The sequence below is a fragment of the Anas platyrhynchos genome, chromosome 29 (assembly GCF_047663525.1).
Source record: "Anas platyrhynchos isolate ZD024472 breed Pekin duck chromosome 29, IASCAAS_PekinDuck_T2T, whole genome shotgun sequence".
Lineage (NCBI taxonomy): Eukaryota > Metazoa > Chordata > Aves > Anseriformes > Anatidae > Anas > Anas platyrhynchos.
In genome coordinates this window covers 4,896,322-5,175,443 of record NC_092615.1, presented here as the reverse complement: position 1 = coordinate 5,175,443, position 279,122 = coordinate 4,896,322, and the positions used below count along the sequence as shown (strand labels likewise).

Below are 279,122 nucleotides of genomic sequence, written 5' to 3'. Positions count from 1 at the left end.
TTTTTTACCACTGTTTTGCCATGATTATCCTACCATAGCAGAATATGCAGGAGTAACTGTGTGTCTGTGTCCTAATTGCTCCAGCTGCATTTTGTTTGGCATCTCTGGCCAACGCTCAGTCCCTGGTTTTATCTAATAACCAGGCAGTGAACCCTAACAGCTGACATGTGGGCTTCCATTCATATACACCCACATCTGCTGTGGCACAGTAGCTTTCAACACAGAGGCAAGAGGGATTGCAAGTAGCCATTCTCCTCCATCAAAGTCCTGAGGCTCTAATTCATCCCAAGTCCTGTGCTGGTGTCCACAAACACGCTATCAAAGACCTGCTCATTCCACTGGCCCCCAACAACCATCTCTCCGTGACACATTTCAAAGGACCAGCATAGTTCCCAAAGCTGACAAGCAGCAGAGAGCCTGTGCCATTAAGCTTCCAGCAGCTCTCTCCTGAACTGCTTACTGAACTCCTCAGAGGAGAACGTGCAGCGAGTCCCAGAAGTTCTCTGTCTTACACAAACAGGTCATAGTAATTAGGCTGTATAAAATCAGCTGGGAAAATATCTTGTGCAATTTGAGTTACTAAATAACCAGACCTGTTAACGGAGAAAGTACAGAAGAAGCAACACAGCCAAACTCCAGATTAGGAACCTAAGTTTGAATAGTTTCAGGTTGAGGAAAACAAAATAGTTTTATTTTCCAGAACTTCATTTGCTTTTCTTTTTACCTCGTTTCAGCAAGTCTTTCAGTCTCTTTTAACAAGAGACATCCCAAACATTAATCAGAATCACCGGTTAGTGATTTTTGTCAATTTTTTATAGTTTTTACTTTCTGAAGAGTGTTAGACTGAAAGCAGAGTTTATGATAGCACAGGAGTAAGTAAAATCAAAGTCAAGGTTGGTAGCTGATCTAAACAGATGCTCAAGGAAGAAATGGACAGGACCAGTAACGGAATGTCTTACCTCTTCATTGTCTGCTCTCAGGTTTGCAGGAGTTTGTGATGAGATGACACAAAACCAGTGCTTAGGAAGATGTGCAGGATCCAAAACACTCTTAAGGCTTGGCCATCCTGAAATCCTGCAAGTTGATACTGTAGCTGTATCACTTCTTTTATTTAGAAAAGGAAAGATAAGCTGTTCTGCTGTTGATTAAGTGATTAAAACAAGACTAAATAACAAGACTGCAACCATTACTGTTTCTGTGTTTTTTTTCTGCCAGTGAGGGTGCTACTGGGGAGTGGGCTGCCCGGGCTGCACTGCAGCAGTGCCCGCTTGCATGTGCTAGAGCAGCAACAAAGCTCCAGTGAAGAGGAGTGGAAAAGATTGGTAATGGACATGTAGCAGAAAGCCCAGTATATTTCCTGCTTAGCTGCATCATGCTGTCATAGCTCTTCTTGGATGTGGAAAGAGGAGATGTTTATGACATTTAGCAGCATCATGGGAATTAATCTGCCTCTGATTTGCTGACTAGGCAAGTACAACAGAAAGAAAAACACAAGCTCTCTTTTAAAGCATGGACAGTCCTTACATAGCATTGCATACTTAGTATCTCCATAAAAGTAGTAAAAACTATTTCAATAAATCAAGTAACCCAGACTATAAAAGCAAGTTGTTCTGCTTGCCTATTCTCTCTCTTTCCGTTCCAGGAAGACGCTCATTGTTCTAACAGTTTTAAGAGTTATCTAGAGATGCAGCCAAGCACCAAAACAGAACAAAAGATGATACAGAGATGTCTGTCATGACGTGTTTTCACAGAAGTGATTGTGATGACTTCTCCACCCTGTAATTTAGCTGCTTCTTCTCCCAGGATAATTTAAATGTTCAGTTTGGTCAGTTCTGTATGGAGACAAAGCTCAGCACAAGTTTATGAGGTCTTTATCAAAACACTGAACAGTGTTATTTCTAAACTTGGTAAGACCTAAGTCTTCTAAAGTGGGGCTCCTAGGTCTGTCTGTCTCCTTCCTTTAAACTCCGGATTCATTGTCTTACAGGTAATAGTTAACTGTCAGTTACCTAATTTTAAATGCTCCCCCACTAAAAATGCTCTTTGGTGAGTTAGAATCTATTCTGATCTTTGTGGGTCATGTAATTAGAACACTTTTTGTAGCTGGAAAACTCTCCTCATTTTCACTGACTTCCCTGCAAGAACGGTGTGATTTGAAGGTCAGGTTTTCTTCAGACCCCCTTGTGCTAGAAGGAAATTCTGTGTGCCACTGCAAAGTAAGGCTGGAATTCTTCAGTGTTTAACAGCACAGGGAAGAATTTATTTTCCAAGATCCTTGTGAGATATTAAACAAGAAGAAAGCAGTTGCTAGTACATTGGGCCAACAAATGTCTGTGCTTCTTACCAAAGAAACTTTGGAACTCTGCTTTTTCACTTAAAAACAGCTGGTATGAAGAGGACTATATATTGAATGCAGATGAGGTAACAGATGCTTAAAATGCTTTAAAATTTCAGTGTTGTTTTTAGGGGTGTAAACCAACATAGTGCTGGTCACTAATAAGTGCTGAGTTGTCTTCTCTGAGTTTGCAGGAGCAGGCTTTTGAGCCGCTGCAGTTTGGTTTCCTTATAAAAATGATGCGGGGGTGAGAGGAGCAGCTTGAAGTGAGAACAGGAAACGTGGGCAGCGCCAGCCAGCAGCCGGAGACACGGGAGACCGTCAGGGGACGGCACCCTAACGTTGTCGGGGAAAGAAGCATGCGCCTGAGCAATTTGTTGTTATGGTTCTGTAATTTCAGAAAAAAAAATGCTTGATTTTTGTATCGATTTTTCTCCGGGTGCTGCTGCCAATTATGAGTAAACAGTCATGAGGAATTCAGAGGTAGTTGCAAAACAATGAAGTGCAAACCATTGCAACATCCTCCCTTCTACGATCCATTTTCTGTTTCACTTACTTCGGGCCAGATGTAGCTCCCAGGGGTTGCCCTCTCCGTTCCTGTGTTAAATGAGCGGTGACAAGGTTCAGATTCCTGCAAAGTATGCAGACCTACAGAGGGGAGTTTAATTTGGGGATCAGATCGAGCGCTTTCAATCCTGCTAGCAGGGGCAGAACAGGGGGCACAGCACCTTGCAGAGCTGGTCCTGAGAAAACAAGCCCCTGTCCGATCATACGCAGTCTGCATTTTGGTGTGCAGAGGCTGTGTGGAATTCTTCCACAAGTGTTTTCTTTCTTTGCTGCCCCCCTTGCTGAGCTGTTTGCTGGAGCCTTTGTGTACTGAATTTATTTACTTGTTTTTAAATTTCATTTATTTATTTGTGGTGTAGCTTCCCTTTTCTCTTTCAGAGCAGTTCTGGTGTTTCTTTTCAGGAGGGGCCATTTCTACACCCTCCGTGTCGCGAGGGTGGGCGGGTGAGCTGGACAGGGTTGCTTATTTTCCTTCAGTTCTTGTTGTGCTTGGATCAGTTAACCTTAGGGACGAGGAAGTGCACAGTACAGCTTGGCTTTTGTAATTCGTAATTTCGTTTGGAAATGTTATCAAAACAAACAGATGCCAGCAGGATGAATGTTAAGACCTGTGCAGAATCTGCTCTGTTAGAAATGCGTTCAGAGTCAGTTTTGCCTGCCTAAACATTTTGCCAACAGCTCATTAAAATGGATATATTCAAAGGAGACTTTCCCCCCCACCCCCCGATTAGATCGTTCCTGTGATAAGAGTATTAACGAGCATATTTTCCCATAAATAAAATGAACAAGCCCTGAGGGCAGGGAAGGTTATTTAGCCTGCAATGAGTTATGTGCCATGCTCGTCCTTTTGGGAGTTGCTGGTGAGGGAAATCACTTCACCCCTTTGCTGCAGCTGGGAACAAGCCTGAGAATAGCCTCGGACCAGCAGAATTGGCAACACAGGCTTTCTTCCAGCTGTATACGTGTGCTGTGTGCTGCTTTATTTCAGGTAAAATCCCAGGGGACTTTGTGCTAAGCACAAGGCTGGCCAGAGCTCTCTGGAGCAGTACTAGCAGCTGGAGCAGTGCTAACAGCCAGCACCGCCCCTGGGTGATACAGGAGGGGACAGCGAGGAGCGAGGGCCAGTCCTGGCCACCAGTGCTTCTGCCAGCATAGTTATTTGAGCTTCATGCAGCCTTGTGCTTTAGCCCACGAGCTCTCTGTGTTTGAACCAATATTTACTCACGGTGCATACAGAGATAGCCAGTGATCCTTCCGAGCCAGGGTGGAGCTGTAGCCGACTGCCAGCCAGCTTAGCAGGCTGCTAGCAGCTCAGGTTGTTTGTTTATGGTTTTTATTTAAAAAAAAAAAAAAAAAAAAAAAAAAAAACTCCTGAGTTTTCTTTAAAGGTTTTTATTTATGAAGCCGCCCTATGTACAAATTAACTTACGCTGCCGCTGCCTCCTGCTTGACATTAACTTCTGGAGGAAGCTGAGTTCTGCAGGGTTCAATGTGTCCCTGGCTGGAAGGCAGGATGCGGTGCGGGGAGTGTCGCGATGCCCGGCACCCAGCTTCCCAGATAAACTCACCTTCAGGAGCTCCATACTCGTGCAATCATACATGGATTTGCCACCTCAGCCCAGGGAGCTTCCTGCTACAGAGGCAGGGCAGCCAAACAGCTGAGAATGAGCCAGGCACATGCAGGAAAGCTCCAGGACACGGCTGTCCTTTCCTCTGCCAAAGCACTCTTCCACCCATTGCTGAGCATGTGCTTGTAACTCCCAATAAAACCAAGGTGCTTGAAGATAAATCAGTGGCATAAGGAAGGCAAGAAACCTGAAAATTACCATTCTGGTTGGACTAATGACCCAATTTAGGCTGATTTCCTGCTTACCATGACTTTTACCAAGTACTTCAGAAGACAATCTGAAAACCTCCTGCTTCAGAAGTGCATGCAAGGAAAGGCAGCAGCTGTGCTTACAGAAAACAAGCGGTGTGGAGTTGAGAACTGTTTCTGAAATTTGGTTTTGGGGTGTTTTAGCTCCTGAGGCTGTGGCTTTCGGTCCTATGGATGCCTAACCTCCATGGGAATGTTTCTCTCCGTCCTTCCTTGCGTCAGTGGGATAATTTTGGTCTGGCTCCTGTGTACGTCCTTTTAAATGGCATGCAGACTGTGGTGGTTCCCTGCCCTTCTGGTACAGCTCTGGATTTCAGTCATGCAGCAGGCAGCTTCCTTAGCACCCAGTTCCTTGCTCCCGTGGTTTCCATGCAATGTCTGTACTTTGTGCAGACGTCTCCTCAAGCTCAGGCTGTGGCCTGAACACCATCCTCTGGGGCAGTCTCAGCCCGTCCTCAGACTGATTGAGCTCATTAGGGAGGAAAATGTAATCAGCGCTGTTCTTCAAGGACTGGGAGGTGACAGAGAGCAGTGAGAGCCAGCAGGGCAGTTCCACGGCTGCCAGAGCAGCGCACACAGCGCAACAGCCCCGCAGTTCTGCTGCATCACATCGTGGCTCCACGGGTGCAGCGTGCACACAAAAACTGGCCTGGCACAGACCAGAGCGTGCCTCCAGCAGATCCTGCGCCACCCCTTGACCGCATGTACTGAGACAGCAAAAACAGAATTTGTGATGTACGTATTTAAGTTGTCAGCATTACCTCTAAGCAGCCCTCAGGCTCCCTTCGGAGGCTGTAACTTGCATTGTTGTGTCACTGTGGATGGGGAAGCTGAGGCACAGAGAAAGGAACAACCTCAGGCCATACAGAGGCAAAGCCCCTCCAACCTCAAATCGTTCAGAAAATGGACTGGGCTTTTGTTGTTCCGTTTCTTTTTTATTTAGGTCATTTTCAAAAGTCAGTTGACCTCAAAGTACCTTCAGAATAGGCAAAATGTTCTCTGGAACCTAAATTATCTGTCCTTATCTTGTCTGAAACCTCATCGATAATCCTCTTTGCTGCCTTTAAAAATATTTAAAGGAGATTATTCTTTGGCAGCAATAGTCATGTTTAGTTCTCTTTTATATTACTCTGGGCTTTTCTTTCAATGGCTTCCTGATGTCTTGCTGCTTGGTATTGTTAGGTTTATGTATTGCGGTTTTAAGATTTTAAATGGGTTTAGAAATATGCTTCCTTGTGGTAACTGGATGCTTTTTCCCATGAAATATTGTGGAGACAGACACAAAATATCAATTTATGCAAAACTATATTTTTTGATTTTAATGTTCTCATGGTTATGTAGATTGACATCGCCACTGCCTTGCACCTCTGAGCAGCTCTGCCTGCCGGTGGTGCAGCTTCTGCCTTTGTCCAGCAGCACCAGGGGGATGGCAACAAGACTCTGGTTACTTGCATCACCACCGCCTGTCTCCCTGTAACTTTTTAAACTCTTTGAATTTTAACTAGAAGGGAATTTACATCTGACCCACGTACTAAATCAAGTTTGATCAGTCAGTGAGGCAAAAAAAATAAATATTTGGGGCAGCAGCTACTTTCCTGAGCCTTGCATGCAAAGCAATGCGAATTTCATACTACAAAAGGCCTGATTAAGCCCTTCAGTATCCCAGTTCAGCCTGCTGGCACCCCAGCATGCCGACCTGCTGGAGGATACATTCTCACTCTTTGCCTCAACCGCTTCTCACAGCCGTTCTGCTGAGACCCTTTTTCCATGACCTCCAGGTATAACAGCTGTGACACATTTGTTTGGAGGAAGCTGCAAGATTAGGAAAAACAAGCTGGTCTTAATTTTCCTTCAAAATAAGCTATTGTTGTAGCTCTCCAAGATCCCTGCTCATTGTAGTACTTTAGCAGTCTCAAGGCACACACAATCCAAGGGAAGTCATTTTATGTAGTTGCTTTTATTTTTCATCTGGGAAGATTTCAGGAGCTCTTGGCATGGCTTTAAGGGGATGCTGAGCACTGGGATTTCCCCGAGGTGCAAGTTTCAGCCTCCCAGTTTCCCAGACTGAGGCGTGGAATGTCTTTCTAGGGCCAGGAGAGACAAACCTGGACCTGCTGTCCACATGTAGACCTGGGATCCCCTTCAAAAAAGTGCAGTGCTCCACCCTCTCAGCCTCCAGTGCATCCCCTGCAAGGCTATTCCACAAGCTGAGCACTCTAAGAGTTGGGAAACACCTTCTTAATCCCACTCGCATTTATTTGCAGCCAGTTTTTACCCAATTGGTTTCATGCCAACCTTGTCCTTATGCTTAAATAAGCATCTCAGCCCTCTCACAGGTGCTTTTATGTGTAGCAATCATACCCCTCAGGCCTTCGTGGGCTGTTTTGTTGTTGTTGTTGTTGTTTTTGGCAAAGCAAACCAAGATCATCTTCTGTAATAGCTTCCTTTTGCTTTGTTTTGCTTATTGTCAATGAAGCATCTCAGCTACCCCAAATCTTTGCTGCACAAGCTACGGATGTAAAGCATCAATCCACGGCCATACTAAGTGCCATCAGCTCCTAGACAAAACCCAGCTGTTCATAAATGTTTTTGCTGGCTGTTGCAATAGGAAGTGAAAAAGCACATAGAGCAAGGAGCAAAAAGCTTGGCATGCACACCTGGGGGGTCCTAAGGGAACCAAGGTGTTGGGGCTTTTGCCATTGTGTAGGGCTGCTGGAGCTGCAGCACCAGCTCCTGTGATTCTCTGAGCCTTGTCTTTGATGATCTGCTGAAAGCCCTCGTCAGTGGTCTGGCGAAGGGCTGTAAAACAGCTCTGGGCTGAGCCACCAGCTCAGTAGTACCTGGCTGGCTGGGAGGAGGCTGGCAAAATCTTACTCTGCGCCACAAAAATGTTGCTTAGAGATCTCCCACCAGTCTGGGCCTGAGTCTGCCTAGCTGCCATATGCCAATCTTTGATGAGGAACTAAGAAAATATTTTTTGGTGAAAACCAGTTGCTTTCCATCTTTCTTCTCACCCAGAGCTAAAGGTAACCTTGACGTGGTTTGTACGCAGTGGGTGCTGCTGCCCTTCAGCCCCACGTGCTCCCCGTGAGCAGCACGTTCCCAGGACATTGGGTGTAGTCAGCATCACTTCAGAAAAAAAGCAGGAACAAGGCACCAAATGGGGCTCAGAAACAATGCCGGGGCTTGATGTGTAAGAGCAGAGACCTGCCAGCCCAAGCCTTGCTCCCTCCTGTCCCTCAGCAACGGAGATGGAGATGGACATTTCAGAGCTCTTTTGGTTGCAGCCTGTGCAACGCTGAGGATGCCGAGGCCTCTCTCTGTCTTCCTGCAGCCACTCAGCACCAACACAACACCGGCACTGCCCTCATGTCCCTCCCCAGCACCACAAGAGCTCATCCCCCAGACCAAACCATCGTGTCGGTGTGCCTCAGCCGCCCCAGCTGACTCAGGCATCCCCAACGTGCCAAGGGAGCGAGGCTGGAGCGAGCCCACGTCACCACGTCTGTGTCCCCCCCGTGCCTCCTCCCCGGCACCCTGCACCTCGACACCGCAGGGTGGAGCAAGGCTGAACCGGTCTCTGCATGCACATCGCCTTTGTCTGGCATGGAGGAGCAGAAACTGCTGGAGGGAAGCGTTTTAACGATGAAAACCACGCGGGGCTCAATTGTTCCCTGCATCCATGGAAAATTACTCCTGCTCACTCTTCCCTTTGCTTGAGCAGCTCCAAAACACGCTTGTAGGAGGAGGGGAGTGTGTGTACGTGTGGGGTCAGAGCTGTTCCCTTTTTTTTTTCTTTCTTTCCTGCCTCTAAATGATTTATTCTGAAAGATTCTTGCCTTTGAGTCACTGGGAAAACACACAGCAGTCAGAAAATGTTTGGGGGCCAGCCATTGAAATGTCACGGTGAGAAGAACAGTACAAAAGGAGCCCCCACCACCCCAGCAATGCTACCCCAGCCCCCAGCGCTCTGTCCCCATCCCATCTGGCACAAGTGGGAACAGACGGGAGAGGTGGCGGCAGTGGGCACGGGTCCTGCTGCCCCCGGGGCATTGCCTACTGCTGCCAGCCCCCAGCTCCCCGCCACCAGGACAGGGCAGGGCAGGGGCACCAGGGGCACTGGGGACAGCAGGGACACCAGGGACACCAGGGACATGGAGCAGCTCCATGACCAGGGCACCTCTCTGCACCTGCACTCACAGGAGAGGGAAACCTGGGTGCAGGGGGACGTGCTCACCAGTAGCGTTCTCTCGGAGTGCTTTATGGCATCATAGCTAACTAAGGCGAATTCTCTAAAATTGGTGTTTGATACATACATTTGATTTCAGTTTGCAAATCCTTCTACTCCTGCCTGTAGTAGGGTTTCGAGGAGTGGCCACGCTGGGGTCCTTTACTCAGGTGCATCAGTATGAGCTGTGCGCTGGCTGGGGGAGCTCTCTGCCCCCCGCGACAATTTGCCACCTACACACACGAGCCCACCTCGCGAGCCCAGGGGCCGCTTGTTCCCGGCCTGCTCTCAGGGCTGCCGAAGGGTCCTCCTGCCTGCTCCCCTTGCAGCTGCTTTTCTGCAATGCTCCAGCTTCCCTTTTTCACCTCCCTATGCTTTTTCATACCTTTCTCCACCTCTTTCATACCTTTCTTCACCTCTCTATGCTTTTCATAGCCTGCCTTTTTCTCTGAGTTTCTCACTTGTCTGTCCACCCACATTCTTGCTTCTTTTCCTCCTCCCTTGCCTATTTACACCCTCCCTCTGGTCCCAGCTCTGCCCAGCTTTCTTCTCTACCTCTCACTCCCACTCTCATTTTCTTTATGTCTCAACTGCAAAGTCCTCACGTGTAAGAAAAAAAACAAATCCCAGTGCTGGGAGGCTTTGGCTACAGGCAAGGGCCAAGCAGGCTGCTTTCCCTTTTCTCTGCACAGCCCAGCCAGTGCCTCTCCTCGCTCCCTGCAGGCCCTCTCCTCTGCCTTCCCCGGGGGCCCCTGGTGCTGCGGGGTGCACCCTGGCCCTGCCAGCTGCACTCAGTTGTCTCTTTGCTTTTCTGTCTCCAAGCAGAAAGCATTTCTGCCCCGCACCATGTCGCCGATTGGCTGCTGTTGTCTTCAGAGGAAGCTGCAGGCGTGCACAGAGCAGCATCGCTGCGAGCATGCACAGAGCAGTGCTGCTGTAAGCGTGCATCACTGCAAGCGTGCACAGAGCAGCAATACTGCGAGCACTGACAGAGCTGCAACACTGCGAGCATGCACAGAAAGCATCATTGCAAGCATGCACAGAACAGTGTTACTGCAAGTACACACAGAGCTGTGCTGCTGCAAGCTCTGCTCTGCTCTACAAGGACAGAGGTGGGAGGTTTCTGAGCAGAAACCTGCTGGGATCAGCCTCTCTGCTGGGTTTGCCCCAGCACCAGGGGACGGGGACACAGTTTGTCTGAGCCATCTCTGCCACTGCTGGCCACAAGCACTCAGCACCCAGAGGAGGAAAGGAAGGAGGAGCAGCATTGGCAACCTGTTGTGAAAGGGACTGAGCTAAACACATGGAAATTGGGGGCCAGGTGTCAGGGGTGATTTCTGATGGAGGATGTGGCAAGCAGCGAGTCATGTCTGGAGAGGAGGAACAGAAAAAAAAATCTGTTGTTTGGACACAGAAAGCAGAACTGAAAAAAAGCTCTAGCAGATACCACGGAGGAGTTGGGGATGGTGAATTTAGTGAATAAGCTTTGCAACAGAAATGCCAAGCACTAAACTCCTTTAAGATCCTCTACAAGCTGAGTGAGTTTATCTTTCTGCAATGTTAGAAGCATGGCAAATATTATTCCCCCGTTCACAGGAAGGGAAACTGAAGCCCAGCGGGGCCATGGGGCTGTTCCTGGGCACGTGCTTGGTCCCAACAGTGAGCAGCTGCGCCTCCATGTGTGACTGTGCGCTTCAGCCCCATCCTGCTGCAGGACTGCTCCCATCCTGGCAGGTAGCTCCCCTCTCGCTGGCGGTGTGAGCTGGTGCTTACCTGCAAACATTCTCCTTCCAAAGGTGTTCCTGGCATCTGCAGCCGTTTTTGCACCCAAAAATCCTGGGTTGGGCTTTTTTTTTTTTTTTAATATGTTTTTGCCTTTCTATTTGCTTTCTTCTGCTCTGGAAGCTTACTTGTGCACCTGGGAACCTGGTGGGAGCCTTTGTGCCGCGGAGGCCGGCTGGTGTTCACCCCAGCTGTTTGGGGTGGGAGGGTCTGTGGGAAACCTCAGGGTGTGACATGAGCTACCAGAATGCTGTGGCAACTCCTTCTGGTCTCCAGGACCCAAATTCAGGCCCGTTACAAAATTCTGATCCATGGAGGAAAGGAGGGGAGCTGGAGGCATCTTCCTGTACAACCAGGGAGCATCTCCTGTTGTTCTCCCCTATTTTTTCACCACTTTTTCCGCAAGATGTTAGGCTGTTTCAGCTTCCTCTGCACTGCCCAGCCCCGGACGGGACAGCAGGGAGCGATATTTAAAGCGTTTGCGAAACTGCAGCTGAACCTGAGTAGCTCTGCAGTGCCCTCTTCTCCTTTCGTGGTTTTGAATTCCTTGCATCCCTCTTTTCCATGTAAAAGGAGAGCAGCTCTATTTAGGGACTGGCAATTGCGCTGCTGACGGTGCCTCCAGCAGCAGGTCTCGGTGGCTCTGAGCTCTCCATTCCCAGCCAGGCTCGTGGCTGCTCAAAAGACTTCGGGTGGCATTGGGAGCCAGGGCTGGAGCCAAGGTGTGACGCCCAGGCTGGTCCCTTTTTGCAAGCAATTGCTCAGCTAGTGCCTTCCCCACAAGCCTGCCAGCCTCTCCCTTCTTGGTATTGGAAATTATTTCCCTCAGAAATTAAGAATCATGAAACTGAGGTCATGGGACCGGTTAGTTACACGAAGGGAAGCAATCCCACAGCATTTTTTCCGTATGAATAATGCTGAGAATCCCTTTTTGGGCACACGCTGCATCTCATCATGGGCACAGCCACACCGAGTGGCAAGCACAGAGCCCTGGGGGCAAGCAGGAGCCGTCCCCTGACAGGGGGCTGTGGGGGGCGCGGGGCAGTGCAGGTAATGCTATCGCTTTCACTGGAGGTCGACTGGAATTTATGTCCGTGTCACTGGTACAGCAGCCTTGGCCGTTTGACATCTAGGGTTGGAACACGTGTAATTCAAGCCAATGAGGGATTTCACGGGTGTGTAAGATGGGTGACCTTCATGTCTGGAGGCAGAAAGCAGGGAGAAGCAAGAAGAGCAGCTGTAGCAGAGCATAGGTGGTCTTCCCGTCCTGCGCTGCCTGTTAGGAAGTTCACTGTTTTCTTGCCTTCGTCTCATTTCATTTGTCAGTCACCCTCCCTTTGCACAGCTGTGGAATCCCAAATTGGCAAAAGTTACGTGACATTACTGCTTATGCCATTTTCTGGCCTGTTTACATCCCATAAATTAAGTCAATGATGAGCTTGACATGGGATCTGGAAGTGTTTCACAGCAGGATCAGTTTCTCCCCTTTAATTAAACATTACAGGTTCCTCGTGAATCGTACCTCGTGCTGTTAGCCTTTTATGAAAAGCCGTAGCATGGTAATTTATGGGAAATCTGTTTTGATGTGCAGGTTTGGGCCCTGCTTCTCACCTCACGCACGACCCGCAGTGCCTGCTGAGTGCCCGGCAGTGCTGGACGAGCACCCAGGCTCGGCCACCAGCGGGACCTGCCCAAGTTCTTGTCTTGCAGTCCCCCCGGACCAGTCCTCCAGGAACCTCCTTTAACCCCTTTCCAAAGTGATTTTTTCCTGAGCCCCTACCAGGTCCCCTGATGATGAGATCCAAGCTTCTACCACGTATCCATGCGGAAGCTCTCCCTTTGCTGGTTTTTGACCTATTGCTCCTTGCATCCAGGCTCCAGCTTTTGTGCTTCGTGAATTGGAGAGTAGCCACTCCCTTTCACTCTTTTCTGCACCATTCATGCTTTCGCAGATCTCTCAAGTTGTTTTTCTCTGCTGTTTCACTCTGTTCAGCCTTTCCTTGTGTGGAAGTTCTGCCGTACGCCCGCTCTGCTCCTGCACCCAACCCGGCCCTTTTTGGCACATATCTGCATCTTTTCTGACACGAGGTGGCCAGCACTGCTGGCAGCATTCAAGGTGTGGGTTCACGGGGGATTTTTGCAAGCACATCATGGGTTTTTCTAGCAACATCTATGCACCATTTTCAGCAATTCCCTAGGATGCTTTTTGGCTGTTATAATCCCTGAGCTGACATTTGCAGTTACATCCACAGTGACTCTAAGACCTCTTTGTGGTGCTGGCTCATTTATAGCCTATTGCATATGGGTTCCTGGGGGGGGTACTGCTTTATTTAAAAAAAAAAAAAAAAGAAAAAAAAAGTGTAGGTGATTACCCTGTCACCCCACTCCTCTTTCTAATACCTGTAGAAAGCACTGACCAAGAGCTGCTGAAACTGGAAGGTGGCACAGATGTCACCAGGGTGCTCAGGTGCCAGAGGGAGGTGTGGTTGAGCAGGTACATGTCTGGGCAGTCAGCAGAGTCCCGTACCCAGGACCTGCACCAGCAGACACAATGGGATTTTGTCTTCCCACCAGCTCATGCACAGAAACTGGGACCGGGGGACCAGAGAGGGGCACACAGAAGTGGTGGAGATGGGGACAAGAAACTTCCCATCTGCTATTCCCACTTGTTAGTCCTATTTATAGGGTGCTCTTCCACAGAGTACCTAGGCTTTTAGTTTTTATTCCTGGAAAATTATTCACTTCTTGGACCTGCCGTGGAGCAGTTACTCACCAGCGCTCCACCCCAGCATGACATTAAAAGAAATTCCCACGGGGCAGCACAGGACTGCTCACTTCCCTGCGGCCAAACCAGGCTCTGCCCCGCACTGAGATCTGCCTCGTCTTGTCCTGTAATTCCCAGCCTGGCTGTGTTGCTCATTCACCTGCAAAAGTGGTTTGCTGCCTTTGATTTTTCTCCAATGAGCTCATTCACCTGAGTACAAAACACACCGAGCGGTGTTTTGGCATGGGCTGACTGCTTCTGAAGGCAAACTCTTTCATTCTTTTGCTTAGTACGTGCTGGGCTACCACGTCTGTTTCTTGTCCTGCTGGCTGTAAAACAGTCCAGCGGTGGCAATGGAACGGTTTGGGAGCAGTTTGTGCCCCAGCAGGGGACAGCTGCTGCATGTATTAAGGGTGGGAGCTGCAGCTCCCTGCTCAGCGTTCCTATAGCACCCAGCACCGTTTTATGTGGGTGCAGAGGCAGAAAGGATCAGCAGCCCGCTGGAGGCATGCGTTGTCACTTGGCTTTCAGGTGGCTTCTTGTGCTGCAAGAGAGCAGGGGTGGGCCTGGGGAGGTGCTCACCCCACTCTCTGGAGGAATAGAGGTGATCAAAGGGAAAGTGCTGCGTGCTCATCTCGCTTTTACTGTTAAAATCCCTGAATTTCTAGAGTGAGACATCAGTCTCATGGTGGTAGAGACCTGAAGCTGCCCTGGAGGCTGAGCTCCGCTGAGCTCATCCTGCCTGAGATGCAGAGGCTCGAGGCTGGCAAATGCAGTGCTCGGAGACGGAGACCACTGATGCCCAGTGCTCCCATGGCACTTCTTACGGAAAGAAAACCCTTCCCATTTCAACTGGCTAATTTGGGAACTAACTCGGGTTTTGAGGAAGAAATTCTTTCAGGCTGCTGTTTGTATTTCACAAGAACAATAAAAACGACAACAAAAAACAGCAAAAAGACTCAGCTACTTGTGCTTTCAAGCCTCCCAGCAGGCTGGGCATGCAGGAGCGAGGAGCAGGGACAGAAGTGATGGAGCAGGGGACAGCAGTTTTTGCATTTCTGTCCTGCAGCTATGTTGCAAGTGCGCATCCTGTAACGGGCCTCATTTGTGGCCCTGAGACACCACTCGAGGGCAGCCACGTTTCAAAAGAAAGCGACTGCCCTGGAAAGGAGGCAAATTCCACCTGCCCTGGTTGCACGGGGCCTCTGGCTCTTGTGCACTGCTCTCCATCTAGAGCTGGGCTGAACGGGACCAGGACCAGGAACTGTTTGGAAGTGCTGCTGGGGATCATCCAGCTGGGAAGGGCTTGATGCAGCCGTTCTCCTTGGCTTGGGACCTCAAGGTCCTGCCCCTGCCCAAACCCCCCTCCTGGCTGCTGTGCCTTGCGTTTTCTTCCTGGGATGGAGCCTGCAGCAGGATCCAGGTCCCCGCTCCTTTGGTTGGGAGGTGCAACAACGGGCATGGCTGGAGTCCCTGGCCAAGGGGATGCCGAGCACCTCGCTGCTACGATGGGGCTGTGCAGGAGCTCACCTCCTGCTGTTCTGCCCACTCACATGACTGTGTTGCCATTCTTTAATTGCTCCATCACCACTTTAAATAGCTGTTACTACCACAGCCCACGGGCTCCTGACTCACGTCCTCACTGGCTGTGTACCCAGGCAGATTCCGGTGTACTGCCGTGCCCTACGTGCCTCTGCTCCTGCCTGCCCCATCCTGGGGTGCTGCACGGCGCTCGGTGCCTTTCTGGGCAGAAGAAGCAGGCCAGCGGGGCAGGCGATCACAGGAACCAGCTCGGTCCAGGCTGAGCTCTGTTCTTGCCATCCAGAGTAAAGGCCCCAAAATAAAGCACAGGCTGCTGAAATGGGAGTGACAATGAGGTCATTTGGCTTCTCCAGGGGAGAAAGGAGAAGGGTCAGTCTGAGTAAACCTTTCTAATCACACCCTCGTACTGTGTGGGTGAGAATCAGCACAGAAGCCAGTGCAGTGCTTCTAACTGACCGATCACTTCACTCAACAGCACTTGGCTGGAGGTGTTTGTCCAGGTCCCTTCAGAGACAGCCAGCCATATGGGACAGAGGCTGCCTTCACTGAAGTTTCACTCTTGCATCTTCTGCTCCATCAATTCACAAAAATAATTCTTCTCAAGCTTGCATTAACCATGGCAAGTTTGCAATTGCAGCCTTGCTTTGCCAGGATTTTTGCCTTCTTCTGGTGATGGCAAGGAGCTGTGAACAAACATCAGTTGAAAGATGTGCCTTTTTGATCCTGAAATACAGCTCCATGATTTCCTTGTAAACTTAGCACGGCCCCACTGACTCAGAGAAGCTGCCTTGGACTTACACCAGCAGGACTCCTCCTGGCCTGCAAACCAAGGTCTCGACCCCAAAGCTGCTGCAGGCAGTGGGTGCCAGTGGTAAGCTATGAGCAGGACATCCCCATGTGGGTGACAAAGCAGAGCGATGCTGTGGGGAGGCTTCAGAGCTGGTGCTGTGGGGACAATACCATTCCTTGCCTGACTGGTAGGCTCAGACCTCATTTTAAATACAAATCTCTCTCTGGGCTGTTTAAACAGGACATGGTGTAGAAACAAAGGGTCAGCAGGGGTATTAGGAAAAAGACTAGAAAACATTTAGTTCTGAGATTTGATGGTTTTTAATTCAACCTAGGAGGGTGTGATCTGTACAGTGCTCCAAGCAGGGCATGATGCAGTTATTTGTTTGCCTTGCTGCAGTGGCATTGCCTGCACTGGACAAATTATTCTAATGGTGCTGGGCAAAAAGGAGAGAAAGCTGAATAATTAAGAATGCAGCTTTGGGAAAGGGAGTTTAATGCTATTTTAAGACCCAGCTGGTTTGGTTCTTGCTTGTTTCTATTACAGAACATATTTCATTGGCATTGCTTTGTCCAAGTGAGAGCAGTGAAAGACATGAGCAGAAGGGAACTGCTCTCAGAAAGCTTGTCCTGCTGTCCCAACCTTCTCTGCTTTGCTCGTAATTAACAGAGTAATACAGAATCAGGCTGAACTTTGGAGAAGGAAAGCCATCATCAAAGTTTCCCAACCTCAGCGAGGTAATAAATGCACCCATGAGGGTCCCAGAAAACTCCTTACAGAGCCAGAAAACACCCGAGTGGACAGCCCTGGTGATATCAAGGGGGAAATTCTTTTTTAAGAAAGCAGATACTGAACCTTTGAGCTTTCATTTACTATCACTGAGAAACAAATAAATAGTGAGACAGGAGAGCACAGGCAAGCCTGGTGTGTAGGTTTTACATGTGGTTCCTGCAGTGTGATGAATTTTAACTTGGGTATTTGTTGCCTGATAATAGAGAAATGGGGAGCTGTAGGGCAGGAGGTGCTGGGAAACATTCAGCCAATGTCTGCTGGTGGTTAGGAAGTTCCTGTGATTTCTGCTGCCACTGAAGCACACTCTGCTGCCCTTGGGGTGTAGTTGTCCCTGTACAACCCTCCTCACCCTGCAGGAAGGTGGGACCACTGGCAGGATGAGACCTCCTGTGGGACCTTTCCCTATCCCCCAGCAGTATGGTTCTAAGGACTGTTTGTTTGAGATACCGTGTTCACACTTGCTTGTGTTCTCCTCAGAGGTACTAATGGCTTTAAGTCTTAAAAGAGAATAATGATTAGCCCTAAGCAGCACTGGGCTGTGAGAAAACATATAATGGAACAATTACTGAAAGCAGATGAGACTAAAAGTAGCATTTAATGGGATCCAGCATCTTCTGTTCCAGCTGACCTGAATGCTGCTTGTTCTGCCAGGCAAAGAGAGTGAAAACCTCTGGGATTCGTAAATCAGGGTATTTAGGTCACACGTGGATTAGAGTGTGATCAGACTGGCTTTAATGCAGAGCTGCTCTGGGTATGTATAGATCACACAGTATGCTGAGGAATCAATGCTTTCCAGGGCTTTGGGCACGATCACAGGCCCGCTGTGAGCTGCTGCGGTGCGTCAGGGCCCCCATGCCACACAGTCGCTGTGGGCACTGCTTGTCCTTCGGCTTGGAGCAGAGACCAAGTGAACTTGGTTCGTCTGAGAGCACACCACCGGCAGCAGGGTGAGCGCTGGCCCCAGCGACTGTCCCCATTCCTCTGGGCCAGTCAACGGCCGGGCTCTTCCTTCCTATCCCAGTGGACAAAGCAGGGGAAGGCAACCCGTGACACCTTGCTGCCAGCAGGGTCTGTCCCCTGGCCCAGCCATCACCACCAGGACTGAGACCTGAAGGCTCCCAGGCTGCTGCTGCCGGGCACCGCACAGCACCACTTTGTCCCTGGGTGAGAGGCTGGCTGTAGCTTGGTGCTGGGAGGACAGACATGCCATGGAGAGGGTTTCTCTGGTTGATGTGGTCCTTGTGCTGTTCTTGGCTGGATCTGCATGCCCACAGGTGGCTCAGCTGGTGCTCAGCCTGCAGCATCATGCTGCAAGACCCCACGTGCTGTATCCTGGCCACCTCCACATGAAGCCCCCCCAGTTTCTGGCTTGCTGCCCACAGCCAGAAAATGTGGGTAGGAGGAGGCCTCAAAGACGCTGCAAGCTGTGACTTAGCAAAGCAGGCCCAGGGCAGCACCCATCCCACAGTGCTTCATCCTCTCCCCATCCTGTTCCCCGATATCAGCAAAGCCTCACCCCAAGAGAGCAGACAGGGCCCCGGCTGGCCAAATCGCTGCAATACCAAAACTAAGGGGCAGAGCCCAGCTCTGGGTCCTTGCAGGACTTTCTGTCAGCTGTCTGCCAAGAAGACCCAGACTGTGACCCAAGAGCAGCCAGGGAGGGCATCACCAGGATGGCGGAGCCCATTCAGGTACCAGCCATGGGTAAAGGATGCTCCATTTCTCTCTGGATGCCTCTGTGTCAGGAAGCGTTACCCAACCTCACGGTAATGCCTGATGGCACAGAGCCACAGGAACATCCAGCTTCCCAAACGCTCTAGGCTTTCAATTAACTGCACCACCACAAGGAGATTGCTCAGTGCAATGGATCTCAAATCTTCTGTGATGGGAGATCAGTGATTTGACAGAAGTACAGCTGGCAGAGAGAAAATGTCTCTTCGCTTCCTGTAACTTCCAGAGTGCTCCCTAATAACGACAGTGCTCGTAAAGGTCTGTGGTTCCCGCAATCACCCAGAGGAATACATGTAATTTCCATGGCTGACTCTGCTGGCTGCTACCTCAGGGCTGGGTGGCAGTGGCTGGGTTTCAGCTCACAGACGTTGCACAAGCCTTCAGGATGGCAAGAGCTGATGTGTGCTGCATCCAACCAAAAGAGGAATTTTAGGTCAACAGCATGTTGTTGTCAGCACTGGGATGTAGCCAGGTTGCCATGGGGACACCTGTGCCTGTAGGTTTTTGATGGTGTGAGGGATCAGGATGCTCTTTCACCTGATTTCCCCGAGAAACCGTGCTTCTGTGATCCTCCCCTCCATCTGCCAGCACCTCTGCGACCACTTCTGAGCCCAGCCACATCTAACAGAAGGGTGGAGAGCTCTGAGATGCCAAGTACCTGTGGCGAGCTCATGCAACGCCTGGCCTGAGCACTACGTGCATCTCCTGCAGTTTGTTTGGTGCCATTGGCTGCACAGCACTCCCTGGCATCGCTCTGCACCGTGGTTGCACACGGAGATGGTGCTGGGGCGATGCTGGCGTGGAGCTGGCTGGACTCATGGACCAGGCTGAGCACCAGCTTAGCAGACACAGTTGAAATTCCTGTCCTTAAAACCAGGTCAAGAGCCCAACCCTGCTTGTGTGAGGGGCTGGAGGCTGCGTGCTCCGAGGGCTGGAGGAACATTACAGATTGCCAGGCTGTGGGAATCCAGCCGTATGGGGCTGGTGCAGCCAGAGATGAAATCCAGCATGCAGCCAGTGGGGAAAGGACCTGCAGTGTGCCCAGGCTATGAAGTAGGACAGTGGAAAACCCAGCTTGTGCCCAGCTGGAGCATCTCCTCCCCTCTGTGGGTGCAGGAGACAGGGCCAGGCTGGGGATGCTGCAGCAGCCAGGGCTTGGGAGAGAAGCTGAGCTGTGTGGAGGGCAGGAAAATCCAGCAGCAGAATGAACCTGTGCTGAAAATAAGCGGTGACTAACTCCATGTCTTTACAACTGCCTTTTAGCTGCAAGTTATTAAAGATGGGGAAAAAGAAGATTATGTCCCAGTGGGAGGATAAGGGAGTGTTGCCATAGAAGCGCAGGGATGCTGCAGCACAGCTGGGTCCTGATGGACCATGAATCCTGGCGCTTGGGTGCCAGCCCTGAAGCCACAGGGGAGAGAGACTTTTTTCAGTCTCAGGACAAGAGAGAGGCCAGGATCTGGGAGAGGCCAAGGGATTAGGAAAGATTTTGCCTCGGGGATTCTCCTTCCTCCATCTGCCTGGGTTAGCTCCTGAAATGGAGATGGAGGCTTTGCAGCTCAGCAGAGAACTGCTCAGAGCCAAACACGCAGGGACAAAATTGCTCCTGGTCCCTTCCCACCTCAGGAAATGCTGAGAGGTCCCCAGAAGCATGGGGGAGTTTCCATCCCATGGCCCCACATGAGGACAAGTGGGAAGAAGCTTTGCTTGGGCTCTGTCTGTGCACTCAGCTCCTTGCCTTCCCAGGGGGCATGAGCTCTCCGGCAGGAGATGCAAGCAAGGTGCTGGACCTGAGAGCATGGAATGAAACAGGGTTAACTGGGAGCACAAGGGATTTTTATTTGGCTTGTTGAGGATGTTCTGCTTTCATTATGTCCCTATAAAGCGTGCCTTGCCAGCTAACTGCCCTGACCTTATTGGAGTGGGAATAAAACTGAGAAAAATACCCTTGGCACGCGAGCCTGCAGCCCTGGCGCAGCGAGGAGGGCTTTGTTTACAGCTCCAGCTCTTTCTCCATCTGGGCTCAGCTTCTGCAGCATGTTATTTATACCGCAGCAGGGTTCACTGCATGCTCAGTCCTGCCTCTGCCAAAGAGGGGAAATCCCTGCCCTGGAAAGCAGACGGCTGCTCTCAAGCTCCTTTGCTGCGTGGTCCTAAAGCGGGACAGCGGCCTGGTGTCTTGCTGGCCAAAGGTGCGAGGCGCTCGGGCAGCCTGCGGGATGCAGGTGGGCAGGAGGATGCCTGGGATCCTGCTCGGAGCTCAGGAGGTTCCTTGCTGGAGGATGAGGAAGGTGAGCTTTCGTGCTGGGCTGTGAGGCCCTGGCGCTATGCATGTTCCCTCCATGTCCCAGTGCCCTGGGATCTGTTTGTAAAACCCTGGGAGCCCTCCAAGCTTGGACACAGGCCAGCCAGTGCCATCCATCATCGAGGTGTCAGGAAAATAAGTCTGCGTCAAGCTGAAGTGATGTTAGGGGGAAAAAATGCTCTGTAACTTGTTTTTAATGCTGATAATAGGAAACAGACAGCACTGCTTGAAACTGGCTGCAGAGCCCAGGGGCAGTGAGTGGCCATTTTTGGTGATCAGCTGCCTTTAGCTCCCACTGCCCCCGGCTCTGTAGGAAAGCAAAGTCCCTTCTGGGATGCCAGTGCCTGCTTTATCCCTCCCTTGGATCCTGCAATGGATGAAATATCAAACCTGCGCTAAAGGCAAATGTCAACACTGCAAAAGCGACGTGTCACAGCTTCAGGTTGTCAGACCTAACGCTGTCAGACCGTAAGAGATGTCCCCGAAGCAGGACACGGCCGGGATGTGCCAGGCTGGGCCACCTGGCCAGGGACAGGACAGGCTCCTTCCCGAGGTTGCACCTGCCTGCAGAAACACAACCCCAGAGGCTGGTTTTCCTCTCCAACTCCCCAAAACCAGAAATACTTCATCCCTTCACCGTCCCACTGCCAGGATGCTCGCGGGGAGCAGAGCCACATCCCGACCGCCTTGCGGGGCTGTACCCCTGCAGCAGCCCCAATTTCGGGGGCAGCCTGGTGCCGCGCTGCCTTTTCTGGGGTGGGAGCTCGGGTGCTGCAGCTCCCGGTGATTGGGTGCTATTTTGCTCGGCGTGGCCGGCAGCTGTTGCTGTATATTACCCTGGCCAGTCCGCGCCAGCCCGCAGGCGAAGGCAAGGTGGCAGCGCTCAAGCCCGAGGTATGGTTTTGTGTCGATTTTCACCCTTTTAATCAAACTGGGGAGCAGTTCGTGGCACAGCACAGGGGAATGCGGTGCTGCAGCAGCAATTGGCACGCTGGGGGCCATGGGGCCTGTCCCGATGCGGCCGTGCGAGCGTGCACAGGGAAGGGAGGGCAGGCAAGGGGCTATTTCTGGCAGTTTCTTTGATGTGAGTCAGCAGTGGAGGCAGCCTCAGGCTCCCGCAACCTGGGCTGGTTCAGGAAAAGTCCCACAGACAGCAAAACAGAGCTGGTTTCCATTAGTGGCCAAGGCTACGTGCTTTTGTGACCATCCCTGCCGTGGGTGGCCAGCCCTTGCCTCGGTGCCCGTCCCTGCCATGCAGCCGTGCTGGGCAGTCGTGTGTGCTTGGTGCATCAGCTGTGGAGATGGCCCGACAGGGAAACACCCATGAAAGCTGCTCCCATGGGTGAGCAGCCCATCCCACCACCCCAGGGACTGCCTGGCTGTCACCTCACCATGGAGAAGCGAGGACAGCCAGGAGGGTGGGGAGGGACCCCCAAAAGCTGAGTCCTTGTGGTAGCTGCTCCACATCCCAGGGGAGATACGACCAGGTTGTCATTGCTGGGGTAGCTAAAATGAAAACCAAAGACTTGGTTTGGTTCCGTGTTGAATGCAAAGCTCCTTCAGGCCATTGTTCCCCAGCCAAAAGGTTTCCTTGTAGCTGTTTGTTTTGTTTCCAATGTCATGTTTTGGATTGTAGCCTGGGAATTGGTATTTTTTTCTCAGCATTCATTGTTCCACTGGGGAAAAATAAACTAAATCTGGTGCAGATGGGGCAGAAATTCCTCCTCCTGGTGAGGGCTTGTGCAGATGGGATGTGCAGATCCCAGATGAGCAGGTGCTAAGCTCACAGATGCTGGGAGAGCTGAGCCCACAGCCTTGGGATGGTGTTTTCAGGGTGTTCTTGTGCTCCTTGAGCTGTTTGTCCCCACGTGTGCTGTGGCAGGGAGGTCACTGTCCCCTCTCAGCTTCAGCTTGCCCAGGACATGCAGGAAGGTGACACCTGGGGCCTCAGCAGCCCCAAACCCCATCCACTGGGTACCGTTTTCACCCCACTCTTACACCACAGCCTCTCGAGCTGCTGCCATGATGCCAGTGGCTTCTGCCAACTTCTGAAACTGCAGGAGAGGCTGCGGCCATGCCGTGACCATGGGAAACACCGCATGGTTCTGGGGTGCCAAACCTGGGCTTGCTCCACTCCACAGCACCCCACACATCCCCCCCTCACCCCTAACAGGCTGCGCTCTGCTTGTCTCTGCCAGGTGCCGGTGAGCAGCAGCAGGGAGAGCAGGAGATTCCCATGTGAGTGTGCTGGTGAAGGTGGGTCTGCCACTGGGGCAGGGGATGCAGTGTCTGAGGTCCCTCTTGCATGAGCTGGTGACAGAGGCTGTGGGGATTTCAGTACTTAACCTCGCTGCAGGGCTGGGTTGGGCCCCAAGCATGCGTAGCTTCTACCTTGCAACCCAATGGGTTTGGACCCTTCCCTTCCAGGAAAGAGCTGGGATAGGGGCTCATGAGGGGTCCTGGGGATGGGTCCTGGGGGTGGAGAGGAAAGGAGGACAGCACAGACACAGCTTTGTTCTCCACTGCACTGGTGGAGGTGTGAAAGGAGCCCCTGACCCAGGGATGAGGAGCCTGGACCCTGTGCCCGGTTAGGGCTGGGGTGTGTGACCTGTGGCACTGTGTAAACCAACCCGCCTGACACAGGAGTGTGTCTCCCCACAGGGGCTCCAGTTTCGTGTTGGCAGAGCAGGGGACTGGTGGTGGCGGTGGGCAGGGGGCTGCATCCTGCCCTGGTGCCTGTGGTTTCAGCCATGCTCAGGTGCAGCCCTGGGTGAGGTTTTCAGGTCAGGGGGCAGAGGGCTGCCTCCCACCACAACATTCAGCCGGGAATAGGGTCTGGGGGGGGGCTCTGTGGGGTTCACCCCACGTCTGTCCCAGGGGGCCACAGCCTGGCTCGTTCAGCTGTTGCTGTCACTGAGCCGTGCCGGCGGGTAACTCTCACTCGTGGCATGAATCCAGCGCCGCTGACACAGGCCAGGAGGCAGCTGGGCCACCAAACCGTGCCCCAGAACCGAGCCCAGAGCCCCCTGCAATGTGCCCACAGCGGGGTCCCATCCTGGCAGCTCCCACGAGCGGGGACACCCAGGGCTGGGCTTGCTCAAAGGCAGCCCAACACAGGAGCCGCACCCGAGAGCCTGCCTGCAGCATGGGGCCAGCTAGTGGCTGCATCAATCTTAGCAGATTAAAAAAAAAAAAAAAAAAATCCCAACGTGCTTTCTGATACAAACACAGGCATCAGGGAGTAGCTCCTGGAAGAGCCGGTGACGAGCCTGGTCAGCGTCTGCAGCAGCAGCCGCCCAGCCCTGTTAAACACCAGGGCTCTGCCTGCCAGCTGCAAAACCACAGGGGACCAGGCTCCGTCTGCCCACCCTGGCATCCCCCCTGCATCCAGTGCCCCTTATCTGGGAGGGGGGGTGCAGCCGAGCCCCTGTCCCACCCGGCCATGCTGCGCCGCGATGCTCGCACACCCACGCTCCCTCCCCTCTGTGCAGGGCCTAGAGGAGGTGGGGACCCGGCCGGGTGTCCCTGAGCAGGATCCGGACACACCCGAGCCGAGCATGCCCGAGCCGGCAGCGCTCAGCGCGGACAAGAGAGCAGCGGAGAAGAAGCGTGTGGAGAAGGTGGGAGCAAAAGGCAGCACAGTGCCTGCAGGTAGGTGTGCATGGAAAAGCCTCATCTACCCCAAAACAGCCACCCTGTCCTGCACCCCTTGCACTGTCTGGCCACAGGGTGGTGATGGGACCAGATCTGCTTGCCAAAACCCCCAGGAACTGGTTGAGATGGGATGGGGTGGGGTGGGGTGGCACAGCATGGCATGGGGCTTCCCCTCCACCTGCCACATCCCACCCCTGCTCCCTGTCCTTCTGGGATCTGCGGCCAGGGGGGGATCAGCAGAACCAGGGCTCATCCCTGCTGGAGCCCTGGGGTGCTGCACACAGTCCAAACATCTCTGGCTGACACCTCAAGACCTTCTTCCCCCACATCCCTTCTACAGTATGACCTCCCCCAGTGCTGTCTGGGGCAGGGCAGGGCTGGGGTAGGAGGGGGTGCAGGGGGGGGCTATGGGCCCTTTTGTCCCAGCATGGAGCCCTTTGGTGCCTCCCTACCCCCCCAGTAACCCTGGTTCCCTTTGGGCTCCCCAGTCCCCAAGAGCCTCCCTGTGAAGACAAAGGTGGAGCCCCAAAGCCTGGACCCCGCGGAGGAGCCACTCATCTGGGAAGGGCTCACCCTCAACAAGTGCATCCTGGTGGCCTCCATCGTCGCCCTGCTCAGCGTCAGCTTCCAGGTGCTCCAAGGTGAGATGGGGACTGGTCCCAGGTACAGGGTCCCCCAGTGCCAGGGTGGCCAAAACCTACCTTCATCACCTCCATCCTTCTGCCCTCTCTTCCCTCCTCTCCTCCAGCACCGCCATGTTCCAGGGACGGTGTCAGCAGCAGCAGGCAGGAGCCTCCAGCACCTCCCATCCCTGGTGGGTTCAGAGCTGGGTGGGCACGGTGGGGTGGGTGCCGGGGGCCTCGCACACCAGCTCATCCCTCTCCATCCCCAGAGGTCACCATCACCAAGGAGGAGGCCCCAGAAGTGGAGGCTCCCCCGCCCATCCAGCCTGAAAGCAGCATGGAGGATGACAACAGCGATGATGACGGTGATGATGACAACAGCAACGAGGCTGACAGCAACCTGGTATGGGGCTGAGGCAGGGGCAACAGCATCCCAGGGTGGGATGCTCCTTCAGTGTGGAGGAGCACTTGTGGGAGGGCTGAGGAGGGGTCCCAGGCACAAGGGCTGGGCTGTGTGACACCTCCGTCCCCCAGGCTGAGCCCTGGATCTTCAAGAAGTGGTTTGGCCGCTCAGAGCCGAAGGATGAGGAGGAAGAGCCCGCAGAGGAACCTGAGGAGCCGCCAGCCAAGGTGGAGGTGAGGAAGGGACGGGAAAAGCCCCGAGCCCCGGAGAAGAAGGAGGAGAAGGCAAAGGACAGCCGCGCAGCCCCGGCAGAGAGGAGCGGCCGGCAGGATCCACGCCCCAAGGAGAGGACCCCTGAGGACAAGCCCATCAGAGCCCCCAGGGCGCCCAAGGAGCAGGAGCAGCAGCCACACAAGAAGCGGGGCCGGGAGGGGAAGGAGAGCCGGCGGGAGCGGGACGAGCCCCGGAGGGATGGAGGCAAGAGCCGCCCCGGCAGGGCCGAGCACCAGGAGAGCACCCGGCGAGACTGGCGGCAGCTGCGGGGCGAGCAGAGGAGCAAGAAGCCCTGGGAGCAGGCAGGGAAGGACGGCACAGCCAGGCCCCGGGAGGGCAGGCGGCGTGACTGAGGCTGGGACAAGAGGGGCTCGGCGGCGCTGCCTCGGGAGGGCCCAATCTTGCCACCACTCCCGGCAAGGGCTGTGGATGCATGGACTCTGTCTGCCGAGCCCCTGCGGCCACAGCCCTGCTGTGGCTGGAGAGGAGCCAGGGGCTGGTGCGGTCAGAGCACGGTTTGGGGACATCAGGGTCCTGCTGTGCCACCCGCCCATGCCACCTGGCCAAGCATGAGCCGTTGTGAGGACTTTGGGCCCCCTTGGGTGAGCTGCACAAAGGCAACCCGAAAGGGAGCAGGGAAACGAGCTCCTCTCCACCTGGGCTTCGTGCCTCGCTCCATCCCCAACAGACAGCGCTCCTGCAGCTCACCCATGCTCTGCGCTGCAACTGTGGGCACAGCGCAGCCCAGCGAACAGAGGGTGTCTCCAGACCACGTAGCTCTTGAATTCAGTTACTGGTTTTATTGAAAGCAAATCAAAGAGAGAAGTGTGTTCTGGGTTAAAGAAGCCAGGCTGCTGCCAGCCTTGAAGGGACAACAAGGAACAGAACCCGGCCCCACCGCCACCGCATGGAGACACGAAGCTTGCCCAGAGCAAAACCCCACTGGCAGCGCCATCGCTGGGGCTCCCCTTGAACCTGCCTTCCCAGAGCCGCTTTTAGGAACAAAGCACAAGTGCAATATCATGCAGCGCTGTAGCAACTACAGGAGACGTTCACAGCCCCAAAGCACAGTGGGTTTGAGTATTTGCTAAACCAACAGAGGTTAAAATAAACTATTTTCATTTTTAATAAGGTATTAAATTGAATGTTAAAAAAAAAAAAAAAGAGAGAGAGAAAAAAAAAATCACAGCCCTGGATATGCTTGTGTTTTTTCAAAAGGAAAGGGAGAAAAAACAGCACTGGGGCAGGGCCTCCCCGTCCCAGCTGTCAGGGGCTCACCCAGGTCCCCACTGGTGTCAGGAGGCACCCACCAGCCCCTGGTTGGTGCAGGGACACTGCAAACCAGAGCCATCCCCTGTGCTGGGGGCGAGCCCAAGCACTGCTTTTTGGGGGGCTCGGGCCCCACAGCAGCCCCCCAGTGCGTCCCACAGAGCACCGGGCTCAGCTGCAAGATGACCCAGCGGGGCCAGGCCCTGAGCGCTGCCACCAGCGGGGACATGCAGCAGGTGCTTGGGCAGCCGCCGGGAAGGGGACGTGCTGCCAATGGGCAGCTGTGGTTTGCACCCGCTAAGGGCAGGACATGTAATGGGATCGTCCCCACCCCAGAGCTTTCCCCTCCCTCTGCCATGCCCCAGGCAGCGGTGACAGCAGGGGCACAATGCCAGGGTCACCCAGCAGGGACTCCCACACCGTGGCTTTTGCCAAGTCTGGAGATGGGTCCCCGGGGAAAGGCAGAGCTGAAGCTGGTGGGAACAGGGCGGTTGCTGCTTATTTTACCCCTGAGAGCACAGGGAGGGATGCGGGTCAGTGGTGGGCATGGGCTGGCTCAGAACAGCCAGGGGAGGCTGCAGGGAGGCTGAGGGGCAGTAGCCACAGCAGCAGTGGATAAATAGATGTGGCCCCAACTAGAGCAGGCTTGCCCTGTCTGTGATGCCCTGCACGTCCCGTACCCAGCCCAAACCCCGCTGAGGGTCAGAACCAGACCGCAGCCTGAGCCTCTGGGCACCTCGGACATCCCCAGCCTCTGCAGATGGAGCAGGGAAGCACCAGGAGGCTGGCAGCCCTCCAGGGAGCAGCACGGCTGCAAACCCAGAACCAGAACAACGCTAGCAAGTGGGAAAAGACGTGCGGAGGAGTGCTCACGTCTCGGCGAGAAGCAAAGCTGCAGGGGCGCTCCAGGGCTATGGGCAGGAGCCTCTACCGACAGCCGCACTCCTCTGCCACCATGTTGGGGAACTTGCGCACCTCCAGCCCCTGGCTGGACACACTGATGATGAGCTGGTCCGAGTAGCGGACGGGCACGCAGCAGGGAGCGCGCTGCAGGGGCGAGCCCCGCTCCTGCATGCCCAGCAGCAGCACCGTGTGCGAGTAGTAGCTGGGGACACGTGTGGAGAGGGGCAGCTTGCAGGGACCCTCGCAGTTGTTGGCCGCGTACACGGTGGGCATGACGATGAACTTGCGGTCGTGCAGGTCGATGGTCAGCTCCTGCAGCCGGCAGTGGGCCTGGTGCCGGGCGCTGCGGTTTTGTCGCAGGACTTTCCTCCGCTCCTGCCAGTGCACCCGCACCGTCTGCAGCGCCTTCAGCAGCAGCAGCGCGTGCAGCTTCCCAGAGCCAGGCGGCCGCTCACCCGCGCTGCCCGTGCCTGGCCCTGGCGGGTAGTAGCAGAAGCTCAGGAGGTGCTGGAAAAGCCCCATGTTGGCTTGGAACGCCGGGATGTCCCTCAGCTCCTGGATCACTGCCTGCAGCTTGCCCAGCAGCAGCTGCAGCACGGTCCCCTCTGGCTGCCAGTCCCCGAAATGCTGCTCCAGCCCGGCGCTGCCCTCCTGGGGGAAAAGCAGCACCGAGGGCTCCTCCGACTGCACCAGCCGCTCCAGCGCTGCCGTCTCAGACAGGTTGAGCAGCTGGTGAGGGAGCGTCTCCATCATCTGGAAGTCCAGCCAGTGGTGGGAGCTGGGCTGGGTGGGCGGTTCACTGGAGGGGCTCAGCACCCGGCGGATGAAGCGGGTCAGCATGCCCAGGAACTGCCCGCTATCCCTGGGGGCCAGGGATGAGATGTTGGCCTGGCTGGGGGCAGTGGAGGGTAGCAGTTCCACGGTCTCATGCTGGGGTGGGCTGCAAAGAGAGCACAGAGAGGGTCACAGGGGCCCCTTGCACCCTTGGAGGTGATGGGCTGGGCCACAGCACCTCTGCCCCACCCAGGTGTGCCCCACATTTTCCCAGCCTTGATCCCCACGGGTGGGACAGAGGGGCTTTTCCCCTACCCCCCCCCCTCGCACCCCGTGTTTTTCTGTGGCTGTGATGAAAGGCACAGACCTGAGCTGTGGGTATGGAGCCACGTCCACCACTCCATCAGCGGAGAGGTAGGAGGAAGAGGCCAAAGCATCGTGCCCCCGCCAGGACTTCGCCAGCAGGAGCAGCACAGGTGTCATCCTGGTGAAGCATTTGTCGTCCGAGCCGAAGAGGAGCTGCTGGGTCTCCGTGGGGGGCAGCAGGGCACCTGTAGGTGGGGACAGTGCAGCAGCCAGGTCCCCAGTGCCCGGCCAGGGCACAGGGGCCATCAGCACCTCTGTCCCCTGCTGCCACAGTCCCCACCTCCATCACCGCGATGTCTGATGGCCAGGGTCACCTGGAAGCTGAGCTCCTCGCTGGTGTGGGTCACGGATGCTACCGAGGCTCCAAGGACCAGGTACTGGGTGTCCCTAGTGAGGCAGAGGCTCTGCAGGGAGGCAGAAGTCACAGGAGCCCCTGAGAACCTGGGGGAGGCATGACGGGGGGGCAGCACTAACACCAGACCCCGTTATGATCCCTGCTTTCTGGATGCCCAGGGCCAAGGTATGGACACTAAGGCAGCCCAGAGAGCAGCCAGGGGAGCAGCACTGGGTGGGCTCACCTCACACTGGAGGATTTGCTGGCCCTAAAACCAGCCAGGCTGGAGAGTGCTGGGAGGGGAGGGAGCCGTGCATGGGGGGCCGCTGTGCACCCCAAGGTGCCGTCCCTTTGTCCCCGCCAGCAGCTTGGGGACAGGGTAACAGCACCATCTTCAGGCACGGCTCGGCCCCGCCAGCCCCAGGGGAAGGGAAGGGAAGGGAAGGGAAGGGAAGGGAAGGGAAGGGAAGGGAAGGGAAGGGAAGGGAAGGGAAGGGAAGGGAAGGGAAGGGAAGGGAAGGGAAGGGAAGGGAAGGGAAGGGAAGGGAAGGGAAGGGAAGGGAAGGGAAGGGAAGGGAAGGGAAGGGAAGGGAAGGGAAGGGAAGGGAAGGGAAGGGAAGGGAAGGGAAGGGAAGGGAAGGGAAGGGAAGGGAAGGGAAGGGAAGGGAAGGGAAGGGAAGGGAAGGGAAGGGAAGGGAAGGGAAGGGAAGGGGTTGACAGATGGTGAGATGGGATGGAAAATGTGCTGGGAAGGAATGGGGAAAGCCCTGGGAGGGGATGGGGAAAGTGCAGGGAAGGGATGGGGAAGGCGCTGGGCCAGCAGAGCAAGACACCCCCTCTCCCACCTTCCCTGCTGGCACCAGGCCCCGCGGGGCTCGGCACGGCCACCCACCTGCTCCTGCGCCAGCCCTGTGCCCGTGGCCAGCAGCTCCTCGTGGCTCCCAGCGCCTCTCCCTGCTCGGCTGCCCAGGTAGAAGAGCAGCAGGGCAAACTGCAGCTCACCCAGTGACCGCCCCACCTCCGCCTGGAAAGCCAGCTTAAACCACAGCCTTGCCTGGGCTTCCCACTTCACTGCAAAGGAAAACAAAAAGGGGGTGAAACAACCTGTGGGCACGCAGTGCACTGGGCGGGGAGCGGGCGAGGAAGGGGCTTTGGGGCCGGGCACTGCTCCTGCAGGGCACTCAGAGCACCAGGAACAGGAGCTGGAGGGTGGAAGGATGCTGCAAATTGCTTGTGCTTTAGATGACTGAAAGCAGCAAGGCCCCCTTGCTGTGGACCCTCCGAGGACCACTCAGGTCTACTTGTCTGTCTCTTCTCTTTTCCCTGTCAGACAGAATTGGTACTGGGTCTGAATCCCAGTGATCAAGACAGAAAGAGAGGAACACTCCTATAACCAAAATGATCACGAGCAGTACAGAAGCCACCAATGCTGTGGCACTGGGGCATCAGTCACAAGCGAGGACTCATTGATGCATACAAGCTGTCATCTCCATGAAAGACACAGCTTCTTAAATAGAATATGGGAAGACATCCTATTTTACTGCTTAACTAATTTTAAGGCACATCCAGCCCTGCAAATTTAATTCTTCATTGGCATCTCTGACTTAGGCCCAGAAGTAGCATTTGCCTACCTGAGCACTGTCCCAGCCCGGGTTTGGCACTTACCTTCCTCCAGGCGCAGGACGAGGAACCGGTCCTGCCCCGGCTCCGCCAGGTGCTCCTGGATACGCTGCAGGGGCCGGAGCGCAGCACCCGTGTCCTCTGACGGGCACAGCCCAAAGGTTGTGAGGTCGCTCCGGTCCCAGCCAGTGCGCTGCCTCAGCCGCTTGATGAAGCCGCTTTCATAGTGGGTGAGAACACCCATGACTTCCAGGTGGCTCGGCGGGACCCCGTCCTGGTCCTGGTCCATCTTCATCCTGCACACCGGGCCCTCCAGCCCCCCCAGAGGCCAGGGGTGGAGGCTGGAGCCAGCCCAGCCGATGCCCCCATCCGCAGGCATCCCCTGCAGGCACCCTGCTGCTGGCTCTGTCTTGGAGAAGAGGCGAGTAGCAGCGGTCCTCTTCGATCTCACCAATGAGCTGGGTCCCGCTCTGGCCTGCACGCTTGCATTTTCTCTTTTTCTCTCTTCTGCTTCAAGTCCCAGCTCCTCCGAGAGGCTCAGCTCCGGTGTGCCAGCAGGGAAGACCCTTTCCCCTGGGCTCCCTTTTCTTGGCAGCGCTGCAGAGGGGAGCAACAGCGCCAGGCACGGCAAAAGTACCCCAAGAGCAGGCTTCATGTTCCTGCTTCAGCTATGCCAAACGCAGTCGTTTGAGCCGCTCAAACGCATCTCCCAAAACATTTGTGCGGAAGGGGAGGACGGCATCTCCCTTTTAAAAGCTGATGGCCTTGAGTTGACAATGCACAACACACCTCCCTTGAGAAACTCGGATACTGTCATGCTGGAAAGGAGGGAGGGATATTTCAAAGAAACTTTTCTGTTCTATTTTTGGGTTTGCATCCAGTATTGAAATTGTAAAAAAAAAAATAATAAATTAAAGCTGTTTCTCCTACTTGTAGGGATGCACGTCCTTGACTTCAGATGTTTTTTAAAGGAGGGTAGAAGTCTAGACTTGAATCTGCATGGGGACTGGCACATACTACTCCTGTTGGCAGTGAAACACCAGGAGGCAAGAATTGGCTAGACTTGGAGGAAGGGGATAAAGACAGATAATGGGAAGAAACTAAGTAAATGTATAGAAAGCTCCCTCTTTGCTGGAAAGCCTCCCCCTTGGCTGGTACCTCCTGTACCGTGGTGTAGGGGCCGCCTTGCAGAGGCTCTTAACACATCTGAGCACTGGGTTGCATCTCAAAGCTCCCAGGACGTGTGAGGGAGAATCTCACAGGGTGCAGCAGCAGCCCAGTGAATTTTAATACTGCAGGCTTTAATAGATCAGGTCTTGGAAAGTCTCATAATGCCTGTGTTATAAAGACTTCTGTTTGATACCAGTGCTCACTTGGAATTACTAATACCACCTAACACATTCCAAATAAACCTCCGCCCTCCCAGAGGTTATCTCCTCAGCCACAATGTACCTGCAAAACATTCCCAACACAGTCAGACCTTTCTCTGGGCTCTCAGGACTGCTGCAGTTTGAAGCTTGGGATATTGCTCCAGCACATCATTAGTGGGCTGACCCTGACTGACTGCACGCCCGAGCCAGACAGGGACAAAGGGCAACAGACCAAAGGCCTTGTGAGCACAGACCTCTCTTCTATGGGAGCAGAGACAAAGGACAGGAACCTGGCAGAGAGAAGGCTCACACAAGTCATCCCAGGCACTGGGCCAGCTCAGATTGAGAAAAAGTGCTCCCGGCGCTGCAATAAAGCAGGTGGAAGCTGGACACGCTCTGCCTGGCTCTCATGTCTGCCGGGCACACAGTAGGATCTGCATCCGGCCAGCAGAAGAGGCGAAGACCTGGCCTCCTTCCACCCATCAGGCACACAGCAGGTGCAGGACACGAGCTCAGCCTCCCCGGGCAGCCTGTGGAAAGAGACGGGCACCGACAGAGCCAACACAAGCCTGGTGCTCTCACCCTGCACCCGCCGAGGCCCTGCTATCACCCGCCTGCTGGAACGCCCGTCTGGGGAAGGGAATCCTGCAAAGGACAGAGAGGAGAAAGCTTAGAGCATTTTCTGTTTTTAATCTGAACCGAGTGATTGCTTGAAGGAAACATGTAGTATAAATAAAACCACAGAGGAAATAAAAGCTTGCCAAAATTAATCTGCTAGTGGGAGGACATGCACAATAAAAAAATATTTAATGACAGCAGGTGCTTCACAATGATACAAACAGCATTTAGTGAAATACAATAACAAACCTGGACTTAATGTAACTGCAGTTTTGGTAATTTCTTCCGACTAAACATTCCCAGAAATCCTTTACCATTGTCAAACACGAGAGCACCAATGCTTTGTTTGTGAACCCCCATTTGGCATAAACAGTCTAACAAGCAGGAGCTAGACAGCTGCACTTTGGGGAAGGATTGTCTTTTTTAAAATCACCAATGAAACCTTGTCTAGGGCTTCTCAAGGACCCCTGACAAGCAGTCCAAACCGATTTCCTTAGGAGACATATTCCTATGGTTCTAGCTGGCAACACCTGAGCTCCTGTACCGTGCTCCAGTGCCTGGAGGAGAAATGTTTCTGGATTCAGCATGAGCAACGCAATGTAATGCTTGTAACTGCAATTCGGCAGGAAGACGAAAAATTGCATGTAGAAAATTTTGCTGGCCCTCCATTCTGCCCACCAACGGGATTACTGGCAATGCAGTAATAAAACCCTTTAAGTGTGTCTATGACAAGTCTCCAATCACCAGATGAACTGCTTCATAAAGGACTTCAGTTGAATAGCAACTGATTAACTGGCAGTAATTTATGATACACATCAAGCAGTCTATGGTGGGGAAATGTGTTAAGCTAGCACAGCTGAGCTGAGGTCGATGCAACTACTTCAATCAGAAGTAGCTGACTGAAGGCGAGGTGCCTAGAGATTTCCAGCCCTTTGTCTCCTCTTGGATAACTTCCAAAATATAACCAGACTGGGAACATTTTATACATTTAAGGGCTAAAGAAACTGAACACACAGCAACATTTTTAACTAATACACAGGAAGACATAGAGAACGGAAAATTGAAAATCTTTTAATGAACCTACAGGATTTACTCAAAATCACAGGCATACAAAACAAAAGTTTATCTGACTCAATTGTAACCTGCATATAAAAAGGTATGAGGCAGAGGAGTCCAGTGGGACCAAGTCCCAGAGGGGCTTCAGTTGGATGGAGGTGGAGGAGGGATAGTGCCTGGCCCCTCCGTGGGGAGAGGAGGTCTCATCATGGGGGGCAGAGGAGCAGGGGGAGGTACACCAGGTGCTGGTGGCAACTGAGGTGGCACTGGAGGTGGTGGCACCGGTCCAGAGGGAGGCATAGGAGGCAGAGTCATGCCTCCCGGAGGAGGAGGTGGCATGGAGTCCGGCAGAGGTGGCCGTGGGGGCAAGCCGTTCATCAGCGGAGGCGGAGGAGGCCGCTTCACGGTCGGAGGGCCTGGAGGGAGGTTCGGAGGAGCTGGGGGCTTCTCCATTTTGAAGTGGAATTGAAGGAAGAACTGGGGAGGGGAAGGGAGAGGGAGAAAAACAAAGAGAAGGGAACAATTAACGCTCAAGACAACACTGTGCCATCACACAACAGCTGCTCTGTCCACACTCATGGCCTCCAGGAGCAAAGTGCAGTTCTCTCCTGAACTGTGTCACCGATCACGGCTGGCTTTCTACTTAATGTTCATGGACTTGCACCAAACCTGCCCGGTACCTGAACTCCTACAAAACTTGTTCCAAGTGCTCAGCTTTATGTGATGGGGTCAGGATCCCCCAGCGTGCACTCATCCCCTGTCCTCCCACACAACAGCTAGTGAGCATGTCCATACCATCACAGACAACTGCACGGGAAGCCTGCACTGAGCAGCCCACATGGAGGACGCAGCGTTGTGTATTTATGCACTGTTCTGCTGCTGCTGACAGCAAGTTTCACTCTGAAGATTCTGCCTCTCTGATTAAACTTTCACAAAGAACAGAGGAAGATCATTCTGTCAGGAGGAATCACTACATAGTTGCACTGAACGAGTGAAGACTTTAGCATCAAAGCCAAAATGGACATAACTGATGTGTGCTCTCCCTGCACTGCCTGTCCCCACAGGCTGCTCAGCCCTCCTTTCCCTCTTCAACCCTCAAGAAAGATGCTGCAATGCTCCAGCTACCTGTTTGGTTTCCCTGTTCCAGTGCGTCCAAAACTTTCCTTCTGCTTTGTCGATTTCTCTGCTTGGCACCTGCAACAAAAAAGAATAAGGAGCTATTATTAGCACCACCAGATTAGCTCAGTGGTCCTTTTTAGCTTTAGAGCCTGCAAGATAAGCACAGCTATTCCAGGCCTTGTGAGATGTGCTCATCTCGGATGTTATTAGATAGAGATGGGGGCAGGAAAGAATTAAGTTACTTCCCTATCGGTCAAGGATAAGTATGCTGGCAAAAAAACCTCCCTTAACATCTGCACAAAGGATGAGAAGCGAAGCCCAGAAGGCTCCTTCCTGTGCCAGACACCAAGAATTCAACGGCTCCCCAGAGCTCAACACAGAACCGAGTTTTCATGCCAGAGTCCTCCACTAATTCTCAGCAGAGTTTAACAACTTCCAGCCACGTCTTCTTGACCCTCCTTTCCACTCCATTAACCTCCCCAAAGGCCAGAACAGTACAAGTCTATAACGACAATCACAGGGAATTAATGTCTTGGAAAATATGGGAAGGGAACTCTATAATCAGTCAATCCCAAACCTTACCTTGAAAGCTATGGTTTCGTAGGGCTCGGCTGCCATCAGAAGGTACTGCCAGCGTCTATCAGGAGGCTCAATCCTTTGTTCATACGCGGACATGAACCGATGGCGAGGCATGATGCTTTCTGCAATCTCTGGATAATCAATCTGTTGGGATGTTACTGCAGCATTTAGGAGAATATTCCCTTTTCACCACCCCATCATTCAGAACAAAATCCTCAACTATAAAAGAAGTCTAGAGAGAAGCTCCAAAACAAACAAACAAAAAACATACAAACAAAAAACCACACACCCAACTTAGCGCTACCAAAAGAAACATCTGGACAACTACGATCATGGATTCTTCCATTTACTTGACACAATCATCAGCAGAAAACTAGCTAGGTAAATATTTTATTTTATTTTATTTTATTTTATTTTATTTTATTATTTATTTATTGTCCTGAGAAGAACTGCTCATTTACCAGTGTTTTACTTGGGTAACCCAGAGAAAAAAAAATTTAGCAGTGACCTTACCTGGAAGAGCAGGCTTTGCTGGCCTGTTTCTGGATCTCTCTGTTTGGTGACTGTAAAGAAAATAAGAAAGCTCAGCATGTAACAGAAAAGGGTCAGAACAATATTACTTCTGCCCTAGGAAAGACACAAGGCTCCAAACAACAAATATTATGAGATTTTGTTTCCCATTTATCAAATAAATCGCCACAATGTCTTTAACCAAAGTTACTGTGGGTCTCTACTGAAATTCAGTTGCTGTGGGGCAAAGACACTGACACACTGTGCACTGCAGACAAAGCTGGGAGATAAAGCAGCCGAGTTTCATACTGAAGGCCAAAACAAAACAATGGGGAGTTCAGAAAAAAGACCTGAGCTATACATCCAATAAGTGACTCGTGAGTATTAGTGAAAGATGGTACAGCACAACAAATGGAGAACAGAGTCTGAAGCAGTGCCTTCATTTCCTGCACAAGTATTATAATAGCTGAAGACTTAGACATACCAATCTATTATTAAAATGGTTCTCACTCGACTGTCAGCAATAAAGAGATGTTCCATGGGTAATTTAAACAATAAAGGACATCATGAGATAAGCCCATATCTTATTTATGGACAGATCTACTAAAAAGACTAGTTAATAATTCATATCCATAGCACTGCACTTCAAGTAAGCTCCAGCAGGCATTAGGTATCTGCTGTGACAGGCATTACTGATGTACCTTTATAACCCGGTCGTCCAATTTTCACAAATTTCTTCACTTCCACTTTGACTTTTTCTGGTGCAGGCTGGGCAGGAGCTTCCTTAGCTTCCTTGGCAGCTCGACGGGCCCTGAATTCATTTGAAATTCGCAAAATTAAAAGGTTAGTAGCACTTATTTCTGAAGGATAGGCTAGAAAGCAGTGTGAATCCCATGCCACGGAATATTTTAGTACTTTACAGAAAGCATATTGGTGAAACTGTTCCTCTTCCATGTGCATCACTGCAGGTCAGTTTTATCTACGCCTTCCCCTGACCAAAAGCTGTCATCTCAATTATCTTATCCACCCCTAGGATGACCTTTGTGCCAATCTCCAGATGGAGCTGAGACAACTTCTTGAAGTAAAAAACGGAAAGAACTCCACAAACTAGTCATCTAAACCAAAACTCTTCACTAGGAAACAAACAGTCAAAGAATATTCAAGCCCAACATGCTACCAAGTTCAAGATTTACAAGTGTTCACAATCATGATTTCAATGTGCCTAGGTAATGGAGAACAAAGCTACAACGGGGATTAACTTACAAATTGGTCTGATGCTTCTTCCCCTGGGTATGTGCTAAGTAGCTTCCCTAAAAAAAAGACAGAAGAAAGTTAAATAAAGACAGGATACTTGACATGGATGAGAAGCTACATTTCACGTTGACAAGGATATTTTAGTCCCTAGCATAGAGAAAACTTACTCAAAAATTGCAGATTGCTCACAACTGCTGAACTGTCAGAAACTGTCATGCTGAACACACACAAGCCACTACCCACCCATCAACTCTTCAGCAGTCATCAAGCACATCCCAGGTTCTAGCACTTGAAGCCAGTATTATTCTAAAATACCTGTTGCTGTGGAGATCAAGACAGGCAGCTGTTCAACTCACCTCATTGTTATGTAGAGTCAGACAAAGCTTGCATTCATAAGAACCCAAGTGATTTTTCATAAAATAGGGGTCCTAGGAAGAGAATTATTAAAAAGTTACAAGCAAGATACATGCCAGAACAACAGAATAATAAAATATGTAAAACAGAACTTCTCCTGCACTGGAAGAACTGAGTTCACAGGTTTAAATCATTAGCATACCACTGCTTTAGGACTATAAAAACATAGAGACAATAGCAGTTTTTTTATTGGTAACAGCACACCCAACTGCAGTCAAGGAACAACAAAACACAAACCAGTCCTGAGCGGACTGAAATAACATGACAACAGCTGCCTGAATACGTGAGTGCTGGCTTCCCTCTGGTTAGCCCTTCCACAAATGTTTCTTGTTTAAATCCCACATTAACAGAAACAGAAGTATTTGCTCCAATCCACAGCTCCCCACTGAACCTTTTGCCCTCCAGGCCACTTCACTGATGTGAAGCCCTGAACTGACCCACACACAGCTTGTGGGGCTGGCACCGCATGCCCTCCCCTTGCCGAGCACGCAGAGGCCGAGGCCCAGGCTCACCTTGTTGATGTCAATGGTTTCCAAAGCCAGCTGCCGAAGCCTCTCCCTGCGGTCTCTGTTGCTTTCTGAGGCAGAGGCGACGCCTCCGCTTCCAGTTTTACCTCCGGGACGGTGCTGGAAATCCATGACGGGGACTTCTTTGCTTCAGCTACTTCAGGAGAAAGAAAGGGCCTGGGAAAATGCAAGAAAGCCACAAGAAAGCCAAGTGAGCGACAACCCGAGCTTCCCCTCAGCCGGGCTCCATCCCCAGCCCCAGGCAAGGCCTCAGGACACGGGCAGGGTGCCACAGCCCCGGGCCGCGCAGGCCTCGAGCCGCCGAGCCCCTGAGCAGCCGCAAAACCCCCCAAAAACCCGGACAAGCCCCCAGGGACACCCCCCCCCCGCCCAGCCCCCCCCGGCTCTGGGAGGATCGATGAATTCCTCCCCAAAACGTCCCGCTGGGCCCACCGAGGCTCAGCGCCCCCCTCAGAGGCTCACCCCCCCCCCCCCCATCCCCTCAGCGAGGCTCAGACCCCCCCCTCCCCGCCCCCCCCCCGCGTACCGGCGCGCGCCCCCCGCTCCCGCGCCGCGCACGCGCGCTGCTCCCCCCCTCCCTCCGCCACACGACTTCCGGCTTCCGGCGCGGCGCTTCCGGGTCCGGGTGCGGGTCCGGGCGCGGCCGGGGGCCGGGGGCCGCGGGGCCCTCGCCATGCGCTACAACGAGCGGGAGCTGCTGAGCCTGGCCCGGCAGCCCGCGGAGAAGGCGGCCGAGGTCCTGATGCGGGTGCCCAAGAAGGGCAGCGGTGAGGGGCTGCGGCGCGGCTGGAGGGGGAGGAATGAGACGGGGCCGGGGGTGCTGGGGGGGCTGGGGGGGGACTGGGGGGGGCACTGGAGATGCTGGGATGGGGCTGAGGGGGGCACTGGGGTGGGGCTGGGGGAGGTTGGGGGTGCTGGGATGGGGCTGGGATGAGAGTGGGGAGTGGCGCTGGGGGTGTTGGGGTAGGGTGGGGGGGCTGGAGGGGGGGGTCTGGGGTAGGAGTCGGGGGGAACAGAGTGGGGGAGTTGGGACTGCGTGGGGAGGGCTGGGGAGGCTGAGGGAGGGTCCTGGGGTAGGGCTCGGGCAGGACTGGGTGGTACTGGGGATGAGAAGTGGGGCACTGGGAAATCTGGACCAGCAGAACTGGGGGTGCTGGTAGTACGGCAGGAGCAGGATTTGGGAGCTGGGGGGACTGGGGGGCAGCACTGGGAGCAGACTGGGAGGAGTGGGAAGCAGGAGGGGAGGTGCTGGGGCTGCGGTGAAGCTGGGGACAGGGACAAGAGGAGGAGACGGGAGAAGGACGCTGGCTGCAGGCAGGAGCAGAGGCAGGGTTTGGGGGCAGGTAGCTGTGAGGGCAGCAGGGGGATGAGTGCCCCCCTTCTTCTGACACCCCAAGCGTGCCTGGTAAAACACAGCAGGAGTCCAAACCCCAAGGCAGCTTCCCCTTCAGTGTGGGGAACCGGCACATTGCAGAGGTCACAGGTGCTTCCCTCTGCCTTGTGCTGCGGGCTCGCCGCCTCAACGCTCTTGTTTCCCTTTGCAGTGCTAAAGAAACGCCTCGTGAAGCTCGTTGTCAACTTTCTCTTCTACTTTCGGACAGATGAAGCGGAGGTACGGAGCCTCTTTTCTTCACACACACTTTCTTTTTCTGTGAACTGATGGCGTGTGCTTTGTGAAACGGTACGACAGCAGGCTGCCAGCACCGGGATGTGGCACCCTCGCTTCCTATCCCAGCGACACAGTGAAAGCTCGTAGGGGTGAGGAGCGCTGCCAGCTACACCACGCCCAGATGGCTCATATGGGAGCTTGGAATGAGGCTTTCAAATGTAACCATTGCCCCTTGACTGCCAAAGATGGACTCTGTAACGTTTATTTGTAGGCCTGTGCTTTATCATGTGAAACTGTGAGGAGAGCTTATATTGCTCTCCTGGGAAAAGAACTGGCATTATTTATTTGTGACACCAGGACTTTTTCTTGCAAGGGGTGCTCGCTTTTAATGGGAAATTGTCATGGCTATACTCTGTTGGTGTCATTACTTCTGACATGCAGAGGCCTTGGTTAGGTCAAAAAAAAAGAGAACGAGAGGGATGGGCTTAGGTTCTGTTTCTGGCTTTGCCACTACTAAGATCCAGTCACTTTTAGTGCATTCCTCAGTAAGTGTTGCTAAAGATTCTCTCATTGGAAAATCAATCTGAAAGTAATCATTAGAGTGGGTGTGATGAAAGGTGCCGTGTGCCTGCTGACACAAGGAAGTGGAAAGCTTTTAGTGGCATTTTTAGACTTAGGCCACAATGAATATTTCAGCCTGAAAAACTCCTCCTTTAAGAAACACTCTTTTCTACTGAATTGCAGTTGCTCTTCATTACTTCACTGGAGCTGCAATCGTAATTCTCCGGGTAGGGTCAAAAGCTGAGCAGTTGCTGTCCTGCAGAGATTCAGCTGCAACTCCCTGTTCACGTGGTGCGAGACCCCGGGGGTGCTGCCCTGCAGCACTCGGCTGCTTGCTGTCCTGAGGGTTGTTGCTTGCAAGCACTCGTGTTTTAATGCAAGGGAGATGTTACCGAACACATCAAAAATAGTTCCACAGGTCTGTGGTGAGTGCAAATATAAAGCTGTTGTGACAGAAATACATACTAAAACAGATTTTTGAGTATCTTGGTTGCTGCCTTATTTGCCTCTCATAATTTTGTTTAGTTTGGACAAGAGAATTCACTTGTGGATTGCTTTTGTTTATGGCTTGTATCACCTGTTGGTTCTTGTGTCCTTGCCCAGTGTGCACTAGCTAGCAAACCGTACTTCTCATTTGTCTGTTTACCCTGAGCTGTTCTAGTTCATCGACACACTGTTCTTAACCTCCTGCAAAGCTTCGAGCCTGCCCTTACAAAGTGAAATGTTAGCCTTTCTGTGTGTCATTGCAAATAGTTCATCTTTGCTTGATTTATTGTGCAAGGAAGTAAACTTAATCAGTGTCTTCGGATGCTAAATGAAAAACAGAAATGAATGCTTGAGCCCAGAGTGAAGCTTAGCAAGTCTGTAACCTCTATCTAGCGTGCACAGAGTGCTATGGGGAAGACTGGTACAGCAAAGCGTATCAGCAGACCAAAAGAACACTGAACGTTCATTCAGTTAGCCTGAATTACATTCAAAGTACCATCAGCTTATAAAGCTCATTTAAAAAACACTGGGAGAACTCTGGATTCAGAACACTGCTGATAGGGTTCCTATGGTGCTGATAGGCAGCATGTGTTGAACCCCCTTTCTGGGTCTTTTCCAGCCCATTGGAGCTCTGCTGCTGGAGCACTGCAGGATCACTAAAGAAGAGGAGAACGTCTTCTCGATCAGTGAGTTCTATGCTCGCGCTCCCTTCGTGTCCCCCTTATGGCAAGCTGTGCTTTGAAAAAGGAGATGCTTGGCTGCTTTGTTCCTGCTTTTGCCTCTTTCTCTGGTGACAGCAGGGTTAGTGTTCCTCAGCCCCCTCCTCCTCAGTTGCCAGTTGTTTCCGTGGAGCTGCCGTGCTCCAGGACCGTGGCATTTCAGTGCTGGCTGAAATGGTCTGTGATTTGCACAGCTGCTTGTGAGGAGGGAAGCAGTAAAAACAGACTGACCATGGCTTAGTGCTTGTAGAAATCCCTCTCTAGGAAGGCTTGGTATTGACAGATTGCTGCTTCTGTGCTATTGCATTTTATCAAAAAAGTGAGCCTTAGATAAACCATCTGTTGGGCTAATCTAGCACCAGTCCTCCCGCCACGCTGTTTGTCCTTGTGGCGATAGCTGCGGCTCCAGCTGGCTTGCGGTGTGTCATCCTTTATAAGCAGCCTTTCATCCAACAACTAATCATTGTGAAAGAGGTATGTGGCAAAAATAACAGGATGTTTCTCCAAGGCCATCCCCATATCTTTTGGCCTGGCTGTCAGGCACAGCTGCTTTTCTGTGCGGAGTCTCGCCTCCTCTTTCAGCTGGGAGAGATGGTGTTCTGGCACCGAAGCAGCCTGAGCATACCAGTGAGTGTCCCGCTCTGAATTTCTGGGGCTTTAAGTTTGTCAGGAACCCCGGTGACTGATGATTCCTGAGAAAGGTGTTGAAACTGATCGCCCTTGGTATCAGGTTGTTTCCCTGCACGGCAGCCCTGAGGGGTTTGGTGCAGCCTGACCCAGTTATTTCTCAGCAGCAGCCTAGATCTCTGTGAACTGTGTACTAAAGAGCAGAGCTCTGGGGACAATGTAATTAATTAGATGTCCTGATTCTGTCTTGGTGAAGAATTGGAATTGCACAGGGAACTGCTTTCCACTGTGCACAGCACCAAATTCCCAAAAGCCTCAAGCAAAGACAGGTCACTACCTTCTCTGAGTGTGATTTGATTCCTCAGATGGCTGCCCTCTACATATATCAAAATCACTTCCTCCAGGCCATTTTCTACTTCGATTACTGCATCTCCGGTGACTGCTTGCAAGGACTCAGGGTGTTTTAGTCCTGAGTCTGGTCATATTTGTCCAGTCTGAGCTGTCACTCTGAGAAGCTGCTTTTTCCTCTCTGAAGTTTTTGTCTGCTCTAAGCTTACATTTGCTGTAGGCAGCTGTTCGGGGCCACCTGGGAAGCGCAGCAGAGAAGCGCCTCCAGAACTGGTGTTACTTTTGGAAGCACCTCTTCCAGCCAAGAGCAGTGTGAAGGGCTTCTGAGCTGTATGAGGCACCTCTGGCCACCATTGCTCCCATGCTGCCTTACCATAATCATACGGGGAAAGGTGTTCAGGTATAAGGAGCCCAGCAGTGGAGGGACTGGGGCAGTTGAGGGGTGGGTTTAGCACCTTGTGTGCTTTTCCCAGTGCCTTTCTAACAGCAGACTGGATTTCAAGTGTGTAGAGGCAAGCTTGGCTGGGCCATTGTTCTTGCAAACAGGGAAAGAACGTGATCCCAAACCATCCAGGGTAAGATAAGAGGGAACAGATGCCTGTCTCACTAGCTTGTTCACAGATCATCTTTGTTGAACAAAGGTACTAACTGCAGCCTGGCAGAGTCTGGTGGTTGCTGGGGAGGGAGATATTGGAGTGCAGGCAGCTCTGCCAGGACCTTCCTTATGTCTTTTCCTTATCCGTGGCAGGTTTCATTGAGGAGCCAGAGAGGAAGTACTGCTTTGAATGTGACAGCGAAGAGCAGTGTCAGGAGTGGATTGAGGCACTCAAGCGAGCCAGGTAGGCTGAGCCAATAGAGCAAGGTCTGCACTGTGCTGTATGTATGCTGCAGCCCTGTGCTGTTTTCTGGGACTAGTTTGTGGTGAACCCAGGGCGGAAAGCAGTTCTCTCCTCCCAGGCAAGCTTCCTTTCAGCTCTAAATAGCACCCGAAACTTCCCCACATCCTTTTCTGTCCAACCCATTGCATGGTCTGTTCCTTTCTTACAGCTATGAGTTCATGAGGAGAAGCTTGATTTTCTACCGGAATGAGATCCAGAAAATGACAGGGAAGGTGAGTCCCTTGAGGTTGGCTTTTCAGGTGGTAACCCTCTCCAGTCCAAGGAGCAGGCTTTGGTGATCCCTGGCCTTGGTGCCATCTGTCCTACACAAGGCTGGTGGCTGCAGCGTGTATGACAGAGCCATATTAAGTCAGGTCTTGAAGCCATGGGCTCAGCAGGCAGTCAGGCCCAGCCACCCGAGAATCTTCCTCTGCCAAGCAGCCTGCATCCAGCTGGGGTGTGTGCGTGAGACTGTTCCTGAGCGCGGTGTGTTACAAGCAGCACAGAGCAGCCTGGGGTGTGCAGCCAGACAGGCTGGGCCTGGGCTAACCCTGACTCCTCCGGTTCTGGAGGAGCTGACCTGGCAAAATCAAGAGTGTCCATCAGTTGAGACACTGCTCACACCTCTGCCAGGATACCTGGACCATCCCTTCTGGAGGTAACGGGTGGCTGTGACTCACCCGCATGCTCCTGTTCCAGAGCAGACTGAATACAGTCCATGAACCTTGGTTATCCGCTGCATCCTCTCCATGGACTGTGACTGCTTACAGACAGCAGACTGGGGTAAATCCAGCACGTAACTGGAATTGGCACCTAGCCCTGTTGCCTGCCAGACTGCAGCCTGGCAAAAGGAGGGTCCTGCTCACCTCCCATCTTGTCTGTGTCTGACTGCTGCCTTCCTGTGCTCTTGCTGCAGGACCCCCTGGAGCAGTACGGGATCTCTGAGGAAGCCCGCTTCCAGCTGGCAACACGCAAGCAATAAACCCCACGCTTGGGCTGAACTGGCTCTGGCCACAGGCTCTCCCTGCAGAGTCAAACCCGAGCTCCCCCAGGAGGAACAGCAACCCTTCCATTCGGTGGTGACCAACTGACTTTTTAATTTATTAGCCAAATATTTTTTTATGATTTTTTTTTTAAAGATAATTCATTGCACAATCCCACCTCTCCTGCTCTGCCCCAGCCATGCAGGCAGGCAGAGTCTAACTTCTCAGTGCAGACTGTGACCTTGGGCTGGCTGCTGCTGCAGCGGTGGGAGTAAAACCACCATGGCTCCAAGCAGGAGCAGAGGGGGCAGGGACTGAACAGAGAGCTTGAGCACTTGCCTTCCTCCAGCAAGGGCTCATGTCTCTCTCACCAGGAGCTTCTGGAGCAGGCTCTGAGCCCTCTCTTGCTTCCTCCCTGTCCCTCTCCTGCAGGGAGCTACTCAGCTTTTCTGGCTCAGGATCTTCCCGCAGTCTCCAACGGAGCCATCAGGAGTTGTTCATCATTTTACCATAACAGGATGCTCCAGCTGATTGCATTTCTGTGCTTGCAGGGTTAACCCTGCTATCCTCCTTCTGCTCACTGCAAAGCCATTTCAGTTCAGCAGGGAGGGGGAAGCCTTCTAGTTATACAGGGAGCAGCCCAGGAACAGCAACAGCTAATGGGGAAGGGGCACCCACCCCCTGTGTCAAGGCAACAGTGTTTGCAGGCACTAGCACCTGCCTTTTGGGGTTGTGTTCTTTTTGTCCTTTCTCTAGCCAGGTGGTACTAATTTCTAGAGGATTGATGAAGCCCATGGCACAGACAATTACAGTGCTCTCACAAATGAGGTGGAGAACAAAGCTGTAAAGCACAAGGGAGCAAAAACAGGGCTGAGAAATATCTGTTATGATCCTGTCTCCCTCTGCAGTACTGGGGGCTGGGCTAAGCTGTGCCATTTCTCAGCTTCCCAAAGAGGAAAGGCAGCTGGAGAGACTTGTAAAGACAAGAACTGCTACGTGCACTTTGGCTGCATGTTTGAGCTTCAGGGTATGCAGAAGGTAAGCCCAGAGAGTGTAGGACAGCTGTACATTAGCACTCCATTCCCTGACACTCTGCTGCAGCTTTTCACCCCTTTGTGAGCTGCTACAGGGAAAGATCCAAACAACTGCACCTGCCAGGGTCACAGCAAGCTGCCAGGGAGCAAGGGCTGCTGCTGCAGGGACTCCTGTAATGAAGATCCCTTTAGCAGTAAGGAACATCTCTCCTCAAGGCTCTGCACTTGCAGCCAGCACCGTGACTGCAAAAATGAAAACTGCAGCCAGAGGTGGAGGCCAGAAGGTGCTTGCCACACGTGCCCAGAGCTTCAAGACCCCTCTTTCATCACACTCCACTCTACGAGGTGGCTCCTGCAGCAGCTCCACTGGACAGTCCCACAACGAAAGGCCCTATGGAAAGTCCCAGCAAGCATTTTCAGATGGCTGATGACAGAAGGAACTTTACTCACCCCTGGGGCAGGTAAATGCAGCAAGAGGTTTCCAGTAGCACAGCACAAGGGGTGTGCAGGTTTTGGTGTTTTTTTCCACCTGGCTAGCAGGAAAGTTCTTTGCAATTAAACAGTACATGGTAAATGAGGTAGGGAGCGAGCAGCCTGTGCTCTGAGTGAGGTTTGGTAGGAAGTTTTGGGTCTCTTTGGGAATTAATGCAGACACAAAAGCCAATACTAAAAGCTTTAGTAGCCTGGCCTTCCCTCTTTACCTCAAGCTGCTGGGTACCAGGAGAGCGGCAGATGTCACTGATGCTTTATTTTTAACCTCAAGCCCAAGGTTTTCCTTTCCCTTCCCAGATATCCCCTTTCCCTGCACTGGTTCCAGGTGCTAACTCCAGCAATTACCAAAAATAAGCAGTGGGCAGCTGTCTTGTTCAGTAAGCTGAGGGCATACAGGGTAGAAGCAGAAAATAGGGCAGGTTTGAAGACAGATGGCAACTCTCATGGAAGCAGCAGCAAGGGATTAAGAGCAGGAACAAGCTTGTGCTTTAGGGAATTAGTGTCCTCAGATGACTTTGAAGTGCATTTTCATCCTCATGAGCCTACTCTGCTTTACCTCAGCGCAGGGGCACACTGGTGGGGTACACAGCAGCCTTACTTACTGTGATAGCAAAGCCTCGTCCATCTGGTCGCTTGCTACAGGCCAATGTACACGCCGGAGCTGCACTGCAGCCTGGAGTCCCCTCTGCAGCTCTGGCTGAGCAGAGCAGAGGAGGTACCACAGCTCTCCAGATTCAGCCTCAGGTCACCAGGAGTGACCCAGGCTGCAGGCAAGAGAGGTTTCCGAGCTCATTTTCCCCCCAGGTTCGGCATTAGTGAATGCTTCGATATGCAAAGTCAGCAGTCGTATAAACAAAAGCTGGGAATTCTGCCAACATTCAGTCATTTATAGCAAACAATTCCAGTGCTATTGTGAGGTTCACTGTTCCTGCCTGCCACCCTCAGTAGCTAACACTTCTCTACCGTGTGCCTTCCCAGACTATCACTAGTTTCTTCTCCACACACCTTGCAGAAGGTAGATGTGACACCCACCATCTTCACTGTACATAAAAATGGGCATTTTATTTAGATGTTCTGGGGAACAGTTGGGTGCACAAGTGATAATCCCAACACTTATTTAAGAGGCAACAATGACATTTCCTAAGTGAATGTAAGACAAATGCTGTGAAGAGCTGCATGGGCCTGTGCAGGCCCTGTAACTTAATTAGCTAGATCAATGGTTAGAGTAGTGCTAGGACACTGGGATAGACGTCAGGAGTAAGGGAAGATGGTACTTCCAGACACTTTAGAGATCCGCATCCGCTGCTCTTGATTTATAGACAACTGTTCATTTTTCATAATCTGTTCACTATGCTTTTTGTATTCCAGGGGCCTGCTCCACTGTTCATTGGGTACAGGCTCCTTGACAGTGTACTGAAGCTGTTTATCTGTTGTACAATGAACATTTCCAATAAAAACTTGTTTTAATCATTATGGCAGTCAGAGCTGCAGCAAGGAACCCGAGCCCATGCTAGGGCAGGTGACTACAGCAAGCTCCTGGGCTTTCTGCACAGCCTGGCTGCAGGCGCAGTGCTCTCCCAGGAGCAGGGGCTCAAAACCCTGGCACCATCACTGCTGAGATGCAGGAGGCAGAAGCAATCCTGGATGAAAGATAGCAGGATGACTGCCTGCAGGCCCATCCCAAGGAACGGTGCAGTATTGCTGGTTGGCAGTGAGGGTGCCTGTTCCCAGGCCAGCTGCTGATGTCTCCAACAACAGGGTTTTTACATACCTTCTGCTAACAGAGCCAGCCCCTCTGCAGTAGCTTCAGAGACGAACATACAAAAAGGATGAGCTTTCTCAGACCATTGCTGCAACCTGTTTTCGACATCTAAAAACTCATCTAGACCATTACATTTAAGCAGCATCCATATTGCACAGACTGTGTTAGGGGAATCAAGGTTTTCATCTCATGTTAAAAATCCTACAGAAAATTAGCTCAGCCAGTTTTATGGCCATCACTTCCAAAGTGAAAAAAATCCATTGCCAACCTAATTTCAGTTCCATTACGTTGGTGAAATAACCAGATGAAAGGATGAAAAGGGAATTTCACTAGGATGGTTTTGCTACTAGGAACATTACTGGTATGTTAAATCCTGTGAGCTTAACTGTCCTCGACTTCAACAGAGCTGAGTGTGTTGCTCAGTTCGGGAGGAGCAGGGGTCTGACTGCCCTGACCCCTGCCCAGAGCCACAGCCCAGGGCACGGCGCTTCGCTTCCACTGACAAGCACCAACTGCCATCTCCTGCTGATGTCTGTCCTGCTGAAGCAGTGAAACTCCACAACAGTAACGGTGTATTAAAATACATACACTTTAATATAAAGACAAAACTTCAAAGCATTGTTTCAATTACAAATCAAGGTAAAGACACAAGAAATTAATTAAGTGAAGGGAGGGGAGAAAAAACTAACTCTTACATTGTGGAAAATTAGAAAGGCAGGATGGAAATATATATATTATACATACATATATACACACCAGAAGAATTCACACTAGTTCTATGGAAGAATGAAAGGAATGACAGGACAACTTACTGGTATAAAAAAAAAGATAAATTAGGGGAAGTTTGAATTTTAAATAATTCAGTTTAATAGGCTAAATTATATAAACTAGTTCCTATTCACTAGGAAACATCCCATATCACTGTTCTAAGAAAATGGGTTTTTTTAAAAAATCCATTGAAAAATGGATTTTTATTAGTAGTTAAAAGTTTACTAATCAATTCCTGAGCAACAGCAACCTCATAATCTACTGCTTTCCCCATCAAAGTCCCACTCAGCGAGGGCAGGCTCCCACTCCTAAAAAGTTTAAGTAGAACAGAGACCTAAGAAATCATTTTTTAATTTGAGATTGATCACTTAAAAGATTAATAGGTTAAAAAAGCCAAGCAGGATGGATCAACCCATTCCACCTTTTTCCCTCATTAACTCCAGAAACAAGACCTTTCTAAAGAACGATTTGACTGCACCAGAAAAAGCAACCAGATGTACCTTAAAAATAATAAATCACAAACTTGAGAACTTCAGGGTTAGTACTGTAAAACCTTGAATTTTAGGAAGTTATTTCATTTTTGAACTCTAAGAACTTAAGAAACATCTGCAGAAAGATGATCACAAACAGCAAATACAGTGGAGGAGTATTTCCAATTTTTTTTACTTTGGGTTTAAACCCTGAAGTTCACAATAATAGCATCTTTTACTGTGATAATCAGTCTAAATAGGTATTTATATATTTATAATGCATAAGGATAAATAAAATATGGCACAATAAAATTTTAAAAACTGGTAATTCATCTTTCAATGAAAACCTCATATGCACGCTATGGAAATGTTGGAGCAAATAGAGGAAAAACCTTAACAGCCATAAAACTTCAAATACTTTTGTACACTTACTAGACATCTGTGCTTCAAAAAAAATCCAATTCTTGTGATTTTTCCTCAGTGCTGCAAAGATAGTTCACAAAAACACTGTCTAGTTTCTTCTCCCCAAACATCATGATTTTGAAATACATTGTTGGTTTGCAGTCCACTGTACAATGTCCATTTCTTAACTGAAGAAATCATCATTGGGAGCTCCCAAAGCTTAGTCCTCCTAATGCTTTTGGCTCAGGCAAAACAATAAAAGCAGAACTTCTCAATAAAACCACCTGGTGAATTGGGACAACTCCTTCTGAGAAAAAATATTTGTCAAGAATCTTTAGGTTTCCATACCCTGTATTAAAAAGACCGGTTTCAACACAAAAAGCAAACGGGTCACACTCAATCAACCTTGCATCAGTACTGGGACAAACTACCAAGCCCTAACTATCAGCACCAGTGGCCCTGGCACATCCCCACTGGTGCTCGGAGGGGATCGGGACCAACGCGGGCTGTAGGGGAGCCCCAAGCAGACGGGCAGCTCAGGGCCAAGCTGCAGGGCTGGCAGCCTCCTCCTCCAGCAATGTGGCAAAACCTTGACTATGGGAACTCTGGGGTGCAAGGCCTCTGAGACATGAGGAGCCCATTCCACAGCTACGGTGCATTTGGGAAGGACTCGGGGCAGCAAGCCCCTGCTGCGGGAGCTTCTCGAGGGTCCCAGCACTGCCGGGCCAGGCCTGTGGATGTAGCCATGGGAGTCACAAAGAGGTGGGCCCCCTGCACCAACTCAACAAGATCAAAGCTCGTGCTGGCCCTCAAACTGACCACAGCAACTCCACATCCCACAAAACAAACAACACGTGGATGAAGCTACGCCTGTCCAGGGGTGGATGCCAGCCCCACATCCACTGACGCTCTCCCTGCCCTGTTGTCACACAAGGGCACTCTTCCAAGTAGGAATTTAACGTGTTGGGGAGCAGATGCTGCCTTCTAAATACACAATCCCAGAAGAATCAAACCACTCAGGCCCCCAGAGGCAGCCCCACGGCCCTGCCATGGCCTCGTTACTCTGGAGTACGAGACCTCCCCAAAGGGGGAAGCCCAGACCCCAGGTTCCTCTGCAGGAAGGGTGCCAGGAAAGGTTGGGACGAGACGGGCCCTGACCCCCACCAGGAGCAAAGCCACCGTTGAGCACAGCAGCATCTCACAAACGCTGGTGCAACCCCGCTGCTTCTGGTTTTTATCAGCACTGCAGTTAACAGCCGGTGAGGCAGATCTGGCTCCCACCCAGCTCGCTCCCCTCCCATTTGCTTTCTGCAGCAAAGCAACCACCCCACAGGCCTCTGGTCAGATGTCTGCAGTTACAGCAGCAAACACCCCCCTGAAGGAGAAGCTTGCCCCCCAGCAGGGCAAACGCAGGCTGAGCACAGGCCCAGCCATGCGGCCACCCCACGCAGCCCCAAAACAACGCTCCAGTTTGAAGCATTTGAGCCAGAGATGCAAGGGAAGAGCCTGAACGCCATCTGTGCAGCAGATTTCAAATGAAAGTCACTTGCTCAAGCTTGATTAGGGAATAATAACAAAGAAGAAAAGCTACTCAATACTTTGAGTTGGGTGACGTTCGGGCCAAGCAGTGACAAGTCCTGGGGGTCTGCAACCTCCCGATTCACAGCAGCGCCTCACCGAGACCCTCACAAGCAGGCACCGCAAGCTGCCCGCAGCACTTCAGGACCCGGAGCTGCGATCGCAGACCTCACACACTCACCTTCCTCCCCACCACGCCTGCCCCCCTCCAGCCACAGGCAGGACCCAGGCCAAGCCCATGCTCAGAGCTCATCCAAGCCCAGCCAACAGTGGCGAGCACAAACTGCGTGCGCTACAAGGCAAGACAGCTCTGGCCACTAGGAAGAAGGATACGAGATGGAAGCACAAGAGATTTCTGAGTTTGTCTGGCCAAGGAGCCCTGAGTTCCTGCTATCAAAGAAACCAGCTGGAGACACTGCTCTAACATCTGCCTCCGAGTGTAATGAGCATCGAGGACACGATGTGCTCCCTGGTGTTGGCAGCTTCCCCTAAAAGCACGTTTCCCTTCACCTCTCTCCCACTGCATTTGCAACCTGAACTAAGAGGAGCTAAATCCCATCAGTTTGACCAGACCGATCCACACCCTGCTAACGGGAATGGCCCTGTCTGCACCCAAACAAGAGGCGATGCAGGGACAGCTCAACTCCCCCGTGATCCTGCCCACAAGCTTGGTTCCAGCAACCCAAGGCTCCACATCCTCCAGCAATGTTTTCCCACCTTTTCCCTCAGCTACAGGAAAAGCTGAGAAATCTGACAGCAGGTGCCTCACACACCCCTGGCTAATGGAAGAATTGTTGCTCAGTGACTAAACGTGCAGCAAAGACTTGAGTTTAGGTTTAATGCTCTTGGAGCCCCCCCAGCCTCACAGCACGGTGGGTCTCAGTGGGCTGGAACCAGCAAGTAGGAGCCAGAGGTAACAAATCACTGTAGGAAGAACACGTGAGGGTTGTTCTCCAAGCCTGACATTTAGCAGTGGGGCACATATTTCGCTCAGCACAAAGCTCAGGATATTTTTTTATATATTTTATTTTTTTTTGGCAACATTATGTGCTGTGAGATGTATTTTGACTTCCTGATTGAGTCCCTCACTGGCAGCAGCGGTGTGGAGGAGAAGGAACATTTGTGACAGCCATAAAACGGCTGGACCTGGGCAGGAAGTGGTAACACAGAAGGAATTCCTTTCTGGAACTGGCTGCTTGGCTTTGATGACTCAGAAGTATATCCAATTATTGAAAACAGGTTTCAAGTCTCTGGCACAGCACTCACACATCAGGGTCACAAGGGTCTCATTCTCTTAGCCATATGGATCAGATCCCAACATCTCAAAGAGCTATTCCTCCAGCAGTCCTGCAAGCAGGTAAATGCTCTCCCCATTTTGTAGACAGAAGAGAAACAATTTGAACTTGCTCAAGGTTATGGCCAAGCAGCAAGAGATCAGGGAGTGGAGAAGACAACAAATCCCATAGCAACCTCTGTGACTTCTCCCAAATAAAGCAGCATCAAGGCATCAGCCCAAAACCTCCATTGTCTCGCACTTCTCCAAACACGCTGTAGCTTATCCAACACTCTCCTGGAAGCACACCCTAGCAAGGATTATGATGAAGACTTAGACCAGACTGGGACACGAGGGAAACTCACTACAGCCATGCAGCACATGATGAGGTGATGGTGCCAGCGGCACCAGGCACGGGTGGAAGATGCTGGCAAAGTCAGGGCAGCTCTGAGCTCCTGCAGCACGGGCTGCTGAGATGGAAGTGCCAGGTCACGGAGAAAGCCAGCACCAAGGCGACCCAGAGGCAGAAGGCCTGGCCTCCACAGGCCCCTGGAGGCTGCAGCGGATGCTCGGCCATCCAGCCTTTGTGCCTGGGTCTGTGCATGGTGGGCTGTGCCCCTCTGGTTTCATCCTTCCCAGGTGATGGGAGTGAGCAGGCTCACGCTGCTGATTTCCAATGAGTGCTTGCGAGCAAGCCCAGCCACAGAGCACAGCGGGCCATCTAGAGCCAGAGCACCCAGCACATCTAACACAGACCAAAGGGCAACCCACTATGGGGAGCAACACTGATGGAAAGGGGGATTTCGCTTTTCCCCAACATGCACAGGAAAGCGGATGACAAACTCTGCTCTTAGCCTTTGCTCTGTTTGCTCCCAGGCACTAATTTCTGAAACACTGAATGCAAAGCACATCATTCCTGCAGCAAGCACCTGGCCAACCCTCTTCAGCTGCAGGAGAGTGTCAGGAGCCAGCTGGGCGACGCGTGCACCAAGCAGCTGTCCAGGGTTAGGAAGCACACCAGGTGGGCAGACCACCATGAGCCAGCTCCTCCTCCAAGCAGGCATCTCTGCCAGCATCCTGCGAGCATCTCAGGTATGAACTGATGTGAAGCCTCCCTGTACAGAATGAGTTCTCTTGCTGGATGTCTTCGCTGGATTGAGATGAAAGGATAAGGGGAGGGATAAGAGGTCTAAGGAACACCGGGTTGGTCCATTTTTGGAAAAGGATCTGACAAAAAGCAGATGGGTTTAAAGCTTCTTCTTGTATTTCCTCATCTCTCACATCTGGGATAAAAATGGAGGGGGGGGTAATTGAGGCTCCTGCCCCTCCAGCAGTTGCTCATGCACAACCCACCTTCCAAGACCGGAGCACCTTGCTATTTGCTGGGAGGATGCTAAGGCAGCTCTGCAGCTTTCAATTAGCCAAGGATCTGGATGAAGCTAGAGCTGCCAAACTCCCAGCTGCAAAACATCTGGGTTACACTGTCTTCCTGGATTCCAGGACTTTAACTCTATACAGCTTCTACTAGAAGCTACTGGATGTTTCTCAGCCATCACCTTCTGAGCTTTCTTGCCCTTTTCCAGGTTCTCATCTTGCAGCTAATAACACAGCAGGGCGCACCACTGTCAAGTCCTCTTCCACATGCAAAGCAGAAAACAGTTCCAAAACGCCCCTCATTTCCAGGGCTACCGATCCCTTCCCTTTCCAATGAGTAAGGCAACAAAATCAGCTCAATAGTTTCTGTGCACAAAGGCTGCCTAGGGAAGACACACATAAGAAACAACAAAAGAACCACGCTTGAACTAAATCTCTACTAAGATTGCCAGGGATGAGGTACAGAGAAAAGGGTCTAACTGAAATTTGCAGAGGGCAGGAGCTGCTCTATCACCTCTTCCCACTGCTCCCTTGAGCATGGCCAGCACGGCATTCACAGATCAGACAGCAGGAGAGCATGCAAGGGCCGAGCTACCTCACCTCCTTCACATGCAGAGGCACAAGTTGGAAGGCAATGCACCCAGCCCAGCTTTTTGTGACCCCAGGACCCTCCATCAGCTGCCTGCTGAGGCAGGCTCAAGTCTAAGGCAAATGCCCAATTGCTGGAGGCTGGAGACTCATTAAGGAGCACCAGGGACCTAGAAGGGATTTAAGGGTAGCAAATGCCTTTCAGGCAGAGCGATCAATGCTGCCCCCAGAGCACCTGGGCAGGTGTTTCCCAATGCCTAAACAAGTTTTTCTTCTAGTCATTTTGCTGTTGCAATTCCCCTTCTGTTACTGTAGTTTCCTTTATTGGTGCTTGGTCCAGTCTGAACTACAGACCAGGGTGATGTCTATATAATGGATTGTATTTCTCCTCATTTTGTGCACTTGAATAAATAAGTTTTTACAAGTTCACTGTGCACTGTACAGTCTAAAAATAAATGAAATAAAGTATATGAAATTTATAAATTTTCATCACATCTCTATAAAATACAGCCGCTGCTCAGAGCGGCACTTTCTGTACACAGAACACCAAGTCACAATACAATTAAATGCACCAGTTTGATAGTGTGGCAGCACGGTAAGCTAGATTGTGGTGTTTTTGTGAACTACCATTTAGATCTACTTAAAGCAAAGATATACAAAAGCAAAATGCACTTAGTCAGTAAATGTACACATCTAAGCCATTTCTGAATCAAGTATCAAAACTCTACTAACAAAATACATTGTACTTGGAACAAAAACAAGCTGAGATAATCTGCTACCTGCACCAGTACAGAAGCACTATGTTCAGTCTTCCCAATGTTATTAAAAAGGGCCTGACCAATACCAGTGATTATGCACCCTGTTCATATGCCAATGACATCCCAAAACAAGTTACCAGACTAGCTACCAAAATTCACAGTGACTTGAGTGCCACCAGCAACTGCAAATGGCCCAGTGAAGTAGTTTGAATGGGGCAGGACTTGAATTTCTTCTGTTCAAACTGTGCCTGCCTTGGCTGAGCTCACCTGGGCTGCCCCAGGTGATCTAGCTGCCACTCCAGAGGGGAGTAGTGAGTTCTCGTTTGTAATGAACACAATTAAAAACCACCCAGTTAACAGAGCGCCTGGCTCAGTTCACATTAGAGCAAAACACCAGATCAAAGACTGCCGTTTCTCTGTAGCTCACACTGCTGTAAACCAAGTGGATTTTGGTATATGAACAGAATAAGTTGAATAAATAAAATGCAGACCTTTCTGAGAACTGGGTTTGGCATTGGTCAACCCTCCAAATTCAGCACCAAGGATTCAAACTAGAGGCACAGTTCTGACGGATGAAATAGCACCGAGAGGAGGCTCTTTACATCTCTGCTGGTGTGCCAGTCCTTAATTATTTAGAGAATTTAATCCTAAATTGTATTTATGACTCTAGGTGGAATAAAATAAATCAAAACTGTTTTTGCTTTAAAAAAAGATAAATACTTTACCTAAACTATCAACAATATAAACTGGAGCCTTAGGCATTTATTTTGCCCTTTTTTTTTTCTTCCTTTTTTTCTTTTTTACTCAGATTCACAGTAAATATTTTCTCTGTTGTTTAGGTCTTTTTAGGTTTTTGTTTTGTCCAGTAGTAAGAGAGTAGAAACCCCTGCACAGGCCAGGTGAGCACCTTTCAGTGGAAGCCGAGTGAAGTTGGTCCACGTTGTCCTTGCATAGGTCACATTGGGTTGAGGTAGAAATCCTAGTTACCTGCACAACAGGAGGAGAGGAAGAGACTCATCTAAATAAGTGACAAAATCTACAGTGTGTTAGATGCGTCAATCATTTCTACACTGCTCCAAGACCTTGTCAGCCAGTGAAGAAGGCACAGTTCTTGTCTTGACCCAACCACAACCAGACAGACAGGAGGCTTCCAACATTCAACCATGTTGAACTCTGTCCTTGTGCAACTGACCTCAACAAGTGAGGAAAAAAAGCGTTCGTTCTCCCACTCAGGACTTCACCTTTTTTAGCACACACTAATCCGCTTTGCATTTGTTACTACCTTGGGGGAGAAATGTTAGGAGAAACAAAGCAGATTATTTTAGTCCCGTTCCAGATTTCAGCCTCAGTTCTGGAAGGACTTCGAGCACACATGTTCAGATTAAGGTCAATGAAAATGCTCAAGTATTTCACACGGAACAGGACCCCAACTATGATACGTTTGTCTCACAAACCATCTCCTAGGAGCATTACTTCTGCCCCTCTGCTCCACAGTCCAGCTTTAGACATCCAGCTGCCTTGCACTGAACTTCACTTTTGTGCCTTGCCTATTTTGCTAGGAGACTTGCTGTGGCAGGACCCACCACGTACGATGGCAAGGAGTCCATCCCAGCATGACCACCACTCCAGGTAAGGCATTTGCTTCAGCAGACTTCCACACCGCTCTCCCAAGTCATTCAGGGGTACAAAGCCCCGCACCTAATCCTCCTTAGCCTTGGTCCCGAGCTTGTTTCTAACCAGGATCTTCCATGCCCACCCTGTGACCCCATCATCCTGTCACCCTGCAGGCACACAGGGACATCGCTGAACTCCTCCTCATCCTCACTCATCATATAGAAGGACGGAGGGGATACTTACCTGCCTCACAAAAGCCTAACAAGACTAAATTCATGTCTGTGAAGCAATTACATGATGAAGACACTATAAACAATGCACAGTCAAAAGAATCTCTCAGGTATATTGTAATTGAGGCATATGTTTTATAAGCAGCAAAGAGTATCCAACCATAGATTTTACGTAGCTTTGGTATCAGTGAACAGCAACAACATCAAAGACCTACAAGAAAAGCATGGAGCGAGCTCTGGGCCCTAACATACTGATTTAACTTTGCGGTCACAAGCTTGTTACATCACGATGCCACAGAGTATTTTCATAACAACAGTACCCAACTCTGTGGTGGTACACTTTATTCTGGAGTTGCTCTAAAGGCATTTAAATACTGCTTCGGTAAAAACGCACAGTCTCCAGAAACCCTCCTCTCTTCTGCAGCCCCAGCCCTTATGAAGCATAGACTGCAGTGAACCCTGCATATTCCCTATCGCCTCATTCACGTCTACCCAGAAAGTAAGTGACTGCCACATGAGCATAAATACAGCATCTGATGGAGACTGTTACTTTTAGCCCTAGCAGGCAAGTCCAGTAACGCTGCAGTGTGCGGATAACAAGGCCTTCTTGGTTAATTCTAATTCAGATTATAACGCTTTGCTACCTGTGATTGTGTTTTCCAGTGATGCAGGGGGCACACTGCAGTGCAAGACCAGTGCATTTGCACTCCAAGACAAAGCTGCAGCTTGTAACCTGGAGATTTTTTAACTTTATGACTGAGAGCAGCTGTTATTGACTGACAATGAAAACAAGACCACCACGTTGCCAGAGTCACAAAGCAGCAGCAGCACGCATCCTAACGCTATGTGAACACGGACTTGTAGAAGAAGCAACAGTCTGTGTTGGAAGGCAAGAAGAGGAAAAGGGGGAATCAAAGTCGGCAACAACCATTGCCAATAACTGTATAAAAACCTTACTTAAAAATAGAACTTCCTCCTGACAACTGATCTTTAGAAGTAAACATTTTCAAGAAGTGATCCCAACCTGAACATAATCCTAACGTCAGATGAGACAGACCAGAGTTACCACCGTGAGCACTCCTTGTCGAGAAATCCTGACTCCCAGAGCAGAGAGCATTGAGACTCTTCACCCTCTGACATCACATTAATTACTTCCTACATTTTAGAGGTTTGTTTCACAGAGCCCATCCCCACCCTGTCTCTGAAAAGGAAGAAACATCATTCAGCATCTCGCACAAAACTCCTGATTGTTTTTTTTTGTTTGTTTGTTTTTTTCCCTCTAGCCTTACCTTACAAAATAAGAACTGTTAGCTAAGCAAGCTCTTTATCGTGGCTTAACCCCAGAAAGGTGCGAAGCATAAGGAGACTGCATGCCAAGTGTAACCCACATAGCGGACGTGCCAGCTGCGTTGGACTGCGTGATCATGGGCGCGGACTGTGCCAGCGCCAAGCGGGGCAGAGGCGGGTGATGGACTGTAAAGGAGGGGCGGGAGGTTTTGTGCTGGAGAGAGGCTAGCTTAATAGACAAAGAAGCATTAGCAGATTGGACAGAAGCAGCAGAAGAGGAAGGCAAAAAAGCATCGCCAGGTGGGAGAGATGGCAGGTTCTGCAGAAGCGCAGGCTCAGGGTTAGAAGCAAGTAATGGAGGAGGTGGGGGCAAGGAAACGTTAGGAGGGGGTGGGGGGGAATGGAAAACAGATTGCACTGGCGCTCTGTTGAGGTGCTGAGCAGATCTATTCTCACTAGATGTTACTAAATTAGAGGAGGGGGGTGGGAAGGATGAGGATGACGTGCTGGCAACAGCCTGCAGAGGGTTTAAGCTTAGCACTGTGCTGCTAGAGACAGCACTGCTGCTGAAACTGGCTCCAAATTGATGAGGAGAGGAGGCAGAAGGCACCGCATGGTTAAAAATACCTGCAAACAGGAGAGAAAAACTCAGCTTCAACAGATGGGCTTTGTACAGTCGCAAGTGACAAGAGAAACAAAAACCAAAAAAAAGCAAAATTATAGTAGTTATGGCCCCATACAAAAATATGCAGCATGAGAAGGCAGCAAGCAATGAGAGATAATGGTGCAGGCCAGGAGGTACAAAAGGTTTCACTTACCTTTCCTACTGCCAACCTCTAAATGCCACGAGGACAAACAGTCAGACCCAAGAACTGTCAGTTCTATATCACACAGGCAGATTTTGATGAGATTACGTGGTCTCTAGAGTTGTTTATCTGAAGACTCAAACTGCTGCTCTTCCCTCCCCACCCTCCTGCTTTCCCACTTACAGGGCAGCAGAGGGGAGATTGCATTTCCAGCAAATCTACATGCTGAGAGATGTGAGAGTTAGGATTTCCCGACATGGTGCCTGAATGATTATGGACAGGTAAGAAAAACTGCCTTTGACATTTAGTAATGGCAGGTTCAGACTACCTTCTAGTCCTGCCAGCTTGTCTCCAGTTTGGACCACAGAAGCCAAGGCTGTGCAGAATCCCAGAAGTGCAAGCTGCATATGGCATTGCCCTTCCAGGCAAAGAAATGCTCTTCGTGTCCGTTCGAGAGCCAGAATGCTACGCAATTCCCAACACCGTTTCCTCTGAAGAGACAGTGATGTTTTACTCTTCCTGGACCATACTAAATCCATTCAAGGCCTAATCTCAACCTTTTCTCAAGTTGACAAGTTAGAGATCCTTAGCTTGGTAACACAACAAGTTAAATCTTTTACCTGCAGGTGGACCCTAAGTTGGTTCCAACACAGCAACATCTGAACAAGCATACATTATGAAATCACAAAGTCTGGGTGTATTCTTTCATTAAGGTGATACAACAAGATCATCTAGTAGACAAAGCTCATAGGATTTCACTGTGGGGAAATGAACTCATCCTAGCATTTCCGAGAGAGAAGAGAGATGGGTTATGTGGGAGAGATTTGCTCCACATCCTGCAGAAGTGAAAGGGTCTCACCCCTGGAGAGGCAGTGTCAGACCTTCCTTTAGGCCCTGTCTTATACCAGAGAAAGAGTTCTGCCTACCTCCAACTGTTCCACCTGTAACCCCAGGAGAGAAGTTCCCCATAGTGTGAGAATTAGTCAGTCTGGTTGCAGCTGATGACACGTGGACCAGACTGGCAGCAGCTGGCATCGAATTAAATAAGGACTGCAATACTGAGGAATTTGTCACCGAGTTGAGGTTTGCTTGCAAGGCCATGGGGCCAAGGGGAAACTGTGATCCAGTGGTCAAAGTGTTTAGGAAAGGATGGTGCGTCTGCACAGAAGATGCTGGGTTGCCTGCTGAAGAAACAGCAGTAGAAAGGCTTTTACCATTCAGAAGGCCACCAGACGAAACAGCAGCAGAAATGAAAAGGTTGTGGCCGTTTTTAAACTCCACATCTCGGTCCCTTCCTTTGCTGACCTTTCCGTTATGCTGCAAAGAGTTTTTTTCTGAAGAACCCCCAGTACGAATGCTTATTTCGCTTATCTCTTTGCTTTTGACCCCTGACCGATTTAAGTCTTCTCCTTTCGTGCCACTGAGGCCTTCAAGTTGCCTCTTGTTCAAAAACGGATTTGTTTCCGATATCCCCACATCCTTGCTTCGCTGCGACTGAAAACCCAGGGAGCAGTTGGAAGTCGTCACATCTGAAGCCTTGTGCGGAAGAGAAGCACCATCGATAAAGCTGTGTAAACCAATGTCAGTTGACAGTCCACCGTTGTATGTGAATCCATTGGTGGAGTTTGTACTAGGGCTGAGCCCGTCTGCCCCAGATGAGGGCATGGCAATGCTTTTCCTCGCGTGTGCTGTGATCTTGGCGTCAATGGCGAGGCTGTCCTCAGAGGACGGCCTGAAGGCAAACAACGAATTCTGGCTCAGGGATGAAACCGACTGCAAGGGACTGTCTGTAGTTTTGGTTAGGTTGATGTCAGATATTGGTGAAAAAGTAGATTTCCATTTACTGCTGTTCATGTTCTCGTTGGTTTGTGCTTGTTTCCTCCCAGGTAAGCTGCCACCTAGAAAGAAAGGTTTAAAATATCAAAAAGCAGCTTTCACTGAATCTGCTCAGTAAGAACAGTTTTGTTTTTCCTTCAACACCCATATTTTTATCAGTCTTTAATTCTCTTTCCGATCCAAAGGCAGAAATACTTGACAAATCACCTAAAAATCCTTCAAATTTAGCTTAATGCTCTGAAAAAGTTTGAGAATGCTGATTTACTCCTTCCTCCGCCTTTGCACTACAGATCCCTCCCCAAACCCTGATTTAGTGAAAAAAAAAAAAAAAAAAAAACTGGTCAAATCTTTCCTGACCTACGACGACCAAAAAAGACTGACCCAAGATCTGTAATTATCAGCCACCTGTCTTAATTACTACGATGCAAAGCCCTGGCAGAACTGCACTCTACTCAACAGCACAGAAAGGCCTGCTATTGATAACAATGTCAGTCAGCGGCAGACACCCATTCCCAAGCCCAACCATTAAAACAACTAATTAACATTCCCTACACTTACCATTTTCAACAGTCTTCTGTGGAGATTTGCTTTCCAATGATATTGTTGCAATTTTCCTCTCGATTCTAGTGGGGAAAATAAAAAGGTTATAGCACTCACTGCAATCTTTTTGTTGCACGTTTACCCTTAAATATCTCCTTCAGGTTCATTTCTTAACAGTGGACTAAAGTATATAAAGCCAAGTCACCTAGAAAACTGCATGTTACTAAAGGGACTTGAAAGCACTAGAATAATCCACCAAGAACTAACTAGAAGCTATTACAGAATTTGTGCTCTTTGCCAAGATTAGTGCATGTTCAGAGAACTTCATTATTGCTCCTTCACAACAAGACGTTGGCTGTTGCTCCCATTTGTATAGTGGTTGTTTTTCCAGCACCTCGAGCAAGAACAAAATTATTGCACCTCACAGGTCAGCAAAGAATGGCAAGTACTCCATTTTCAGAGTAACGCCTTATAAGTTTGGGGTAGGGAGCGAAAAATTTTGAATCAAGCTGAAACTGGGAGCGAGAGGGAGATGGATTCTTAGTTTAAAATTACACACTTGGCCTCAATACTCCTGCAAGCAACACAGTAAAAAGAAAGTTTCTACAATAACTCTTTCAGAGGCCAGACTCTGTCAGCCTTGCAAACACAGCAAGAAGAATAGATTCCCACATTCAAGTACTGCTGCCAAAAAACCTTCCCTATTCACAATTTCAGTCTGACAAGAGGCTTGGCATAATGGAATCAGTCTCCAAGCAAAGGGAACAAAGACAGCTTAACACACCTCTCCTGTTTATTGCACCTTTACTGGCTTCCCGAGAAATCTCATCCTGAAACCGGTGCCTGCATATTCACCTGGTGCTATTGTGCTCATCTTCAGATCCCTGCTCTTCATCTGATGTTAGGGGAGAGTAATGAACGCCGTTGGTCTGAATGAGGGGCTTTTCCTTTTTCAATACCGGGGGCTGGTCATTGTCCTGGTAAGGAACAGGAGAGTTCTTCAGGGAGTTTTCAGGAGAGGAAATGGCTGTTATTTCTAAAGGCTGGTTAATGTTATTGACCTGGGCAAGAAGGAAAGAAAGCAGTTATGGATGAGAGCATCCCTTTAGAAACAAGGCATCTTGTTAAGGATATCAAGAGCAGGCTTAACTTGCTCAGCTTTAGGATAGGCCAACAGCTGCTTGTTTAGCGCTGCCATTGTTATACTCCAGCATCTTGCACTAGAGCACCCTGGATGAAAGCTTTAATGTAACTTGGAAAAATACTCTCATTATTTGATTTTATGTTTTAACACAGAAATGAAGACATGGGACAATCACATTTCTTTTCAAACTACCACTGCAGGATCACATGAACACAACTTGTATAGCTGGCTTATCAATGTCAGAATGCCATATGCTTCTGGCACTCAAACTATTTAGTCAATCTTAGCTTAAACTATATTCAAAATATTTAATCTACAGACTAAAAAAATCAACTTAATTGAGAAAACAAACTTTGTCATAAGAGAATAAATTATTTCTATTTTTTAATGCTCTGACACAAAGAACTCTGAGATGTTCTACCTATTCTAAAACAGTTCACCAGCTTTCAGCAATTCTCTTGCCTCCCAGATGGGCCATTTCCACAAAGGGTCTACACTCCAGTTCTAGCTACTAGCACTGTGACAACCTGAGGGTATGCCAAATAATAAAGCAGTAGAAGCTTATTTCTAATTCAAAGAGATTTCCCAGGCCCTTCTCTTTTGCTTAAGCTCTTCGTTTTTGCCCTTACCATGGAGTTGATATTCAGCGGTGAACCTGATGGTTGAGTAAAGAGTCCAGACATAGTGGGTAAGGATTTACGTTTAGGGGAGACCCCGGAGTTCCCGCTGAGATTCCCAGTAGAGGATCTCTTCCGCCGGCCTCGCTTCTTCCCATCCTGCGCGTGTGCTTGGCCGCAGTCCAGCCGAGCGCTCGCGGGCAGAGGACTGTGCTTGTTGGAAGGGGATTGTTTTACATGTCCTGTATTAGGAGAGATTGTAAAGATGATTCTTCTCTTGGCCTCGTTCTCAGGATCTGAAAACGCTGCATCAGACTGAAGATCCCCCTTTGTTCCTTCGGCAAACATCTTCTGAGCATCTGCATATTGCAATACCCCTACCAGGCTCTGGGAGGTGCCATTTAACCTGGGGCTTGTTGAGTGCTGGTGAGCAGGGGAGTTTTGCCCAGAGTTCCTTGACTGCATCATTAGCAAAGGATGTTGTGGAGTGGAACTCCGAGACCCTACTGAGTTAAACAGACTCCCAGAGTCGTCCAGAGCTGCCTGATCAACACTATGGTTAAGATGGGCTGGGCTGTTTGTAAGATTTCCATTGACTGCCACGGAGCCAGAAGAGTAAGAAAAACCTGTTGAAAGGGAAAGTATACATCATTGCTTCTGCTGAGTGATAGTTCACAGTGCTAGATTTCTGGGATGGCTGGGAGTAGATTCAGCTCTACCCGTGTTCGATCAGCCAGCAGCCGTGTACTACATGGGAAACTGCGCAGCTGCTTTTTACATTGTGCAGTTGAGATGGCTCTGTGTGCTGATGGTTCCAGTTAGGTGTTAATTATTTTCACTACTCTTTTTCCCAATTCAGGAAAATTCATGTGTTATATGGTATTTAAACGGAACTCATGTCAAAGTCTCTTTTGAATTTCTACACCTTCTGAAATCAGGGCTCCTCTACTCTCAACTCCTTCCTGTCATCAAGGAAATAAGATCAGCAATTTCAGTCCATTTCTTCCTCAAAAAAAGAAGGGATTGTCATCTATACAGCCCATCTCCTACTCAAAATTAGACAAAAGGCTGTGGCTTAGGAAGCGACAGGGGATCTTCAAAGAAATTGTGGCAGAAGAATGCCACATGGGAAGAAGCTTGGAAAGGGGATTAAGGTATTTGTCATGGCATATCATAAATGGGTTCAGTGCTCTAGTAAGGCCTTGCCTCTGGGCTGCCTAAATGAAAGGGGTGGAAGGGAATACAGTACTATTTTACTTTTTTTAAAAAGTATTATTTTTTAACATTTCTTGTTTTATAGAAAATTGCAGCCAAGCCCTTCTTTGCAAAACAGATGCTAGAAACAACAGAAGACCCTCATGGTGAGAAACATTAAGAACAAATGCACTCTGATGAGGGATCAGCTGTAGAACAGCTTCTGTATACCAGAACCTACTTTTCCCAGTCCACAACATTCCCATATTCTGAACAGCTAAAAGCCACAATTTCAACAGATGAATGAGTTCAGAAGCAATGTCTGTACTTAAAGGTACCCCTATTCTCTCCCTTATTGACATTTCTTCCTACCCAGATACTCGTGCCTTTACAAATGCTCATGAGACACCATTGTGACTTGCTTAAAGAAATTAATTCTGCTATGAAAAAAAAAACCAACTCCACCATCCTTCAAAATAGAATTTTTAAAGCCAGATCAGTTCATAGTATGGTAAGCACTTTGCTGGTTTGCAACACTGTAGAGATAGGAATCTCTTAATCCACTTAGAAGAGTTTACAAAACCAACTACTTACTTAAACTGCAAGGTGCTGCAGTTCAGATAAAAACACGTCAAACTAATACTCTGTACCAAAATGTATCCAGGCTGTAGGCACAGTTTTGACAGTCTCAGAACATCACCACCTCTGATTCTTTGCTCTCATTACAAAACACACATTTACGTAGCACTCTACTGTTCTGAATGACCTGAGAAGCGCTCAGAAAAAACTCAGACACATGCATTTGTGGACGCTGTCAAGATGCGACAGCACACCTTCACATAGATGAGGCCGTTACCTGAGGTAGCCAAAGCCAGTGGCTTGTTTCCAGCAGCACTGCTTACACCATTATGAGAACTAGCACCAATCTGCTTTTCAAGTGTTGATGAGTCTCTGTTCTGATGAACTGGGCTAGGTGTGCTTCTCTGTGGGGACAGAAAGAGGCATATTAGTACAAGAAGTATACTCAAAAGTCACTAGTTAGAACAAAAAAAAAAATCACACACATTAGTAGATTAGAGATTAGAGGTTCTACTTCCTAAATGTCTTAGATTTGTCTCGTTTTCAAAAAAACATAGATCAGCATAGGGGACAAAACTGAGTAGTGATTACACTGTGATAGTTATCTAGCACACGCCTGATACCATCCAGTTAGAGAACAGACTCATTGTTCCAGAAGGTTTAGATGCACAACTGCACTGTGATCAGAGAGCAAATGCCTTTACTTTAGCCCACTGTTTACAGGCAGAAAGAAAACAAATGTTTGTATCGTGTCCCCAAGCCTATACACACAAAGCTCCAAACTACCCCAAACTGAACATGAAACACATTAGACTATGTTCTTTGGTACAATGTCTGAGGGTGATGTTTTCCTGAAAGCAGGCACAACGTTTGTGAAATGATAGGCTGAATAAACAATGACAAACGTTTGTGAGAAACCAGACCAGTCATTTTGAAACTTCTCTGCCACTGAAAGTAGAATGAGCTTATCAGGATTTCAGAGAGATGGCCCCAAAGGTTCTCTACTGAATACCTGAGAAGTCAGCTACAGAGCAGTCACTCAGTAGCAATTACAACATAAAGGTACTGTTCAGGTTCATTCCACACAGTTAGCACAAAAAGATCAACAATTTATCAATGACCAAGCTGAGGCAGACTTTGGTTCCCAGTGTAATGCAACAAGGCAAGGGCTAAGAACAAGTTGACATATGGGATCCTTGGCTCCCGGCGCCATAAACTCTCAGATGCTGCACCTTTTCCACCAAGCCAAACATTCAGCCTATGACCTCTAGAGGCATGCACTTTATTTTCCTTCCTGGCTGAAACACCACCACAGACACAGGAGCAAAAATCTAGAGCACGACTAAGACACAAGAGGATGCATCCCAACAGCAGCCTCCCCCGAAGCACTAGACATTCAAGGTTAGCAGCCCACTATGGATTCTGGTGCACAGCACCCCATTACTGCTCAATGTGATTTTAGTTAGGCATGGAAAGTGTTGATGATCCCTTACTCACCACCTTCTCAACACGGCTAGGTAGGACTACGCTGGCCAGAGGGATACTAACAGGGAGTTTATTGGGCTGCACTGTGCTGAGAGGAATACTGATAGGTAGGCTGGTGATAGTTTCTCCATTACTCACAGAGGTTCTCTCTCTTAAACCCTGTAAATGCAAAAGAGAAAGTAATGTTCTCAACTGCAAACTATTACTGAAAAGACATCCTAAACTAATGGTAACTTGCTCATTTAGATTTTGTCTTTTTTTTTTCCTCATGTTGAGAATTACATGATTCAGAGTGACAACTATATAGCAAAAACAGGGCATGCATGGAGCAGCTTTGTTACCAACATCAGTCTACTGGGACAGCAACATCCAACGGCACAGAAATACATAAATTAAAGCTACTACTGCCCCTAAGCATAAGAAAAAAGATATCTGAGGTGAGCTCATTTCCTAGTGTCTTTGTTACAGCTCTGTGAAAAACACTCATCTAACAGAGTTTGTATCTTGAGGTCCTCTGTACACAGAAGATGGAGTAGCCAGAAATTTTTCCATGGTAACCTCCTGTGGGAGGGCACCTGCTTGCTCTGAAATGAGCACCAATAGGATTCATGGCAGAACCAATGTGGACAATTTATTACTTTTTTTTTTTTTTTTAATACAAAAGACAGTTTAGTTTTCAAGTCAAAGTACACTCACACCAGGTCAAAAAGAAGTCCTGCTGCATTACTGGCACAGTTCACATGCAAACCAGTGACTCAAAGGTAAGCATGCCTTTCACGAGCACCGTATTCTCTCTTCCTCTAGCCAGTTCCTCTTTTTTATTGCACCACACCTACTGTAATTTATATTATTTTCCATGCCAAGTTGACCAAGCACACCTGCTTCTCCTAGTCTGGCCAACTTTTTGTTCTACAAGGTGTAAAGTCTCTGAATTCAAGCAAAAGCAAATCTTTTACCTTCTCGCCTGCAATTGGTAAGGCCGCTGGGGAAGAGGGCCGAGTTTCCTGAGGACTCAGCTTTATGCCATTTGAAATACCAGGGCTTGGATACGTAAGGCCATTCTCTTTGACGTGGTCAGCTCTGTGAACAGAGATGTAGGATCATTAGAATACAAATCTAACTACTTTTGTTTTGCCAGGAATTCCCATACCAAACTCCAGGTACCATACCACCTTATTTACCTGATCAGCTAGCACTGCAGGTTTTGCTGAGACAAAACATTTAAGTACTCAAAACATGACTTTTAAAAACGTTTTTCCACAATACAAATAAAACACTTATTAAAATAATCAAACCCCTCCATTCCCAACCTAGGAAATGATCGCACTCACCTCTGTATCTCATTAGTTGTTGCTTTTCCGTTGACTGCATGGTCTTGATTCAAGTGTCTCCTTAGTGCTATTTTAGCTGGGGAAAACCTGGTATAATCAGGTAAGGACAAGCTCGTCATCTTGTCTGCTTTCTGTCTGCTGCTGTGGTTTGGGGTACAAGGTACTATTTCTTGGTCCAGGTGAGAAGTCGTGTACTGAGGGGTGTTCTGCTTGGAGGACGGCCGGCTAAAAGTGTTATGGATTTCATAGGGAGTAGCATGGCCATTCATGGACAGTTCAGGGCTCATGCCATTGATCGGGGGCATAGGAAATTTAGAGCATTCAAGCTCCAGTTGGAACCTGTTGTGATCAGCCTCAGGATCACGGCTCAAATGGTTTTTATTGCGTAGCTGTACTGACAATGACTCATCAGATGGCGTGTACGATTTCAGCTGCATTAGCTCCTGCTGTCTTTGACTTTTCTCAAGTTCCACAATGCTGATCTTTAAATGAAGAGGAGGACAATGATTAAAGACCACACTTAACAAATTCTATTACATTATGGAGTTTTGCCTTGATATGCTTATCAGAACAACTGACCCCATTTCCGGGAATAAAAAACAAGTGACCCACAATTTGAGGGACAAATTTCAATGTGCTATTACAAGTTTAAGACCACAACATGAAGGCAAGGGGAATGGCTCACATGCTTAGAAAACACCTTTTTCATTTTGGAATCAAATGTAAAATATCCTCAATGTCTATACAGAATATGGAGTAACTCAATATTGTCAGTCATTAATGGAAAAGGTCAATTCCTGCCTAGGCATCCAGTAAAAAGGCTGGATTAGCTTTAGAACCAACTTCACAAGGAAGGAAAAGTTCTTCAGTCACAGAAGTTTCATTTCTTTTTCATTGTGGTATCATTCTGTGGGATCTGATTCCTGAACTGAGAATTCAGAGCACAAAGGTGACATTACCATGAAGCCACATATTATGCTAACGAGCGAGACTTTTTTTTTTTAAAGCCAGTCATGCTTTTTAAATAATGTGTAATGATAAATCATGATTCCTTCTTCCACAGCATTACCAGGGAATCAGGTCATAGAATATGCTTTCCTTAAAAGTCATCTACGTTCATATTCTTCAAGCTTACTAACAGACACTCCCCTCCCCCAACAAACGGATTGATCTTCAGAAAAAAACAAACACCTAGCTTATCCCTTAGTATCCTATTTAGTCACGTACTCTGAAATGGCCCCTTGTCCAGGAGCTACCCTGTGTTGGTGACTCTAGAGTTGTTTCTTGCTCTGTACCTGCAGTTCCAAACAGTGCTTTTGTTTCTCAGAAATCTGATTCTTCAGCGCCTGCTTCTCTTTCAGCAAGTTCTCCAGTGACAATGTTGACCAATCCAGCTTCAGTTCTTCACAGCGTGCTTTAAGCTGCAAAGACATGAGATAAACAGATCAAAAGACAACTTTCAACTTTTCACACCACTCAAGGTACACAGTGAAAGGCATGCACCTTTCATCTGGATATCTGCAAGCAACTTCTTATCCTCTCAGCTTAAGCAAAATACCACCACAAAAGGGTCCTGTAGTCCCTGTCTAATGGGGAAGGCAGTGGCCTGGTTCCTTCTTAATATACTGTTAGCACCCAGCCTCACTAGCAACTTCCATTCCCTTGCCTAACTTAACAGTTTGAGTTACTGAGATTAAAAACAGAAGTTATGGGTACTACAAAGCAAGTGCTGTACACACTTTTTTTTGCCAGAGATCCAGATAAAGTGACAAGCCCACATACAGCTGTGCAGCTGTTTAAGAGACACAGATGAGGCCAGCAAACTGCTACCTCAGCATCTGGTTATGATTAAAAAAAGGTTTCCAAGAAGTACCACCTGCATTCTTTTCCAGAAATTCTTCTCAGTTACAGAGAAGCTATAGCAGCTGGAGTGGTTTGGTTTTTTTTAATTATTATTATTCATTAAGATACCTAGAGAGGGAGGCAGCCCTCAGCTCATGATCTGTCCTCCTTACACGGATGGGAGCATCACTATGCTACTCAAATACAAGCACTGTACGCACCAGCTGTAAGCTCTGGTTCCTGAGTTCGCTGTTATCCTTCTCCAGCTGTTTCGTCTGTTCTTTCAGTTGCTGATTGTGAGCAGAGATTTCCTTCTGAGCCTGAATCAGGTCATTGTATGTCAGCGCCTTAACTCCCAACTACAAAATGGAGGGTAAAAGGGGAAGAGATCATTCAGTAAGGTCTTGACACACTAATTCCAGACAACTGTCACATTCAAAAGAAAGACTGCAGAACTTCTGCAGCTTCCAGAAAGCCCCCCAACATTCTCCAAAGCACTTCGTCATCACTAGGAGATACAGAAGTTGCTCTTGCCAGACAGAACAACTGTATTTTTGTAGAGCTACCATGTTTCCTTCTATGAGTCCAAACTTGTATTTGTAACACAGAGTTTGTTCAACTAGCTGTGGGTGTATCCTTTAATAAAATACCACAGTGCTGTGATCTGTCACCCCCTTCTCTTGGATACAGTATCACACAACAATTTCAACAATGAAAATGAAACCTAATCAAATATTGAAAGATTCCGTGTGATTTAACATGATCTACTGCAAAAAGGAGACTACTTTGAGACTACTCTAGACATGCTCATTTTTAATCAAAAGCATTTGCTTGCAGATGACAAACAAACACACACTTCCAGCAAACCAGGGTTGCTACCTCATCAAGTTTCTGTTGAAAAAGACGTTTAATTTCCTCTTTCTGTGCCTGGCAGTGGGTGAATAACTGCTGTGCTGTCCCCAGTAGCTGTGCATTCTTCTCCTGGAAGAGGGAAGAGACAATATATATTTAGCATCAACTGCAGCACAATCCCTCTTGTTAAGATGTTTACATCTAGTTTGTACAGCAAGTTGGGTGTGACTGAGCTCAGAGTAGAAACTTATGAAAAAATCCAGCTCTCAGACTTCTATGACACTGTTTTTATTAGTATTGAACACTTCGGTGAAGCTTAGTAGGTTGAAAAGAGATTTGGGGTAGTTTATTTTGCTATATGGTAAGATATAATCTGGACAGTCTTAAATTCATTTTTATCCTCCTAGTACACTGTAAAGCAGTAGTAATAATTACATCCTTGTAAAGAAGTAGTAATAATTACATCCTACAGAGCAGAAATGGAACTGGAAAAGATTATCTGTATGATACCTGTTACTAAAATGGGAACAGAACCTGAATCTCCAGAGCCCCGACTGAGGATTTTCTTACACAATACCCATGTCTCATGGAAGGCACTCAGTAAATGAAAATACACTGTGAGGGACGTGGGAGGAAAGTCATAAATAAGCCAAACCACTTGTACTTCTTCCAATGCCAAAATTACTTCGGCAGGCCACCCAGCCCTTCCAATGGCAGAACATTTCCTGCCCATTACATTCCTTAACTAGATACTTGCTTACTCGTTTCACGGTCACGCACCATGCAGGCAGCAAAGTGCAAGAACTGGGCTGTCATTTTTTTCAGTTCCAAACTGGAAGATGAGTGAAGGGAGAATAAAAAGTTCTGGAGATGACACTTTTCTCCAACTTTTGCTGCTGAAATCAAACAGGAACCATGAAAAAACTGAGCTGTCACCCCAGAAAAAGTTGATAACAAGAGCAAAAAAAAATGCCTTCATCTTCCAAGCAGTCCGTTAATGAAGTGAAGCTGCAGTGCTGGCAGGTCCAGTACATGTGAAAAACACACTGGCCCTGCCACACAGCTCATATTGCCATTCACGCCAATGACTTGGGAAAACAGTTGAGTCACTGCAAAGCTAAACTGCCTGTCACAGGTGATGCTGAAAAAGTGGTTTATGCTTTCAACATCAGCCATTTCATTCATCCTTTACAAGCAGTGGAAGAGCTGACAGCTCCATCTAAGGGTACTCCAAGTGAACTAGCAGCTCACAGCATCTTGTTTATTTTAAAACTGTATTATCTAAACGTTTTTATTGTACTTAAAAAACACCTCACATTAGATGGAGTTATTAAATAGCATATACAACAGCACCTCATCCAGAAGAGTTCTGCTTCTGCTTTTGTGCAGTTTAACTAGCCTTGCTCAGTATAACACTCCATTAAAAAAAAATCTTTTCACACTGAATTTCTCATTTCAATGTCAAGGTATGAAACAGCTGTCAGACACCACTATGAGGTGATTGCTTTTCCACACTCAAATTATGCTTCCAGCATACAGCACAATATTTGTGCACCATCATTCTTCATTCTATTTTCTGTGCAAGAAGCTAAGTCAAATTTATGCCGACTTTTCCGACAACAAACACAGTAGTAAAAAAAAATGTTATTTCAGGAAGAAAAAAAAAAAAAAAGGAAATTCAAAGTGCTGTTTGAATATGAAAAATGGGAACAACCATAAGAAAAAAAAGGCTGCATGAACAGCACACCAGCATCAGCCCATTCTTAGTAACGAATGAGGTAGCACATGTTAAGCTCTCTCATCTGGAAAAAGAGTTCCCGTTACGGGAAATCCCACAAAACAAATCAGCTTTATGCTGGCACTTTCAGAAAGCCCTCACAGGCAAGGAAATCCTCCATGGGAGCTACCAAAAGCAGGAATTGGTCAGATATTAAAGGTTATAGTTGAGCCCTATGGGGAAATGTTCTCCACATAAGTAGCAAGCATAGGCTCTTTCATTGGGACTAATTTATAAAGCAATTAAAACTGAGGTAAGGCAATACAAGAAGAAAAGGTGTTTAGGCAGTAAATCTCCTCCCTCTGCTGGAGAGATGGCTCCACAGCAAAGAAAAACACCACACACTTCCCAGCTGCAGTATTTCCTTTGCCTTTCCATGTACTTCAACTCACATTTTTGTACATTTACACTTTGTCCACCCATGTAATCTTAGCGTATTAAGACTATCAACACTGATAAATGGACTGAAGCATCCTTAAGTCATTTATACAACAGATTTTTTAATCCCATACTTTAATCTGTTGCAAGTCTAATGAACCATCTTGATGCTAGAGTATTCAGATTTTGTTTTAGGCTTTCCTACAGTGGGAAAAGACAAAGCTGTCAAAAACAAGAAAATTTAACTTCAGAGAATTAGTTTGTGGTTCTTCTCCCCCTCATCCGCACTCCCCCCCCCCCCCTTTTTTTTTAAAGCAGCCCTTACACAGAGCTGCTACAACCTTCAGCTAGATTAAGCACAATTTAATTATCTCGGGGCAGTTCTACTGGCAAATCACAGGATGCATCTACGCAGGGAAGCTCATCTAAGGGGAGGGCAGGAGTATTCAGGCAGTGCATACTGCTGGAAAAGTTGACCACCACCTCTTTCTCCTGTGACCCATGAGACATTTAGAGAAGAAAAGCAGCTGCCAATCCCAAGTAGGAGAAAAGGAGAGGGTTCAAGACACCAGCTTCCTGCATTTATGCACACAGCTTCACATCAAAATAGAAGAAACGGAAACACTGAAGTGAGCCTCTCAGGTTGGGGGGCACCATAGGGAAGAGAGATGATACATTTTCCCAGTCTGCAGATAGGAAATTCAAGCATGTAAAGACTGACCAAGTTAGCAATAAGATCTCCACATACAATCATTCAGTCTAATTATTACTTTGGTAGAGTCTCTATAATTGGCCTGGTGCAGTACTGGTGTTCAAGTGCACACAATTCCAATCTCCACCTTTTTTCCCCCACAACTAAGGTATCTGGTTGGCTGGCAATTTTGTTTAGAAACGACAAAAGACACCTACCTTTTCCTGCTCCAGTAACTGTTGCAGACTTGCTTTATACTGAGGAGTTTTCATGTATGCCATGAACTGCATGTACTGGATCTTAAAAGAGTCTGCAAAAGAAACAAGGAGATGATATATTTCAAGTGAGAGAAAGTGCAATGCTCCAAAAGACTGCTTGCTCCCTTGACCTCCCACCCTTGCTCTCACTTCCTTTTTGTTTGGATTCTCAGGCAAACCAAGCCATTAAGGATCAATTTAAAGCATGCTGGAAAAGTCTTCTGGTACAAGCTGAACTCTTGAATCCATTAGCTACCTTTAATAGGTAATCCAGTGAAAGTCATGACGCTGCATTCTAAAATGAGGAAGATGATGGGTGCTACTGCTGCGCTTGCACAATGAAAGAGGAGTTGAACAGTTTTTAATGCACTGTCAGTAAAAGGAATACAAGACTAGCTGTAACAGCCGAAAGGGGCACTGAGCTCACAGCACTCATTCTCCCAGAATCCTATGATGGGGCTTGCTGTATTCCTCCTGCCCCCACAGAGATGACAAGCTCCATGCCCACGTTCATTCTCTCTCCAGGGATTACTTGCTCCTCACCCTCACACTCCTTTTACTCCTATTATGCAACACCTTCTTTCTCCCCAGCCCTCCTGGGGTCCTTTCATCATGAAGCCAACCACATGACTAAGTCCAGTCTGCTGCAATCACAGGCAACCAGAACATGCAACAGACATTACACAGACTGTTGCAGCAAGGTTTCCTCCAGACAAGTGTAATTCCCCTCACCGCTCCCCAGGAAACACCCAACTCACTCCTTTTCTCTCTTTCTCTACAATAAGTCACTCACAACCATAACACAGTGCAGGAAGAGAGCAGAAGTTAAGGACATCACAGATGCCTTAGGTCTGTACAACAGAAGGAAACATTACAGTAGAAAGGATCAAGGGGGAACAACACCCAAGGTTTTCTTTAAATCAACTCTTGTATATAGAAAATATTTTCCAATCACACCACCTTTGTGACTCCCGCCCCCCCAAAAAAAACCACTCTGACAATCTCATTACTGTTTGACTTTGCTGTAAGTTTCACAGGGAAAATGGAGTGTTGTTGTCCAAGACTGTATCGCTTAAGAATAAAAGAATGGTTTCATTTAAAATGAAGTTATTTCTGGACTAGCCATTTCCATTTAAAGTTATTTTGGATTCCTGCTAAATCCATTTCTTCCCATTTGTGCCAAATGAGAGCTAAATAACGTCAAAAACACAGACCAAGACATCAACTTCAGCAGCAAGTTGGCCCCCAATATGCAGCTTTCCACAGTGGCTGTCTATTAACAGCCATTCAATTTAGCGTATGCTTAGAAACGTCGAAGGAAAAATCCCCATCACGAACACTGTGACAATGTTACAGCCATACCTAGCAGCTTTTGTAGTGCAGGGGGGGTAGGTGTCACCAGTAGCTGGTTAGATGAATGCCGTTGCACTTTAGGAGGTAGTTGGTAATACGGACTATGAGGTGACTTGTATGCATCTGAAGAGAGACAAAAAGATAACCTTTCATTGTTTCTGGCAAGGGCACAGAAGGCTTTATTATTCAAAGGCATGTTATTTAAAATGTTTGGACGGGCATCTACAGCTTATCTTTAGAAGAGGAGTCACAAAGACAAGCTGTCAACCACAGCACAGCTCCAGCTCCTGGTCAAATACCTACAGACAGTTTCAATCACCATCACCTCACAGAGACACACCATCCCCCCAGGAGCATTTTGCTTTGGTGGTAAGGAAAAAGTTATGGCACAAAACCAAACTAAACCCAGCACTAAAGCAAGAATGACCTCCCTGCATTCATTCAGAGGCTCAGATCCTTATCTGTGCTCACATGGCAGGGAAGGGCTTCTCCTAATGCCTGCTTTGAACTCACCCTGAGGAGAGGATGAAGATGTCTGTGAAACAGTTTGAGCATGCAGAAGTTCTAGTGCAGTTTGGTTCTTCTTAGTCTTGCGCTCTGTATTTGCAGTGTTCATTTTCTTGGGACGTCCTCGTTTCCTGCCTGCCATTTTCCTTCCTTTTTTACTTAGCTTTTTCTTCCGTGCTTTCGAGGGAGATGGCTTTTTAACAGAATTTGCCCCAGCTTTTTCTTCTTCAGCACCAGAATCCTAAGAGATTTTTTAAAAGCCAAAAGCACTTCAGTCTTTTCTACCTACATACGCAGCCTTTACTTTAAGCATGCACCTATAAAATTATTAAACAAAGTTATTAAAGTAAACCAATGCATTGCAGTTAAATAACTTGCCAATGAAATAGACTGGCTTGGGATTAGAGCTGTCCCCAGCACCCAAGTTGTGCTAATTCCCTTCTGCACCTACTCATTACAGAGAAAGAAGTCTAACTGTTGTCTAAGAAAAGCTGATTATACCTTCTCTATTGACTATATTCTTCAACTAAATTTAATTAAAAAGTCAAAGTACATTCAACGCTTTATGTTTTTGTGCATGAGCAGTTGCTGCATCTCTAACAGTGCCATGCAACTGAAGGAGAAAGGAAGCCTTTGCAAGAGACTCGGCACACTCTGAATTCCATTCAAGGGCTTATGACTCAGGGAAAGCTCTGCAAGCCAATGCGAGGGTGGTCAACCAACTCTTCTGTTCATCTTGCAATACTTTTTTTCCAGAATTATTGGTGCAATTCCCAAGTGTCACTCAATCATATTTTTGTCCACAGCAACAGCAATACCAGTTTATATACTCGGAACAAACAGTCTTCCCACAGAATCAGGCTTTTCCTGACAGATTATGAATTCATTTAAAGCTCAAGAGAAAACGTATTTACTCTACAAAAAATGCTGGACAGTTCACCTTATTTTCTTGAACCTTCGTTGGAGTAGTTGTGTTGCTCTTATTTTCTCGTTGTTGACGACGTCTAGCTGCCTCTTGTTCCTCCTGAACAAATATTTTACACAATTTAAAAATTTGTTCTTAGATTTTGCACTAATACGGATCCCTGCATTTCCTGACTTAGTCTTCTAAGAGAGCTAGGTGTAAGTATTCATATCATACAAAGCCAAATTTAAAAAAAAAAAAAAAAAAGTAAAACAACTTTGTTACCAGCTGGGGAAAAACACTCACCCTGCTCCAGGCTACAGTCAGTCAGAAAAGGAAGTTAAGTGCAAGTCATCCTTTTGCGTTGCATTACCTACTATAATGGGTTTCAAACATGTGGCCACAAAGGATAGGATATTAAGCCCCAACATCTTCCCTTATTCTGCCCCACCTCCCAAGTCTACCCCCAAGATCATACACTAGTATTTCATGTTTTCTTTAATAACACAAGTTTTAAATATTACAATATCTTTACCTATACCCCCAATATTTCATGTATCACTTTTCAAGTCATATAAGTTTTTTAATGGCAAAGCCATTAATCATTATCTAATTCAACTTTAACCAAGTCCATGGAATACAGCATAAAAGCAATTTTGAAGCTTAATTTTCTACTAGCCACTAAGGCCAGGACATTTCAAACATCTCACTAAAAGCGCGTCTTGTACCTTCCACGTGAGGTTAAACTTCCACAAAAATTCAGACAACTCCAACACCTCTTCAGTTTGAGAAATTTATCAACCAGATTGCATGAATGGCAGATTTAAACAGCTTCACCATTTAAAGCAGGGTAGTTCAAAAGTACACGGATGCCATTCTGTACCTAAGGTACCACTGGTCAGTTTTAAGACTAATCTTCTCCTAAAGTTTTGAATTGCATGTCCTTGCTTCTTTCCATTACTTAGAATACCAGCACCAGTTATTTCACATGGATAAAGCCCAGTCTTAAAAATCCTCTGGCATTTTAATTCCACACGTGATAGTACAGACTGCAGCAACTGACAACACATTTCACATCTCAAATAGCAAGTCCCAAAAGTTGAAGCTCAGAGTGCACTTCAGCTTCATTTTCATGCAGCTGAACACTGGGACAGATTCAAATTACCCTTTCCCTCTTAAACTTCATTTCTTCAATGAACAAATAGCTCTTTAAAGGTCTCCAAGGCAAGGGAAAAACACCATGAGGTTGGCCCGTTAATTACCTATTATAAAGCTCTTAAACATTATTGTATTAGTGCTTGATGGCATATGATGCTTTGCTTCAATTAGCTCCATGCACATGTTCCTTATGTATCAAGAAAACTCAATTTGCTATCAATTCCGTACATTTAACAAGTGACTAAGGTCCTCAGACTGGCTGCCCCATTATTTTGAATTTTGTACAAAAAATATCTGAAACTTACCCTGAGTTTTGGATTTTTGAGACTAGAAAAATAGTTTTCAAGCTGCAAATACAAAGATAGTCATTCTGTAAGTTGCGACAGAAAAATACATAAGAATAAAATAATTTAAGACAAATGCAGAAATTAACTGTTTTTCTTTCTGCTAAGCTACATCAAGAAGCCATTTATATTCTTTCTTTTTAGAGACAAACACATTGTGTGGCAGGACATAATCCAAGCCTCAACAAGGTTTTATCGTCTCCACCACAGCCTACCCTTGGTTTAAAGCTTTGTGTAATGTATCTCCACTCAGCAGAAGGCTATTTTCAATGAAGCTACTTCACTCCTGTACTCCACTAAAATATTTATCAGCACTCTAGTATATTCTTTAACAAAAGCACTGTTGAACTAAAGCAGACTGAGAAAAAATACTGTATCGTATTGCACACAAAAAACTCAGCATAGGAATAAAGTATTTTTCCACAAAAGTTTGTTTCTACAGGGTTGGTTTTGCTTTCTATAACTGAAAAGATAAAAACAAGCAGCGAATGCATCAGCATTGTTACTGAGCTTTGGTTGGTTCTACATCAACTGAAAGATCAATTAAAACTGAGCATTATTACTATGGCAGTCTGTACACCACAAAGGAAAATGATGAGTTAAAGACCCTCAGAGTCTTCACTTAATGTGTAAGCTATAGTGCAAGACCACCACTACGCACAGATGCTATCCTGGAACACGAGAAAGAATTATACTTGTAAATTTATACACCCTCAAGTAATTAACAGACTGCCATAGTACTGCCTGAAGTTTCCTTGCTGATTCCAGAGCAGGTAAAGCAGCCAGAGATCAACTGGTCAGTAGTTATACTCACTATGGTTCGGTCAATAGTATGCAGGTAGTAAGAAACTGGTTTCCCGGTCCATGACACAGACCCTTTCAGTGGTGATAGCTCCACAACTCTCATTATAGTGCCAATATCTAAAGGAAGAAAGTCAAGTTAGGGAGCCTGAGCTTGCTCTGTTTGCCACTTAGTTCTATCCAGCTGAAAGTAGCCCTGCAATGGTAAAAGCATGCTCACAACAAAACTCTAAGCTTCACATACAGAAAGCAATGGCCTAAAAGAAAGTGCTGCAGTGAGTTTAAAAAGCAGTTCCTTGTTCTCTTGTTGATCTAGTTTTTATTTGCTCAGGAATAACCATTCTAGAGTAAAATGATGTGCTAGTGTAACTTTTTAAACAATGCAACATTCCCGTGTCTATTTTCATCTGTTATAACAGGCAGGATTTAATTAGATAGGACCAGTTCAGAATCTTGTTAGATCCAACCCATGTAAACTGTAACTGCACTAAATTTGGATTGAAGACAAATATGTTTTAAATTTGCTTTCTTGCCTGTATTTGTTTTGTTCCCTAGAATTAATAGGTATGGGATGTGCCTAAGTATTTCCATAACCACTGAACACTAAAGTGGCATGACTACAAGAAATTATGGCACATTTCTAATTAAAGGGAAAATAATTACCCAGAGGAGTCAAAAAGCAAGGTTTAGGATTCAGCAACTTCAGTTGCTATTTTAACCACATTTTAATACTTGCTTTTGTTTGTCCAACTCTTCCCACATTTCTATTTCTTTTTCCAGGTGATACAACTAGGACAAAATTGGTATATTGATAAAAAAAAGGTTGACTCCTTTCTAAAGGGTTATCATTTCCACCATATATTTAAATTTATTTAATTATTCATATATCAGATGAAAACATGAGACACACTCAGGCACAAAAAAAAAAAAAGACAAGCTGAATTAAAGTATTACAGAAAGCCTTCTAAGGCAGCAGCATGAAGGTAGCACAGCAGAGTGAATCACCTTCTCTGCATGTGATGGACATGCACATTTTATGCCACAAGCTCTAAGTGGATGACATTTCCCTGGAAGCATCATTTACAACAATCCATTAAGACTGGAACAAGCCCCAGGCCTAGAGCAGCCCACGCAAATTCATTTGATATTGGTATTTCCCAAATAAAGTATAGTCACAGAATGGGATTAGGATCTAAAACTGATTTCCATTATTTTCCCCCATTGTTTGGGACAGACATCGGTAATTTCTTTTCAGATTTTTTTTTCTTGAATCCTTGTCAGAGCTTCCTATTAGCAGAAGCTATTACCTATTCTTTTGCTAAGCAATCTGACACACACAAACTTTAATTAGCTCTTTCTATATAATTTTGGTATCAATGTTCACATCAAGCATTAAGTAACAGTATATAAAACTTCAGCAATCATGAAGGTTGAAACAGAGTAAGGAGCTGGCCCAACTGACAGTCATAATCAGGCTGTTTATTGGGGGGGGCGGGGGGGGGTATATTGGCCACTTAGTCTCCTCACTACTCTTTTAATAACTGCAGTCTGCCAAACCTAGAAAAGAGGGAGATAAGATGGTCAGAAGCCAGAAAAGAAAAGGCTTGATAAGCCAAAGAAAAAAAAAATTATTTACATGGGCAGATCTCCTAAGGGAAACCACCAAAGTACCTTCTCCTATTTCATCTAGTTCTAGTGTGCTATAAAAGAGGAAGCAGACTTCGCTTAGGTGCTCTTTGCCTTATTAGCAAAATGGCAGGTGGATCTCAGCTCTCTGGAGGTTTGAGGACCTCCAGCAGCACACATCAGCTGTGTTTTATTTTCATGTACATATCTACAAAAGATTGGCAACCAAGGATCAAATGGTTAGTCAGGTTCCAAACAACCAGATGCCACAGAAAAGATTATCAAAGAGGAATAAAATGGCACTTTTGGGTGCCCGATGCTCAGGACATTCACAACAACTCGAGCTCAGTAAAAATAACTCACAATGGCACTATTTCAGTTAAATGTCTTAATGACAGTCTTCAAATTACTGTTCTTGAAAAGCATTTTACCATAAGCATCAGGCCAAAACCAGAAAAGAGAACTTGAGAGTTGTAACTCTGTACGTTACTGGCCGTGTTCATACAAGGAGGGGAATAAAGTGTTTTTGAAATCTAGAAAATGTGCTCTGGACACAGTAAATGCACGTAAAACCTGGCTTGGATCATTCTACTGCTTGCAAAGCTTTCAACAGTAAAAACTGAAAAAAGTCAGAAGCAAAACCAACAATACAGAGTGTTAGTAATCTCAGAACCTCAATAAATTGCAGTTCACATACTTGCAGAGGATAGCATTGGCAAATATCAAGTCTACTATGATCAGAAGGAAAGAAAAAACAAACTCTGTTGGCAGCAAAACAGACACAGCAACTGGGCTTTTATGGGATGGGTCTGTTTGACCAGTTCACAGAGCAGAAGATGAGGCATTCCAAAGTTGAGCAGTTCAGCATCTAAGACTTTTAAATCACAACTGGTGGGATTTACCTGTCCAAATTTAGACAGCTATGATACAAGGAACTTGCATGCAAGCTAGTCACTGTAGCTCTTTGTAGTTAATGAAGAAATGAATCACACCCTTGAAACACCTTATTTCTCTTCAGCTATAAAAGACAACTACGAAAGCCCAGGAAGAGGGGAAACACCAATGTGAGAGACACCTAAAGCTATGGATGAACCTCATAAAATAGATGCTCTTCTTAAAAAGACATTTCGCTTTGGCACATGTGTTATGATAATATACAGCATTTTTCTACTTAACTCTTTAAAAAGCAACAAAAACCCACGTGTGCAGGTAACAAATATGGCATAATTGTAGTGAATAATAAAAAGGGCATTCCTACCGCTCAAGTTTCGACTGTTAATTCTAAAATTTAGAGGTGCAAAAGGTTTTGAGGACACAATTCTCCCACCTAGAAAAAGAAAAAAAAAAAAGCAAAGTCAGTTTCTACTGTTTTTTAAAAATGACAGTTTTTAAATATAACTTAATATAGAGTCCTAAAGACCAGCTCTACTGAAACTATCACTACTGTATCATTACCAACAAAAATGTTACTTAAAGCTCATACTGACAGCATCCAGAGAAGTCAGTATGATAGTCCTGCTAGGTAGCCATGTCACTTAGAAGTGCTAGATTTTAAAAACACTTTAAAAAGGGAACACATTATTTCTCAGTGGCAATCTACAGAATATTCAGTTAGGAACAACGGTATCTTACTCCAGTTACAGTCTGTAAAACCTAAGACTGAACACTTTTATTGTTTGTTTGTTTTTTCATTCAAATGCACCAGACTGAGCATGTGCTGAAACAGAACCAGGAAGAAGATTCGGGTTTCTAAGTTTGGCAAAGAGATCTTGAACGTTCCCCACCTTGCCACTTCTCCCAAGCCACTACTGCTTAACAAAAATTTAAAAGTCACTAAAGTTAAATAAGACATTAGGTTTCAGGGTTTTATGGTTTGCATCAGAGCCCAAAAGTCACATTATTTACTTCCGCACAAAGCTGTCCTATGGGAAGCCACAGCTTCTTCGTTCATTCCACACTTTTTTTTTTAAGACATATTTATTTTTCTAACTTCTGCCATAACCAAATACATTTGTTACTCATCCAAGTGGTTAAGAGAAAAGAAAAAGACTCTAAACTACCTCAGGCATTAAGGGCTGCAGTGGCATTACTGGACATCCCCGGTCACTGGTGCCTGCAAGGCAACTTCTCAAGAAGCACACAAGACATCACCAGTGACAGTGTCCCCATTTTAATACTAATTAGTTAATACCCAGTACTAAGTGTGACAATTTTAAATAGGAGAATCCAGTAATTGAATTCAGTATGCAATTATGGAAACTGGATGCACAAAGCCAAGCCCGTGTGGCTTTGCAGTCTCCATGGCTGGGTGTCCTCTACCCACCACTGGTGCCAAGTGTCTGAACACAGGAGCCCCACAGCCAGGAACTTTGCTGGTCCCCACAACAGATGAGCAAGGACCAGTCGCTCCTCCTGCCACACAGAGCACTGGAAAAGGTCTTCATGTGCAGAGCCACCTTCAGGGAGTCACACAGATTGGTGATTCGTATGAAGATAGGACATAAAAAGCCCAAAAAATCACCATCACAGTGCAGATGTTCATCCATACGGCACAGAACAAAACCACCAACCTGGCTCCCGATGGCCATAACTAAGCTGTTACTGCCACCAGCTCCCACAGCAGCAGGAAACCAAGGGAAAAAGTTTTGAAGTTCGGTTTGTTACCTTCCTTCATGTTCGCAAATCGCTCCTTCAGTTGGTGATCCACCTCAGGACCAAAGGCAAAATTATTCACAAAAATAACACTGCAAGACAATGGTGTAGTTAATAAACAGGAACAGGCACATGGCATCCAAACATACATGCACAACTATCTCTCACCGCCTGCTATAAGCCACTGGCACTTACAGCATTTACAGGCACTTGTGAAACCAAAACACACTGCATGTCCCTGACTATACAGCTACTTCCATCTAACGAAGTGTTTTCTCCTGGCATCATTACACAAAACAGTACCTAAACCTCAACATCCACAAATACTGACCAAATAATTACATTAAAAAAAAAAATGTAAAGGCAGCCTGCTCTGACAGTTCCTCTCAGCATACAGCTGGCTTTTGCACCACAAGCTTATTAATTACATCAGCAAGTTTCAACACAGAAACAATGTGCAAAATATTTTCACTCCTCTCCCATGATGAGAGCAAACATCAACACAACAACTACCAACACATTCACCACACATAGAAAACAATCCTCCAGCACAACAAATAGACATTTCATCTTATTACTTACTCATATGCATTTAAAATATCACACTGAAACATCACAGCTTCTCTTCTAGCTCTAAATTCTCCCATAATGCAAAGGGGAGGTTTACATTTCCCAGCACAAATTTCCCTGCCCTAAACCCAGCACTTCACCCTAAGCCCCAACAGAAGAGTTGCACCTTTGTGTCTGGGTTAAGAAATCCAATGTGCGTGTGTGTGTGTGTGTGTTCCTGAAAACATCACTCACATGGAAACACAGACACCTGCACGTAGGTAGAATCATACAAACAGCATTTGGGAAAGAAGCAGAACACATCACAGATTCAAAAAGAAAAAAGAAAAATTTAAAAAAACACCTTATTTTTGAGAGCCACATAGTCTGGCTTTGATCTAAACGTCCCTGATACCTGCTCCCTACCAGCCTGCGGTAAGGGTCCTCAACATCCCCCAGAAGCCATGAGCACCCTGCATGCATACACTGTGAAGGCCGTGCTGCCATGTTGTTCCAGCATGAAGAATCGATTTATTTGCAAGAGATCTGTTTGAAACCCTCCCCTCTTAGTGCCTCCACACATGAAACATGCTCACCAAGGACAATGAGTTTAAGAGCAGCAGCCAAAGTTACTAAAAACTGCAGATAAAAAAAAAAAAGTATATACTCAAATATATGTATGTCCAATATATATATATAATATATATATATCTTGCTACTCCTTGCTCCTGGAAATTTGGGAAACCCTGCCTGGCAAGTCAAGGCTCACAGGGGTTTCTTCCTCCTCCTTCCCACCACATGCCAAAAAAGAGGCCTTGCAGAACAGCCAAGCATATTAATGTGACTAGAAAATATCCAGGAAAGGAAGGGAAAAAGTTTTCCAGATATATTTCTTAATGTTCATTCTGGCACGATGTTGTGTGCTCACATGACAGAACCACAGGAGGCCCCAGTCCACCTTGATTTCAGCCCTCTTTTCAGCACACACTGCTGAGTCCCAGTTATTTTCTGGAATACTGAACACTCACAGCAGTGAGGAGCTGGGCATCCTTTCCTCCAGAGCCCAGCCACTGGCTCACGGGAAGGGCAGCCCTCAGCTCACCAAGATGGGATGGCTCCAGTCTGAATGCATCAGACAGTCTGCAGCCTCGCTAGAGAGCAGATGCCGAACAGTTGGCACTCTCGGGACAAATGCAAACACCTAACGTTTGTGAGCAAAAAGCTACTTCTTGAATTTCTGTATCAGACAGCAACGTGGCTGAGGATCAATATGCATACATTTAGCTGCATACCAGACAAAATAAACATCTACCAGCAGTTCCCTACACTTCAGCTAAACATAAAGGAAAAAAGATTATTTTTTTTTCCAGGGAAAGTCACACAGAGACCAGAGGAGCATGCATTTGGAGTAGCGAACAACAAAGGAAAACCACACTGTGCTGCAAGGCTGGGACAAAGTCTGTCCACAAATTAAAAGGCAGCTCCAGAAGTTTAATGGAGGTACATAATAATGCAGAAGTCAGTCTGGCAGTCGCCTTCTTGATGGAGCACTCTTAAAGCAGTGTCTTGGAAGCAATCCCTAGATTGCCACAACCCTGAAGACTTTCAGAGAGCTGACAACTGCCTTCCATACCCCCATATAATAGGATGGCCTGGAAGGTCACGTTAAAACAAGACTTCTTTCTGTCCATAAGGTGGAAAAGAATATAAAGCCTTTAAAAAAATCCCTTTTCTTTACCAGCAAAAATGAGTGTAACCCTCCATACATACATGTATCTTCACAGAAATAAATATTCAAGACAATCAGCTTCAATGAATTCCCGGTTTAAGCTGGAACAGACACACATGGCTTTTGTTGTTTTTTTATGGAAAGTGAACCTAGCTGTGTGTACCAACAGCCAAAATAACTAGTATTTTGCCAGAACTCTAAAATCAAACTTGAAGGGTACGCAAAACAAGCAGGGGTCTATTCTTCTCTGTCCAACCGGAATTTATCTTGGATACACCCATGTATGTAGTATCATGGGACATACATTTAAATCCATTCTTCAAGTCAGAAAACAGTATCCAAAGAGGCCAGTATAGGAGTTGGCAGATAGGCTTTTGGTATTTGCTATGGAAATTCTATATAAAAAGCTGGCCAGCCTCCCAATTTCCATTATCCAGACTCCCAAATATTCAGTTCATAAAGCGGCATTCAATTGCTGTACTGTACCTTGTGTTTGCAATTCTCTCTCTCCATTCTTCTGAGAGGAAGTCACCTCTTTCCAGCTTAAAAAAAAAAGACAAACACAAAAACCACACACACGAGAGTTAACATTGTTCCTTTCTGCTACACGTCCCTTTTTGGCCAAGCACGCACACTGCGTTAGCCCAGCAGCACTGCTGCAAGCAAGGCCTCAGGAAGCCCAGCGGAGGCGCCGGGGGACACAGTTCCCATGGCCTGCTCTCCGCTCCCACCCTCCACTGGGGAAGGGTCCCCAGGCACCAGCGATGCCTCACGAGCGCCATGCTCCATGTGGAGCAGGCAGCTAAGCCCCGTGCTAGCAATGGCCAGCCAACACCATCTCCAATCCCCACGGATCAGGAGCAAGGTGGACCCGAAGCCGAGGCCGGGAGCACTGACAGCAGCGTCAGGCTCTTGCTGCAACTGGCATGTGAGCACCTGGCTCATCAGGGGTGCTCAGCACACACCTCAAATGCTTCCGACACATTCAAGTTGGAAGTCAGATGATGTAAAGGCAGTATTTGAAAAGAACTCTCGTTATCACTTCAGTGACGTACACAACACCTCGCTGATGGAACCACACCAAGTCCCAGGTTAATACCCACAGCTACGTGGGTTTTCTGCAGGTTAACATTTTTGCGGTTATACTTTTGAAACAAGAGAGGAATCTGATGGGACGAGCTGCTCTGCTGTGCCATGAGTAAGGCAGAATGGAGGTTGGGGGAGGAAGATAAGAGGGAGAGAGAAAGTAATATGCAGCTACATAATTAATGACCGGGACATACTTTGAAGGGGCAGGTAAGACGATGGCTTGTATTTCAACCTCACGAACATCAAAGCAACTACAGTGACTGCTTAGCATCATTTCTCTGCACATACTCCTTTGTATGGAAAGAAGTGAACATTTTGCTTATCGCTAAACTGGAATAAAATCTGGCATCTGACACAGAAGTGCCTGCACTGCAATGCAGGCTCACTCGAGCTGCTTCCAAGCCTTGCCAGCTAAGCCAGGGGACCCAGGTGAATGAAGCGCCAGAGCCTGCTGTCTTCTGCCGCTGCTTTCCCTCCCCAGCAAAGCAATCTGACTCAGAGCCACAGAAACAATGACAAATGGAGGCAAACCTGTCAGACCCACTGTGAAGGAGAAAGCCATCACTGCCAACAGAACTGGGTCTGCTTCTCAAGAGGGAAAGAGGAGGGGAAAAAAGCCCCATTCCCCTTCTGCTACACACTGTACCAGAGGGCCAACAGAAGTGCACGTCAAGGGTTCTGGGGAAGAGATCGAGAACTCTGCAAAGAGCCTGAGCTCCCTGCCACCTGGCTACCTACATCATCACATCTGCTTGAGGGGGAAACGCACTTTCTACTATCCCCACTACAGTGAAAGCAAAATACATGCTGGAGACTTAACTCAGAGATCCAACCTACTACAAGCAGTAAAAGTAAAGTGCTTCTAGACATTTTCAAAATCTCAGGCAAAAACTCACTGCAACCTCAGAGCAGTTCTAAAGAGTATTATTTTTCTCACCTAATATACCAAAACATTACTTCTGGGGCTCCGTATGCCCTACTTGTAAATTAACACCATCTCTAGATTGTTTTTAATGGATAATTGTCTTAGAATCTTATCTGTTCCTGTAGTAAATAACTTCCTTGTTGAGCAACCAAGACAGTAGCAAACCCACATGCAAGGTAACTATATTTTTTTAACAATTTTTTTTTTTTTTTTTACAAGCCAGCTTCTATATTGCTGTCTTCCATGAAACAGTCAGTTTCTAATGTCTACACAAGATTTTCACACACTAAGAGGAGAAAGAAAATCACTTCTGAAATAATGAGGTGCGATTATAAAGCCACAGGCTAGCAAGGGAACAAAGAACCAGAGTAACACGAAACTATTTTGAAATACTAAGCTTCATATAAAGGTCTTGAAATCTAACCTAGGTGGTTGCAATACTTTATTTGGATCCAATTACACTATACATTTCTCTTACCTACGTGGTTTGGAAGGGAACAGTTGTAACCAAAATCTCCACACTTCACCTTGATAGAACACATCTGGAAGCTGCTTTGCCCCTCCACTTTTGCAAAATACAGAGATGTTAAAATTCAAATGAACCACAGCCCTCTTTAAACCAATCTATTTTTGTATTGTAATGCTACCCTAGCTCACACTTAGCCAATAGTTGAGGGAAAAACCTCACCAGGAAAAAATACTGGAGTACAGAAATAACCAGATGGTCAATTGTGGTTGGGAGAAAATTGGTTATTTTTCCCCTCTGGAAGCAAGACAGTGATTCCTGGGTCAGTGGTCTACTACATTCAAAACAGAGTACAAGAGCTTTCTGACTCAGTACTCCTGACAACCAGTTTCTTTACCTACTGTCCTTGGGGGGCAATGATCAACAAATGATGGCCTAAAAGGAAGAAACCAAGCCCCTCAGTATAAACTGGTATAGGAAATCCAACAAAAATTCCCCCCAAAATCCCTTTCAACTCTGCGGCTTACAAAAATTTTAAGAGTGAAACAGGAACTGGTAAGGAAATTTCAGCTAACTCACTCCTGACCAAGCGCAGCACTCGCTACGCTGGTAGAAGAACGGCCAGGTCCATTACGGGCCTGTAGGGGCTGGCTGGCACGTCCATGTGGCACAGCACAGGCAGCAACGGGGATGCACTCAATCTCTTCCCACCAATGTCCCCACCCCCATCATGTTCCTCCTCTCTCTGAGAAACTTAATCTCCTTAGTGAATAATGAATGGAAGGGACCATCTGTAATGCAGATATTTTCATCTGATTAGACAATGCAGGAGACGTGCTTTATCTAAAAGGATAATTAGCTCACTGAAATCCGCTTCAGAGAGCTGCCAGCCTGCATTCTTTCTAAATTTAGAAGCCGAAACAGGTTTATATTCAGGTTTTTCAAATGGGTAAATTTGCTCTAGAGACTGCAGAAAGACGTTCAACGGTGTCTGATTCCCGTAACTCAAAGATGACCGGCAGGGCAGCGCGCCGGGAGGCACGCTCCAGCGGGCTCGTGTTCCCCGTGTAGCAGAGCAGCAGTTTATGGAGGTCAAGCCCTTCTTCCACGGAGGAGGGCTTCGTTCTCACCCAGCACCAGGCCAGGAGTCTCTCTGGTAACGCTCCGACTGGCTACACAAAGCCATAAATTCACACACAGAACGCCTCATTCCAGCAGCCTCCGTGCAAACACTTGGCTCACAAAAAGCAGTCAATTCTGCCTGGAAAAGTACACATGGTTATTTTTAGGTTCCTGTTCTTTTCAAAAATAACTGGAGGCATGAATCCAAACCTCCAAAATGTGGCATCATTTCAAAGCCACAGGGGACGTTTGGAGGGCTTTTCAAATACCAAAACATCAAGTTTCCCACTGAAATAGGGCATTCAGAAGCATCTGGGACAATCCGTTATCTTGCCTTCTCCTTAGCTGCAACCCATTACTAAGCAGCAGAATTTTTTAAGTCCAGGTGATGTGACTTATCCCCAGAAACCAGCAGCTGGTATCAGGCAACAAGAGACAATGCTACTCCTGCACAAATCACTCCGCTTTTGCTCAGAACAGAGACTTCCAAGCAGGACGGGGCACCCTGAACTCAACCAGAGAGAAGTTTGCAGGTCTGCTGATGCCAAGCTTCTACTCACTTTCACACAGCAAACGTTACCTCTTATCCACAGGGCTGAATCACAGAGAATCTTCAGCATTAGGAGCTTCTGGGGTTTTCTCTCAGATGGTCTCAGAGGTACTAGTCTAACCAAATCCCAGGCTTTAGCAATGCTGACCCAGGTTTTCCTATGCTTATTTTGAAGAGTAGTAGATGATCTTCTACTAACAGAAACTCTTGTGAAACAAGGGAAGGCAATCTGTTGTAACAACCCACGGTAAACAAAACCAAAACAAGTGCTTGTCTTCAGCAGAAGGATGAGTCCACTGTGTGACTGCAGCTACCACCAGCTTCGCTTGCCCTGAGCTGCTCTGATAACCAGCAAAGCAGTGCAGCGGGCACTAAGGGACACAGACTGAAGACTTACTTCAAGGGTACCCTGGGATGAACACTCTTGGCTATGCAGCAATCAGCATTGTGCCCCAGATACCTGGAGATGGCTCTGATTTTGGATCCACGTGAGGATATTTACAGTCAGAAACCATGAAAACCCATCTGTCTCTTGATTGCACTACCGCTTTTTAATTTGATGACTGCACATGTGCAAAAATTCCCCAAGACAGACTCTCTAATTATCTAGGCCTAATGACCTTCGAAAAACCTCCGGTTTCCTTCACACAACAGTTTTCTTGAAAAGAATGGGGTGAAGCCAATCTTGGAAACTTCTCAGTACCATGGGAAAAGAAACGAGAAGATAAGGGGAGTTGAAACACAGTGAGATGTGTTGAAGTGGGACACCAGCATAATGCACGAAAGTACAACTTCCCTCCAAATATGACAGAAGAGACTAGCAAAGAATATTATTTCTAACTGATCAGGAATCAGACATCAGGAAAGCAGAGGAGCAACTGAAACTAAACAATAGCACAAGGATGCAAATATTTATAGCAAGTTGAAACATTTACACTGAATGAAAAAAGAAAGAATCCTAGCAGAAAGTTACTCCAATTATTTTTTTCCCCAGTTAGTTAATGAGACTGAACAGCCTGTCATTTAAAATGAAATTCAGTCCATTTACTAACAGGATTATGAGCTATGATTACCTACACTAGCTGGAGATCAGGAGACTTCCCAAGTCAGTGTATGATGAGCAATCTTTCCCCCACGCCTCCTGCCCAGAATGGATATTCACACTCTAAAGCTGCAGTGATAACCTATTAATAGCAGCTGTAGCTCAGCAGGAGCCAACGCGCCTCAGGACACTTTGGCAGTAGCCAAGTTTAACATGCAATTATCATCTGAAAGTGATGATGCAAAACGGATTTATTTATTTATTTAACTCAACAGATCTGCATATATATGACTCTGCATATTGCACGTAGAAAGACTCAAAAGAGACTTTTTTCTACCATACGTTTACCATTATGGACAAAACACAATGGAGATATAGACTGACAATCAGGGTTTATTTTAAATATCATCACTGGATCTTGCACATCAGACTTCACGTGTCCAAGCTCAAATTCCAAACAAGCATATTCCAGGAGGGAAAACAAGGAAGCGAATGCAACGGTTGTAGATCTGATAAAGGGCAACAAACCATAACCTCACCAAAACAATGTTAGTTAGAAGACAACACTTGTTGTCTTCTTGTTGAAGACAATCAACAGATCACTTTTCAGAGAGAAATAAAAAATCTATTTGCATTAGAAACCTAAAATAATCTAGACTTTTGGCTGTTAAAAAAAAAAAAAGCTACAGGCCCAAGTCCAGGATTTATTGCTGCCTTATGTACCACAATTTTTACTTTTACAGCAAGACAGCTGTTACATGCATGAAGTCAAAATCACCATCCACATTATTCAGACAAAGCAGCAGGTGGGATCTGAGGCTTCTTCCCATTGAACTTCTGCCAAGCTTTCCTCCTCCAAGCTTTATCTCTCTCTCTTTTTTATATATATATATTATATATATATATATATATATGTTTATGACTACCTAAAACACTAGAGTAGAATCCACAAGTTAAATGAGTTAAATGTTGCTGATCACAGACTATTTCAATCTGTGTTTATTCTGTCTCCTACATTTGGAATTTTGGGACGCCAATAAACATTTAGCTGATGAAGTTGCTTTCTGGAAAAATCAAGATACCCGGCTTCTAATTCCACACCTCCTATTATCTTTTATCTGCATTATGACACAAGTTTGTTCTTTGTTTAATAATAGTCTCCTAAAGAAGATGCTGCCTAAGAACTGATTAAAAAACCATACTGTTTGGCAAGAAAATACAAACGTAAACCTGAGATGTTTGACAAAATCTGTCTTTAAGCATCACTATGACAAAGTGATAGGAAACCAAACTTCATTAAGTCAGAAAGTGCTGCAAGAATCCAACACTTTGAGTATGCAGTCTGCTTTTCTGGAAAGAGAAATTTTATTCTAAACATTTTTCAGAAAAGAGTTATAAGAGTCAAAGAACCTAGCAAAAAATAAATAGCTTTGTTTCCATATAGTACCAGATTCTGTCACTTGGAATGCACAATATGGAAATGCTTGCTGCCTAAGGCAATCAATATGCTTTCAATATTTTAGTCCAAGTTCTTCTCCTATTCTTTAAATTACACAGCTCATAAGCAGAGTGTCTTCAGTAACAGTTCCTTTCATGTAATGCCAGCTGGGTGACACAATGGAAAAATGCCATATGGCCACTTCATGAAAAGTAAAGCATTCACTGTGTTTCCACAGCAGGAAAGAGTTAGCAGCCTGATATCAATCCTGCTACAAACTAGTCCCACAGCAAGCCCAGCATCCTTCTGAAGAAGCTCATGCTACACAGTGAAGGCATTTCTGAAAGAAAGCTCACTGAGGCAGATGGCACTGTCACCTTCACCAGCCTCTTTCCCAAGGGGAGGGTTGCAGCATCCTTCATCACACGACAAGCCCTTTAAAAAGGGCTCACGATCCCAGCAGAGCCACAGAAGACTGTGAAATAAAGGCTCACTCATCAACAACCTGCCACTTGATCACACACTGCTGGAGCTCTGAAAGTCGTGTGGTTGAAACCATTCCATTACCGGAATACACAGCAATAATGGCTCTGCACAAAGGAAAATGGAGAAGTTGTTTCTCAAACGCAGGAATGCACCTCAGCTGCAGTACACATTGCTAGCAGCAACTACTGAGCAGGAAGGAGTGCCCCAATGTCTCTGAGCGATGAGGGAACAGCCCTGATCCATCCAACCTTTTTCTTGAACATAGGGAAGCAGCAGGAGAAGCATATACACAAGTATTTTCAGAACTCCTAGTGGGTCACTATTGCACTATGACTATGTACATGTCCTCACAGCCAAGTGATTGGCTAGAGAGCAATTTTCTAATGACAAGAGGAGAGAGAAAAGGAAAAAGGGAAGGAACAGCACAAAACAGTGTATGGTTCTACACACGCTTAGAAGTGTAATTCCAGAGTGAAAAACACATCCACAACGATTAAGTATTATTCAGAGGAAGTGGAAAGCTGTTCCAGCATTTGTCCCCAGCCCAAGATAGACAGATGTGATGACCAGTTTACTCCTGCTCTATTTCCACCCTCAAAGCACCTCCTTTCCAAGTCAGAGCTGACCGCTTGCCATCATTCCTAAGACCACAAACTCACCCCCTATCTCCAGCTACAAATCATCTGCCCTATTAGTTGGGCATGGAGTTTTCTGCTGATATCCAGAATTTTAACCTCCTGCCACCCCCTCCATCTTCTGTCCCGGCTGACCACACCTTCACCTTCCTGTGAACCAAAGCTTCAGCTTTTGTTCCTTGCAGAAGATTCCAGAAACCCAAGCAGGGGGGTGCCATTTCCAACAGTCTACCCAGAAGAAGACCCACACCATTAGGGAGAAAAAAAAAAAGGAGGAAAAAAAAGTAAAAGGTTTTAATACAGAGAAGACACATGGCAGCCTCACATCATGAACAACCAAGTTCTGAAAGAATAAATCTTCCAAGAACTTATGGAAAGCCCTGAAAGTACTCCCGGTAACACCATACCAAATGACAAGTGAGACAGAGAGAGGGTCCTGGGAGGATGTCTCAGAGAACACTGTCCTCAGGACCAAGACAGAAGCCAGGGAGCAGACATGACTCCTACTGCTGCTTGGCTGATGAAGGGCTGCAGAGGACTTTGTACATTCCGTACATCAGCATGAAGCACAAAGTTTTTCAGTTGAATTTCACTCACTGTGTATTCTGCATGTTTTTTCCCATACCATTTCATCCACTTTCTGAACTCTCTGTCCATCGTCTAGAAGAGGGAGGAAAAACAAAGCCAACAATTAGGACATCTCATTATGTTTCATTGCAGCAAACAGAGATGCAGCTCTGACAGTGCTCACTAACCCTTTCGCCTTTTCTTTTTCCCATTAATACTCAAAGGATAGACAGACAGATATTTATTGCAGTTTCTTTTCCATAAGAAAAACATTCGCAACAGTGTCAAGTCCAAGCTGCCATTTTCTTCTTTTCCTCACCCTTTTCAGCAGCATTACACATTTTAAGCAAGGCAATCTGAGTTGACACTGCTCACCACCAAAAATGGCACAACTTTAAGTAGCTACTGTGTTGTGGCACATAACCCCACAGAGAGGAGGCAGTGAATGCACATCCGTCTAAGCACAGATAGCAAGGGAGCAAACAGGATAAAGATAGGTCTGCTGGGGTGAATGAGGAAGCAGAAAGTGGCACGCAGGGCAACTGCACCAGCAAATAGAAGGAGAGCTGCACTTGCCAGAACAACAAGGAGTGCTTCCAGCTATATGTAAACAGATCAGAGTTGCAGCGGATGGAAGGCTACACTGCCCAGCCGGAGAGCTGGCGCTGGTTTTCCATTGGCACCATGAAGATGGCATGGTGCCTTACAAATAAACACCTCCATGTGTACAAAATCTTGTCCCCACCGTGTAAGCTGACAAAAAGCAGCACAGGTGACTTCTTTATAGTGGCAGTGAGGATCCAGCTAAACCTAGACAACACATTTAAAAATGACATTCCAGTGTCTTGCAAGACTCAGCAAATCTCATGTACTTTTAGGAATTTAACTCCACAAATGAAAGGCCCAAATTTGGAGGTAGCATTGAAAGGAGATAAGGAGTGAGCAGGAGTTCTCAGAGCTGTGGAGACCTCCATCAGCGGGTCAATGTCCAGTGTGTGTAACAGACACATTTTAAAATTCTTTGCTTCAAAAGCACCCCAAAGCTTAATAGGGCAACTCACAATAATTTTTTATACGCTGTATGAACTTATTATGAACTTTCTTTTCAATTAAAACTTCACTAAAGCAAACCCGTAAGACACTTCCTCTTTCGCTGAAGCTTTTCAAAGCCATCTGCAGTCATTATCATAGCAGCCAGAGATGTGTTGCCACAGCCAATCTTAACTAGAAACTTAATTCAATCTCTTTCACAAATGTTTGTCAGAGCTGGAAAGACTGGTCCACTAGACACAGCACAAGGCAGATTAGCTGCACGCAGGCAGCAGTTCTTTAGTTGCTAAATCTGACAGGTCATCACCTGTAACCAGAAGATTAATGCTGTACATTTTGTTCATCCAGCAAAATATGAAATACTGGTGCACTTCTGAAAGAGAAGGTAAGCCACTAGTTAATACTAATATTTAATTTGTGTTGTTTTTTTTTGTGTGCACTAGCCACTGTCACTAAGGCCTTATGTTTGCACAGCGATATGAAGGGGTATAAGTGCAAATGAGAATTTGACTTTCCCTCTGTAACACTCACCTTTAAACTAAGCTTACTATTAAACACAGATAGGACTTCAGGCCTTGCAAGTTACTTTCTGTAAGTAACCAGAGGCTTGTGCAGAAGAACTGTAAGGAGTACTCCAGTTGGAAACTTCCACTGGGTCATAGCAGGGGAAGCAAAACTGATTTTTAGATCATTATTTGATCCTCTTCACCGCTGTTTATTCGTTTTTGTGCTCACCAGTGAAAACATAGATCAAGGATTTTTTTTTTTCCCTTCATAAGGTATAATTTTCTAGCTTGTACAGACTCAGCCAGCTTATTTTTAACAACATGGAGGGCTTAAGTTGCTGTTGAGTCTACTGAAGAAAATAAACTTCTTATGGTAAGGCATGACTAAACTTTATTGTTTGCTTGTAGCTCATTTGGCTTCCAGGTCTGCCTTGGAATTGATTACCTTTGTGCATCCCCATTGGCACAGAATTAAAGAAGCGTAAAGAAAACTGCCTGCCTGACTAAATATTACCATCTTCTTGTAAGACTTCATCTGGGTGCCTACAAAGCGGTTGTTATCCAGACACCCAACACAAGCCTCATCAGTTAGCCTACAACAGTTCAATAACCAAGATGAACTTCAGCTGTGTGATACCAGAAAGGGACAGCACTGACATAAGCAGAAAGATAGCTTTTAAAAACTTTAAGGATCATTTGTTCACTCAATTCATTCCCAGATTTGTTTAGTGATATCGTTTCTGAAAGCATTGTGTTAAAGCCATTTCTGACAGAGGGCTGCAGGTGCTTCGGTGAAGCCTACACCACATTTCCTTGTGAATTGGTCCTGTGCCATTACTATTAAACGGCTTCATCTCCTGGTCCTGAAATCACTTCAAGAACATGCTAATACTCCTCCTGTGCACTCAGCAAGCACTGCTAGGAAATGACTATGCCCACTCCTCTTTCCCCAAGCACACTGTGCTCCAGGTCTTCATGACCTGAGAAGCAAGAGCATCTAGGACTGACGCTCTGCTTTTTCTTCCTGTGAACTCCCAGCAGTTAGCAGTAATTCTGAACTAGTGAGGTAGCCTTCACAAAGACACAAACATGCAACTCACTTCAAGCAACTCACCTCAGCATATTTGGCTGGAATATCAGCTTTCTCCACACCATAGTGATGTTTGCAGTTTGTGGCTGCAGCTACTTGAAGCACCACCTGACCCACACCTGCAGAAGAGAAATAACAAACCTGAGAATATGTTTCAGTAGAAAACCACTGCAAAGGGAGACAATAAGAGCTTTTAGAGCAAAGGACAAGTCGAAAAATGCAGGTATTGTACGGGACAAGGCTTCAGAGTACAGCCTCAGCTCCCAGCATCTATTCCTCAAATTTAAAGCAGACTCAAACCAATGTGCATTACTGAAATTAAGTCCCATTTTCCTACAAGACATGTTATGTACTGAGAACCCACTTTTCAGTAAAAGGAATTTACATCTTGGCTAGGAAGTGTGTGCTGCAATTTAACTTTTAGAACTTATAGAAAAAAAAAAAGAAAAACTGGCATTACAGTTTTGACATTTACATTCTTCAGTACCTTTAGCACTTTTATAATAGTGTAAGACAACATTTACAGTCTTGCTTATACTGATAAACATTGATGGCTTCTTCTATTAAATATAGAGGCTCACTTCTAGAATTTCACACAGGCTTATGAATAGCTGGATTTACAATTTTTGTCCACAAACTTTATAATTGAATCTACAGATTTTTTAATTGTATTTCACTATTTAATTAATTGAACGGTTAGACAAACCCTACCTCATCCCAAAACAAATACTTGTTGGTCACATACCTAAGCTATTAATTTGAAGACTAACTAAAATGTTTGTTTAGCAATACTGTTATTAGCTTTCACTGTGAAACGCAACACAAATTCTGAGAACACATAGAGCTTATTAGTATATGGGCTAGTTTAGAATACTACTTCATAAAACATGATAGGGTTCAACACTCAAAATTTCAGAAGCGACCACACTACACTGGCACAACTCCATAATACTTAAAAATGCATGAACTTCCTTCCCAAAATCTACTTGCATCAGGCACGCTACCAGCAGTAATTAGCTGCCATTTCTACACCTTAGTTGAATGCATTCCCCCTCCTCTACCCCAGCTTAGGTTAAAAAGGAAAAAGGGAAAAAAATCAGTTAGATTTCTGCCTGTACAAGTGAGATCCACGTTTTGCAAACACTAGAGCAACACCGTTCCATTTGTTAAAGTGCTCACTTAAAATATTCTGAAAACATCCAACATTCATCAATAGTAGATTGATGCATCACATTTTGTCTATGACTAACACAAAATGCGTTCTTGTCTCACCAGTGCACTTAATCATTCCATGGATGACCACATGGGAAACAAGAGTGAATCTAAGAGGATAGCCCATTTACACAGAAAACATATTGCTGTTTTCCATTTCATTGGCTGCCGGCAGGAAGCGGCACTGGTAATTGAAGGGGTGGAACTCCTGCCTTTAAACCATTACCACTATAATGCTGTCTGGCACAATGAGAACTCTAGTGCTGACAGGGTTTTTTGTTGTTTCACTTTTTTTTTCCCTTCCTAATTCCCATTTTGCATACACATGCAGATTTTATACACATGCAAATACAGATGTACAAATTTCTGCAGGGTATGGGCAGAACATGATCGGAAGAATAAACATTTCCCTGTTTCTTATTTCCAAAGAGCAAGGAGGACAAAGACTAAAGGGAAGATCAAGAACACACTGTACTGACAGAAATCACAATACAGCATAACAAGTTACTAATCTTTTTTGTTTTGTTTTTGTTTAACTTTTTTTTTTTTTTTTAAACCAGAATTTAACTGTATTGTGACCTCCATTTGCCTAATAATGATGCATACCTGCATAAATTCCTCCCACTTCCACAAGTTTCTGGCATCACAAAGACAACAAAAATGGCCACAGCATCCTGGGGTCTAGCCCTGCTGTTTAGCCACTGCTGTATGCACATAACTACTGGAAGGACATTAACATTATTAGTAGTAATAATATGCTATGACAATGTTCATATTTACACTACACTCAATACTTCATTGTTTAGAATTTACGAAAGTTTACTCCCTTCAGTATAACCTCAGGAACGATGCTGTTTTCAATTGTTCAGTGCTCCAAACACTGGAAGTCAAAGACTTCTGAATTTAAACCATATCTTTAATACGTGACTCCCTATACCTTGAATTTTTACACTGTTGATCAGCCTCCAAGATTAAAGTGGGAAGAAGGTTAGCAATAAATACCTGACTTCAATTCTGATGGTACTAGGTACAAATATCCAGCATTTGACCTTGATCACACACTTCATCTTGTTACATGATCAGCAGAACTGCAAGGTTTCAGATATCATCTTCTTTAACCTTCCTGAACAAACAATTGCAAGTATCTAAGGCAACATTTTTTTTCTTCCAGATGGAAAATAGTTTATCAGATCTGATACCTTTCTAAATGTCTCGTTTGAACATAAGCCATCGAACCAGGAAATCTAATACATAAATTCCAAAGAGGGAGGAAGGGGTTGGGGCGACCCTTCCCTGATAGCCTTGACTGGAGACATACTAAGTTGTGGGGAGGAGGATGGTAGTCGTGCTTGTGTTTAAATCTAAATTAGATTTGGTTTTTAACAAATTAAATATATTTTTTAAATATTTTCCCCAGAAGCCCTGCATCATACCAAAAACAAAACCAAAACATAACTTCATTTAAAACTTCACAACCAATCCAGTGAAAGGGGAAATTCTTATTACTACTTTCCTGCTCTAAACCAGATTTTAGCAACAATCAGAACATCATCTCCTTGCTCATAATATCTGTTCCACATGCATGAGTTGTATCTGGTTTCTTTACCAGATAAAAACATCTCCCTTTAAAACTCTAACCTAAACAACAAAATGCAGTTGCAGGTTACTTGACAGATTTTGTGGGGGTCTCACAATGCAGCAGTTAAAGCTAGCCATAAAGCCTTTATTGATACACTGAAAAGTAAACCAGAGGGGAAAAATATGGTTAATTTTCATATTACATGCCAAGTGTTTCATGCTGTCATGGGAGAAGTCAGGAAATCATGTTTTCATATATGAATGGCATAAACTGAATTCACAGAAAATGGATGAATCCTTAAAAATGAAACTGCTGTTATTATCTTTTAAAGCATCATTTTTAATATTGTTTCTTCTTTGTAAGTGTATTCACCAACAGCAACAGACACCAAGAGTTTTCTGTAATAAGGGTTTATTGCATTTGTAGGCTGACATTTCACCACAGGGAAGAACGTCTGGGATGTCTGCTTGGTCTACTTAATCCTGTCATGAAAAGCAGAAGCATCACTGGGGATTAACTAGCAAAGGTGCTTATTCTATAATGCAATCCTTAGTCCTGGTTTACTTTCCAAATGTGAGGTTTTGCCTTTTTTTTCCTCTGCTCGTAAGAAAGGAAACAACAGTGAGCAAAAAGAAGGAAAAAAAACTTAAGTTACTGGTCACTCACCACTGCCCAGGTCAACAAACAAATCATCCTCAGTCATTTTAATTTCATCTATCATTTGGGCCACTAAGTCGAAGGAAGTTTCTCCATAAACCTCTGGGGAAAAGGGCTCATAGTTGTTGAGTTTCTCAGGATCAGTCACCGAGTGGTTATACACTTGCTGCAGGATGTGACGGAGGAGTCCGTTGGAGGGACGTGTGTTCAGCTTCATCGGTTGGGTGGTTCCCTTCCACTACACATAGAAAGCAAGAAGACATGAACCCAACGTGAGCACAACAGAACATCACCAGAACAAGGCTGCGTTTGTGTAACACAAAAATGAGAGAAATTCCCTCCCATCCCCTCTCTCACTTGGGTCCAAGATGCTCTGTAAATACAAAAAACAATGAATGACACTAAAAAAATACACAATCGTGACAGGTTATTTGTCTCACCTCAACTAACAGGTAATTTAAAATATGCCTGATAGAAATATGTGGTAAAAAGAAAATTAAAGAGATGTAAAAATCAACAGACAATGGAAAGCTTAATTCTGAACATATATGGAGTAGGAGTGCAAGTTTGTTCACCCCTTTTTTATTTACTGATCACCACTGAATAGTACAGTTGCTGATGTTAACCGTACTGTCAACGTAAGAGCAGTTTTGTTTTTTATCAGGAATTGTAGGATGGGAGGGATCATGTGTACACAAACAGGGAGTGGCAGGAAAGAGATGGCAATCAAGCTTTCTTTTTTCTTCAAAAAGAAAACACTCCCTCCTAAACAGTTTTTAGTTTAAAAAATGTTTACCTTTCATTTTGATAAGGGAAAATAAACAAAAAGGACAACTCCAGAATCCTGCCTATATATTCCTGTATTTGAAATTCAGATGGAAAGAAGAAAATTAATTTTTAGCAATTAAACAACATAAGCAAGAAGCCTAAATCCAAACGAGCAGATTTTAGGGAGCTGAATGCCCATAAAGTGAAGGAACACCTGGCAGAAAAAGTCTTACTGCCTTGTGTTTTTCAAGTAATTCATACAAACACATTTGAGAGGGAAAAAAACAGCCTTATTTTCAAAATTAAATAAAATACTAACATTAACTCATTACTCATGTTTTACTTCCTCCAATTCAGCCTTTTAAAGGAATAAGGAAAAAAAACACCTTGTTAAATTTGTCTGAACACAGAATACATTCTAGCTTTCCCCATCGGAGTGATCCTGAAGAACAGAGCAGCTGAACTGAATGGCAAGCAAGGAAATTCCTAAGCCATGGATCACTGCCACAATACACAGGAGGGTTCATATGGATTACTTAAGTACCCATAAGCCACAGATTTCCACAAGCACAAGTAAATCTATATGATAAATCCTTGTGAAACAATTACAAGCTAAATACACCAGAAACCTTCCCCCCACACACCCCACCACCAAAGGTAACTCAGCTATTTCAAAGTGCCAAAACAATGGAGCTAAATGTGTGCACAAAACATGATAGTTTACAAATCTACAGTTTGGGGGAAAATGTTACTATGTTTTTTCTTCCAATAAGAAATGCCCTCCAATACTAGCTCTTTGACTGCCCTACTGTGATCAAGAAAGCAAGGTTTAATGTAAGATTTATTAACTCCCCCCAAAAATGGAAGTAATGAAGTACAAGTGATGCAAATAGACTGAGACATGATCCAGCCCTAAATCGGTCACACCTTTCAGATATTTACTGTATGTGAATTCAAACCAGTGAGATAAACATCATGGCATAACAAAGGTAAATACATACCAACTGATGAATGCTGTCAATGGCTCGGTTGTACTTGTCACAAAGCCTCTGCATGCTTTCAAAGCTACAGGGGAGAAAGAATGTGGGGTCAGTTAGATAGGAAACTTTAAAAGGCAGGTTTGAAGGTACAACCTTTAGCCTTTCTGTCCTTATAGAAACTAAGTAGGTGGCTATTTACAGTTTGTTTCTTGCAGTGCATACAATTACTTACACAGCTTTAGGTCATTGCATAGTTTCCTTCAAAAAAAAAATCCCAGTTGACTAGCGGTACATGATATACATGTATAAGCAACAAGTTCTGCAATACAATACAACCTATTTGTGTAGTGGAAGAAAAAAGGCACTTAAATTTTGGAAGCTGAACATTAATATAATATTAGTTCCCTTAGTGAACAGGAAAATAATTTAACTTAAACTATGATTTATTAGAAAGTTTTCTAATCTCATAGTCCATTACTTTCTTTTCTTGTCCTCAGATGCACAGAAATGTAAGACATTTGTAAATTGTTCTCCTTTGCTCCACCAGCTCTCCTTGATAATTAGTCCTAGGGCAAGCAGAAACTAACTTTGTGCCTGAAAACAGACAGAACCAGCACACCCATCAGAAAAGCACAGTGATTGCTTTGTGCGTTGGTCAGGATTACAGTCGGTTCAGCCAGATGCATTAATAACAGAAGCTGAGAGGATTAAAAAAATCATTTCAGGGAAAAAAAGATATTGCTAGGAACATCAGCCATTACACAAGCAGATCCCACAAAGCAACAGGGGAAAAAATAAAAGGAGTTACAGTGCAAGATATTTAAATCACGGCCATCCCCAAATCAAGAAGAGGGAAAACCAGGGGACAGGAAAAGAAGGTGGCCCTTCAGCCTCTCATGAGCCCCATATTATTGCTGTGCTGACTGAGACACCCCACTGAGGAGCACTGCTGACTTCCACTTCAAGCTTTCAGCTGCACACCTTTAATTCAGTCTTAAGGCAAGGCAGGAGTATGAAATGAGTTTCTGTCCACACGGTACCTGCATTCCTACCATCCACCACTTTCTGTTCACATCCATCTGTCAGTCCATCTGCTAAAAGTAATTTTTCCTGACACTTTTTTCAAGAAAACAAAATAAATTAAAATCATTACTGAAATTACAAGTTTATGACTTCCTTGAAAAGTTGCAGAAAGATAAGCGAGGTGCGACTTGTGGGAATAGATGGGTTGTTTCTTTTATTCGGTATCACTGCTGGCAACACGGACACCACCCAGTTAGACATGCCCAGCCAGGCCACCAGAATCACAGAAGTTAGCAAGGTGTGGATTGGGCTCTTCTCCCAAGCATAAAATGATAAGACAAGGAGAAATGGCCTCAAGTTGTGCGAAGGAAGGCTTAGGTTGGATATTAGGGGAAATGTCTTTACTGAAAGGGTTGTTCAGCACTGGAACAGGCTGCCCAGGAAAGTGGTTGAGCCACCATCCCCTGAGGTCTTCAAGAAACGTGGAGATGTAGAACTTAGCAGCGTGGTTTACTGGTGGACTTGGCAGTAGTAGGCTAAGGGTTGGACTGGACGATCTTAAGAGGTGTTCTCCAACCTCAATGACTCCGTGATTCTACGATTTTAAGTTACATCACTGCAGTCTCTGTGCATAAATAATGGATTTAATGACAAGGGATGCTGGATCCTGATTTCTCCTTCTGAATTCACCAGGAAGAAGAGAGGGACTAAAACATCTTGCAGTGAAAGAGTTAAAATGAAATGCCGAGAGGAGGAAACAATACCTTAAGCAGATCACGATAAAAGTACCTGCATGGGGCTCAGGACAATAGCCAGTGATAACTTAGAAAAGGATGGATTTTCATCTGTAATTCTCATTCTAAGTTTAGCCATGCTGTGGACTTGAACAAATTCAGTCTTTCCCATGACAGCAATTAAGGTTGTTTTTGCAAGCTACAGCTTGAGGGTCATCTTTTTGTCCAGTCTCAGAACAAAAAAGTCACTGCACAGAACCTCAGACTTCTCCAGAGACAACGCAGGGCCAGGGTCTGCCTCCCCCAGCCTCAAGGTGAATGCCACGTACTATACATTCATTTTCAGCTGTGTGTGGAATAGGCCTTCACATGTAGCCACAACCATCCTAAAATTACTTCTAGCTGCCTAAAAGAGCAGTATGAATTCTTTGCCTTTTAATTTATCCCTCCACCCAAACAGGGTCCTACTTGCACTGCATGCTAAGCAAAGGAGGAACGGGAAGGTTAACCTCCCACAGGCATGGCAGGCGAAGGACACAGTGCTGACAGACAGTTCTGGCATGCAACTTTCTAAACAGGAATTCTTAGTTACTACAAAAGTAAAAACCTCAGTGCCATTCAGATTCCTAACGCTGGATGCAGTCCAACCACACAGATACCGATCATTGTTTCAGAGTGAGTAATTCCAACGTACACACCAGAGCTCAACTTTCTGCTGTGTGGAGTTTCCAATTATGTCCTTAATCCAACAGCCTTTGCCAATATTTCTGTTACACATTTCCTACCAAAAATAACTCTGCAGAATCTGAAGCCAGTTCTAAAAGAAAACTTTGGTTCGTAGTGTCTAAGAATAACTAGTTACAAACTGATTCACTATGAACCGTGCTGGCCTGTCCTCCTGGTGGGAAAAAGTATTCCTCTCACCTTTTTGTGTCATAGTCAATTAAAACATAGTTTTCCATAGCAAGCTTGAGATCTGGGATTTCTTCACAGACCCACCTGGAAGAAGAAAAGAAATAGAATAAAAACAACATATACAATTACGTATAGCAAGGCAGTCTCTGTCTCAATTCTAAACAGGCATTGCTATGTATTACAAGAGAATGCTGCAGCAGACATGAAAGCTCACAGTATTACCAGGAGTAAGGCAGAAATCATAAAATGCTAATTGGAAAGCTGCAGTAGTTCATCTTTGTGTTTAATAAACAGTAAGGTGCCCATAGACATTGGCAGTAGTATGAAGCTCTTGAAATGGCTTCAAAATCAGGTGATAAACATATTCAATTTATCTAAAAATATTCAAAGCCATACATGATGCTAATCTAACATAAAATGTAATGCAGAAGTGCAGGATTTTGAAAGGATTTTTAACAAAACCGATACTATAACAAGCTTGACAAAGCTGAATGTGGATAAGACATTTCCTACAGCACCCCAGAACAACACTGCCAGTCATTCATTGCAAGGATATTCTCCTCTGTGTAGAGCTCTAATCTGCTTTTACACTTCAGATGACCCAACCTGAAACCGATTTTCAAGAGCAATTTTAATAAAAGACCCCTTTTTCATGCTGAATTAAAGCCCCATATGTTGTTGTCATTGGTAATGGAAAGCTTGCACCCTCTTACAGCGCATCTGACAATGGTATCTCACAGGAGATCTTCACTCTCGAAAAATAGTAAGATTAATTCTTTTCAAAGACAACTTCAAAGCCACATAGGCTTTGGGCACACTTTCTTCCAAAAACACCAAAACAGGAAAGCACTATCATCCCCATTAAGAAACCTCCGAGAAAGGCACAGGATGAATTCCAACAGGAGTGGCAGTTTCTTCTTTATGTACCTTGATGCATGCTTCAATTTTGAAATGGTGAAAAATGACAAGAGATCGAAGTGGTCTGGTTCCTTCTGGCTGATTCACTCTTATTATATAAACAGATATATGCAATTAAAAATAAAAGTTTCACAACCGTGGCTGACTCTCTTCTGGTGAATACCTATTATCCCCCTGAACATTTTATAACTTTGATCTTTGTGGTTTTTTTCCACTTGAATTAGGCAAATGGGCAGCCAACAGCTGCTCACCTCTATATCTTGAAGACAAAAATACTTCTTGACTTCTTCTACATCAGACTTACATAACCACATTGTGGTTACTTTGCACAAGGCAGACAAAGGCAGTATGAAAGCCTGCTTTCACTGCAATCAGGTTTGAAACAAAGTTGTGAAACATTTCTTTGACCAAACTGCTTTCTAATGCAACCTTCCTCTTGCTTTCAGGTAGCATAGCACTGTAAACACCAGCACAGATGATTGGTAACCATTTTCAGCAGCAGCTTCTCAGCACCAGCACAAGTGAACTGGGAGTAGCAGTGGCAGGGCATCTCATGCCAAGCTTTTACAGTCAGAAAAAGAAGATTTCTTTTAAAATAACAAAGTCTCAGCTCTAGCCTCCAGCACAGCCACTACACATTTCCTCCTACCACAGCCCATGGTAAAATATTTTGATTTCATCTATGTAAGTGGTATTATCAACACTGCTACTTAGCTCTCCCACTCACGCTGGGAGCAGCTTCCTGGGCCATCTGGGACTGAGCAGATTCCAAGCTCAGGTGGCTCTGAGACGCTGCTCTTTGCATTGTCTCTCTACCTGCACTATCCAGCCATGAGAACCTACTGCAGGAAACAGCCCTCCAACCCAGATAGTCTGTACAGTGAAGCTCTAAAACAGTTAACACAAGCAGTTTTTAAACAATCTAAAGTGGATAATACTGACCTCAGATGTTTGGGGTGTTTGTGTCAGTATCATAAAGGTAGCTCTACAGCAAGTCACTTCCTAATCCTGCTGAAACAACAGCAAGCCATATCATAGCCACAGGTTGTATTGACCCTAATACTGTTTGGAAACACTCGGACTTCTTACAATGTGTGTTTGACTTTCACCTTTAGCCGCCCATTTTTCCCCAACATTGGTCCAACTCTACCAGCGGTCAAGAGGAATGCTAACAGGGACATCAATCCCAAAGGGATGCTGCACCATTCCAACAACAAGGAGAAAAGGGAGAGGGTGAGGAAAAGGATGTGCTGTTGATTTTTCAACAGGACCACAACTTTCAACACATGCCAAAGATGTTTTTTTGTTTGTTTAACTTTTCTCGTCTAAAGGTTGAACACAAACTGCCTTCACTGGTTACTGAAGCAGAGTTTCCTCAAAGCATTGCAACCTTTGCTATAAGCAGCACCAAACGTTAAGCATCGCTATTTATTTTTAATCCTGTTCAAAAGAACATGGAATGTAGCAAGTTAAAACAAAGTTAAAGTTTGACAGGAAAAAGCTAGAGATTTTTGTTGCAGAAACATCAATTCAGCTCAAAAAGTAATTTAAAGCTAAGATGTAGTTCTGACTGTTGCCCTCCTTCATATCCCAAGATGTCCATCCACCAAGACACAGAAATGCACAAGAAAGGGTTCCAGCAATGTCTGCATTGAACACTTACCGAATTGTCTCAATAATTTCATGAGCAGCATCATGGTGTTTGTCCTGAAATAAGAGGAAAAACAGATGTTTTTAAAAAGACATTAAATGTGCTGTTCTTCAGAAGATTACAGGAATCAGTCTTTTTCAGTACACAGAAGACACGTGTACTAAGGAAGGAGTCTTTGATTGACACCCACACCATTAAACTAATCAAAATTAGACCTCTAAGAAAAAAATAAGGCTTAAGGAAATATTTTTTTCAAGCCTCTATGAACTAGCATACACTTTATATGAAGGATCTATCATTCTACTTCCTTCTTTGTCATTGCCTGAAATCAGGAACTGCGTATCTGATACCATTGACAATTTTATTGGTATGCAGAAGGTACATGACTGCAAGCTGCACAGCGAACAGGTGATTTCATCGACCTAGTAGCCGGTACACCCTCACATCTCCAGATGGACAGTCAGATGAATGCAAAGAGAATGGCTTTCTAAAATAAAGCATCAAATGAGCAGTAGGAGCGGTATCAGTGTAAAAATCTCACAGCACAAAGAAGAGAGACCTGAACACACAGACCTCTTTATCAACTGAAAAACAAAAACCACCCACACAACACATTAAAACTTGCGCACTACAAGTATACACTAGACTGTGAGGCACAGATGTTTGTTGACATTAATTTGAGAGTTTACTCAGGAGCACAAGCGTGTTTAACAAGCCATTCCAAGCACACACCCATAAAGCCCTTGTAGCTGCATCTATATGCACCATGCTACAAAAAAAAAAAAGTCTATTTGGGGGAAGTTACAGGTGTTCCTATATATATTGTTGTATCCATCGTGTGAAGACGTGGTTAGCAGAGTCCATCTGCACAGTTTGGGTTATATTTAGACATTTGTTTCTTAAAGTGGCTTTGATCTTTTAATTAGGAGCCCAGTATCTAAGGACATTTCAGAGTTAAAAGCATATAGGCTAGCGCTCTCAAATAAATCCCTTGTCCCTCATCTTCTGCTGCAGAAGTGTAATTTCTATAGAGTTACCATGGGAAATGCTATAGCAAAGTGCAGGGCCAGGTAACAGAAAGCAAAGGACTGAGGCAGGGGAGGGAGGCAGTGGAAGAAGAGAAACACTAATGGACAGATGACCTGAAGGCTGGGGATTATTTCTACTTCTTCAAGTCACATGCTGTAAGTCACATAGAAGCTTTTCCCATCAGCATTGCAGCTCTCACATATGCATGAGGGAACAGAATTCCCCCTTATGTAAGCAGTTCATATGCTCAGGACCAATCAGACCTGTAAGAGTTCTCTTTCCAGAAACTCACACACATCCCTATAAATATCCAGATAAAAAGAATCTCATGACCGAGAGGGGCAAGCATTTCTGAAGTGTGTTATGGTGAAGGTACAAAGTAATATTTTACAAGGAAAAGCTTTGATTTTCAGAACAGCAAAAATTAACTCCATTCATCAAGGAGTCACATGAGAAAAATGAAAATGCTCCTGTTGCGCTATCAGAAAGGAGAGGCTGCCAACACAAGAGCAGTCAGGACATTTAGCCCAAACCAGCGGCACCAATAAACAAGGCACCAGCTTGGAGCATCAGGAAATAATTCTACTGGTAAGTCTTGGCTTAGGAAACAGGGAGGTGGTTGAACAAGAATCCGCTCCCGACTCTCATTGCACATGAAGAAAGAAAAGGCATGAAGAAGAAAAGGCATACACAGGAGGAGGGCTCGCCTGTCTTTTTATTTGTTATCTGCGAAGTACGAAAATAACCCAAGACAGCCAGCTCATCCATAAACATCCCCTGTAAATTTTCACCTTTCACTACACGCAGAATTATCATGCTGTAAACCCCCTGGGCTGATCTAGCTCTTCCAGTAAGCTGTGTTCCTGGATAGTAAGAATACGGTTTATCAACATAAGCACATTATACCGGAAAAGTGAATTCACACTTAGAGGGGCATAACCTTTTTCTCTGAAGAAGTTACATTCTTCACACTTTCAGTGCTAGCAGAGCACAATTAGAAACCCTTTGTCCTATAGGTCTTCATGACAATGCCCCTACAAATATCCAAAACTGCTTATTTAACATATTCCTTTGTCTTGGGTTAAAAGTGAAAAATATATAAATACCACAATGCGTGTCGACAGCTACAGACCACTCAATTCAAGCAAGTGGTTTTGCTCATGCAACCCCATGCCTCCATTTGGAAACTCCTGCCAGAAGGGGCCTTTCAGAGCTCAGTTTGTCTCTTTATCTATCAGCAACCGAGTTCAAAAAAGCTCCACGTTTACTGCAGCTAAACTTCTTGTGTTGCAACACTCACCACGTTTACTATTCTCTCCAATGTGCTTTGTACAGGTAGACAAGCTCCTAAGGTCTCTTGCAAGCCTTGCAGATGAAATCAAAGATGATCTAGCATTTCTTCAAAGCATAAAAGCCCATGGAAAAGAGAGGAGCAAAGGAGGGAAAAAAATAGATCTAAAGGAAATACCAATCAGCTTCCCTTTCTTTAGGGACCACTTGTAGCTCTGTTTCAATGCTACAGTTGTTAAATTTAACAAGAACAGACGTTAGCCAGCCCCACTCATCCCAACTGCGTTCGTGACACTGACAGAGCCTTCAGCAGCTCGTGGAGCTTCTGAATGGAAAACTCACCAAAGCAAAGCTGCAGCCTCCCTGGGCTCAGCTCTGGCAGCTGCCTAGCCCCTTACAAGCAGACGGGCTGCTTTTGGCTGGACACACAACTGTGCTTGGTGCAGCAGTTTTAAGCTGCTCTTTCCACAACCCCATCGAGAGGACCATGAAGCCGGCACCAGGAGGGACAGGCAGCGGCCAGCGGCCAACACCACACATTTGGAGGTGGACAGAAGCCTGCGCAACTCGGACACCAATTTTTTCAATCCCCTTCCCTTTTCAGGCAGCAGTAACCCAGAACTGTACGACATTGCCACGCTCGTACAACACTGCCTGTGAGAGCACAGCCTCACACCCTATCTGCTCTCCCAACGCTTTGTCAGCGAAACTTGCTGGTAAAGAGCCTCCTACAGACAGACCGGCCATCAATCACAGAAAACACTGTGCAGAAGCCTCAAGAAACAAGCCTACCTGCTCTGTGGGCGGTCACAGGAGGACGCCTCGGTGCTGAGGCCAAGAGGAGGCCCGGTCATCCTGCGCCTCGGCCCCAAGCCCTCCGCCGGCCTCCTCGTGCAGATCGAGAGGCCCCCAGAACCTCCTGGGCCACGCGAGCAGAAGCTGTTTCACAACAGGAGACTTCCACACTTTAATGTGGCCTGGGCACATTAAAAAAGTTGCAGACTACAGGAACTGAGAATACTCAAAGCTACTCATAACAAGTGAAAAACAAAAACACACATTGGTAGTTATTTACAGCCAACTCTCTCTAACTGAAATTTATAATACAGGGTTCTTGTCTTCAAGTTAAACGTTTGATCTAAAACTGAAATATGATCTCCCAGATAAAATTCAAGTTTTTGCCAAGACATTTCACAGGAAAAATGATGGAAAGAAAACAGACACTTTTTCAAAAATCACTTGCAAGAACACAGTTTTGTATGGAAAACGGCAGAGGAAAGTTTCAGGGAGCACAACTGGGCCAGATTTCCCCATCCACGTTCCTACAACTCTAACGTCAGGAGGCTGAGGGCCAAGGCCAGAACCACATCCACTACTGTGACTTGGAGCACATCAGTGTCCAGATGCCCTGCCAGCACACGTTCCTGCTCCTGCACGAGCCAGTCTGCCCTTTGGCACACAGAGATAAGGCCATGGAGCAATTTTTTAATTATATATATTTATTATTAGTGTTATTATTGAAGAGCTTGATCTTTCTGTTTACCTCTTCCCTAAGAGTTACTCATCCTGATTTTTCCTAGTGAGGACTCTTTCCTGTAGCTTCAGCTCAGCTCTCTTGTTCACAGGAAAAAAAATAACATAGGAAAGCTGCTGCAGGCTTCAATGCAGAAGTCAGCCAGCCCTCTTGCTACTAAAGACATTTTGTATCTTGCAGATGAGAAGCACTGCAGGTGTTTTTAAAAGGACAAATAGGAGTGCCCAAAAGCTCTTGCCAAGTACGTATTTTCATGTAACCACTATTTTCTATAATCGCACACTTTTAACCCTAGTTAAAAAACCTCATCAGTATGACTACAGCTTTTAAGTTTTCAGTAATTATCACAACTATTAATGTAACATCTACAAAGAGAACAATCACACTATGCATCATACGAGCAGTGCCAGACACATTTCAGTTATAGATAACTTTGTTCTGCGAAGCACCAACTCTTTCATAAAAAAAAGTAGTTTTTGCTAAACACCACGAGAGCAAACGGGAGTGAACATAACCATTTATTTTTTGCCAGAACGCAAGCTCACTGCTGTGAAGGAAGGTCACAAGGAACATAAAGCACTACCCACTCTTGCACAAGGTGTGGCTGTTTTGGTCACATTATTTTGTCAAGTGAACTTCATCCCTTAGGAGATCTCAGACATTATTTTGATGTAATTCTGTAACCTAGTCTCTCAGGTGCATTTGTAGAGGACTGGTTATCTCACAGTGCAACAACTCCAGCTCTAACCTGAATCCCTAACCTAAAGCAACAGATTTAAAGACTACACATTTATTTCTCAAACACACAGAACGTGTTCAATTACATCAGACAGCTGACATTGCCTGAAGCAAGGAACAATATCCTAGTGCCCTTCCAGATTCACATTTTTCTATATTTAGGTCCTGCATATGAAACTATGCTTATCCTGCTGGGGCCTGGTGGGTAAGCACTGTTATTCTGCACTTCATTTTCCCCACATGTGAAACATGAGCCTAGCGAGATCTGATCAGCCAACACAGCACTGCACACTAAATGCAGCAAACAGCCCAAACCTGGAAGAACAAATGGTTTGAAATCCTGGGCGTGGTGTTGGGGAAATTTAAAAAAAAAAAAAGCCTGTGCCTTTCTATCAGTAGATCTCCAAGCACCATACAAAGGGTTTGAAGATTCCTTATCTGCGTTTCACAGATAGGAACATTCTGTGCATAGTGACTGCCCAAGACTGAACTGTCCTGCAGCAAAAGCAATTCTCACCTTTGCAGAACTGGTTCAGTGTCTGACTCACTAGACCACACTTCCTCCTCCTAAAACAGGCTGGGTGGCCAAAGTAGCTCTTCAGAAGCGTGCAAGCAAGTTGTGGTCAAGCACTCACAAAGCAGGGGAAAGAGATCTCCTATGAGCTTTTCACCGCCCACCAGATGAATCCAAACAACTCAAACACCAAAACCTGACACAAGGAGTTAAAAATGCATTAAGAGCAAGATTCGTGTACTTTTTAATGATTAGATCCTGTCCTACTTCCCACACTTCAACCACATCACACTGACTGCCAGTTACCAAATGCTGAATCCGCTCATGTTTTCAGCAGAAGTCACTTGGATCACCGAATTCTAACCTACCACCGAAGACGGTCTTATTTAACCTGCATGACGTGGGAGGTCAGTCTCGCTAGCCTCAGGGTTTAAAACACAGCTTGGGTGCCTGTAGCAGCAGTGGTCCATAAATCTGAAGGAGAGGATGTTACAGCTGGAGACAAGATGGTTAGCAGAGATCAAAAAGACAGATTAGGAAAAGCCAATCAATCTTGCAGAATACTAGCAGGACAAGCGCCTCTAATGGCCCTGGGTTCCCTCCATCTGCAGAGGATGGGTTTAGGTGCCAACAACGGCTGAGGAAGGCCAAGCAAGCTGCTGTAGTGCTGCTCTGCGTGGCACCTGGACACCCTCTCAAAAGGGCCGTGCCTTCAGCAGAAGGTGCTTCTCCTCCAGGGCTTACCTTTATTTATGCCCTCTGCAGAGGCTCACCAGCACAGCTTCAATGTCCACAGCACACCCACAGCCAACAGCAACTACAAGGGTCTGTGAAAAGCCAAAACCAAAGCGCTTCCAGCTGCTATGAACAGCAAGCTCTGAAATCCAGTCAGTGCCTTGAACCACTTTGCATTTTTAGGTCTTGCTTCATGCTAAAACACCAGTTAAACTTGGAGTAACGAAAAGGGAAAGTATGGTCAATGCAATATTCCACATTGTATACGTAGACTATTTTTTTATATTATCAGATTTTATCCCAAAGCAAGATACTGTCATCCAGTTTCCACAGCAAAATCTGAAGTACAAATCTTCTTGCCAAGGGATATGAGGATCAGAAGTCTTTTCTGAAGCATCCAATTATTGTTGTTCCCTTATATCAAGGAAATTTAAGGACATTCACAAAAATACACACACATCACTACGTACAGAAAGACACCTCCTGCTGCTAACAGGTTGTATCTGTTCTCCTCCCAGCCTCAGAGAAGCAGCAAGGGAAGCAAGAGCAACCACAACTGCATTTTGAAACCCATCTCCCACACAGCAAGAGAGCAGCCAAGTTTGCTGCAGCTTCAGCAGTTAGTAAGTTTATTGTCTGACAAAACTAAACAGAAAACACCACGGAAACCATGGAGTGCATTATGGCCTCCTTAAGGGCCAAGCTCCAGTATATATCAAAACGACCAAGTTAATGAAGGAAAAAGGGATTAGATAAGAAAATCCAAACTCATCTGGGTGATCATTACAGACCATGAGTACCAGCGATCCAGTATTTACAGCTGTGGGTCTGGATGCTACCAGGCACTCACACTTGACTTTCACTGCAGCTACCTAAACCACAATAAAACCGTTTTGCCTTTCAACATAGCAATTACAACTGTTGCTACGGACACTGCACAAATGCAAGAGGGAATCCTTCCCGTGAAAGTGTGTAGGAGGGGCTGTATAAATACATTAACATGCAATCGCTCTGCAGAAGCGTCTGTGGCAACATCCACGTGGGACTGTTACACCAGGATGACCCGCTGGCTTCAGGCGTCACAAGCCAGACATTGCGAATAGCAGCTCTATTATGAAAGAATATAAATTAGTTAAAAATTCCAAGACGTTTATATCGGAGCACACAAGGGAATGCAACTATTTTGGTAAAGCAGCACCTTGCACTGGCACATACTGCTGCCCTTTTGGTAACTGCAGTCATAGCCTGTTCCCACAATACGACAGCTGGAGGGAGCATGCTGAAGCCTCAGTTCTTCCAGCAGCAGAACAGCACCACGTGTACGTGCAGAGGACTCTGTTTGCTTATTCTGGGCGAGAGCAGGCTGCTGGGCTTCCACTCAAGTCAACAACAAAGAAGGCCCCGCCAACATTTCACGAACACCTTAAGCCCACGCACCTCACCATTACCTCTCCAAAAGCCAGCTCCTGCTCTTGGGCAGCACTGCCAGCACACGCACGCCTCAAAGTCAGGGAAGGGCAAAGCTGAAAATGAACCTTTTTAGTGTTTTGGCTGAGCTCCCTTCCAACCAGGCCAGTTCACCGCACCAGCGTGCAAACACACCGCTGTAAGGGCGAGGGCAGCCTGGTCACAACAGCAAGCGGACAGAGCTGGCAACAGCTGCTGCAACTCGCAGAAGCACCAGTGCTGAGCTTCCCTGTGGCCAGAGCCCTCGTTAATGAAGAAATAACAATCCTATCCAGCAGTAACCGGAGAGGTGGGGGGAGCGGAAAGGAAAACAGCCATACACATCCACACTGCCAGGAACTTAAACCTGCACGTAAAATCTAAGCAGAGTTATTGCTGGTAGAAATTAATACCCAGCCCCAGAGCTGCATTAAGTGCCTGAACTTTTCCAGCTCCAAGCAGACTCTCTTCCCCTGTTTTGAATACTATCTTTAAAAACTACAGTTTCCCTACCCATTTTTTCCTATTAATCACCTTTAATTAAGATAGCACAGAAGCCCCAAGAGAGGGACCAAGGCTTTGGGACCTTCCTGCTTCTCCCCATCAGCAACCATCCCTTCTGACGTACCCCCCTGGAAGGACTGGCAGCCGAGGCACCGAAGGAGACCCCCAAGCCGTGACAAAGGCAATCCCCCTCCTTGGATGAGCAAGGAGGAAGAGCAGAAAAGCTGCTATCATCTTCCTCGATCCCGCTGACTTCCAACCTCTGCAGTGGAGGCAGGCAAGGCTGGGAGGAAGGTCAGGGCACAGCCTCGCTGGGCCAGCAACGGGATGTTTTGCTGATCCCCGTCTCCTGCAAGGAAAAGTGGCAGGCCAAAAAGAAGCATCTTTCAGGCCACTGGCAGGACAAGGATGCCTTGAACAACCACGTCATATCCCATAAAGATATTCCAATCTGGGACAGCTCAGGAATTCTACCCCTACTTACCAGGCTTGAATACTACAATGTAAGTTAGCGATAAAGCCTTGCGCTCCTTCTGAAGCCCACTGAGTTCCTAAAGATGTACTGGGAGGTACAAAGGAAGAATACAAATAGTTATGGTTTCTCCCCAGTAAGCTTCAACTTGTGGAGCAATGACACAAGCTACACCCAGTACAGATTTGGAACAGCACATGAATTTCCAAGTGCCAATGATTCTTTAAAGCTTCAATTTTAAAGACTTGTAAATAGTTTAAACCCCGCAATTTTGCAGTATTTTCATCTTATGTTGCAGATTTCTGTTTCTTCACATAAGCAGAAAGGACAAGCGGTGGCTCCAGCCCCAACTCCAGGGGCTGCCCACGGACCCGCAGGCCAGAAGGGATCACCTGCACCACCACAGCAAGCCAGCTGCGGCAAAAGAGAAATGAAAAAACTGGTTTTAACGCCCAAATCTTTCAGGATTCTAGAAGTAGCTACTACCATTGTTGAGGTTTAAAAAGTAAATGACACAGTAATGCCAAAAACTCAGGGAGCTGCCCTTCACACCAAAAGTATCCGAAAGGTTTTCAATTGAAGTAACAGTATTAGCCCCCTCTCCTTTTATCTTTATACACAAACTTATTCAGAATTTTCTGAAGGTTTTCTTGATTTTTTTTTCCTGATAAACTTTCCAACGCTTCATTTAGCTCCTCGGTATAAAAATCCTTAGATTTTTCACAGGGCACCAAGCAAATCTTTCAGTGAAGACTTTTCGGAAACTCTCATTCACTCGTTAGATAAACAAACCAAAATACTCAGCACAGAAACTTTTTCGTCATTCATAGATCCGTTCATATCTGTGAAGCCATCATTTCCTGCTGTAAAACATACTCACCTTCTTCCTATGCTCTAAAAATAGTACCTACTGAATGCGGTATCTATAGAAGCATGTGGCAAGCATCACACATTCAATTTTATTACTTGATCCCCTCTTCAGAGGAAGTTTTGTCTTATCTTTAATAATCACTACAAGAGAAAATATATCACGGTCCTAATGCGTTCAGACACCTAATATGAACTTCTCTTGCTTCTGTGGATCCTTCTGTTAGAAGCAGAAAATAAATTAAGCAACAGTGTTTTAAAGACATTGAGATACTTCTGGATTATCAATCCGTGATAATACACTGGGTGCAGGGGGGGGTCCTTGCCTCAATCGTTACAGTGAAAAGCTTTAATCAGCCAGTCAAAGGTTAACTCAAAGCAGCCACAAAAATAAAAGAGAGAGAGGCAGTAAGAAAGAGCTAAAATAGAAAGAAAGAAGAGTACAAAAGTAGACATATGGATGTCTGGGGAGAAGGGTGATTAAATTTCCCATAAATCTTGCATACCAAGAGGTAAGATATTTTGCCTAAGCTCCCAAGAGAAACACAATTCACTCACATAGCTGAGGCTTGAAAGGATAATCATCTCCATATATATTTAGGCTGCCATGAAGGACAAGAGTTGGAGTTGCATGTGGTGGCATGGATTTCCCTTGGCACACTGAAAGCTTTCAGTACCGCATCTGACCATAACTGATGGGTGCGTTTTAGGCAGATAAATTTGAATCACCAGAGCTGGAGCCCTGGCCGGGACAGGGACATGAATCCTCACTCATCTGCTGCAAAGAAAAGCACCACCCTGAACAGCTACTCCATCTTTCAACAGTTACCTTTCAGATAACTGAGTTATACGAGACATAAGGAGTACCACGGTTTCAAGATGAGATGCAAGGGAATGATTTTTACTTTATATACAGCAACATTAGGATAAAAGCATTTGTCAACCCAACTCATGATTTTGTATTGCACCCAACGGGTCAGAGCCTTGAACAAAAGCCAGAGGGAAAACCAAACGAGCACCGGGCGTCACTCCTGGCAACTTGCACTTGGCGGGGCAGAGCCCAGAAGGCGGCTGCTGTTCAGCAACACCCGCGTGCCTGAGGTCCTCCCATCAGCAAGGCCACCTCGCGGCATGCTGCTGGGCTCTCAAGAGCAAAGTACCGAAAAATGAAATAGCTGTGCCAGCTCTGTCATTTGCTTCTGCTTATTCACTGGGTAGCTGAGAAACCCAAGCGCTTTTGAAATGACTGAGTCAATTATTTGCCAGCTTTCTACCGCTCACTCCCGCCACTCCAAATTCTTTGAGGACCGGGGAGGGCGCGAGGGTTTGAGAAATAGGAAGTCTGCTAAAGTTTTCGAACCTTTTCTTCACTAGAGAAGTTTCTTTAATTAATGAGTCATCCCCACAAACACTTCCCAACAAGCTGCATCAACAGCATCTGTGAAATCAGAGAAAATCCCCTAACCCCTGCTGCCGCCGCCACCGAATTTCTGGGTGATTACTCAGGGCGCGGGGAGGCTCCGTGGGCAGAGGCAGCCCGACGGCCGCCCCCAGCCCAGCCGAGAGGCAGCGTGACTCACAGCACGGAGCAAGGGTGGAGGGGGCTGCCAGGAAAACGCTGGAACTTTTTTTTTTATATATATATTTTTTTTCCAGCCCAGCTATTTTCAGCCCTCCAGCTCACAGCACCGCCCCGCACCGGAGACCTGGCACCGTGCCGAGACACGGCCCCGTTGTGCCCCCCCTGCCTCCAGCACCAAGTGATGCAAAGGGAAACTGCTCACCATCAGCTCGTCCCAATGGAGTACAGGAGGACTGGGCAGGGAAGCAGCAAGAGGATAGGGCTGCGGACAGGGATGGCGACAGGGGGACAGTGCTGGGGACAGTGGACCCCCAGGACCCTTCCGTGGTCCCCCCAGCCCAAGCACCATTCCCACTCCCGGCTTCAGCCTCTCCCACGCCTGCTTCAGCTCCTGAGAAGTCAAAGCCAGCTGTCAGAAAAACGACTGCCACTCAAGCTGAGCGACACAATGAGGGAAAAAAAAAGAAGGAAGGCATTAAATTCAAGTATTTGTAAGCAAGGTTTGTTGTTCGTCTCTACGGTTGATCTTTAATTTTAAAGGTGCGCTCCCAGCCGGGCAGTGATTTCCATTGTCACAGGCTGCCCTTGGGCTTTTAACGCACAGCACTTCGGTGACAGGATGACAGCAGCTGTCTCCCCGGCCAGGTGGGGGGGCTGCGGGGAGGGTGGTAAAGCAAGGATAAAATCCACACAGGAAAAGCACCATGTGCCCTGCCACCTGTGCAAACACCACCCATCACCACCACGCTGCTATCCCGTTACTCCGCAGCATCGGGCACACGCACGCCTCTCCCACGGCCAGAGGCTGACAACACCAAAGCAGCCAGCAGTAATTTTTTGTGCCTTTACAGCCAAAAGTCAGCAGCAAAGAGGAGGAAGGCAGACTAACCAATGAATTGTTCAAGCCAGGCTTGTCCTCACAGTTGCGGATGTGAAGGCACAAGCTTCAGGGGCTGACAGTGGAGGCACCAAACCCTCATAAGCCTTTGATGGTGGCACAGGTTGGACCGTCCCCTCCTAGGACAGAGCCGAGGCCCCAAGATTTCCAGGCTGGGAGGCAGGAACCAAAGCAGTCAGAGACACCCTGGGTGCAACACCAGCATACAGAGGGGGCCTGGGCCACCAGGGGGGCTCCCAGGCACCACAGCATGGCCCCCCGCGAGCACACGGGGAGGTGAGCAGTTAGCTTTTGGGGAACGCTATTCAGTGGAACAATGGGAAGGCCTGGAGATGAAAAGATCCAGGCAAGACAGGCAGATGTGACTCCCAAGATAGACAAGGATTTGTAGGCTGGTTTTTTGTTTGTTTTTGTTTGTTCTTTTTTTTTAGCAGGACAGGGCACAAGACATCTGCAGCCATCAGGACGAAGGCTGGGTGCCACCAGGGAACCAACTCCCCCCATGTCACCCAGCTGCGCCCCACCAGGGCTTCCTGCACCACGTCACAAACCAGCCCAGTGCCAGCATGGAGGAGAGGAGATCAATAAGACACTGCCCTCTTACCGGTGCAAGCGCTTGATCATACCCACAAACCTGTATGCCGTGTTAGGGTGCAGTTTAACGACAATTTGGGTGACAAAAAACAGCTTCAGCAGCTCCCAAGCCTCCTGTTGCTCAGCTCCACGTGCAAGTAACCCCTCGCTGGTGCCATGGATAGTATGAGCAGGACTGTGCCAGATCAGATGGTGGCACTGAGACAGATTTTTTCTAAAAACATGCTTTTTTTTCTCCCCTATGCACAACAGGCTGAGCTCTAGGGCAGGGCCGCTTGTGCAGGGGAGATGACAACTGCAGACTCCTCACAGATCAGGCAGAGCCACCACAGTATGGGAAATCTCCCCATTCAAACCTAAGGAATGCTTGGATGTAACTAGAGTAAAAATCAGAGACAAATACAGGAGAATGAATGAGTTTAAGGACAGTTCTCTGGAATAAACCTAACCATCTGCAAGTCTTTGAATGACAAGGGGATTTCACCCCTTGTATCCATCAGATCTACCCCTAGGCAGCAAGTACCACGTTGTGCATATCCATGCTCGAAGCTGCCTACAAATGCCACCCTCAGCCAGCATTAGCCTATTTAAGACCACCTATATCCATTAATTCCACTCAATCACCCAGCTGGGCAAATAAGGAACTTCCTTTACCCAGGCCTGTACCTCTTATGCTACCAAAACTATTGGTTTTTGTTGTTGTTGTTTTGTTTGTTTGTTTTTAAACACAGCATCACTGGTCTTTGACAAGCTAAAGCAAGCAACAAATGGGGCAGGTATGTGGGAGTCAAGGAGTTAAACCGCATACAAAAGAATAAACTCACTTCAGCTCTGATTAAGCAGGGCACTCATAAAAACAGAGGTCAACATCAGAAAATATTTTGTGAGTCATGAGGAGAGATTACTCACCATGCACTATTCAACTTACTCATCACAGTGTGCTATGGACAGAACTGCTCACCATGTATTCATTAGGAAACCGTGGCCTTTCCTTTGAGAAAAGCAGAAGGCGGGGGAAAGAGTCATACTTTCAGTTTTGTATGTAAGCCAGTGGGAGGCTGTATCTGCAACGCCAGTGCTCTCTCCTCCCACGGCCCTAATTAGACTTGTAGGGAAATACGTGTTTCACATCACCCTCCTCGGCTCTTTTAGCATCCCAACAAGCCTCAGTTTGTCAGCTGAGCTATTGTGCAAGCTCAGCAGTCTGAAGAGATCCCACTTTTCCTAATGGGCACAAAATAAGCAGCAGTCCTTAAATAAACAGGCATTTATCAATCCAGGCACCCATTGATACAAGGGACTGGACCCTTAGCCCTGCACACAGAGCAATACTAACGCCGCTCCTTTCAGACGTGGTAAGCACACAAAAATAGCCAAGTGACTTAATGGGGGGGGTTACATCACACCGCGGTGCTCGTCGGGCTGCAGGTCTCAGCCACCTCCCAAAACCCGATCTCGGGGAGGACGATCCCTGCCACCCCTGTGCCTTCGCCCCAAGTAATCAGCGGGGGCCACGAGCTTCCCCTTCCCCTTTTTCCCCAACTCTCTTTGGGAAACACATCTGACATCAGGAAGCAGCAAGAAAGCTGCTAACCAGAACAACTGGAGGCATTTCTGTTCCTCCCCAGGTATCCCACCTTGCTTCCTAGGAAGCCTGCAGCAGAAAGAGCGGTGAAACTAAGAAATGTTCTGCTTACGTCAAACGGAGCCGAGCTCTAAAACCACAACGGTACATATACCCTGCTGCCAACTGAAGGCTGAGCCAGCGAGGGAAAGAAAGTCTGCAGTTCAGCAGAGTACAATGTTAGCAGGCCAAACGCTGCCATGCACAAAGACCGGGATTTATTTCCAAAGCTCCAGAGTTCATCTGCTGCCGCAAAGGCCAGAGCCGTGAGCGGCGTGCGTGTGTGTATGCATGCGTACCCACGCACACAAGCGTACACTCCCATAATATGCAGCACGATCTTTTCAACAAAACTGCAGGACAGAACATTGATTGGCTCCAGATGAACCGTCCACTTCTGAATTACCGTGGAAAAATCTGCAGTGCCAAGAGGCCGGTTTAACGGCAGGATGTTCGGGTTTTGCGGCATTTCTTAACATACGCAGATAGCACATGGGGATAAGCACCCTGCCCACCACATTTCTGATTAACTGGGAAACAAAAATCTATGCACGCTGCCATCTTCAGAACCTGCTGCTCAAGTTTTCCTAAATTAACTAAACCCTTGTTTCCCATGCAGAAAACAGCACTGAAATTCACACGGTGGGGGGAGCAGGTTTGGAGGATTTTTGTTTTTAAGAAAAACCTAGCAAGTTCTGCAAATACACACAAAACCGCTCCTTCCTTCCAGATTAATCCCTAACCTATGTAATCTTTAACCTACACTTCAATCAGACAGCCTAGAACCGCAAGTTAATATTTGGCAGCACGAACACCGAACCGGTCAGCATTATGCTTTCAGTTTCTGACAATTTAAGCAGAGCGCGCGCCCGCGCACACACACGAATGACAGAGCTGCCCAAACAGGAAAGGCTGCATTAACCAGCGTGTGCTGGAGGCTCCAGCTCCGGGAGCAGCCGATGAAAATAGCACGCCAGCATACATGGAGGATGTTTTGGAAACCACAGATACAGCAACAGCACCGAAAGGCAGCGGCAGATAGGAAGGCACAGCCATCTCCCCTGCCACAAGCAATACATTTCTAATCATTCACACACAAGCACGTTGCGATTGCCAGGCGAGCGGTATCGGCGGCATCAACTGCCCCAGCCTCTGCGTCCCAGCATGTTCTCCCTGCGAAGCAGCACACATACAAGAGCAAGCCCTGAAACACAAGGAATAATCAACAGCACGCAGGCCAAGCAGAAGAGCTATCTACACGCACAGGGGTTTCTCCTTTTACAAAACTGTCCTCACTGCCGAGACAAACGCTTGGGGTGAAATACTGTTCAAGGATCGACACAAGCGCCAGGGGCAGAAGAAAAACACCGTCCCCAGCCTTTCGCCTCTCGTGAGGTGCTCAGACCGGGCACGGACATTGCTATCAAGGTCACGCATCTCGGAAGGGACTCGGAAGGGGCAGGAAAGAGCCGGGCAAGTTGTGCAGACCGCGGCTCACGTAGCCACGCGGGGCCGAGTGACATTTTATTTGAAAGCTGCGGGTCGCAGCTGCCAGCAACCGACAAACCGCACCGGGAGCCCGGGCGGGAGCCGGGCTGCGAGGACAGGTGCTGGCGTGAGGGCAGCCGGGCACGAAGCCCCCCGCCGGGCTCCTCCCGGGCCCCCCGGCCCCACCGAAACCGCCGAACCGCGGCCGTTTGGCCCCGCTCGGAGCGGCTCCCGCTGTTACCCGCTTCCACGAGCCGAGCTGGGGCAAAAGCCGAAAAGTTTTCATTAAGCAGCCCTCCTCCTCCCCGCCCTGCAGTCCGGGCAGCCAATTATAGGCACAAACGGGGAATTTGACTGCCCGGGGAGCCGCGGCAGCCCCCGGGCCGCCCCTCGCCCGCCGCCCGGGGCGCTGCGCCCGAGCCGGGGGCCGGGGCCGGGCCGGGGCCGCCGCGGGCCGGGAGGGGACCCGGGGGGGGAAACGGGGGAAAGGGGCGAGGGGCGGCGGGCGCTGACAGGGCGCGGGCAGGTGCGCGGCCGGGCCGTACTCACGTAGACGGGCAGCGGCCAGGGGTAGACGGCGGGCTCGGCTCCCACCGGCGACTTGAGCCGCAGCTCCAGCCTCTCGCCCATGTCGGCAGCCGGAGGAGCGGGCGGCGGCCCCGCACCATGCTAGGGGGGCCGGCCGGGGTGTGGCGGCCGGGCCCGGCCGGGGGCGGGAGCGAGGGGCGGCGGCGGCGGCGGCGGCGGCCGGGGAAAGGGGGGGGGGGGGGGGGGGGGCGCAGGAGGGCGGGGGGGGCGCCGCTCCCCTCGCCTCCCTCTATTGTCGGCGGCGGCTCGCGGGGCTCTCCGGCGCCGCCGCCATCTTGGGCCGGCGTGAAGCGGAGCACAATGAGGCGCCGGGGCCGGGCCGGGCCGGGCCCCACCGACGCGCCAGGCTCGGGGGCGGGGGCGGCCGCGCTCCCTCCCCCTGTCCTCAGCTGCCCTCCCCGCCGCGCGCCCCCGCCCGCTCCGCCCCGCCGTGCGCGCCCCCGCGCCGCTCGCCCCCCTCCCCTCCCTTCCCCTCCCGGCTTCGCGAGTGCGCGCGGCGTGCACGAGCCGGGGGGGGACAGGGCCAAGGGGGGCACCGGGGGACACGCACGGGGGGCACGGTGGCGGGGCGGCACGGCGCGGGCTGCGGTGGCACCTGGGGACACTGCCGGGCTGGCACGGGGCGGCACAGCCACTGGGGGAGGGAAGGGAAGGGGGGGTCCGGTGCCAGGCTGGCACGGGGTGACACCGAGGAGCTGCAGTGGCACGCAGGGTGACAGTGCAGAGCTGTCACGCGGTGGCACACTGCGAGGGGACACTGCGAGGCTGGCACGGCGTGACACTGCCAGGCCGTGGTGGCAATGCAGGGGGGGCAGCACAAGGCTCAGCTGTGTGGGTGCAAGGCCCGCTCGTCACACAGAGGTGACACTGCAAGGCCAGCGTGTCACACTGACGGGAAGGTGTGTGGCGGGGTGGCCGTGCAGGGCTGGCACACCGGGCGTGATGGCACAGCCCGAGTGCCGAGTAAAGGCTGCAGGTAGGTGACAGCGTGAGCTCTGCGTGGCACCAGGAGGGCACCGCGCAAGGCTTCACACATGGGTGACATTGTACGGGGCTTCGCGATGCACATGGGTGAGGGCGCCAGGGCTGCCAATGTCCGCTGGGGCAGGGGACAGGCGGTGTCTGCTCTGACGGAGCTGCTGGGCTGCCAAAATGCTGCAGAGGGCACCTCGCTGGGGCCACCCGAGGCTTCCAGAGGGTGGGAAACACCCGGTGGCAGGAGACTTTTGCTGTCCGTCTCCTGGCTGCGTCCCCCCGCCGGTTCGTCTCCAGTGCATCCTGACGGGCGAACAGGGAGTCTCGGGATGCTGGATGTGGAGCCGCTTTGTGCACCCCTGCTTGGTGCAGCGCACTGGGCAGGGCCACTCGTGCTGGGCAGGCAAGCCTCATTCACAAAATGGGTGAAAAAATGGAGAAAAACGCACAAGGTCCAGAGGAAACCAGAAGAAGCTGCTCCTGAAGCTGATCCTTTCCTGGCAGAGCTGTTCCCATACCCCGACCTGAGCTCTCCTCTGGCTGGGACACCTGCAAAGGCACCCGGGGTCCCACTCCCCCATCGGGACACAGAGCCGTCAGCGATTTAGGCGAACAACTGGCATCACCACGGCCCCAGTGTGTCCAGCGTGGGGCAGGCAGGGGCTGCCACCATGCGTGCCTCAGCTGGGCATTGCCCACCAGGCTCTGTGGTGCGGCGTTTGACACCCGTGTATCTCGGCAGGTCGCTGCCTTTTTGCTGAAGCCCATGGGCATTTCTGGAGTCTGGTGTGCAGTGGGGACAGGACTCGCTCCGCTCCCCATGTGGCAGCGGCTGCCTCAGCCAGAAACCACCATGGATGGCTCCAAGCTTCGCTCTTTGCACCCGCTTCTTCCCCTTAAATGTCTGTACGTGCGCAAAGCTACATAACTAGGAACGTTTTTCTAAAGAAAACATTAAAATCATCAAGTCAGCAGTGCTTAAACTGCTCTGACTGCTTCTTAAATAATCAATTCATATTTAATTAGCTTACCACAAAAATTCCATTAAATTTAAATAAATAGACATGGCAGGAGTTCTCCAAGGCACAGCAGGCTTCATTTAAAGAATTCTCTTTGAGTTCGTTAGGTCGGTCTTTAATCAGTTTGCAGCCAAAGTCCTTGTGTGGCCCAAGCAGGCTCCAAGGTAAGGGGTGCCGCGGGGGGGCTGGCATGGGCCCATCCCTCTGGCAGGTGGAGAGGAGCAGGGAACTTCTGCAAGGCTGGCGCTAGCTACAGACCTTCAGGGGTATCAGGTGCCGACCTGCAGCATTGCCTGCTCCAGCCCTGCAGGCTCAGCCCTGAAATGGGAAGCTGCTGGATTTTGCTGCTGCAAAAGGAGATGTGCCAGAGAAGAGGAGCTGGTCTCCCTCCTCCCTGACTTTGCTGGCTCTGCTGCATCTCCCACTGCAGATCATCTCTTTGCTCCATGCTAGAGCAATCCAGACCTGCCTGTTTTTTTTTTTTATTATTATTTGTTTGTTTGTTTTGTTTTGTTTTGTTTTGTTTTCTGTGAATAGGTAGAACAGGTTGGACTTGGGGAGGAACCAGGAAGCACACTGCAGCTCCTTGCATGCATGTGCCCGCGCTTCTGGGGCGTGGGGAAGGGAGGTTTCCATGCAGCCACTGGGCGCACAGGGAGGGCATCAATGCTCCAAGGACGTGTTGCACAAGCAATGCACAGAGCATGCCCTGCATGAGCCACATGCAAAGCCTCTTTCCCTGACTTAATTCCCACGCTCTCACTGTTCCTTGGCTCAGGACTGTGGGATCAGGTCCTGGAGTCCCAGATCCATGCGTGTGTGCACAGCAGGTGGGAGCTGGTGGGCGCAGGGGTTCAGGGAGGCTGGAGATGTTCACCACTATCGCTGCACATCAGCTCATCCAGAAACTTGGCTTTTCAGCAGCATCTCATCTAGAGTATTGACCCAATTTAGTCGACAATAACAAGTTAGATCACACAACAGGCTAATGCAGGCTACTCTGTTCCCATTGGATTAAATATTCCTGTGTGGTTTACCCACAGGCTGGATGCTGGTGGGTGCAGCCCTGGGGCTGGCCTTGATTCTTTGCTGTGATGCCAACCCTGCGAGAGCATCCCCGTGCTGCAGATACCCACATCTGTAACTCCAGCTCCCCCTGATGCAGTCCCTGGTGCTGCTTGCAGTGCTTCTGGTTTTCCTTCTTTCCCCTGAAATCTGGAGCGTGGCCGAGCTCTGTTCACCGTTTCATAGTAGGACCAATAAAACCCTGGCTCTGCAAATGGCTCCCGTTGCACGGCGTGCATCACAAAGCAGTCAAGCTCTTTAACTCTAGCTGCAATCGCACATCCCAGTCCCCTGTTGGCCTTTCAACAGCCTTGTGAAACAGGCAGGACGCTAGACAACGTGAACACAAACCCTGCTGCGCCAAGCTTCCCTTCCCTTCCTTGCAAAATGGGCCATGTGCAATTTTCCAAGCCCTGTTTTAATCACCAAGGGTCAACCCTGCATTGCTCTGAGGACTTCCCTTCCACATGAAGGAGCAGCATCTGTCCTTTCCATCTGTCCCAGCAGCTCCCTGGGCAAAGCCGCACTGGGGATGCTCCGGCTGCAGTTGCCACAACAACAAAACGAGGCAACAGTTTCCCCGGTGGATGCACAAGCAGCATCAATGCCTTGTGGGCACAATGGGGACCAGGGCAGGCAAAAGGTGCCACAGCCGCGCTGGTGCTGGCGGCACATCCAGGTGGGATGATGCCTTTTACAGTCATGAGCATCCCCAGGACTTTCACTTCCACCACCCTGTTCCCTGGGCCAGCTGAAATGCGGGTACTCTCATCCCCTTCCCCTCAAAATCCAGTCTGTCTCTGCCCTTCTTGGCCCAAGGAGGTGCTCGGTGTGTGCAGGGCTTACATGGGTGTCCAGGGGGAGCCAGCACAGGGGGGTGACACTGTGGCTAATGGGACACGATCCCTTTCCAGCTCTCCACACAGCAAACACCAAGTCCCATGAGGGCACTGGGGCAGCTTCGCCAAGCCCATCCCTCCCAGCTGCCCTTCCCTGCAGCGACCCCATCTCCAAATGTGTTCCCCCCCAAAGGCTCCCCCTTCCCTGTTCCCTCAAGCAGCAGCAACCACGTCAAGCTTTTCCCTTTCTGCTGCTCCCGGGAGGAAGGCCTTGGCGGCTGCCCAGCAGCTCCGCAATCCTGCTCTGTCACGGGCTCGCTGCCAGCTTGGGCTGGGGGCCGGGAGGAGGGGGAGAACGGAAACCTCACCCCGGCACCCACAAACCCCCGTGGGCGCTGCGCCTCCACGCTGGGAGAAGGCCGAGGGGCAAAGGGCGACGGCCGCCCACGTGCCAGTGAGTCACCGCACGGCAGCACCCAGCAGCAAGGCGGATAGTGGCCGGCTGGGGAAAGCCCAAAGGTGGCTGGGCTCGGTTTGAAGCCCCAGAGGGATTTCCATGCCCCGGAGGGCAGCGGGCAGCCACAAGCTGGGGGCTGCCACTGGTTTGGGGCGCTACGGCACGCACAGCCCCGACGCCCCCGGCAGTGGGGACACCGAGCGGCACAGCCCCAGATCCCCAGCCCCACTCAGGGGTTTTCCATCAGAGCTCTGCCAGGGCAAAACAGCTCCAATTTCCTCATTTTTTTAGGCGCTACTGGAGTTTGAATCCGGCGCCGCGGCGTCCACACCACCCCTGGGACTCGTGCAAGAGGACAGGGAGGACGAAGCACGGCCGCACCGACCCGCTGCACGCGGGGCTCCTGGCGAGCCCTGAGGCGACCGCACGATTCTCGCTGCCCAGCCTGGGACCTGCAGCGGCTGGGAACGGCGCTGGCCCCGGCCGGGCCCGGCCGCCCGCCTCGCCCGGCCCGGGGCTCCCAGCTCCGGCCGCCCCCCTCAGCCCCGCCGCTCTCCCGCGCCGCCGGCGCCATCTTGCGGGCGGCTGCGCGGGCGGGAGCGGGGCCAAAATGGAGGCGGCGCCGGGCGAGCCTCGGGGCTGAGGGGAGCGGGGCCGGCGGCGGCCCCAAGGCGGGGAGAGCGGCACCGCTGGCCCCGGGCCGCTGCTTGGGGGCTTCGGGACCGCCCTCAGGGCCCTGTCCCCCTCAGCGGTGCGACACCGGCCTCGGCTCTTTCCCCTTGGTGCGGCGTCTGCCCGCGGCCGGGAGGTTCCCTCACCGGCAAAGCCGCTGCGAAATTACAGCCAAAGCCAGGAGGTGGCGGTGTGTGTTCGAGGAGGGAGCTCAGAGCTGCAGATGCCAGCGGTGGCGACGAGCTGGGAATGTTAAAGGCTTTAAATATTACCGATAGCCACGCTTAGGGTTAGAGACACGCGTTACCGCTGCTTGTAATTGCAAGCCCTTCGTGGTTTGGAGCGTGGAAAATTTATTACTGCCCCAAATTTTTAAGTGTGAACTGACTTAAGCTGGTTGGCAGCATCTGGAGCAGGCAGAAAACCCCTTAGGGCGCCAGCGTGGGGAGATGGTTCTCTGTGCCCAGGTCTCTCTGTGCTGGGCTTTCCCCCCAAGCTTGTCCCCAGCATCCTGCTTAAGCAGGAGAAAGCAGAGGAGGTTGTGTCCTTTTGGCTTATTTCTGAAAAGCATGTTAAAAGCAGGCCCCAAGGTCCCCTCTCAGCACTGGGGACACGCGGTACACAGCCCCTTCCCCATCCCCACGTTCTGCCAGCTCCCTGTGTCCCAGCCATGCCCCGAGGTCTTCGTTCCTTAAGCTGGGAGACCCAAAGGTAGGGGCTCACGCCTGTAGCTATTTCTGAAAAAAACAAGACCAAACCCATGGGCTCCATTCTGCTGGGGCCAACAAAAGACAGCTGTAAGTCAGAACCGGGAGGCAGACAACAAAGGAGAAAAGCAAACAGAAACCGCTGTCCTTCCCCAGGCATAATGCGGCTCGGAGGGCTGAGCAGGTCTCCTTCCCATTCGCTCTCCTTCCACAAATGCTGGAACCCCTTCTGGAGGTGCTGGTGAGCTGGAAGTGCTCCACATTTTATTTTCTCTCTCCATCCCCACAGCATGACCCAGCCTTGGCAAGAAATGTCACCGTCTGGGAAGCCACGCATACAGCGACCAGGCAGGTGCCTGGCACGTGGGCACAAGGCAAGCCCCCGGCACACACGGGCGGGTGCCCCACCGGGCACCACATCCCCCTGGCTGAGCACTCCCGCCACCCGGGCACGGTGCCTCTGCCCGCACTGGCACGAATCACCCGTGGAGCAGAGGCTGCAGAAGGAGCCACGAGCGTTAGTGACAGCACGCGGCCACCCAGGGCAGGGCGGTGGTGGTGGCACCAGGCCGTGGAGCTCCTTCCTCGCGGGGGACGGGGCCGAAATGGGCCATTATGGGCTGTGCGCCCGCCGGGCCGGGCCGGGAGGCGCCGCAGCCCCGCGCGTCCTCGAGCCCCGACCGCGGCGCTGCTGCCGCTCCCCCCGCCCCCCCCCCCCCCCCCCCCGCCACGTGGGACCTGGGGGCGTGGCCACGCGGGGAAGGGGCGGGGTCAGCGGCAGCAGCGCCGCGGCTGCGGCTCGAGGACGCGCGGGCAGGCGCGGGGGGCGTGGCCGGGGCGTGTGGGGGGGCGTGGCCTGTCCGAGATGGGCGGGGCCTAGCGGGGGCGGGGCCGAGCCCTCAGCTGACCGGCCGCCATTTTGTCAGGCGCTCGGAGGCCGAGCGCAGCCCGGAGCTGGGGGCTCGCGGCTGCTGGGGCCGCCCCCGCCGCCCGCCCGCCCCGCACGGGGCCAGCGCCACTCGCTCTCCGCTCCCCCCCCTCCGGCCTCCCTGCCTGGCATGTGAGCGGCTCGGGCCCGCTGCTCTCACCCGGCTTGTGCAGGAGCCGCGGCGGCGCCCCCGGCTGGGCCCGGCCCCTCAGCCCCGAGCGCAGGCCCCGCCGCCGCCGCCACCATGGCGCTGAAGATGGTGAAGGGCAGCATCGACCGCATGTTCGACAAGAACCTGCAGGACCTGGTGCGGGGCATCCGCAACCACAAGGAGGACGAGGTGAGCGAGGGGCCGCCGGCTGCCCCGCGGGGTGGCACCGCCTCGTCCCCCACGCCGCCCCCGCCTGTGCCGCGCCTCCCGGCGGGGTCCGCTCCGCTGCGGGGTGAGGGGGGGAGAAGGCGGCCCCCGGCCCGCAGCCCCCAGCTCGCTGCCTCCAGCCCGCTGCCCGCAGCCCGGGCTCCGTGAGGCCCAGAGGCCTGCGGCGCCCCGGGAAGGAGCCGCTGCTGTGGGGAAGGAGCGAGCAGGAATCAAAACTAGGAAGGGTGGCGCTGGGTGGGGGCAGAGCGGGGAGGCGGGGGGAGAGGGAAGCGAAAGGGAGGCGATGTGCAGGAGGGCGAGGCGGAGGCCTGCGGGGCGCTGCTCTTCCACGTCCCGAGTGATTGCGGTGGGGAGGTGAGCGCTGTGCGTGGCCGAGCGGCTCCTGCACACGGGGCAGCGGTGTCTGTGTGTGTGTGTGTCTGTGTGTGTGTGTCTGTGTGTGTGTGTCTGTGTGTGTGTGTGTGCGTGTGTGTGTGTGGCGTCTGTCACCACGGGCAGGGAGGCCGAGCACGGCCACAGCTCAGCTGTCAGGTTCCCGATGCTGCACGCCTTACAGCTGAAATGCCAGTTCCTCGCTTCAAAGCTGTCGTAGGCAGAAAGCAGCTGGATGTGTTGGCCTGTTATTCCCTCTTGTATTAGAGGCACGTGATCAGGAAATTAGTATAGGTGGCGTAATTAGTCATCAAGAACGCATTATAGGAGGCTTCCCACATTGAATTTGAAGTGTTGCATGTTAATTGGGATGTAACGGACACTAAGGGTGGCATTTATGTTAATCTTTAACTAAGTAGTCACGGCTTTAGCTTTCTTACAGCCTAACAATTATATTTTGGAATATAAGTGACTTGCTGCGGAGTTAGTGACACATTAAAGTATTTGTATGTTACCATATCTCTTCCTTAAAGTAGGATATCCGAATGGTATCAGCTATGAAAGGTATCTGAAAAAGAATTGCACTGGTATTACTAGATCAAATGTTTAAGCTAATTTAATTGGGATTCCTAGTAATTTCTTAATTGCAGGCATTGTTGGACTGAAATGTGAAATACCACTTCCTGAACCATTTGCTGATGGCTTTTAAGCAGGTCATTGCGTGCAGGACGAGGCCTTGTTCACTAGTGATGTGTGGGAAGCTTACATTTTTACTTTACTCTAGATTTGATTTTTGGGCTCTAAGAAGCGTGTGGTGCCCTGCAAATGTGGCAAGCTGTGGAGGAAGGGGAACAGAAATGTTTATGTGGACACTTAAAGTGTTATGCTTAAAGCTGGAACAGGTGAACTGAATGCATAGAGCACCTCAGCATTGCTTAAGCCCAGTTTGTACGATGTCTTGCTTTTAGGAAGCATACTTTATTCTTTTGTGCATAGGCCAGAAGATTTCTTCAACTGCCAGAGCTCTGAGGTTTCCCCTGATGCAGGTCCAGGTCTTTGTGGCTCTAGCTCTTTTTGAGGAAGATTAAATGTACTGTTTAATTTCTAAGATAATTTCATGACAAATAGCTCCTTTTCCAGGATTCTGTATGTATTCAGAGGGTAAAGAGCACAACCACTGTTCTGTGGTCAGAGCTAACAAGTTACTGTGCATCACAAGCCAGACTGAGTTCCTGCTTAGCCTATGACAAAAAATAGTGTATTGGCTTTGATTTCCTCTGTTCTTTGAAGTTAGGAAAAAATACTTGGACAATTTCATAGGGCTCTGTGTATTTGTTGTTACAGTCTTGGGTGCTCTCTCTAGGATTCACCGAGGTCAAAGCAAATGCACTGCCTCCTTCCCTAAGAGGCTGGTGCCAGTTGCAGGGGTTGGATCGTAGCATGGTAGTATTTTAAACAATGGCAGCTCTTCAGTTGGAAATATTTATTGACATTGTGAAATAGGTATCTGTAGGGATAGTTCCTCTTTTATTCCTCATGTGCACAGCAGAAATGAAAAACGGATCTTCAGGATGTGTTCAGCTGAACAGTAGCCATTTCCCTGATGAAGTGTGAGTCTTCTGTAACACGATCTGCTTTGGAATCCTTCAGAGATCTTGCTTAATTACATAAGGTGGCTGCAAACTGCACAGGGTTGTTCATTTTTTTTATTATTTTTTTTAGCTCTTGAAGAGGACTGTGAACTGTAACTAAAATGCTGGGCACTGATTCGGTGCTTCTCAGGGAATGGTCTTCTGATTTTCAGGTGACGTTGCAAGATCAGTATAATATTTTAGAGGAAGTAGTTGCAAAAAGATCTTCCTTTCCCACAATGCTTCTATTGTTGATTTTATCTACTGAGTATTGCTCAAATATTGAATGTAGTTGTTTGAATGACTTGTGTGTGTCTCCAGATAACTGTCTAAGCTCAAGAGACACAAATTCCTGAATAGGACCAAGTGTTTCAAACAGACAGCCCAGTAGCTGATGGATCTCAGCTCAGCAGGATTAATCTATGAAAGAGATCTCCAAAAAGGGTGCACAGAGGTTGTTAAATAAAGTGACACTAAAGAACTGGAGGTACGATTATTGCTTTGACTTCTGTTTTAATTAAGCTTTTTGCAGAAGCAAAAGTGTTTTGTTCTTAAATATGACAGATTCCAATTCCTCTGCAGGTGCCGTCCCAAGCTGTTGGATCTAGCGTTTTGCTGCCGCCTCAGGGATGTGTTTGTAGCGCAGGGCGTGCCGAGCAGTTGTCACCCAGGGCTGGCTGTGGGAGCTGTGGGTTTTGCAAACGCAGCTTTTCACCCAGCGTGCTGCATTCTTGCCTGATGGTTGTATGGCCTTCTGTCTTGCTGGGCCTTAGGGCTGTACCCCAAGCCTAGTTGTGAAGTTGATGGAGTGCCACAAACTCCTCGACAATAATTTTTAAGTGTTCCCTTCAGCACAGCAGAGGAATTGAGAGAGCAGTGGAGGCTGACTGGCACTTCAGCTCACATCTTTGCTGCAAAGTGCTTAATTACCTGTGAGAGGCCATTTTAATTTTAGTTTCCAATCTTTATCTAAAGCTGACCCATTTATTTTGAGTTTAAAACACTGGAACTGAAGTGGTGGTGTTCTGTGAGGATGGGAGGTAAGGGGGAGGATGCCCTTCAGTTCATGCAGACACTTCTTAGTGCAGATGTTCTGTTCATTTTCCAGTCTTGGGGAAATTTGGAGTTGCATCATCCTACTGGGTAGTACACGCAGTGTGAAGAGGCAGTGTAACTGCTCTAGATCTCCTCCTAGTTCAGCGTGTCGTTTTTACTTTTCAACACTGGACACAGATGCTTTAATCCACGTGCTCTTCCCTAGTGCTAAGTCTGCAAGGAAGACGTGATGTCCTGTGCCATTCTCCCCTGGCCTTTGCTTCTAATACCTTTCTCTTTCGTTTGGAAAATGAATCCTAATAGTGAAAGCAGTGAATCTTTGATCTGTTCTGACAGGGTTTTGTCCCCTGTGGAATAACTTCTTCCACTTTGTGCCTACTTTTTATGTATGTGCTACACAGCAGGCTAACGGGGAGTGGCTTGTGCCACAGGATGTTAAAAGTGTAATAGATTTTTTTCTAGATGTTCCAAACTGGGAAATGATTTCTGTTTAGGGATGTTGTCCTGAACCTGAAATACAAGGCAGAGATAATCCTTAGATGCTCTTTGGATCATGCACAGTGTTTTGTATTAGGGGTGAAGAACGTCTTTGTTCCCAAACCAGGAAAGTACCGTCAGATGCTATTGCGAGAGGCTCCTTTATAAAACTGAGATGATAAAATAGCTGAAATGGGGCTGTTAAATGAGTGGCGCCTTGTCCTGTTCAGACCATAGCCCTTTGTGTTTCGAGTGCGTTTGATTTACTGGAGGACACTTAAGGAGGGGAAAGGGCTTAAAGTCTTGCACAAAATTTCTGTGCACTTCTCTCCTAACTAAAGAAAGTCACTGTCATTTCTGTCAGTGAAGCTGCTGCTTGTGTGAAGGATTAGCACTTTAAATTTTTGGTAGTTGATAGTTAAGGAAAAAGCACATTAAAAAACCTTGTGCTCTTCCCTGGGTAATGCTTGGTGCTAAGTGTCACATCGCTGGTTTGCATGTAAGTACTTTCATACATGATGTTGCAGAAGCAGCCTGGGGAGAGACAGGGTGACCAGTATTTCTGGCTGGAAAAACTAAAACCTAATTCTGGTTGATCTGTAATGATGAATGAGGGACACATCGAGTGTTCTGTGTGATGTACTGTGAAATATGTGTCTAACGGATCAAATACTAGCCTTACAGAGCTGCTGCTGTGTTCTCACTTCCTAGGGACTGTTACCTAAGGAAAACAGGCTTGAGTTGCTTAAAAAAAACTTTTCTGTTAAAATCAAGTGCTGCTGTGGTTGACTGCACAATTCCAGTTACTTCTCTGACATGCTTTCACATGAAATCATGGTGTAAGGGGTTTTGAGGAATCCTGTAAAATCCCAAGACTTCTGGGCATACCGTGTCACCAGCAAGGCTGAAGATCATCTAATGCAGTGGTCTTCTGGCAGCTTGGCATCTGGTCCCTTTATTGATACCTAATAGTAAAGGAGGGGGGGGGGGGTGGATCATGGCAGGAATTTTGAGGAATGCTGAAAATTTTGTTGGTGCCCAAGACTGAAAATACAGGGAAGCTTTATAGTGGGAAGTAGGCACAAATGTAGGTATGATGAAACTTTCTTCGGGTGGGCTGGGTTTTCATAGCAAATAATAGGCAGCGTGCAGCTCATTGATGACAGGCGGCTCTTTCAGTCGCTGATGCTTGATCGCTTACTGCTCATCATATGTGTGTTTGTATCTTCGAAGGGAGCTCATTATTCCACCCACTTTTGAGTGGATCTAGTGTTGCCATTGTTAATTCTCGGCGGCGTGTGTGAATTGCTGGGAAACGACAATCAGAAATAGGAGCAATACATGGAAGACTGGATAAGGGCCTTACACCAAGCAGTAAGGAAGCAGGCTGGTGGTGGCCTCCAGAGGTGGCAAGGAGCAGGGTAAGCGTCCTGCTGGACCTTCTGCATCGTGGACAGTGAGGGGTCCGGCGTGGAGCCTCGGAGCAATAGCCAAGATGTGGGCTTTGTCCTGGGTGATTACAAGCAGAGAGCAGCTTAGGCTTTGCATTAATGCTGCCTTTCATTAGCTTCATGCTTTCTCTGGTGTTAAATATGATTTAATTGTCTGTGGCATGAGTGGGGCTAAGAGCGTTGTTGCCTGTCTGGATTCTTTTGTAGCTGGCTCTCTTCTGAGGGTTTGAAGTGCTCTGGACAAATTGCTTTCTCACATGTGTAAATAAAAGTTCTGCCTAGGCAGGTGCAGGAGAAAAAAAAAAAAAAAGGTTTCCTGGTACCTGGGGGCATACTGTACCCCTTGTAGGGCCAGGGGAAGAACATCTAGAAAAATAAAATTACAAGCTAACTATATTTCTGTGCTGTGGTTGTCTTCACAGGGCTGTTTGTTTGATGCTTTCTGATGCAGCCATCTTTGTCCAGGTGTTAAATGCAGAAAATGGGTCCTTCTACAGACATTGACCATGTTAGAGGAAATAACAGAAGTTAGTGAAAAACCTCTTCCTCTGCAGTGTGGTTAGTGAATAGTTTTGGTGCAAAGAGTAAGTTTAGATTTTTCTTCTAGAAGTGCTGTTTGATGACGTGTCCCATTTCTGGTGGGATATAAAGAGCAGCAAGGGAAGCTTTAAACAATGTGCATCAGAAAGACCAAGTCATGGGACTAGTTATAAAGAAGCATTTGTGTTCCTTAGCTTGCTTAAAATAAAACACAACTGATCCTGAAAAATGTTTCATAATTGAAAAGGGAGTCTGCTTAAATCCAGGTGGCAGGAAGTAAAAAGATTTTTGATTAAGCTAAAAGATTCTGCAAATAGCATGGTTAGTAGTAGTATAGGCAGTTGAGTGTTTTTTTAACAAGAAGCATACATTCAAAATAGCTGCCAATATTTACAAGCCCCCTTGAAGGTGTCACTGGTTATGGAAGGATGTTGGGGACACACTGACTTACGTCCTCATGCACTGATTGAACTGAATTTGTAGGCTGTGTAGTTGAGTGTTGCATTTTGTATTCGCTGTTCCTTTTTATAATTGATTGTATAGCCTAGATGGTCCAACCTGTGAGCTTTTACTGAGAGGTTCATCTATGAAAATGTTTGCAATGGGAATTAGGCACAGATATGGGTATGATGAACCTTTCTTCAGGTGGGCTGGGTTTTCATAGCAAATTTGGGCTTCCACCTATTGCAGTGTGTGACTGAGCTTCACTGCCTTGAGGAATGTAAGCTCATTTTGAGCAAGTGGTATGATTATACAACAAGAAGCATGTGAAAAAGTTTTCTTGAATTAAACAAATGTTTGTTATGAACTTAAGAAATGAGTAATGGCTACAGACCATCTTTTTCTTCATTGTCCTTCTTATTCTTCCATACCCGAGAACTTCTCATGCCACAAATCAATGTTACCTCTTTGAAATATTTTTGGTGTTGCATTTTTATATTATGTTAATGTATTATTAAGCGTCTTTCTCTTGATGTTCCCCTCTAGACTAATTCCAGTCAGCCGACTCTTGAAAACAATGGATACTTTAGTTCCTTAGCAAGTGACTTTTTCGTATGCGTACAACAATACATCCTTGTAATAGAGCTGAAATTCTGCACAGAAATATGCCTGGGACTGACTAAGAAGTTGGAAAATACACTGTAAAGGTACTTGCCTAGCTCTTTGCATTGTAATGTGGAAATAAAAGGTCAAGTACCTATTGTGTTCTCAGGAATAAGCATTTCTGGCTGTCACCTCTCTGTGGTCTTCAAAGCTGTCTGCTTAGATAAGTCCCCTGAGGGTTTTTTAATTGCTGTGCAGTTAAATTAACAAATACCGTGATCAGACTGGAGACCTTTATATTAAGGGACATCTCTGAAGTCTTACTGAAGGCGCATTACTTACTGATATATGTTGGACTGTTTAGGTCTCGCTATCTAATACTGACTTAATTGTTGGCACAGCCCAGGTGGGGACATGCTCCAGGATGGCTAATGTCTGTGCTGCAGCTCCCTGGGTAGGTGTTTCTTTGTATAAAACACTGCAATTGTCTATGGCCAAACTGCCAAAAAGGGGCTGGTCAAGAACAAACCCAACCGATCTGCAGTGCTCTGTGACCCAGGCAGCGTTGCTCTGGGGTGCCTGCATCTGCCTGGGGGTCGCATTGGGTGCTCGGCTGCAGCTCCCCAGCTGATTCTTCTGCCACGTATCATCCCTGGCCTCTGCTGACCTGTTTGGAAGATGGTGTGTGTTTGTACAGCGCCCTGTGGCGCTGCAGGGCTGCTCTTTGGAGAGCAAATACTGAGCAACTCCAACAGGTAGACATGCTGAGCAAGTGGTATACTTGCTGATTTTTTAAACTAGCTGAATTTTTGTAACAATATTTCAGTGGTTTTTACTGACTTGTAAATCAGATCAGGGTAGATGGATGCACCATGCCAAATTTCAGTTGGTGTGTATAATTTCAACCAACCATATACATGTATGGGTATGTAAATTGATTTTTGCATTCCTCCATAAGTGTCTTCTGGCCAAGGAGCCTTGCTGTCTTGCTAGCAGTTGTAACAGACAAGGGAATAGTGGATAATGCACCACGTTTCCAACAAATAACGTAGGAGAAAATGACTGCAAAATGAAATGTCAAAGGTTGGCCATCAAGTCAACTGTATTTATCATTGATGGGGACAATACCCTGGTCTAGGATCCTGAGACCACCTACAGGATGAGTGAATAAATCCCTGGAGAGCTGAGTAGTAAAGGCAAGCTAAGTAAGTCGTGTTCAAACACATGGCAACATCTTGTAACAGTTCAGTGAAAGATAAGCTTGGCTTTTCCAATGCCTTTCCGTGTTTTCTGAACTCCGTATTGCATCTGAACACCTTTTGCATCATTTTATTTTGGCTGCTGCAAACGTGCTTAAATGAATGCTGTGCAACTTCCCAGTTGTAGCTTGTATTCTTGCCTACTTTACCTGGGATTTGGCTTTAGGGAAGTTAGTTGTAAGATAATGTGTGGGAGCATGTGACTGGGAATTGTTCCTTGCCATCCATGAAGCAGTCTTTAGGAGGGATCCTATTACTTCTACTGTATTTAAATATTATAGTAATTCTATTTGTCTATGATAGAAGTTAACAACTATTATGCTTATCTCTAATGTTGTGTTCAAGTGAAGGCAAAACTAGCCAAGAGCTTAAAAAAAAAAACAGCTGTTACTTCAGTTGATTTATGTTGAGCTGTTGAGGTATGATGCTGGTGTTTCAGGTGCTGTAGTCAGTTACTGGGGTTTGTTGCCATGAAGGGCTTTTGGGGGTTTTGATGGCAAACAATGTTTCTTTCAGCCTTCTTCCAAAGTTAGGAGGTGGCAGGTGATCCGTGCTGTGCTCATAACAGGCTCTTCTGCTTGAAGCATAAACAAATTAGAAAGTTGCTTTGCCTCCATGAGGTGTCTGTGGTGTAACTGCCTTGTATGTGGAGCACCACGGTCATGTGCTTGCATCCTGCAGGTAGTACTTTATTAAGGTCTTCTACAAAACAGCCACCAAGAGGTGGGGGCAGGCAGCTGTTACTGGTTCCCTGGAAGTTGGTGCGGTGGCCATAGCACAGCTCATGTGAGATCATCACGTGCTTGTGCTCGGTGTAATTTCATGGGGCTTAATGTCAAGCATGTCTCAGTGTTACAAAGAACTGATAAGCGCTACTGTGCTCAACACAAGTGTCATGCTCTGTACTTCTTTAATATTGCCTTATTCCAAACGTTGTTTTACAGTGGTAGCAATGCGTTCATTTCATATCTCAGTGCCTCTGGTATAGACTGTTAATCATCCCTTTCTCAACCACTGTATTTAACCCTGAAGATGTGGTACAAACAGGGACTGCTGGTCTTCGATGCCTGCTGTTGGTCTGGGTGGAAAGCCTGGTGCTGTTGCAATAAGCGCCAGGCACGAGTCCCAAATCAGCTGCAGCAGATCTAGTGGGTTGAGACTGGTCCTGTTAAGGACTTGAAGGATTCACTGCCTTCTGTTTGCTGGGCTGTAACCCTAAGGGGTGAGAAGCAGTTTGCTTTCTTTTGATTTCAGAGGTTGATGCATTGGTTTAGGTAAGAGTCCATCTTCTTCAAGACTATTGGAAACGCATATAATTCACAATTGGTTTTAATGTGAAGTTATTACAGTGACGTTTATCTAACCACTACTGTCTTCTCATCTCCTGTAAAATACTAAGTTTGAATGCTGATGGAAGTGCAGCACAGAGCATCACGCTTCCTAGGAATGTGATCGCTCCATTGGAGGAGCGATTTCCCAGCCTTGTTTGTGTATTGCTAGAAAAAGAAAAATTAATCTTTTGCAAACATCTCTGAAATCATCAGCAAAGACCAAGTTTTGTCTTGAGCAGAGCTTGGAACAAAGTTTGAACGTTTTTCAAACTTAATTCAAAAAACATGGCTTGGGAAATAAAAAGAATCCTATAAACTGATGTTTTGGCTTCTTACCATGACCCACTTTTCCTTCCTTCCCTCCCTCTGTCTGAGGGATTGTTTTTGATTTTTGGTACCTTCATTCTTGCTGTAGCCACTCACGCTGGCTTAAATACATGTATTTTCTGATTGAGGTCAAGGATTCGTTAAAGAATTTGGGCTTATATTAAATGATGTTGTGTATTTTGTCAGTGGGTATGAAGTGCTTGCCCCATCAGTTTGGAGGAATACAGTAAGGCATTACGATTTCATGCTGTGCACACAGCTTTGTTGAGGGATTGCTCTTTATATCCGCAGGCTTTTCCTGGGTTTTAGCTGTACTGCTCCGAGTGATTCTGTAACCTTCCTCCTCCTGAAGGATACAAGAAAAAGCAAGCCCTGAGTGGCTGCTCTGGCATTTTCCCCGTGTTACCGTATGCTCTTCAGCTTTTGACTGCGGAGTCGCGGCCTTGGCAGGGCTGCCATCGCCCTGCTGATGTTCTTTCACTCACTGGCTCTGCTTGTTCCTACCTCCAGCCGGAGTGAGAGGCTTCCTTGTGATCGCCTTGTTTGCTCAATGCAGTCTGGCTGGGAATGGCTCAAGGTCTATAAATACTGGGACTTAAAAGCGCTCCTCAGCCAAGCAGCCAAAACATACGAGCGATTGAGTAGCATCCCAGGAAGGCTTCATGTATGACTGACAGGGTCAGTAGTTAAGATGTGTACTGATACTGGGTATTGAATCACTGCGTATTGATTCAGTACTGTGAGCAGAAATGAACTCTGAAGTGTTTCCTTTTGCTTTCCTTTCTTCATAGAATCTGAAAAGTGTTTAAGGAAAAACTGAACCAATTACATCCTTGGGAAATATTTGTTTTACCACACTAGAGAACTGCTATACTCGAGAGCTTTATGCAAAAAACTATCAGTGAGTCAGTGCTGGGAAAACTAACCCAGTTTTGGTCTATTTCAGTACTTAAATATTTGCAAGAAAAAAAATAATTTAGGCCTTGCTTAGTGTCCACGATGCCTACAGATGTCCAAACACTTTTTTCATTGCATCGCGTGGTCCTCCTCCCCTTTCACTGCCTGCTTTGGCTGAATTGCATGGCTCAAAGGCTGTGTGGGGCCAGGGGACCTCGTGCGGCGTGGTGCTGCTTTGGTGGAGCAACGCTGGGCTGGCACTTCACAAGGTCAGGGTGCTGCTGGCCACAGAGCAAGGAGGAGCTCTAAAGAGCTGCACACAACACACAGACACACACACACACACACGTGCTTGTTTGCTTTGTGTTTAGTTAGATGGGGCAGGGAATTTGGGATGGGAGCTGTTTGTTGGGTTTCAGATTTAAACGGGAGACTAAACGGAGTGGTTTTCTTCATATTGCTCATTACTGCAGTGCTACTCGAGAGAGATTAACAAAAAGTTAATACCCCTGAGCCTTTAAAGCGTTCTATATATAGGCTTTCATTCCTTGTAGCCTTTTAGGATTTGGTGTACGTTTATTTTGGAAGGACTTTTCTGCTCTTCAGAAGGCCTTGTTTTAGTTTCCAATATGATTGAGTTCTCCAATACGCTTTTCTGTCCTCCTTTAAGGAATTTGCTCATTCTGTTAGACTAGATTACTGGCAAGGGTGTGCCTGCAGGTTGCTGAAGCTGCTGGGTGTGCCTGGAGGCTCAGGAGTCTGCATTTGGCTGTGCTGGAGTTGGACAGTATTTAACTTCTGTGCTATTTTGTCCCCCTTCTGGTCATGCAGTGGTTTGGGTTCAACACCTGAGAGGATTTTAGGAAACCGAGGCTAATGTTTAAGCAGGTTTGGGTAGGAGCTGTGAGAAATGAGTGATGCTTTCTGGGTGTGGGCAGTGCAGTACTCTGCATGACAGCAGGGGCTGGATCCTGCCCAGGCCATGGCAACAAGATCCGTGCACAGGGCTCTGTGACACTGCTCTGGTGCACTGAGCCTTGAATATTTTATGCTCCCCTAGCAGCATAATGTGTTTGTAGATTTGTTGCATGTTGTGTGAGTCGTTCTTTCAGCATCTCAGGTCAAGTACATATTTCCTACCTACCATCAGAAGTTTTTCAGTTTAAACGTGAATTTAAACTCTTCCATGGGAGTTGTCTGGACTCAGATCACCGTCATGACTGTTTAGAATCCCAAATCTTCTATTTTCTAGGAGAAGTCTCCTGGACTCCATGTAGTCAAGCATTTGCAGGCAGTGCTATCCTTTCGTGGCAGGTGAGATCCACTCCTGTTCAGGAGGACAGAGGAATGTCTGTAGAGGAAAGGGCTGTTTGGCCTGCCTTCCCTTCAAATGAAGACTTCTGATACAAAGATATTATTTCTATCCCAAATACAGGCACTTCAATGAGTTTAAGTTATTCCTATGTAAATTCATTTGCTTGCTTACTTTCTTTAATCAGGCCTGTGGGGTTGCGTGGAGGGCAGGGCTGCTGTTTGAGGGACCTCCATAGGCTGCAGGAGTGGGACAAATGAGAACTTCAGGAAGGTCAACAAAGACTTCGAGTAGAAATCTCTCGGAATAGCACATTTCCATCAGAGCTTAGCATTGCTACAAAGGCATTGCCTTTTATCTTTGTGTAAGTGCAAGATTTGAGAGAGAGGCCAGACAAATTACTCTGTTTATGTTAAGGCTGTTAAGCCAATGGAACTCTTCCTGCACTGAACTGTGTGTGCTCTGTGCATCCTGATGGTGGATTCTAACTTTGGTATCACTACACTCTAAATTAGAGCAGTGTGGATTGCCATTAGATGGCTGCTGCGTGGAGCTTGAAGTCCTAGTGTTAAAATTCAGTTGCTACTTTTCCTCACCTGGATCCTTGCAGCATCTCATTGCCCTACAGACCTTGTATGGTTCTTTTGTTGCCACCCCCTGTTGATTAAAAATAACATTCTCTGCTTCTAAATTTCATGACATTAAGCATGAGTATTGCTCTAGGACATTGCAGAATGCCAAAGAACAGTTGGGATAATAAAACTTAGTGTAAAGAGAAGTGTTAGGTAAAGGCAGACCAATAGACTTCTGTGTGGAAAATATCCTTTTGGTGGAAGGTAATGGTATGGAGGCGGAGTTTTGCTTTGAAACTAGGTAATTGTTTTCTGACCTGGTTCTTCTGGAAATTGACTTATTTATATTGAATGATAAATGCACTGCTGCATGTGTGGCTTTTTAAGGAGGGATTACGTCCCTGCTTTTAAGTTTTCATGACTTCTGTAGCAGATGCCTTCAGTACTTAAATCATAATTAATTGTGAACTGAAAGAATCCCAGAGTTAAGCCTACTTATGAAGTAAAATCTGCACAGATATTTTTAGATCATGCATTTGCCATATCCCTCCCACCAGCACAGATGTGATTGTTTGGAAAGAAGCTAAGGGCCAAATATTTAAATGTAAACATTGTGACGTTTGGCTCTGAACTACTGAGAAAATCATACAAATAACTAGGTGTTGCTTTTCAAAATGTGTAAATAGCAAAATCAATTAGCTAATTCCTGTGCTGGGGAGGGTAGGCATCTTTGCCAATTCTGGAGTGAATGGCAAGTGCCAGCCAGAAGTACTTTTACCTAGTGAAAGACTTGTGCTCTGCTCCTTCAGGTGTGAGGACTGTTCTGAGTGCACATCCGCAGTGTTGTATGCATCCAGCACGCCCAAAAGAAGAGAGGACTCATCTTTTCATCAAACAACTTAAATTTGTGGGCTACTTAGTCTTTTATGTGGTTATTTCTAGGCATAATGACTCAGTAATCTAAGGCTTTCCATTGAGGTAAGGGTCTAATACATGTTCTAGGAGAGGTGAAACAAGTGTTTGTTCTTACCACTAGGCACACGATCTCCATTGACCAGCTTTTGGCTGCAAGTCTTTGATCCTAAAGCTCTAGGCTGAACAATGGGGTTGGAGGCAGAAGACAGGAAATAAAGTGAAGAAACAACTTAGTGTACTTTCAGTTTTATAATAAAGCATGACATTTCTTGTTAATGAGCAGTTCCTTCAGAGTAAAGTGCTCACCTAAACGTTTCATGCAAGATGCATTTGGTTCTTGCAAATGAGTTCTGCTGCCTTCTTCCCATTAATGTGTTGGAAATCTACAGAAGTGAATGTTCCATGGTAAATGAGCGTGCATGTTTTTTGTTTCCCTCAGGCAAAATACATCTCCCAGTGCATCGATGAGATCAAGCAGGAGCTAAAGCAGGATAACATTGCAGTGAAATCAAATGCAGTCTGCAAACTTACATATGTAAGTGCCTTGTGGGGATACAATACGATTGCATCTTTTAATTTTTTCATCCTTGTTGACTAGGATCTAGCCTGCTTATTCTTCTTAGACTGGTTTCACAGCTAGCTTTAACTGTTTGCAGTGCAGGCTGCGGGTAAAAATGCTCCCGCACGTATCTCTGACATCAGAGTCTGCATGTTCCCATTCCATTCGTTGTGCTGGCACTAGTATTTGTGCAATTTTATTGAGCTAGATCAGGAAGCTAATCTGGTTTAAAACTAATCCAATTAAAAAAAGTAGTTCTCATCTGGATTGTTTCTTAGGTAGTTGCATGAGCAGTTTTTCTTTGTTCTCTGCAAAGGACTGCACAGGAAAACACTGTTAAAGAGCGATTTATTTTTTTAAGAGGGAGAAACTGTCCACAGTGATGCATATAAAACTGCTATGTAGTACCTGGAATTAATGCAGAGTTTAAAACTTGATTCTAGTGGAACTTCTGGATGTCTTTAGCTTATTCCAGGTGGCATAGAACATAACAGTGGGTCATAATCTTGAGGTGTCTTGTATTATTTTTGGACTTCTGTTCCATCTTTAATTTTCTGACTTATTTTTTGAGTCTTGTATTTCAGAAGTTTGTAATCTAGCCTTCTCTGCTTACAGTTACAGATGCTGGGCTACGACATCAGTTGGGCTGCTTTCAATATTATTGAAGTCATGAGTGCATCGAAGTTTACATTTAAAGTGAGTTTTCTGTGTAATTACTGCTGTACTAACCAAGCTGTTTCATTATTGTATTTAATATATTGGCACATGATCGTTTGATTTCTTCAGTATGGAAAGGAAGTAGACTGTTTATTTTCTAGTATATAATACCTGACCTGCTACTATAGGCTTTTTCTATTGGGTATTTGACAACAGCTGCTAAATCTTCTGTGGAAAAAAGTGCACGGTTCTGTGTGGGTGGATGTATTTTTTTTTCCTCTGTAAGGTTTTGTTCGTGCTTATTCTTTTTCACCAAATAAATAGGATGGAACATTACTTTGTAAAGAATGGCTTTCAGATTGGGCTTTCATACCTGAAAGTCAGGAGTTAAGGAGTTTTGGTTTAGGTACAACAAGGACAAAATAAATATTCCCCGTTTCTCCTACTGACTGTCCTGTTTCCTACATCATCTTGGCCACTGAACCTATTCATTCTAACAAAGTGCGGGGAGATAAAGATAATTTTAATACCCTTAAGGTAGATGTATTACATCTAAAGATTACTTGTCTGAGATAATTAAAAAGGGTTTATGTCAGGAAAAAATAGAGAACCCTGTTATGCAAACCTCTTGTCTAATTGTTCTGCTTTTGCTGAAAGCAAAAGCTGGTAGCTTTTGTTCTACCAAAATTGCGGTAGAACCACCAGTTGTTGTTCATCTAAACATTGTCTAAACTTACTTTTTAAAAATGGCTTTTATTCTCCTTGCCTTTTCACAGAGAATTGGTTACCTAGCTGCCTCTCAGTGCTTTCATGAAGGGACTGATGTAATTATGTTGACTACTAATCAAATCCGAAAGGTAAACTCTTGATTTCAGTTCTTAATTTTTTTGTGCCCTGTCTCCCTATTTGTGTTTTGAAAACTGTACAACTTTTTTAAGGATCGACTTCTTTTAAAGAATATGAAGTTGTAGAATTCTATTTACTTGGTTTACAGTCTGCTTTAATTATACAATCGGAAGGATTAATGGAATGCTTAGTTGTCCATAGGCTTCCCTTGTGCTGTCTCATGCCAGCTGTCTGTATTTACTTGCTTAAAAAAGATCAGTGGGATGTTATCCAGTATCTTTCCTAAAGACTGCAGATACGTTAAAGCCAGAATGTGTTACAAAATTTTGTTGCTCCTTAAGAAGTAATTTAGCTATTCTCAAAGTAGAATCTAATTTTGTCCCACCTACAAGAGGTATCAAAATGAGATGCAGATGACACAGAATCCTGAAGGCCTGTGTTTAGCTCTCCTATTGTGGTCTTGTACGAATGAATCCGGACTGTTAATTCTCAGTTTGTTTGCAGATGCTCTGTGCAATTCACTTCAAATTTGTTTCCCAATAACTGCAATTAAGGATTCATCCTGTAATGCTCCGTATTCCATGAGGTCTGGTTTTGTAGTCTGCAAGTGAACATGCTCAGACAGTATTAATTTTTTTTAGGAGTCAGAATCATAAAAACATCTCAGAGACTATACTACATTGACTACAAATAAGTACAAAGAAACTTGACAAATGAAATTTGTTCTACACCATAGCCTGTGATCTGTCTTTATGCACTGAAAGTCATGGTGCTGCCAGCAGCTTGGAAGGAAAGCAGTCTCATTTCTCTAATATATTAAGCTAGGACACTGTTACGCACTCATCAAGAGTGCATGTTCCCAGTGAGGCTGATAACAACTTGACTTTGATTTAACAGTGTTAGTATTTAATTCTTTTTTTTTTTTTTTAGGGTTTTAAATATATTTGTGATCATGTCTGAGTTTTTTAATTTTTTGCCACTTCTGAAATACCACTAGGGTATGATGTTTCTAGTTGCTTTGATGTTGCAGTCACCCATCTATAATTTAAATTCCTCGTGCCAATTATTAATCCCCATGGTAGCTGTATTTTAGCAGGTGTTGGAGGACATTCCTCTTAATAGCCAGTATAAACGTTCCCATGGAACAGAAGCTTTGCTTCATATCTGTTGAGTGAATGAAATTGGTCTGAAAAAGTAGTTTCTCAACATCCTTTGTGATCTTAAATTTTTGAGCTTCTTTTTCCTTTTTTAGGATCTGAGTAGCCCTAACCAATATGATACTGGAGTTGCACTGACTGGCTTGTCCTGTTTTGTTACTCCAGATCTTGCCAGGGACTTGGCAAATGACATCATGACACTGGTGAGTTAATAAGACTCAGCAATGTTTTTTTCCTATAATTAAAGAATGTTAAATTGTTCAAATCTAGTAAATATCTGTTACATTTAGAACTGTTACATATGAAAATTGACACTTTTTCCTTTTGAGTCTTTTGGGGACCTCTTACAGCCTTTGTGGCTCAGTAGGATTGCGTTGGTTATTTCTGTTAGTTGGGGTGATAAATGATGGTATTTTGCTCACCCGTCAGAAGCTGAGTTTTTGGAACCTGAAGTAGTCAAGTCTCTTATGAAACACTTTTGAGAGAGACTGGTGTGGACACAGGGGCCTTGAGAAGAATTTTGGAAGTGTAAATTTGCTAAGAGCCTGATCCCAATTATTTCGTTAACAGATGTCCCATACGAAGCCTTATATCAGGAAGAAGGCAGTGTTAATCATGTACAAAGTTTTCTTGAAATACCCAGAGTCCCTCCGTCCTGCGTTTCCTCGCCTTAAAGAAAAACTTGAAGATCCAGATCCTGGTGAGTGGATTTTAGTAAATTGCTTCTGCTCCAAAACATCTAGGTATAAATGCTTTTCGAGCTTGTAGAGAGGAGTGAAAATGAAAAAATATCTGAGCACAAATAGTGTTTGAATAGGTAGATGGCCATATGAGAGTTCTGACAGATGTTACCGTATTAAAAATGCGTTCTATGTCGTTCTTCAAGGCTAAAGTTACTAAAACTGTATCAGTGGATTAAACTTTAATGGGACAAAGCTGCATAGTGATTTGTGGCTTGTTGCTTAACTTGACTGTTGAAAATATTTTGGTTGATTTCAAGCTTTTTGTTTCTTGTGCACTTCTGTAAAGCTGCAGCTATTGTCTGTTGGCAATAGATGCACTTAAAATAGTCACATTCAGTAGACTTTTTTCTTCTAATTGGTGTTACTGGAAGGTACTAGTCTTCCTTCACAATGCCAAAATGCTGTATATCTTTTTCAAGGACTGTGTGCATTGTAGTTTCACAAACTCCAGTTGATTTCTGTGTGTAGAAGGAAAACGTAGATATGTTTGCTTGACTGATTTGTTACGGGCATGTAAGATGCATCTTTCAGGGACAATATTTCTTAAAAACAAAGAAACAAGCCACTTGCAAAACCACCTGCAAAGGAAGAAACTATTTATTTATGATGCTTTATGGAAAAAACTACTATATGCTATAAAACCTAGACTAGAAGACTCCAAATTGAGATCAATTTGAGACTGAGCAATTAGAATTAACTTGTTCAGTCATCTTGTTTAAGATTTTCTTTTTCTGGTTTAATTAAAAATGTCTAAATACATTTTAAAGAAGCAGTGTTTGGAAACTTTATGGTAGATAAGGTTAATGATTTTAATTTTTGTCTGTCCCTCAAACAAGCTATCTACAGTAAGGAGGGGAGGAGAATGGCAGTGTCTTGTTGTCTGATAGTGGACACAAAGCACATACACAGTTTGATGTATTAGAAAGCGGCCAAAATTAAATAATATCCTTTCTGAGTTTGTCTTGCATTCCTATGTTTAGTTCACTACTTCCATCACTGGTAATGAGGCTGAACCATTCCTCTTGGAATGTACAAGTCGAATGTTTAACTGCCTTTGTTCTGGGTGTTCTGCACCAGAAACTTCAATTACAATTAAAGTATTTATGAGAATTCTGCTTTTCTCACTTCTATTTCCCAGGTGTGCAGTCTGCTGCAGTAAATGTTATTTGTGAGCTGGCTCGACGCAATCCCAAGAACTACCTTTCTCTTGCTCCACTCTTTTTCAAGTTGATGACATCATCAACCAATAATTGGGTTCTCATTAAAATTATAAAACTGGCAAGTATTCTCTACCTATACTTACAGGATTGGGACCCTCATTAAACTGTGTTAAGTATGAAAATAGGTTTCTTGCTTGTAGTTATAGTTACCTTTAATTCTAATTAAAAAAATAACCAGAAGTCTCCTAGTGTTTGTGAACTTAGAGTAAAAAATATTTTAATATAGCTTAGTTAAATGTAATGAAATGTAGTTTAAATAATGTTTTTATGTTGCTTAAAACCAGCTATTAATTCAGTTTCTTGTTTGTACTTCTGAAAATAGTTCGGTGCTCTTACTCCATTAGAACCTAGGCTGGGAAAGAAATTAATCGAGCCGCTGACCAACCTCATACACAGGTATGTATAACAAATACTACTTTGTTTATTCAGGATTAGTGAAGTGTGTGTTAGGTAGGTCAGTAGCCAAGTCTAGTGATGCATTTCTGAACTTCTTCCTGAGCTTGAATGTGTTGGTTTCAGTATCAAAGTAGTAAACTTGACTGAGATAAAATAGCCTAATGAGAACATTTGGGTGTCGGCTGTCTTGAATTTCTCAGAAGCTTGCATGCTTTGATTTCGCTCATTTTTAAGCCAGGGATTGCTTTGGTGCATATATTTAAACAAATACAAAAAAAAAAAACAACTATGCTTTAAAAAAAAAAAAGCTGTGTATTTGCCTCTTCTGTTCTTCTGCACATTTGACTCTTGACTTTTTTGGAAGTGCAGTTAGAAAAAGAAATATGAAGATATCCTTGTGCCTTGTTAAAGCTGGTTTGTGTTATTGTTTTGGATCTAATTCTGAACTAAACTCAGAAAGGAGGAAGGAATAAAATAAATACTCCCAGTTATGGAAAGAGTGTCATACTATGTTGGAGTTACCAAAGGTTAAGATCAGTTTTTCTTAATGTGGCAGAGCGTGAGGATGAATGAGAGTTTAAAACAGATGTGTAGCAGTGAGAGGGAGCTCCAGACAAACAATTTCTCTTCATCCTCAGAGTGCTGCTTGTAAGGCTGGCTCTGAGCAGACTGGCCAGAAGGCTTGCATCCAAACAGCTAAGGAGAGTTTTACAACAGTGATGCATACATACAAACTCAAGAGAAGCAGTACTTCACTAGAAAAAGCAGCAAGATGGACAGAATGTCTTCAGTCCTGTCTGTCCTCTCCAACTTCCCCAGCGTTTCATTATTTCCGAGGACATAACCCTGTTCTGATTGGCTTCCTTTGTCAGTCAGCTTGGGTCTCATATCACACATGCATAAGGCCAGCCTGCCACCTACCACAAAATGCATAGAGAGAAAAAGTGATTGTCCCAGTTCTGAGCATGTCAGAGTCATGGATACCATGTGCTAGGTGACCTTCACAGGAGCAGGTTGTGACTGCTGCCTCCAGAGCTGTTTGCTCATGACCTTTGCAGACCTGCTTTTCCAGAAGCAGTCCTTTGTTACTTGTGAGTTTTGCTGTGTGGCTGGGGGACACTTTGTTTCCATTGTGTAAATCAGTTTTTCTAAGTGAAATCCTCCGAATCGCACTGTATTTACCGAGTGCTCAACCGACAATTTTCTTGAAGTTATGTTTGGAGTGGAATAGGACATATGAAAATACATTGCTGGCTTGTAGGAATGCGCAAGAGTCTGCTGTTCATGTGTGACTCGTTCTCTTTGGAGAGAGAGACCTGGAGGTTGTCCATCTGCTTTTCTTATCATAAATTTTTGATCTTGGGCAGAGGACTTGATTCGATCCTTGGACAAGACTGGTTCAGTGCTCTGAAACTGGGACTGAGATTTTGAGTAACCGCTTCCTTCCTTATCCCTCCTGTTACAGTACTGTTATTTGCCTCTTCTTAGAGAAGAAGTGACTTAATCCACCTCTACTACATTCTGTTTTGGAAGTCAAGGAGAGGACTGCAGCATCAGCTTCCCCCCTTACTTTCAGAAGCTAGCTGTACCACCTCCCTCCCATTTATAAGTGAGAATCACTTCTTCTAGTTTGGAGGTATATGGAACAGAATACTGGCAGTTTCCTGTGTAATTAAAGGTGTTAACTAGCTCCAAGATACTGCTGACAACTCTTCAAAATGTGATGGTTTTATTCCCTATTTAAAATACTTGATTTCTGTTTCAGCACCTCAGCCATGTCTCTCTTATATGAATGTGTGAACACAGTAATAGCAGGTGAGAACTGAAATTTGTGACCTAGAAGGAACATGATGAACTTTGTCATCAATTAATTGTGACTGTTTTTTAACTTAATGTATTTCTATAACCAAATTAAATCACTCGGCAAACTTTCAGTGATTTCTTTCACTGTGTAACTGTAACCCAAATCTTTTGTTGTCAGTAGATGAGGCTAAGTTATTACAGCTGTTTTATTTGCTAAAGGCTAAAACAAAGTACTAACAATGAGTAATTATATTTTATATCATTTATGTTATTTATATTCAAGCTCCAAAGTGTTGTTAGAACTGAAATATGCCAGCAGCAATAAAATGAAGAACATGGTTAATGCCTCATAGAAACTTTGACGACATTTTCTTATGTGAGGAAAAATAGTAGGCTTTTTTCTTAAACTGTGGAATTGGAGAAATAAAGACTTGGTGCAATTCCTTGAACGAAGTCACTGAAATAATAGATCTGTAGTTTACATTCATTTTTGAGTGGGGAAGGGATGTGAACTCACTACTGGGGATGGAGAAAAACTGGCAAAATGGGGTAACATGGTATTGCAGCTGAGACCTGGCACATTCCTGCCCTCGTGGAAGCAGAGGGTTGTTGATATCCACCATTTGGCTGTAAGTCTGTCTCATGTAGTTTGGGATTCTCCAAGGGATAATGATGCAGGAATGTACTGTATTGGATCAGTTCAAAGAAATGGTGACCTGTCACTTGCTTCATGTTCACTGATTCAGGGAAATGGAAGATGAAGTTATAATGGTGAGGAAAAAATAGCACTGAGGTTAATTCCATTGTGGATAAGAGGGTGTCTTCCTGAGAGAAAATAGGGTAAATCAGAACCATTAAGGTTGGAAAAGACCTCCAAGATCATCTGGTCCAACTGTCTCTCTACCACCAATATCACCCACTAAACCATGGTGCATGGTCCATATGGTTTGAGTGAACCAGGTGGAATCAGGTCCAACCTTTCCTAAAATATCTCCAGGAATGGTGATTCCACCACCCATGTGGGCAAACCGTTCCAATGCCTGACTGCTTTTTCTGAATAGAAATGTCTCCTAATTTCCAACTTGAACCTCTCATAGTGCAACTTAAGACCATTCCCTTTTGTCCTGAATCTGGTTCAAAGAGAAATTCATTCAGTAAGATCACCTCAGGGGGCCTGCTAAGGGACCATAGTGTAAAACCTGGATTTGGAGAATGTGAAGCTGAGTATCTGCATCGGAGCAGCACCTTGCACCTGCCAGTTCCCTGCATGGCCTGAAAAGCTACTATCCACACTCCTTCCCATAAATGTAGTTCTGCAGGATTATGGAGAGTAAAATGCCACTGCACTTGTGCTGGCATGGATGTGCTAGGTGACAACAGTAGATAACAAGATACCACCGCCTTTCCTGCCATGAGTTACATGTCGGTGCTTTACAAATGTCTGATGTAATCAACAGCAGGAGCTGATTTAGCCTTGAGTCTTGTGCTGGCTTGATGAAAAACCCCAGTTTAAATATATTAAACTCTAGGATCCATTGCTGCATTTCATTACATTAGGGAAGTGTACATATAAATTCATCTGTGCCATAGCTGGTGACATATTTACAGCCATGACTGCTGTGTGATATCAGTAAAATACACTTTGCTTTCGTTAACGTTTAATATAAAGCAGCTTTGACCCGGCTGTTTCAACAGTTCATGCCTTTACATTTTTTTCCTGTCCTGATATTTATTCCTTTTCATAAAGTATAAGAACTACAACCTTCTTTCCTCCCTAGCTCACCGAAAAGATAAACAGTAAAAACTTATATTTCCTTGTGAGCTGAGCTAGCTGTTGATCTTTGTGTTCCGTTATATTTATTCCGAATCTAGTAACCAAAACCTCTGTTTGTTTGTTTCAGTTTTGATCTCCCTATCCTCTGGGATGCCTAATCACAGCGCTAGCATCCAGGTATAACGATGTTTGGGTTCTGGTGGGTGTTACTTGTTCTACTCTACTGTGTAATATCAGATGCTATGGAGAAATTGGATTACGTTCCTTTGTTAAAGCAATAAATAGCTCACTGAAGAGCTCTCACATGGGTGGAATCCTACAAACTGAAGCATTTCCGAAATAAATTCTGTTATTTTCTTTTGTTTAATATGCAAATTCCACTCCTTTAAAGGTTTTCTGTTTTATTCATCTTGTATCGATGCAATCATAAGAACTCTGTTCCTTTTGTTTTGAAATCTGTAAATCCAATAAGGCTATCTTACCAGAGGCTGCAAGTCTTCCTTAGAATGCTTCCTTGTGTGCTCTAGCCACCCTTGTGTATTGAGTAAACTTTACAAAAAGTTTAATGTAGACTTTCGAGGCTTGTAATAAGTGCGGTCTTTTTTTTTTTTCCCAGCTTTGTGTACAAAAGTTAAGAATATTGATAGAAGATTCTGACCAGAACTGTAAGTATGTTGCTTGTCTGCATGGAAGCTTTTAGCAACCAGTCACTAGGGAGAAAATCCAGCAGCCTTAGAGCAATGAGTTTTCTCCGAACAGCTTACTCATTATAGTGCCTGGTATGTTGTAAGCAACTGTTAGTTTTGTAATGTGGAAATAATTTTTGATGTTGAACATTTCTTATAAGGAGCTTTTTAAAAACAGATCATAGAATCATAGAATATCCCGAGTTGAAAGGGACCCATAAGGAAAAAACGAGTTATTACTGCTTGCGGCCTTGAAAATCTCAAACACTTCTCTTCCTATCCCTTTTTATAAACTTCCTGCTCACAGAGTAGTGAGGGCTATTCAGTAGTGAAAGCATAATGGTAAAATGTAGGAATGGTTGCTGTTTTAGCGACTACAAAAAACATAGTAAAAACCTTCTTTGTGCAAAAGCTTTTCTTGACCTTTTTTCCTGACCTTTTTTTCCTGACCTTTTTTTCGTTGAGAACAGGGTTCCTGCTTAACACACCAATCTTCTTTGTGCTTTTTAAGCTGTGTTCATCTCAGGATGCCAGTTCTCAAAACCCATAGATTCTATATGTTAAATATATATATTTTAATATTTTAAAAAATGATAAAGATTGAAGTGGAAGAGGGCTGTGATGACTATGTGAACTGGGGGGGGGGGGGGGGTTATAAAATGGAGCAAAATCTGCAATATGCTTTTTCTCAAAAATTGTCCTCCTCGTCAGAGATGGTTATTTGAACATATAAAAGTTGGTGTAAGTAGAAGCAGTCAATATTAAGTTCTCATGCATAACACAACAGTATTTCTATATTTGGAAAGAAGTTTTATTTTGTCTTTCACAGTGAAATACCTGGGATTGTTAGCTATGTCCAAAATCCTGAAAACACATCCAAAGTCAGTTCAGTCTCACAAGGATCTCATTCTCCAATGTTTGGATGACAAAGATGAGTCTATCCGTCTCAGAGCTTTAGATCTGTTGTATGGCATGGTATGTTTCTGCACCTATTTCCTTTCCCTTCTAGTCCATGTGACCCCTTGTTTATGAGGCTAATGTTTAAAAAACAAACCACATACCTTTCTCTTTACCTATCCTCAGTAGCATTGTAATAACAACTGCCATGCTTTTTCTGGCACTTCTTGCAAATAAAAGATCTGCTACAGTATACGAGGGCTTTAAATACATTCCAACTGTGGAAAGACTTTGAGTTCAGGCACTATGGAAGTCACCCAGAAGGCCTAAGAATTCGCTGTTCCTTCCTCTAGGTGAAAAGTGGCCGTGGACATACTGCAATAAGTCATTGCTCTTCTGCATTGCAGTCCATGTTGCAGCACACGACAGCTGGGGTTGACATAAGTTATACAAAGAATGGGAAAGAGTCAGGAGCACTTGGAAAAGGCAGCTTTAAGCTGCTTCTCTGTCAAATTTGCCCTTTCAATTTTGTTATGACTTAATGACACGTGGAATTTCATTCTGGTTGTTTTTGTGTGCAGCCAGCTTTGTGCACACATTCTGCAGCTGTGCAGAGCAGTTTATAAAGTGTGCATAGGCTACAGGGAAACTGTGGTGAGAACACTTGATCGGTGAAACGACTGTTTACAAGTTTTGTAGTCAAGTGCTTTTCATTTGGGGGGTCTTTGCCCTTGGTTCTGATTTCTTGTTAACACAGTAACGTAGGTCCGTCAAAGAGTTTAGCAGTTGCTTTACTGGAATTAGAAGAATTTGTCAGTACAGGAAATAGCTTATTTTTGGTTCAACTCTTTGATAACTCTTCAACAGGTTTCAAAGAAGAACTTGATGGAGATAGTGAAGAAATTGATGATTCATGTGGATAAAGCAGAAGGGACAACGTACCGGGATGAGCTGCTGACTAAAATCATAGATATTTGTAGTCAGTCCAATTACCAATATATCACAAACTTTGAATGGTCAGTGGTTTTCTGTCAAAAATTGAAATTGCTAGCAATGGTAATGTGTGATTGTCCATTAATAAAATTGTGTCCCTTTTCCTTTTTGTAGGTACATAAGCATCTTGGTGGAACTGACCCGACTGGAAGGCACACGCCATGGGCATCTCATAGCAGCTCAGATGTTAGATGTAGCTATTAGAGTTAAAGCGATTCGTAAATTTGCGGTTTCTCAAATGGCTATGCTTTTGGACAACGCACATCTCATAGCCAGCAACACCCAGAGAAACGGAATCTGTGAGGTGCTTTATGCTGCTGCGTGGATATGTGGAGAATTCTCTGAGTAAGTGCAATTGGGAAGTCTGACACTTCGAACAGCTTCTTTCGGACACAGATTCAGATCATTAAAAACTACTTTTTGAGAGAAGGATGGCTTAGAATGTGCACCCTTATTACTAATGAGGATTGCTTCTTTCCTTCTCCTTCACCCCATGAGATTCCTCTACTCAAAACAGATGCTTCATTTTGAGTATGTTTTTTTCTCTGTATTCCTGCCCACTCATACAGTAATGCATGATTGTGGATGTTAGCAGTCAAGACCTTAAGCCGCCAGTGACTGAACTCTTAAATAAAGTCTAACTCTATTTACATGATAGGGAAAATATCCAGTGAGCCTGTTTGACTGAAATGTGGTTTGTTTTTTTTAGTTTTTCTTCCTCTTTTGCCTTTGAGAGGTTTTTGCAGAGCTTGCTTTTCATGAGAATAAGTAGTATTATTTCTGTCCCAAACCGGTCCCTACCAGCAGTAGGACAATCTTTAGTGTTGTGTCAACGTTAACTTTTATCTTAAATAGATACATTCGTCTCTTGGTTGTGTGTGCACACGTGCTTTACCTAGCCTTCATTTTGATAAATTGGGCATACCATGGTATTGTGTCACAGAATGGCTTAGGTTGGAAAGCACATTAAACGTCTAGTTCCAGCTACCTGCAATGGGTAAGGATGCCACTTGTTTGATCAGCTTAACTGGGCCCTACCCAATCCGGCCTTGAGCACTTTGAGATGGGGCATCCATATTTTATTTTTGTTCAGTAACTGGTTGGAAATGCCACCTCACTGATGCAGTGGTGAAGTACAGAATGGCAGAAAGGTACCTGGGCTGCTAGTCCCAGGTTGTCAGTGCAGTTGCACATAATGTGCAATGCTTAGTTAATGGAGAAAATACTGAAGCTGTAGAGGTGAAAGCTGAGGTGTCCCTCCCCTTCCCCCTTCTTTAAAATGATGAAGTTGTAGATTCCTCTGTATCATGTTACTGCTGTCATTTGAAAAGGGAAAAGATGCAGAGGGCAAATGATTATGTATTTGTAGTCTCACTTGTCTTTCTGCAATGCTTTGTACTTCAACAGAGGTTTTTGAAAAACTCTCTATGAAGACTGACAAAATGTTGAAGTTGCTCAGTTGCCGTCTTTCATATGTTTACTCTGTCTTTTTAGACACCTTGAGGAAGCGAACCAAACTTTAGAAGCAATGCTGAGGCCTAAAGTTACAACTCTACCAGGCCACATCCAGGCAGTTTATGTCCAGAACATGGTGAAGCTCTATGCATCCATCCTACAGCAGAAAGAACAAGCTGGGGAAAAGGAAGCAGCTCAGGAAATTACACAGCTGATGATTGAGCGTTTGCCTCAGTTTGTACAGAGTGCAGATCTAGAAGTTCAGGAGAGGGTAAGAGAACAAACTTATCTTGGAATTTATCATACAAAGACTCATTTGTATTGGATCACATCTCATTTTGTGTGGACATGCATATTTTATACAAGCCACTGTTATCGGAGTGATGTTTGTATTCTGTACTTTTTGTAACTCAGTGAAAAGGCACCTTGGAACTAGAAGAGTGGTAAGAGTGGTGACATTCTGTGTCAGAGCCCAGATCTAATTCTAGATCAAAATCACCTCCAAAGGCTGCTTGCAAGGACTTAATTCAAAACAATTTAATTTTAAAATTGTGATCTAAGACTTGGAAAATGCACTTCACAACATGTTCAAGATCACAATTCACAATGCTGCAAGATGACTGCAATGATTTTTGTGATGTACCCATTGAACCAAAAAGAGCTGCCATACATATTAATTCCTAGTGGATACACAAGGTAGTTGTGTTCTAAAGCACCTTGCCCCTGCCTTTATCAGAAACTATCATAAGGTGGAAAGTGACAGATGAAGACCAATAACTGTAGTATTTAGAAAATGCTACAGAATATGAGGCTTTACAGTGATTTGCTTACGTGGAAAACTTTATTTTTGCATGTGATAAAGGTTAAGAGTGATCAAATGGTTACTTCATAGTAAGATGTGATAAATTCAGCAGTACAGTCACATTTTTTTCATTGATTTAAAAAATGCTGTGTGCTGGCATGATCTAAATGGAGAGCAAGAGAGGATCTGTGCAGGCAATATATACTTCTGTGCTATGTCACAAGTTTGTTCATTAAACCATAAATCATACAGGCTTAGCAGGGAAAAAGACTGCAGGCTCTTCAACCCAGCCCCGCTGCTTATTCCCTTTTAAGCCTAAACCTTTGTTTTTGATGTGCTCTTTTTCTGAGGGGAAAGGGGACCTAAAAAAAAAAAAAAAAAAAAAACACTTCTGAAAATCCAGTCTGTTACATACTTTGTTCTAGGAAAGTGTTTTGTAAAGCCACGTAAATAGCATTATATGCTATGATGGAGAGAAGCAGCTGTATTTTGGTTTGTCTATTGAAATTGCTAATAAATTAGACATAGCTAGAAGTAGTATGGTGCTTCTTTTAATTCCCTTATTGCAGTAGTCACTACGGTTATCTTCAGCTGACTTCAGTTGGAGTTTATTTTTGGTCAGTTTTTAAATATTAGTTCTGAAATTACTTTTGCATTTGTTCTTAGGCTTCTTGTATTTTGCAACTAATAAAATACATTCAGAAGCTACAAATAAAGGAAGTGCCTGTAGCTGAGGAAGTAATAGCCCTGTTTGCTGGTGAGCTGAACCCTGTCGCTCCTAAAGCACAGAAGAAAGTCCCAGTTCCAGAGGGGTAAGATTCTTTCTTGCTTGCAGTGCTTTATTTGAACTTCTAAAATCTTAAATACTAAAGATAAGCATATAACTAGAAAAACTGAAATGCTAAGGGTACTTACTTAGTCAAGCTATTTGTGTTTATTGCAATTCTTACCAGCTTGGACCTTGATGCCTGGATCAATGAGCCTCCATCAGACAGCGAGTCAGAAGATGAAAAGCCCAAAACAATTTTTCATGATGAGGAACAAAGGCATTCCAGGCACAGACAGCCAGAAATAGATGAAGAAGAACTGGCCAGAGTGAGTGAATGTTAATATGCTTTTTTTTTTTGGTACTTAGTTCAGTAGTAATACTGTCAGAGTTAATAAAACAGTTGTAATTGCTGTTATAGATTATCCTCGTACTCAGAAGCAGACTGCTTTCTACAGCTCTGGAAATCTGATGATTTGATGTGAACAAAACACGTGTTTGAATAGAAGTATCTGTAGTCACTGTAGAATACATCCAATATCAGGTGCTCCTAGAAGTGTGGCTTACTTATTTTGTCCAAATGGAAGGAAGATATAAAAATTCCTTGTTAGAAATTTTGAGCTCTTGTAAAAATCTGACCTGTGAACTGTACTGTGTAATGCAGTTCACTTTGAAGTAGAGTCTTGAAGATGATTACTTGTCCTGAGCTCTGCAACTACTTGTTCTTACGTATCTCCTTCGTTGGTGTACTTGTATTACTTGTTACTCGTGTTACTGTGTGCTCTATATTGGAAAAGAAGGCAGCACCTTTGCTCATGGACTTCAGCAGCTTCTGTGAACAACTGTAATGTGTCTGTTCTCTGTAGTGATACAACCTTTCCTACTTTGGACATTTTCTATTTCCTTAGAGAATACTTTTTTCTTGATAAGAATCTTCACTTCTTCCTCCAAGCTGTGAAAATGAGAACAGAAATATTTGCATTGCCACCCAGATCTGGTCTTAAGGAAGTTTTCTAGTCTAGAATCAAAAGGCAAAGAAAGTTTTCAGTTACAGTTTGAAAGGAGTATCAGTTACAGTAATAATAGTACTTAAAGTTGTATCCTAACTCATGGTTTATCATAATCGAGCTACTATGCTGTAGTATTTTTGCAAGTAGTTAAGCAATGTTCCAAATATTAAGGGAGATCACATTTTTGCATTCTGATGCTTCTTAGTTCTCTTTGCTTGTAAGCAAACATTCTAACTAAGCTCTTCCTTTTAGCGTCGAGAAGCCCGGAAACAAGAGCAGGCAAACAACCCATTTTACATTAAAAGCTCTCCTTCCCCACAGAAGGTGAGTGAGTTCAAATGAAAATCTTCTGCTGGTCTCTCATATAAGTGTGTGAAGTCTCTCTGAATGCTAAGAGCTGCAGTTTCCCATTGAGACACTTCTGATCATTTCTACTGCAGTTAGGGTCGCTTACTAGTGTAGCAACTGGAGTGACTGCATACATCTATTTTTATAGGCCTTATTTGTGTTGAAAAACTTGCAAATGACTAGATACCACAAGAGCAGCCAGCTTTCTGTGGATTTACAGTGGACCTCAAGTTAAAAATAAAATGGTGACTTTCACAGTTTCCACTGCAGAGAAGCTTGTAACAGTATTTAACTTGTCATGGAATGCCCGGTGTTTGGATTTCAGCAACAAGACTCTAAAAGATGCAAAGAAACTTTTCTTCTTTGCCCTTATGTCACAAATTCCTGTGCAGGTAGTTTGTCACAACTGTGGTTGATGGATTCAGGGTTCAGATTACCAGGCACTTCATTAAGAGCGCTGGAGAGAGTGAATAAACACTTTAAGGTTAGTAGTTAACATCCACACCAAAACATGTTCCCCTTAAAACACACTGCGTGTTCATGGATCAAAAGGTGGCTTTTTTGCCATCTTTTTCAGGGAAAGAGCCTGTTTTATTCCCTCTATCCTAAGGTCTGCCCCATTTTCCTCAACCTAGACCTCTAAACTTCTTTTAAAGTGGCAACTTATTGTCAGTAAAGCATAAACCAAAATTTCATCAGAGTTGCAACAAGCCTTTTCTGTGGCTGTAGCAGGGTTAAGGCTCTGTAGTTAGAAGCAGGATGTTTTATAATCAGTTATCAGTCAGCTCTAAAATGCATCCTCCTACCAGATAGGATTTAGTACCGAGCTATTCCATTCCTATCTTTAAAATGTTCACTTAAAGGATTAAACTGCTTGCTGTTTTGTAATGTAATGTCTATTTATATAGATCTGGCAATGCTCAGAACATAAATTTTCATTTTCCCAGCGATACCAAGACACTCCAGGTGTGGAACATATACCTGTGGTCCAGATTGACCTCTCTGTCCCCTTAAAAGTTCCAGGTAAGTGCAGTTAATATTTAAAATCAATTACATATTTTTTTTAAGCAAAAGTAACAACTTAACTTTTAAGTACAAGGAGCATGCTTTGATTAGACTCCTAAATGGTTCTCCTTAACTAACATTTGTTAGAAAAGAGTACTTTGTGGTCTGAGTCCACTTGCTCTCAAGACAGTATTAGAAGTAATTCTGTGATTTAAGTATGTTGTACAGCCAAGTCTGTAGTGTGGGAATGCTTTAAAGGACAGAAGGTGATCAGGAGACATTAAGTGGAGTCTAATGGTACAGATATAATTTTAGTGCTTTTTAAAATAACAAAAATAGCTTCAAACAACTAATTTGATATACTGTTGCTAAAGTGCAGTAAATTGAAAGCGTTAAGTTGTAAGGGCAAATATTTGAAGTTTACGTAGCAAAGCATTTTCTGAAAGTATGGGAAATTGTCAGTATTAGTATATCCATAACACCCATTCCAGTTCAAGTGTGCATATTTAGCCCCCTTTGTAATCCATTGAACATAGACAAACAAGAATCAGAGCAGAATGCTGTTCTACTATTTTTTGGAGAGAGATGGAGTGCAGCAGAAAAGTTGCTGCTAGAAGGGCTGCATGAGATATCGAAGCATAAGGCAGTGCTGATTGTCCTAATTCTAAGACACTAAGAAGCAAGGTTCATGGGCTGATCAGTGTTCATGTGGATTGAAAGCAGTTTGTCTTCCTCTGCAGGAATGCCTATGTCTGACCAGTATGTGAAACTGGAAGAAGAACGAAGGCATAAACAGAAACTGGAGAAAGACAAGAAGAAGAAAAAGCAGAAAAAGGAGAAGAGAGGAAAGCATCATCGCCATAACTCTTTGCACACAGAGAGTGAAGAGGATATCACTCCAGCTCACCATGTAGATATCATCACAGAGGAGATGCCAGAGGTCAGTTGATAAACTTTGTGCTCTTCTGAGGAGATTTTTCCCAAGAATTGCCAGCCAGTCTGTGTTGCTGCAGTTAGAGCTCTGACTTCTTGCAAAGCTGCTTAAGAAATGACTGAGATGGTTGTAAGCTGTTCTTTCCAGGGGGAGAAATGACTGTCTTTTTGTGTACAAAAGACAAAAATTGCCACTGAAGCAATTAAAAAAGCCAAGATGCATCTCTGCTATAAAAATAGCACTCTCCAAATAGTCACTTCATTTATTATTCTCTGCTGCTCCACTTTGACATTAACTTGCTGTCTAGTCAGCAGGTTTGCAGCTGATTGTAATTAATTGCACATGCTTAGTGATGTAATCTGTATTTGTTCCTAAAACTTATGTTAATCAAAATCAAACAGCAGCAATTCAGATCCTGTAGTTTGTGAAGAATGGCTTTCTGTTCTAAATTAATCTTATAACTACATGTTGCATTAAAGTACACCCACTGTTCTTATAACTTACTGTGCCTGACTGCAAGCTGGCCCATTCCATGGTTAGCAATCTGAAAAACTGCACCAAGGGGTGTAGTTTTGAAGTTGCCTGGGGTTCACTCACTTTTTCAGTGGCTGGTCTCTTTCTCTTTCCTGCAGAATGCATTGCCCAGTGATGAGGATGACAAAGATCCCAACGATCCATATAAGGCACTTGATATAGATCTGGATAAGTAAGTGACAGTTCTGTATGTGAATTTACTTAATTACTAACCAGAGTGCATGAGGACTAGTCCGACGCTAAACAGATACTATCTACAGTCCACAATGTGGAAAGACTTCAGTTTCTCTCCATGTCTTAAATGTAACCTCAGGTGACCATCCAGGTTTGGGTTTCCAATGAAGCGTAGATGATAAAACCTCAGATGCTCAAATAAAGAGGTTTCAAAAGGGTGAAAAAACATTTTGTGTGACCAAATAGAATGTGAAAGCACAGGAAGTGTCCCTAGAATCAGATAGAAGTGAATTAGAGCTTTTGGGTGTACCAAGCTCTTTGATTCAATGTGCATTTGCATTGAATGTGATCCACATTCATCTGTTCATCTCAGATCTGCTGTATGTATGTACTTATAAGCGTGTATACTGTGTAGTGATAATTTGAGCATTAACAACCAGTTTGTAGCAACTCTGTTGCCTTGTGGACCTTCAGTGTAGTGCCACTACTGGATTGCATGCCACTAGGACCAGAGTCTGGTTCCTATGCGGCTACTGGAGTTGCTTACAGTAATAGCAGTGCAGCAGGCCCTGATACCCTGCGGGCTGTGTGGTAGCCAGAAGATGTCTGTTAAATATTGCATATGGAGACTTTTTTAGTCGCTGTCTTACAGAATCACAGTGCTAAATATAATTGCTGTTTTATGGTCCATGGATGCCTCCTATGATGCTTTGAAGGCTTTGTGGGCACATGTGTGAATGTGTAGTCTGTCTGCCTCTTTGTCTTTATGATACTTAAACAACTTGAAGCTCTGTGCCATTCTCTGCAGTTCTGTAGGAACCTGTAGGAGTTTGGTACCTTGGCACTCTTGGGGAAGAAAAGGAAGGGGGGGGAATGTAGCATTTTTAAAAAGTGAAAGAGCAGTTAATGAGGAACTCTTTCACCACCTGGTCACGTTCTCCTTTGAGTCTGCAGAGGACAAATGTATAAAATTAACTTGCAATATTAGTTTGTGTTTGCTTGGGAAGCCTCAACAGCATAGGAAAAATCTAAGCGGAGCAGTTTCTGAATGCTAGGCTCTAGGAGGCATTCTGGGGCTTTTGTATTGTTTCCATCCATTCTCTCTCCATTTCATGTGAGTCACTGTGCTCTCCTGTCACGTTTTCTCATGTCTCTGTCCTCTCTCTTTCTTTCTGTGCTTGCACTGCTATGTCTGTGTCACGCTCACATGCAGTCTGGTTTCAGGGAAGCCTTCCAGGTAAGACTACTGCTAAGTGCTTGACTTTCTTTGTCAGGTTGGTTGATTCAGTGGACAGCATAAATGCTTGAGGGGTCATGAAGCTATTGAAATCCTTGACCCTCAAATTTGTGCAGGTCTGTGCCTTGTTGACTTTCAGCAGTGATCCCTGGTCCTGTACAGTTGTGTCAAATAGCTTAAAGATGAGATTTGCTTACAGTTCAAACAAATGGGGTCCTTCTTGCCATTACAGTCTGTTTCAGAGTTCTTTTTTGTTTTAAATTGATCAGGCCTGGCTCTTCATATAATCGAAAGATTAAGACAGATAAGACTGGATATGTTTTTGAACTGGTGTTTGCTGCTCAAATATTAGACAACATTAAGCAAAAGCTCTAGGAAAAAAAAAGTTGGCTGATTGGTTCTTTTTTCATTGATTTATGGACAATGTTTGGCAAAAATGGACAAATTCCTGTTGCTTTTTTCCAAGTAATGAGTTTTGGATGCAGTGTAAATCTGAGCTACTAGCTGTACTTCTTAAAAACAAATATCTGATGTTAAATGGAACTTTTTTTGAATGTAATGGTAGAGTACAAATTCATAGCATAAACATCCAAATTTAAATAATTTACTGCTTAAAAGTCACTTCTAGTCAGAGTGGTCTCTTCATAGATAACACCAAAAAAAAAAACAGCATATGCCCTTCAAGGGCTGCTTGAGCCATGCTTAATTTTCCACCTGCTTTCAAATCTTTGGTCTTCCTTTAAGACTGAATTCACAAAAATGCAGCATAATGCTATGTGTATGTATCCTTCTGTAGGTGTTACTCAGCCTGGGAGACTACAGTTACTGTTGGAGTGATCAGGTGTTAGCAAGGGCTTGGCTCTCAAGTCACCTTGAAAGTGTTTGTCAACTTCTGTTCTGTGAGAGCAGTATCTGCAGTTACATAAATAAACTTTACTTAAGGTATATGTGTATGTGCTGATTTAGATTTCAGGGCCCAACTGTTTTTTAAACAAAATAAAGCTTTTCTTGAAAGTTCAGCAGATAGGGTTCCTTAACTCAGGTTATCTTTGCAGAAGGTTAATAATATTCTCTGTATTTTTAAGGCCCTTAGCAGACAGTGAAAAGCTGCCAGTGCAGAGACATAGAAATGCTGAGACCCTGAAGTCACCAGACTCAGAAGCTCCACCTGTAGAGAAGAGTAAGAAACCCAAAAAGAAGGAAAAGAAACACAGAGAAAAGGAGAGAGACAAAGGAAAGAAGAAAGAGAAAGAGAAAAAGGTAGTAGAGGAAAAAGAGGAGAAAAAGGTAATTCTTTGAGACTTCTATTCTTTCAGAAACTGTTGTTAGGGGCCACGTCTACTGCTGTGTTTTGATTGTTGCCTGGGAACAGGCACATTTGACAGTTCAAACAACTGAACATTTTTACCTTTTATCTCCATAAAGTTCTACGACATTGCAAGAATGTATTTAAAGACTTCTGTTAATAAAAATAACTTACACAGCTAAGTAAGAATTAGGCAATCAGTAGCATATGCAGGAGATCTTGCAGATCTAATCTGGAAGCCGTTTCCAAAACCTGCTATTTTCCTTGTTCTTAAAATTGGGAAGTTTCTTTAGCAGAGTATCTGTAACTCACCTTCATTCTGTATCCTGTCCCCATATACTTAATCCTTCATTTATAAAACCTGACATAGGTTGCAAGTTCTTCTGAATGCAGAAGTATCCTCTGTGCTAACCACTCCGCGGAAATGCAGGTTTTCTGTAAGATGCAGCCAGTGTTCTCTGTAACTTGTGGTTACTATCAGCTATGGCCAGGTTTAGAAATGTATTTAAAAGGTGAAGTTAAGTTCCTTGAATTCTTTGCTCTAAATATATTGCAACATATTTCATGCATTATGGAGAGATGCATTTCAATGAAAATTTAAGGTATTAACATTTATTTATTTTAGAATGATACCAAAACCACCATAATGTTTTTTCTGAAATTCAGGGGGAAGACTTGGATTTCTGGCTCTCCACTGCTCCACCACCTGTTTCCACTACACAGCCACAGGTAGACATCATACCATGTCACAGGAAAACGTTTCTTACAGTTGCATCTTAGCTGTGATATTAGTATTTTGTCATGCTGCAGGAAGGAAGGGAAGGATACCTTTCATCTCCTCAGCATACTGCCATGAATCAATTAAACTTTTTCTCCTCACTTTGGACACTGTAATGGGAAGTTTAAAGCTCGCTCTGTGCAGATCAGTGGATAGAAATACAGATGCAGCTGCAGGCCAGGCTTTGTGGATTTTAACATATTAATATATTCTTTAATATATTTAATATATGTAGTTTTATTTATTGGTGTAAACTAGACACTAGCAATGTTATTAGAGATGAGACATTGTCTAAAAGAGAAACTAATGAATTTTGATGGAAGATTTTACAGGAAGAGACGTGAAATATAAAGGGACGGATTCCCTGGAGGAATTCTTTTGTATCTTGTCCTCAAATGTTTTCTAGGTTTCAGCGACATAGCAAAAGCCTTTATACCATGTTAGTCTAATGTAACTGTCAAAGTAACAGTTTTTTGGAGGGGAAGGGGATGGGTGTCACTGTTATGGTTCCTCTTGTTGTGGGATTCAGCTCTTTCAACTGTGTTCCATTAGTGTCATAATCCTTCTGATAATCTACTCAGAGCGGGCCTGAAGTGAGTGCTGCTGTTGTGGCTGAACCTGAAGAGGTAAAAAAGGAAGAAAGGGAGGAGCAGCAGGAGGAAGACGAAGGAAAGGTAAACAATCTTAAGTGGCTGACACCCTTAACTATATTTTCCTGGTGTCTTCCGTTTCTCATAAATAAGTACACAGGAATTAGAGCATTTTATTCAGTGTATTCATCTGCAAATAGTGTGCAGTGGGATGTTAATGCCCTTGAGGAGTTCTACACACTTCGTAGTAAGAGGTTTGGTTGTTCCCTGAGGAAGCATCAGATAGCAGTTCTAAAGCTGAGCTTTCAAACAGTCAAAAAATATTTGGCCTTCCACTAATTGCAGGCTGCTTTTGGCTAAGGCATTGGTATCTAAGCTGGGAGCGAGGGTTTACTGGGACTCAACACAGGATGGTTATTGAGGTGTAAGGAATGAGGGCTCCATTTCAGGTTTCTGCAGTGGTAGGAAACTATGCAGTTGTCTGGAAGGTTGCATAGATGGGAAGTTAAGAGTTGCAGGGTTGGTAGGGGGTCATGTTGTAATGTCTGGGCATACAGAGGTTTCTTTAAGGATTTATTATAGCTTCTTATTCTTGGTAGAAATCCTCTAAGCATAAGAAGAAAAAGCACAAGAAAGAGAAAGAAGAGAAATCAAAGGATAAAAAGAAATCCAAAAAGAAGCATCACAGTGAAGAGGAAGCAACAGAATCAGTGCAGAATGGAACACTAGATGATGAACCACTACCAGTGAGTAGCTATGCATTGGCAGCTCTTGCCTTGGGAAGAAGACAGAAGCTAAACTGTTTCTTGGGGGAAAAAATATCAGTTCTCTTCAATGAAATTAGTTTTGCTGTATATTGTAACTGTGACTTCTTTCTTTTCAGCCTATGTCCAGTTACCGCCTTCTTGCTGAAAATCCGTACATTAAAATGGTGAGTTTTTGGCATTAATATTCAGATAATTACTACTTTTGTGTTTTCTAAGGGAAGGGAATACTCTGAGGGTAATATAGTGAGCTTTTTTAGACCTGTAATTAAAGAACCATTTAAATCCTAGGATGTCCAAAGCTAACAAGGCTCCATCCACATTCTTTTGGTTGTCTCCAATGACAAGTTTTTCAGTTGTATCTTTTCCCACTACTTAGCAGTTCTGTGGAGCTGATCACCAATATGCTTTTCATTATCCTACAGTTGCACTGAATCACGTTCTCTTCAAAGTTTGCCATATTTTGATAGTGTGTTCTGTTCTGGTGCTCTGCTGTGTGAAGCTTCTGAATCTTCCCTGTGATGTTTTCTTCATTTGCAGACGTACGATATCCAAGGAAACCTTCAGCATGATAGTCAAGTTACTGTCTCTGTTATCTTTGAGAACAAAAGCACTAGCTTCCTTAAGAGCATGGAACTAAATGTCCTGGACTCTCTCAACACTAAAATGCTCCGACCAGAAGGATCATCAGTACATGATGGAATACCTGTGCCCTTCCAACTACCCCCTGGTATGTGCAGCTTTGTACAATGCTCTTGGATTATGTCTGGTCCTGTACTGCCCTCCTGTGGAAAGTACTGTTTGAACTTCTTGGTACTTGCTGTTTTTCAGAAAGGCTTATCTTTCTGCCTGGGTTTTCATTGGGCTTTCACACAATTCACTGAAGAGAATAAGCCATCTTACAGTAAGGCTATAAGTGCAGGTGCTTCTGTACAGCAAGAGCAAAACCTGTAACGTAGGACTGGGAGTCCAGCTGTCCAAGTTCCTCTTCTCAGGTGACTGCAGGCTGGTACAACTTTGAACATGCCAGCATGGCCATCTGCAGGAATCCCAACTTCATGAGGGATTTACTATGAGATTTCAAATGAAAGAACCCTATAGGCCTCTTTCTTTCCTGCTTGTTCTTGAACTAGTAGAATCCATGCTGGCTTTATACTGAAGCTGTTGATCCACTGTTTTAATGGTACAGGCCATATGCTTGTGAAGTTTATAAGTACCTACGTTTTTTGGATAGGGAGTTGAGCCCTAAAGAAATAGGAGTTGCTGAGATTAGGGATAATACCTTCATAAATAGTACTATGACTCACTTCTTTGAATTTCGCTTCCTTCCCCAAAGAGTTAATTTGAGTACTGGAACAGCTCACAGAAGTTCTCTGGGATTTAGTGACATTAGAATGTGTTTTGATTCCCCCTGCACCAGTGGAAAGCAGCAGGGAGTAAGGTGTTTTTTTTCTTATTGATTCTATGTCAGTTCTTGACAGATTTATATATTAAAAGAAAAACACAAAAACGTTATTTCTGAAAACTACTTGGCAAGCTGTAAGTCTTCCAGTTACAGATTGTTTAAATAGAATGCCACTGTGACACATCTTGCCCAGGAACTCTCTGTAACCTCAACCAAAAGCCAGTCATAAGTGTTGCTCCTCAGATACCCAAGAGTTAATTGCTGTAACACTGCTAATTCACAAAAGGAATTGTGCTTAGTCTTCTGACTACATGGAAACTTCAGACTTGGTTCAAAAATAGTGCATAAAGCTTATCTGCTACCAATCAGTTTATTCTAAAAATTACTTAGATATGGAAGCCATTTTCTGACCTGACTTCTCCCTCTCCTTTCTTCATGCTAGGAATCTCTAATGAAGCCCAGTTTGTGTTTACACTGCAGAGTATTGTTATGGCTCAGAAGTTAAAAGGAACACTGTCCTTTATAGTCAAAGTAAGTGCAGCTTTTTAAACTCTGTGCTTCTGCTTCCTTTGGAACTGCATAAGGGAGCTTGACTTGGGTGGAAAGCACTGCTTTAGAGCTTTTCTTAGGCATCATTTCATCTCTGCTGCACCAGCCCATTCTGTTCTATGAGAAGTATTTTTACATGACATCTTGTGCGAAGAATGTCCTGAATACTGCATAAGCATGTCCTAAACTGTCATTTCTGGCAGTGTGAGCAATGCAGCCTGAAACATTTGCCACATTGTCAGCTAGAAAATCACTGCAGTGATGCATCTGCCAGGGGAGAGGAGGATAACCAGCTAGTGAGAGATACAACTCAGGTCTGTTTCTTCTGGTATCAGGTACCCAAAAATCAGTTGGATAGTGCTATCTGGCACAAGGCAGGAAAAATACGAAGAATTAGATGAGATTAATAAGGATAGAAACCCAGAGCAAGAGTGATGTTACGTGAAGGCATTGTTTAATAAATATCTGCCTGGTCTGCAGGTTATCATCTGGGTTTCTAATTTTTTCTTCAATAAAATTGTTTATGAAGTAGCTGTGTGAACAGCTTGAAGGAAGTGAATGGAGACAGCTGTGGCCATTTCTGAGTATACTTCTATTTTATATATTTCTTAAAAAAAAAAAAGTGCTATACCAGTTCTATTTTTAGTACCTAAAAATCTGGAAAATGATAGTTTATTTTTGGCAAATTGTGAACAATGAAACCATATCTTGAAGTGTTAGCTTAAATTCAGTCTGCTCAGTTAATTTCATTCATCAGGGCACAACTGGAAATGGAGCCAGATCTGTCCAGTTGACTGTTACCTTTTGTAGGCGTATGTATTAACCCACCTGCCCAAATCACGTCTCTAAGTGGCCTGATATTGCAGTGTGATGGTCATCCTCAGACTGATCCTTCAGGCCCACCCTAGGGTATATCGAGGGGAATTGAGTCTTAAAAGTCTCATCTGTGCCTGTTTGGTAGGTGGGGGTGGTGCCTCCTCTTGCTGCCTTGAGGCTCCCATTCATCTCCTTTCCTTTGACCTGTTGCAGAATGATGAAGGTTCAACCCATGAAAAACTAGATTTCAAATTGCACTTCAGTTGCGCTTCATACTTGATCACGACGCCTTGCTATAGGTAAGTGCCATTTAGGGGGCACCTCACAACATCGGTGCTTTTGCTGCCCATGTGAAGCTGAGCTTTGGCTGCAGGCTATATCTGCGAGATACACAGCATGCTTCTGACTTTGGCTGCTTGTGATTGATTTGGTTACAGTTCAGTTATCTTTTGTAATGTTTGACTGTTAAAATAGGTCAAGTGGTTTGTTTCAAGTGATTCTGAAGAAGGAACTATATGTGATGTAGGCTGACAGATTGTGTGGAAGTAACTCTAGTATCTTATGGCCTCAACCATAGTGCAGTCTGGTTCCCATGTTTGCTCTAAACCCATTTTCCTAGAGCTTGGTGGTACTTAAACTACTTCATCCTGAGATGTCTTGAGGTCTGCATGGGGCTAAATAACAGATCTCACTTAACTTTGTAGCACAAGTATTTACTTTCCCTCCTGTTTTGCAGTGATGCTTTTGCCAAGCTTCTAGAATCTGGAGATCTACACATGAGTTCTATTAAAGTAGATGGAATTAGCATTTCTTTCCAACATCTACTGGCAAAGATCTGTTTTCATCATCACTTTTCAGGTGAGTCTTTTGGATGCAGAAATTCCTGTTGTGCTTGATGAGTGCAACACACCATGGCCTCAATGGCAGAAGCAGTTGATATCCAGATTAAATAGAAGTGGGAGAGGAGTTGCTGCCAGTTCTATAACGCATTAATATCCTCAAAGCATATTGTGCTTTTCAAAGTGAGCTCTCCTTGGGTCCCTGTGGCTTTCCTCCAGTTTGGCAATGCTCATGGCAGGTATCATGGGAGCAGCTTGCTTATAGTTAGGGCTGTAGCTGTTCTCTGGAGGTTGTATTTGATCTTAGTGCTTCATCATACCTCTTTCCCCTAATGCTTTGTTTCACTAAGGAGGGGAGAGAGCTATTCAAGCTTGGACTGATAAGAGTTTCTAAATTAATTAAAACACATACTGGGTGAAGCAAAACCAAATAGCTGTTTCATCATGTTCTCGCATGTGCATTAGGCACTACCTTGTTGAGAGCGTTCTGGGGAGGAGATCTGCATCCTGATCAATGTCTTTGCCACAAAACCTTTACAGCTTGTTTGGAAGACAAGTAATTAACCTCACTATTGCAAAACATCCCAGATAGGAGCCAAGAGGAGACAGGCACGTACATCATCTTAACCCTGACATCTTCCTTTCATAGAAGATGTATTCCTTGAAGCCAGACAGAGCAGTAACTCCTTTTTATGAGAAGCAAATCCTGTGTTAAAAAGCTGTCCCATTAAATGAGAACTCCTGCTTTCTTTATAGTTGTGGAACGTGTTGATTCTTGTGCATCAATGTACAGTCGTTCTATCCAAGGTCATCATGTCTGCCTACTGGTAAAAAAGGTGAGTACATCTAACACTTGAAACAAGACCTGAAGAGAGAATAAATTTTAGCCTTTTCTATCTTACTGGAAAGAGGGAAATACTCCTGCCTAAAATGTCCAGGGACATGATGGGTAATATAATTGATCTGGCCCATCCAGCAGTTTTCTCTGTGCTGCTACCCAACTTGTACCTCCAGGGGGCTTCCTGTTGCCCAGCATGTGCCTGGTGGGTAGCAGCAGCACTAACACGGCTTCCCTGATCTGACTGCTCATCTAAGCCTGCTTTGTTCTTGTGCGGGCTCCACTGGCTGTTGCTGGTGTGTAAGTTAGGCTGGGAAGAAAATTGTCTGGTCAGAAGAGGAGCTAATGGATTTTTTTTCTTTTTCTTTCCAAGGGAGAGAACTCTGTATCCATAGATGGGAAATGTAGTGATTCTACTCTGCTTAGCAACTTGTTGGATGAAATGAAAGAGACATTGTCCAAGTGCTGAATATTCCTTACAAAATACTCCAACTGCAAGAAACACACCTAATGTGTAAAGACAAGCAGACCCAAGTGTTAAATTTCTCCCTCGTACGCATGTACTATCCTGGGGCACGTGCTTTTCAGTTAACTCCACCATTGTTTGCAGTTTAGACATTTTAAGGCTGTATGTTACCTTTTTATTTCAAAACTTTTTACAAACTGTGGTGTTAACCCTTTCTAGCCCAAAGAGATCCTGGTGACATGACTGGAGGAGGGAGGGAGGGGCGCTATTTATTCAGCAGTTCACAATGATCCTGTAACCCTTGCCATCTGCATGGGATGGTGGACTAAGCAGAATTGTATCGACAGTAGCACAGAGTCTGTTGTTTGTGCTTATTGCCAGGGGAATTTGATTTGATCCTTAGCCATGGAGTGTCTTCAGGGCTGCTGTAGTTGATGTATATTTCTAGCAGAGGCTGGTGCTGGACCTGAAGGCCTTTTTTCATAAATGTGATTTATTTTTATTATTTCAAGATCCATTGTGATCAGCATATAAACATCCCCATCCTCCTAGAGCTAATCCAAATGAGCGCTGTTGGAACTGGGATGTTTGAGTTTCTGTTTATAGTAGTTGCCTTGAGCCTTAATCTTCTTTTAGTGACAGTTGAAAGAGTAGAGAGTGAGTACATAAAACAGGCTGGAAGTGTTACTGTTTGGTATCTGCTCCTGTTGACTGTCCCTGCAAATGGAGTCTCTCATGCCTCTCACCTCTGAGCAGTCTCTGCTGATGCATTTTGAGTCCACTTCAATTTCACATTCCTGAAAAGTTAAGGTGTAGCAAGAAACTGGAAATCCATAGGGGTCTGTTCCTGCTTTTGTACCATTTTGCTCACCAGGTGAGGTTGACCAATATCAGGTTAGAGAAACACCCATGTTTAATCCCTTGTACTCCAGTTTGCAGATACAGCCCTGTTCCCTTCCTCTGTGCTGTGAGATCAGCACCATTGTGCTCTCATTGGTCTCTAGCATCATCTGGCCCTGCCTTCACAGCAGTGGGAACAGATCTAGCAGCACAAGTGTAGCTGGGTTCCTGCAACAGAACTGTCCCTGCCTGGGTGGCAGGAGGGGAGGGCTTGGTGAGGAGTGGCACAGGTCTGTTAGAGGTTACTTGAGGGAAGAAAGGAAGGCTCTATGGAGTGAAGCCCATTCTGTACTAAATCTTATGGAATCACTGACTGGAAAGGGATGTTGTTCTGTCCTTTGCAGATACGCTTAATTGATGTCCTTCTCCAAAATCTTTGTTTTTTTTTTCAGTTCTTTTACTTGCTTGCTGTTCCATACCCAGCAAGGAGAACGTGCTTGAACGGTTTTGCTTTGAGGCACAAGCCAAAAAGTATTGGTTGCTATTACCCAAAGGCCCCCAGGGAGGAGCTGGGCTTGTCTGCCCTTCCCCAGCACCACCCCAACAGGTATCAGCAATGCCCAGTGGGAACTGAACTAAAACCCTATGTAGGGAGCAGGATAAAGTGTCGCTCTTATCCTTAGGGTTAATGTCTTGTACTTTAAGTGTGTATTGTGCTCTTTACACTCTTCCCATATTAGGGTATCCTTGAAAAGGCTCTACTGTGGTTTTATTGCTAGGACCAGCTTTGTATTCTGACAGCACTTGTTTGCTGCAGGAATTCATTTGCAGCAGGCTTCACTGCTGGTGAAGTGTTAGTCTTTGGTATTGGTCAACCTCCCTTGGTTAGCCAGTTTGTGTATTAGAAACTGAACATATTAAAATTGTCTTAAAGGATAATGTTCCTCAATTAGTGTTTTTTTTTTTTTAATTCATGGATGGAAGCTGTCACTTTAGCATGTAGAATCTTCTCTTATGGAATCCTGTGCAGTGATTCTAGAATTTTGAAACTGTATGATGTGTTACATTCACAAATTTATTTGCTATCAACATTCCCTTTAAAAAAAAAAAAAAACATACCACAAGCTGCTGTAATGATTTTGTGTCAAGATGATCCAATAAACTTTCAAAACTAAGTTAAATTTTTGGCTTTGTAAATAGTGATTTTATAAGACTCTTCCAGTTTGTATGGACCCAAAACCATTTTATCAAAAGGCTGTTGTGCCCATCACTATAATACAGGTTAACTCTGGAATTGATTTTTTTCATATTTATCCACTGTGAAGTTGTTGTACAATATGCAAGTGCTGTATGTTTATCAAGGGAAAGGGTTGTGCAAGCGTTATCTGACCTGGATGTACCCCAACTCTGAGTCTTTGTGGTTTGTGTCTTTGGGGTGGGTAAGGGGAATCTCTGAAAGCTGTGAAAGATGTGAGAATTGTATGGGATGGTGCGTTTTGTGTTTTTGCTTTTTTATCAGCTGGGGAGGGATTTGCAGCAGTGAAGAAGAGTCCTGCCAGCCATCTCCCTGATGTGCCTGTCAGGTGCTGGTCACATACCTGCTCCCCCAGCAGCAACAGCTCTAGTGCACGTCATGCCTTAGCAGAAAAGGGATCTCCAGTGTGCTAAACTGGAATGATGTTGTTCTTTATCTCTTGTATTTTAAACTGAGCTGACACTTTACATTTTGTTGGGAGCTTCCAGCTCTGCACTGAGAAAAATCCATTGCTTGCATTAACTTGTTGGCCCTATTACCTGGAGATAAGTTCCTGCTGCAGAAGGAAGCACCAAGTCATTTGCTTTCTGCATGCACTGTGAGCGCTGTATTTTATTCCCATGTTGGCCTGCAGGGAGGCTGCCTGCTTGCTATGCTGCATTGTGGGACTGCACAAATCTGACAGGATGAAAACAACAGTAAACATCAGTCTCTTTGCAAATGAGAGGGTCTGCATGGAGAAAAACAACAACAAAACAACAGGAACCACTTGGAACAAATGTCAAGTATTTAATGAGCTGCAGGACCTTAACTGGCCAGTGCTGGAGCTTCCAGTGAACCTGCTGCTGTGCACTTCTGGCTTCAAACAGCAAGGCAGGGTTGTATCCTGCTTTCTGCATTTACATCCTGTCAACATTCATTGAGCAACTGGATACAGAAAATCAGTCCCTATTTAAGTGTGGTTTTTCACACTATACTATGAATGAGTATGTAAAAGAAACGGTGCTCAGCACCATCCTTCCAGTGCAAGGAGAGTGGCATGCTCCAAGCCCCCAGGCTTGCAGCTGCCCTGGCTCCTCCCTTGAGGAGCAGCGATCTTGTACCTGTGGCTGTTGGACACAGCGTGGGATCAGTGGCTCTGTAGTGACCTCCAAGCTGCCCTGCACCGGCTGGGAGCTGCAGGAGGCCCTGCTCACAGCCTGGTGCTGTGTGCATCTCTGCAAGAACAATGATAGGAAATGAGCTTTAGGTCAAGGCTGCCAGTTTGGGGCAGAAATGGGGACATCTGGAACTGCACCTTATTTCAGAGAGCACTGAGATCCCCCTGTTTTTGCTTGCAAAATGGCAGAAGCGTAGAACAATGCTCTAAGTGCAGGGCATGAGCGAGCTCTCCCCACCATCCACCTGCAGGCTCTGGGCTGTGGCTAACTGCTGTGCTTTTAGCACAGCTTGGTTTTAGGCTTCACAGGGACTTACCGCCTGGCTCTGACTTCCTTCATTCTAATGTTTGTAAAAACTTCCCTTTGAACTGACAGCTGTGTTTTCTGCTACTTCTCCTTCTTACTTGAAACTTCAACTGTGCGCTGCCCCTGTGACCACATCACTGCTAGCAACCTGTCCCTGACCAAGCATGAGTTGAACCGAGCTAAGAGCAAAGCATGAGAGTGCAGAAACAGCTCTTCCACTTTTGGCCCTAAAAAAAGGGGAGTGAGGGAGATGGGAAAGTGGGACTGTTCTGGAAGAATGGAAGCCTCCAAGGGCGGCTGTGCCTTCTGCACATTTTCCATTCCAGTACAATCCTGCACCAGCCCTGTGGAGGGCTGGAGATCTTGTCCAGGTGCTGTCATTTGTGCCGACATCTTGCTGCTGTGGCTGAGGCCTCAAGTCTTGTCCTGTCCTTGCTTCTCTTTCACCACTGCTGCCCTCTAAAATCAAGGGAAAAAGGTTTCCTCTCTCCCTTTTGCTCATGGCCAGCCCCAACCCTTCCCCTGACCTTTTACCACAGCACCTGCTCTGTGAAAACCAGACAGACATGGGGATTTTCTGAGCTCAACCATTTGCTCTGCACTTCTCTGTTCCCCTTTTGCTGTGACAAGGGTGCAGAAAACCCAATCCAAGAGGAGGCTGTGCCACGGCAGGCCCAACTGCTGAGCTGAGAAACTGAACCGAGCTGAGAAACTGAACTGTTGTCTCTTCCCTGCAGGGCAGGGATTTGCTTGCAACATCCCATCCACCTACACCCTGACTGCACTGCCAGGGAGTTCATCCATGGCTGAGAAAGTAACAGTGAATCCTGTTTTCAATTCATCAGGTCAATCAGGTGGTGAATGTTATTTCAGGGATGACATTATCTTGTCCAGGCAGACAGCTGTAGGTCATGGACTGCTTTTCTTCTAGAAATTATGAACATTGGTTTAAATATTGGTACTATAAAATTTTGCTTCTGATTTCTGAGCCTTGCCAGTGTTTAAAGGGCACCTCAGGCTGCTTTTCTGTCACACCACACAGACGATAACTGTGTTAAGAAATGAGGAAAACCTTCCCTGGACTCCAGGAATCAGCATTTCTACTGCAGAACCAAACAGGGTGAGTGAGCTTTTGTCATGCGCTGTGCTCTGCAGCCAGACTCCTTGTTTTTTAATGAATAATTTAATAAGTAATTTCACCGAGGTGCTCAGCAGGATGCCTAGCATGGACTGCAGTCCCCTGGAGGGGACTGAAGGCTGGAAGAAATATGAGAAATGCTGTGAGGGTGACACCACATGCCTGCAGCCACCTGGGACTCGGAGCTTTCTCATGGTCCGGATCTGGCCCTGGGCTGAAACAGGGCTGGGGCTGAGCCAGGTGCCAGCGAGTGCTGCTTGCTTCGCCCTGCTTTCTGCACATGACTCAGCTCCACTTCAGAGGTGGTTTAGCAGCAGGATGTCATTAGCTTGCTGTGTCAACATCTCATTCCATCAATATCATCTCTAATTTAATCCATTAAGGTTTCTAAGAATAACCAGCTTTTGCTAATTACAAAGAAGTATGAATTACATCAGAGCTGTCCCCGATAAGCGCTGGCAAAGCTCAGCTGAGGTGATGCTCTGAGGCTCTGTGCTGGCCAAGGAGGGCTGCGAGGCCGGAGGGGATGAATGCCCAGGTGAAGAGAGAATCCCTCCTGCTGCCAGGGCACTGAGGCTCCTGTCACACCTACTCGAAGGGAAGGCAAGTGGAAGAAACGGCTCTGAACAGTGCAGGGAACCACAACAACCTGTTTTCCTCACAGGATGCTCGAGTTCCTTGAATTAACTTTCAAGATACACACAGGGGCGAGAGGAAATCCCTGGAGTGCAGATATTTCATGGGCTAGGAAGCTGTGGCAGCCTGTGACCAGGAGCAGGAGGAAGGGCAGGGGCTGCACCCACGGCTCGTTTAAGCATCATTAAAGAAGAATTGGCTTGGACGTGTTCGTAGCCAGAGCAGGACTTCCCACCACCTGCCATGGCTTAACCCTATTTTAGGGAGAGGGAAAAGTAAATAAAGAAAAAGATCTGAGTAGTGTTGCTTAAATTCTACAGTGTGTTGAGGGATTGGGCTGAGCCCCAGGCGCTTGGTGCTCCCTTGTGAACTTCAGTGGTGTTGCGGTCCCAAAGCCCTTCTCTCAGGTACTGGGGGGCTTTGCTTCAGCTTTGGCTGCCGTTTAATCTCCAGCTGGGGCTAAGGGTGGGCACCTCAAGCTCCCCAGGGAGCGACCCTTCCTCCCAGCACCCCACAGGCCTGTCCTGGTACCAAACAAACACCGCTGCTGAGGCGGGTCGGGGGCAGGTGCCCTCTGTGAGGCGAGCACCTCGCAGCCCTCAGGGGCCGCTCCTAAAACCTTGTAGGGCCAAACCCGGGCTGCAGGAGGGGGTTTAAGGGTTTGGGGAGCCCGGGCTGGCCCCAGTCAGACCCCGGCCCCTGCGGTGGGGGTTTGGGGGCGATGGGGGTTTGGGAATTTCCTCTGGGAACCGCAGCGGGGCTGCTGCCGCTTTCCAGCTTCCAGGTGTGACAGAGGTGGGAACGGATCCTCTGCTCACAAGTTTAAACAGGTAGATTAAAAAAGAAAAAAAAAATGGAAAAAAAAATGGAAAAAAGGATAATAGGATAAAAAGGGAAAAAAAAAGGATAATAAAAGCTGGAGGGATCATTAACAGCAGCAGTGGTTTGCCCCTGCTTCTCCCTCTGGGGGCCTGAGGGTTCCAGTCCCATAAAACGAGAAGAAAAAAGAAAGAAAAAAAGAAAAAGAAAGAAAACGAAACGGACGCGGCCTCCCGGCCCCTCCCCTCCCCGCCGCGCCGGGGGGCGGCCCCTTTAAGAGCTTGGAGTCCCGGCAGCCGCCGGGAGCGGGCCCGAGGAGCGCGGGGAGCGGCGGCCACGGGGGGCTGAGAGCGGCCGGACAGGTGCGGGGGGGCCGGGGGGGGGCACGGGGAGAGGGGGGGGGGCCTCCGCTGGCGGTCTGAGCTGGGTCCGAGTTTCTTTTATTTGTTTGTTTTCTCGCGTGGAAGGCGGCCTCGTGGCCTCCCGGCCGGCCCCGGGCCTCGGGGGGCTGCTGCTGAGGGGCCGCCCCCCCCCCGGCCCTCCCCGCTCCGGCCCCGCCGCCCCCTGCTGCGGGCGGGCCGCAGGAGCCGGGCCCCGCCTGGGCTCCTCTGCCCGCAGAGAGCCGCGGGATCCCGTCACGGGTCCCTACAGCGCCCTGAGCTGAAAAGGAGCTCGGGGCTCAGCCGGTTCCACCCCCCTGCTCTGGGCAGGGCCGCCCGGAGCCGCCTCCGGGCCTGGGACAGCCGCAGCCCCCCCCCCTCGGGCATCCCGCTCCAGTGCCGCCCTCTGAGGGAAAAACTTCCTCCGAATTTCCGACCTCAATCCCCCCCCCCCGTCTGCAGTTTAAAAGAAATCTGGTGCGTGCGCCAGGAGGGATGAGAAGGACAGGGCAGGAAGCCCTGGGGGCAGGGGGGCTGTGAAGTTGTCCGGTGCCTGTCGCAGGTGGTTGGGAAACCTCCCTTGGGGGCTCTTCTGACCCGAAGAGTGGCCACACATCCCTCATTTCCATCCCTTTGTTTAAAACCCTTTCCAGTCTGGAATTGCTCTGCTAAGTTGCAGGGCAGTTGTTTTTTGTTTTTTTTTGCTAGGAGATGCAAGGTTTCCCCAGCCACCTGTTTATCGCCGTCCTCAGTGCTTTGTCCTTGCACTCTGCTTCTTTTACAGAGCTTTGGCCTCACGTCCACCTCTGCATTTATCTCTTGTCGTTTCTTAGATCCTGTATTCCGTGTCTTAGATTCAGTTTCTGTCTTAGTTGCGTCCCTGCAAAGCTGACTTGGCCAGGAAGGCGAGCAGGCTCAGAACCTCTTTAAATTCCCGGAAAGAGAGGAGAGGAGCGCTGGGAGTTCCCGCCAGGTTGGTGATGGGGAAGCAGAAACTAATGCTCCTGGTTTGCACAGGGGATCTGGGCCCAGATGCTGAGCATGGAGCAGTTTCCCTGTGCCTGGCTCACTTTTAGGATCTGGGGTTCTCCTGGAACCTGTTGAGGTTGCACAGTTGACTGTGGCAGAGGCAAAAAGGACAATGGGCTCTCCTGTCCCTTCAGCTGGGGCTCAGCGAGCTTGAAGCATGCTCATCATCTCGAGCAAAGTCCTTCTTTGTGGCTTAGCTGTCCTCTGTCACGGAGCTGCTTGCCAGATGCTTTCGTGGCCACGTTTGGCTGTAACATGGCCCTTCCATTGATGAGATGTGAAGTGCCACCCAGACCGAAGTGGCGCGATTAGCTCTGTTTGTGGAGGTTGGACTGGGGGTTGACGTAACGGTGTTTTGTAACTAATGCTTCTCTGTACGTGGGCCAGAGATCTCTATGGCCGCAGTACACAAAGGAAGAATGTTTCCCTTGTCAGCAGTGAAAGCATGTGGGGTCAGAGAAGAGATTGCAAAACCTAACCCGTCCTGGCCACAAGAGTTCAGATCTGGGAGAAGATTCAACTTCTGAGTTTTAATTTCTCGTAAGGCAGGAAGGTATTTTGTGATACTTGAGCCATAAATGCAGCTCTAAGTGGATCCATAACCAGCTTTGCTGGAGGTTTAGGAGATTATCTTTAGAAATGCGTAATATCCAGCTAATGCTTCCAATGAAGAACGCACCTTAGGCTGCATGTTCGTCTGCCCTTCTCCAGATGCCCCTCGGAGGCAGCGTTATCTGCGACTCTTGGTCTGCTTCTTGCTCCCTCTGGAGCTGATGCTGCGCTGATAGTGCTGCTCAGCTCGTGAGGAAATGATGGAGGGCTCCTGGGTGAATTGCTGCTCTGAGAACACCAAGTGCACGGGGAGCAGAGGGGAGGGAGCCCAATAACCCCCCTGGGGGGAATGAGGATGATGAAGGCCATAAGAAAACCTTTGTAAGTGTGCACATCCGTCCAGCTGTGGTGGCTTTGACTTCTCGTAGAAGTCTAGATGGAGTCAGTAGACGCTTTGTCGTTACTTAGTCTCTCCAAGAAGAGGTGAAGATGGTGATGCTGATGGGTGTCCCTTTGTGCTGCTGGCCCCACACAGCTGGAGTTTGAGTGCTGCTGGTCTCAACTCTCCTGCAGTGACTGTGCTTGGTGTTTGCCCCCATCCTCTTGGGGACTGCATGGCTGCCTTCCCACCCCGTGGCAGCGCAGACCTCCTTGCAGGGCAGCGTAAGGCTGGTCAGGAGCCTGCCCTCAGCTCCCTGCCACCAGCACCCATGTAGTGGCTGCAGGAGACCCCCAGCTCCCAGCCCAGGTAGGGGCTGGATTTGGGTGAATGATGGCCCTGGCTGTGTGCCTCTGCTCTGGCTTCTGGGGAACAGAAAATGAGGTGGAGCCATTCAATACGTGCTCCAGTTGGTAGCAGAAGCTGAGTAAGACCCGGTACTAAGCTGAAAGCCACTGTAATTGTTCTTGATCTTAACTGCAGGCTTACGCTGGGGTTGCTGTCTGGGCCTTTTTTTTTCTTTTTTTTCCTCCTCACTGTATGCAGGAGGTCTTATGATGTGGTTTGTCTTGAGGTGATCTCTAACTCCACATCAGTGGGCTCGCTCCTTGCCTGTGCTGCCTGGAGACACGTTAGTGTGCTGGGCTGCTGCCATATCTCCTCGTGGAGGAGAGGAGCAGGCCTCGTGGGCACCCGCTTTCAGCAGGAAACAATACGGCTTTCTTTTAAAAGCATCATGCTAACGTGGGGAGAAGTGGCGCTCGTCCGTGGGACTGGCCTGGCCGCGGGGAAGGCTGGCTGTGTGGCCAGCTCATGCCCCGGCCCCTTCCCTGGGTGACACCTCCCGAAGGCAAGATTCATGCTCCAAATCAGCCACCCCTGCCGCTTGGGCAGATCCTAAAGTTAGAGGAAACCGCTGCTGGTTCAAAAATGCCCCTGCTCAGTGGGGATGATCATGTAGAACCCGTGAAAGCAGGAAGAAATGTGTAGTTCATGGCCTGGACTCAATAAATACCACGCTGCCCCGTATGAGTCCCCTGCTGAGGGGCAGAACTGGGCTGAAGGACAGCAAAAGGTGTTCCTGAACGAGCCTCCTTCAAAATACAGCCCTGCAGACCTTGAAAAAAGCTGTTCTGAGTGTGCCGTCAGCCACCCACGGAGTATGGTTTATCCTAGAAATATTTGTCTGTGCAGTTAACCTGTCTCCTGGAGTCGTGACCCAGCTTGTCGGCTCAAGGCAGCATCTGCGGAGCCAGCAGCAGATGAGCTCTGCCTCCACACGCAGCCGTGATCTGTCCGAGGCTGTGTGAGTGCAATCCGTGGAAGCCTTCCAACACAGCCATGCCTCTGACATTGCAAGAGATACAGATGGCACGTAAGAGGCAGGAAAATCGGCCCCAAATCGGTAATTATGCAGGCTCTAAGAGACGTTCCTGTTGTGCTGTGGTCATTCCTAGGCTTTTAAGTGAAGATTTTAAATTGCAGAATCTGCTCTCTGACCCTGTTGGGGAAGGGAAAGTAGAAGGGGTGACCTTAGAAGCTGACTTTCTCATGTGGCTCTTGAACCACCTGCGGCTGCTGGCCGGGTGGGGACAGGCGGTGCTGGAGCCTCTGACGTCTCCCAGGCAAAGTTCGGGGCGATGCAGCCTTCCCTCTGCCCTGCCAGAAGCCGTCCTCCAGGCCCTGCTCCTTCCGTGAGTGTTTCCCTGTGATGTGAGCCCGTCACACAAAGCCCACGCCGTCCCTCCTGTTGTCACCCTTGTGTCTTTGTGGGCTGGAGCATCCCAAACGCCGAGCTGAGCAGCTGATGCTGGCCTCCTGCTCCTGCATCCCGCGTGTGGCGGCCGAAGATACGTGCCTCCGGCTGCTCGGCACCACAAGTACTTGCTTCGCTTGGATCTTCCAACCCGTGTGGGGCTGAGCAGGGATTTCCCTTTTAATTTATCAACTGACTGGAGGTTAAAATTGACCAAATGCATAGCCTTTAAGGGGAAAAGGAAGTTACCAATGAAAGCCCACCAGAACATTTCTCGTGCTTTTTATACCGTTTCCTTTTCTTACCTACTTGCAAATGCTGCTCGGCTCCACATTTGCATGGCTTTAAGTTGTGCAAGGAGACCGTCCTGCCCCCGAGCAAGCCTGGTTCCGGGAAGTACCTGGGAGATGGCGTTTGTATGGTTTTTACTCAGAGTTCCTAAATTGTGCAGCAGCTTTAAGCTGCAGGGTATAGGGGTGGCTGATGACCAGCAGGACTTTCTTAAAACAGACTTTGTTGTGAAGCATAGAGGGCTCTTTGTTTCTCTAAGCCTTGGGAATCTAACATCTGAAATGTGCGTTTCTAGGTGGCCCTGTCCCATGTGTTGTAAAGGCCGCTATTAAACCAGTTTCCTTCTGGAAAATTTGGATATTTTCCTGTTGAGCAGCAGAGGGAACTTGTTGCTTGTGCACAACCCAGGCTGGGGTTATCGATGCAGCTGCACCAGCTCTGCCCTGTGCTCCCTCTCCTTCCAAGCAGCTCCTGGCCTCTGTTGCCAGCAGCGAGCAGAGAGAAAATGGGAAGAAAAAGGAAACTTGCAGGGCAGCTTCTTGGCTCCATTCATGCAGCAGCCTTTAGTTTCCTTGCAGAGGAGAAGCGCTGCTCTGGCCTGGCTCTGCTCAGCTCTCCGGAGCGTGGTTTCCATTTTGGCTTTTCCAAATAACAGCACGAGTCTCCTCGGCTGGGGAGCGCGCAGCTCCGCGCCGTCAGGGGCAGTGTTACGGAGCGTGTGGAGGGGGGTGATTAGCGTTGGGAAAAACATTGGCAGCTGCCTCGGCCAGCCACAAGGCCGCCGTGCCAGACAGGAAGCTGGCCTACGTGGAAGCGCCGTCTCGCAGGAGTTATGAATGGTCAGACGTGCCTGCCGTGAGCCTAAACCCTCGTGTTCTGCCCCAAATAATCCTCGGTGTGCTTCGCTCTCCTGCCCGTGACCAAGGTAAGCGCAGGGGCATACCTTTTGGTCCGTGTGTTGTAAAACTGTTCGAAAGAGTAGCTGAAAGCCTCATCCGGTGAAGATGAGCTGTCTTGCTTGTTGCCAGACTTGCTTTAGAGGCACAGAAACTTGCCATCATTAGTGCCCGTCCAGCCCTGCTGGCCGTAATTGGTCTGATCCTCGCTCTCTGTGTTAAAACCTCTCCTTTGATCATAGAAACCCAGGATCATCTTTTACTGAGAAACTGAGCAGAATGGCTGTGGGAAGGTATTTGTGAAAGCGTGGGGGGGAAGTTATGAAAACCATGTGCGTGTGCGTCTTTACTGTTTTGTTTAAGGTCCCTGAGGCCACCTTGCTAGCTTCGCTGCTCTGGCACGCCCCGTAACTTCAGTCTTGCCTGGAAGTGTTCGATGTGTCTGATGTGCCGTGGCTGTTTTGTCAAACTGGCACAGGAGTTGGTGTCCTGCCCTGTGTGAGCTGTGATGGTGGGGGGGGGGCCCTGCTCCCTGCTTACCTCATGCTTCTGGGGGGCTGCAGAGAGGGGGGCGATGGGCACAGGGTCACCACTGAAGGGCTGCAGTTATATAAGCTGCCCCCGAAGGGACTTTTGGCAGGATTTCGTGTAAGTGTTTAGCATCGGTACTGCTTGGTGTCATCTTGCGGTACAGCAGCGTGGCTTCTATAAAAGGAAATAAGAGGAATTCATTATTTTGAGAAATATGTTGCTCGCTGGGATTTACTCGAGGGCTCAGCAGCAAGATGTGAGCTGCCTGGAGCTGGGGTCACTGGGAGGGAAGTGGCCACGAGCCTCGCCCCTCCCCGCCAGCAGCGTGAAACAAAACTTTTCTCTCTTTCAAAAAGGAGGAAGCTCTGCCTCGGAGCCTGCCACAGGAGTCGCAGAGACGAGCAGAGCGATTTCAGGAGGGTAAAAACGAAGGTAGGAGCTTCCCAACGCGCCTCTGCAGGCTGTTAGTGACGGAGGGGAGCACGAGGCGCGCTCAGAGGCGATGGAGCCGCCGTGGGACCCTGCTTGTGGGTGGGGGGCCACAGCAGGGGCAGCACCACGGCTGGGAGGCCGCCTCCAGGGGCTGCGGCGCAGGCTGCTCTTTTCCTTGTTTTGTGCCTGCTCTGAGCTGTGTGAAAGCGAGGAGAGCCGGGGCTCCCTCTGCCCTGAGCCTTTACAATGAGGCAGCACCGCACGATCCGCTGCTAGCGGCAGGGAGGAGGGATGGCAGAGGGAAGGAAGGGCGCTGCCCTGGGTCACCATCAGCAGAAATGGGGGTTAGGGCTGGAGCTGTAGGAGCAGGGTAAGGGGATAAGAGCTGGTTGGGAAGGGAGGAGAGGGCCAGGCCTCCGGCCCCACGCTGTGCGGCTGCAGCAGCCAGGGCAGCCCAGCCCCGTCCCTGCAGTTCCTGCAAGCAGCGGCAGCGCCGCTCCTCTGGGGAAGCCGGGGTGGTTTTGCTCCTGCCAGCCTGCCACGGCGCAGGGCTTTGCAGCAGCTCTGATCTCGTGGGAGGGATGGCCAAGGTCCGCTTGCACCGGTGACGTCCGCCGTAATCTTGGCTGGCTGGAAGAGAGGAGGAAACAAAATGTACTGCAGGCTTGTTTGTGTGTTGGGATTTTTTTCCTCGTCTTTGAAGCTTGCAAATCCCACTCAGGTGCTTTGCATGTCCCATGTGCTAATTGTTTGTACTGTTTCCTTTCTCCTCTTCATAAAGACAGTGTTCTAGTGCTGCCAGAGCAATGACTCCTGCCTGTGGAAGGTGTTGTACATGTGATATCATCTTCAAGCAATGTCAGTGATGCTTTTGGTCTGTCTTTTCTTCCTTTTTTTCTAGTGCCAAATGCTTCATTTAGTTCATTTGCACTCAAAAACCATAATTAAATATGCTGAATCTGCTTGAAGTCTTAGCTACTAGTTTTGCTAATGCCTTCAGACAGATGCTGAATCGTCTGAAAGATGATTGCTGCTGTGTCGAGCTCCACAGCTCTCAAGAATGATGTCTCTTAGGAAGAGGAAGTTACATGTATTTGTAGGGCAGACGCTGCCTTGATACCATGTAAGCCGTATTAAAATTCTCTTCACCCTGTGCAAATGATCATTTCTTCTGGAAAATGGTCTAAAATGGTCTATGTTTGCTTCTTGACATGTGCAGGGTTTTTTGTTGTTGTTTTGTTTTAACTCTGCAGCTTTGCTGTTCAGTTTTAACCCACCCTCCCTTTCACCGGACAGGGATGGGTTTTCCAAGCCCGGGTCAGGCTGTGGCTGCAGGGCCCAGCACGGATGCCAGGGGAACCACTGGAATTCTTAAGACAGTTCCTAAACAAGTAGGAACAGAGTTGTTGTACTACACTGAGGATGCTGCCAGTCCTCCAGAGAGCTGTATGAAAGGCAGTGCTCCTCCATCTTTACTGCCTGCTTGTTTAAAGGATATTTCTTTCTCCACCTCCAGTGTAAGGATATCATCGCGTGCAAGTGCTTCTCTGGAACCGATTTCCTGCTGGAAGTAGCTGCACACTCAGCACCTGCTGTCCACATTGCTGGTGCGGGCTGATCGGCGCCTTTGGGGCATGATGGGGTGGGTGCAGCCCCGGCGCTTCCGCACCGAACTGCAGGATGTGGCCAGGCTGTGACACAGCTCTGGGTAACCGGAGCTCCTTGCTCAGACATCTCTCTTCATCCCCTTTGCTACTTCCTCTCACCGAGTCTGCGGTGCAATCAGAGGCTTCTCAAGGTCGCATTTTCTGGAGGTTTTCTTCTTCTTTTTTGTTTTTTTCTTTTTGATTCTGGTGTGATAGCTGGGTAGGGTCACAGCAGCAGCCATTCCGGCAGCACTTCTTGCAAGGAGCCTGTGGCGTCAGCGTGGGCGCCGTCACGCTCACTCGACGCAGGGTGAATCTTGCTGAACCACAAGAAAATATTTTCCGTTTGTCTCAGTGCGTGTCGTGGCTGTGGTCACGGCCTGTGTCACAGCCAGAGCTTGGTCTCTGTACAGAAAAGTTGGCTCAGCCCCTTCCTGCAGGAGAAGGGCTAGGGAAAGGCAAGCGTGTTCTTACGGGGCAAGCTGGGGTGGTTTGGGTTTTTTTCCTTACTGTCATTAAGAGAACAAGAGGCTTTGGTTTAAGTCCTTTAATCTCTCTCCAGAGAAGAAATGCTGATAAGCATGATGCAGCATCTGTTAAAGATGGGCTGGATTGCAGAAAGGTAGTCTTGACTCGAATTTGAAATTTTTCTTGCCAGAGTTTGGGGGTGTTATTTACCTATTCAAACAACGCTACAGCTAAGGAGGTTTTCTGCTTGGTGGAAGGGACTTGTTTGCTTGTTTTCTTAGAAAATTATGGAAACTGTTATTTGCCGCATTCTATAGTCCATGAGCTTGAGTTTCTGTTGCTTTATTTCTCTGTCCAACACATGCAAAACAATATTTTTGGTACAATTTTCTGCCTTGAGTTTCCATCAAAGAGCTGCTTGACACAAATTATGTGAAGGAATGGATGTGGGAACAAAGGAGGTATAATTAGCTACAGATAAACAGAGCTGTGTTTCTTGTCAGCATCCTTTCAAGATCTTAACTTGTGTCTCAGCCTCTCAGAGCCGATTCGTTTTCATAGACTGGAAGAGGAAGACAAGCTTTCCCAGTCCTGGAGCTTTCAACCAGGCTTCAACATGGAGTGAGCTCAGCTGAAAGGAGGAGCACAGTTGAGCTCTCTGCACCTGCAGAAGAGCCTGTGGCTGTCTTTGAAGCTGGTGCTATTTCAGGATACTGAGTGTATGGGTGCCTGAGCTGCATCAACTTCTCATTTCTCTCAGCCTGTTCTCATCTTGTCCTTAGTGCTGCGACAGCGCACGCAGCTCCTGGTCAGACTGGTATTTGGTTAGAATACGTCTGGCAGCAGAGCTGGGCTCAGTAGCAGGATGTCATAAAGTTACCTTTGGAGTAGGTTTGTGTGCAGAGGGGGGAAAAAAGCATAGGTGAAGGATCTGATTCAAGTGAAGCCTAACTCAACGTTAAACCTTCTTAAACCTTTGCTACTTTCCACCTGAATAGCTGGTGCTTGAGTTTCTCCTCCTTTTGGTAGGCTTTAAGTCTCACTGCGCTGATGTGATCTCCTGCGCTGGCCCTGTCCCTCTCTGCTGTCTTGTTCTCATCTCACCCTTTTCCTGGGGGCCTTCCTGGCTTCCCTATCCCCATGCTGAGCACACGGAGGGGCTCGCGGGGGCTCCTGATCCAGCCCAGCTCGCCCCCAATGGCCGGACTGTTCCTCTGCTCCGGACTCTCCTGGGAGGGGAGGAGAGAAAAGAAAAGAAAAGCTGGTGCTGGCTGCCCCTGCTCTGCTCAGATCGGGGGCGAGGGCCCAGATGGTATCCCAGATCTCTTCCTATGGGATTTAGACCAGGTTTCCTGTTGAGAGAGCTGCTCCTAATCGCTGCCCTTCTGTGCTGCATTGCAGATCAGGACCAGATGAGCAGAAGGAGGTTTCTGTGAAGATCAGAGTCCTCGCTGCCCTGCCCCAGGAAGTGGCCCAGCAGCTCTGTGTCTGCAGCTGTCATCGCTACGGGCCTGGAAAAAAAAAGAAGAGAAGAAAGATGTCCCATGCTTTAAAGCAAGTGTTCAATAAAGACAAAACCTTCCGGCCCAAGCGCAAGTTTGAGCCGGGGACTCAGCGGTTCGAGCTCCACAAGAAAGCCCAAGCCTCGCTCAACGCTGGCCTGGACTTGAAGGTGGCCGTCCAGCTGCCACCAGGAGAGGAGCAGAACGACTGGGTGGCCGTGCACGTGGTGGACTTCTTCAACCGCATCAACCTGATCTACGGCACCATCAGTGACTATTGCACAGAGCAGTCCTGCCCTGTCATGTCTGGGGGGCCCAAGTACGAGTACAGATGGCAGGACGAGCACAAGTACCGTAAGCCCACGGCCCTGTCTGCTCCCCAGTACATGAACCTCCTGATGGACTGGATTGAGGTACAGATCAACAACGAGGACATCTTTCCCACTAACGTCGGTGAGTTGGGTTCTGTTTGCAGCTGTGGGGAGGGAGGCCAGTGCAGAGCCTTCTCCTTTGAGCCCTCAGGTCCTGGTCCAGGAGATGCTGTTCGTGGTCACTGCTGCTCAGGTCACCATTGTGGTACAGCTATTGCTTTTTGGGCTGCTTGGAGGGCGGCAGTGTATAAGCTCTTCCAAGCACCTGAGGAACTTCAGGCCTCTTCTTGAGTGCTAAAATACCCAGAGCTGTAGAGATCTCATTTGAAGTCGTGGATACCTCGAGGAAAGCAAAGCCAAGCCAAACGAAGGGAACAAAAATAAGAGGCTGCTCTTAAAAAGCCAGTCTCTGGCATGACCGTCAGCAGTTCCTGCTGGACGTGGTCTCCTGTAGGACAGCTCTTTTCGAGCTGATTGCTGTGGGTTCAGTGCACGTGCTCTGCGTTGGCCTGGTGATGGTGGCCATGTTTCCCTAATTAGCCTCTTTGTTGTTGCAGGCTGGCATTAGCTGACTCTGCCCTTTCTAGCTCGGTGCTTACTGGCATGCAGTCAGTTGTTTGCTGCAGCTGGGTGGGATGCTGACACGTGCGTGGAGGGAGGGGCGGTGTTTTTATCTATTGCCAGGGTGATGGAAAGGAGAATTTGACCAAAGACAACTGAATCTGCAATCCCAAATACAGTTTTACTCACTTTGGGACAAAAAAGCTGCTTGTTTGTTTGTTTTTGTGGTGAGTTCGGTATCCAAAGCATTAGGTAAATATGATTGATGACACTGAGAGCTCCCACTTTCTGGAATGCCGAAGACCAGATGCAGCAGAGAGGTGTACGGTGGCAGGGGGGACGTCACTGCTCCAGTGTTAGCCCTGGGGTGTTTTGTGGCAGGGTCAGCTCCTTGCCTTCCCAGAGCAGCCCTGGGCTATTGCCAGGCTCTTCTGCATGGCCCTTGGGGACCTGGGGTGATGCTGGAGCCCTGGTGCAAGTGGGGTTCCAGGAGCTGCCTTCCAGCCCCTGCATGCAGCCCCTGTCGCAGCGCAGCCTTGTTCCCCCCGTGGGGCAGGTGGAGTGTCTGCAGAGGCAGGGCTGGAGGAGGCGTTTCTCGGCTCCCTCCTTCCTGCCACCACATTTATGCCATCGGGACTCTGGCAGGATGCGATTGGCCTCTGTTTGGGATGCATCTGCATCCACGGGACTCTTCTACTCCTGCCAAAGCACTGCTTAAACCGTGTGCAAGCAGGGCTGTGAAGAGCTGGTCCTTCAGGCAGCCGAAGCACTGAAATCCTCCCCATCCGTTCCTCCTGGCACCCAGGAGGGTGCATTGCCTTTATTTAGGACTGTTCTGTAAAACTCTCTGGGGACTATAAATAGGGTGTTTTTGTTCAGGGAGGCAAGACAAGTTTGCGGCAGCAGGACGGTTGTGGAGTTGTTGTCCTCAGCTTTGCTTTTACCTGATACCAGTTCCTGCAGGGTGTTGAAAGGGTTTCACTAATCCTTGTTCCTCCAGAAACATTAAAGTTCCTGTGTGAACTTTAATACTGTGAGTTGGCCACTTGGCCAGGCTGCTTTGCTGCAGGCCCTGGCTAAACAAATCCCAGTGAACTCAGACCAGGCTTATCCACTGGTGCCTTTACAGGGGACCCAAATATCTTTAATTTTTAACCGAAGAGCTAAAGACCTATCAAATTGTGAGATAACTGCAGGGGATATCTCTGACGCTTTCTTTGGGGAAATTGCTTCTGGAGAAGAGCTCAGTAGTTAGTAATATTTTGCACTGTTTATGTAAACGTGCCAAGTAGGAGTAGAAGAAAACTCTCGGACTGAAGCAGGTGGTGGGAATCTGATGGTGATCCCCTGCTTTTAGCTCTCAGCTGCTCACAGCAATTGATGGTGTGCAGGACTGTCACAAACTGATGCTTTGAAAAATCTGACCCAAAATGGAAAGGAAAAAGGAGAGGGGAACTGGAAATTACTTTGGACAGAACTCTCTCCCTTTTGTCTCAAAATGTACCTGTTATATCAAGAAGAACTTATTTTATTCCTGAGGAACCCATTCCTACTTCTGTGAAGCTTCTCATGGCTTTGTCTCCCCTCCCAGGTACTCCCTTCCCCAAGAACTTCCTCCCGGTGGTGAAGAAGATTCTCTCCAGGCTCTTCCGAGTCTTTGTCCATGTCTACATCCACCACTTTGACAGGATCACCCAGATGGGGTCGGAAGCCCACGTGAACACCTGCTACAAGCACTTTTACTACTTTGTGAAAGAGTTCAACCTAATAGACACCAAGGAGCTGGAACCACTGGTGAGTCTCGGAGTGAGTGCAGAAGGGGTGGGCTGGGGGTGGAGGTGTCACGGTTGCCCTCTCAAATCCACTGGAATCGAGGCCATGGGTCGGCCTCGCAGTTTGGCAGTCAGGAAGATGGGAGCTGGGATGTGCAGGTAGAGCTAAGCAGGGTTATTTGGGCATCAGCTGGGGGAAGATGAGTTGTTCTCCAGCAACCTCCTTGTGTTTCGGGCAGCCAGCTTGCCTTGTCTGCACGTGGTGTTTGAGCTCAGCCCCATTCACCATCCAGGATGGGGAGGGATGAGCAAAAGTCCCCTCTCTGTGCTTACTGCCCATCCTGAAGAACAAGGGCACCACCACCACAAGGAGCCTACAGGATGGAGGGTGTGACATGGTAAACCTAAGAGGTAGCTGTGACATTTGGCTCAGCTGCTTACAGCTGTAGAATTTGAAGAGCTGTGGGGCAGTGGAAGGTGTCCCTCCTGCCCCAGGATTGGGAGTGGTGGGGGAGCACAGCCCTGCCCCACCTGGAGTGCTCGGTGACAGTGTCACCGCGTGTCTGAGAAGGGTACTTCCAGCTGAACAAAGGTGAGATTTTTTTCATCCACACCTTCACCTGGCAGTTTGGATCTTAGTTCACGGTTCCTTGTCATGTCCCTTTGACAGAAGGAAATGACCTCCCGGATGTGCCACTGAGATCAGACCGTCCTGCTCTCACCTCGGCATCTCTTCTGAGGACGCAGAGTCCCACTCCTGCATTGGAGACATGAATCAAGGGGAGAACAGAGACGTTTTCTTAAAGAAATCTATATATTTTTAATGAGTTTCAATGTAAAACTGTGATATTGCAGGAATATTTTTTTAAAGATGCTCTAGATAAACTAGTTTTTTTTATAGTTATTTCTATAAAAAAAAAAAAAAAGTATTTTTGGCCACTTGGTGGGAATGTTCGTCCTCTGAGGAGGGAGAAGCCAGCCTGTGCTGCCTCTCCTCTGCCCCCTCACTGCAGTGGCACCAGGAGCCGAGCCAGGTGCGCCAGGTAGAGCCATGCCGTGGAGCTGGCGCTGGGATGGAAGCGGTACGTTCCTCTGGACCTCCACCTCCTAAATGTGAAGGGAGGTTACGTGTGGGCATTGGGGAAGAAGTGCTGGTGCACACAGATTCTCTGGGGTACCACAAGGAGCTGTCTGGTTCCGGCACCTCTTCCGCTGGCTGTGCGGTCAGTTTTTGGACAGAACTGCTTTTATGCTCACCCTGCACTTGGCATCCTGTCCCCAAGGCCTGCCCTGCCTTTCTTTCTCTGTGAAAGAAGTCAGACTTGGGTTTCTTTCATGGCCAGACCAGAGCTGCTGCTGCTGATCTAACCTGCAGTTGTGCTGTGCTGGAGCGCTCGTGTTGTGAATCTGCTCTTGCCTCTTGCACCAGCTCTGAGCTGAGCTGCTCCCACTGTACTGCCCTGTGGGGACAGGATTGGCACTGGCAGCACTGGGACAAGCGGGCCCGCGCCTGGTGGGAATGAGCAGAGGGAAGGCGCTGGGACCAGCATGGGGAAGTTGGCATCTCAAACACCTGCACTTCCCTTTCTCCTCGCGGTACGCAGACCCTACTGAGGAACCAGGCTGCTTGCTCTCCAGCCTTGCTTACAGGCTCTATGTGGACCACTTTCTGCTTTCCATTAGGGTACTAAACCTTCTCTCTTCCTCAGCAGCGCTTCCTTGCTCTGCCACATGTCTCCTCTTAACCAAAGTGTCTGATGGGCAGCCAGAGCCAGGGGCTTTGCCTCCTGCTTGCACAAGAGCTCTGCTGCCTGGCCAGAGCCTGGCAGTCCCCCGAGGTAGGTAGATTGGGCTACCTAGGATCAAGGGGAGAGCAGGGAGCAGGGTTTACAGGGAGAGAAAAGGTTTCTGTGAACAGTGACCAAACTACCACTAACCACTTCTGCATTAGAAAGTTCTTTTTTGTGTCCTGGAATCTCTGTATATACATGACTCTTGTTTCTTGTGCTATCGTTAGGACACGCGTACAAATACCACTATAGTTCTCTGACATGAAACCAATAAATTATGCTGTATTTACATAGCACGCTCTGATTGCTAAATGTCTCGTGATTGCATGTTCGTCAGAGGCTTTCTATCAGCAAAACAAACACAGGGTGTTGGGACTCCACAGGAAGTGCAGTGCAGAGCTGCTAAAAGATCCCAGGTGCCAGTTCCTGGTTCTGCTGCAAGTTTTGATTCCTCCTGTTGCATCCCAGCTGCTCCAAGCCCTGCTCATTTGTGGGGCCAAGTGTGTGGGTGCCACAGCTACCCCAGGAGGCTGCGGGGTCCTGCTGTGTCTGTGCAGTGTCACCGTACCCCAGGGCTGTGTGTTCAGGCTGGGGGCTCTCGCTTCCAGCAGTGTGGGTGCTGTGCTTGTCCCCTCCAGGCTGGGTGCCACTAGAGGGGGCAGCGGGGCCGTGGCCAGACCCAGCGTGGGGCTGAGCCCCCCAGTGCCTGCACCCAAGCGAGGCCTCGTCCCACAGCCAAGTGGCACAAACCCACTGGGAGCCCCCAGCGCTGGTGGCTGGGGCCATCGATGCCACTGCAGCCGTGCCCGTCCTCGTCGGCGTGCAGCGGTGCAGGATGTTGCCCAGACAAGTCAGCAGAGCTGCCGCAGCCTGCACAGCCCTTTCTCAGCTGCTGCCTCCGCCTTTTCCCCTGCTTTCATCTCGCCCTGCGGGGGCCTCGTGTTTACCCCTTCGTGCGCGGGAGCTGCCCCAGTGCAAACGGGTTGGGCCTGCAGGCGCGGGGGCTGCGTGTGCCCAGGGCTGAGCTCAGTAATTTGACCTTGGTGGCTCAGTAATTTTATCACTTGTCTCCCTGGTGCTGGTGAGGTGCAGGCAGAGGAGTTGGGAATGCTTTGAGGGCCCAGAGAAGAGCAGATTTGCAGCTCTCCCCCATGGCAGGGGTGGGCTTTGTGGGTTGAGTGGGGCTGACCCTTCCCATAAACACGGACAGCAGCAGCCCCTGAGCTGCCGCAGGCACGGCTGCCTGGCCCTGGGCTGCTTTGCCAAGCACAGTGCGGAGGGGCCTGCGGTAGCCGTGTGTTCAAAGGGAAATGGTTCACAACCCTGGCTCGGCATGGGATCACCTACTGGTCTGGAAGAAACGATCATGGCATGTCCTGGGAGCAGCAGGACAAGGCCGCTGCCCTGTGCCCTCTCCTTCCTGAGCCAGAGCTCCTCCAGTCCCCACAACAGCTCAGGAGTGCAGTAGGGCCTCCTTTCTAGCTCCTCTCCAGTTTTAACCAAATTGGCCCCTGGTTTCCAAAGCTGGTGATAAGAGACAGGGATTGCACAAGCCCTCAGAAACCAGCTCCTGGGGAGCAGGGTCTGGGGTTCTCTCAAATGCATCTGAACCTGTGCTCAGGGGACACCCATGAGGTCCAGACAAACCCCGGGTGGGTGCTGGAGGCCATGTCCCCACTGGATGAGGATAGGGAAACATTCCCGGCCACCGCTGCCTCCCTAAGCAGCAGCTCCACAAAGGGAAGGTGCTGCAGAGTGTGCTGCCAGGCTCCGAAACGCTTCAGCCCCTCTGGGAGCAGCTGCTGGCGACGCAGCGAAGCCCAGGGGGAGGCACGGCACCGGCCAGGCCCTGGCTGAAATGCGGGATATTTGCTGCTGCTCCGTGGTGCTTTAGCTGCGCTGGGAGCATTGCCAGGGCAGAGCTGCAAGGCAAGCACGTTGCTGACCCCCACCCCAAGCAGATCACGGAGGTTGCTGCATACTGAGGGTGGCGCTGGGGGCACCCCTGCAGAGAGCCCAAGGGACTCCTTTGAGAGGTAAGAAAACCCCGAGGCTGCCCAGAGCCCTGCAAGGCGCAATGCCCCTGCCCCCCCCAGCATCGTTCCCTCCGGTGCTTCCTGCACCGCACCGTATTGCCTGCGCCCAGCCTCTTCAGTCCCCGCAGGGGTTGGGGATCGACCACGGCCCAGCTGGGATCGTCCATCTTCCACAGGACGCTTGTGCCAGAGCCAGCCCAGCAGTCAGCACCTCTGTGTCCCATGAGTTTTGACCAGTTCAATGTGATGGAGCTGGGGACGCTGCCGGATGGGAACGCTCCCTACAGGCTGGCATCCCTGCTCGAAGACCTTTTTGGGGTGAAACCTCTCTGGTAGGTATTTGTGCCTTCCTTTGGGGTCTCTTCCAACCTAGAAATTCTGTGATTCTGTGGTGCTGCCTGGCTGTGGGTTACGGCTTCTCCTCAACCCCGTGGCACCTCTTCCAGCTGGAAAAACTGAGGCATGGCCTCCGTTCCTCGTCCCCCTCCCCAAGTCCAAGTGCCAGCCCGGAGCCAGGCCTGTGAGGGGTCTTCAGGAAGGAGAACTTCTGCCATAGCTGGGGAGCCCCTGGCTGTGGGGTCCCTACATGGGAGGCAGCCGCAAAGCGTGGGTGCAAAGCAGGAGTCGGGAAGCCCAATGTGGGGTTTGTCCCCAGGTAGCTGAAGCAGCCAGGAAATGTCTCAGCTTTGGCTGTATCTGTGCATGTGTGCTGGATACATGCGTGTGTCCCCATCCCCTCCCTGCCTGCCCCACAGCAGAACCAGCAACAGCAGAGTCAAACCTCCAGATTTCTGCCCGGCAGGAAATTCCTTTTTTTTTTTTTTTTTTTTTTTTGCAAGATTTTTCATTTTGAAACGCAGCCAAGGCTCGAAATCCTCCTGCTTTCAGGGGAGGAAATCTGGACTAACCTCCTTGCGCCAGGGAAAGAACGCAGGGAAAATGGATTTGTCTTCCAACCCGGAGCAATGGGACGCGGGGAGGAGGAAGCCCCGCAAGGAGCGGGGTTCCTGGTACTTCTGCCCACGCTGGGACCGGGCGGCAGCGTGCGGCCCCAGTGGAGCCGATGGGGCCCAGCAGGCTGGGGTGGCCGCGGCGTCCCTCCCCCGTGACTCAGGCTCCCTTCGCTCCTCGCTCCCAACAATAGCCGGTTTCCGGCACGGCCCCGCTCGCTTTCCTGTTTTCCCTTGGCCGATTGCAGAGCACGACTCTGCTGCCTGCATGCGCCCGGTCCCCAGCAGCACCAAGCCCTGTCCAAGGCCTCCAATGCATCAAAATGCATCAGCCTAGAGAAGAGGAGGCTCAGGGGTGACCTTATTGCTCTGTATAAGTACATTAAAGGAGGCTGTAGAGAGGTGGGGGTTGGCCTGTTCTCCCATGTGCCTGGTGACAGGACGAGGGGGAATGGGCTAAAGTTACGCCAGGGGAGTTTTAGGTTAGATGTTAGGAAGAATTTCTTTACTGAAAGGGTTGTGAGGCACTGGAATGGGCTGCCCAGGGAGGTGGTGGAGTCACCATCCCTGGAAGTCTTCAAAAGACGTTTAGATGTAGAGCTTAGGGATATGGTTTAGTGGGGACTGTTAGTGTTAGGTCAGAGGTTGGACTGGATGATCTTGAGGTCTCTTCCAACCTAGAAATTCTGTGATTCTGTGAAAATTTGGGTTTTCTCCACTGCAGCATTTACACGTGTGTGAGTGTGCATGTACATGTGTTGGTGTGCACGTGAGCCCTTGGGTGGCCATGCAGCTCACAGGGATGCACCTGGAGAGGCCACACGTGTGTGTGTGCACATATGTGCCAGCTGCACACGTGTGTGTGTGTGTGTGTGTGTGTGTGTGCAAGCACCCAGGCAGGGTGATGCTCTGCCCACCTCCTGCATTGCCCTTGCACACACATGCCTGTGCTTTTGCACACGCCAGCCTGCAGCACGCGTGCATCTCCCTTGGGTGACAGCACCAAAGCTGCAGCATGGAGCACACGAAGCACGGGCGCACGGCAGCACCCCTGGTCCTGCTCGCCCCCCTCTGGCCCCCCGTGCCCATGGGTGCTGCTTGCTCCCTGCCCCTGCAGCCCAGCCCCGATGCTCTCGTCATGCCTGGCTGCAAATCTCGCCCACAGCTGGAGGAAGCAGCCCCTTGCACTCTGCTGCTTCTTTCCACCCCAGCTCCAGTTTGAAAGGGCACCGGCGTTGCCCCCACCACTCCTGCTGGACCCCTGTGAGCACTGCAGCCGTGGGAGCAGGGGTGCAGGGATGTCCCCAAGCCAAAGCCCCAAATCGCTCTAGGCCTCAGAGTGGGTTGGGGCCTTTGGTGGGTCAGGTAGAATTCGGGAGACAGCACACAGAGAGCGTGCAGCAAGCATGCAGCGGGCATGCAGTGACTGTGCAGTGAGCCCAGGAACATGCAAGGAGTGAACAATGAGCGTGCAGTGCGTGTGGCAAGCATGGAGGGTGTGTGCAGTGAGCGTGCAGTGAGTGCATGGTAAGCACAGTGTGCACCAAGCATGCAGCAAGCAGAGGTCACACAACGTGACAAGCACACAGAGCATGCACCAAAACATGCACAGAGCACACTGAGCATGCAAAGAGCATGCAGTGAACATGCAGCAAGTGCACGCTAATCACACCGTGCACATGCAGCACACAGGGCGCACACAGGGCACAGCATGCACGCCGTGCACACGCAGCACACGCAGCACACACACACTGCTCCTGCCCCCCATGACAATGGGTTCCCATGGGCTGGGCGAGCTCCTGGGTGTCCCCAGGTGTCCTCACCGCACCAGGCACCCGCGGGTGGCCCTGCTAGGGCTGTGGGTGCCAGCGCTGCCACCCTGTCATTACCAGCCGGGTGACCTACATGGCAGCGTGAGCAATTTGGGAGGCATGTGGCTCCTCTGCCTGCACCGGAGCCGCCCGACGGGTGCCAGCAGCCAGCGCACCCGGTGGCTCCATCCCCTGTCCCTTCTGCAAGCCTCAGAGGGCAAAACCCCACAAATCCCCTATATCCCCCCGAGTCCTGCTTGTTCCCCGCACCAGCTTGGGTTAATTGGGGACCCCTTGTTAGCAGGGCAGCGGTCTGAGATCCAGGGTGTCTGCTTCACCCCATCTGCTTTGCTGGAGGGTGGGACATGGGAAGGGCAGCCCAGGCCTGCCAAAACCAGGGAATTTTGCTGATTTGCAGGGTCTGGGCCCACAGCAGGGTGGTGGGGGCCCCGTCACCCCACCATGGTGGCCCCGAGCCGGGCCAGCACCGGTGGCACTGGGGCTGCAGCAAAACATCCCCAATGGGACGAGGGGGAGGAGGAGGAAGGAAACGGGGTGGGGGGCGAGCATGACGGCGGGGGGCTGCGGGGCGGGGGGGGTAGCAGCACAGGGCCGGGGGGGGCCCCTTGGGTGCGCAATGGCGGCGGTGGCGGGCGTGCAGCCAATGCGCGGCGCGGGCGGTGAAGTCATGCACCGCGGTGCCGCAGCCATTGGGCCCTGCGCTGCTGCTCGGCGCAACGAGCGCGTCTGTTCTCAGCTCCGGCTGGCGTCACGCAGCGGGGGGGGGCCACACATGCAAGAAGGGGGGGGGGCACAGACACAGGGGGGGCACACTTACATGGGGACACACACACAGCCCCGGCCTCCCATAGTGCCACCAAGAGTGGAGTTGGGAGGTCCCCGCTAGCGAGCCCCCCCCTGTCCCACACCACTGAGGGGCCTTGGTGGCCTGTGGGGATTAGGGGGGGGCCGTGACCCTGTGCCTGTTCCCCCCCCCATGCAGGCCTGGTGCTGAGCACGGCCCCACTCGTGGCATGAGGGGGGGGCCCTGTGGGGGAGGAGGCACCCATATCCCTGGGGTCCCCCGTGGCAGTGCCCCCGACCTGGGCTGCAGAAGGGGGGGGTTCCTGCCCCTGTGGGGGTGTCCTTGCACCTGGGGGGGGTCCCTGCAGCTGGGGGGTGTTCCCTGTCCCTGGGGAGCAGCGCAGGGTGCCCGGGGGGGGGCTCAGTCCCTGTGCCCAGGAGGGGGGGGTGCCGGCGGGGTGCCCCTGGTGCAGCAGGGGGTGCCCGGGGGGGGCTGTTTTGCTCCGCGGGTGCAGCGCGGGGGGGTCCCGGCGGGGGGGGGCGGGCCGGGCTTGGGGGGCGGGGCCGGGGGGGCGGGCCGGGGCCGGGGCTATAAAAGAGCCGGGGGCGGCGGCGCCGCGTCCCCCCCCCGGCGGCGGAGCGGAGCGGAGCGGGCGGCGGTGCGGGCTGCGCTACCATCAGCAGCGGCGGCTCTGCGGGGCCGCGCCGGTGAGCAGGGGGGGGGGCTGCGGGGTCGGGGGGGGGGGACGCAGGGGGGGGGGTGAGACCCTTCTGACCCCTTTCTCCTCCCCCTCCGCCCCCCCCCCCCGGCCTTCTTTCTCCGCAGGTCTCAGCCACCCCCCAGGCTCCTCTCCAGCTCTGCCCGTCCTCCCCCTTCCCGCCCCCCCCCCCCCCAGTTTTTATTCGTCCCCTCGTTTTGTACCAGCAACGCCGCCCCCCGCCGCCCCCCCCCGCCGCAAGATGGTGCAGAAGAAGTCGGAAATCCAGGGGTTCCACCGCTCCTTCAAGGTAACGCGGGGGGGGGCCGGGGGGGCCGGGCCGTGATGCTGGGGCCGGGGTGGGCAGGGCCGGATCCTGCTCGCTGCAGTGCGCTGCGGGACACCCCGACACCTGCCGGGGGGGCGAGCCGCCCCCACACTGCCCCCAAAAGCACCTGGAGGAAGGAAGAAGCCCCGGTCCCACTGCCCCAAAGCCGCAGGGGGACGGATCCTGCCCTGCTGTGGTGCCGGGGTGCAGCTCAGCTCCTGGGGTGGGCGTGGAGCAGGCGTCCCCGCTCCCCTCCGTGTCCCATAGCCCGGTGGGGGTGTCAAGCTGCGGCACGGGGCTGTGACACCCCGGGCACACAGGTGGGAGTGTGGCAGCCACCAGGCCCTGCGGCAGGACCTGTCGTGCAAGAGTCTTGCACGAGGGCCGGATCCTGGCAGCACGGAGCGCACGTCCCTGCTTGCACGGCTGCGGCCGGGCACCGTCCTACCCCCGCACCCATCCCGGCGGTGACCCCGCGTCCGTCCCGGCCGCTGTCAAGGTCGGGGTGTGCAGGAGGGGATGGATCCTGCGCCCCCCCCGCCGCTCTCAATGCTGCCTCTTGTCTGGGCGCGGGGCTGGGGCTGCATGGGATCTTTGTTTAGTTTGGCTGTGAGCGCTTCGAGGGATGCCGGGAGATCATCTGCAACCTGCCCGGGTTATTTTAGCTGACACCTAATCCTGCTTTTAAGGCTTTTGGCTGGGTTTTCACTCACCACCCCCCCCCCCGGCCCCATGGCCGGGGCCGCGGGGGGGACACCTCGGCCGTGCGATGGAGCTGGTGCTCGGCGGTCGCTCCCCATCCCCCAGACCTTTGTGTGCCGAGGCTGCGGCAGCCGGCACGGGTGGCCTCATCCTGCCCACGGTGCCGCTTGGCAAGGCTGGGGGGGTGCACACTGAGGCCCTGATGCTGAGGCCGTGGTACACAGCATCGAGGGGGGGCTGGCTGCCCAGGGCGATGCTTCGTTTTGCAGATTTGGATTTTCAGTGTGGGGGTACACGTGCCCCCCCCATGGAGGACCCTGCAGGAGCCAGCAGGCTGCTGCTGGCCCTTTCTGGCAGTGTGGTCGTGTTCCCTGCGGGGCTGGCACCAGGGCGGGTTTGGGAGCCAGGCGCTGTCTGCCCCCCTCTGCCTGAGCAGGTTTTGTAACCCCGCCGAGGCCGCTGCCTTTTCGCCTCGCCAGCTGGGTGCCACCCCGCTGTCACTGCCCCAGTGGGGAACTGGGGTCCTGATATCTTGGCTGGGTGCTGTGATAGGTTCGGGGTCATGGAGGCAGCCTCTCCCCTGCCCTGCACCAGGGTTTGGGCTGGGGGGTCAGCTGTGGTCTGGTCCTGTGCCGTGGGTTACAGGTGCCTGTGGGTATGATGCTGGCTGCCCCGGATTTGGGGATGGTGTGGTGCACGTGGCCCTAGCACCATCTCCACTGGGAGCCATGGTCAGACCCTGCTGCCCTCCTTCTCCTCCCTTGGGCAGCAGCACCGTGTGCTGGGGTCCCGTGGGAATGGGTGAGCAGCGCGGGTGCTGAAGCCAGGAGTGTGGTGGAGGCCACATCTGTACCGGGACCTCGCTCATGTTCCTGTTGCCCGCAGGGACAAAACCCCTTCGACCTGGAGTTCGACCAGTCCAACCACCTGGAGCCTGTCTTCAACTTCGAGTGCCCGTCCCGTCCCGGTGAGCAGTGCGTGGCTGCGTCCCAGGACGTTGTCCCCTCGCCTCACCCTGAAGGCTTTGGGGAGGGCCGGGTGACAGGGCTGTCCCCGCGGGACTGACGCGGGTGGCTTTGCCCTGGTGCAGACATGCCTTCAAGTCAACCCATTGACATCCCTGATGCCAAGAAAAGGAACAAGAAGAAGAAGCGCTGCAGAGCCACCGACAGCTTCTCCGGCAGGTTCGAAGGTGAGCGGCGTGCTTGGGCAGGAGCGGGTCCCTCCTGCTGTTCCCAGGGCTGGCGACAGGCCCGGGAGAAGGGACAGCATCAATGTCCCACGGGGTCTGAGGACTCCATCCTCCCTGCTGGAGGCTGAGGCGACCTCTCCCCTGCCAGATGTTTACCAGCTGCAGGAGGAGGTGCTCGGGGAAGGGGCCCATGCCAGAGTCCAGTCCTGTGTCAACCTCATCACCAACAAGGAGTATGCAGTGAAGGTAACGCGTGGCTGCGTACCTGGCTCTGCCCGTGCCTCAGTTTCCCTTCCCACCCCGTGTCCCCTGCTGTTCCAGCTCCTGCCACCACCCAGCCCTGTGACCATGGTCCCATCCCTTCGCTGCACTCCTCTCCCTGCTAAATTAGGGCGGCCATGTCTCGCAGCGTGGGTGGGGGGGGTTAAATTAACGCTTCCAACGCGGCCTGCGACGTGCAGTGAGGAGGGGTCTGGTGCTGCACGGCTGCTGAGCTCCAGGCCCATGCGTGTCCTCCCCACGGGACTGTGGCCATGGGGGCTGAGGTGGAGGCCCTGTGGGGGGGGTCCGGAGGCTGTGACCTCGGGGGGAGCGTGTTTTGGGGGAGCAGCAGCTGCTGCAGTTCGCAGCCCCAAGCCAAGGGGTAGCCCCGTGGCCAAAAAGTGCTGTCAGGTTTTGAGGGTTAGAGTCGAAATGCAGCAGGAACTTGGCTGCCCCATGTAATTATGCACTGGGGAAACTGAGGCAGCGCAGAGGGTGTGTGGTGTCGGGATCTCTGCCTGGCCAGTGGCAGGGATGCGAGCCCTTGTCTGCCCGCACCAGGGCTGGCGGCGGTGCAGGGCCCTTGGCTGCGGCCCCGTGGGAGGGAACAACTTGGCAGCGCTGCGGGAACGGCCTGTTCTGCTGCCTTAACCCCTTCGGGCACCCCCAGCCTCCGTTAGCCCGGCCCCACACCCCCCAGTCCCCATCCTGGGGATCCCCCTGAGCCCTCTGCCCTGTCCGTGGGGTCCCTCGCTGAGCCCCCCCCCACCCCCTCTCCGCATTTCAGATCATCGAGAAGCGCCTGGGCCACATCCGCAGCAGGGTCTTCCGGGAGGTGGAGATGCTCTACCAGTGCCAGGGACACAGGTACTGCGGGGCCAGCCTCGGGCCTCTGCTCGCCTCCCCTCGGCCTCTGCTGGCCTCCCCTCCCTCCCTTCGGCCTCGCCCCGAGCATCTCAGGGCCACGAAAAATGTTTCACCATGGCAACGGGGGGCCAGGTTGGACCCGTGCCGAGGGGTGTGCGGCCGGGAGAGGTCTGCGAGCAATTAGGGCTGAATGCGGTGCCCAAAATCAGCCTCCCCCCAATCCCAAATCCCCAGAATGTGGCTGGGGGGTCCTCGGCTGTTTGGATTCAATCACTTGCAATGCAGTTCCCCGCTGGCGCCTGTCCTGCGTGGCCCCCTGGGGGGACTGATGCTGGCAGTGGGTTGGTGGGCTCGTGGCGGCAGGGGGGGACCCCAACTGTTTTGGGGGTGGCACTGTGGGCTGATCCTGCTGTCCCTGCAGGAACGTCCTGGAGCTGATTGAGTTCTTTGAGGAGGAGGAGAGGTTTTACTTGGTGTTTGAGAAAATGAGAGGAGGTGAGCACAGCGTTGGGGGCTCCCCGAGGGGCACAGGAAAGGTGGCATGGAGCCGACCCCCGAGCCCCCACTCTGCTCTCGCCCACCGCAGGCTCCATCCTGACCCACATCCATCGGAGGCGCCACTTCAATGAGCTGGAGGCCAGCGTGGTGGTGCAGGATATCGCCAGCGCCCTTCACTTTCTGCACAACAAAGGTCAGCTCAGGCCTGCAGCCCTCACCCTTGTGGGGTTGGGGGAACCTGGGCACCTCCCCATGTCCCCCTGCCCTGGAGACGCCCCGTCACAGCACGGGGTCAGGCCCAGCTCCATCACGAGGTGTTTGGTGGTGCCGAACCTGTTCCTCCAGTCAGGCTGACTCGAGGCCAGCAGCAATTTCTGCCCTTCCCCATGACACAGGCAGTGATTTGGGGTGGGGAGGGACGAGGGGGGGGCTCTCTGTGGTTGCACCTGAGCCCCTCCCCACAGTGGGATTGGGGTGATTTTGGCCCCTCGTTGACTCCATTTTGTCTCCTCTCCCCCTAGGAATAGCACACAGGGATTTAAAACCCGAAAATATTCTGTGTGAGAGCCCAGACCAGGTGAGCAGGGAGCAGCCAGCTGGGGGTAGTGGCCGGGGGGGGTGTCTCATCCCCATCCCCAGGGGTCACCAGCTGCCTGTCCCCCCCAGGTGTCCCCGGTGAAGATCTGCGACTTCGACCTGGGGAGCGGCATCAAGCTGAACGGTGACTGCTCCCCCATCTCCACCCCCGAGCTGCTCACCCCGGTAAGGCCATGAGCCTGCACCCCTGGGTGCCCTGAGCCCCCCCGCCATGCCCTCTACACACCCCCCCCTTGCCCCCACGTTATGGGGCCGGGGCTGCTCTCAGCAGCTGTTGTGCTCCCCACCCCTTTTGCTTTCTGTTGGGGTTGCGGGGAGCAGCGTTACCCCGACACCGCACCGAATGTGGGGAGCGCAATCTTGGGGGGTAACCGCGGCCTCAACCCCCCCCCCGCCCCCCCGCTTCTCGCTGGGCTGATGCTGGCAGGCGAGGCCGGGCTTGCGTAATGCGTTCACAAGGGGGGGGCCCTGCACGGCGCGGGGGGGCTGGCACGCAGCCCGGGCTGCCGCGAGCCTTAGCAACAGCCAGCCCCGGCGGAGGCGGCCGCGGAGGCTGGCGGGGAGGGGTGGAGGCTGGGGGGAGGCTGCTGTGATATCCTCCCCCCGCCTCGTCTAGGTCTTATACTGGGGGCTCCCTGCTGCAGGAGGCTGCTTGGGTGCAATGGGGGCACCCTAAAAAACTGGGGGGGGGCGGTGTGTTATGAGGACACCCCCCCCCCCCTCCAAAGCTGGTGCCCCCCCTGGGGTGAGGGAAGCCCTGCTGCCCTTATCACAGCAGCGAGGCCCCACGCAGGGCGTCACCGGTGTTTTTTTGGCACCGGTGTTTTATTGGCACGGGGCAGGGGACGGCAGAGCCCAGCTGATGCAATGCAGCAGCAGTGTGTGTGTGTGGGGTGGGGGGGGGGGCATAAAGCACCCAAATGCTCCCCTCACCTCTCCCAGCCCCTCTCCCTCCTGCCTTATCCCTCTTCCCAGGGCAGCACCAGAATTTCCTGGGTGTCACGAGTTGCCTGTTCTCAGCCCCGGGGGGGGGACGCTGCGGGTGTGGCTGCCCCGGGCCCGGCAGGGTTAAGGCTGCGCAGCAGCAGCGTGCCGGAGGGAGGGCGGCGCGTGTTTTTCTGCTGCGGCATCAGCTGCTGGCGCGGCCGGGGCGATTATCTGCTGCCTGCAGCTTTTCTCTGCCCTCGTCACAAGGCCCGGCGCGGTCACGTGCGCTGGAAAGCCCCAGAGTCCCGGGGAGGGGACGGCAAAAAGGGACGCGGGGCCTCGGAGGCGTCCCTGCTGGCATCAGCTGTTAACTCCTGCCGCGGCGGAGGAGGAGGAGCGGGATTGTTCTCAGAGACTGGGGTGCTGGGAGGGGGCTGTGTCCCTTGGGGCTTGTTCTTTGGGGTGACCCTTTGGTGACAACCTGCCCCATGAGGGAGGGGCAGTTCCGCAGCATTCCCCCACGCAGGGGATTTGGGGACCTGATTTGGGGACCCCGTGTTTATCCCCGCAGTGCGGCTCAGCCGAGTACATGGCCCCGGAGGTGGTGGAAGCCTTTAACGAGGAGGCGTCCATCTACGACAAGCGCTGCGACCTGTGGAGCCTGGGCGTCATCCTGTACATCATGCTCAGCGGGTACCCCCCCTTCGTGGGCCACTGTGGCTCTGACTGCGGCTGGGACCGCGGCGAGGCCTGCCACACCTGCCAGGTGCGCCCAAACTCCCCCAAACCCACTCCACAGCCCCCTCCCCCCTCCCCCCCCCCCCCGCCCCAGCTTGTCTGGATGTTTTTTTCCTTTATTTCTGCCCCCTTCCCCCAGAACATGCTGTTTGAGAGCATCCAGGAAGGCAAGTACGAGTTTCCCGACAAGGACTGGGCGCACATCTCCTTTGGAGCCAAAGACCTCATTTCCAAGCTGCTGGTGAGGGATGCGAAGAAGCGGCTCAGTGCGGCCCAGGTCCTGGAGCACCCTTGGGTGCAGGGGGTGAGTGCTGCCTGTTCCCCCCCCCCCCCCCCCACACACACACCTCAGTGCAGCACCCCCAAAAGCTGGGGGGGGGCTGCAGGATACCCAGCTCTGAGCGGCTCCATCTCGTTGCAGTGTGCCCCGGATAACACCCTGCCGACCCCCATCATCCTGCAGAGGTGAGCGGGGGTGTGCGTGTGCTGGGGGGGGCCTGGAATCACAGAACTATGATTTGGGTTGGGAGGGACCTCAAAGTCCACCCTGTCCCACACCTGCCACAGGCACGATCCCAGCAGCCCAGGCTGCCCCCAGCCCCATCCAGCCTGGCCTTGGGCACTGCCAGGGATGGGGCAGCCTCAGCCAGGGCCTCACCGCCCTCAGGGGGAAGAATTTCCTCCTAATATTGGATTTAAATCAACTTTTAATTTAAAACCAATGCCCATAGAATTGTAGGCTCCTGGCTCATGCTGCTTTTTGAGGGGTTCTGCCACAGCTCTTGTGTCCTGGGCAGTGGTTGCAATGTGTGATTTGGGTTTGAGTCACTGTCCGGCCCAGTGCCATGTGCACGTGGGGTGAAAGACCCCAAAACATGGGTTCAGCCCATTCTGCCTGCACCCCTAAACCCCCGCTCTCCCCCTTAGGAACAGCAGTGCCAAAGAGCTCACCTCCTTTGCTGCTGAGGCCATCGCTGTCAACCGCCAGCTGACACAGCGTGACGAGGACGAAGAGGAGGAGGAGGAGGCGCGACCCATCATCATCAAAGCTACCTCATGGGCCATGCAGCTCTCGCCCCCCTCCGAGTCCAAGCTGGCCAAGCGGCGGCAGAAGAGCAGCCTGGCCAAGGCAGTGGCCGCGGGGCAGCACCTGGTGGCCCCGCTGGTCCTGGTGGCCGACCAGGCTTGAGCCCTGCGCCATTCCCCCGCGTCCATGCCCTTCCCAGCCTCTCCTCCTCTTCTCTCCCCACCCCCCTTCCAGCCCCCCTCCCCAAAAACCAACACTGTTTCTAGCTGGTGACAAGATCAGGACTCGTCCTGTTGGCTGGTTTCCAAGGTTTTGCTGATCTTGTAGGGCTGGGGCTGGGAGGGTTTGTTTAAGATTTTTTTTTTTTTTTTTAAAGGTATTAAATCAAGCGTGAGGTTGCTTCACCCAGGGCACACTCAAGGACATCTGACAGACACACGGACTTTTGTTTCTCGACTCTTGGTTTCTCCCCTGACATTTCCCACCCCCTCCCCCCCCCCCGCCCCAACACCAAAGGACTCTTTTTATCCGCAGCTGCTTTGACTATTTCAGCTCATTTCATACTGTGAACAAAAGCCCCTCGGTCGCATTTCCAACAACAGTAGCAGCACTTTAACCTCAGCTCCCTCTGGAGCTGCAGGTTACCCCTGATGTTGGGGAGGGGGCACGCAGGGGGGCCCCATCCTGTCCCAGCTGCGCTTTCGGGGACACGCTGGCATGGTGCAGGGAACTGTGGTGGCCAGAGGGGACGGTGCTGGTGCGGGAGCAGCATCCCATCCCGTCCTGCTGCCTGAAACCCCAGCTTGCAAACCTACTCCCTCTCCCCCCGGCAGCCAGCTTCCAGAATAAGCTATTCACTCACTTTATCCTTTTAATTTTTAATTTTTAATTGTTATTGTTGGTTTTAAACTGCTAGCTGTGCTTCTCTACAGGGCACGGAGAAATGTCTTCCTTTCCACCCTCGCTCCAGCAAGCGGCTCCTGGGGGTAAGGTCAGAGCGTGGGGAGATGCTCAGAATGGCCCTGATGTGGTACTCCTGCACCGGGGGGGTTTGTGCACCCCTGGTTTCAGAGCAGCTGGAAAACCAAAGGAAAACAACCCTTTGGGAATAACAGGGTGCTCCATGGATACAAACAGGAACCCCCCTTATGTAGGGACCTGCTGCAGGGCAGCACAACCCAGCCTGGCTTCGGGCGGGCCCTGAGGCTGCGGTGGCAGAAGGGGGTGCCCTGGGGGTGGCGGCAGCACTAAAGGGTTGCCAGAGGGTTTGGGGTCAGGGTGACAATGGTGTGGGGTCTCCAGGGCAACTGGAGAGAACTGGCTGCGTGCAGTGGTGGTCATGGCGCACGTCTGGGCCTCCCTCGGACCCTGCTGTGGGAAGGCAGGGGTGCAGGCAGGGCGAGGTCTGGGAGATGCTGGATCAAAAAGCCCATGTGCGGGTTCAGAGCCAGCTCCTGCAGCCAGTGGCCATCCCTGTATCCCCCCCCCCCCATCCCTTCCCCTCTGAGCACAGGAAGGGAGGGTGCCCCGATTGTTTGCAGTCTCCCCCCTCTAACTCAATGCTTGGAGCTTTGTATTGTAAAAAAGCAACCTCGACCCATCGTGTGCACAGTGAAGGTTGTGGGAGCTCGCTTTGAGCCAGGGAAGAGATTTTCCCGGGTCTTCAGCTGAAGACAGTCGCTGTCTCTGGGGGTGAGGGGGAAGTTATCCTTTTTGTTTTAAGACTGCTGACAGCAATACTATGCAATACGTGTTTTTTGTTTCAGGGAGGTGTGTGTGAGTTATCTTGGGAGACGATCGAGGTGGCGGTGGCATTTGGGGCAGGGACTGGCTTTTCTCACCCACCCTGGCCCTTCTGCTGAGCAGCATCAGTGGGCCAGGGGCAGCAGCCCGCCCCCTTCTCCAAAACCACCGTGCCCCCTGATCCGCCCTCTCCCCCGGCTGCCCGGTCCCACCGCTCAGGTGGGAACCCCTCCGGAGAGGCCTCCTTTAAAGGAAAAAAAAAAAAATCCATCTTGATTGTACATTACTTTTTATAGCTTATTTTGTTTTATCAGTTGTAGATAATTCCTTGTTGTCTTATATTAAGAAATACTTGAATGATGTACAGTACGCGATGCCTTGAGCTGGTATTGTGAAAGCTATTGTTAATGCTGCACGCTGCAGTCTTTTTTAAAAAAAATCGTGGGATGGGGATGGTGGGGGATGGCTCTGAAATTTTTGTCCCCCCGTGCTTTTGTTAGCAAACAGCATTTCCCCTTCTTCCCACGTGCAAGACCTGTATTTTTACGTACATGCACTCTTCTGAAGGCTTGCCGGCGCGTTTTGGCTCGGGGTTCGGTTTGGTGGCGTGGTTGCAGCATGTGGCAGGGTCTCTGGGTCTGTAAGGATGTTTGATGCCTCTAGGCCTGGGGGGATGCCTCTGGAGCACCTCCAGCTCTGTGGGTGCTCGGTGGCAGCAGCAGGGCACCCATGGGTGCTGGGCATGATGCTTGTGCCAGGCAGATGCTTCCCTGTGCTGTGCTCCTTGCCCGGTTCCCCAAAGCCCTTTGGTCCCCCCCTGCTCGTGCAAAGCCTCCCCCATAGAGCATCTGTCACGGAAACCAACTTTTTTTTTTTTTTAAAGCTGGAAACTTTAAGCGTTTTGGCTCTCCCTCCTCCTCCCTTCGCCCCCTCCCCTTTCAGCCAACTAACTCGACTTAGGACTGGTTAGAAACTTTTACTGTGAAGCTAACTTTTTTTTTTTATCGGAATAGGAGAAACTTTCTCCACTTTACAATTGATGAAGACTGCCAAAGCTGGTTCGACAAGAGTCACGTTAACGCACTGTTGGTTTGTACACAGGCAGCCTCTGCTCGGGGGCTGGCTGGAAAATAAAAATGAAAACAAACAAAAAAAATTAAAAAGGATAAAAAACAAAAAACAAGCACTTTACTGTATGTACCAGGTGAACTGATACAGCTGAATTGAAGTTTTCCTTTATAACAATTGTTGATGCCAGAATTTTGTATTCTGTTTTGTAAGAATTTAATAAAAATGCATTGAGACCTACCGGAGAGCTGGGTCACTTCTCCCAGCTCTGTTTTGTGATCGCTGTGTTCCCAGACAGGCCTGCCTTCCTCTGTGGGGTGGTGGGAGGGGGAAACCGGCCAGAAGAAAGTGCCTGGTTGGTGTCACCCTCTGGTGGTGTCCTCCCTGGGGCTTGTGGGGACAACCTCAGTGATGCTGCTGTCTCTGGAGGAATCCATGCTTGCTGCTTGACAAATGGTTCACCTGCTTCCTGTGCTATGGGGGTCTGTCCAGCACGGCTGGGCTGTGTGTCCTCTCCTGGGGTGCTTGGGTGGCACCAGAGCTGAAGGCCCCAGAGGATGGGGATGAGCAGGGGGTGCCCCATTCATCCCGCTGAGCTGTTTTTCTGGAGCCATTGCACTGTGACCCTGGGTGTTTCTGCAGCATCCAGCCCTCTGCCCTCCTCTTCCCACCTTGTTCATGCTTCTCCCAGCCCCATCACTCTCCTTCCCCTCTTGTGTTGTCTCTCCTGGCATCGGACTGTCAGCTTTCTGCTCCAGAAACACTCCCTTTTTTCATGGTTTCTCCCCTAAGAGGCTGGGTGGATCCAGGTGGATGGGGGCAAAGGTTTCTGCTTTGGGCATTAACCTTGGCAAACCGTTCCCCCCCATGACGTCCCCGTTCCTCTCCACCGCCCCCAAAAAGCACCCTGCGGTTGGACGCTGGGGCAAAGCACACGCAGGGAAGGGCAGTGCTGAAAATAGCCATGCCCTGAGCTGAAATAACCTGCGCTGCTTGGGTGCTGCAGCATCGGCCCAAAATAGTTGCTCACGCTGAGAGGAGGGAGCTGTTAACGTGGCCGCGATGCTTCGCGGTGACAAACATCTCACGGGGGGAAAGGCGATAGCGTTGGCTGTCTTGGTGGCACCCAGGTGACACGGCAGGGCCTGTGGCCTTGTGGGGTGCAGTAGCTCGTGTCGCTGGAAGTGGTGTTGGTGTTTTGTCGGCTCACCACACTGCAAGTGGTGTCAGTGTTTTTTGGGGGACGAAGCATGGCTGTGCTGGTGTCGGTGGACAACCCACACCTTGTCCTGCTTGGACAAAGTCTTTTGTAAGGAACATGGGCTCCTTGGTGGTCACCAGCCCCAGAACCACCCTGAGTGTGCAGAGAGGGAGGAATGAAGGATTTGCACTGGACAAAAAAAAAATAATTTTCCTTTTTCTGCTTTTAAAATGGTTTACAGGGCAGGGCAGGGAAGGAAAGAACTCCTGTGTGTTTTGCAGTGGATTACGGCACCTGTCCAGGCAAACAAAACAAACCAATTAGAGATTTTTTTTTTTTTTTTTTTTTTTTTTTTTTTTTTTGTGGTAGAATGTACCATTTTAGTGGCTGGTTTGTAGCTGTGCCGTGGGCATGCAGGTTCTCCCCGACAGCACCCAGTGCACTGGATGGATCATGTAGCCCTCGGTGGGACAGTGCAGAGCAGCCTAAGCTCCCTGAATGTGGGAGAGCCACTGCTGCCATGGCCAGAGCACACCACCAGGCTGGTGACGCATCTGCTCACCTGGCCAGAGGCTTAAATAAGCGCTCATTGCTCAAGCATGGGGTTTAGCAAGTCTCATTTTAGCCCTGCTCTTGCTAACACCCACGCTGCGGTTTGTCTTGCCGCGTGGTCTCCTCTCCAGTGCTCCTGAAAGCCTGTCACAGTCTGACCGAGCTGTTTGGCCAGCCCTCTCTGGCTATGCCAGTCTTTTGCTTGGAATGCTTATTGCAAATATAAGTGTTTTTTTTGCCTCTACAATGTACAGACTCAATGGGTGTTCTCTGTCCCTGACCGCCAAGTGCTCCAGCCCCACCGATTCCACTACCATGGGCTTTCAGCTGCTTGTAGCTGGCCCTTGTGCGACAGACCCCTATTTCCAGGTCTCTATTTGGCCAGCCTTCCTCCAGCATCAGCTGAGTTTCACTGATTCCTCCACCAAGAATCACTACCGTGGTTAGCCTTTTTGTTGCATTACAATTACTTCCTAAAAACCCAGTCTAAAATAGTACCGCCTTTTGCTGAGTGCCTGATTTGTGAAGAAATCTGTTGGCTATCAGATCCAGAAATAACGGTGCTTTGCCATTTTTAGGAGCGTTCATTCTCAGCTTTATTTCTGGGAAGTTAAATTCTCCCAGATGGCACTATTTTTGACTGTATTTCTTTGTCTAATAATGCTGCTGATTGCTGCTGCTTTGGTGACTAGCGAACACCTCGCCCCATCCCGTGGTGCCTTCCTGCACCCCTGCCCAGGTGACAGCATCCTGAGCACACTTTTGTGCTGTCCACATGATCCCTTCTTATTTCTGTCATAGCTTTCTTTCCATTGGCCTGGATTTGAGCCTCAAGCTACCACCACAAAATGAATCATTTTTCATTCATTTAATCACGTGCCAAACACATAAGCTCTAATTAGCTGCGGCATGGCCAGCATGGTGGGCAGGGGACCAGCTGGTGCCACCTGCCCTGGATGAGGCTCCATGCAACCATGAAGTGTCCAACCTTCCAGCTGCGCACGGGGACATGCAGCAGTCTGCAGCTCCCTCTAATGTTTATGGCCTGTACAAGGCAGAGGAAACCCAAACAGGATGGAACGGGAACCAGCAGGCTTCGCGCAGGCACCATCCAGGCATCCAGACGTTGTATTTGTGAATAAAAAAAAAAAAAAAAAAAAGGCAACACTGAACTGCATGGAAGCAGCTCGGCCATCAAGGGGGTGTGAGTCTGTGACGTGCTGAGCAAATGGTGTGAAATCAAAACCGACGCGGTGTTTTTGAAAGAGTCTGTATGCAATGCTCAGTTATCAGTAATACTAGAAATATTTCACAAGAAAAAGCAACGTCCCTCTAAAGTTTCCTACGCATTCCTGCATGCACAGATTAGATGCCAGAAGGGACAATTATGACACCCAGCTCTGAACCCCAGCATAGCTGTGGTTAGGGGAGATTCCCCATTTAGTGTAACACAGCTTTAAAAAAAATGCAGCACAAGCCCGCTGGTAGGTTATGCAGCAGAAATAGGTATTCGATAATGTGATACAGAACCAGGTCGGAAGCTCTCAGTCCCAACTAGTGATGTAACAATACCGCAGTGATGTGCCGTGGCACTGGCCACAGAGATTAATCTGGGAGGTCCCTCAGCTATACAAGGGTCTCAAAGCTTTGAAGCAATGCAATGAGCATGTCTTTGTGCAGTAACAAAAATGGTATGGCAAAGGCACGCAAAACAGAAGGGGAAGACAGCACACTGCCTTCCCAAGCATGTTGAATCAAGGACCATGCATTTGCTCTGACATGCACACACACCTCGAGGCACTGAAGGGTTGCATAAAGGCTCCCAAAGGGAGCACAAGTCTACCCAAAGGCTTCCGTTGGGAGAACTTTTTGATGGGAGAAAGTGGTGCCATGCATGTTTTTTAGGGTCCTAATTAGGGTTGGGCTCAGCGTTCTGGTTAGGGTTGTGCGGAAAGAGAGAAGGTGCAGAGACGTGTTGTGTGTGGGGTTGCATAAAGGATCTCAAAGAGAGTTCAGGTGTACCCAAAAGCTTCTGTTGGGAGCACTTTTTGATGGGAGAAACTGGTAACGTATGTGTCATAATTGGTGTTAGACCACTAGATACCTGGATGTGTACTTTGCCTCGAGTGTTCAACAGCGGGCTTGTAGGACACCCTAGAGGCTTCTAGATCTTAGGCAGAGTCTTTATTTTGCCTCTTGGATTCAAGAAGTTGCTCCTAGGGCATCCTACAGTGGCCTGGGAGACCTCTAGGGCAACCTAGAGGAAACTGGAGGTCACTGAGAAGTTTTACTTGGGAGCTAGAGGGCACTGAGTGACCCAGGTAGAACTACACCGCATCTAGAGTGCAGGGGAGGACCACAGGAGGCCTCCGATGTGCCTGAGAGTGCCCTAGAGTCCTGCGAGGCTTCTGGGGGCCTCTAGATTCCCGTAAGAGTGCTTATTATGCCTCTAGGGTGCAAGAGGGGGCTCACAGGGCATCCAGCCTCACAGTGACCCCTTTTTCCTCTAGGATGCCTTCCAGGGCATTCTACAGTGTCCTATGAGCCTGCTGTTGCCCCTTAGTGGGTCAGCAGCAGGCCTAGAGCAGTTCAGGGTGCCATACGAGACATCTCTTGCACCCTAGAGGCAAAATAAGACTCTTTCTGGAATATAGTGGCTTCTGAAGGCCTCGCAGGGCTCTCTAGTGCACCCCGAAGCACACTGGAGGCCTCCTGTGGTCCTCCGCTGCCCTCTAGGTCCCCCACAGGTCTATCAGGGCCACCAAGTGCCCTCTAGCTCCCCCGGAAAGCCTCCCAGTGACCTCCAATTTCCTCTAGGATGCCCTAGAGGCCTTCCAGGGCACTCTAGGATGCAGTGAGCTGCCTCTTGAACCCCAGATGCAAAATAAGGACCCTTCCTGGCCAGGAAGGTGCCAGCCATCGTGCTTTTGGCCTCTGCCTGGCATGGAAAGGCAGCTCTGACCCTGCGGGATCAGGATTGCCGTGGTGTCACAGCAGTCGCACACCAAGACACGAGGGACCAGGCGGTGGGATCGGTCGCAGAGAAGCTGCTTGTCCAAGCAGGACAATGCCTGCAGTGCTGGGGGAGCAGCCATGGTGCCAGCAGTGGCCCTGTTCCTCCGGGCTGATTATCCTGGGTTTATCAGCGGTGTCCTCGGGATGTGGGGAGCCCTGGTAGAAAGAGCACGGAGATGGCCCCCCAGCCCTCTCTGTACCCCCTCTGTGCAGCCCCTCACTGCACCTGACTTCCCCTGCCGCGTATCCCAAACCCCCCCTCGCCCCCAGGGCCTCTTCCTTCAGCCCCACACCCTTCTTTTCCATGAACTGCCCCCTCGTGGGGCTGCCCCCATTCCTCATCCCCTGCTGGAGACCGCCCAGCCCTTCACACACCCAGAAATCCCCCCGGGGGGATCACACCCCTCAGAACCGCTCCCTCACTCCAGAACCACCCCCTGGCCCCTCAGAACTGCCCCCCGCTCTAGAAATGCCCCATGACCCCTCAGAGCTGCCCCCTACCCCTCAGAACTGCCCCCCCGCTCCAGATCTGCCTTCTGACCCCTCAGAACCCCCCCTCACCCCCTCAGCACTACCCCCTCCCCCCAGCACTGCCCCCGGCCCCCTCACACCTCCCCTCCCACCCCTCAGCGCCAGCCCCCTCCCGGGCCCCTCCCCTCCCTTCCCCTCCCCTCCCCTCCTCTCCCCGCCCCACGCCGCCGCCTCCGCTCCCCCCCCCGCACCCCCGGTGGCCCGGCCGGCGGCGGCGCCGTGCCCCATCCATGCGCCGCTGCTGCCCGGCTCTCTGCATCAGCAGCAGCAGCCGCGGCACCCCCGGCCCCACCGCCACCGCCGCCCCCTCCCGCCCCCCTCCCGCCACCGCCGCCGCCATCACCATCGCCGCCCCCCTCCCGCCCGCCGCCGTGTCCCGCCCGCCGCTGCTGGTGCTGGTGCTGCTGCAGCGCCGCCCCGCGCCGCCCGCTGCTGCGCCTCCGCCGCACAAAATGGCGGCCGGTGGGAGCGGCGGGGGCCCCGGGGGCCTCTCCTCCTCCTGCCCGCAGCCGCCGCCGCCGCCGCCGGGCAACGGCGCCGCCGCCGCCGCTTGCACCAACGGCGCCCCCCCGGCGTCGCCGCCCGGCCTCACCTACAACCAGTGCGGCGCCGCCAACCCGGCGGCGGGCGGCGGAGGCGGCGCGGGGGGCCCGGCGGTGGCGGCGGCGGCGGCTCCGGTGGCTGCGGCCGCGGCGGCGGCGGCTGCGGTGGGGGGAGCCGGGGGAGCCGGGGGGGCGGGCGGCCCCGGCGGGGCGCTGCAGCGGGAGCCGGTGTACAACTGGCAGGCGACCAAGCCGACGGTGCAGGAGCGCTTCGCCTTCCTCTTCAACAACGAGGTGCTGAGCGACGTCCACTTCCTGGTGGGGAAGGGCCGCGGCTCGCAGCGCATCCCCGCACACAGGTGGGGGGGCAGCGCCGGGGGGCCCGGCCGTGGGGGGGGGGGGGGGGAGGGAGGGATGTGTGCCCCGGGGAGGGGGGCGCGTAGCCACAGAGGGTGCCCCAGGTGTCCCAGCAGGGTTTTTGGGGAAGGGATAATAGGTTCTGGAGGGGACCCAGGTGACCCAGAGGGGTTTGGGGGACACAGGCAGGCCATTTGGGGGACCCAGGTGACCCAGTAGGGTTGGTTTTTTTTTTGGGGGGGGGGTAGTAAGCCCTGGAGGGGGACCCAGGTGTTCCCGAAGCATATTGGGGGGTATAATATAAAATGGGGGGGAGGAAGGTGACAGAGCAGGGTTAGGGGGTGGGTAATAGGCTCTGGAGGGGACCCAGGTGACCCAGCAGGGTTTGCTGGGGGGATGGGACACGAAACGACACAGGTAGGCCCTGGAGGGGGCCCGGGTGACCTAGAAGGGTTTTGGGGGAGGGTAATAGGCTCTGGAGGGGGACACCCAGGCCCCACGAGGCCCGGCCAGGCCGTGGGTTTTGGGGTGGGGGCTTCCTCTGAGCTGCAGCCTGTGCTGGGGGCCCTAGGGGGCTGCTCAGGGATCGTGGGCCCTGCTGGGGGGCGGGTTGGGGTTGCTGTGGAGCATCCGGGGCACCTTTTGGGGAGCGATGTGTCTTGAGGGGGGTTTACAGGGATCCTCTTTCTGGAAAGCAAATACGGGGTCGGGTAACCGCTCCCCATGTTTGTCTTGTTGGAGCTGCGAGCTCAGGGACGTGTTCTCCGGGGTGCTGCGGTGGCCAGGCCTGGCTCCGCGCCGCTGCAGCCCCCAGCACCAGCCCCCAGACGGAGCTGGCATCGCCAGGCCTGTGGTGTGCCAGATCCCACCCGTGGGCCCTGTGCGCTGGTCCTTCACGTGTTCCTGGCTGCATGGCCATGCGTGGAGGTGACTGCTCCTCAGCTGGGCTGGTCGGTGTTGCATCAAACCTCTGTGAACCTTCAGATTGATTTAGTGTTCCTTCCTACGCTTGCCACATCAGAGGACAGGGTCTGGTGTCCGGCTGTGTTTTCCCCTGAAGGGTAGGTGGGACAGAGGTGTGTTGGCAGAGAGAGGTGCAGCAGGGACAAACGGACCCCTGGGTTTCACTCGGAAGCAGTCCTTGTTTCTGTGGGTTATGGAGGAAAGGAGGAATGTTTTGTCAACAGAAAAAGGGATTTGTGAGAGCAGTGAGAATGGAAGGGAGAGAGCAATGATTTGAGAAGGGAAATGTGGCAGAAATTTGGTTTTAAAAATACACAGTATTGAGTTGTTGCTGAAGCCCTGTATTTTGGAAGGTAATCCACCACTACAAAGCAAACCTGGGATTCTGAAAGAGCTGTACTGAAAATGACATCTGGGCAGGAGGAAACCTGTCTGTCCATAAATGCTTAAGGCCAAGCTGCCATTTCAGAATTTGCAGCTCGGAGCTTGCTGAAGAGCTGGGAATTGTCCCCACCTGGGTAATGCAGAATGGACGTGGCTGATTGACATTCAGCGGCTTCTTGGGGCAGCTCCTTCGTAACAGAACTGCTGCATGTCACTCACAATCCCTGCTTCAGGGGGTACCTTCGGGTTTGCTCAGGTGTACAAACAGCAAACGCAGGAGTCTTTCACTTGAGGGCAGGACCTGTTTTAATTGGGGATGGGGGAGGGCTTGTCAGTGTGCTCAGAAGCGGTGCTTGGCAAAGGGAGCCTCCCTCCAAGCAATCTCAGGCTATCACTTTTCTCATATGTGCTTGTGCACCTGGAAGTTTTCCCTTCAGATTTCCCTTTTTTCTCTTTTTCTGTTTGAAGCACACTTGTTCTGGGCTAGTTTGAATGTTGAGGGTGTCAGTTCTGCGCTTGATAATTTGGAGCTTAATTAGTATTTAAGTATGCTTGCTCCTGTCCTGAGAACTAGGCTTGCTAGATAGGGAGGGGCAATGTTCAGCCAGAAATAAGTGGAAAATAAATGAAGCTAAAGAAAAAAAAATGGCCCCAAAGTGAATCGTTGCTTAATTGCTCTGAAATCCATCTGGAACTCTGGGTGGTGAAGATAGAATAGAGTGTGTCATGCCGTGACATCCCACTTACGGATTATATAGATTTTAGTGAAACTTGCCTCTATGATATTACAGTTGGGATATCCTGATGATTCATGAAGTACTGTGGTTATTTCAGAAACAGAGGGCTTAAAATAAAACCGCCCAGACCCCTTCTGCGCTCAGCTCTCCCACAGCAGCCTAACAGCAGAAGATATTTTGTGCTGGAATTGAGTTGCAAAGCAACAATGAATTTAAATCGAGAGGCACCGTATTGCTTCAGCAGGTGAGGGCAGGTGATGTACTTTGATGCTAGGTGCCTGAAATAGTGCACGATTAACAGGTAAGTATTTCTGCAATCTGGTTTCGGACCAGGGCAGGTATAAAGAGTGGCTAGAGTAGGAGCACGCCCTAAATAGAGTTCTTGAACAGTGGCTGGTGATGCCTTGAGGAATGGTCTGCAATATCTTATTTTGAACCCTGAAACTTGTGGTCTTTAATACGGCGTGTTACAAATTGTCGGCTTTGGCAGTAACCTGGTTAGTGCAAGTACCCTAAGAGCTGGACGTGATGGTAGCTCAGCTCTGCTCTTGTTGGGCTCCTCAGAAGGGTGGGGATGGCTGTAGGTGCGGGGAGCTGTGTGGCGTAATGCCGAGTGGTCGCGGGTGGCAATGTCCTCGAGTGGTGATGCTGTAATTGAAAGCTGTCTTTGCAGACAGAGAGCATGAGTGGCTGTGCTGGGCTTGCTGAAGGGTCTTCTATCCAAGCATCCGTCCTGGGAAGCATCCACAGCCCTGAGAAGAGCAGGCATCCTCTTTTCAAGAGGCTCCAGACCCTGTTGGAAATTGTTTGCATACCCAGGAGCAGGCTTGGTCTCCACGCTATTAGCCTGTTCCCTCTTGCTGCCGAATGGGCTGTGAAGGAGGCAGAACAGCAGGATGGTTTTTGATTCCAAGGCTAACAAACATTGGACTGAGCAGGCTGTTCTGATGCTACTTGATGGCAACGTGGCCAAGACTGATGCATTGATTATGCTCGACAGTAAGACGGAAGTTTATTTTTTTTGGCCTTTTCCAGACTGGCTGCATCATGCACAACATCAATGAGATTAGAAACATCTAAACCTCGTCGGCCAGGAGTTGTGTGGATGGGGTACTTTTCTTGTTAATTGGACAGAAAACATGGCCTGAAGTGGAATGGGGCAAGTGTACGGCGATGTACCCCTGTATGTGCTTCAGCCTGGGAGAATCGCAGCTCGGAGACAGGCTGAGTTTTTTGGAAGCTTTTTTCAGGCATTTCCCTTCTGAGCTTGTCCCGCCTTTTCTTGGATGTGCATAAACTTGTCGTGCCTGCGGTGGCACGTGGCAGGGTGTGCTAACCCCGGCTCCTGGAGGTGTGTTTTGAAGGGCTTCTCCTTGGGGTCTTTGGACCTCATTTTTACCTGGTGGCTCTGCTCCTTGCTCTGGAAGGATGCAGCGAGCGATCGTTGTTCATCAGCTTCTTGTCACCTGCGGCTTTGCAGAGCTCCCTCACATCATGTGTCGCTCTGTTTCCGTGTCAGCTCTTCTGATACAGATATTTTAAGATTTCTCTGCAGTGGAGCGGGTGGAGCAGGGAGGTGTTACGCAGTGGTGGGGTCGTCATGGTTCTCAAATGGTTCATTTTGAATTGTAATGGCCTGCAAAGGGGGCAGGACTGTTGGGTATAGGAGTTAAGGAGGTGGCGAGTGGAGATACCAAGGTGAGCAAGGAAGCAGTACAAAAACTGGTGGGTAGGAAGCTGTAAACAGAGTAATGAAGATGTTTTCTTGCAGGCTTCCAAAAGTCTTCAGAATCAGCTTTGGATCTTCGTGAAGACAGTCGAATTGTTCACCTTGTCCAAGCTCCCCTGACTCTGCTTTTACTGCTGAAAGCCAGTTTACTTGGATTCTTACACGTGCAGGGGAAATGATGAGGAATCAAACATTGCTTTCTGAGTTGTTTTGCTCAGCTTCTGCTCATTTCTCTGCATCTTTTCAGCAGCTCACTTTGTTTTGCTACCACACTTGTTTAAAAATAACACTCAGTGTTTGGATTCTTTCTCTGGTAAAGCTGGGACACTATGGGGAGCTTAGGGTACCTGCAGTTCCCTTTGGAGAGTTGCATAATTGCATTGGGCAGTGTTCCTTAGGGTCAGGGGAGAGCCCTGTGGTGCGCTGGTTGCTACAGTGCTTCAGACAATAGGAGAAAAACTATTACATCTCTATTACTCTGCCAGCTTGGCATAATTGTTTCTCCCCTCCAAAACAAAACCATCTCTCTCTTTTGCAGACCTGCACAGCTGGGGAAACAAATGTGTACATGCTGCACGTTCCTTCTTTTCCTGGAGTGTCTTCAGAATAGGTTTAAGTGTTCGTTTTAGCAAGAGTATGGAGATGCCATGAAGAGAGAGGGATTTTCTTGCCTTAGTTGTGTCCCTGTGATGTTTTAAGGAAACTCCGAAATCTGTAGTCCTGCAGTTTTTTAGAGTGCTGTGCATCTTCCTGGCACCTACTGGGATCCCTTTAGGGTTCAGCAGTGTGAAAAAAATCAAGTTGACTTGTCACTGAGCGAAATGGAAGCAAGGGTTGGACAGCTTCTTTCAAATGAGTGCCCTTTTCAGAGTGCTTCTGAAGGCTCTCCGCTAATTGAGGATGTCGACTGTGCTGGCTATGAAAATGAAAATTTTAGAGTGCAATTTATTTACGTTAATATTTTTTTTGGTAGCAAATAATGCCAGCAACTATCTTGCCACCGTCACTGCTTTTGTAAAAACAAGGATTCTTGTTTCATCTGGCAATCCTAGTATTGTGAACAAGTTTTCTTATTTGTTCTTGACATTTTTCTTGAGAATTGTTTGATAGAAATATGCATGTGCATTTTTTTTTTAACCACCATGGCTTGTCCCTAGCTCTCTTACCCAATTAGAAACAATACAACCCAGTTCGTCAGCCAAGCAGCCCATCACAGCAAACAAGCCTGGCACGTCTACAACGCTTCTCCCTATTGTGTCTATAGAAGGTCTCCTCTGAACGGGGCAGAGTGAAAAGTGAGAAAATGAAAAAAATTAAATAAAACGTGGGGAGGGGAAAAGAAAAAGAGCTTCTGTCACTTCCTACCATGGTAAAATCTAACCAAAGCTCCTCTGTAGTGATGGGCTTTTCCTTGGAGCCTGAGTGCCAGAGGTTTCTGTCTCGTGCCTTCTGTCACGTACGGTTTTCTGCCCCCAGTTCCAGATACTTCTCTCCATTGAAGCGTGCTTCAAACTCTGCTGCAGCGAGAGCTGCTGAATTTTCTTCCTTACAGGTGGAAGTGCTCAGAGTCATCGCTTCTACACCCTCATCTGCTCCATGTCCCCATGCTCATTGGTCAGGCGGGGGCTGCTGAGGTGGACCTTCGTGGCCCTTGCTTTATTTAAGTTCAGGGAGCTGCGTGGTTGCAGCTACCAGGAACAAGCTCGTTTTCCTGGGAAAAGCTCGTCTCTGAGTTTTCAAACAACGGGAGTTCTCAGAAGTGCTTTTCTAAGGCGTGGAGGCAGCAGCTTAGATATACGCAGGCCTCTCAGCAGCTCCGTGGCTCCTCCTGAAACACGGGTTGGTGTTCGTCAGTGAGGGAAATCATCTTGTTTACATGGGAGGGACAAAAGATTATTTTTGGTCTCAAATCTGTTTTGTGGGAATTCTCGCTTCCTATTTCTTTAGGGCTGATAAAAATGCCTTCCTCTGTTAATCGCCGTGTAAACTCACAGCAGCGTGTAAAGGGTTTGCAGGCACCTCCTGGCACTGCTGTGCTTCACCTCGGGGTCTGCCTGCCCTCTGGGCTGAGCAAGAAGCAGGTTTGGTGCCCGCGGCCCCGCGTGCGCTGCTGTCATCAAGGATTCTCTGAGGAGACGTGAGGAGGTGGGTAATGTGCAGTGACAAGTGTTCTGTAAATATTTTCTGTCCGTGACTGTGGGGAACCACACCAAGTCTTGGGCTCTGTTCTCTGGAAGAACTCGAATTCCTTAAGTTGCTGTTTCTTAATTTCTCAACTTCGTAAGTGGCTGTAGGCTCCTATAAGGGCTTTGTAAAGCAGCTGTGTATATTCTGTTCCACGATGCACAAAATCTTGTCTTTGGTGAACCATTGCAAATTTGTATACCGCGACTGGACTCAGAATGAAGTTCTTTGCAACTTTGGTGTTTTCTCAGTAAATGAAGGAAAGTCTGACGCTCCCTCCTCTTGCAAAACATTTTTGCTTTACCACTGTGAGCGATTTGCCCTCCCTGGGGAAGCCTTGGGGAACAGCAACTAGCCTGGGATCTTTTTTTTTTTTTTTTTTTGCAAGTGAATATGATTTAACATAAGCTTTTTGTTTGTTTGTTTGTTTAATTTTAGATTTGTGCTGGCTGTGGGCAGTGCAGTCTTCGATGCAATGTTTAATGGTGGAATGGCCACAACGTCTACAGAGATTGAGCTGCCTGATGTGGAGCCTGCTGCCTTCTTAGCTTTGCTGAAGTAAGCTGCTTCTTCTAACACACAGCGTAACCGGAATGAACAGATTTATTGTAGAGAAGGGTATTTTCAATGAAAGCAGTGAACCATTTTGTGAAGTGGAGATCGTTACGCTTCTAAGTAAAATGCCTCTTTGTTGATCTGTTTGAGGGTGTTTAAATGCTGGTGCTAAATCTCCCTTGTCCTGGGTAAAAGTCTAGATTAGCTGCTGCACAAAAATATCTGACTCACTTCGTCTTTAGGTTTACCAGCCATTAAATGATTGTGCCCTTCTGCTGCTGATCTGCAGTATGGGCAGAAATAAACTTAGTTTCGTAAATATGGAGTTAAATATAGTTCGGCCATGAAAATGCAGTGATTGGGAGGGGTTCTGCTGGGCAGTTGGCTAAAGTTCACATGCCGGCCCTTTCAGTAAAGTTGATACCTGCTTAGACAGGGTCTCAACTTTTTTTTTTTTTTTTTGTAAATGAATTGGTTTGATTTGATCCAAACGCTGTTTGAAAGAAGTGGGGAAAAATAATCGTTTTAGAACTCCCAAAGTTACAAATACTTGGAGCTCAGCTTATGGGCATATGAGCAAGTTATAACAGGTAAGCAAGGGTGTGAAATCGGTGTCAGATGTTCTGTGTGGTATCTCCCTCTGAGCATGCTTTATTCCTCTTTTGGAGAGCCGGTTTTGCATTTCCATTTCCAGCGTGTATTGTCAGTCTGCGTGCTGGGGGAAGGAGGAGGAAGGGGCTTTAACATCCTATTCACTGATTTCTTTAAGCTTGGCTGGTGCCATATAACATCCAGCAGCAATCCTGAATGTATGCTGGAAAGTCATTGTCCCATTTCTATAGGATTTTTGTAACCTACTTCCCCAGGTTTCCAAGACCGTGCTCTTGACATGTTCCCTGCTTGCTTCCTATTGGGAACTATAATTATATATAGCTTTGGCACACTTTTTGCTTTACCTTCAGAAAGTGCTTAGGTCATGACTGTGCTATCTTAGAAGGTTTTAGAATTGATCTTTGTAGGATGATAGGCCAGAAATAACAGGGAGCCCGTAGCCCCCTCCCCTTTGGCTCTTTTTAAACCAGACAGCAGCACATGGGGAATCCCTTCAACTGGCATATGACTCTTTAGCAGCTTGTCTCTGAGCATCTCTGTGGAGTACAGAGTTAGCATCTGTCTTTAGAACTTAGCAAGGCTAAAATACCGAGCGAATTAGAGGCAAAATCGGGTTGTTACCCTGCCAGTATTGAAATTTCAACAGTCACATAAAAAGAACAGTATGATCTTGGAAGAGAACAGTCATCTGAAAGGACTAAGATGAGCTGTTTCAGTGGATTTCGACAGAAATGTTTATATTTTGTAAAAGAGAAATATTGTGTGGATTGCCACAGTGACTAAAGCTTGCAGTAATGCTACAGCAGTTGTGCCTGTAGTCCAGTGATACCTTAGGTGCTTAAATCTAGAACTGAACTAAGCTTACTGTTCAAAAGTGTCAAAGGAGGCATGGGTGTTTTTCCTGTAGGAAGCTTACCAAGCTCTACCAGTCCCTCAAAATGCTGATCTGAAGTTGAAGCTGCTCCTTATGTATGTCTCTGGACTTGGTCCGGATCATGACCTAATGCTGCAGGATCAGGAGCTTATCAAGAGACAAACTGCCCATCCTGAATGCTCAGCATAAGGCCCCTTCTGAGCACTAGGCTGTGTTTGTGGGCTATGGGCATTTAACAGGTCTGCTGTAACTGCAAAAGAGATCCTTTTTTTTCTTCCACCCCCCCCCCCTTTTTTTTTTTTTTAATAGTAACCAGAAGAACCATTTTGATTTTCTGAGGTCACAGTCTGAATCTTCTTTTAAACGAATGCTGTGCTTTTTCACAGTTTGGGCATCTCTTCTCTTAGCGTACAGTTTAGATTACAGTAAAAATAGTTACTAATGTAGTCATTGCAGTAAATGGAACTAGTTGGTTTTTGCACAACTGTGTTCTTATAAGCCTGTAATAAACAGGGTTGTGTAGTGAAAATAGAACTGGTGAAGGGATGTGTACAAAACACATGTGTGAGCCAGTGGCTTGATGCTGTTATTAACGCATGTGTTAAAGCAACACAAAAACCTGCTTTTGGTGGCACTGAGAGCAGTCCCTGTCCTCCGAATCCCTCTGTTTCTGCATCCCTGAGCTGCATCCTGACCCTCGCTGTTGCTGGAGGACCAGGAGCTGTGTGGCTGTGCTGCAGCCAGTCCCTGCAGGAGAGCAGCCCTGTAGCTGCGCAAAGCCTCCAGGACCAGCTGCAACACGACGTGCTCTTGTGCCCCCCCCGGCCGCTGGAGAAATGCCGGAGAAGAAATGGCTGGAGTTTCCAAAATCTCCCGTGGAACAGGAATGCCAAGCCCTGCTAACAGGCTTAATACTACGTCTCTGTGCTTAAAGCCTGCTTGGTGCTTTTCAGACCCTGATTGGCAAATGCTTGACTGGTTAAAGGAAAAACAGTAAACAAAAACTCCGCATGGGATTAGGACTGACATCAAATGTGTAACTGTTTTTACTGAATTCAGCCTGCCAGTTCCTGTTGTCTCTAATCAGCATGCTTGGGTATGAGGAGGCTCGGGCAGGCTTCCTATGACGACCTTTGTTTTTCCATGCAGTATGAATGTGCGTCCTTGTTTTGGCCTAACAGTGAAGGCTGATGCTTTGCTAGCAGCGTGGCAGGCCTTGTTTTTCATTGTAATTAACTCTTGCTTTATGCTTGTTATATTTCTTGCTGTGTTTTAACACCTGTATAATGGAACAAAACCGTTTTAACAAAGATTTAGCATATAAAGTGGAGAGATGAGGGGAAGTGGTGCATGGGTAAAACATCTCTCATCTGCAGTAGATGTATATGTTTCATTGCTTCTGATAACTTTTGAATTGGAACTAAAAGAACAGAGCCTCTCTTCTGAAGTAGGCAGGCAGAATTTAATTTTTGTCCTTGCTTAGTCTAACTGAACAGCTGAAAACTTTAATTCACAGGCTGCACTTGGCCAGAAAATGTTCTAGTCCGGTGTAAGTGGCTGGCTCAGCAGCTCACTGGCTGTGGGATGTGAGGCAGTTTGAGTTGCTAGAACAGATACTCATCCTGTTTTATTCATTAAAAGTTATGCCGTAAGGAGTGGTTTTTCATAGAATCATGAAATCACTCAGGATGGAGAAGACCTCTAAGATCATCCAGTCCAACCCTTAACCTAGTACTGCCAAGTCCACCGCTGAACCACGCTGCAAAGTTCTGCATCTCCACGTTTCTTGAAGACCTCAGGGGATGGTGGCTCAACCACTTCCCTGGGCAGCCTGTTCCAGTGCTGCACAACCCTTTCAGTAAAGACATTTCCCCTAATATCCAACCTAAACCTCCCGAGAACAACTTGAGGCCATTTTTGTTTGCTTGTTTAAAAAAAGAAACAAACAACTAGAGTCAGTGAGAAGGATGTAAAAACCGTTCCATCTCTCAAAAAATGGGGCCAGGCTGATGTGCAGAAGCACAAATAAGTTTTTATGAACTGCAAGGGATTTTTTTTATACCTTGTTATCTTACTGGCTACATCAGAGCAATGTTTGTTTGTATGCTTTCAGATTTCTTTATTCAGACGAAGTTCAGATTGGACCAGAGACTGTTATGACAACGCTTTACACAGCTAAAAAATATGCAGTTCCAGCCCTGGAAGCTCATTGTGTGGAATTTCTTAAAAAAAACCTCCGAGCAGACAATGCGTTCATGCTGTTAACACAGGTGAGCTTGCAGTCATTTGGATTAAATTTCTTGAGTGATGTCCATCAGAATAAGAAAATAGAAGTTTTATGAGTGTTAGAGAGTTGATTGTCCAAACCAGAGCAGTTCTGTGTCTTGTGCTTTTTGATTTCTCTTACAGGTGATGATGAGCAGGTTTGTATAAGGAACAATGAAATACAGCAAGTGTTGCTGCCATTTCAGCTCTGCTTTTTGTTTTGGTGTGGCAGGAGATTCCATCCAGTGTGTGAGCTGGGGAAGAAATTAACAGGATGGAAAAACTTCATCTGCCAAGAAGAAAAGTGAAATGAGAGGATTTTCACTTGTTCAGGTTCAGGACTTTCTTCGTGCAAAGCTTACTTCATCTAACTGGGCAAATGTTCTTTGAAGGGCTGTTTTGTAATAGTTTCCCCCAGAATGGGGATAAAAGACAATGCAACTTCTTCAAGAGCTCTTTGGTTGGCTAATTTTCGTAGGAGAGGAAATGGCCACTACCTGTTAGAGATGACAAAATGATCTCTTTGTTAGTCTGCTCCAGCTAACCCTGCTGCTGTACAGGAGGCATGCAGACATGGAGTCACAGTACAGCCGTGTTTCTCAGCTCAGGTTGACTGCGTGTCTGTGTGTCCTTCCCTCTTACCTGAGGGTTGGACTGGTCTCTTTGTGTTTGACTCTTCAAAGTAGCAAACTGGAAGCTGGTGTTTACTGCTTCTGCTTATTTTGGAGAAGATCAGGTTTGCACTCAGGTTGATTAATCTAGCATCACTATCCTTCCTGTTCCTTGGCTTCATTTTTTTTTTCTTTCTGGTCCCTGTCACCCTCTGCTAACAGCTGGTAACATACCAGTGACTTCCATGGTGTAGCCGTGTCATCACCTGTGCATTGCAGCATCTGTCCCATTGCCAGGGACATCTTCTTGGTGCTGTAGGAACAAGAAACAAACACGCACTGTGGGCACTGAGTTTTCCTTTAGGGAATGGACATACTTTTGACTAGCTATGGAGAACTGGTTCTGATCAGCCTGCTCAGGAAAGCTACTGTGATTTTTGATGTTAAAGAAACCCTGCAGAAGAGTCTTGGCAGATGCCCTGAGTTGGGAACCAGTGCACTGAAGTGGTCTGGCTCTGAGAGGTTGTCCTCCCTTGCCCAGTATATGGCTGCTGGCTTTTTTCCTCCTTGTCAGGAGTGTAAGTGTCTTTCAGGCTGTGACTGTGATTACTGCATCAGTAGCAGTGTCCCCCTGCAGTTTTTTTGCAAAGCCTGAAACAGTGTTGGCTCAGAGCAGCTGAGCTCTTTGCTTGTTTGCTGTGATTAGGCTGGGATTTTATGAGTTTAAATATTTGGATCAGGTTCTCAAAGTAGTTCTGTTTTACACTGCCATTGTAGATACTCTTGGCTGCTGAGGATTCAGCTCTGGCTGCATTAAATGTCTAATGCTTGAGTATAAAATACTGTCTCTTCTAACAAATGTTTTCTTTTCTTTAAAAAAAACTTGGCTCTCTTCCACATGCCATAAATGGGTGAGGCAGCCTCTGATATATTGGGGGAGCCGCATTCCACTTTGTGGGAAAGGTTTAAGATTTAAAGGTTCTTGCTTGGGTCATGGTAGCCAAATTCGCACTCCCATCTGATTCACCGTGGGACAATTGTATCTCTTTGGCTGCAGCAGTCTTGATTTTTGGGCTCTGCAGCCTGAAATCTGAAAGATCAGAATATGTTATCCAAAAGCTGAGAAGCGATCTCTCCTACTGACTTAAGTTTTGAAGAGGCATCCTGTGCTTGCCATCACCTGATGAGAATTAGACATGTAAACTGTTTGGTGGTATTCCTTACGTAGGGATTTTGTGTCGTGGTGTCCCTCCACAACCTGACGTCTCAAGGGAGCATTTAGGTTTGCAGTAACTTCTTTACAATTCACAAGGTTCCTTTGGCAAAGGAAGAAGGGGTCCTAGTTTTTCATGTATCAAAACCAAGATACTGCCTGGCGCCATCAGCTGTGCTGGGGCAGCTGAAATGCTGGATGGGGACAGGCCTTCCTGGTTCCTTTTGCTCTGTGAAATTAGCTTAGGGCTTATCCATTATGATTAATTATCACTGATGATTCATATCCAGTGTATGTTTGCTGTCACAATATTCCGAGTCTCTTAAATGTCTGAGGCTGGAATTCTTTCAGAAACTTACCTCAGTGATAACAGACTCACTGAGTGAGGAGCCTGTCAAGAAGCTCTGAGATCTGGTCCTTCAGTGTGAAAATCAGCCTCTATTTCTTGCAATAAATCTGTCAATTACAGATTTGAGATGGATCTTGTACAAAACACTTCCCAACAGGCTTAAGATTGTGGACAGCTGATTGTAGAGCCTAAGACCCCAAAACTCTTTTGCATGTATCCTGTGGGTTGGCAACTACAAGAGCAATGGTGTTTCAAACAACTGCTAATCTCTGGCAGAAATACAAGTAACAAACAGCCTTCCGAATCGATGGTGCCTCACAGTGAACACAGTGTGGTTCATGCCAGATGTGCATGCAAATGTCATTCTGATCAACAAGACGTAGTAGCTTGCCTGAAGGAGCTCTGGGGGAGAACTGCGTGACTGTAATGTAAGTCCTTCACGTGTCAGAAGAGAGCCACTCCAGTAGTAAAGTCTGAGTCAGTCGCAGCTCTTGGATGCCAAGAGTGTGAGGCGCTGGCAGGCCTCCAGCGCCAGGAGCAGGGGATGACTGGTGGGACTTCCCTGGCCCATCACAACTTTTTCAGCTTTGTGCTTGAGGTCTCAGTGTCGAAGGTAGACTCTGCGGAACTCTACAGCCCTTGAACAAGGGTGAAGCAGAAGATGTCCAAGAGTCGGAACCTGTGTGAGTGACTGAATTTCCAGCCCAAAACACAATTTTAAACCTTACCTGTGGCAGTTCAGGTCCCTGGATATTGTGGCTCTGTAATGTTATGTGTCATGCAAAGATGGTCCCTTCCTAAATAGCAAAGACAAAGCTCTGGAGATAACAAGTCATCCTGGTGCCTTTTGTGTGTTCCCACCTTTTGCTTCTGCTAGGCACAGGGATGGTAACGTGGCTTTGCAGTCTCAGAGAGGGGGGATCTGAGGTGGGGAGTGAAATATTAGGACTTTGGGTACAGAGATCCTGAGCAGCTCCCCAAGCTGTGTACAGATTTGGATTGGACTAGTACCCTGTTTTTGGGGGAGTCCTTTAAGGTAACTAGATTGGAGTGGATGTTTCTGTGTAAGAATAAGCAAATTCACTAAGTAGGCTGCCTACCCTGCAGGGTTTTGTGCATCTCTGGGCTGGAGCTGTGTGCCTGTTAAGGCATTTTGCTAATACACGAAATGAGTGTGACTGTGTTCTTACAGAATAAGCCACCTCTTCATATCCTTAGAGTGAGCAGGCCTGGAGTCATTGGGCAAAGCTTTCTTCTAAATATAAAAATGATGTAGTAAAAATTACCCGTGTTAGCTGACATGGCCAGTACGGTGCTAGAAAGCACTACAGTCATGTTAACTGATGTGATATTGAAACAAAGACGTGCCTGAAGACATGCACGGCTACAATAGAACAGATGCCAAATGCAGATTTTTTTTTCTAGTGTTTGCCTTGTCATGCTTAAATGCTTGTGAAAGACTGCTGCAGCCCAGTGAAATCGTGATGTAATCAGGCAAAGTACTGCTAATGAAGATGGGCTCTGGGGGAGTGGGGAGTGTCCTTAACCAGTGTAAATTTTAAAATACCTTTTGTGTTAATGATTACTTCTTCATTACTAGGCAAGACTTTTTGATGAGCCTCAGCTGGCCAGCCTTTGCCTAGAGAACATAGACAAGAACACATCAGATGCCATCAATGCAGAGGGATTTACAGACATTGATCTAGGTAAGTGTTTTTTCCTCTGTCTTCTGCAGGCTTTCATAAAAAGCTAAGCTCTAAAGTTATTACAGGTTAATACTTGATGATTTTCTTTTGTAGCTTTGCTGTTCTGGATTAATCTGTTGAACGAACAGTCCCTGGCACTAAGTGGCTAGAGACTAAGCATTTGCAAAAGAGCATGCTCACTTGCAGAAATATCCTGGAATCTGCTTACTTTGGTGCAACTTGATTTTTCTGGGCATGATACAAAGCCTGTTTCCTCTGTTGATGTTGGCAGGTTTTGGGTGGGTGTAACTTGCCCTCTTTTGTGGAGTTGGCCGTGTTCCCTGAGTCTTCGTCAGGTTTTGGAGTTAAAAAGGTGTTGCGCTTTTGGAAGCAAGAACTGGTTATTTTAATTATCGTATGCAGTAGCCAAACTTGCTGGGCACAGTTAATAGACATTAAAATTCAGACTTTAACCTTCTTCTAATGAAATGGAATATGGAGGTAAGACACAGGTAACCTTCTGGCTTGTGTGCTGCTTGCTTCATCCAAATTTCACATCAAGTAAGTTGCAATTTATTCTACTGCACTTGCATTTACAAAATAAATGGGCACTATTTGCTGCTCTGGTGAGTTCCTTGCTTATGGAATATGCAGATATATCTTCCTTATAGGTTGCAGGCAGCACTTCGGGGAGATGCTGTTTTTTCAATTGCTTCTCTTTCACTTGTTTTGGCTGTACATGCGGTAGTTGTGGCTAGGTAAAATGGGGTCATTTGGGTTAGTGCCTGAAGTTGTCCCTGTCTGTCCTGCCTTGCAGACACCCTGGTCGCGGTGCTGGAGAGGGATACCTTGGGGATCCGGGAGGTTCGTTTGTTTAATGCAGTGGTTCGCTGGTCGGAGGCTGAGTGTCAACGGCAGCAACTTCAGGTGATTCCAGAGAACAAGCGGAAAGTACTGGGCAAAGCGCTTTCTCTTATCCGCTTCCCATTGATGACTATTGAGGAGTTTGCAGCAGGTAACTGAACAAAGGCGTTTCTGGCAGCCCTGGTCTTTGCTTTCTCTGAACTACAGAGGACTAAGTACATGAAAGTGGATTTTTTGCTGTGTGTTCTGTAGTAACTTACAAACTTGAGATTATTCCCCATTCACACTGACCTGCAGAATCTGCTGTGTAAATGCTGTTTCCATCCATGATCCTCTTGTTTTTAAAGGCTATGGTGCTCCCTCAGGTGTAAGTAGGATCATACCTCCTCGTGTTTTCATAGTATGTTCACATGGTTGCTTTCTCATTCAGCTGCAATATAAATGCGTTCACATGCATTCATTTCCAACCATATAACCTACACAAAGCAAATGGTGTTGCAAATAGTTGCTGTTGATTGTAGCCTGTTCCCCAAGAAAGAAGAGGATGTTTCCTCACCTGTTTGCTGTTGCCTCTAATCCAGTGGTGATGTTGACCATGTTTTACTGATACCATTCAGAGCAGAGCCTCATAACAAGAAAAACTTTTTAAATGTTCATTGAGCTGAAGGGGTGGTGGTATTTAGTTTTTCTCAAATTGTTTTTCAGGTTTACGGTAAGGTCTTGGTCTAAAAGATGTCTAAAGCATTTAATAATTTTGACTAAAGATTTTTTTGAGTTTTGTTTTCATTGCTTGTTCATACCCTGGTGGTTCTTTAGGGATTGAAAACTGGCAATTGGCTCGAGCATTTTTTCATGCTAAAAGACGCCATGGAACCATTTTCAAAGCTGAAACTTCTTTTATGCTAGTTACCTGTACAAAGAAGCAGAAGGAGTCAGTGAGGCCATTTTCTTTGTGAATTTCTTCCTTAGGCAAAGACGACGTCAGCTGATTGATAGTTAATGTTCGTCCATCTAGATGAATAGGGATATTAGTAAATTTGTGATTAAAACTTGGCCTCCGCTTATTTGCCTGTCACAGCAGTGGTGTGGATTTAGGGACACGAATCTCTTCAGAAACAGCTTGGCCAGGGAGATAGGGATCTGCTCATCCAAAGTTAGTAGCTTTTTCCTTTGTGTTGGCTCTCAGTGAAACATAGCAGGTTCTGTTCCTGAATTGCATGTTGTGCCAAACAGCAGCTTGCAGCAGGGTCAGAGCCTCGCAGTCTGGCTTGATGGAAGAGAGCATCCTCCTGGATGGTGTTAAAGCAGGGTAATTACGTGTACTGAGCTCTGAATTTTTGTGTTTCAATCCTCCCTTCAGATCTTGCGTAAATCCCTCTCAGTGGGAGGAATGTGTTAGTTCTGGCATATTTGGGTTGAAGCCTTGGAGTGGGGAATGCCCCCACCCTATACTGGCTGTCACAGCTGTTTGTTGGACTGGGATCTTTGATCTGTCTCTTGCTTTGAGAGAAACTTTCAAGTGTTCTCCATCCACTTTAATCTGAAAGATGAACAAACGAAACTCCAATACAGCAAACCTGAGTGCTTGCACAGGTCAGCTGTCCCTTCAATAAGTTCCTACCTTGGGATTGCTTCAGCTTCATCCTTAGTGTTTGAGGGACTTCCTTGGTGACCCCAGCAGAGGAAGGAGAGGGAAACAGCTCCTCTCTGCCGCCCGCTCCCAAGAGGGGAGGTGAAGGGAAAGGCATGGTGTGGGTGGTGGTTTCACCCGCTTATGGTATAATCTGCACTGAATGTGGAGTTCTGCATGAAGACATTCTAACTGGCAAATGTGTCGCTCCCCCTTTAAGCAAGTAATTTGAAACATTTGAGAATTGCATTGCAGCAGCACAGGATACGTTTAGACTTGATCAGTGATGGTTAATTTTTGCTGAGCAAGGTATCCACAAGCTCATTCATCTGTTAACAGCCTACTTCCTTAATTTTTTTCATCTGTACCTACTGCAGTCTTGGACCACATTATGTCTACCATCCAGGAGTATGCAGCTGGGCAGTTTTAACATCTGGCTGAATTTAATCAACTACAAATCACATTGGACCAAAAAGTAGCTAGACTTTGCTTTCCATGTTACAGAACTCTCAGTTCTTCACCATGCACCAGTGGTCTTTGTGTTGAAAGCCTCTCACAAATAGAGGTGCAGAGCAACTTTTTACTATTTGCTACAGGAATTGAGATATTGGCTGATTTTTACCCGTTTCCACTTCTGAAAGTATTTGAAGTTGTTTCCAAAGCTTGTCTAATATCTCTTTGGAATAAACATCTAGTTACTGAAGCAAAGATGAGACTGTCTCAATTCATGCTAAAAATCCCTAGTGTTTTTTCTTGGTTCTACAAAAGCAGACAAAGAATCTTTTTTAAAAAAAAAAAAAAAAAAAGTGGAGTTCAAATGCCCCAGGAAGGGAGGGGGTCAAAGCAGTGCAGGAACTGAACCACCTTTGTCTCAACTGAAAAATATTCCTCTTTCTAAGTTGATGGTGGCCAGCTGATGTTCCTTCCCATTACCCCTCATGGGATCCCATGGTGTCTTAACATTAATATTCTAAAATACCAGTGTAGATGTATGAAAATCCCTCTTATCTGTATTATCATATCCTGAGGGTATGGAGGAAGGATTAGCTGAATGATTGTTTTTAAACCATCCCTTTTAGCCAAATGCCTATTGGCTCCGTGGAGCCGTGCTCTTAATTGCTATGTCACGTATGTGCTCTGCAGAGAGGCTCCGCAGCCCACAACTACCCTGCCAATAAAAGGCAGGCAGTGCTTTCTGTCTGAGGCTTAATTTCTGGATATGCCATTGAAATCCTGTTTCCGATGCTCTCGTTTGCAAGTCACGTGTGCCTCCTGCCCCTGAACTCTCGCGAGTATCCCTTTCAGCTTGTGAGGGCTGACCACCTCATGGTTTTCTTGCTCTTCTGCAGGGCCTGCCCAGTCAGGAATCCTCACGGACCGGGAGGTGGTGAGCCTGTTCCTCCACTTCACAGTGAACCCAAAGCCACGGGTGGAGTTCATCGACCGACCACGCTGCTGCCTGCGGGGGAAGGAGTGCAGCATCAGCCGTTTCCAGCAGGTGGAGAGCCGCTGGGGGTACAGTGGGACTAGTGACAGGATAAGGTCAGCTTCTCTGCTAATTCTGCTGCTGATAGATTGATGTTTACTGAGCTTTCAGCGTACTCTAGACCTAAACCTGCAAGGTTACGTGCTAGACCCTAACTCTGCCACATGAACCCTCATGCCAAACCACAAAGGGAAAGCGTTTTGCTGGGCAGAAGCCTCACCAGATGCATTAACCTGCATGTGCAGCTGCAGGCTGCCACTTTGCTTCTGTATTGGCAAAGGTTTGCAGCAATTGTGGCCCTTGAGCACAGGCCTCTTGGTGGATTTATCTGTCTCCTTTTCAAATGGCTTCCTGCAGCTGTATGGGCACGTAGCAGTTGGTCACCAGGCAGCTCACAGCCTCCTCCTGTGCCTGGATGTGTTGACTAACCAGTGTTCCATCAGGTCAGTTCCTTGCTGTATCCTAAGTGTAAACGTGGTTTGTTGGAGCCCCTTAATCTTGCCTGTTTGAGGGAGGGATTAAAATGAAAATGCTTGCTGTGCCTGCCTTTCTGCTGACATCTAGTTTGTTTATACCTAAGCTGGGAGACAAATAGCGAAGTCCAGCCGTGGTGACAGAGACGTGGCATGGCATGGCAAGTGGTGGTGGTTTGCAAGCTTTGAGTGTCCAAGTGGTTAGAGCAAGACAGGAAGTATCCAGAAAGCCTTGGTTGTTTCCAGGTTGTTCCTTGTCTTGGGGGAAAAGGGAACTTGCATGAATACAGTTCTTTAAAAACCTCAAGGTTCTTCATTGGTGGTTCCCTTGCATATCAATAGTGCTGTCAGCCTTCTGGAAGGGTCCAGATGGGCCCAGAGATCCAGTTGGAAGAGCTGCTGCCTCCAAACAGTTACTGCTCTGAGATCTAGCATTCAGAGGTCTTGTATTTGACTTTGTGTCCAGCTGCTGACAGCATCAGGGTCCATCTTCAGCCAGGCCTGTGTGTGGGTCAGTACTGAATATTTGAGGGGGGGGGGGGCAATACAGTGGCTTCTGGCTTGCCACAGTGTTTGTCCTTGGAATGCACAGGGCTGAAAGAATTGGTGGGCAGGTGAAGAAATAATGCTGGCGGTTTGGCAGCCACTGAGGCTTTCTGCTAGCTGAGAAGATAGAGCTGAACAGGGGGGTGAATATCGTTGCCCTTAATGTCTTAGGCAGCAGGGATTCCTGCATTCAGGAGCTATTGACTCTTATTTTCTACTCTTGGGTAAATCTTGAGTGCAGCTAGCTGCTACCCTGCAGCTATACCCAGCCAATGCTCAAAAGCACATTAACAATTCTCCTCCAGTGCTTAGCAGTGAAATACCTAATGACACTTTAAGTGGTCTTTGCTGTTACCTTGCTTGAAAGACTGTTGCTGCTATGAGGTGGGCGCTATTCCACTCTCTACAGGCTACCCTGCCTTTGCCTGGCTGGCGTTTTTGGATGCTGACATCATACTGCAACCTCAAGGTGCTTCTGAGCTGGACTCTGAAGCCCGATGATGGGATGATGCAGCTTTGCATTTTACATGAGCAAACAAATTTACTTGCTGGCCCATTAGGACCAAGCTTAACTTGTAAGCTTACAAGTTAGGGTTTCTGTAAAGGATTTCAGTTATTAGTATGCGTTGCACTTGAAACTGCAGTATGTGCTTGATTAAATAGTAGATCTGAAATTAAAGTAAGTGAAGATACTTGCGCTTCATCATCGTACTGTTTCAGTACAGGAGTGGTAAGTTGATCTGACTTTCGTCATCTATTCCTGCAGGTTCTCAGTAAACAAAAGGATATTTGTAGTTGGGTTTGGATTATACGGATCCATACATGGGCCAACGGATTACCAAGTAAATATACAGGTAATTCTCTGCACTACATCAAAAATAGTTGCTACTGTAGGGACTACTTCACACGTTTTAGTGAGTATACAACAGAATCTTAACTTGGAAGGGACTGCATTTGTTTTATAGATAGGGTGGTTGGCAGATGTAGTGTGGGCCAGATGGGGCACTGGGGATAAGAGGGATTATTGCTCTCAATTTGATGCAGCCTCCCATTACACGCATCAATGCCGTATCTCCCCAAGTCTATTCACAGCCTTTGAAAATACATCCAGGAGAGTAGTGAAACAGTTTGAGAAAAGCCATGCATGTTTTCCTACATCAAGCAGGCAGGCTGATTCTGCAGCAGTGGTCAGGTATTGCATTACCATTGGTACTTTTGCTCCAGGCTGTACAAATGCAGTGGAGCAGTCACAGTTCAGCAAGGGAAGAGAAGAAAACGATTGCTGTGAGTGCGCAGGGCCTGTGCAGTGCCAGTGTGCACCTGTTTGAGATGGCGAGTAGGACTTAGGGAGCTTGTTTTTTGACACACCTGTCTGAAGTCCATTAACAGCTGTTTGAAAGACTTTGTCTTATAAAAGTCTTGTGCACATTGTTCTGGATGTACATAAGTAACCTGCCTGAGTCTGGACCCCTTGAGAGCGATTGCCCCCAGGAAAGTTACCCCAACACAGCTGATGTGATAAGCACAGTCTGTGCTTCCTGAACAGCCAGGGTCACTTTCTAGGGCCTCTGAGCTCTTGGAGGCTAAAAGGAAGCGAAGGTCTAAGCAAACAGCCACCTGTAGTGCTGCACCAGGCTTCAGGGTAAAGAGGGGAATGTCTTTGTCTTGGGTTTTCTGGGATGCAAGCGTGCTGTTGTTCAGTATGTGATGGCACAAGCAACACGATGTTGCAGTTGCAACAGGGCTCTGAAGCTGTGGTGGAACTGGGCAAACTACCGAGTCCCTCAGATCCAGTGCGGTTCAGAGGGGACATGCCTGCACTAGTGCCAATTCTGATGTGCAGGGCAGCTTCCAGCTAACTGTATGGATTAAAATTTAACACATCTCTTGCAGATCATCCACACAGACAGTAACACGGTCCTGGGGCAGAACGACACAGGGTTCAGCTGTGATGGATCTTCAAACACTTTCCGGGTCATGTTCAAGGAACCTGTTGAGATTTTACCCAACGTCAACTATACAGCATGTGCTACTCTAAAGGTACTGTAGTGGGACAGCATGGATAGAAGAGAGGCTTATAAGCAGAGGTGAAAGCAGGCTTTTTCAGTGCAATGTGGTTCTTACTCTCTGTGTTTCAGTGAGGCAAGTTTAGTTTTGAAGGCTTCCTTTGGAGACCTTCACCTGGTGGTAGGATGTACACGCTGACCATCAGCATTCAGAGTTGGTTTTTAACTTCTCTAGCAAGTGTACTGTAATTAAGTGTACTGTAATTAACAGGCTGTATGTGTGATGAGGTGAGGGGATTTTTTTCTTGGTGCACACAGATAAACTGTCAGCTCTGTATGCTTGTAATACAGAGCCCGTCTGGACTAGCTTAAAAAAGTTGTTATTGAACTGTTGAGATCTGGTTAAATGCAGTGTTGAGCTCTGATAGCAATGAGAACTTTGCTCAAAATACCTAAAGAAGCAGAAAGAAATGGGAGGTGCTGAGACTTCCAAAGTTCATTGCTTTGGGTGGAGCGTACCTGGGCTGCAGGGTCCAGCAGGGCTGCGATCTCTGTCTTGATCTGTTCTTCTTGTCTTCTGTAACCATTGCAGGGTCCAGATTCCCACTATGGAACCAAAGGACTGCGCAAAGTGATCCATGAATCACCAACAACAGGAGCCAAAACCTGCTTTACGTTCTGCTACGCGGCTGGGAATAACAACGGCACTTCTGTGGAGGATGGACAAATCCCAGAGATCATCTTCTACACATAGTGCAGCTGTGGAGCTGGCTCTGGACTTTTCTGTTCTCTTCCCCGTGACCTTCCAAACTAAATTTCTGGCTGAGTTTGACCACACCAATTGGAGCCACACTAGCCAAAGGTCTCAGTAAAACCATTTCAAAGCTCATGTTTTGCCTTGTGCTAGTGATTCTGCTGCTATCCCATACCAGACTAACTGGTTTACCAGTATCATTTGTAGGTTGTCTGTGGCTAGTCATTTTTCACTTTACTGATTAATCCTATCTAACAACATGCATTTTTTTGACTGTAATGAATGTAGATGCTTTTCCACCAGTCAGAAGCATGGAAACGAGTGGCTCTGGTTGTGGTTACACTTGCTGTGAGGAGCAAATCCTGCAAAAAGAAAAAAGACAAAGTCCGGGGCTGTATGGCCCCTCCTCCTCTGCTCTAGCACAGCAGTTGAGGCGAAGCGGTTTGCAGTGCTTGGCCGGCAACACCACTGCAAAGGCAGAGCTCGACCAGCCTGCGCTTGGCGCGTCCCCTCCTGCTGGCTGCAGCACGTGCAGCCGCCTTCAAAAAGTGACAGAAAGTGGCCTTTTCCCTGAGGCTTGCTGTTTCAGCACTACACGGTCTTGAGGGAGACCTCAAAACTAGAGCGCCTCTAGAGACTACAGCGTTTTCATGCTACTCTCACTAATTTGTGACAATCCTTTACCTTGGGCAGTTGGCGACAGTGAGGTGAGCTCCCCTGCGGGGCTGGGAAGGGGCAGCGGCTCTGGCAGGGCAGGCTCTGCCCTCTCCTGGGGGCAGCTGCTGTGCTGAGTCCCGTGGTGCTTCTCCCAAACTCCGTATGGTGTTCAAAATGATGGGTGATACTCGGATAACCCCGTGCAGCATTTAGCAGCAGGGAAATCTGTACTAGTTGTTACTGTGCTAATCAAATCCTTTGTTTGCAGATAGTGCTGGGATTTGTCAGTTGGAGCAAGCAAGGGAACTTGCCTCACCTGGCCCCTGTGTTCCTGTGTATTGCTGCTGTTCTCATGCACGTTTCAATGCATTTTCTATTTTTTTGTTTGTTTCTGTGCATTGCTAACCTACTCCTAGGCTGCTTCAGAGCACTGCTGCCCTGATGCAAAATAGGAAGAGGCTTGATGTGCAACCGCCTGTTACTTAATAATGCAGCAGATGGACGAGGATTTATGGAACAGTTTAGGAAAACATTAAAGATTTTCTGTTTGCCAGTGTATATTTGCAGTCTGCCTGTTTGGACAAGTGCAGGAGGAAGATACGATATTTCCAAACATCACCTGGCTTTGGGCTGGTTAGTTCAGTACTCATGAATAAGCTCCCTTCTTACCTGTTCAGGACTGGTTGTTTTCACCGTCAGCAGGTTCAGCCATAGTCAGTAGGTAAAGGTGCCCTGCGGGGAGGAGGTGGGAGGCGCTGCCCACTGGAGGCTGGGTTTTCCCTCCCCTTCCTCTGCAGAGGAAGCCGTAACTAAAGGACATCTTGGCAGGGTGTCCAGAGCCTTCCAAAGTCTGCGTGGGACTTGCTGGCACGTTGTGGTGCTGCCTCAAAACTGAGGTTCTCTTTTGCAAACCTCTCCCTCTGCCCTGGGCGCACGAGGCTGCCCAGACTGGCCCGGCGGCAGTTGCCACCTTGTTCAGCTGCTGAAAGTTGAAACCCGGTCACCCTTCGCTGATGCGGATGGCTGAGTGCCTGCTCACTCGCGGGGGAAGGTGCATCTCTTCCCCTTGCTCCCTCCGGTTGGGCTCTGTCTTCAGCCTGTGGCTGGCCGGGTGTCTCCTTGCCAGCCACGCAGCAGTAATACGGTCAGGAACACCCCACACCTCGTAACCAGTAGCTTTTAGAGATGTCGATAGTGTGTTACGTTCTCTAGGAAGACGTTGTAAGATGTGTATATTGTAAGCCTGCTTCAAGGTAGGATGTTTTTAATATGGCCAGTACTTTAAAAAAAATAATCTGATGGGTCCATGACTTAGTTATTGAACCTGACTCTGTGCAATGCAAGCGGTGTCGTGAGGCGGATCGGCAGGACGGGTGAGCTCTGCCCTCTGAGGGGCAGCCCTTTGGGGCACGCACCCCTGCTTGCGCTCTGCCTCCGCTGCTCCCCTCAGGCAGCAGCAGCTTCACTTCCCTGCCCGGAGCCACCTCGGGGCCTGCGGGAGCCCCGCACCGGGCCGGCTGTGGTGGGTGCGGCACCTCGGGCACTTCTGTATATAGGTGGCAATAGTGGAAATAATTGGAATTTGAAAGAAGCAAAGCTGCACACTTGGCTATCGAAAGAGCAGGACTTGAAGGCAGGCCTTGCTGTAACCTAGCTCAGCTGAGGAGGATGGGCCCTAGCTGGCTTGTCCCTGAAGCATCTGTTTTTACTGCTCTTTTGTTATGCAATTTCTTTTCCCAAATTCACCTTTCCTGCTTTCAAGCCACAAGGTAGGTCTGTTTGCTTGTCCTGTTGGGGAGGGAGAGGAGTCAGACTCTGAACTACACCCGAGCAACTTCTGTTCTTACGGCTTTTATGCAGTTTGATGCAATTCTGGCTTTTGTAGATAGATGAATGTAATTCATTGTTGGACTTGCCTGTTTCCAAAAGTATGAGATGTTCTGTTGTACCATGTCACCTTCCAAGCAGAGCTGGGACTGTCTTGACTCCAGTGCTATATTGATGAATGTATCCAATGCTCTCGTTCAGTGTTCACACTCTGCTTTTGGCCAGCTTTGTGATTTGTAAATAGGAAATCAATAAAGACATTCAGGTTGTCTTTACAGAGTTCCTTCCTGATTTGAAGAGAGCTATGGGCAGGCAGCGGCTGCGCCTTGCTCAGCGCCTCGGGGCTGTGCCAAAGCCTGCTGCTGGTGATGCCCTGCACTGGGGCTGCCCTGAGCCAGGCTGCAGCCCTGGGCGGAGCATGGTGCAGGCAAACCCATCTTTGTTGGGATGGATGAACCAGAATCACAAGACCTCTCGCTGCTGCTCTCCCACAGGAACCCTCAGCCTGGCCCCTGGCCTCTTCCCACCCTGCAACTGAAGCAGCACCGCCCTTGAGGAGGCACGAGGCCCCATCCTGGCTTTTCTTGCTCTTTCTTTTCTGCTTTTTTCTTTCCTGCTCTTTTTCTTTCTTGAGCTACAGCTCTGTCCTGGGATAGCTGTGTCTATTGACTTCCAGCCTCAGCCCTAAACCACCTCCGGGGAGCCTGTGGGAGAGCTGGGCTGCTCAGGGACCTGTCTGGAGCCATCACATCACTGCTGCTCCCCTGAGCACCCCCCTGTGCCTTTGCTCCTGCTGCTCACATGAAAAAGAACCAAGGGGCTGCGGCTGCAGCTCAGCAGTGTTTAGCAGCAGGAACGGCACCTGAATATTGGGGGCTGAGGCACCAGCCCACAAAGGGGCCGTGGCAGCTCCTGCATGGGGCAAATGCTGCTGGTTGAGCTGCAGAGGAAAAGGGGCTGCAGATCCCTGTCCCACCCTTGGGGCCACGCATTGACACACAGACAAAGGTGGAGGGTTTTAAAGATTTTTTTTATTATTATTTTTATTTTATATTTTTTATTAAAAAAAAACAAGAGCCCCTAAGTTCTATGGCTTCAAAGAAGCATCAGAGAAATTTAAATGCCATTTCTGTACACTTTGTTTTAAAGCAGTAACTAAACTTGCAATGGAACAAACGCCCTCACGTACAATCTCAGTATTTGGACTCCGTGCTGGAAGGACAGGGAGTCCTGGGGGCTGCAGCACTGCCCCCCCCCTCGCAGCTGCTGGCGGCAGCGGGTGAGCAGCTGGAGTCAGGCAAACACCCTCGGCCGTGTCCCTGCCCCTCCGCGGCTCCTCTTCAGCCTCTGCTTGGGTTTGTCTGAGCCGATGCTCTGAGAAGGGTCCACTTCCAGTGAAGATTTAAGGCGATTTTTTTGTTTTGTTTTGTTTCGATTCTTTGCCTTGGTGGGGAGGTGAGGGCAAACACCGCACATCGTTCCCCACCGCGGCCAGGGGATGCGGCAGCAGCTGGGGCTGCCCTGGCTGCTGCAGCCCAGAAGCCAAAGCTGGGTTCAATCCTGAATTCAGGCAGAAGCGGGGCTGTGGTGCTGCGCCCTCCCTTGGGGCCACAGGTGCCTGATGGGTGCTGGGGCAGGAAGGGTGAGCACCCCCGTGGGCTGGTGCAGCCCCTCGTGCTATTTGGGGCCTCCCCTCCCTCCCGAGATGCTCGGTTTGGACAAATGCTTCAAAGCAGCCACAGATGTTCCCATTTTCCCCCACCCCCACCCTCCCCAGAAGCCTCAGCACAGCCTCAGCCCCGCTCTCGGGGTAGAACAACAGGGTTTTGGTAAAGATAAGCGTGCCCCTCCCTCCCCCCCTCCAATGTGTGGTGATCAATACACACAACAGCGCGGGGTCAGTCACGTGGGAAAGCTGCAGTGGCCCTGGGGTGGTGAGGAACAGGGTGTCTGGGGGTCTGCGTGTGTGGGTGAGACGATGGCTAAAAAAAACCCGGTCCCCTCCCTCCCTCCCTCGTTACCCCCCACTCCCCTGGCAGAATCAGACCCGGCCCCCCTGTGGGAGGCAGCGGGGAGCGGGCAGAGGCTGCCGGGCCGGTGGCTGTGGCAGCGCTGGCCGTCCCGGTGCCCTTCGCCACCCAGTCACCGTCGCCAAGTGCCTCCCTGCCCACCTTGGCATGAGGCCCTGCGCCCTCACCCTGTGCCTGCCATCACCCCGAGGGGCTCGGACACACGGCACGGGGGCTGTAAAATCCAGGCCAATAAAACGCTGCCACAGGACCTGCCCTGTGCTGCCTGACAGACCTAAAGCTGCTGAGGAAACAAATCCAGCCCTAAGACATCACAGCGTCAGAGAGGAGATGCTTTTCCTTCCAAGCTCTGAAATGTGCTCTCACGGGTCCCTCTGGTGCTGCCTGACACCGGCTCGGTCCTGTCCCGGTGCCCCCTGCCCCCGGGAGTCACTGGCTGTTCATGGCAAGACCAAACATCACTTGTATTGCTAGCAAAAGTGCATCGTAAAAAGAAGTGTAAACGCATTTTTCCCCCCTCCCCGCCCCGCACGCACCCAGCACTTCTCGCCGTACCAGAGACCACAGCGCTCGTCACCACAGGCATTAACGAAAGGGGAGGGGAAACCTAATGGGGGACAGGGGCAAGGGGCCCTAACGAAAGAGCAGAATTCGGTAACACTGAAGATGACGGTCAAAGACTGACAACTCAGCACTCTGCACCGAGACTCACTTTAAATTAACTTAAGAGACAAAGAAGCAACAGAAAAAAAAAATTCCTCCTTAGCCCACTGCTCTCGAAATTGTCTTCTGCTTCTTCTAAGACAGCGACGTTTTAGAGTCTGTAGAGTTGATCCCCGTTTCAAACTAGGTATAGACTCAGAAGCAAGTGACGCTGTGGATTTGTTTCCGTTTCTTTTTTCTTTTTTTCTTTTAGACGGACGCAGGAACTTCAGCGAAGTCGGGCTTGGTTCGAGTAAACGGCCACGCACTGGGCGAGTGGCGGAGGAAAGGACAAGCAGTTTGGGGAGGCCCCGCTCCCCGCCTGCGCGTGGGGCACCGGGGGAGGCCAGCTGGCTCGGCCCCAGCCCCGTCCAAACCGAGGGGCCGCCGCCGCCGGCTCCACGGGTCAAGATCCAGCCACGGCCAGAGGGAGAGGAGCCCTCGCGCACGCCGCTCCACCCGGCCCCGGCAGCTCACTTGCGACGCTTGGTGGTTTTCCTCTTCCTTCTCTTGAAGAAACAGCAGCACCTGGGGACAGAGGGGACGTGTCAGTGTCCGGACCCAGATGGGATCAGGGGACACAAAGCCTTTGGCGGCCTGGAGGGCCCCGCCCGGGGCAGAGTTGCCCCAGCACATGGCCTGGGTTGGGTGCAGAGCGCAGCGATCGCCACAGCAAGTGATGCTCACCGTGGTGGCACTGGCCCTGGCACGCAATGACAGCCACGGCAAACACCCCGCTGGAGCCAGGGGCTCCCCGAGAGGGACCGGCCCCAGCTGTGTGCGTGGGCTCTGTGCCGGGTTTGGGAAGGGGCTGGGGGTGGTGGCCCTGCAGGGATGCCACTCATTGGGTCACTGTGAGGAGCTGCAGATGTTTGCTGGGCTGTTCCTCCCTCAGGGGGGCAAGGCAAGGCACCACAGCCCTGAGCAGCCCCAGGGGACAGGGCCGGGACGCATCCTTACTTTGTATCGTCTGTCACCTCCACCTCGGTGGGGGCTGTGATGGGGGCGTTCGAATGTCCTGCAGTCGGGTCATCTGTGTTCAGCTCTCCGTTGGTGGAGCTCATCACCTGCGGGGAAGCGACTGTCAGTGCGGGGGCATCCTGCGGGGCACCGGCTGGTCCTCAGCCTCGTCCCCGGCCCCATGGCACAGCCTCCCTGCCCCCCCCCCAGCCCTGCCCTGCAAGAGCCAGGAGCACCAGCGTCCCCACACGGGGCAAGAGGACGGTGCCCTCGCCCAGCCAGCACTGCTCTGCCTCGGTGCTGAGCACAGCCGATTGCAATGACCCCGGGTCCCCTGCACACCCCCACAGGACAGGGGTTGCTGGCGGCCCCGTGACGCTGCTCGCTGCCCCACATCATCCTTCTGCCAAGCCAAGCACCCAGACACAGCTCTCGTCGTTGGACCCCAAGCCCTGGCACTGCTGGGCCCTGCCAGCACCCAGGGCCCCTGCCCGCTCACAGGCAGCAGGGCCGAGAGGAAAACCCGGTCACCGAGGCAGGGATGGGGTTGGCACAGGCAACGGGGACTTGCCTGAAAACCCCTCTGCTGCTCCTGCAAAGCCAGGAGTACCCTGGGGGATGCGCAGGCATCGCCAAGCTGCTTGTCCCATGAGGACATTTGGCCCTTCGCCAGCTCACAGAGCTGCCGGCCGACAGCCACTGTGCCCAGCCAGCGGGGCTCCTTCAAGCAACAGCCCCCTGAAACCAGCCCGGGGACCCGTGAGCCACCAGCATCCCCTGCAGCGCCGGGCGCGGGCGGAGATGGGAGGGAGGCCGGCAGAGCAGGAGCAGGGAGCAGCCGCAGGGGCAGGGAGGGGACGCTGGAGGAGCGGGGCAGGCTGAGCTGTCCCCACGGCCTGCCCTGGCCCTCACGATGGGAGCTGAGCGAAAGCCCAGGACCCAGCGGCTGTGGAGATCCGTCACGGAGCAGCAGGAACGAGCAGCGGCGGCGGGGACAGCAGCAGAGACGGAGTAAGCAGCACAGGCCTGGCTGGGGGGGGCTGAGGGGCCCCTGGTGCAGGTGCCCCCCCCCAAACCACGCGGACTGGAGCCGGCCAGCCCGAGGCAGGGGCAGGAGGCGGCGAGCAGGGGGCTGGCGGCGCAGGGACGGGACCAAGGCGGGGAGCCGAGGCTGAGGGCTGCCCAGGGAAAGGGAGGAGAAGCCGGGCTCAAAGCCGCCGCTCCATTCGAGCGATGGAGGCGAAGGGAAGTCCCCACCGGGGGTACGGCCGTGTCCGGCACAGACACGGAGCAGAGCCGGCGCTGTGCCCGTCTCCAGCTGCCCTCCGAGTCCCAGCGGCAGCCCCGGGAAGCAGCGCCAGCCTCGGCTGCGAGCCGGGAGCAGGGCCCCGGGCATCACACGGGGACAGCCCTGTGCCGGCGTGTCGCAGCCTGGCCAAGAGCCCGGCGTGCGCAGCCCCGGGGCTGCTGCCTGGCACGGCCGGCAGGCACCCTGGGGCCTGGCGCAGGTTGGCTCTGCTTTCCCCCAAGCCCGCCCATGCCCTCGGCGCGTGGTTGCGTGTACCTGGACGGACCCCCCGAGCCTGCCGGCTGCCAGGTGAGCTCCCAAAGGCTCCTCGGCAGGCTGCCCACCGGCCTGAGGATCCCACAACTCCGTCCCCTCGGGCGGCTGCTCGCGCCAGGCAGGAGGAACAGAATGAAAAGAAACAAAAGAAAAGAAAAGAGGAAGAAGAATGGGGGAGAGAAGGGAAGAGGTGGAGGGAAAGGGCGGGGAGAAGAGTGGCAAAAGGAGTCGAGAAAATAAGACATGCAAAAGCAAAACCATGACCGGAGCAGCTCGAGTTTGTGGTTGTGGAGGGCGCTCGCCCTGCGCTGTCCCGGTGGCTCCTCCCTGAAACCGCTGCTAGGACACGGGGGGGCTCCGCACCCTCCCTGCCACGCTCACACCACAGCCCCCACAAAGAACTGGGCTCTCCCCTCCGCATGGGGCTGCTGGGGCCACCCCACCCCACGGAGCTCAGCCGCCCTGCATGGGGCTGGCAGCCACTCTGCCGAGGCGGGTGCAGCTCCTCGTGGTGACAGCACGAGGAACCGAGCTGCGCCGTGCCTCAAGGGCTCCCCCAGCGATGCAGCACCGCGCTGCCAAACCCTCAGCACGACTGCTGGGGGTCATCGGATCCCCAGGTCCCAAAATGCTTCAGTGCTGTGGGAGTTTCGTGCTCTGGTTTCCCCACAGCCCTCGAGGAGAGAAGTCAAGCACGGCACTTCTCAGGTGCTGGAGGCAGAGGGCAGAGCTCACTGGGGGCAAGTTCCCAGGAAGGAGCCAGATGCGCTCTGGAGACGTTGCGCCTCCCTAGGGACGCTGCCCAGTCACCGGCCACCTGGGGCTGACGCGTGGCTGCGGGAGGACGGGCGCTGAGTGCTCAGCTCCAGCCCACCTGCTCCCCTTGGATGCTCAAACCAAGAAGACCAGGGTCCATACAGGACAGCTGGGGGAAACGTGTGAGGTTTGCTCTTGCTGGCAGCAGTCCCCAGACCATGCTCCCTGCACAGCCGCGGCACCAGAGTATGGCTGGCAGCTCTGCCCATCGCTCTGCCCTGCGCTGCCCCCAGCTTGGCCCCACGTGCCCGGTGTGGGGCCACACGCTGCTGAGCCACCCCACACAGCCTCCCAGAACACCCCTCCCTCGTCCCGTGTCTCTGTCCCAGTGGTGAGAAGTGGCACAGCAAACAGAGCAGCGCGTTGCCCCGGGGGGGATGCAGCACCGGGGGCATCGCCCTTAGCACCCCGAAGGCTCGGCGTGTCCCGTGCTCACAGCCAGCAGTGCTACGCCCCGCTGGAGCTGGAGCTGGAGCTGGAGCTGGAGCTGGAGCCCAGCCCTGGCATTTCCCAGCTGTGCTCCAGCCTCCTGCAGCTGCTTCCCCCCGGCTCCTGCCAGCCGCCTGGACCCGGAGACACTGCCCAGGGTCCTCCACAAGCCTCAAGCCCAGACCCACAGGGAGGAAACCCTCCAACAGCCAGCACAGGGAAAAAGGACGCCGTTGTCCCTCCTCCATGAAGAGCCCCTGCTGGGTGCTGCATGGATCAGAAGCCCGAGTCACGCGTGACCTCGGTGCTGTGCCCCAGCCAGGGCCGCGCCGCTGCTCACCTGGTGTTTGGTGTGTGGCTGTGCTTTGTCTCTGTTCGGGGGCTGCACCTGCACCTCGCTGTGCATCGTGCCGATGGGGGTGGGCTGGGGACACAAGCACAACGTCAGCTGCGCCCCAGAGGCCCTCCCGCCACCCACCACCGCCTGCTCCAAACGTACAGAGCAGCTCGGAATCGGGGCCAGACCCCAGCCCCTTCACCACCCCGCCCAGTGTGCAGCTGCACTGAGCCCACGGAGGGTGCCCGTGACAGAAATCGAGTCGCCAGCTCGGCCGCTGGGTTCCCCTTAGCTCCAGGAGCCTCCAGCTCCCGTGTGACAACTCCGATTCCCCAGCTCAGAGCTGGATTTGGGGCCCTCCTTCATGCCAGCGTCCCGCACCACCCCCGGCTCCCTCCCCACTCACCAGCGGTTTCCCTGCCCAGTCGTATTCGTAGTCGAACACGTAACCGTTCCTCTCGAACAAGTCTGTGAAGAGCTTCCGCAGGTAGTCATAGTCGGGCTTCTCGAAGAAATCCAGCCGCCGCACGTAGCGCAAGTACGTGGCCATCTCCTCTGCGGGGACAGAGCGGGCTCAGTTGGGGCAGGGGGACAAGGTGCCAGGCCAGCAAGGGGCCAGGCTGGGGACAAGGACAGGCCACGCAGAGCCCTCACCTGGGAAGTTCTCACAGAGCACCTCCACGGGAGTGGCTCTTTTGGTGTCGCCGATCTTCTGATACCTCTCCTTTAGCGTGTCGGCCTGGCAGGGACAAGGGGCAGGTGAGGAGGAGAGGGGGAGGCACTGGGCGCTGTCAGACAGGCAGCGGGGTCTTGGTGCCTCTGGCCCCGGTGGCAGTGAGAGCTCACTGCTGGGAACCTGCCCGGGGCAGGCTGGGGGTGAGCACAGCGCCCGGACAGCCACTGGGACCGTGGCTGGGATACCCACACAGGGGGGGCTCCAAGAGGGGGCCCCTGCAGACACTCAGCACAGCCAGGGTCAGGCACAGAGCTCAGAGCAACAGCCCTGGACTCCACCAAGGCACCGACCCCAGGGGCCAAAGCTTTCTTCCCCCATTCCTGGCTGCTGCCCGGGGCAGAGCGAGAGCCACGTGGCAGCCACGCGTGGGGACAGCAGGAGCTGGCGATTACCTTGAGGCCTTGCCAAGGAAGGCTCCCGCGGAGGAAGTACATAAACATGTGTCCTAACGCTTCCAAGTCGTCCCTGCGGCTTTGTTCTGAGCGGGGCAAGAAGCAGTCATAAGCACATTCCCACCACAGCCCCCTTCCCCGTTCCCACCAGCTCCCACAGCACCCCACGTCCCCTGCCAACCCCCCGGGCTGCAGCAGAGGCTGTTTGTCCCCAGCCCCACCACCAGCAGGGGGGAGCTCGTGCCCCGCAGCCCCCTTCCCTCCCCCTTTTGGCCAAGGCAGGGCTGGCGGCACAGCGCGCACCTTTCCCCAGGTGGGTGTTGATGCTCATGTAGCGTGCTGTCCCCGTCAGGCTCTTGTGCTCTCGGTAGGGGATGTGTTTTTTGGTCTCGGGGTCTATATACTCTTTGGCCAGGCCAAAATCGATGATGTGGATGGTGTGCTGCCGCTTGCTGCCCGGCCGCCCCACCAGGAAGTTCTCTGGCTTGACGTCTCTGTAGATCAGGCTTTTGGTGTGGACGTACTCCATCCGCGTGATCTGGGGGCAGGAGGGGAGGTCAGCACCGCGGTGGAGACGCGCCAACCGCAGCCACGGACACAGCGCCCCGTGCCCTCCTCCCTCGGGCCCTATTCTGCTCAGACTGCCTCAACCCAGCCAGCAGCCCGGCTCCCCTCACACTGCATCGAAAGGACAGGCGGAGTCAGTCCTTAGCTCTGGTCCAACCGCACCTCCGACACAGTCACAGACACCTGGCCGTGCCTGGAGCAGGGCGAGGGAGAGCACAGGTCAGCCAGGGCCACCCGGCACGACCCACCCTGCTGGGCACAGGGAACGGCCCCGTGCCTCGTCCCTCCTGGATCAGGGAGAGCATGAGGGATGGGGAGAGGCCCGCCCGGCGCTGGGGGCCCCACGCAGCCCCCCGGGGAGGTGCGGTGCTCACCAGCTGGATTGCGATCATCAGGACGGTCTTGAGCGTGAAGGTGCGATCACACAGATCAAAGAGATCTTCCAGGCTGGGGCCGAGCAGCTCCAACACCATGGCGTTGTACTTCCCGCAGGGGCCAAAGTAGTAAACCTGAGGAATTCCTTCTGCAAGAGACAGAGCGGGGGCTGTCAGCGGTCACGGCGGGGCCGAGCAGCACGCGGCCACGATGCCACGGCCACGCCGCTCCCACAGCCAGCACGGGGGCTGCTGGTGGGGGGTCACCGCAACGCCTCCCCCCGGGCTGCAGGCAGCCCAGCTCTGCTCCTGGCAGAAGGACGTGGGAGACAGCTCCATCTGCACCCCTGACGGCTGCAGGGGAGGCGGGGGAGAAGAACTAAATAAAAAGGGATCAAAGATCAGACGTGGCTGTGTAAGGACAGCCTCTCCCAGCTGAGCAGATGGACGGAGTGGCTCGGGCTGGGGAGCGAAGCTGCAGAAGGTGCAGCCACCTCTAGAGAAGCCTCTCCCTGCCCCAGCCCCATCGCCCAGACACTGGCTGCCCGCAGCAGCTCAGCCCCAGCCCCGTACCTGCATTGCCAAGCTGCTTGTAGAACCGATACTCCAGGTGCAGCTGGGGGGCCCGGGACTTTATGGGTTCCTTGGAGGAGAGAAGGAGAAGAGGTGAGGCTGTGGCACAGAGCGGGATGCTCAGGAGGTCTGGCTGGCAGACCCCTCCTTCACAGGCTGGCAGCAGCAGGGGCTGGCAGCATTCAGGGGTGAGAAACAACAGTGCAAAATGAAGACAAAGACTCAGGGGATGGGGGGAGGAAACCAGCCCACACGGGAGCCTGATCCGACCCCTCCAGAGAGAGACAGGGGCTGGGGGAGGCGTGCACAGAGCTGGTGTTGGTGGCACCACACTCTCCAGGAGCTCTCTGTGCTGGTACCAGCTGAAGGGGTGCTGAGAGCAGGCCACAGCCAGCTCCTGGTGAAGCAAAGCCCCAGCTGTTCTCCCCAGGGCTGCATCACCCCACCTGGAGTGACGCTGGCTGCCTGCATGCCCTCGATTCCTAGCAGCGAGCGCAGCTCCCCTACCGCAGCCTGTCCCGACCCACTTTAACAGGCTGGGCAGGGAGAACAATTGCTCTCTGAGGCTGCCCAAACGTTCCCCACCACCACCTCGGACCACAAAAAGACTCACCAATTTGATAGCTACGTATTCGTTGGTGTAGAGGTTCTTTCCTGCAGAGAAGACAGAAAAAAAGGCATTGGAAGTGAGCGAGCCTTTGCATTACCCCCCCAACACACCCGCTGCAGTCCCCAGGGGACTGCACAACATCCCCAACAGGTTCGGCAGCTCCCAAACCCAGAACCAGGCCTCGAGGCGTGAGCAGGAGCCGGAGCCCACTGCGCTGCGTTGCAACACGCCTGCTAATTACCCCCAGATGGGGCACCCGCATTCCTCCCCCGGCTGCTGGGGGCCGCTGCCAAGCTGGCTGGGAGGGGGCAGCTTCCCTGCGCCCGCCGTTCCTCCCTGGGGGGCTGCTGCAGCTGCCCTGCTCCGGGACGGGGCTGGGAGGAAGGGGAGGCCCCTGGGGGTGCAGGGGCAGCGCGGCTGCAGGACCGAGGCCCAGCACCCAGCCTCCCCCCCTTGGGTCCCTCCGTTAGATGGAGGCGAGGCAGCGGGGCTGGGAGGAGCTGAGGAACGGTGCTGAGCCCAGCAGCAGGGGGGATTTAGGCCTTCGGGTGCCCCCGGCTGGGAGCAGCCCCGCACGGCCCCGCGCTGTGCGAGGAGCTGAAGGCACCGATGTGCTGCGGGAGGGCTGGAATGCCTTTGGGGGCCCAGGAGAGCTGGAAGAGCTCCCCCACTGCCCCAAAGCCCCGCTGATGGCTTCCTACAGAGCTCAGCACCTTCACTGCAGGGTTTTCACGCCCCCAGCTACAGAAAGGTTCAGCAACGGCGTCTGCGCCACAGCCAGGAGGGCAGGAGGAAGGTGCTGCACCTGGGGAGCGTCAGCACCACCTCTGCCTGAGGTCCACAAAGAAAAAGGTGAGAGATCTGCAAATGGCTCAGAGCCCCTGCTGCCAGAGCTCCCCGGGCCACCAGGACCCTGCAGGCAGCCCCTTCCCACAGCACGAGGGCCAGCAGCCGCCCCGCTGAGGCTCGGAGCTGCCTCTGTCTCCTCGGATTTCCTCGCAGCAATTTGCTCAGGGCACAGGCTCCTCCTGGCATAAGATTTCATCTGCTCCGACTGCTGCTCTCCACCTGAAGCAGCAATAAATCCTCGCCGGGTGACATCAGAGCCAGCTGCTGAGCGCCAGAGTCAGCGGCAGGATTACGGGAGGAGGGATGAATGGGAGGCATTAACAGAGCGGCTCCCACTAGGACGGGGGAGGCAGGACGGTGCTGGGCCCCCGCGTGCCCTAGCCACAGGGCCTTGCTGCTGGGTCCAAAAACTCACTGCTGCCTTCAGGGCAGTAACATGCAGCCCTAAAACCACGGCAGGATTTTCCCTGAGGCTGGGCTGGGTCTTAATAGGGCAAAATAATCAACAAATACACGGCAGGAGAGCTGCAGCCCTGCTGCTGGTGGGACACTAAAACCGGCCTGTAAGGGAGCTGGCCAAGAAAAGAGCCCAAATCACTTGATGCCCCCAAATCATTTCATATCCCCGTGGTTTGTCTCCTCCTATGGTGCTCAGAGGGCTGGGACAAAGCTGCTAGGAATGAGAAGCAGGGAGAAGCACTGGCAGCTTGGATGCCCCAAAATTGCTGAGTCCTGGGGCTGCCCCGTGAGCAGGCAGCACCGCTGGCCTCACAGAACCAAAGGGGGCTTGGAAGGGGGGAAGAAGAAAAAAAAAAAAAGTGGCAGGCCGGGAGGCAGCAAGCAAATATTTGCCCTTGCAGAGGCCTTTGCCCTGCTCAGCGCTGGCGGCGCCTCCAAATGGGGCTGCGAGCACCCGCACGGGGCTGCCCGTCAGCTCACCGCCACGCCGCGGGGCTGGGGGCAGCCGGGGGGGCCTGGCTGCGCCGCGTCGTGTTTAAAAGCCAGCCCTGGCTTTCTCTTAACACCCCCATGCCCCCCTCCCGAGGGCAGATTTGGCAGCGGTGGGATCAGGCACCTGCTCCTGCACATCACGGCCCAGAGAGGGGCTGGGCTCCGCGCCGTGCCCCCAGACCGAGCTCCTGCCCTCAGCAGCAGCGCAACGGCACCGCCGGGGCTCGTTGGGCTCCTGTGGCCCCCGTGCAAGGCAGCCCCATGGCACAGAAGCTCCCAGCAGTGGCCACGAGCTGCCTCGGCACAGGCAACGACAGCTCCTCGGAGCGGTGCTTTTTAATAGATCAGAGGGAAGGAAGAAAAAAAAAAAAAAGGTTATTTTAGAGTTTGACCTTCCTCTGCAGGAGGCTGCGAAAGACCAAGGGGAAAAACCAGCGTGAGCTGTCCGCGAGGGAGGCCAGCGGCTGCCCAGCAGCAGGCCGGGGGCTTTCCTTTCCTTTCCTTTCCTTTCCTCTCCCGCAGCTGCTCAGGAGCTGCCCGGCAGCGCTGCAGCTCGGACCCGTTGTGGCACCCAGCTGAGGTTGCTCTGAGCCCTTCGCGATGGTGAATGGGTGAGGGCATCTCCACAGAGCCGAAGCCAGAGCAGCGCTCAGTGCAGCGCGCTGACCACTGCCTGGATTTTCCTAGGTTACCGTTTGTGCCCCCAGCAGCAGCCTGTGGGCAAGCAGGAGCCTGCAGGCCGAGGGTGAAAGCCACAGCTCAGGCTTGGGAACGTCCCCAGCAGCTCACGCGTTCCCTGGGCAGGGACATGTCCCCAGCAACCTGCTGCTGGCTCACACGCTGCACAAGGACCCACTGCTGTCTTCCTCTCCCTCCCCAATGCTGTTTTAATTCTTAAAGAGAAGTTAACTCCCATCTTCTAACTTTGAAGGAAGACAGCTGCCGTATTTCCACTCCAGGGTGGTGGAGAGGGGCAAGCACAAAACCCCGCAAACAACGAACGTCCACAAGTTGAGCGTAAGAAGACCAAAAGCAGCAGCTCCTGCCGGATCCCCAGATCCTCACCCCACCTCCCCAGGGCAGCACGGACAAACGGCTGCTCCTGCCTCCGAGGCAGCTCTGGGGCAGTCTGGCACTGGCAGAAGGCCTGCACAGCACCCAGGTGCTCCAGGCTCCAACCTCAGACCCTTCTGGAGTTTCTTTCCTCCAGCAGCACCGTTACACCAGGCGCGGTGAGCAGGATGCCAGGGGCAGCGCGGACACCAAGGGGGGATCCACGCACAGCTCCGGCAGCCGGGAACCCCCGGCCAAGTCCTTCCCCTTCTGGCTGCCCGCAAGCGCCCCACACCTCCAATAAAAGTTTATTTTTATTATTTATTATGTTTAACAAACGGCCCCTGAGTTTGCACACCTCCAAACCTCGGAGGACGTCTGTTCCCAGCCAGGGGCTGCGCGGTGCCTGCCTCCCGGCGCAGAGGAGTTGGGCAACGCGGCACCTGCTGGAGGACAACTTCATCCCCCTCCATCCCCCACTGCTGGGAATGGAGGAGTTGCCTCCAAACGTGTTTCTGCAAGATCTCTGGGCTTTTTTTTTTTTTTTAAAGGAAAAAGCACAAAGAATTTTTTCTTTTTTTTTAAAGCACTGAGCTACACTTTGGCCTCCACAACCTGCCTGCTTTGAGGACTGAACGCTTCCTTCCCAGGGGAAACCTGGGTGCCCAGCACGCCAGGGAGCATCCCTGCTTCCACCACCATGGCACAGAGGGACCCCTCCTGACCCCTGCAGCTCCTCTTGAGGAATCCCTACTTAATGTCAGGTCTGAAGGGCATTCCCGGGCCCTGAGGCAGCTCAGAGGCACACCTAAGGAAGAGCGACGCGATTTTAGGAGAAGAGCCACGTAGCTGTGGCTCATGCTGCTGCAGTGAGGTCTTGTGCTCAGCCCCTGACGGCATTAGGTGTAGGCACTGTGGGGTGGGACAGGGTAGGAAAAGTGCACAGAAGGCCCAAAAGCTGTCCTGCACTGCCCTGGTGCCATTCCCAGAACACAAGGAGCTCAAATCAGGCCTTGGTGCTGAGCAGCAGGATCAGCCCCAGCTGTTTCGGCTTTCTGCACAGTTCTCCTCCATCTACAAGAGTTTGGGGAGAAGTCCGAAATAAAGCAGGGCACAAGAGCAGGACCTTAAAGGACGTTCAGGGCTGGAAGAGGTGGCACAGGCTCCGAGGGACCCGGTCCCAGGCATGGGTGAAAGGAGCAGCTGCTGGGCCCAAACCCCAACGCTGCCGGGAGCCTCCCCCCCCTGGAACAGGCAGGAAGGAGCAGAGCTCTGCCCGCTGCCAGGGACGGACCCTCAGCCACGGGTCCTGCAATTTAGCAGTGATCCCAGCAGGGAGGTTGGGGGCAGGATGGTTGAGGCTGGCAGCAGGCAGTCTGTGGGGCTGGGAAGAGCTGACACCAAGCTACCCTTACCTCCCCGCACACAGGGCTGGCTCGCCGAGGTGAGGACACAGGGCCAGGGCTGCCGGCGGCTCGGGGCAGCCTCCATCTCTGCTCCTTTCAAACCCCAAGAGCCCACCAAGACCCCACCGACTGCAGGCTTTGCTCGGAACTTGGCTCGACAAGGCGCTGGTTGGAACACGGCACAACGAGTCCCACGGCGGCACGAAGCCCCAGCCTCTCCGGGGAGCGGCTCTCTGCCAGCTCCCTCCGGCACAGCCCTTTTCCCAAAGCGCTCGCAGCGCAGCCAAGGCTGACGCCCTGCCTGGCACCGGCTCTGCCGACGCATCCAACGCGCATTCCTGGAGGCAGCCAGCCTGCACCACGGCCCTGCCCGGCCTCTCCCGGCTGCCCGATGCCCACCAGGGAGTTAAAAGCCTGCTGAAAACCTCCTGGGGCACTTTGCCTCCTTGGGAAAGAACAACCCCCCCCTTACCCCCCTCCGAGGAAGAGTTTGCTTTTGAACCTTCCCTGATAAATGTGGTTCAGAATTGAAAGTGACCGCGAGAATTTTGGGGTTTTGTTCAGCCCTTTTTCTCTCCCCTCCATGAAGTTTCAGGAGGGTATGTGAAATGAGCCAGTTTTACCAACCAGGGAACTTCCCCAGAATGACACGCTGCCCCTTCCCCAGCAGCCCAGCACCACACAGCCCTCCTGAGGCACGGGGCGCAGCAGGAGGGCAGCATGGGGAGCTCTGGGAGCACAGCGGCACCTCGGCACACATCGTCCTCCGAGGGATCCTGCACCAGGACCACCAGGACTGAGCTTTAGCGCGATCCATGAGGAACCCCCAGAGCAACAGGTATGGGAAAGAGACAGAAACGTCTCTGCGATCGGTCCGTGAGCTCTGAGAGGGGGTTTGGGAGATGAAGCACAGTGGGGAGGTGCCGAGGGAAAGAAAGCTCCACGAGGGGAGCGCGAGTTACCCCAGCACACGATGCCTCCGCACCCACGTGGCTGGTCAGCATCCTTAGTGCCCACACCAGCTCCTCCTGCTGCAGGAGGACGACGCAGCGATCACGGCACAAGCAGGCATAGCGAGGACAGAAGAAGCCCTTCTCACCTAGACGGAGCTCCCCGAAATTGCCGCATCCAATCTTCTTGCCGACGCGGAAGTTGGGACCCACCATTAAGACTCCCGAGTTGGTTCCAGCACTCCGGCTTCCATGACTGCTCCTTCCTCCACCCGTCTTGGACATCCTTTTACCTTCCTCCAGCTCCCCTTTCCCTCCTCTCTTATCAAAATCCATAAGTTTGTGATACCCCGGCCTCTCCACGGTTACGCTGCTGCCATACAAATCCCAGAGCTGCCGAAAGTTGAGGGGCGAGGAGAAAAGAAGCGGGGCTCTCCTTGGTTAATACACCATCCCGGTGCGATGGGAGGGAGGGGCGTGGAGAAGGAGGGAGAAGCGGCCACCCACGGGTGCTGGGCTACGGAAACGTTAGTGCTTTCCGAGGTCCCGCCGGGATTGTCATCGTCGCCAGTTACAGGGAGCTCTTTGGTGGAGAGAACATCCTGTGGAGATGGTCTTCCCGGCGCGGCTCCTCGCTCGGCGAGCTGCGGAAAGAGAGGGAGAAAATGAGCACGAGGCGATGGGGAGCACGAGGCGATGGGGAGGGAGCTGCCAAGAGGGAGTTCCAGCGCCACGATCCCATCTCCCAGGGAGCACGGCCCACTAGCAATGACCAAGGGCACGGTAACGGAGGGCTGGGGGAACAGGAGCAGCGCAGTGGGTCCAGCTGTGAAAATGCTGTCATAAATGAATGAATAAAGCCTGGCCACGACAGGAGGCAAAACAGTGAGTCGGAGCCAGGAGAGTTCCTTTGGGAGAACGACGTCCCCAGGGAGCAGGCTGCTGGTGGGTGAGGAGGGGCTTTCTCTGGGCACAGCAGCCACGAGGCCAGCTGCAGCCGGGCCCCGTTACCCTCACTGAGAGCTGAGACTGCTGTCACCCTGCCCAGGTGGGACACGAAGCCAGGTCCTGCTCCAAGCAGGGTGCTGCCACCCAGGAGGCAGAGCCGTCAGACCCGTGATTCTGAAGGATCGCAGCCACCCCCTGCTCACTCTCTGGCACGGAGGGCGAGGAAACCACGGGGCAGAGGAAGCCAGAGCACGAAACCAGAGCTTGTGCAGCACCCGCAGGGAGCGCCGCTGAGGGATGGCAGGGCTCAGCCCTTGGGCCAGCTCCTTGCCCCGTGCCTACCTGGCATGGGTTCGGCACAGCCCCGCCGTGCTGCTGACCTGCGGCAGCGCAGCTTCACAGCCAAACCGACCCCTTGCTCCCCTTTTGGGGGGTGGGACAACAACTCCCCCCACTCAGCTCCGAGCGCAGCGGTGCTCCCTGCCCGCCCTGAGCTGCAGCGTTCCCTCCCGGCGGCACGGGGCTGTTCAACACGGGGCTGAGCGTGCAGAGGGCCAGGCAGGACCGAGAGCACGCCGGGAAGCCACGTGAGAGCCGGCCGGACAGACGGCCACGCGCATGCACAGCCCGCTCCCCACCAGTGCTAATCACCCCGGCTTTTGTTCCCAGGCCCCGCTGGGAGGCAGCCCCCCCCCCCCTTCCCCTGCTCCTCTCCAGCTCCAGTTGCCACCACCGATGGCCGCGGCCCTATTACCTAGGGTTAAACAAGCAAACCCACACCCCTCAGCGCTCCGACTCCAGGAAATGAGCACACTGCAAGCCCTGAGGCTCGGCCAAAGCCCATAAAGCTTTTTATTGGCTCTCAATAGCTATTAATAATAATGATTTTTTTTAAAAAGGGGGTTCTTGTGCTGAAAGGGTGCACAGGGGGAAGCAGGGCAGAGTCTAAGAGGAATGGAGGAAAAGAGAAAGAAGGGAGGCAAGCCTGAGCTCAGCGAGGGGCAGGACCTGGTGTGCGAGGGGCAGCGGTGGTGGAGCCCCGGGACTGCCCCGTGCTCGGCCCCCGGCCCACGCTGAGCCTCAGGGGCTGCTGCGGGTGCGTGGCACCCATGGGGCAGCCAGGCTTCCTCACGGGCTGGGAGCCCCCTCCTTCCCTGCAGGCTCCAACCTCTGAGCTGAGACCTCCAGTGAAGACGGACAGCAAGCACCCAGCCAGGCCCCCCCGCCCGGTGCCAGCCCTCTTCTCCCCACGCATCCCAGGCCTTCCTTCAAACACCTCCGTCAGCCGCAGACTGCAGGCATGCCCAAGGCTTCATCCACCCCACAACTGCCACAGGAACGCCCTACAACAGGCAAAGACAGCCCTGCCACACCGTGCCCTGGCACCCGGCGCCTCTCAGGCAGGGGAAACTGAGGCAGGCAGAGCCCAGCAGCCCCCCGAGCCCTGGCAGGCAGCTGGGGGCTGCCTCCTGCCCCCACGCTCCCTGCCCCGGCCACTCCGTCCCGTGCGGGCAGGAAGCGGGGTGGGAGCGGCGTTGGAGCAGGGCTTCCCCGCGCTTTGTTCTCCCCCAGCCCCGCGCGCACACGGCCGGCACGTGATATCCTGCTCATTCTTCGCTCCCCTGATAATTTCCGCCCCGGTTCGGCGCACGGCACGGCCCTGCCGCCCGTCTCCCACCTCTTCCAGGCCCCAGGGAGGCGATCCCTCCGCAGGGCGTTTCAGGAGCCCCCAGCCCTGGCAAAGGGGAGGCAGACAGCAACACGCGGGCCGAGCTGCTTCGCACACCGTTTTCGGTTTGAATCAGACCTTTATGCTCAGTCCTGGGGGATTTCAGGCCCAGACTGTTTGCACAGAGTCAGGCAGCCGACAGCCAGAGCCCTGGGAGCTCCAGCCCCCGCTTTCAGGATTTTTTATTATATTTTTTTTTTGCGTTACGGGCCAGTCTCTGCATGGGAATTTCAGACAATGGAGCGAGACAGGGCCCTAACAGAAGGGAAAAAATACATTTCGAGCCTTAATAAATACTGCTTCCTGTGAGCACTTGTGGAAACTGCGCTGCCTCCCCCAGCCGAGGCAAACATCCGCAGCAGCGCAGCGCGACCGTGGCCCCGGGAGCAGCCTCCAAAGAGAGCCCAGCTCTGAGCCTCAATTTCGGGCTGTGGGGCCGGCTGTGCCAGCAGGTTGCCGTGCTCTGATCCCCCCGTTCCCAAAGCAGGGCGGACGTGTGAGTGAGGGCAGGGCCCGCAGCTTCTCCCCGCATTGGGAATCTATTTTTGCCTCTGAGAAGCGCCGAGGAGAGGCGAGGCCTCCCCGCACCTCGGCGTGAAAGCAGGACCCACCTCTCTGCGTGGTTTCAGCGACTGGTCAGGCTTTCCACTGTGTGCCGCACAGCCAGCTCTGGCTCTTTGAATTGAGAACAACCTAATTAGAAACATTTGGTAAAATCCCAGGACTCTGGTTGCTTTGGAGCAAACAACCCCGCCGGACCTGAGAGAGCCAAACCTGCACTGGTCCGGCACAGCCACCTCTGGACGAGAAACGGGGATCGGGATCTGCCCCACACTGTCCCCCAGGGGTGGCTGCGTCACGGGGAAAACACGTCCTGGTAAAACCAACAGGCATTTTTGCATTTCCACCACGAATCCTCACCCAGGTCTCACTCAGACAAGAAGCCTCAGAGAAGCACCTTCCAGGCCGCATTTGTTGGCCTGGTGTCAAATCTGACGCAAGATGAGACTAAGAAAACTTCTTTCTTTCTTTGGGGTTGGGGGGGAGGAGAGTAAAAAAACTGTCCTAAAGTTTGATGGGAGAAATTCCAAAGCAAGCTGTGGTCTTAAAACAAATAAGCACTCCCCTGCAGTGTTTGCAATGTAAAGTGCTCCAACCCAGGGAACCTGAAACTGAAACAAGCTGCAGACAAGTGCAAGTGAGTTGAGCACCTCCCCAAAGCAGAACCGCAGAAACACTGAAAGTACCATAAAGGGGGCAAAACAACACCCAGAGATCATCGGAAAGGCAGAGGAGGGGTTGGTGGTCTTTTGTTTGAGTATTGGGTTCTCTTTTACTTGCCATCTGGATTTCAGCTTGCCAGGTCTGCCCCCGTCACATTTACAAGCTATTCCCTGCAGTCACGAGGGTGAGAAAAAGAGGCTGGGGGGTTCTTTTCTTCCGTAGAGAAAAACCAAAACAACCCCCTGCAGTTCCAGTGCTATCCCTCGTCTCTGAGACCCAGGACTCAGAGTGAGGCTCCCGACCACATATGCAAGACGAAAACGCTGGAAAAAGTCTTTTTTAAAATTTCTTTCCTGTGAAACCTCGTGGCTGATGAGGAAGGGTTTGTACAATAACATCTGGGGCATATTGTTCTGGGCCCTTTATACACACAGAGTTCCTGGCCCAAAGAGGTTACAATTAAGCAGGGCAAGACAAAAGAGGGGAAGAGGAGGGGAAAAAATAGCGGCCCAGCGCAGGGAAGCGATGCCCAAGGTCACCCCGAGCGAGCCCACAGCTCTCCTCGGGGCATAGCACGGGCGGCCCGGCCACGTCCCGCTGGGCGCTCGCTGCGGCGCTGCCACCTCACCGCAGAGACCCGGCCAAGATGAGCCCCGGTCCCTGCAAGTCCTCAGGACCATGGCTCGGAGCCGGTCTCCCCGTGCACTCTGTGCCTTGCGAGCGGCAGAGAAACACAGCTGCCTCCAGATGAAAGGGAGAGAAAAGCTTCTTGAGAGCACAAGGAAGAAAAGCCCTTGACACTGCGCAGCTCAAAGCACAGATCCCTGCCAATTAAAAGCTAAAAATAATCACAAATACCCTGATGTCCCAAAGGACAACCCATCAGCTGGCTCCAATATAGAAATCCAGACCAAGAAGCAACCGGTGGCCTTACACAGCTGAAACCAAAACCCAATAAATCTTAAAAGTTTAAGAAGCAGATGAAGTCTTAGCTTACATGGAGATCAAAAGTCTTAAAACAAAGGAAGATCCAGAGCGTTTAAAATAAGCTGCAGACGGTCCCAGATGATGTCTGGGAAGGTTTGTAGTTAAAATGCGTTCCAGTCTTTGGTGCCGGCAGCCAACCCCGGTCATGACGGAACGGGGAAGAGCTGTACCACGATAGGGAGGTTTCCCGGAGCTCTCAAAAAGCCCCACCAGGTTTCCCCAGAGCTCGATCTGTCCCCCAGGAGCCCGCAGTGAGTGGGCAGGATGGAGGCGGAGGTGAGAGAGGGACTGGGGGCAGCTCTGAGCAGAAGCAACCCAGAAGCACAGCGAGCCGTGAGGTGCTGCCGGACACCTCCAGCTTTGGAGCAGTCGGCAGAGCGAGCACCAAGACCCAGCCTCCAGGCACGACCGCGGCGCTGCCAGCCCCCGCTGCTCCTTCGCTGGGGCCCCCTGGCAATCTGAAAAGCCGTGCGGTCGGCTGAAATTGCACCCTGCCAAAAATAAACAGAGGGCAAGCGGAAGGGGGCGAGAGTTGCAGAGGCTCACAGTTGCGTGCTGTGGGGATACCGCGCGGCTGGGGCCAGGGAAAGTGGCTCCTGAGACTGCGTTTCGGTGATCTACCTGCAGCTGGAAGGCCTGCGGAGCTTCCCCAGGACATGCTGTCACCTGCACAGCAGCTCTGCTCTTTGGCGTCGGCTGCCACTTGGGTTGCAGTCCAGCGCCAGCACAAAACCACCCTGCGAGCTCATTCCCTCTGCCAGCCACTTCTCAGCACAGGGACGCTGCTCCCCAGCTGCTCCTGAGGGAAGCGGCGCTGCCGGTGGCGGGGCAGAGGGTAGGAAGCCCCCGGCTGGAGACGAGGCCGATTTGTTAAATGCTGGGGAATCTCCTGGGTCTGAGAAAGCAGGAAAGGCCCTCGGTGCTGCAAATGGAGCCAAGTGTGCTCATAAAATTAAGAAGTTTAAACTCAAGCAGCAAAGAGAGGGATATAAACAGCAAGAGGGTGACGGCAACGTCCAACCATCGAGCTGCGACCTCTCCATCTCCCCATCAGGCTAGCGAGGGCACCCACAGCAAGGGCAGGTCTCTGCACTCATGGGGAGAACTCATCCGGGAGTGCACGGAGCTGCAGGATGAAAACAGAAGCTGAAAAGGGGCAAAAAAAGGTTCCCAACCCGGTGCTGGGAACCGCAGTGGTACGAAAGGCCCTCCTGAGATGCAGGCTCAACACACGGCCACAAGCACCACGCGCTGATGGGGGCAAGGAGCACAGAGGGCACCAGGCTGCAGCTTGCAGGCAGACCACGCCGGCTACTTCAGAGGGTGGGAGCTGGCCACAAAGCCACCTTCTGTGAACCCCAGCCCTGGACCAAGAGGAAAGGAAAACCTTCTGAAGTCCCAAATCCTTCCTGCTGGGTCTGCAGCACCCCGTGCTCGCTCCCCAGGGCTGACGCGAGGAGTCACCCTCTGGGCTGCAGCTCCTCACTTCGGTACTCTGAGAGCTCCGAGAAAAACCCTGTACAGCTGCCACAAGAGGGAAATCCAGCGGAGTTTAAGGTGCAAAACCCACCTCTCATACCCTGGGAATTCAACAGGCAATCCAAGGTTGTCCGAGCCCAACGCCAGCACATCCTGCAGGACAGCCAAGGTGCTTGGCACACCCAGAGCCATGGCAGGAGCCTGCCTGCGTACAAACCCAGCCCCGTCAGTGAGCTGACGCTCAGGAACACGCACAGGCACCTTCACAGCGGGACGGGAGCGCTCCCACAGCTTCAGCATCAACTTCACCATGTGGATTTAAGACCCCTCTCTTCCCCCTCTGCCCGCACACCAGTGGGACAGCCCCACACAGCACAGCTCCAAGCGCGGCCGCCCGCACACGGGGCACAAGGAGCAGGCTCCTGCCCTTGCCTCGAGGTGGAACCGCGCTGCATCGCGTGCTGCCAAGCTCCCCGCAATGCAAAGGCTTCGCGCTGATGGGCGCCGAGTGGATTTTCGAGGAAACAAGACAATTGGTAGGAGGTTCTTTTGTTATGTGAAGAGTCCTTCCGAGACTTGGACTCGGGCAGTTCACGCTGACCTTTGGCTTGGGCAACAGGAAAGTCGTAAGCTGGAAGCGCAGGCTCCTCTCCCCGCCTTGTGCTGCCAGGCTCAGCGATGCTCCCGAGGGACCCGCTGAGCTTCCTGCAGCCCTGGGCCGCACAGCGCCTCGCTCCTTCCCACCGCAGGAGCGCGATCGGCGCAGACGTGGGTCCACAGCGTGGGCTGTCATCTGCTGCTTCCCCACGAGGAGGAGGGGAAGTTTGCAGCTGGGAGAAAACCCGTCCCCATTCCTCATTCTAGGGAAGGCTCCGACGTGGGCTGAGGAGCCAGGGGGATGGTGCGGCACCGCGAGCTGCTCCACGCCACATCTCCACCAGCTGCTGCTCCGGTCAGCAGATCTGTGTGCTCTGGCCCAATTTCCTCCTTCTTCCTCAAGGCAACAGCGGTGCTTTGAGAGAGGAACTCGGGGCACCCAGCTTGAGGCGCAAGCACCTTGCCCAGGAGAGCGGGGCCAGCCCAGTGGTGCCGCAGGGCTGCTGCGTGGTGACAGCCCCTGCAGAGGGCTTTTTGGGGGGGAATCCCTGAAAATCAGGAAGTCCTGAAAGCAGCTGCTTTCCCAGCAAGGCGAGACACTTTGTGGTTTCTGCAGCCACAAGAACGTCACCCCCAGCCCCAGCAGGGTCAGGTTAAGCAGAGACAGCCTTGGGGCCTCCTCGCAATTGCCGAGGCTTCTCCCTGCTCACAGCCAGGCGGGACCAGCGCAGCGCTGTTTACTCCGTTTCCTCCTCTGTGCGTTCACGGTGGTGTCAGCACAACAGGAAGCTCTTGTTAAATACTTCATTACTTCACTGCCGACGCTGAGCTGTCGGGGAAGCCGGGCGTAGTGCAGTGTGTTTCGGGAGATGGGGCAGCCTGGCAGCTCCGGCTCAGGGCTGGGATGTCAGGGATCGCAGCTCCGGCTTCCCGGCCCCTCCACATCCCAGCCGTTACGCTGGGATAACCACCCCCTGCATCTGCTTTGGCCATTCCAGCTCCCTGGGGAGACGCTTGGCTCTTTCTCAACTTTTGAGCAGCGCTGAGACCTCAGCAACTTTCTCCCTCCCCATGCTTCAGAGCATCCTTCAGGGAACAGCCCCAGAACCGGCTGCAGACCTCCTGCCTCGGCCAGCAGCACCGTGCCACGAAAGCCGCTGCAGTAGCTGCCAGGTCAGCGGCCAGCCCGTGCCCACGAGCAGCCCGGAGCTGAAGGCCCACAGCCGGCCTTCAGACAGCTTCCTCACAGGCAGTTCCATCCCTGGGGGCACAAACACCGACACCGGTCCACATCTGCAGGCTGCTGCGGGACCGCGTCACCCACTGCCCGGCAGGCACAGCCCCAACACCGCGGTCACTGCGCCGGGAGCGCCCCAAGCACCAGTCCCAGCTCCAGTCCCCTCTCAACCCCAATCGGCCACAGCTGGTCCCCCACAGCCCGCTGGCGCAGCGTGGTTTCTCTTTTGGCCCCACCACGTTTGTACAACGAGGACATTTGCAAGGGAATTTTATCCAAAACCCTTTTTTTTTTTTTTTTTTTAAATCCCCCTTTATCCAGGTTGTTTCTCGACAAGAAAAAAAAACAGGAATAAAGCCAAGGCTAATGTTTCTACCAGAATTTCTTCTAGTCTTAAGGGAAAAAAAAAAAAAAAAAAAAAAAGAAAGCCTAAACTGTAGAAGCAAAGCTTTTAATCCAACATGATCCGAGCATCCTCGTTCCAAACCTCCCCTCCCTTCCTGGCTTCCCAGCTCCCTGTGAGGACATGGTGTGTCTGCGGGAGGACACAGGGCTCCACCCGCACGCGCTCAGCCCTGCAGCACCGGGCACTCGCGGCAGCTCCAGAAAAAAACCACCAGCAGAGCAAGTGACCAGCACCTCCAGCTACAGAGTATAACCCAGAATAAATAATACCAATAATCAAAAAAGACCGAGGAGGAATGCTTTGAGCTTGTGTTAGAGATTAAAGCATTTATCACGCGGGGCTCTGTTGGCGTACCACCCCTGCAACCCTCTGTGGCTCCCAACCACATCCCAGAAACATCCAAGCCATGGAAATATCAGGATTAAAGAAGTGAATAATAAAGCATTTGATGTTTTAACCCCCTCCCCCCCAACCTCCTGAGCTGTGAAAAAGATGGGTTTTTCTTCCTGCCTTGCAGTGCCTGGCTTCCTCCTCCAGCCACCACACCTAGGCTGCTCTCCGAGCCCGAGGAGTTCTCTCCTCGCTGGCCATTCCCTTCCCTGGCAGACATTTCGGCACTTTGCTCTGGTCACTTCTTCACCTCCCACTCCAAATCTCTCCCCATTTACTTTCTCCCAGCCTCCAAACATTCACGTGTTCTTTTAATGGGTTACAGCAAACTCTTCAATGTTTTTTCTTTAAGAGGTGTGCACTACATCTTTCCCTCGAAAACAACAAGGGAAGTTGAGCCCCGACACCGCGGCAGAGAAGGTCTCTATTGACGGGAGTCCTGCTTCACAGCTCGGCGGCCTGACAAACGCTCAGCTACCCCGAGTTCTCACAATGCAAAACCAATAATGACTCACGCATGATTTCATTGAGATCTGTAGAGGTTACGAGCTGACATTCAAAACCATCCGACTGCTTCAGAAGCCCAATCTCAGCTGTTCTGCACATTCCAGCAGAAGCAGCCCCGCTAACGATGCGGTCGGGGGAGAAGAGGCTCGACCACCCAAGGCTCTCGCTGCACACGCAGCGTCCCCTCTGCACAGACCCCGACTCAACGGAGATGCACAAGTGAAGCCCGTTAGCTGCTGCCCAGACAGAACGGAATTGAACGAGCGGCAAAACTGGAGAAAAACACCACATAGGATTTTTCAGTTTGTGACAGAGCCCAGGTGGGTCCAAAGGCAATGCTCTGAAGGTAATAGGGGTGATACAGCCTCACACGAAAGCGTGAGCTCCTTGTGCTACCATGGCTTTAAGACATCTGCTCCTCTCTGAGGTGAGCACAAAGCTCGTGCCAGAGCACAGCCCTGGCAGGTGACACAAGCTCCCGAAGTGAGGTTGTACGTGTGTATCGGCAGCTTTACCAAAAGTCAGCTTTCTGACATCCATTCGGCAGCAACTACCTGGCACCTAACAATATCCAACGAGGGAACAGGTCCGTCTTTAACCAACACAAGTGGGACGGTTTTGATTCCTGTTTGCTCCCCACTTGCATAAGCAGAAATGGAAATCGATGCGCTTCGGACAGTCAGAATCCAGAACACGGATCCTTCATGTTTTTAAACACAAAGCAGCTTGCAGAGGCAACAGCTCTTCGAGGGCAACACCTGAGTGCCTCAATAAAATCAGCAACAAAGCAAACTCCCTGCAGCATCTCTCCGCTGCTCTGCAGTTTGCTTCCAGCTGAATATAGAATTTCACTCTTTTCGTTGGATCCCCATCCAAAGCAGTTACACCTGGATGGAAAATATGAACAGTGCTTGACCAAAGAGACGGAAATACCATGATTGAAATTTCAGCAGCAGCACAGGAACCAAGCAAAAAGCTAAAAATACTTCTCTAGGAAATATAGTAATAGTAATAACAGTAAATATACACATGCTAAAATAAGATCAAATCTGAAGAGATCAAACACAGCACGACTCAGACAAATCCACCCAAGAGCCAAGTGCCCAGTCAAGTCCATTCATCTCTTTGGGCACATCAACCACAAACTTAAGCTTCCAACTACAGAATTCATGAAATCTAGCAGAAAAAGCACTGAAACTTTATCAGAGAGGCCTGAATGGTGACAACGCTGTGGCTGACTCTTACAAACCCCACAAAAAGAATGAGCAATTGGCCCAAGCGAGTCCCAGGGCAGGCACCCCCTGGGTCTCGAGCCACACACCCCCCACGGGCCCCTGGAGCATGGTCCCAGTGCCAGAACCACAGCGTGTGGGAACAGCAGCAACACCAAACCTCCGCGGGGATCAGGGACACCAAACCCGAGGTGCTGAGAGAAGCCAAAATCAAGACAGGTCCATGGGGCTGCCCACCTTCCCCTCCAGCCCTGCTCTGAAATGCTGCCAGCATCTTCTTGTTCCCTACACCTGCAGACAGCTCTGCTCTCGGCTGCTGGGCCCGCAGAGGTTTTGCTGTGCTGCTGGAAGGCTGCAGGGCAAGGGACCAGCTCCAGCCCGATGCTCCGCTACCTGCACAGCGTGGCTCTGGTGTTCCGTGCACAGATGGAGCAATTTCTGTCTTAGAAAGTGCAACTCGCTCCGCCGTTACCGTAAGGAGGAGGCTGCAGGCGGGTAACCAGAGCCGTACCCCTTCTTCGGAACAGCAGCGGAAAAGACACGGGCTCGTCTTCTGCCCCTGCAGGAGGTAAATTACACAAGGCTGTAATTCTGCAGAATCTATCGCATCTTAGCCGTTCAGCACAAAAAAAAAAAAAAAAAAAAAACACTGATTAGGACGTTGAAGTGGTTTCGGTTTTACTCATGCAGACTTGGTAGTGCTAGAAGAAAGGAAGTTCACTACCGCCGGCGCGGAGCCTCTGACTGGGGGGGCTCAAAGGACAGCAGCCAGAGCCCAGCGCCCGGCTCTTCATCTCCATGGGACACACGCGGGCGCCCCGGCCAAGACGCTGCCGATGCCTTTCAAGCTCCCGCTCAGCACAAGCGCAGGATTCACTGGGGCACTTCACACCCCAGCCGCTCACTCCAACAAGTGGTCTCAGCCGGTGAGTCCCTCGCATGCGCTGGCTTTTGTGGCTCTGCCGGCGGGTATTTATTGAAACCAGACAATGCCTCCCCAGCATGGCGAGCTCCGGTTCGACACCAGACGCTAATTAAATCCGTGCTGCTGCTAGAAGGCAGAGCTGCAGAGGAAGCAGCTGCCTTCCCAAGTCTGCAGCAATTGGCCAGCAAAGAGCTGCTCACCAGCCCCGCACCCTGCACGCCCGCTCCCCACATCCACAGGGACTGGGGAAAGAGCAGATCCTGCTGCTTCTCCGAGCAGTCCCCTCCTGCCCAGCTCTCCCACTGGTTTCGCTGTCACAAGCACACTCACCTTGAGACAGAGCCTGCCCCAGGGAGCCCCAGTGCCCAACAACCCCGGGGGATCTGCCTCGGGCCAGCCCCGTGCTGCAGTCCCCAGCACTCACCTAGAGCGATGCCCGAGGTTTGCATTCAAGCCTGGTCATCCCCTCGCAAAATCAGCTCCCAGAACTGTCTGCACCCCAACCACCACGGTGTTTCTGTACCCTAGGCAGAGAGAAGCGCAAGGAGAGCCACTGCTCGAGCAGCTGCCAAGCACAGGCCTCTGAAGATGACTACAGAGCCAGGGCCTGAAACGTGCTCAAGGTGGGCAGTCCTATTCCATACGTCAGCCCCTGCTGCTGGACACAGATCTTTTTTAACCCCCTCTGCTTCACCCGCAGGGCAAAACCCACCCTGAAGGCTCTGCCACCCTTCCTGCTGCCTGGGCTCATGACACAGAAGACAAGTGCCCGCAGGCACGGGACGTGAGCCGCATAAGAGTCGGCCCCAGGCACGACCGTGCCCTCGCTGCCCTTCCCAGCAGCGCAGGAGTCACTTTTTCTGCCATTTTGCTCTGATGGCAGGTTTGCGAGCAAGGCAAATTCCCCTTCCAGTGCCTTCCCGCCCACTCCTGGGGCTCGCAGCCTGCTTAGCAGTCACCAAGCAGCGGCGAAAAGAAGGTTTCTAGATAAATACACAGTTCTCACCCGGCAGCCTGGAACAACCGCTTCCATTTCACATCTCACGTCTGAGGCCAGAACACCTCCTCCTGTGCCACTGCAGCCTGAAATAAGGTTAAGACCATCTCTACCAGCACGCTGCTTCCCCAGCACTGTCCCCGAATACTCCCGTGTCCTCAAAAGCTAACACTTTTTTTTTTTTTTATAAGAGCAATATCAAGCACTGCTTGCCTTTCTCTTGACAAGGCATCTTAGCGCGCATCAGGCAGCACGGACAGGAACAGATGTGAAAGCAAAGTTGCCGTCGGTTTCACAGGCAGCCAGACGAGAGGAAGGCTTTCCTCCCCTCCTCCTCCGCAGCCAGAGACGTGCCGCACCTTTGTGCTGCGGCAGCAGCGAGCTGCCCTGCCTCGTGCCAGGCAGCAGAGGCTGCAGTGCCTGCCCAGCACAAGGCAACGGCTGTGGGGCACACAAAGACTTCACCAGCGCACCCAGAGGCGTGGGCTTCGTGCTGCTGGCTGCTGAGAACTTTGGGTTCTCCCCTCGCTCCTCCAAACAGGCGGCTTTAAATGCACACTGTGTGCTGAAGCCTTAGCGTGAGGTCAGATGGATGCGCAGCAAACTCCTGAGGATCTCAGAGCCCCAGTCTGCTCTTGCCACCAAAGCAGGGTGAGGGGAACACATCCCATGGCCCCAGCCCACTCTCCACATCATGCCCTTGGATCCTGCAGCCTCAGATCCCACACATGTTTCCTGCAGGCACTGAGGGATCAGCTACAACCAGGATGAGGGCTCCACAGCTGTTCTCCAAAGGAGCAGGCATTTCCCAATCCTTTTCCTATCACAGAAGCCGATTCCTGGATGCGCACAGCTCCCTTCCCTTCCTTTCCTGGCCTAAGGCCCAAGCTGGGTGCAGGCTCCAGCCCTCTCATCCACCCGGGGGAGATTTCTTCCTGGCAGGACTGAACACAGTGCAGGGAAGGGCCAGCAGGCTCCCAAACTTGGCACTTTCTCCTTCCCACAGCACTCGGACAGGCTCCCAGATAACCTCAGGAGCCCACAGGCAGAGGAGGCTGGAAACTGCAGCCCTCTGACACTCACACCATGGATGTCCCGCGGCACAGAGAGCTTGAGAACAGCTGGAGCAGGCTCAGGATCACTGAACAGCTCAGGGCTTCTCCACTTGCTCCCAGCTTCCAGGGACCAGGAAACCAACACCCAGCAGCACATCGCTGAGATCGGGCCCTGGGAGCAAGCAGGGGAAAGGTGGGACAGTGCAGGGCAGTCAGGAGCCTGGGCAGCAGCAGCGAGCAGCAGCCTGCAGCTGACGTGCCAGGGCACAACCCCACTCCGCAGGTGACACTCGCTTCTCCTCAAAGCCACCATCTCTGGAGGGCAGGACATCCCTGCTGCCCACGCTACATTTGAGCACCAAGCCTACGGTAGGCTTTCTTCATGTCTGTGACCCCAATTTCCCAAGTGGCCACACGTGAGAGAACCCCTCTGATGGTTCCCTCCACGCTGCCAGAACTGTCTGACCAGAGCCCAGCTCGCTGGGGAGCTGCAGACAATCCCAGGCTGGGACGCTGCTCTTTCCAAGCGTGCCCTTACCACCCCAAACACGTACAAAGGCCCGGATCCATCGCACCACGTGGGACGCTCCACGGGACATCCTCTCCACCAGGCTGGCTTCCCCACCGTGCAGCTCCAGGGGCTGGGCACACAGCAGCTCCCCTCCCAGCTGAGCAGGGATCAGAGCAGCAGCATCACCCCTTGGGTCTTCCCGGTGTTCCCAGACACAAGCTCCAGGGGTTTTCCAGATGGCTGACGCAGCCGTTCGATGTCCCTTGGCTCTTGCACGACTCTTTGCAGCAGGCAGCCTGAGGTACTTCGCTGGGGAAGTGTGGGTACAGAAGAGGGAACCGAGGCACGCAGCTGCTGGGTGCTGCACAGAAACAGCAGCACAAGCGGGAGGAAAGCCGGGTCCTGAGCACTGCCGTGCCCCCTAACCTCGCCTGCACACATGGCCCTGCCACAGGGACCTTCCCTGCACGGGACAGCCCTGGAAACTGGGGAGAAAACAGGCAGATTTTTTCCAAAAGCCTTCTCCAACATTTCTCAGAGGCACAGTGTACAGCAGGGCTCCCCGGCCGCTCGCAGGACTGGGGAGCAAGCAGCAGCGATGAGAGCCAGGCAGCCCCGGGGGAAGGATGGCCACAGCCCGCTGCGCCTGCTGCCTCCACGATTCGGGATGGTTTCTCATCCCATGGGGCACGGGAGCACGCTGAGCCCTGCGGGGCCTGCAGCGGGAAGGGCTTTCCAGAGGGGTCACCCCCAGCCATGTTTCACCATGGCAAAAGGGATCCCCGAGGGTGGACGGGAAACGTACGGCCAGGCTCCATGCGCCAACTGCCAAAGGCTCGGGCATGGCAAGATGTGTGCCAGGAGGCTTCCTCGGCCCATCTGGGACCGGCACTCTGGTGTCGTGAGTATCGCTCCCAAACCCCCGCTGTCAGCAGGAGCTGGGGTGGCAGAAGCACTTTGAATGGTAAAGGTTTGGGATTTTTTCCCATAACCCACATCCTTTTGACAGAACCAGGTTAGGAAGCAGCTGCAGCGGCAGCTCTGGGGTGGCCTTGTGCAACACGAGGCAGGGACGAAGGGGTGCCCAGGCTCTTCCGTCACCAACGTGCAGCTAATTGCAACTTCCCCAGCTCCCCTGAGGTCACACAGAAGGAGGGGATGGCACGGGCAATGGAACCAGCCCCGTCACCGCCGGAGGCAGGGTACAGGGGGTGTCACTCACCGGTGACAAGGCTGCTTCCATCCCTGGGCTGCAGAGCTGCGGCTCTGTCGGGCGGAGCTGCCCCACATTCGAGCAGGCGCCGCTCTTCCTCGGGCCGCTCGAAGCCCCACACGTTCCCTCCCCAATTACTGCCAAGCCTGAAGAGCCAGGAGGGGAAGGAGGAGGGTGGAAGGGAAAGCGTCGGGGGCGGTTTCACAGGGAAACCTCTCCCCTGAGCTGTCGAGCTCCCCGCGCTGGGATGCCAGCAGCGCTTCCTCACTGGAAACGAACCACCCTGAGCCACCCTGCCTTACGTGTGCTGCTCCCAGCTCTCCGCCCCTATGGGGACAGCCACAAACAGGGCCCAGAGCCCAGGCCAGGGGCAGAAGGAGCAGCAAGGAGGAGCAGCGCAATTCACCTGTACTGCAAAGTACCGGGGGCAGAGGGGTGCGCGGTGGCACAATACCCCCAGCTCACACACCAGTGTGGGCAGTGTCTGCAGAGGAGCAGTGCAGGAGGCATTTCTCTCCCCACCCCCTCTGGTACAAGCCCAAGCAGCTCAGTGCATTGCACATTTTTCCTTGCAACCTCTCTCTGAGGTACACAAGTGACCTGCTTATTTCACAGATGGGGAAGGGAAGCAGTGCGAAACTCTGACGCGTTGCTGATCTCGCCGAGAAAAAGGGGGCAGCGAAGGATGATCCCCAACCTTCAGCGCATCGCCCTCAGTCCCAGACAGACACCCCCGGCTGCTGCCTCGCAGGGAGGGATAGGCAGAGGGGTCAGAGACCCGCACCCCATTCCTGGACGTGCCGCAGATGGTTCAGCATCTTTTCACTCCTCCATCCCGCAGTTTCTCACCCAGGGAATCGGATTCACAACCCCGTACTGAGCGCCGTGACAGCTCCGTGGATGAAGGCCCCACTGTGGTTTGCCACCAACCTCCACATCAGAAGGGCATGTTCCAAAGGCTGCTTCTCACCTTCCCTCCCTCCCCATCTGGGAGCGTTTTACGAGATCCCAAGGCCAGGGCTGAAGCAGGAACCCCACCCGGTTGGCTACAGCCAGGAAGGTGCTCCCAGAGCCGCTGCTGGCGGGGAGACAAACGGCTACGTGAGGAGACTTCCCAAGGGGTTCAGCCAAAACCCACCCGTCCCTCCAGCAGGTACGGCCGGTGCAAGCTTGCTGGTTCCTCCCTTTGCCTTCCCTGCTCACAATTTGCTTCTCTGGACCCTAATAAAGGGCTTAATTCATAACATCAGAGGATCACCTGCAAGCAGCAGCAGACAGGACGCCCCCAGGAGCACCCAGTCCATCCCGCTGCTCTCAGCACCCTCAGCATTGTTTGTGTGCACAGCCCGAGCCTTCGCCCTCCGTTCTGGGCTCACACTTCCCCGACTTGTCCCAGACACCCCCGCCAACACACGCTCGCCCTTCTCCAGAGCACACTTCCCAAAAAAGGGAAACCCAAACCTGAAACCCAAACCTTTTCTTCTCTTTCCGTGAGTCCATTACTCAGGTTTCTTGCTCCTGTCACCTCTTCCAGCCCCCGCAAAGTGCACTCAGCTCCCCTGGCCTCTCCATTCATTATGCAGCCCATCTGTGGCCCCAAACCCACCCACACATTACAGCAGAAGACCAAGATGTCCCAGAGCAGCACAGTGCCGCTGGGTGCCCACCTGCAGTCAGCCCTACAGCACGCTCAGCGGGGCTTGCTTGCCCTGCTCGGGACCACGAGCCCCTCCAAAACCTTTTACACCTGGGCTGCACCACCCGAGGGGCTCCAGGCTGCCACAGCCACTTGGGCTGCCTGGACACAGCTCAGTTACCACCAGACGCTATCAGGTGCTTGCAGAGCATGCAAAACGAGGGAAAAAGTCAGTTTGCCACCTTCCTATAGAGTCACCCGATCCCCATTCCCCTCCCAACACCAGCACCCTGCTGGCTTCCAGGCTGGACAGGGCTCAGATTCACTCTGAGAAGAACATTTGCCTCCCCAGTGACAAACCCATCAGGAAAAGCTGAAGCCACGCTCAGAGCTGCCCCAGCTGGACTCTGCTCTCTGGATCGCAGCTTCAGGTGGTGATTCAGGGCTGCCTGCAGGTCCTTTGCTCCATGGGAAGGAGGAAGTTCCCAACTGGGCAAAGCCCTCCTGGCTAACACCGTGCACCTTTGATTTTGCTTCAGGAGTAAACGCACTCTTCTTTATCTATGCAAAGCTCCACTAAAGCAGCCAGGGATGGCCAAAGGAACAACCAAGAGCAGTGAACGTGCAGCTGGGGCAGAGACTCGCTGTGCCCCTGAAGGCCAGACTTCACGCCCAGCCCCAGCACCACTCGGCCTGCCTGCAGAGGCACCTGAGCCACAGCAAGGTGGGAGAAGAGCCGCAGGTTCCTCCCCGCCCCCACTTCCTCACGGTGAATCCACGCTTTCCTTCGTGTGCAGGCCAGCACCGCCCCGCCTGATCCTGACGTACATCCCCGGCACCCAGCGCATCTCTGCAGAGCTGCTCTCTGCCCAGAAACGGGGACAAACCGCACACAGACGAGCGGCAGCGAGCGCCCTTACAGCCTTACCGGAGCCGTGCACTCGTGGTGTGCTGCGAGAGGGATCACAGCGAGGTGAGCGAGGGCAGAAGCCACAAGCACCTCATCGAGCGGGTCCAGGGCACAGGAAGTCCTGCCGTGAGCAGGATCCGCTGCGGAGGGTTTCACAGCTGCCAAAGACTACGGCAAAAGCAGCAGAGCGTTTCTTTTCTGCTCAGATTCTTCTATCAGGAAGTTTACGCACGCTTCAGCCTGGCTGCCCACGCTGCCCCGTTGGAAGGCAGCTCCGAATGCTCGCCTTGAAATCCCCCGGCAGCGTGAGCGGGGCCGTGCACGCAGACACACCCAGCGCCGCGTGCCCGAGCACACAAACATTTCCTCCCCGCTGCTCCTGCGCCGCAGCTCAGCCAGGGCCGCCCCGTACCTGCCCGGCCGGGCTGTGGGGAAGGCGGGCGGTTTTACAGACCTGTGAGCGCGGAGACGTGAGCACATTTCCTGTCGGCCCCCTGCCCCCCTCGAGCCGCCGCAGCGGATGTTCTTCTCTCCAACTTCTTCCTCAAGGCAAATATTTAGAGTCTAGCAGGCATTCCTCATCACAGGAGCAAGTTAAACATTGGCCCGACAACAACAGCAAGTGCCTTTAAACGCTTCTGGCTGGAGAAGCGTCACTCTGGACTTTGGTTTCTGGCTCTGAACAGAAAGAGGAGCAAAGCACCAAGCGCTGCACTCCTGTCCCAGGAGCAGGCGGAATTGGGGCTGTCCCCACCAGGGCCACAGCAGGAACCGTGCCCTGCTTGTGCGCTAGCACGCTTCAGGTGTCTGCTCTCACCGAGCCCGCTGCAGCGCGTCCCCACACCACGCACACGTTGTTTTGAGACGGGGATAGCCAAGGAACCTGCTGGGAGCTGCGGGTGCCGCCCGGACTGCAGCCAGCTGCTCACATGCCCTGGTTCCCCTGCTCAGCCTGTGCTGCCTCTTCTCAAAGGCTGCCACCTTCCAGCCTGCTGCTGCAGGAGGTGCTCCGGGCTGAGACCACGCAGCACAGCTCAGCTCCCTGCCAGCCGCACAGGCTCTTGCAGGAAAACCCCTCAGCAAGGTAGAAGCCTAAGTCAGTGAGATGGCAGGAGCAGACGGGACTGCCGAGCCAGCCTCACCTCTCCCACAGCAGCCCCACGATGCCCGGTCAAAACTGTGGCCAGTTCCCCAAGAGAAAGCTGTCGCTGGAGACATTTACTGGCACACAGCTCAGGTGTGCCCGGACAGCGTGCTGCAGAGCAACTCATGTCCCACAGCTCGCCGATGTTAGCAGGATATCCGAGCTCCTTTCGCTCTCCTGAACTCGGTGCCTGCAAGGGGTACCCGGCTCTGCTGCCCCACTGCAGGCAGACAGACGGGGAGGGAACTGCTCCTGTGGCACCCCTCGGCATGATCCCACCACACACCCAGCCCCAAGCATGGCAGCACGGAGCCGTGGAGGTTGGCTGGGCTGGAATTCATCTCCCTGTGCTCAGACACCTCCTGCAGCACTGCAGGAACCTGCTGCGGGCTCCTCTCCCCGGATCCCCAGACCAGGCAGACACCCCCATAGAAGCAGCACACGATTCAAACCAAACCACCTGCAGGGTACCCTGGAGGAAGCAGTGACCCTGCAGCCCTCCGAGCACTTGCTTTTCCTTCCCCAGCCATGGAAACCCACGGAGCAATCAGCCCCGGTGATCAGGTTTGTGCAGCAATCGCCACGGCCCATGGCAGGGATGAGCCCGCACCTGTCAGCGCTGCTGACCCTGCGCCCACCAGGGGCGAGCGCTGCTCAGCTGCAGCCTCCTCCAGCAGGCAAAACGTGCCTGCAGCACCAGCGCTTGCTCTGAGCAGCACCCTCGATGTTCTCTGTGCTGGGCAACACAAAAACAAAGCTTTGAGTAAAAACCAAAGAGAAGAGCAGTGAATGTGGCCGGACCGGGGGTGCTCCAGGCGAGCACTCCACGCGGAAGGTACCGGAAAGCACCTTCCTCCCCTGCACCAAGAGCACGAATTTCGTCACTTCCAACAGTCCACAAGAAAAAAAGAAGAAAAAGGAGAATAAAAAGGTTCTTTTGCATTGTTGTTTATACCTCGCGCTACCCCAAAAGCCAACAGCAGTGACATCTCCTACCTGGAGCCGCCGGGCGCTGGGAGCGCAGAGCCGTGAGCAGCCCGGTGCCATTTCGCTGCCTTCAGCTTTCAGGTTGCACGGCCACAGCCACTGGAGCCCAGCAGCCAGCCCCTCGCCCTGCCCAGCACGCTGGGGGCACGGCCACTGCTCCCGGCACCTTCCAGCCCCGGTGCTTGCAGGGCCCCCTCCGGCCCCGGTCCCAGTGCGCAGGGGCTGTGCAGCTCCTCCAGAAGGAAGCGTCACAGAACCCGAGGCCAAGCCCAACGTTAACCTCTGTTAATGAACTTAACATCCCCCTCAGGAGGGCAGAGCCTGCACATCGCCTGCCAAGCATCTCATTTGCCATTTGGCAAGTAAAAGCCAGGCCTCCCTCCCGAAGCATTGCATAACATTAAATAACAAAGGGCTGCAGGACACTCTCTGGTTAGGAGCTTGGTAAAAATGAATGACAAAAAAAAATTACTGCTCCTTTCCTCCAGCCTCGAAGCCTCTCTCGTGGCCCAGGAGGCCAAGGAGAGCCCAACAAACTCCTCCTCTCCGTGGGCCATGAAAGCAAGCACGCGCATCTCGGTCTGTGCAGCGTTTTCAAACGCCCTGCGAAGTTTTGCCTCTGAGTTGCAGCCTCCCTGAGGAACCATCTCCTAAATCACAAGGCGTGGGATCACCTCGATGCTTCTCGAGCTCACCGCTCTGCTGCAACGCTGCCACTGCAGCCAACGGAAGACAGACAGACGTGTGGTTTTCCACGGGCTGCCTTTCCCCCAGCTCTCGCTGCACCACTTTTCATCCCCAGCACAGCAGCACCCTCAGAACCCGTGAGGGGGTGAGGGGGGAAAATCCCAGCTGGGAACAGCTCGGGGTGGAGGCGAGCCTTGGAAGGGCTGGCCCAGGTTTCACCCCAGCTGCCAAAGCTGCCCAGCAGCTGGCAGGAGGAACCCTGGACCACCTCAGCCAGCTGGGTGCTGGGCTCCACGGTGTTGTTTTTTTTTTTAAAACCACTTCCTAGGAGCAATGCAGCACTGAAACAGCCGAGGGGCTGTGCAACAGGAGGTGCTGCAGCCAGAGCAGGGATTTGGGAGAATCCCCCAGGAGATGGAGGGCAGCCAGTGGGGACCTGGGAGCCAGGAGGGGAGCCCAAATGCTTGGTGTTGGGCTGCTCCAGCAGAAAGTCACCTTTTACTTTCCCCACAACCGAGCCCTGCTGCTTCTCAGCAGCGACGGTCCTACCGGAGATGCTGCCTGCCAGTAGGAAGTACAAACATCCATTCCAATAAAAACCAAAACTATTTATAAGCACACAGCTTTTCTAGCGGGAAGAGAACTTGTTCTCCGGCAGAACTCCAGAACCAAGGCGGCTCCTTTCCCTTCGTCCCCTCCCAGGGCACCAGGCACAGCAGGACCAAGCAGCCCCAGCGGCTCCTCGCTACACCCACAGCACTGAGGGCAGAGCTGCTCCCCGAAAAGAGCACCCGGAGGAAGCTCCTCGTCAGCACGAGTCCCCTGCCCCTCAGCAGCACCACAAGGGAAGGGGGGGGAACTCCAGAGGCAGCTGGAAAGGACGGGGGCAGCGCGAGGCACTGCAGGGTGCTGAGAGAGAAGGGCCACCTCTCCTCTCCTCCCCAGCCCCGAGGGCTGCCCCTCTCTTTCCTCCAGACTTGCAGCAGGAGGTGATGCTGGCCGAGGCTTCCCTGCGACCCCAGACACCTCTGGGTGCCCGTGGGGCTGCAGGTCCCCTGCTGCTCCCTTCCCCGGCTCACACACCCCAGGGCCAGTCCCTGCGGCCTCTCGGATGCCCTCAGACTGATGGGGGGGGCGCAGCCAAGCACCGCTGCTCCCAGCACATGGCTTCTGCTCGCCAGGGGAGCTAGAAAAGCCACGGGGGGGAAGAGAAGGCAATCAGGCCCGAGGCCAGTAAACATGTTTATTGGCAGTGGCTCTCTCGGACATCATCTCTTCCAGCCCAGTGGGGCTGGAGGGGGTGGGGGGAAAATCCTGACTGTCCATAAGCGCAGCCCTCCTGTCGTTCCCATTGATCCGCTGAGTCACTCCCGTATTAGCAGTTTTGACAACACTCGGGCTGCACAGGAGCTCAGAAGCAGAATACAAAGCAAGAGGCGATGCGAAGCCTCTCGCCGTACCGGCGGCGGCACAGAGGAGCACTCGCAGGGCACAATTCGGAAACCTGCTGAACTGCCAGCGCCAACTTCCTCCTCCCCGCTCGCTCCAAGGAGAGCTGCAACAAGAAACCCAAACACGAGCCACGCTGCCAGGGCAGCGACACCGAGCTCCATCCAGTGCCTCCCGAGAAGCTGCTGCTGACAGGACAGCCTTCTCCCCTGCAAGCTGCTACCCACTGCACCCCGGCTATGTCGGTGCAGGCGCGGGGCGGCAGCTGGTTTTGCAGAGAAACCACTGAAGGGATCCCTGAGGCATTGCAGGTTGTGCACTGGTGACCAGGAGGGCAAATCCCAGGGCAGACTGGCACACGAGGGCGGCAGTCCCTACGAGCTGGCAAGACGATGCCCCAGCACTGTGCCACCACGGACCCGAGGGAGCCACGTTTGGGGCAGAGCATCCCGCCCACACCACAACTCTGCAACCCGGCTGGAGGCCCAAAGGTACCACGCGGCGAGAAAACCACCACGGAACGTCGCTCCTCTCTGTGACACCCCAAATTCAACCAAAACCAAACAAAGCTTTGGCAAGTGACAGCGGCCAAGCCTGCCCCGCCACGGGGGAGGCCTCTCCACACGATCCCCACGGAGGCCTCCTGCCCTAATTCACAGCGATTCTTTGTCAGACGCACTGGCAAACACCAAACGTCTCCTCCACGCTGTTACATAAGGCCTGATTTTTAAACCTGGCAGTGGTGAGGTGGGGGCACGCCGACAGGACAGCCCAGGTGAACTTCCACACGCCTCAGAACGTATTCCCAGATACCCAACCACTTGTTGTACGGCAGGAAAACAAATGGATTAGTCAACGAGGCAACTTCCCAGCCAGCAGTCAGCTTGTACAGAACGTGGCCGGGGTCCCGGTTACCCCCACCTTGTTTAAAACAAGCTAATTTCACAGCAGCTTGAAAGAGCTTTACCAAACTTCATTTTTAACTTCAGAAACACGCTTAACACAGCTGATCCCCGTGCTGCTCAGACCGCAAGCCATGCCTCCTTAGAAAAGGATCATTCCCCAACAACCCCCAGACACCTCCTTATTGCCCTCTCGGCCCGAGGACCCCCTGGGTTCCCTCTGCCAGCCACCAGCCAGGAGCCGCAGGCCTCTGGTGGCAGCTCCCTGCTTGCCAGGCTGGCAGGGGAGAGCAGCTCCCTGGCTGCAAACCTCCCCCGGGTGCTGTAGGCACAGCCCGAGTCAGCCCGGCTGTGGCGGGGCAGAAGGAGGGCAGGTTATTTTCCCTGTTTCTCACATCCCTCCGCACCCGCTTTGCCAAAGGAAAGGAGCTATTTTAAATCCCAGCCTCGGCACAGGCCCTTCCCCAAATAAACACCTCCCAGCCCCTCCGGAGGGAGGGAAGCCACATACAAAGGAGCCAACATCCTGCGAGGCCCCGGCTGCGGGGCAGGGGGACACACCCGGGGGTGCCCCGCTACCGGCCCCAGCCCCACACGGCGCTGATTTGGGGGGGGGAGGACAGACAGACAGACAGACAGACGGACAGGCGGATGGACACACGACGCCGGGGGGGACCCAGGCCCCTTCCCCACAGCTCCCAAGGAGGCGGCGCGGGGAGGAACCGCAGCGAGGCGGCCCCGGGCCCTCGGAGCTCCCCGGGCCCCTCAGGACCCCCCCAGGCCCCTCAGAGTCCCCCGGGCCCCTCAGAGCCCCCCGAAGCCCCCTCAGCCTCCCCGAGTCCCTCCTCCCGACCCCCTCAGCCCCCCCTTATTCCCTCGCAGCCCCCCAGGAGCCCCCCTTACCCCTCCCCAGCCCCCCTTTAACCCCCCTAAACCCCCCTCAGCCCCTCCCCACCCCCCCCGGCCCCCCACCTCGGCCTCCTCAGCGCCCCGCTCCCGCCCGGGCCGTGCCGCAGCCCCGGGGCAGCCCCGGCCCGGCCCCGGCGCCCCTCGGCGGCCGTTACCTCGGCGGCTCCCTCAGCGCCGGGCCCCGCAGCCGCTGCCCCGCGGCCGCCTCCCCATGGCGGCGCCCCCGGCCCGGCCCTGCCCGGCTCCCCTCACGCCGCCTCTCGCCTCCCTCAGCAGCGCCCAGCCAGCCACACGGCTACGCCGCCGGCGTAGGCTCCGCACGCACCCATGCGCCCCCCGCCAGGCCGCCGGCGCAAACGCCTTTCGTGAATACCAAACTCCGGAGCGGGGAGGCCCGGCGCAGCTCGGCGCACGCGCAGCGGCAGGGAGGTTGAGGAGCGCTGCTGCGTTGGCGTAAATCGAGATCGAGAATAGCGAGGCTTGCGGAGAGCTCCGGCCGCTTTACAGCGGTGCGCGGCGCTTTACGGCAGCGCCGCGCCGGGCGGCTCCCGGCGGGGGCTTCCCTTTAACCCCTTGTTGCCCACGGCGCTGCGTGAGGGGCGCGGCCCCCTGTAGGGCACAGGCCCCGCTATAGGGGACGCGCCCCCACTGCCCATAACCCCTCTGTGGCACAGGCAGCTATAGGGTACAGCCACCAGGGAGATACGTGCATATAGGTATAGATATAGGGATAGATATAGGGATAAACAGATATCAAGGTGCAGGGCACAGCTGTAGGGGATGGCCCCAGTTCAGGGACCCATAGGAACAGGGAGATAAAAACAGACATGTATGAGGGAGATATATACACATATACATATACCAGAGAGATATATACATATATACACACACACACACATATATACCTCAACCAAGGTGTCGTGCACAGCTGTAGGGCATGGCTGTGCTTCAGGGACGCACAGGGACAGGTGGGGGCTCAGCCCCACTGCCACCCCCCCAGCCCGTCACTTTGCTCCATTTTGGGTTTATTCAAATAATTCAGCCCCAGGACACCGCTCCCACAGCCAGAGCCGCTGCCGCCCCACAAAGCGCAGCCACCGTCCCTGCTGGAGCCTCTGTGAGAGCCCCCGGTGCTGAGGGGGAGCAGGTGCCCCGCAGGGTCCTGCTGCTCTCATCGGTGTCACGGCGCGGGGCAGCCTCACCCCCAAACAGTTGGTGAAGGAACTGGGGCAGTTTGGGCAGAACCCGGTCCTCAGGCTCCCCCATCACCCCAAAGGCCCAGATCAGCGGCCCC

The 279,122-nt window shown here is 49.9% G+C and overlaps 10 protein-coding genes and 1 long non-coding RNA gene across 36 annotated transcripts; 6 read left to right on the top strand and 5 right to left on the bottom strand.

Moving 5' to 3' along the window:
- The first annotated feature begins 21,491 nt into the window (after positions 1-21,491).
- Positions 21,492-26,829, top strand: JSRP1 (junctional sarcoplasmic reticulum protein 1). Of its 2 annotated transcripts, none has more exons than XM_072029235.1 (7): positions 21,492-21,606; positions 22,911-22,950; positions 24,204-24,363; positions 24,855-25,007; positions 25,115-25,180; positions 25,259-25,392; positions 25,524-26,829. In XM_072029235.1, the coding sequence occupies exons 3-7, from the start codon at positions 24,270-24,272 to the stop codon at positions 26,016-26,018; spliced, it is 942 nt and encodes a 313-aa protein (XP_071885336.1). In that variant the 5' UTR covers positions 21,492-21,606; positions 22,911-22,950; positions 24,204-24,269; the 3' UTR covers positions 26,019-26,829. The 2 variants fall into 2 exon arrangements, with proteins under 2 accessions (XP_071885336.1, XP_071885335.1); XM_072029234.1 differs by having other exon boundaries at positions 21,507-21,606; positions 22,911-22,968.
- On the bottom strand, positions 26,446-31,595 carry AMH (anti-Mullerian hormone). The gene is given in 5 exon segments (NM_001310362.1): positions 26,446-28,777; positions 28,979-29,162; positions 29,258-29,381; positions 30,204-30,382; positions 30,977-31,595. Coding segments are annotated over 5 exon segments (2,013 nt in total). The 5' UTR covers positions 31,587-31,595; the 3' UTR covers positions 26,446-27,861.
- Positions 31,596-33,969: 2,374 nt separating this feature from the next.
- SF3A2 (splicing factor 3a subunit 2) lies at positions 33,970-39,028 on the bottom strand. Its single transcript, XM_027472168.3, has 9 exons — positions 38,905-39,028; positions 38,364-38,534; positions 37,794-37,865; positions 37,447-37,493; positions 36,885-36,994; positions 36,187-36,236; positions 35,677-35,817; positions 35,101-35,169; positions 33,970-34,452 (listed from the first exon to the last, which is right to left on the bottom strand). Exons 2-9 carry the CDS (start codon positions 38,487-38,489, stop codon positions 34,120-34,122), a joined length of 948 nt encoding a protein of 315 aa, XP_027327969.1. The 5' UTR covers positions 38,490-38,534; positions 38,905-39,028; the 3' UTR covers positions 33,970-34,119.
- On the top strand, positions 38,970-47,588 carry PLEKHJ1 (pleckstrin homology domain containing J1). The gene is made up of 6 exons (XM_027472169.2): positions 38,970-39,145; positions 39,923-39,990; positions 41,654-41,720; positions 43,477-43,567; positions 43,776-43,839; positions 44,523-47,588. The coding sequence occupies exons 1-6, from the start codon at positions 39,052-39,054 to the stop codon at positions 44,586-44,588; spliced, it is 450 nt and encodes a 149-aa protein (XP_027327970.1). The 5' UTR covers positions 38,970-39,051; the 3' UTR covers positions 44,589-47,588.
- Positions 47,589-52,117: 4,529 nt separating this feature from the next.
- DOT1L (DOT1 like histone lysine methyltransferase) lies at positions 52,118-122,645 on the bottom strand. Of its 8 annotated transcripts, XM_038169176.2 has the most exons (29): positions 122,439-122,644; positions 106,587-106,630; positions 104,015-104,089; positions 101,355-101,418; positions 99,595-99,823; positions 96,162-96,256; positions 93,522-93,584; positions 85,658-85,713; positions 82,906-82,985; positions 81,500-81,568; positions 78,629-78,735; positions 77,776-77,817; positions 76,349-76,432; positions 75,415-75,649; positions 74,911-75,024; positions 73,510-73,601; positions 70,473-70,574; positions 69,815-69,952; positions 69,047-69,172; positions 67,752-68,233; positions 67,377-67,500; positions 66,433-66,579; positions 65,213-65,339; positions 63,175-63,788; positions 62,257-62,462; positions 61,420-61,484; positions 59,952-60,923; positions 58,222-58,846; positions 55,938-56,075 (listed from the first exon to the last, which is right to left on the bottom strand). In XM_038169176.2, exons 1-28 carry the CDS (start codon positions 122,517-122,519, stop codon positions 58,257-58,259), a joined length of 5,223 nt encoding a protein of 1,740 aa, XP_038025104.1. In that variant the 5' UTR covers positions 122,520-122,644; the 3' UTR covers positions 55,938-56,075; positions 58,222-58,256. The 8 variants fall into 8 exon arrangements, with proteins under 8 accessions (XP_027327968.1, XP_071885334.1, XP_038025104.1 ...); XM_027472167.3 differs by lacking the exon at positions 58,222-58,846 and having other exon boundaries at positions 52,118-56,075; positions 122,439-122,643; XM_072029233.1 differs by lacking the exon at positions 58,222-58,846 and having other exon boundaries at positions 52,118-56,075; positions 63,175-63,404; positions 122,439-122,643.
- Positions 122,646-129,246: 6,601 nt separating this feature from the next.
- On the top strand, positions 129,247-173,070 carry AP3D1 (adaptor related protein complex 3 subunit delta 1). Of its 2 annotated transcripts, none has more exons than XM_027471755.3 (32): positions 129,247-129,479; positions 143,142-143,237; positions 143,877-143,957; positions 144,695-144,775; positions 146,017-146,124; positions 146,492-146,621; positions 147,803-147,942; positions 148,207-148,280; positions 150,046-150,095; positions 151,985-152,034; positions 152,474-152,522; positions 153,373-153,518; positions 154,308-154,456; positions 154,548-154,778; positions 155,928-156,159; positions 157,357-157,502; positions 157,644-157,785; positions 158,719-158,790; positions 159,762-159,837; positions 160,560-160,759; positions 161,386-161,459; positions 163,784-163,985; positions 164,671-164,733; positions 165,364-165,456; positions 165,972-166,118; positions 166,256-166,303; positions 166,677-166,866; positions 167,984-168,072; positions 169,120-169,205; positions 169,643-169,764; positions 170,502-170,581; positions 170,957-173,070. In XM_027471755.3, exons 1-32 carry the CDS (start codon positions 129,384-129,386, stop codon positions 171,050-171,052), a joined length of 3,639 nt encoding a protein of 1,212 aa, XP_027327556.2. In that variant the 5' UTR covers positions 129,247-129,383; the 3' UTR covers positions 171,053-173,070. The 2 variants fall into 2 exon arrangements, with proteins under 2 accessions (XP_027327556.2, XP_071885485.1); XM_072029384.1 differs by having other exon boundaries at positions 159,723-159,837.
- Positions 173,071-177,424: 4,354 nt separating this feature from the next.
- On the top strand, positions 177,425-191,915 carry MOB3A (MOB kinase activator 3A). Of its 6 annotated transcripts, none has more exons than XM_072029388.1 (5): positions 177,425-177,565; positions 178,417-178,556; positions 187,025-187,578; positions 189,649-189,851; positions 190,500-191,915. In XM_072029388.1, the coding sequence occupies exons 3-5, from the start codon at positions 187,161-187,163 to the stop codon at positions 190,527-190,529; spliced, it is 651 nt and encodes a 216-aa protein (XP_071885489.1). In that variant the 5' UTR covers positions 177,425-177,565; positions 178,417-178,556; positions 187,025-187,160; the 3' UTR covers positions 190,530-191,915. The 6 variants fall into 6 exon arrangements, with proteins under 6 accessions (XP_071885489.1, XP_071885486.1, XP_071885487.1 ...); XM_072029386.1 differs by lacking the exon at positions 178,417-178,556 and adding an exon at positions 183,434-183,509 and having other exon boundaries at positions 177,463-177,565; XM_072029387.1 differs by lacking the exon at positions 177,425-177,565 and adding an exon at positions 183,434-183,509 and having other exon boundaries at positions 178,426-178,556.
- A 5,908-nt stretch (positions 191,916-197,823) lies between these two features.
- Positions 197,824-208,106, top strand: MKNK2 (MAPK interacting serine/threonine kinase 2). The gene is made up of 14 exons (XM_027472044.3): positions 197,824-197,928; positions 198,047-198,228; positions 199,834-199,915; positions 200,039-200,140; positions 200,289-200,386; positions 201,189-201,268; positions 201,690-201,763; positions 201,855-201,959; positions 202,288-202,343; positions 202,433-202,528; positions 203,862-204,056; positions 204,168-204,332; positions 204,450-204,493; positions 204,956-208,106. The coding sequence occupies exons 2-14, from the start codon at positions 198,181-198,183 to the stop codon at positions 205,215-205,217; spliced, it is 1,407 nt and encodes a 468-aa protein (XP_027327845.1). The 5' UTR covers positions 197,824-197,928; positions 198,047-198,180; the 3' UTR covers positions 205,218-208,106.
- A 2,366-nt stretch (positions 208,107-210,472) lies between these two features.
- On the bottom strand, positions 210,473-213,869 carry LOC113845598 (uncharacterized). Of its 2 annotated transcripts, none has more exons than XR_003501314.3 (2): positions 213,758-213,869; positions 210,473-212,790 (listed from the first exon to the last, which is right to left on the bottom strand). It is a non-coding gene; the product is annotated as an uncharacterized lncRNA (long non-coding RNA). The 2 variants fall into 2 exon arrangements; XR_011805279.1 differs by lacking the exon at positions 213,758-213,869 and adding an exon at positions 213,509-213,619.
- BTBD2 (BTB domain containing 2) lies at positions 213,381-238,743 on the top strand. Of its 4 annotated transcripts, none has more exons than XR_005261322.2 (9): positions 213,381-214,066; positions 220,500-220,619; positions 224,216-224,372; positions 228,141-228,246; positions 229,043-229,240; positions 232,069-232,217; positions 233,991-234,078; positions 235,118-235,264; positions 235,823-235,962. XR_005261322.2 is itself a non-coding variant. In XM_027472055.2 (9 exons), exons 1-9 carry the CDS (start codon positions 213,396-213,398, stop codon positions 235,982-235,984), a joined length of 1,842 nt encoding a protein of 613 aa, XP_027327856.2. In that variant the 5' UTR covers positions 213,381-213,395; the 3' UTR covers positions 235,985-238,743. The 4 variants fall into 4 exon arrangements, 3 of the variants coding, with proteins under 3 accessions (XP_027327856.2, XP_071885382.1, XP_071885381.1); XM_027472055.2 differs by having other exon boundaries at positions 232,069-232,261; positions 235,823-238,743; XM_072029280.1 differs by lacking the exon at positions 213,381-214,066 and adding an exon at positions 216,340-216,392 and having other exon boundaries at positions 232,069-232,261; positions 235,823-238,743.
- Positions 238,744-241,534: 2,791 nt separating this feature from the next.
- Positions 241,535-278,321, bottom strand: CSNK1G2 (casein kinase 1 gamma 2). Of its 8 annotated transcripts, none has more exons than XM_027472047.3 (13): positions 277,984-278,145; positions 253,917-254,411; positions 248,562-248,602; positions 247,949-248,018; positions 247,376-247,524; positions 246,738-246,972; positions 246,435-246,520; positions 245,961-246,045; positions 245,713-245,861; positions 245,310-245,393; positions 243,725-243,829; positions 242,161-242,267; positions 241,535-241,728 (listed from the first exon to the last, which is right to left on the bottom strand). In XM_027472047.3, exons 2-13 carry the CDS (start codon positions 254,101-254,103, stop codon positions 241,674-241,676), a joined length of 1,353 nt encoding a protein of 450 aa, XP_027327848.1. In that variant the 5' UTR covers positions 254,104-254,411; positions 277,984-278,145; the 3' UTR covers positions 241,535-241,673. The 8 variants fall into 8 exon arrangements, with proteins under 8 accessions (XP_027327848.1, XP_071885383.1, XP_071885384.1 ...); XM_072029282.1 differs by lacking the exon at positions 243,725-243,829 and adding an exon at positions 264,976-265,062 and having other exon boundaries at positions 277,984-278,126; XM_072029283.1 differs by lacking the exons at positions 243,725-243,829; positions 277,984-278,145 and adding an exon at positions 278,202-278,321.
- Positions 278,322-279,122: the final 801 nt, after the last annotated feature.

Bases quoted from the DNA above. Each gene is read 5' to 3' on its own strand.
- JSRP1 (XM_072029235.1), top strand. From the start codon at position 24,270: ATGCCCGAGCCGGCAGCGCTCAGCGCGGACAAGAGAGCAGCGGAGAAG. The intron at 24,364-24,854 runs GTAGGTGTGCAT...TGGGCTCCCCAG, and splicing joins AGGCAGCACAGTGCCTGCAG to TCCCCAAGAGCCTCCCTGTG. The intron at 25,181-25,258 runs GTGGGTTCAGAG...CTCCATCCCCAG, and splicing joins TCCAGCACCTCCCATCCCTG to AGGTCACCATCACCAAGGAG.
- SF3A2 (XM_027472168.3), bottom strand. From the start codon at position 38,489: ATGGATTTCCAGCACCGTCCCGGAGGTAAAACTGGAAGCGGAGGCGTC. The intron at 36,237-36,884 runs GTACATCAGTAA...TTTTCTTTACAG, and splicing joins TGGACGACCGGGTTATAAAG to TCACCAAACAGAGAGATCCA. The intron at 34,453-35,100 runs GTAGCTGGAGCA...TCCCCTCCCCAG, and splicing joins GGAACAGGGAAACCAAACAG to TTCTTCCTTCAATTCCACTT.
- PLEKHJ1 (XM_027472169.2), top strand. From the start codon at position 39,052: ATGCGCTACAACGAGCGGGAGCTGCTGAGCCTGGCCCGGCAGCCCGCG. The intron at 43,568-43,775 runs GTAGGCTGAGCC...CCTTTCTTACAG, and splicing joins GAGGCACTCAAGCGAGCCAG to CTATGAGTTCATGAGGAGAA. The intron at 43,840-44,522 runs GTGAGTCCCTTG...CTCTTGCTGCAG, and splicing joins TCCAGAAAATGACAGGGAAG to GACCCCCTGGAGCAGTACGG.
- DOT1L (XM_038169176.2), bottom strand. From the start codon at position 122,519: ATGGGCGAGAGGCTGGAGCTGCGGCTCAAGTCGCCGGTGGGAGCCGAG. The intron at 101,419-104,014 runs GTGAGAGGAATA...TCTCCCCTGTAG, and splicing joins ATTGACTATGACACAAAAAG to CTTTGAAAGCATGCAGAGGC. The intron at 96,257-99,594 runs GTGAGTGACCAG...TCTCTTCTGCAG, and splicing joins GTTTGTTGACCTGGGCAGTG to GTGTGGGTCAGGTGGTGCTT.
- AP3D1 (XM_072029384.1), top strand. From the start codon at position 129,384: ATGGCGCTGAAGATGGTGAAGGGCAGCATCGACCGCATGTTCGACAAG. The intron at 152,523-153,372 runs GTAAGTATGTTG...TGTCTTTCACAG, and splicing joins AGAAGATTCTGACCAGAACT to TGAAATACCTGGGATTGTTA. The intron at 153,519-154,307 runs GTATGTTTCTGC...ACTCTTCAACAG, and splicing joins TAGATCTGTTGTATGGCATG to GTTTCAAAGAAGAACTTGAT.
- MOB3A (XM_072029388.1), top strand. From the start codon at position 187,161: ATGTCCCATGCTTTAAAGCAAGTGTTCAATAAAGACAAAACCTTCCGG. The intron at 187,579-189,648 runs GTGAGTTGGGTT...CTCCCCTCCCAG, and splicing joins CATCTTTCCCACTAACGTCG to GTACTCCCTTCCCCAAGAAC. The intron at 189,852-190,499 runs GTGAGTCTCGGA...TCCCTTTGACAG, and splicing joins CCAAGGAGCTGGAACCACTG to AAGGAAATGACCTCCCGGAT.
- MKNK2 (XM_027472044.3), top strand. From the start codon at position 198,181: ATGGTGCAGAAGAAGTCGGAAATCCAGGGGTTCCACCGCTCCTTCAAG. The intron at 200,141-200,288 runs GTGAGCGGCGTG...CTCCCCTGCCAG, and splicing joins CTTCTCCGGCAGGTTCGAAG to ATGTTTACCAGCTGCAGGAG. The intron at 204,057-204,167 runs GTGCGCCCAAAC...CCCTTCCCCCAG, and splicing joins AGGCCTGCCACACCTGCCAG to AACATGCTGTTTGAGAGCAT.
- BTBD2 (XM_027472055.2), top strand. From the start codon at position 213,396: ATGCGCCGCTGCTGCCCGGCTCTCTGCATCAGCAGCAGCAGCCGCGGC. The intron at 214,067-220,499 runs GTGGGGGGGCAG...GTTTAATTTTAG, and splicing joins CAGCGCATCCCCGCACACAG to ATTTGTGCTGGCTGTGGGCA. The intron at 235,265-235,822 runs GTACTGTAGTGG...TAACCATTGCAG, and splicing joins CAGCATGTGCTACTCTAAAG to GGTCCAGATTCCCACTATGG.
- CSNK1G2 (XM_027472047.3), bottom strand. From the start codon at position 254,103: ATGGATTTTGATAAGAGAGGAGGGAAAGGGGAGCTGGAGGAAGGTAAA. The intron at 248,019-248,561 runs GTGAGTCTTTTT...CTCTCCTCCAAG, and splicing joins AATACGTAGCTATCAAATTG to GAACCCATAAAGTCCCGGGC. The intron at 243,830-245,309 runs GTGAGCAGCGGC...TGGCGCGAGCAG, and splicing joins AGCCACACACCAAACACCAG to CCGCCCGAGGGGACGGAGTT.